Consider the following 288,358-nt stretch of genomic DNA (forward strand, 5'->3'; position numbering starts at 1 on the left):
CAAGACAATGAAGGATCCTTCCCAGGAGCTTTTGGAGAGAGCATGGCTCTGCTAACACCCTAATTCCAGACATCTAGCCTCCAGAACTGTGAGATAATCCATTTTCCTTGTTTTAAGCCAAGCAGTTTACAGCACTTGGTTACAGCAACCCTAGGAAATTAATACAGTGATGGAGCCACTCAAAGAACTGTCCCTAGGGATCTGAACTGAGCAGCTCGAGAGGAGTGTCACAGAGGAACACTCTGGGTCAAGAGTGTGGTCACCCAGCTCAGACTACTGTGGGTGGAATGGAATAGAGAGGACAAGAGTGGAAGTCAAGGGACAATTAGGAGGCCTGGGTAGCAGTCATGAACTCATGAGACACTAAGGAAGTAATATGTTAGTTGCTCAGTTGTGTCCAACTCTTTCTGACCCCATGGACTGTAGCCCACCAGGCGCCTCTCCACGGAATTCTCCAGGCAAGAATACTGGCATGTGTAGCCATTTCCTTCTCCAGGGGATCTTCCCAACCCAGGGATTGAACCCAGGTTTCCTGCATTGCAGGCAGATTCTTTATTGTCTGAGCCACCAGAGAAGCCCATGGACAGAATTTAATTATTTACATGGCAGAAAAAGAAGCTGAAGGTTTCAAGGGCGACCCCCAGTTTTAGACTTGAGAACCTGGTGATAGCAAAAGGTGAAGAGGGCCATGTGGGGTTGGTTCTGCTTAATCTCACCGAAGAAGTTAATTGTATTCTCAAAACTCTTTGGGCTTTTCTCTCATTTGATAGCTAATTTAAAAATGAAAAATGTTTTCTCATTAGAGAAGGCATTCCTCACAGAGAATGACAAGTAGAGAAAACAACTAAGGTCAGATCAGCTTCCTCCTCACTCTGCCATCCCCTCTCTCAGTTTGTATTTCTCAAAGGAGGCCAGTCAGCGTGGGTGTGAGGCAGAATTTTAAGATTCTCAATGACTTATGCCCTGTGTAACCCCCTCCCTCAGAGTGTGGGTGGACCAGACTTAATTAGATGAGCCCTTGAAACAGGGTCTAGAAGTCTGAGATGGAAGAAGTCAGAGAGATTCTGCTGCTGGCCTTGGAAAAGCAAGCCATCACTGGTCCTATAACTGCAAGGAACTCAATTCACCCAATGACTACATGACCTGGGGAGAAACTGGGAGCCTCATTTAAGAATCCAAGCCCCAGTCAACACCTTGACTGTGGCCTTGTGAGACCCTGAGCAGAGGAACCAGTCAAAGCCATATCAGACTCCTGACACGTGGCAAATGTGAGATAACAAGTGGGTGTTGTCTGGAGCCTCTAAAGGTGTGGGAATTGGTACCATAGTGTTGTTGTTTAGTCACTAAGTCGTGTCTGACTCTTTTGCAACCCCGTGGACTGTATCCCACCAAGCTCCTCCATCCATGGGATTTCCCAGGCAAGAATACTGGAGTGGGGTGCCATTTCCTTCTCCAGGGGATCTTCCCAACCAAGGGATCAAAGCCGGGTCTCCTGTATTGCAGGAAGATTCGTTACCACTGAGCCACCAGGTAAGCCCTGGTTACATAGTAGCAGATTCCTAACACAGTGGGGATCCTGACTTTCCCCCAGTCAGATTTCAAAACCGATTGGGCCCTTCCTTATCTTCTTCCTGTCACATTATTTCCATCCATGAAATGTGCTAGATCTGTTTAAGGAGTTCCAGTGATCACAACAGCAGATGCTGGAATGCTCACTGAAGGCATGACCAGCAGACACTGAAAGCCTAATAAGGCCCCAGTAGAATTCCTTACCTCAAGGAGGAAGGTGAACTTTTCTATTGCTCAGGCTTCTGCTGGTGAGCATGGGTTTGGGTGTTGGGAGCTGTGTTGGGAGACAAAGATCACAAGTGAGAGAAGGAGCTGGCCAGGCTGTGTCCTAGAAGGTAAAGAGAGAAAAATGGGTCCCGCTTCCAATGGGAATAGCCTTCAGCTGTGGACTTTGTGGTCTCCAAGGTCAAACAGAGAAGCTTACTTAAAGCACTAGTGGGCCTGAAGGTCCGGCACGACTGCATGGGTCATGCGATGCTCCACACATCAAACCTGGTGTCTTCAGCTGTTCTTCCAGAAAGCAGAGTCTGAAACAGAGGGCAGATAGTTTATTTTAGAGGTCATCCCAGGAATCAGGCATGAAGGAGCAGAAAGAGTGAGACATGGAAGGAAAGTGAGCCAATACATAAGAGTGTGTTATCAGGGTGGTGCCATCATCAGGAAGAAGAGCAGGCAGAGACCGGCTAGATCCAAAAGGACTCTGGATGCAAGCTAAGAATTTCTAATGGCTTTGGTATCCATAAAAAGAAGCAATATACACTTCTAAGCAGGAGTGTTGCATGATTTGGTGTTCATTTTATCAGGCTGAGGCAGAGAGACCAGGTTCAAGGCTGTTGTAGAAGTCTTGGTTGGTTGGTTTCAAACATGTTCTTAGAACCCAAGCTTGACAACAGGTTTAGCATATGAGGCTGTGTGGGACACTATCACTGTTATCCAGAACAACAGTTTCCAGCTGTTTATTGTGGTAAAATTTCCTTGGATGGGAGTGTTTTGCTCTAAGACTGATTAGATCACACTGTTATAGGAGAGATGGGATGTGGGTCTTGGCGAAAGTGACTAGTGAGGTTAACAAGCAAGCAGAGGCCAGATCTGAGTCCCTCTTCTGAGGTCAGCTGGTGGCAGGCAGATGGGACATGGGACAGAAAGCAAGAAGGTGAGCCTGACTGGAATCTCTGGCTCTGTTTAGTTTGGTCTGGCTTGGGGGCCAGGGGTTTGTTTAATCTGGTACCAGGACCAGCCTGTGCATTTGGCTCCTTGAAGGCCACCTCTGGGAAATGCCTGGGTGTTATGGAAATTAGATCATTTGTTCCTTCATTCATTCGATAAGCATACTTTGAGAACTGCTAGGGACTGACTCAAAAATAGGTCAGACAGAGTTCCTGCTCTAAAGGGATTCACAGCCTGGGGTATTATGGTCTGCAGCAAGGAGGCAGGCGGGGAGGGGGGAGCTGTGAGTGCCCCTGAGAGGAACTGTAGCCACAGAGAGCCTGGTTGCTAGGGGCGAGGCTACCCACTCCCCATTGCCTGGTGAGGACCCCACCCTCCCTGCTCCTCCCAGGGCAACGGTGGCAGTGGCGGGGCTCGGCCTCCAGTCACAATGAGTAGGGCTGGGAAGAAGCCAGGCTCTGTCTTCGCCCCAGGCCGGAATGTGCTCGCTCAGCTGGGACTCAAACCCAAGACAATCGTGGGCTTGTGGGGAGCTTGGCCAGGAGGCTCAAGAAGGGTTTCTTTTCTTTCCTTTTAGCCTTTGAGAGCCACTCTAAAAAGTGTTGTTTTCTGCTTAATGGGAGTTCACCAACTAGTCTGTATTTGAGAAAATAGAAAAGAGGGAGAATCAAACATGTAGATTTTTGTTATGGTCCCAGAGGACGCATGAGCAGGGCCTCAAATTTTAAAGTAACGCAATCTAAATTGCTGATGTTCAATCAGATGGAAGATCCCAGGCGGAGTGAGAAGGGCTATTTAGCAAACCAAGCAAAGGTTTTGTAAGTTGCAGGCCAACAGTCTTACAAAGAACCCACAAAAATGGCACAATTAAGCCCTCCCTCCCCTTTTGCACCGCATTTCTCTTCACACCATGAATGATTTGAAGGCTGCATGCTTTTGGATTGCCCTGGTGAAGATTTAGTTTCCGGCTCAAGAAAATCCATGTCAGAAAATTGTCTTTCAGCTTTCACAGAAGATCCAGTTAAAAGACTGCTACCAAAAGAGTCCAGTTCTAGTTTTTCAAAATAAATGCACAAATGGACATAAACAATGGAATGATAATATCAAAACACTATAAATTGTTATCTATGGATTGAGAGATTATAAGCATTTCCATTTCCTTCTTTGAGTTTTTTAATTTTCTTGCCAATTAACTTTTTTTTGTGGTTATAAAACAGTTTTTTTTTTTTTTAAGAATCCCTATGAAGATCAGTTTCCTTATCTGTAAAAAGGGAATACTTTTGCCTCATGTACAGTTCATGAGAATTTGATGATATAATGTATTTACTGATCTGGTCATAGACCCTACAACATATCCCATAGATTGGCATCTATGCTGTGGGCATCAATAGGCATCAATCTATGTTATGTATTTTTAAATTGCCTAGTTTTATTAAAATATTCATCTGCAATTTGATCTTGCTGCTTTAGGTATTTTTCCTTCTCCAGGGTCCCCCAAGGAAATGTGAGTTTGGGGCTCCTTTGCTTCAAGGGCTCCATGTAGAATGGCTAAAAAGTAGAGTATGCTTGTCCCAGGACATGGGATGGGAAATGTCATTCCAGTCTGTTGCTTTACAGAAACATCAAGCCACTGAAAAGAATGGCCCTGACAAAATGTGCCTCTGCAGTTACCTGACCAGGAATCAAACCTGGACCCTCTTCATTGAGAGCATGGAGCCTCTCAATGTCAGAGATCAAGCCCTGAGCCTTTGAAGTGGAAGCACTGACTCCAAGACCCTAGACTACCAGAGAACAAACCCTAGGGAGTATCAAGTAGTGAGAACTCACACAAAGGAAGCCACTTGAATACAAGATCTGGCATCACCCAACCACCAGTAGCCCCCTGTACAGGACACCTCATCTAAACAATAAACAAAACAAAAATACAAACCCAACCATCAGCAGACAGGATTACCACCTCACTCAGCCTTGCCCATTAGAGGAAAAACAAACAAACAAACAAACAAAATCTCAGCACAAATCTCACCCTATACAAAGCTTACACAAACCATTGGAACAACCTTGAAAGTGAAAGTGAAGTCTCTCTGTCATGTCTGACCCTTGTGACCCCATGGACTGTAGCCTACCAGGCTTCTCCGTCCATGGGATTTTCCAGGCAAGAATACTGGAGTGGGTTGCCATTTTCTTCTCCAGGAGACCCTCCCAACCCAGGGGTTGAACCTGGGTCTTCCACATTGTAGGCAGATGCTTTACCATCTGAGCCACCAGGGAAGTCCTGGAACAACCTTAGAAGAGCAGAAACCAGAAGGAAGAAAGAATTCAACCTTGAAGCCTGGGAAAAGGAGACCTCAAACACAATAAATTAAAAAAAAGAAAAGAAAAGGCGGAGAAATGCTACACAAATGAAGGAACAAACTAAAAACATAGACATCCAAATAAATGAAGAGGAAATAGGCAAACTACCTGAAAAAGAATTCAGAATAATGGTAGTAAAGATGATCAAAACCCTTGAAAACAAAATGGAAAAAAACAAGAATCAATTAACAAAGACCTAGAGTAATTAAAGAATAAACATACAGAGACAAACAACACAATTACTGAAATTAAAAATACTGTAGAAGGGATCAATACCAGAATAGCTGAAACAGAAGAATGATTCAATGACCTGGAAGATAAAATGGTGGAAATAACTTATGAAGAGCAGAATAAAGTAAAAAGAATGAAAAGTGCTGAGGATAGTCTCAGAGACCTCTGAGACAATATCAAATGCACCAACATTCGAATTATAGGGGTTCTAGAAAAAGAAGAGAAAAACAAAGGTTATGAGAAAATTTTTGAAGAGATTATAGTTGAAAATTTCCCCAACATGGAAAAGGAAATAGTCAATCAAGTCCAAGAGGCACAAAGAGTCCCATACAGGATAAACCCAAGGAGAAACACATCAAGACACATACTAATCAAACTAACAAAGACTAAACACAAAGGAAGAACACTAAAAGCAGCAAGGGAAAAGCAACAAGTAACATATAAGGGAAACCCCATACATTTAACAGCTGATCTTTCAGCAGAAACTTGCAGGCCAGAAGGGAATGGCAGGATATATTTAAAGTACTGAAAGGGAAAAAATCTACAACCAAGATTACTGTACCCAGCAAGGATCTCATTCAAAATTGATGGAGAAATCAAAAGCTTTTCAGACAACCAAAAGTTAAGGGAATTCAGTACCACCAAATCAGCTTTACAACAAACGTTAAAGGGACTTATATAGTCAAGAAATACAAGAGAAGGAAAAAGAGCTACAGAATCAACCCCAAACAATTAAGAAAATGGAAATAGGAACACATATATCAATAATTACTTTAAATGTAAACGGATTAAGTGCTCCAACCAAAAGACACATACTGGCTGAATGGATACAAAAACAAGACCCATATATATGCTCTCTACAAGAAACCCACTTCAGACCTAAAGACACATAAAGACTGAAAGTGAGAGGATAGAAAAATATATTCCATGCAAATGGGAAGCAAAAGAAAGCTGGAGGAGCAATCCTCGTATCAGACAAAATATACCTTAAAATAAAGAATATTATAAGAGATAAGGAAGGACACTACATAATGATTAAGGGATCAATCAAAGAGGAAGACATAACAACACTAACAGACATAAAAGGAGCAATTGACAGTAACACAATAATAGTAGGAGACTTTAACACCCCATTCACACCAATAGACAGATCATCAAAACAGAAAATTAATGAGGAAACACAAGTCTTAAATGATACATTAGATGAGATGGATCTCATTGATATCTTCAGGACATTCCATCCAAATGCAGAAGAATACATCTTCTTTTCAAGTGCACATGGAACATTCTCTAAGATAGACCACATCTTGGGTCACAAATCAAACCTCAGTCAATTTAAGAAAACTGGAATCATATCAAACATCTTCTCCAACCACAACACTAGAGACTAGATATCAATTACAAGAAAAAACTGTAAGAAACAAACACATGGAGATTAAACAGTGCATTTCTAAATTACCAACAGGTTAGTGAAGAAATCAAAAGGGAAATAAAAAAATTTCTAGAAACAAATGATAATCAAAACATGACAGCTCAAAACCTGTGGGATGCAGCAAAGACAGGTCTAAGAGGGAAGTTTATAGCAATAAAATCCTACCCCAAGAAACAAGAAAAACAATCTAACTTTACACCTAAAACAACTAGGAAAAGAAGAAAAAAAAAACTCAAAATTAGTAGAAGGAAAGAAATCATTAAGATCTGAGCAGAAATAAATGAAAAACAAACAATAGTAAAGATTAATAAAAGTTAAAGCTGGTTCTTTGAGAAGATAAACAAAATTGACAAATCCATAGCCAGATTCGTCAAGAAAAAGAGAGAGAAGAATCAAATCAACAAAATTAGAAATGAAAAAGGAGAGATTACAACAGACAATGCAGAAATACAAAGGATCATGGGACTATTATGAACAACTATATGGCAATGAAATGGATAACCTGAAAGAAATCGACAGATTCTTAGAAAAGTTCAATCTTCCAAGACTGAACTAGGAAGAAATAGAAATTATGAACAATGCAATTTCAAGCACTGAAACTGAAGCTGTGATAAAAAATATCCCAAAATACAAAAGCCCAGGACCAGATGGCTTCACAGGAGAATTCTATCAAACATTTAGAGAACAGCTAATGCCTATCCTTCTAAAACTCTCAAAAAATTGCAGAGGAAGGAACACTTCCAAATTCATTCTAGGAGGCCACCATCACCCTGCTACCAAAACCAGACAAAGACAACACAAAAAAAGAAAACTACAGGCCAATATCATTGATGAACATAGATGCAAAAATCCTTAACAAAATTTTAGCAAACAGAATTCAGCAACACATCAAAAAGCTCATACACCATGATCAAGTTGGGTTTATTTGAGGGATGCAAGGATTCTTCAATATATGCAAATCAAACAATGTGATACACCATATTAAAAGATAAAAACCATATGATCATCTCAATAGATGCATAAAAAACCTTTGACAAAATTCAGCGCCCATTTATGATTAAAACTCTTCAAAAAATGGGCATGGAAGGAACCTACCTCAGCATAGTATATGCCATATATGATAAGCCTACAGCAAACATTATTCTCAATGGTGAAAAACTGAAAACATTCCCCCTAAGATCAGGAACAAGACAAGGGTGTCCACTTTCACCACTACTATTAAGCATAGTTCTGGAAGTCCTAGCTACAGCAATCAGAGAAGAAAAAGAAATAAAAGGAATCCAGATCAGAAAAGAAGAAGTAAAGCTCTCACTGTTTGCAGATGACATGATACTGTACACAGAAAACCCTAAAGATAGTATCAGAAAATTACTAGAGCTAATCAGTTAATTTAGCAAAGTTGCAGGATACAAAATCAATACACAGAAATCACTTGCATTTCTATATACTAACAATGAAAAATAAGAAAGTGAAATTAAGGAATCAATCCCATTCACCATTGCAACAAAAAGAATTAAATATCTAGGAATAAACTTAACTAAGGAGACAAAAGATCTGTACACAGAAAATTATAAGACACTAGTGAAAGAAATAAAAGATGACATAAACAGATGGAGAGATATTCCACATTCCTGGGTAGGAAGAATCAATATTGTGAAAATGACTATACTATCAAATGCGATCTACAGATTCAATGCAATCCCTATCAAATTACCAATGGCATTTTTCACAGAACTAGAACAAAAAATTTCACAATTCATATGGAAACACAAAAGACCCCGAATGGCCAAAACAGTCTTGAGAAAGAATGGAGCTGGAGGAATCAACCTTCCTGACTTCAGATTATACTACAAAGCTACAGTCATCAAGACAGTATGGTACTGGCACAAAAACAGAAATGTAGACCAATGGAACAAGATAGAAAGCTCAGAAATAAACCCATGCATCTATGGGTACCTTATTTTTGACAAAAGAGGCAAGAATATACAATGGGGCAAAGACAGCCTCTTCAATAAATGGTGCTGGGAAAACTAGTCAGCTACACGTAAAAGAATGAAATTAGAACACTTCTTAACACCTTACACAAAGATCAACTTAAAATGGATTAAAGACCTAAATGTAAGACTAGAAACTATAAAACTCTTAGAGGAACACATAGGCAGAACACTCGATGACATAAATCAAAGCAAGATCCTCTATGACCCACCTCCTAGAGTAACAGAAATAAAAACAGAAGTAAACAAGTGGGATCTGACCAAACTTAAAAGCTTTTGCACAGCAAAGGAAACTATAAGCAAGGTGAAAAGACAACCCTCAGAATGGGAGAAAATAATAGCAAATTAAACAACTGACAAAGGATTAATTTCCAAAATATACAAGCAGCTCATACAACTCAATGCCAGAAAAACAAACAACCCAATCAAAAAGTGGGAAAAAAACCTAAACAGACATGTCTCCAAAGAAGACATACAGATGGCTAACAAACACATGAAAAGATGCTCAACATCGCTCATTATTAGAGAAATGCAAATCAAAACTACAGTGAGATATCACCTCACACCAGTCAGAATGGCCATCATCAAAATTCTGCAAACAATAAATTCTGGAGAGGGTGTGGAGAAAAGAGAATTCTCTTGCACTATTGGTGGGATGTAAATTGATACAGCCACTATGGAAGATGGTATGGAGATTCCTTAAATAACTAGGAATAAAACCACCATACGACCCAGCAATCCCAGTCCTAGGCATATACCCCGAGGAAACCAAAACTGAAAAAGACACATGTATCCCATTGTTCATTGCAGCACTATATACAATAGCTAGAACATGGAAGCAACCTAGATGTCCATTGACAGAAGAATGGATAAATAAGTTGTGGTACGTATACATAATGGAATATTCAGATCAGATCAGTCACTCAGTTGTGTCCGACTCTTTGCGACCCTATGAATCGCAGCATGCCAGGCCTCCCTGTCCATCACAAACTCCCAGAGTTCACTCAGACTCACGTCCATCGAGTCAGTGATGCCATCCAGCCATCTCATCCTCTGTCATCCCCTTCTCCTCTTGCCCCCAATCCCTCCCAGCATCAGAGTCTTTTCCAATGAGTCAACTCTTCGCATGAGGTGGCCAAAGTACTGGAGTTTCAGCTTTAGCATCATTCCTTCCAAAGAAATCCCAGGGCTGATCTCCTTCAGAATGGACTGGTTGGATCTCCTTGCAGTCCAAGGGACTCTCAAGAGTCTTCTCCAACACCACAGTTCAAAAGCATCAATTCTTTGGCGCTCAGCCTTCTTCACAGTCCAACTCTCACATCCATACATGACCACAGGAAAAACCATAGCCTTGACTAGACGGACCTTTGTTGGCAAAGTAATGTCTCTGCTTTTGAATATGCTATCTAGGTTGGTCATAACTTTCCCTCCAAGGAGTAAGCGTCTTTTCATTTCATGGCTGCAGTCACCATCTGCAGTGATTTTGGAGCCCAGAAAAATAAAGTCTGACACTGTTTCCACTGTTTCCCCATCTATTTCCCATGGAGTGATGGGACCGGATGCCATGATCTTTGTTTTCTGAATGTTGAGCGTTAAGCCAACTTTTCAACTCTCCACTTTCACCTTCATTAAGAGGCTTTTTAGTTCCTCTTCACTTTCTGCCATAAGGGTGGTGTCATCTGCATAGCTGAGGTTATTGATATTTCTCCCGGCAATCTTGATTCCAGCTTGTGCTTCTTCCAGTCCAGCATTTCTCATGATGTACTCTGCATATAAGTTAAATAAACAGGGTGACAATACACAGCCTTGACGTACTCCTTTTCCTATTTGGAACCAGTCTGTTGTTCCATGTCCAGTTCTAACTGTTGCTTCCTGACCTGCATACAAATTTCTCAAGAGGCAGATCAGGTGGTCTGGTATTCCCATCTCTTTCAGAATTTTCCACAGTTTATTGTGATCCACACAGTCAAAGGCTTTGGCATAGTCAATAAAGCAGAAATAGATGTTTTTGTGGAACTCTCTTGCTTTTTCAATGATCCAGCGGATGTTGGCAATTTGATCTCTGGTTCCTCTGCGTTTTCTAAAACCAGCTTGAACATCAGGAAGTTCACGGTTCACATATTGCTAAAGCCTGGCTTGGAGAATTTTGAGCATTACTTTACTAGCGTGTGAGATGACTGCAATTGTGCGGTAGTTTGAGCTCAGTCATAAAAAGGAACACATTTGAGTCAGTTCTAATGAGGTGGATGAACCTAGAACCTATTCTACAGACTGAAGTAAGCCAGAAAGAGAAAGATAAATATCATATTCTAACACGTATACACAGAATCTAGAAAAACGGTATGGAAGAATTTATTTACAGGGCAGCAATGAAGAAACAGACATAAAGAATAGGCTTATGGGCATGGGGAGAGGGGAGGAGAGGGTGAGATGTATGGAAAGAGTAACATGGAAACTTACATTACCATATGTAAAATAGATAGCCAACAGGAATTTGCTGTATGGCTCAGGAAACTCAAACAGGGGGTCTGTTTCAACCTAGAGGGGTGAGATGGGGAGGGGGGAGATGGGAGAGGACATATATACATATGTATACATACATACATATATACCTATGGCTGATTTATGTTGAGGTTTGACAGAAAACAACAAAATTCTGTAAAGCAATTACCCTTCAATAAAAAATAAATTTAGAAAAATGTGCATCTGTGTGTGTGTGTGCTCAGGGAAGGTGGGGAGGTGGGCAGGAGGAAATGGAGGAGAATGTTGGAGTTCAAAGATTTTAAGAAGGTGAAATCTCCCTTAAGATGGAGGAGAATTAGAGACTGTCTGGGACTCTTTGGTGAAAGGGGCTGGTTTCTTGCAGGTCTAGCTAGCATTGGACACCCAAACCCTGTTCCTGAACACGGTGACCGAGTAGGGTTACATTCTCTGACTAAAGGGCTCTGGGATGGCAAGTATAATGATGTCTGTCATTTACTCTAAGTGATTCAGCATAGACCATGTGATTGGATGTATGTGAGAGTTTAAGCTTCAGTGCTAGGGGCCATCAGTTACACCACTCCAGGAGTACTTAGCTGATATTCAGTCAAAAAGGTCACCTTTGAAAGGGGGCTCCTTCAAGCATGCCATCCATACTGTTCCAATAAACATTCAAGGCTTTCCTACTAATTAGTACATAGCGCATATCAGAAATGGGTTTTCATAGGTGGAATGAGTGACTTGTTAGCTAGCAGGAGGAATGCCAGAAACGGGCTCTCTTCTCACCTGTGGTCCCCTCGCCTGTACACTTTGGGCATACAAGCCCACTGCCAAGGGCCAGTAACTGCACTGCCTGGCCTGTGGGCTTTATTTTGTCATTGAAGTCCACTTTGTTGTCTGTGTGTCTAGTCACAGGGGTCAGGAAATTTATTCCTCTTGTGTAGCCCTCAATCAATCATTAACCAGAGTTGGTGCATAAATACCCCAGCTTCCTTTCCCCTCAAATGGGATAACTCAGGTCTGTGGTATACACTGGCTCTAAGTATTTAGCCTATAGATTTAACTTCTAGTCACCTACAGTGGTAATGGACTCGGTAATACACCTTTTATTGAATGGTCTTAGCCATTCTCCTATCAGTTCCTTCACCTCTTAAATGGACTATCTGGCTTATGGGAAAACCCAAATGGAAGCATGAACAGGCCATAAGAAGCTAGCAAGGCCTGTAGCCTATATTCACTTGCAATTCTAAACTGAAATTTGAAATGATGTTGTACCCAACCTTGAACAGGAGAGATTCAATCATACCATTCAAAAATCCTGCCTCTGGAGCTTTGAGATTTACCTTTAGTAAACCTTTTAAGCAAGGTGGTTATTGGAGCACCAGGAAGGACAGAAACCCAGGGCTTCTAAGCCTCCAGGTTGTAAGAATTGTTCCTGTGCTTTCCTTTTTTTTAAAAAAAAGTCAATAAATGTCCGTGCAAGTGGCAGAATTTGTTTACAAACTTGCATTCTTTGGGCAAAGTTATAGGAAGGGTAGTTATTGCTTCCCTGTCTCAAAGTTTCTCTTGGCTACAATGGCCTACCCGAAAGAACCAAAGAGCTATGCATGCTGGCACAGAGTGCTTCAAAATTACAGGGAAATGGGCTACTGAACACCAAGATATATATATAAAAGGTGACTACTGAGCACTAAACACACCCCAGGGTCCTTCCTCAAATGTCATCTGTATAAAGTACTAAAACCTTTCACACAGCCTTGGGAAGCAGGGACATAGAATTAGGAGTAACTGAGATTGACTTCCCCACCAGCTTAGAGCAGATCAAGTTGAATTTAGTAAAATATACACTTCACTTCTTACACCCAGATTTATAAACTAAAACTCATACTTACACACATTAAAATGTTACATGGTCTATGTTTTTCCACGATTAACCAAACCTAGACTGTGTCCTCAGTCACTGAATTTTCCAACAGGTCCATTGATTTCAATTATTCTTGAGTTCTTCCTACCTCCATCAGCTCTCAACCAGGCAGTCCAGCGTCTCTGTCTGGACCCTGCCACACCTTCTAACTGGAATGTTTTGTTTTTGCCCTACAATGTTTCAAAAGAGCCTGGTAGGCTGCGGTCCATGGGGTCGCTAAGAGTCAGACACGACTGAGCGACTTCACTTTCACTTTTCACTTTCATGCATTGGAGAAGGAAATGGCAACCCACTCCAGTGTTCTTGCCTGGAGAATCCCAGGGACGGGGGAGCCTGGTGGGCTGCCGTCTCTGGGGTTGCACAGAGTCGGACACGACTGAAGTGACTTAGCAGCAGCAGCAGCACAATGTTTCTATTCCACAATGTACCACAGGTAAGAAGACTTGAAAGGCTGGGTGAATCCGTGGCTGGGGTCTGGAATGATCTGAAGGCTTCTTCACTTATATGCAAGGTGTCAGAGCTAAGATGATTCAAAGTCTGGGTTTCTCTGGGATGGTTGACCAAAGCATCTAGCATATGGTCTCTCCTTGTAGCTTGGATTCTCTCAGCACAAGAACTGGTTTGTAAAGGGAGCATCCAGAGGGAGAGAGTATTAAAAGAATAAGCATTTCAAGAGCCATAGAGAAAGCTGCAGGGTGTCTTATGACCAAATCTCAGAACTCACATACATAACATACTTTTGCCATACTCTACTGGACAAAGCAGTCACAAGTCTGCCTAGATTCAAAGGGAGGGTACCTAACTCCCATGTCTAAGTAAGAGGAGTGTCAGAGAATTTAAAGCTTTTTTTAAAAACAAAAAAACAAAAAAACCCACCAATGGCCAGGAAGGGATAAGAGGTGTCAAAGGTAAATCATCCATGTATTTGAAATCCTATAGGATCTTCCCTTGAATGAGCTGATCCTTCATCGAATGCAGATGAAGCTCCGGATGTTTGATATCGACTCAGTTCAGGAATGATTCATGTGATTGTTGCTGCCACATCCAGAGGATGAAATGGAAGGGAAGACAGCTGAAATATTAATCTATGGAGGCCTGTCTTTTCATGAGATCTTATAAATTATACAGAGCGAGTCACTGGTTCTAAGTGGATTAGCTGCCCATCATGTAGGCAAGGTCATGGCCCATGCTCTAGTTAAGGAAGATTGTTTCCCTCCAGTTTAAATGATAATATATCTAGAGAAACTTTGAACTCAAATGCAAGTAGGCAAGCTAAGTTGAAATTTCTTATCATGAAACCAAATAAATTACCTCTCTTTAAGGCAGAGCAGTAGTTTCTTAAATTCCAAAGGAAGGAAGTAGGAAGTGAAAAATAAACCAAAGTTTTAATGAGTTGCCATCCAGAGAATTTATACAGCTTTCCAAATCCTTCTAGGAGCCTGGATTCCGTGACTTCACAGTGGTTCATTGAAGTCTTTGAAAGTTATTAGGTGATTAGCATAATGATGATTTCCATAATTATGAGATCATCTACTGTATTTGGAGAATTCCTTCAAATTTTTTGAGGAATCTTAACAGTGATTATCTCATTTTATTTTCATAATCATACCATAAGATGCGATGGACTAGTAAGTCCATCTTACAGATAAAGAGAAATGAGGCACTCAGGAGGGTTCATACATTGTCCAACTTAGCCAACAATGTTTTGGCAGGCCAGCCCCTGGAATTGGCACTCTCAACCCTAATTCCTAGTTAACCAGATAATATTAATCCTGCAATGGTTTCTATGGTGCTCGAGTGAACATCTGTGATGCTCCAGTGGTGCTCACGGTTCCTCCCCGGACACAAAATCACAGAGCAAGGGCTGAGAAGAAGGTGGCTTGAATTTCTTCCTAGTCAGCCTGTCTCTCAGCATCCTCTAGCATACCCTAAATCTTTCAAGGCCTGTGGTGCTTCAGAACTGCTTTGAACTATAATAAAAGGCACCATAGAAATATTCCTTCCAGCTGCTGAGTTTACAAGACTAAGGGTGATCTCAGATGCCTCTGGTCACACTGCCCTGTGCAATGAACAATTAACCTGGAGCCAGTTTCCTCTCCTTAGAGTTACAGGATTTACTGGCTGACACCACACAGTCATGGTGGGTCACGTTAGTCCACCTCTCTCTCTACCCTGTATGTCTAACTCATCACGAAATTCTCTCTAATGCTCCTAAACACGCCCCTTGGCCGTGGGTATACCTGTGAATGTTTAACAACGGGCTCTACCAAAAAAGAAAAAAAAAGCAAAGCAAAACAAAAACAGCCACCTACAATTTGTATGTGGGCCAATTTCTTTGGTGTAAATACCTTAACCATTGCTGATTTCAAACTAACAATCTGACCACGTTTCCCTGCTGCATGAGACCCAAGCCTGGTTCCTTCACCCAGTATAAATCCTGACATCTACAGCAAGATACACAAGTTCCTTCAGGGTCTGGAACAGTGGTTCTCAGTGCTGGCTGCCCATGAGAACCACCCGAGGATTCTACCTTTATTAAAAATGTTTATATTTTGTTCATGGAGCTTTTGCACTCATTTTTATTTTTTTAAACTACTGCATTCACCTATCACTTATTTTGATAACTGGGTTTGTTGCTGTCCTCTTAAATTTCATAGGTAAAACAAGTACTTCATTTGGTTCACTCTAGTCCCTCTTCTGCTACCTGGAGAATTTTTTTAAATCCCTGTGTCAACACCACAACCCACACTTATTACAACAGAATCTCTGGAGGTGGGAACCAGGCATCAATATTTTGGAAGTTTCCTGATTAATTCTAAGTCCACTTTGAGAACCTCAGTCTAGCTTTCCTGACTTTCTGGCTTCATCTCTTGCCTTGGGTGTACTCTACATTTGCAATCTAGCAGCACTAAATGCCTATAGGTCCTAGAACATCCCAGGCAGCTTCATACCTCCAAGCACTTGTATTGGCTGTTCTTTCTACTTGCAATATTCTTGCTCCCTGTGCTATCCACTGAAGCATTATTCTTTATCCCAGACATTCGCTAAGATGCTTTCCTGGGCTTCCCCCACCCCATGATGCTAATCCCTGACTGTATTAGTCATCCACTGCTTCGTAACAAATTGCCACAAAACTAGCAGCTTAAAGCAACGTGCATTTCTTATCTCCCAATGTCTAGAGGTTGACAGTCTGAGCCCACGTGGCTTAACTGGGTCCTCTGTTTCGGAGTCTTTCACGAGGCTGCAATCAAGATGTCAGCTAGGTCTGCTGTTTCCTCTGAAAGCCTATCCCCCTCCCTTCCCACTTTGGTCCTTCCTGAGGTGGAGGTTTATTGCCAGTTGTTTGCCTCTTTTCCTCTCAGCTTCATTTCTGCCCTTCTGTGCTCCACTCTGCATCATTCAGGGTTGGAATCCTACAAAACCAATTTCCCAGACTCATTGGCCAGTGGGCTCTCAGGCAGGTTCTTGTAATGGCAAAAAGTGGCAGGTGACTGGGAAGGTGAGAAGGAGACAGAAGATCTTTTTCTGTTTTTCTCTTCAGAGTGGCATCTTCATGAGCAGGGGGCATCTCTAGTCTCTAGGGACTTTGGTGATTCTAGAGGGCCTTCTGGAATTTCAACAATGGCTCTATTCTGGCAAATTTTCTAGCTGCATTGGTGAAGAGCATGCCTCTGGGCTCCTGCTGTCTGTCATTCAGCCTAAGAGTGTCTGTGATTTTCCACCAGGAGTTGCTAATCTCTAGCTTACCTCATTGGAGAAGGCAATGGCACCCCACTCCAGTACTCTTGCCTGGAAAATCCCATGGACAGAGGAGCATGGTAGGCTGCAGTCCATGGGGTCGCTAACAGTCGGGCAAGACTGAGCAACTTCACTTTCACTTTTCACTTTCATGCATTGGAGAAGGAAATGGCAACCCACTCCAGTGTTCTTGCCTGGAGAATCCCAGGGACAGAGGAGCCTAGTGGGCTGCCTTCTATGGGGTAGCACAGAATCGGACACAACTGAAGTGACTTAGCAGCAGCAGCAGCTTACCTCATATCATCGGTTGGGTTGTCTGGAAGCTGATACTGAAGTGGGATTTGGGGGCAGGATATTTACCAAGGAGAGGGAGAAGGAGGCAGCAAGATGGGGTAGAGGCAGAAGTCAAACTGCGATTCCGATCTGACCGAGCTTTGACCAACCCCACAGATGTTGGATATAGAACCCTTCAGAGGTATCCAATCAGTGCATCAAACTGGTGTCTCCGAGGGTGTGGCCTGACCAAGTGCTCTCTGCGGCTGAGGCCCACCCTGACGAGAGCTGACAGCTGAAGCTTTTCTTCCCCAGCACTCCCAACACTCTCAGCATCTGGGACAAAAGTCCTTCCTTCCGGGAATTGTGGGTAGAACATTATGGTGTCCACCACACAACTCGTCTCCCTGCCCATCCAATACTTTGGTACCCAATTCTGTGTATTCAGTTTTGAAATACCTAGAGCGTATTATGCTGTCTTGACTGAACATTCACTGATAACAAAAGGCACAGTGCCATCTATGAAATGAAAAGTTCATCATTCAAGGGCAGTTACTAACAGACAAGAGGAGCAAGTGAAAGCTCATGGAAGTTGGAGTCTCAGAGAGAAAAGGGCCAGAGGGCAGCTGTCAGCATGCTCACTCCCCACGCACACCTACTGTGGTCAAATCATGAAGGTGGCAATGGAAGGAACTAGAAACACTGAGAGAGATATGGAGGGTTCGAAGCATGGGCGGGTGTGCTGCTCCTTGTCTCCTATGGGAAGTTGCAAGGCCTTCAGAGTAAGCCCCATATTCAACCTGATGCTTATACACATGGTCTCACAGAGGTCGTGATTTTAAATCGGAAGAAGGAACCAGAAATGAAGGGGGGAAAAATGCATGCCGACCAGTCAGCCCCCTTTAAGAGCTTTCACAGACACTCCACCCAGTGACCAATATAGGCTGGAAAATGTGGTTTTGATTTGGCCATATTGCCGCCCCAAATAAAATAGTATTCTGTTTATCAGGCAGGAGAGGGAAATGGATACTCAGTAGGCAATTAGCAGTCCTCACCACAGATGGTGATAGTAAATTGGCAAATTCTGAGTGTATTCTTCCTTGCCAAAATTAAAAGTTGACATCATTATGGCAGTCCCCTTGATTTCTAAAACATTATATTGGTCTGTGAAATACAAAACCCAGGCCCAGTGCTCTTAATCACTTTGCTGTACAAGCTTGGACTAGGATACACGATTCTTTGATAAAAAATAGCAAATGTGAAAAACTCATCTAGGCTGAATGGCAGATGAAAAAAAGACTCTGAGAGACCTGCCCACCACACATGTGGCCTTTCTTTCTGCTTCTCTTGAGTGACCAGGTGCTCACTGCGACCTTTTGAGATACTTGTGCTGTCCCATAAACAGGTCCTTAACACGGGCTGTGGTGGGCCATGTTGGAGAGGAGAGTGGTGCAGCTTCCTGGGCTCCTCCAGCTTTCTACCCCATCTCCTGGCCTCGATAGCTCTGTCCCATACTCTAGTCATCCTGAGTGGCCTGTCCTTCCTGGCATTCACCCAACATCTTGCCTCCATGGCCTTCCTTGAACTGCTGCCAGTTGTATTCTTGCCAATTTCCTACAGCTGTGTGGGAAAATTCCTTCCATCTCTCCAGGCTCAACTCAAATGCTGCCTCCTCTATGGAGTCTCTGAGCTCCCTTCAACTTGAAGCAGCCCTTCTTGTCTGAACTCCCAGAGAACTTCATTGGTGCCTCTATTATAATACTTTATCCATATTATGGTTATACAGGTATGTTTGATTCCTTTAAGTGAGCATGCTTATCTTTTTTATCTTTTTAAAAAATTGACATGTAGTTGAATTTTTGGGCTTCCCTGGTGGCTCAGTGGTAAAGAATTCACCTGCAAATGCAGGAGACTTGGGTTCGATCCCTGGGTCGGGAAGATCTCCTGGAGAAGGAAATGACAACCCACTCAAGTATTCTTGCCTGGAAAATCCCATGGACAGAGGAGCCTGGTAGGCTATAGTCCATGGGGTCACAAAAGACACAGACATGACTTAGCGACTAAACAACAGTGGTTGATTTATAATATTGTGTTAGTTTCATATCAATGTAAGCCCAGAACTTAGAATAGTAACTGGCACACAGAAGGTACTCAGTGCATGTTTGCTGAAAGAATAGATACATTAAAAATGCAGAATGAATGAATATTATAATTAATGAATGCAGAATCAATGGATGCACATATAAAAAATTAGAATGAATGAATGAAGAAAGAAAGAGAAAGAGAAAAGGATGAATGAAGGAATGAATGAATAAATAAATAAATGATCACACAGCTCCTTCTGGGTGAGCACTGGCCGGCCTCAGCCTTGACAGCCTCCAGGGTGGATAACTCACAGACTCAGCAGCATGCACACCTTCTCTTTGTCAGATTTTCCCTGACAGGAATCCTCTCTTGTCATTGCTCGTTATCTTTGCTATCCCTGAGCCACCCTGTGTCCTCTCCCCCACAGATCAAGAAGGGAATCCAACTTAGCAGGCTCAGCATGACCAACGGGGAAGAGCAAGTCTTGGCTGCTGCCAACCAGAGGGCAGCTGGAGTGACAGTCAAGCACACGTCTTTCCGAGATGGACAAAGACAGGCACAGAGTCCAAGGGCGTCCGGGCAGACTGGAGTTGGTGTGAATATAAGGGGAAGCCTGCATTTTTCACAGCTGGCGGGGGTGGGGGTGGTAATCAGGCCACGTTGCAGGCCGAAAGAAAGAGCCCCCTTTGCAAAATGTGAACACATCCCATTTTGTCGGATGTTAAACTGAAACAACAAAATGCAGCCAACCAAGCCACCTACCAACCAAATAAGTAAACAGATAAAGCAAAGCCAAGTAAAACCATCCCCGACACCTTAACTTGGAAAAGCAGCTTTTCTTTTTCAGGGTAAACCTTATCTCTTCCAGGACGACATTTGTTTTCATCAGGTTTCACAGAAATAGAAGGGTAGGCTCTAACTCCCTGATCCTGCTAATAATTGGAATTCTCCGTCCAACTCCCCCACCCCCACTCCTCACTTCACCCCCTTCCTTCCTTTTCTCTGGGTCTTGCCTCTGCGTCTCTTTCTCTCTCTCTGCCCCCTCCCTCCCATCCCTCACCACTGGGCAAAGTCCTAATGCCATTTCCCTTTTCCCATGTGTCTTTCCCAGATTAGCAAGGAAGCAGGCATCACAGAGCCCGCAAAGAAATAGCTTTGCTGATAGCTGTGATGTCAGCCAGCAACGACATTTCCCTGCCCGTGATATCAGAGCTAGGGCTACAATCAGATTGAGTATTGGGGTACAGGAGATATTTCATTTCAAAGCATTTAAGAGGCATTAACTAATCCATCTTTGCTGATGAGGGAGGTGGCACCCCACTCTCACAGAGGGGCTGAGTTTGCAGCTGCTTAGCAGACACTGTGCTTTACTGTGTGGAAGTGGAAAATAGGAAAGGAAAAACGCATCTGCCACAGTAAATTGATATTCCTTGTGCAAGCCCTGTTTCCTAGAAAGGCACCTCCTTATCAGATTCCAGACCCGAGTTACAGTTTCTATTTGAGGCTTGAACTGCACATAGGTAATTATTTCCACCCATTTCTCCTTCCAGCTAATGGCAATGTGAAGGGTAGGAGGGCGTTTCTACCCTGAGAATAATAAAAACAAAACCCAAAATCTCCACCAACAGTGGAATGACATGCAAATAACCCAAGGCAGGGAGTGGGCTGAAGGGGGCTGCTCTCTGGATGTGATAGTGTCAGCGGCACGCTGAGCTCTGAGTGGTTGGGAGAAAGCATGGTGGGGAATGATTGAGATCAAGACTCAGGAGGATGAGCACGTGCACAAACATGCATGTGTGTGTGTGTGAAGAATGGAAAAGTGGGAGAGTGGGTGCACCTTAGCCCATGATTTGAAAAGTCACTCTGGTCATCACAAGAACCTCTTGTAAGAAGACAGTACAACTTCACAGGTAAAATTAGTTTCCTATTTTAAAAATGTTCTGCTTTGTCAATTCTCCAGGAAGCTTTTGACTATACAAGATATTAATACAAGGCCACTGAGTTGCTTGCAAAGCTCAGTGTATCTGTGTGTTTGCCCCCAAACACAGCTTTTGTTCTAAAAGCTGGGACATTGCGGTTTGATTGTTCTTCAGGCCAATCTCTGTGCCTTGCCCTTTCCCTGCACTGATCACATTCAGCTCATGCCAGAGATCTAGACCATGTGGTCATACAATGCTGGGCATCACAATTCCATGAGGATGTCTGGAGATGCCACCTCTGCTTTCTATTTCTCTTAGAGACCCAGAACTTCAAAGCTGCCAGGGCCATTAGAGATCATCTGGGGTCAACTTGCTCATCTTATAGATGACCAAAGCTCAGGGAAGAGCGCTGGCTCTTGAGAAGCCAGCCAGCTAGACCTTGGAAGACAGTACTCTTACTAGACTCCTAGTCTGCTCAAAACCATTGCAAACTTCTTGAGGGCAGTTCAAGTCATTTGCTGGTTACTTTGCCTGCATTTCCCATACCTTCTTTTCAAAGTCCCTAATGGGTGGCCCGTCAGCCCCACAACCCCATCTGCTAGCCTCTGTTGGTGGGGGGTGAGGGGGCAAGAATGGATGGCTGATCTATGTTGTACTGTTTGATAAATCTTTTCCAGGAATTGGGAATTTAAGTATCTGTTATGCCTAAATGGAAAGCACACATCAGGCCCTCAAGGTAGGTCCAAATTTTTTCCCAAGAACAACGAGAAGAAAGAGAAAATGCCGGTTGCTGAGATAGGATTTAAGGGCCTCATAGAGAGCATCAATGGGAAATGGCTCACTACCTGCTTCCCAGTGGATTTTAAGTTCTTGTTACATTCCTCATGAGTCCTGCTGCCATTCCTACCCTAGAGTTCTGGGAGACAACCACAAACCCTTCCAATATGTGCTCCTTTTTGCTTAAGACAGTTTGAATAGATTTCCGTCACTTCCTCCTAAGTCCACATACTACTCATACTTTCATTGCCAACTCCTACTGCAATGCCTTCTGTATCAGTTATCTATTGCTGTACAACAGATTACTCCAAAACATAGTGGCTAAAAACACAGACAGAAAAAAAAGTAAAACCAATTATCTCACGGTTTCTGATGGTCAGGAATCTGGACATGGCTTAGCTGGGTTTTCTGGCTCAGTGTCCCTTGCAAGGCTGCAATGGATGTATCGCTGGGGTTGTAGTCCCATCTCAAGGCTCAACTAGGGGAGGATGTACTCCCAAGCCCACTCGCCTGGCTGCTGGCGGGCTTCAGAAGATCTGCTTCCAAGCTTGTGCACATGGGCCTCTTTACAGGCTTCCTTTAAGATGTAACAGGCTTCCTTTAAGATGTGGCAGCTGGCTACTCCTAGAGCAAGCAATGCAAGAGAGAGTGAGAGAAAGCACCCAGAACAGGAGCCAGTCTTTTCACAGCTGAATCTTGGAAATGACATCTTAACACTTCTGCCATATTCTGTTAGAAGAGAGCCACTGGGTCTGGCCCATCCTTAAGGGGGTGAGGAATTCACAAAGGCATGCGTGTGTACTAAGTCACTTCAGTTGTGTCTGACTCTGCGACCCCATGGACTGCAGCCCACCAGGCTCCTCTGTCCGTGGAATTCTTCAGGCAAGAATACTGGAGTGGGTTGCCATTTCCTCCTCCAGGGGATCTTCTCCAACCAGGGATCAAATGCACGTCTCTTTCACCTCCTTCATTGGCAAGTGGATTCTTTACCACTAGCGCCACCTGGGAAGCCCTGCACAAAGGCATGAATGCTCAAAAGTGAGGATCATGGTGCTGAGGTGGTTTCTTGAAGTTCTACACCTGAGCTTGGAGTAATACTCAAAGTTTGCTGAATGTATTCATAGATTTACCATAGGTACTCTGTGTTTTCTGGGGTCCTTTTGTCTCTTCCTTATGTTTCTGGAGCACTGTCCAATTGAATAGGGTATAAAAGCAAGTCTCCTTTCTAACAAGTATGCATGATGATGAAGTACCAAACTTCTCTCAGCGGCTAGGTTGCAAATTCCTTGAAAGCGGGAATTCTGTCTTATACTTTGTAATCCTGTGAGAACCATCTGCAGTCAATAAATGTATAACCATTGGTTGAATGGATCTGTGATACACCAGAAAGAGCTCTACATGGGTCTCTGGCATCCAAATTCTACTTTTGGATCAGCTTTCAACTATTTTGATCTTGGGTACGTTACAACATCTTAGGTCCTTGGTTTTCCCACCTTTAAAATAAGGAGATTAGCTCTTTAAGGCTACTGTAAACTCACTCCAGTTTTCTTGCCTGAGAAATCCCAGGGACAGAGGAACCTGGCAGGCTACAGTTCATGGGTTGCAAAGAGTTGGACATGACTTAGCCACCAAACAACAATAAGTAGTATGTCCTGAAAACTTCTTCCTCATTTAAATCTACTTTGAGGCAGTGTATCAGACACCTTTATTGACCCTCATCATCCCCTTCGCTGCAGTCTGATTTCATCTGCATCTACCGTGGGTATACTCACCTCAAGCTGAGGGTGTTCATCTTCTTTCTCTCCCTGGGCCTTCTCAACCCATGTGAGAGTTTGCCTAGTCTATGTGCCTATGTGCAGTTCACAAGTCGGATGGAGTTAGCACCCCCAATGACAATCCTCAACCAGGGTCAGATGGCAGCTAGTGGCTAAACACCTCTACCTCCTGTCTTTCCAGTGGAAAATTCTGCAAGGCATTCTCTATATTCTCTGTGAAATCATTCACTGTTGACTTCTGTAATATTCATGTTTCTTCCCTCCCTAAATCACTCTAGCTTTTTCTTCACTCTTAATTGCTGGGATGACCTCTTAAATAAACTAAATAAATAAACTTCATGCAGGACCTTGTGTCATGCTCTCCTTTCCAGAGAACCCAGACTAAGAAGGAGGCCATTTCTTTCTCTGTCCGTCCTTTGCCATTAAGGCTAAACCATGTGAAAGTTTGGGTCAGGAAGACAAAAGTGTGATGCGAGTGGAGTCCCAAGCAGACCAGAAAAGCCTGCTCCTTCTGGCTCTCTCTGGATCAAATTTCAAAATGGAGAGTTATGTGATGGGAGTGAAGGCAAAAGCCAAGAGCAGAATTGAAGTCATCCACTCTGCCTGGGAGGGGCTTCCCTGATGGCTCAGACAGTAAAGAATCTGCCTACAGTGCAGAAGACCTGGGTTCAATCCCTGAGTTGGGAAAATCCTCTGGAGAAGGGAATGGCTACCCACTCCAGTATTCTTGCCTGGAGAATCCCAGGGACAGGAGTCTGGTGGGCTACAGTCCATAGGGTTGCAAAGAGTCAGACATGATTGAAGTGACCTAGCACACACTCACTCTGCCTGAGACTCTGGGAGGAGCTGGTTAGCATGATCCACCTGCGATCACCTAGGGCAGGGAGTGATCAGGCAGAGAGAAAACCCAAGGGAGCAGCCCTGAGATATCCTGGAAGGCAAGGGATCCAAGACATGCAAGATGCTAGCTGCAGAACTCACCAGAGCGGGTTAGTACTGTGGACTGAAAAAGATCCTAAAGTCCAGGAAATTGGCTGGGATACTTGAGCTGGAGACTGAATAGGGATCATGACCATGCCTCAGGGGGTCTTCAATAGCAGCCAGGTCTGAGGAGGACCTGAATCAGCAGGGAGGACCTCAAGGCCCTAAGCACTGATTTCAGCAGTTGCCAGCATTATGGACGTCTATTACAGTGGTGACATGAGGGACCCAGAGAGTGAATGGTACTGAATGGATTCTGACCCCCATAAATATAAGGATGTAGCATACTCCTTCCCCATACCCAGGCGCCATCTTGGAAATGATCAAGATAGGGAGAACAAAATGGAAAGAGTAACTATTTCAAGCAAAGGAGACTGAATTTCCAAAAATGATGGTTTAACTGATTAGAGTAGATGAGGCTTACCAGGTCATAGCCAAGTTTAATACTAACTTCCAGTTCTGTGGCCCACTTCCATGTGTGTGCTTGTGCCCTCCCATGGACATACACACACACACACACATGTATGTGTGTGCATATGCTAAGGCATGTTGGGCTCATAAGAAAGCCCCAGTCTGCTGTAGAAAATTTTTTGGAAGATCTGAGCAGAGCATGTAGAAGAAATCTTCATAGTTGTGAATGGGGCAGGGAATTTGGAGGTACCCACCCACAGATACAGGGCCTCCCAGCTGGGGCAGCTTTCCAAGCTCAGACTGGGCTCATTTGGGCTGGAAAAGCCACATCAGTGTCAAACTCATCTCCACGGGTCTGGCTTTAGCTAGAAGGCAGAAGTCAGGGCTCTTAACACACACAGCAAGAACTGCAAAGGAAGGGTGGGGTGGGGGACCCCAGCATTTGCCTCTTTCATCTCCGTGGGCAGTCTCAATTTCCCTGGCCTCCATCTCGGCTTTATCAAGGCTATCTGGCCCCTGTCTTTTCTGGCCTCCTCTGGGATGCCTCCTCTGCCATGACAGTTGCTGAGGGTTCCCCAGGGCAGGTGGAAGCATGATTTGCTTTTCAAGCTCTGCCCACTTATTGATCTCCTGTCTGAGAAATGTCAGCAGCAGCCAGGAGCTTTCCCCACTAAGGCACTTAGCTTGGAAGCCTGTGGTATCTGCCTGGATAAACCCTCCGCCTCCTGCTTCTCTGGCTTTAGAACTCTCCCCACCCCCACCTCGGGAAAAGTCTTCTAAGATGAGATGGCAAGAATCAAACAGCGACGTGCTTTGAACACTGGGACAGGAACCAGATTTAAATTGGGCGAAAGCCCTGAGCTCAGAGCAAGTGCATTTCCCTTCCTGCCATCCCTCCCCATCTCTGCCTCTTGTCGCTGGGAGCAGGTTAAGCAGTCTCCCTCGAGGAGCCTGGCCAGGGGCAGGAGATTGGCCCGTGAGTCAGAAAGAGGGGCCCTAATCCAGGACCTGGGCAGATAAAGGCTACGTCATTACTTCGACTGCCATCCCCTCTCCCCACACCCCAGCTCTGATATGATTTAAATGCAGGATTGGGAGGAGGGGAGGGGAAGAGAAAAAGACTGTTTAGTGGTTAAACCTTTTAAAGTTTAAGTGCATAAACAGGGCCTTCTCCGTATCTGTCTATAGCAATTCCCATGACAGTTACAGCAAAATTACAAAAACTGGGTCGTTTATATAACCCTTTGTATTGTCAAAGCACATTAAATGTCTGCCTTCCTGCACCCCGCCGAGCTGTCTTCAGCTGTCAGATCCCCATACTGCAGCTCAGCACACTGAGGGTAAAGCACTTTGGCAACGCCGACTTGGAGAAAGCTGGACCCTCAGGTACAGCTAGGTCTGGAAAGTGAGATTTCAATTTCCTCTAAGTCCGAGTCCCAAGGTTTCAAATATATTGAACCCTCTCCTTTCTAGCCAAACGTTTTGCCACCTGGCCAGTGGGTTTATTCCCTGAATGGGCAGACACAGCATTTTATTCTGGACAAGTTTGAGAGATTGCCTTCATCTATGTATTCATTTGATAAAAAAGGACTTATTGAATGTTTTCTAAAATGCTAGTACCAAGAATAATATGCAGCCATCACTATTTAAGGGACTTTGTATCTATGAATTCTTAATCCTCATTGTAATCCAGTGAGAGAGACACTATTAATATCCCCATTTTACAGGTGAGGAAACTGAGGCACAGTATAATGGATGTTGTGGCGTGCTGCCCGGATGGCCTTTCACGACTGATGCACTCACTCCTCCAGCCTCTGGGAGCATGGACAGCAGACAGTTCACATACAAATTTTTTTTAAAATGAAGACTGTATACATCTAAGGTGTACAACATTTAATGCCCCTGTAGAAACTGCCATTAAGGTCACACCTTCTTCCTGGGGGCGACCCATACTGAAAGACAGGCTCATTCAGGGATAGAAAGTCCTGCCATCTTGCCTCAAGTCCTCAGAACAACTCCACAGGGCCGCCTGAGATCCATTGCTCCCTGGGGGTCCATTGAGGTCTCCTTTGTGACTGCGTCGCAGTTCAACTCTTCCCTTAACCCAGTCAGGCCTCCTTTACACTGCCCCCCACCCTGCCCCAGTGTTGTGGACCCCAAGGGCCCTTCTCAATGAACCTCTTGCACCCACATCTTCATCTCCATCTCAGGATGTGTCCCCCAGGGACTGCACCTGAGGTAGGAGGATAAGTAACCTCCAGCTCATCAAGGTCACAAGTTCACTGTGGAGGTAGTTTCAATCTTCTTATTTGGTGACCGCTACTTCCTGTATGAGAGGCTCCTCTCTGCTCAACCCTGAGCCTGGTAATTTATCCATAGTCGAGCCATTTAATCCTTCAACCCTTGGAATGTCACTACCCTATTCTGCACACAGGGGCCTGAGGCTCAAGATGTTTAGCCAGGGGATGGGGGCTTCAGCAGACTTTGAAAGTCTGGGTATTTTGGCTCACTGGACAGCCCCGGCCCCAGCCGCAGCCATCCTTCTACTACAACCTGTTCACACCTCATCCAAGGCTTAGGCTGGAAGCGAGGTGGGATGCTCTTCTACATGACACTGCTCCTGCCCAGGAAGTGGTGCCATCTGCAGTTTCTTCCCACCACTCTGCCTGAATCCCAAAGCTCCAAATTTCTGAGTGTTTGGACAGCTGTATGGGTTCCATCAATGCCATCATAACCCTTGCCCTTGGCAAAGCCCTTGCACATGTGTCCGCTCTGTCAGGGTTAGGGATCCCTGTCATTCTGTGGGTCAGACAGCTTGCGCCTAATGATCCCTATTCCACAGATAGGAACGCTGAGACACAGGGCAGAGGTCAAATCACGACCTGGCCCATGGCAGAACTGGGACTTGAAATTCGGTCTTTCCTTTATAAGTCCCATCCTCTTTCCATGTTTCCCTGCCCTATTCAATCTCTATCCAACCACTTCCTTTCCTTGACTCCCTTCTTGTTGTGCAATATGCATCAGGAAGTTCATTCCCAGAGGAGTCCCAAACAGCAACTGGTATGATGTGTGGGCTTCTGAGAAACTCCCTAAACTCTAAATGCTCCCTTCCATTGCTGAAACCTGAAATTCACCATGGCTACAGTCAGCCCTGAGAACTAATCGTTGCCTTCCCCTTGAAATCTTCTTTGGACATGCAAAAAGCAACTGGAACTCTTCTACAATGCTAATGGGATTGTAAAATGGTTAAAAAGAAAAAAAAAACTTCAGAAAATTTGGAAAAGTTGAAGTTTCTTGAAGAGTTAAACATGTGTTTTTCATTCTCTCCCTGGGTATTTACCCAAGAGAAAAAAAAACATTATACATTCAAAGACTTGTCCATGAACGCTCAGAGCAGCTTCATTTGCAATACCCCAGACCTGGTAATAACCCAAACGTTCATCAACCAATGACTAGATAAACCGTTTGTGGTATATCTATATTTTTCAGCAATAAAAAGGAACAAACTATAGATGCATGCAAGAACGTGGATGAATCTCAAAAACACAGTGAGTGAAAGGAGTCAGGTACAAAAGAACAGAAACTGTGATTCCATTATTCACATAAAGTTCTACAACAGGCAAAACTCATCTACGGTGAGGGAGGTTGGAATAGTGATTACCTTCATTTGGAAGATGTTTTGACTGGAGAAGGGCACAGGGAATTTTCTAGGGAGATGGAAATTTTCTTTATCTTAGCGGGGTAGTGTTTACATAGGTGCAAGCATTTGTCAAAACTCATCAAACTGTGCACTTCAAATGGGTGCATTTCATATGTTCATTATACATCTGTAAAGGCGATTTAAGAACATAAGTCGCTGACACAGTAGACGTGGTATTCTTGACCTGTGCTCTCTGGAGTCTCTGGGATCCATAAAACAATATATACGATTGTGAGCCTAGGTGTGTATTACAGGAAACAGGCTCTCATTTTCTTCAGGTTCTACTCTGACAGGAGTGTCTGCAACTTGATTTTAACATAGACACACAAGAACAAAGCACCTCAAATAAACATTCTGTGTGACAAACCCAGCAGACGATTTCCGTCACAGAACTCGGGAGTTTTGGGGAGCAGGATTTCTGCAGGCGCAGGGCCATGGTGGAAAAGGAGAAGTTCCAAAGACTGGTACAAGGCTAGCCTTGCACTGTGAAAGGGAAGGAAGGGTTGACGGTTAGGTCCAGACCTGAAGAATCACCAAGCTGTTTCACCTTGCCAACCAGTAAGATGGAGAAGCCACAATCGCCCAGGTATCTACAACTCACACAGGTTTGAAATCACAATCTTGTCATGCCTGTTTAAACCACCATGATGCAGTGAAATCCTATTATCTGCCGTATATTACTGTGTCGACAGATGTGGGTGGAAACCGTGGATGCCATCAGACACAACTCATTCCCTGGGGAACTGGGGGAGCTTGGGAAATTCCGTCCTGGCAGAAGCCTCTTTGAACAGTCATCTGAGCACTCCAGACTTCAGCTGGGATTGGGAATGGAATGGGTTATGTCGGAGCAGCACCTGGGGTCGGGCAGCACGTGTGTGCCTGCGTGAGCACGTGCACACACCCGCAAGCACTGTGCTGGCGCTTCGTGAGATATTTCAGAAACTAGCAGCAGCAGCAGCACTTGGGAAGTTGAAAAGCTCAAACCTGTGAATCAATCCAAGCACAAAGCGCTTGGTTTCTAATTCGGTACCTGTTTCCAACACCTTGCAAAGAGTCAATCTGTGCAGAACCTCACACTCTTGGCATTTCTGGGCCTCAGCTTTAAGGAGGATGCAGTAACAGCAGGTGTCTAAAACCATTGATTTCTTTTAGAGGATCCTACACCATCAACAACATTTCATCTGCTCTTGTAAATACTCAGGAACTTTTCGATGCCCATACTCAAAACACTCAATAAGAAGTTAAAACTTCTGTCTTCTACAGGCTATGGTTGAAGCAGATTCTGGGGGTATTTAAACTCATTCTCTCAAGGTATATTTATCAAACATCTATGAGTTAGGCCATGAACGTACAGGAGGAAACAGGACCCAAAAAAACCCTGCTCTCATGGAGCTCACATTCTAAAGGAATAATGAATAAATAAATTACATATTATGTTAGATAATATAGTAGGATAAAAAGCAGAAAATGGCAAATGTGGGGCTATAATTTTGGATAGGCTGGTCATAAGAGATCTCATCAAAAATAGGACAGTTAAGCAAAGACTTTTAGGGGTGATGGAATCAGCTGGATGAATATCTGGATAGACAATAGCAGGGAGCAAGACCAACCAAGGCAAAGGCTAGGAACCAGAAACATGCTGAAGTATTAGAGGGACAGCAAAGAGGCCTATGTGGCCAGAATCAAATGAGGAAGGGAGGCTAGAACTATGAGATGAACCTAGCAAGGTAGTCAGGGCCAGATTGTGTCTCTCTCTCTTTAGTTGCTAATTCGTGTCCAACTCTTGCAACCCCGTGGACTGTAGCCTGCCAGGCTTGTCTGTCCATGGGATTCTCCAGGCAAGAATACTGGAGTGGGTTGATGTTTCCTTCTCCAGGGGATCTTTCTGACCCAGGAATCAAACCCAGGTCTCCTGTATTGCAGGCAGATTCTTTACCAACTGAGCTATGAGGGCAGTTCCTTGTAAGTCATTGTAAGACTTGAACTCTGTAAGGACATTATAAGGGCTTTGACTCTAAGGGAGATGGAAGATTCCATACAGAGGAAGAAACTGCTCTGACTTCAGTTTTAAATGGATCTTTCTGGCTGCTGTGCTTAGAACAGACTATAGTAGAGGCTGGGCCGAAGGAGTCTGTGAATGTAAAGAGAGATCAATGGAAACTACCCAATCTGAATAACAGACAGAAAAAAATACTGGAAAAAGTGAATAAAGCCTCAGGGAACTGTGTGGTCTAGTATTTATGTCATCAGAGACCTAGAGAGGAGAAAGAAGGCAACACTGAAAAAATATTTCAAGAATAATGGCTGAAATCTCCCCAACTTTGGCAAAGGATATAATGTTTTCAAGAAGCTGATTGAACCCCAAATAGGACAACCCCAGAGAAATCCATGACTAGACACTTTATAAAATGGTAAAAAATAAAAATGAAGAATACTCGTGAAAGCTGCTTGAGAAAAACAATGCATTACCTAGAGGGAATCAACAATTTCAATGACTGCAGATGGCTCACAGAAATGATAGAGGCCAAAAGGAAGTGGGACAGCATTTTTAAAGTGCTAAAAAGAAAAAAACCCAAACCTGTCAACACAATTCTAAATTGAGCAAAAGTATACTTCAGAAATAAATGAAGGTGAAATCAAGATAGTCTCAGATAATAGAAAATTAAGAGAATTTGTAACCCACAAAACTCTCAAAGACTGCTAAAGGAGGTTCTTCAAACCAAAAGGAAATGACAACAGAAGAAAACTGGGCTATCAAAAATAAAGGAAGAACAACGGAAATGGTCAACATCTGAGTAAATATAATAGATTATTCTTCTATTTGGAGATATTTAAAATGTGCTTGCCCATTGAAAGCAAAAATTATAACATTATTTTCTGGGAGTTTTAATAATACATAAGATGGGCATAGCACACAAGAGGGAAGATAAAAGACTTTAAACAGTGGTACATTTTGTACACTCCAATAAAAGTGGCAAAATGCTAATTCTAAATTAATGGTGAAAATTTATGTATATATTTTATAATACCTAGAGCAACCACTAAAATAAATATATTAATTACAGTCAAAATCACAATAGATAAATTAAACTTGAATACCAAAAAAGTTCAGATAACACTATGACTTGATGCAACATGATATTTTGGATTGAATCTCAGAATAGAAAAATGGAATGAGCAGAAAATTGGTAAGATCCGAATAGATTCTGGACTTTAATTAACAACAATGTGATAATTTTTGGTTTCTTGATTTTGACAAATATCATAGTAATGTAAGTTGTTGTTAACATTAGGGGAAACTGAGTAAGGGATAGGAGAATTCTCTGTATTATCATTGAAACTTTTCTGTAAATCTGAAAGCTTTCTAAAATAAAGATTTTACTTAGAAAATGTTCAAATTACCCCAAATTAGGCAAGAAAGTGCAAACAGAAGAACAAAAACCAGAGGGAACAAATAAAACCAAATAACAAAGTGGTACAGTTAATCCAAACATATCAATAATTACATTAATATAAATGGTCTAAAATACCAATTAAAAGAGAGATAGTCAGAATTGATAAATAAAAGAAAAACATGACCCAACTATACACTGTCTACAAGAAACTCATTCAAATATAATGATATGGGTAGGTTAAAAATAAAAGGAGAAAAAAGATGTACTATGCAAACACTAATCAAAAGAAAGCTGGAGTGGCTCTATTAATATCAAACAAAAGAGATTTCACAGCAGAGAAAATTACCAGGGATCAAGAGGGATATTATATAACAATGAAAGGATCAATTCATCAAGACACGAGAGTGCTAAATGTACATGCACCTAGCAAAAGAGTTTCTACCACATGAAACAAAAACTGAAAAGAGAAATAGACAAATCCACAATTATATTTAGAAACTTTTCAACACTTGTCTGAGAAGGCGATGGCACCCCACTCCAGTACTCTTGCCTGGAAAATCTCATGGACAAAGGAGCCTGGTAGGCTGTAGTCCATGGGGTCGCAGAGTCGGACACGACTGAGCGACTTCACTTTTACTTTTCACTTTCCTGCATTGGAGAAGGAAATGGCAACCCACTCCAGTGTTCTTGCCTGGAGAATCCCAGGGATGGGGGAGCCTGGTGGGCTGCCGTCTATGGGGTCGCACAGAGTCGGACATGACTGAAGCGACTTAGCAGCAGCAGCAGCAACACTTGTCTCAATAGACAATCAGCAAGCATATAAACAATGATGTCAAACAACTGGATCTAATAGACATTTATAGGACATGCCATCCAACAACAGGAGAATATGCTATATTTTCAAGTGAACATGAATCATTCACCAAGATAGACAGTATGCTACGTGTCTTAACAAATTTAAAAGAACTGAAATTATACAAAGTGTGCTCTCATACTATAATGGAATTTAACTAAAAATCAGTAATAGAAAGGTAAAAGGAAAAGCATCAAACACTGGGAAAGCTAACATACTTCTAAATAATCTTTTGTCAAACAGGAAATATCAGGGGAAATTTAAATACATTTTGAACTGCATGAAAATAAAAAGGCAGCTTATTGAAATTTGCGTGAGATATCTATAGCAGTGCTTTGAGGGAAATTTATAGCATTAAATGCTTATATTAGAAAAGAAGAGTTCTCAAATAATAACCAATAGCTTCCATCTTAAGAAATTAGAAAAATAAGAATAATCTAAATCCAAATCAAGCGGAATGAAGGAAATAATAAAGACCAGAAATCAATGAAACAGAAAACAAGCAATAGATAAAACCAATCAAACCAAAAACCAGTTCTTTGAAAAGATCAAAACAATTGATAAATCTCTAGCAGACTGACAAAAAGGGAAAGAGAGAAAACACAAATTTCCAGTATCAGGGAGGAAAGAGAGAATGTCATTACCGACTCTGAAAATATTAAAAGGATAATAAAGGAATAGCATGGGTATCTATGGATATGAATTTGATAACTTAGATAAAATGGACCAACCAATTCCCTGCAAATCACAAATTAGCAAAGCTCACTCAAGATGAAGCAGATAATTTGAATAGTCCATTAAATATTTAAGAAATTAAAGTTGTCATTAAAATCCTTCCAAAAAAGAAATCTCTAGGATCTGATGGTAAATTCTACCAAACATTTAAAGAAATAACATCAATTATATAAAATATCTTCCAGAGAACAGCAGAGCATGGAACACTTTCCAATTTATTCTGTGTGGCTAACATTACTCTGATACCAAAGACAAAAAGAGCAGAAAAATAAAAAACTACATGCTAATATTTCTCATAAACATAGACACAAAAATCCTCAATGAAATATTAGCAAATTGAATCCATCAATATATAAAACCACAGCACAACCAAGTGGGATTTAGCTCAGAAACACAATATTCAAAAATGGATAAATGTAATTCACAATATTGACAGTCTAAAGAAGAAAAACCATAAGATCCTATCGATTGATGTAGAATAAGTACTTGATAAAATTCAATATATATTCATGATTTTTTAAAAACTCTCAGCAAACAAGAAATAGAAGGGCTCTTCTTCAACTTGATAAAGAGGCATCTTTACAAAAACCCTACAGTTAACATCATACTTGATGAAAAATGGAATGCTTTCTCCCTACGATCAGGAACAAGGCAAGGATGTCCACAGCCATCCATCCAATTCAGAACCAGTGGATTAAGCAGTGCGATAAGGCAAGAAAAAGAAATAAAGCATATGTATCAGAAAGGAAGAAATAAAATTGTCCCTGATTGCCTACATAGAAAATTCTAAGGAAACTGCAAAGTAAAACTTCCTAGAACTAATAAATTTAGCAAGGGTGCAAACATAAGGTCAATACAGAAAAATAAACTGCAATCCTATGTACTGCTGCTGCTGCTGCTGCTAAGTTGCTTCAGTCGTGTCCGACTCTGTGCAACCCCATCGACGGCAGCCCACCAGGCTCCACCGTCTCTGGGATTCTCCAGGCAAGAACACTGGAGTGGGTTGCCATTTCCTTCTCCAATGCAGGAAAGTGAAAAGTAAAAGTGAAGTCGCCTAGTCATGTCCAACTCTCAGCGACCTCATGGACTGCAGCCTACCAGGCTCCTCCGTCCATAGGATTTTCCAGGCAAGAGTACTGGAGTGGGGTGCCATTGCCTTCTCTGAATCCTATGTACTAGTAATGTACAATTGTAAAGTAAAACTTTAAAAAGCAATGTAATTTATAGTCACATCAAAAGAATAAACTTTGTAGGCAAAAATGTAACAAAATATGTACAGGATCTGTATGCTGAAAAATACAAAGCAGTGATGAAATCAAAGAAGATCTAAAAGAACTGAAGAAACAGAATGATAGACCATGCTTATGGATTGTTAAAGTTCAACATAATAAATATGTCAATTCTCACTGAAATGATTTATAGATTTAATGCAACACCAATCAAAACCCCAGCAGACTTTTCGTACAAACAAGCTGATTCTAACACTTATACAGAAAGACCAAGGAACTAGAAGAGCTAAAACAAATTTGAAAAAGAATAAAGATATCAAGTATGATCATTCTCCATTTTCAGACTCACTCGATAGCTATAATAGTCAAGACAGTGTGGTATTGGCAAAGGATAGACACAGAGATCAATGAAACAGAATGGAGTGTCTAGAAATAGACTCATCGCAGCATGGCCAACTGATTTTTAATGAAGTTGCAAGGAGCAGGCACTGGTTCTTTTACACATTCTGTGGACAGGGCAGAGGTGAGCATGGAGAGCTCTGTACTGAAGACTCTTAACTCTCCCCTTGGCTCCTGAGAAGAGGGCTGGAGACCCTTCCCGTTCTCTGCAGCCTTTTCAGAAGCAGCCAGCAAAAAGGAGAAAGGGGTCCTTGGAAGAGGAAATAGGAAGGCCCTGGCATGTGTAAGGGGTGAGGGGGCCAATGTGGCTGGAGCATGGGGAGAAGAGGCAAGAAGAGGAAGTGAGGACAGAGGTGGCAGGGGACCTAGTCAGTCACTGGGAGGACTTGGAATTTCCTCGGAGCTATGCCATGAGAGGGTTTGGAGCCAGGGAGTGATGCAATCTGACTTTAGCTTTTAATAGACTCCTTCTCACTGCTGAGTTGGGAAATGACTGAAGGGGGTGATAGGGACGGAGCTGGGGGTGGGGAAGGATGCAGCAGGGGGACCACACAGGAGGCTGCTCAGATAATCCAGGTGACAGATGATGGTGGCCTGGACCAAAGCAGAAGCAGTGAAGGTGAGGAGAAGTGCTTAGTTTTGGACATAATTTGAAAGTACAGGTTGTAGAGTGTGTGTGTGTGTTGAGGGGTGGTTCTGATGAGAATGTCTTACTGTTGCAATAAAAAAAAAAAGTGTGAGAAGACTGCTTTTGCAATGATTCTATTTCCCCTCCACTCTGCTCACTGGAAGGCTGACTCAGGTCTCACAAGTGCTTCAAGCCCTTGGATGCCCCAGACTTGGGAATGTGTGCTTGGAATGTGAGCAGAGGGTCACTGTTTTGGCTTCATGGGAACGTCTGACCTCTTCCCCCGAGGTCTGTGGAAGAAGAGCCACTCTCCTCAGGTGACACACTAGATGGCTGGGCTTCAGGAGCCCAGCCCGACTTGGGTAGGTTGGACCCACTCAATGGGGTTTCAAGTCACAAATGGACAGGTCACAAAGGCTTTACTTCATTTTATTGATTTAAAAAAAAACAGGTGTGGAGAACTCTGGTGACATACCTAGTCTCCCAGACAGAGTCTGTGGCAGACTATCAGTTTCTGTCCACTGCTCTGATCATGCATGGGAGATGCATTAGGGTGCTACTAACCTTCTGGTTCTTGTTGTCCTTAACTGACCTGATCTTTCTAGACAGCCAAAAGGCTTTCGCTCATGAGCCAGGCCCACAGTGCAATAGCCAGGGTGGTGGAGCAGAAAGCTGATGCCCTCAAGTCTCCTGCATTGCAAGTAGCCCCTTGGCTGTCTGCCTGCAAGCTCCGAGCCTCCACTGATCCAGGCAGGGAAGGCCGACAGACAGCGGAGGCAAAAGACCAAAGCAGGGTGATGAATAGTGGGAGGTATCCACCGAGCAGCATGCTGGGCTAGACTACGGCTCTGAAACACAGCTGAGGGCCAGTGCCTATTGTAACATTTTTCTTTTTAGGCTTCAGAGTTGTTATGGGCTCTGTTATATCCCTTAAATTCATATGTTGAAGTCCCAACCCCCAGGACATCAGAAAGTGACTGTGTTTGGAGATGGGATCTTCATGGAAATGATTAAGATGAAATGAGGTCATGAGGGTGGGCCCTCATCCAACACAACTGTCCTTATACGAAGAAGTGGGGATACAGATGGTGCAGAGGGAAGGCCATGAGAAGACATGGGGAGACGACAGCCATCTACAGCAGCCATGAGGTGGGGACCAGAGAGGTGCCATACAGAACACTCCCCCAGGCCTCCGCTCTCAGCACCCCTCCCGTCTATTCCCATAGGCGCAGGGGACCAGTCATGGGCAGTCCAGGAGTGGCTGTAGCAGAACTTTCCGGGGCCCTCTGCACTGCCTGCAGCATAGCCAGAAGTTGCTCCCCTGGTTGCCTGATACACAGCTGCAAGTGGGTCGATGGGGAGGAACTGGCCCTGAAGGCCCAGCCTTCTTCCTGGGCCTCTGAAGCCAGTTCCATGGGGCTGGCCCAGGGACCACCCACGATCCTCATCATGAAGCCGGAAGCGTTAGCCTGTGGGCACACCTGCTCGGAGCCTCCAGGAGAGAAGCTAGGGGCTGTTTTTAGCACATACATCCTCTCCTCTCTTTCTGTCTTTCCCGTCCCCCCCCACCCCCCCAAATAAGAGAAGGCAGTTCCTTCGGTACTGGGAGCGAAAAGAGGGAGGGGGCCAAGAATGAAAGACTCGGGGAGTGTTACACATCACAGTGGGCGTATTTTATGGAAAGCAGCCGACAATCAGTGTTTGCAGACGCCTTTTATTTTATATTATTTCCTCATCTGTTCAGCTTTCTTGGGCAGGAGCCAGAAAGTTAATATTCTCAGTCAAAGTCGGCCTTTTATCTGTCAGGTTCAAAATGAAACTGAGTCGCTGGGGTTTTAAAGCATCTCTGGCAAAAGGCAAACACACCTTTTTGGCAGCTCTGGCCCAGGGGCTGTTGCAGGGGTTGCCGCACCTGCCAGCAGCTCCCGCTGAGGTCCTCTTACTGGAGACTTTGCTGATGGGCCGCTGGGGTTCCTTAACCATGATACGGGTCGCTCAAAAGGCAATAGGGTGTCCCCAGGGAGTCTGGTTTGGCTGTACCTTTTGGGGTCATCAATACACAAGCAGAAGGTGACAGGGTGGCCTCATGAGATAATGCTGGAGACGAGGGTAGTTTGGCCAGTTGGGAGGCAGGTGGGAGGCAAGGTTGGGAGGGGGCAGTTAACCCCTGCCTGCATGGTGCTCGCAGTCCTGAAAGCAGCTGGAAGGTAATAGTAGTCTGAACAGACCTGTCAAGGGAGGGTTTTAAAACAGCTGGTTTTAAAAGTGACCTCCAAATTCTTCCACACTCCCTGCCATGACAGGGTGAAGCCTCAGGCCCTCCCCTTTGATGTGGGCTGGCTTTCATGACTCACGTCTAACAAAGAGTTACAGAAATAACCAGAAGTGATGCTGGGTGATTTCCAAGGAGAGGTGATTAAAAGGGCCATGCACCTTCCACCTGGCTCTCTCTCTCACAGGACAGCCACCTTGGGCCCCCTAAGCAGCCATGTGAAAGATCCACTTGTTCTAAAGCCGGCACGCTGGCGGGACCACGTGGAGAGACCACCCAGAGAGAACAGGAGCCCAGCTGTGCCAGCCCCCAGCTGTCGGAGTTGTCCCAGCCCAAGCAGCAGACATCTGAGAGAAGAAGCCTTCAAGATATCCCTACCTCCAGCCTTCTGACTGCAGCAACTGGAGACACTACCTCCCTGAGCCTAGTCACCCCAGAACCTCGAGGGGTAATGATAAAATGGCTGCTTCTGTGTTACCCTATCAAGTTTGGGGTGGTTTGATACACAGCAATAGATAACCAGTACATTGGCCCCCTGCCTTCTGATTTTGTCTCTTCCAAAGCAACATTGTGGAAAGTGGGTCCCCTTTGGCTGTACAAACCCTCCCTTGACAGGACAGCCTGAAGGAATGGGTTGCTGACCTCAGGACAAAAGGGCTGAATGAACCTCAGTTCTGACTCTTCTGACGTATCTCCTTGGTCCACTCACTCAACCCTTCTGGGCCTCGGTTTCCACATCTATAAAATGGGGATGGTGGCTAAGGCTGGCTTCACAGAGATGTTACAAAGGTCAAATGAGATGGTGGATGTAATGCTGAGATTTCCCAACACCCTGAGACACAAGATCAGATAAATAACACGCTTCTCCCCATCACAAGTCTATGGCCAGAAAATCTATGCAACCTGTAGCAAGTGTAACCTATGTGCAACTCTAAGAGGAAAAGGGGCCTTTTGTAAAATATAAGAACTATTCAGAAGCTCCTTCTCATTTTTAGGCTCTATCATAGGTTACGTGGGAGCAACCAATGGAACCATCCAACTGTGGAGATTCATTTCATTTGGGGAAGTCCATGGCTTTGTGGCCCTCTCCCTTATACCCCAATCAAACTGAGGGTTTCTGCTATCAATTTGGGGCCTCCCTTCAGTTTGGAGACCACTTAAAATGTACTAGGGTGTCCTTAGTGCTAGAATTACAGAAGCCCCTGTATCAATTACACACCACCTAACACCCGACTCAGCTGGACTCAATAGCATATTTGAGGATCAACTGAAGTTGAAAATTGGCTCTGTGGGTAGAGATGAGGAGGGACAATTTTACCTCCGGCTACACAGCCCTGCACTTAGCTTGGACCCAGAATTCTGCTTGCCTTTCTGAGTGTTCTGCCTTCCCCACCAACCCTCTGGTGAACTTTTGGGAGCCTCTCCCTTCCTTACAATATGGCCGCTGCTAATAAAGGCATAAATGCGGCAAAGCACTTATTACAGTAATATTATCTTTATATTACCCCAGCATTACCAGGCCGTGCACAGGGGCCGGGGAGGCGGGAGAACCTCTTCGGTGCTGTCAGTAATCGGAGGAAGGCAGTTTAGTTTAATGATAATGACTTACACTTACATAGCTGCCCTCATCCCAGAGGACCCTGGAGCACTTCACAAACACACTCTTATTCTGAGCCTTTCTAACAAACCTGAGATGCAGCAATGCTTATAAATAATATATACTCTGAGTGCCTCTATATCCTGCAAATGTATGATATAAATATGTATAAGTGTAACAAATATGATTTTTGCATGTTACATTTATAATCTTTAAAAAAAAAAAAAGGTGACCCAGCATGGGTGTGCAGCCACAAAACAGACTCACAGAGTGCAAAATCCAATAAATATCGATATTGCACAACCATTTACAACAGGTACCAGCCTGGGGCTTTTAAAAGCTAAAGAAATCCTTCAGGGTCTACATTCACTAGGTTCTTCTTTCACTGGAAAGGTTATTCTCAGGTCAAGTGTATTCAACCAGCCCAGCTCTGGGTGTGGCAAACACACACATATGAATAGTCCTAGATGCCCTCTGAAGCCCTGATGCTGATGCTGATGCTGTGTGATTATGGACAAAGCACAAACCTTCTCTGGGTCTCAGCTGAATCCTTAACATAACTGGATTGTGGCTGTCTGATAGATCGTGGTATGGCTCCCCATCCTTCAGGCTGTTGCTATTAGAAAATTATACATGTGCGTCCTTTGCCATGTGAATTTGTAGCATTTCCCATTGGAGCAGGCAGAGCTTCCTTTCCTACCCCATGGATCTGAGAGAGCTAATCCTTAGGTAGGTTGATAAGGAGTCCAGGGCCCTCAAAGAGGAAGGGGTCTGGGGCTCTCAAGGAGGAGAAAAGGATAAATGGTTGTTGTTGTTTTCTTTTCTACATTGCTTTCTCTTAGTCACATAAGACTTTTTTTTCTTAACCTCTGAGTTGTTATGACAACAATCTTTAAGACTAACTTTCTTAAAGCCCAGAGCTAATGATTAAAGAATGCTCAAACTACCACACAATTGCACTCATCTCACACGCTAGTAAAGTACTGCTCAAAATTCTCCAAGCCAGGCTTCAGCAATACGTGAACTGTGAACCTCCAGATGTTCAAGCTGGTTTTAGAAAAGGCAGAGGAACCAGAGATCAAATTGCCAACATCCGCTGGATCATTGAAAAAGCAAGAGAGTTCCAGAAAAACATTTATTTCTGTTTTATTGACTATGTCAAAGCTTTGGACTGTGTGGATCACAATAAACTGTGGAAAATTCTGAAAGAGATGGGAATCCCAGACCACCTGACCTGCCTCTTGAGAAACCTGTATGCAGGTCAGGAAGCAACAGTTAGAACTGGACATGGAACAACAGACTAGTTCCCAATAGAAAAAGGGGTACGTCAAGGCTGTATATTGTCACCCTGCATATTTAACTTATATGCAGAGTACATCATGAGAAACACTGGGCTGGAAGAAGCACAAGCTGGAATCAAGATTGCCGGGAGAAATATCAATAACCTTAGCTATGCAGATGACACCACCCTTATGGCAGAAAGTGAAGAACTAAAGAGACTCTTGATGAAAGTGAAAGAGGAGAGTGAAAAAGTTGGCTTAACACTCAACATTCAGAAAACGAAGATCATGGCATCCGGTCCCATCACTTCATGGGAAATAGATGGGGAAACAGTGGCTGACTTTATTTTTCTGGGCTCCAAAATCACTGCAGATGGTGATTGCAGCCCTGAAATGAAAAGACGCTTACTCCTTGGAAGGAAAGTTATGACCAACCTAGACAGCATATTGACAAGCAGAGACATTACTTTGCCAACAAAGGTCCGTCTAGTCAAGGCTGTGACCAGTGGTCATGTATGGATGTGAGAGTCGGACTATAAAGAAAGCTGAGCACCGAAGAATTGATGCTTTTGAACTGTGGTGTTGGAGAAGACTCTTGAGAGTCCCTTGGACTGCAAGGAGATCCAACCAGTCCATTCTAAAGGAGATCAGTCCTGGGTGTTCATTGGAAGGACTGATGTTGAAGCTGAAACTCCAATACTTTGGTCACCTGATGCGAAGAGCTGACTCATTTGAAAAGACCCCTGATGCTGGGAAAGATTGAGGGCAGGAGGAGAAGGGGATGACAGAAGATGAGATGGTTGGATGGCATCACTAACTCAATGGACATGGGTTTGGGTGGACTCCAGGAGTTGGTGATGGACAGGGAGGCCTGGTGAGCTGCGGTTCATGGAGTCCCAAAGAGTGAGCCACTGAACTGAACTGAACTAAATGATCACACAACAAAATAACTCATCTTGCTCAAGGGTATGTTTTTCCTTAAGCTCTGTACTAATGATTATATCAGAGAAGGCAATGGCACCCCACTCCAGTACTCTTATACAACAACAATGTGTCTTGCTCAGGGACATGTTTCTCCTTCTTAACAAGAACCTTCTGACTAATCTTGTTACCTTAAGACATATGTTGTGGGAGTGGGTCTGGTAAAATTATATAAGGCCTTGATAAGACTAGCAAGGGGGGCATTCTCTGTCCCCTTCTGATGTCTATGTCAAAAGCTTTCTCTGCCCTTTTTCACTGTAATAAAACTTCTGCCACACAAAAGCTCTGAGTGATCAAGCCTGGTCCCTAGTCCCGAAGCTAAATCTTCTTCGGAGATCTCGAATCTGACATCATTCACCATAAGCTATCAGATCCTGGGTTTGACCTGTTTTCTGATCAGTGTTTGTTGTTGTTATTGTTTAATCACTAAGTCATGTCTGATTCTTTGCAACCCCATGGACTGCAGCACTCCAGGCTTCCCTGTCCTTCATTGTCTCCCAGAGTTTGTTCAAACTCATGTCCATCGAGTCAGTGATGCCATCCAACCATCTCATCCTCTGTCATCCCCTTCTCCTCCTGCCTTCAATCTTTCCCAGCATCAGGGTCTTTTCTAATGAGTCAGCTCTTTGCATCAGGTGGCCAACGTATTGGAGCATCAGCCTCAGCATCAGTCCTTCCAATGAATAGTCAGGGTTGATTTCCTTTAGGATTGCCTGGTTTGATCTTGCTGTCCAAGGGACTCTCAAGAGTCTTCTCCAGCACCACAATTCTAAAGCGTCAATTCTTTGGCTTTGGCGCTTAGCCTTCTTTATTGTCTAACTCTCACATCTGTACATGACTACTGGAAAAACCACAGCTGACCACTATTACTGTGTAACAGACTTCTCCCAAAGTTAATCAAGTAAAACAACCACCATTTTATTACCTTCATGGATTCAGTGGGTCAGGAATTTGGTTAGGGCACAGTGGGGATGGCTTGTCTCTGATCCATGATATCTAGAATTTCAGTTGGAAAGAATAGAGGGCTGGTAGTGATTCAGTGGCTGGAGGCTGGGGCCACTGGAAGCTTTGTTCTCTCACACATAGAGCCTGGGCTGTCTGTCAACATGGCAGCCTCAGGATAGTCAGACTTCTTACATGGTAGCTCAGGGCTCCAAGTGCAAGGGATCCAGCGACAAGGTGGATGCTGCATCACCTTTTATGACCCAGTCTTGAAAAATCAGTGTGGTGTTCACAGTCCTTTATCGTCAAAGGAGTCCTAAGCCCATTTGGACTCAAGGTGAGGGGAGTTGGACTCTGCATCTTGGTGGGAGGAATGTCAAAGTCACACTTGTAGGGGAGGATGTGCGATGGGATACATTGTTTGGCCATTCAGAAGGATTTTCCACACACTTAGTGGCTCACCACCGTATACAATTTTACCGTTCCTGTGGGCCAGGAACTAGAGCACGGCTTGGCAGAGTTCAGTCTCCTTATCTGTGAAGGGCTTGTGCTAAACGTTATAAGAATCAATGGTACAAACAGGAGAAGGTGCTTGGGATACCAAAAAGAGCTACATGAATGGTTCTTCCTATTCTCCAACTAGATGGTAAAATTCCCGAGGTCAGGGACACTGGGTTCTCTTCATTTTGGATGCACCACAGGACCTAGAACAGAACTAAGCACACGGTTGTGTATCAAGGTAAGCTGGCTAGATGCACTGAGGGATGGATAGATGGACAAAGGGTGAAGACTTTAGTTCCAAGAAGATTCCCAGAGCCTATCAAGGAATAGGAAGGGGGGAGACAGCCAGCGTGTCTCTGTACTATCACAGGCAGGAAAGCTGGCCATTAGAATGAAATATAACAAACTTATTTTGTCTCCTTCCTCTTGCGGATCGCCTGAATGTCTCTGGGTAAAAGGTGCAGTATCATGGTTTCAAATGGGCCTTTGAAGTCAGACTGACTTTAGTTTGAACCCTGGTTCAGCCCTTTTCAAGCCGAGTGACCTCAAGCAAAGTTATCAAACCTCCGCGCCTTCCGGTTCCCCAGTAGTGAAACGGGGGTTGTGGAAGTATTGCCAAGGTAGGTGAGACAGCTCAGGGGGTCCACGTGGATGCATGTTTACCAGCAGCTGCTACTGTGAGGGCCACAAAGGTACAAGGTGTTGAAGTTCAGGCTCCAGAAACCGAGTTGCCTGGTTCAAAAGCTGACAGCACCACTTGCTGGCTATGTGACGTCAGGCAAGTTACGTAACCTCTCTGGTCCTCCTTTCCTCATATGTAAAATGAGGATAATAAAATTTATAGGCTTCATTGAACAGCTGTCAAGGATAGTAAGATAGGATAGTGCTTAGAATAGCACATGGCCCATGGCAAGTACTCAGTGACTATTAGTTGTTGATGGCTTGCTTCATCATCTGCTTTTCTTCTCCTCTTCCTCCTCCTTGTCCTTTTCCTTCTCACTGTGTATAGCGGGCTCCTTTCGGTTAGCCGTCTGAATCTCTGCTGCTTGTAATGCAACAGCCCCTGAGTTGTCTCAGACCCTCCTCCTCGATTCAATTCAACAAACATTTAGCCTCCGCTCAGCTGCTCCAGTCAGAAACCAAGGACCCGGAGCTGGCTTCTTCCTCTCCTTCACCCATCACTTTACAACCACCACCAAGTCCCATCAGCGCTCCCTCCAGGGTGTTTGGAACCTGCCCACAGCTCTCCACCTCCATGACATCACACAGTTCCAGCCACCATCATCTTGGCAGGACAGAGCCATCATCCCTAAGCGTTCTTACATTGTCTTCTACGATCTGCTCTCCGCTTAGCAGCCAGAGCAGTCACTGTCGTTAGCACTCCCCTACTTAAACCATCTTGATGAATTCCCACTCCACCAGGCAGAAAACCCAAACTCCTAAGCACAGCCCTCAGGGCTCTGTATCCAGTTCCTTCTATCCTCACCCTGGCTCCTTAATAAGCCAAGCCCCTGCCCGCCTCAGGCCCTTTGCACTTGCTGCTCTTTTTGTGCCAAATGTCTTTACATCCCCCACCACCCCCAGAAAACTTCTCATCCTCCATTCTTCCACTTTATGTAGCAACTGGAGAGACCCCGCGCCTTCCCCAATCAACTCTCCATTTAAAATAGATCCCTTTGTATTTTCTTTGACAGCCTGTTCTGTTCCCAAGTGTGGTAACACCACAGTTTGTAGTCAAATATTTGTGTTTGTGGACTTCTGATCACCCCCATGAGATTGTCAATTCTATAAGGCTAGGGAGGAGGGCATTCCTAGTCTGACATATAGTTGGCCCTCAATATTCATTGAGTGAATGAAAGTATTTAAAATTTCCTAGGTCCTTTCTGAACAGTTTCATCTAATACTTAGCAGTTCCTACTAAGAAACACGCTCAGAGAGGCAGAGAGAAATTTGGTCAAGGTCACACAGCTAGTGACTGGTGGAACCCATAGGGCCAAGAGCATGCCTCTCCCAGAGCAACCCACATCCACTGATCACTTGACATGGGGTGTAAAGGTCTAGTCATCTTGCTTCAACTCACTGTATCACTGTGGGCCATTCAAGCTCCAGAGCTCCCTGCGGGACCGCCAAGGGTGTCTCCAGGACTACATCACAACTCAAACTCTTCTCTGCCCTCTCCCGCTTCCTCCCCCTGACCCCCGCCAAAGGTACATATCTCAAGAGTGTTCCCTAGTAGACATTCCACTTGCTAAACTCCATCTCAGAGTCAGCTTTCTGGGACATCCAACTTGTGACATTCAGTCTCCAGACCTTCCCATTACCTATTTAGCTTTTGCACATAGTTAATGCATTTTTACCAAGGGCAGTCCACCCCCCAACTTTTTTTTTTTTCTTGAAGCAGAACAATCTGCAACTTCTGGAGCTTACTCATTCCTGAGTCTGGGTTCTCCAACTTGAGTATGTGAAAGGACTTGTTAAAACACAGACTGTTGGGCCTCACACCCAGAATTTCTGATGCACTGGGTCTGGGGTGGGGCCCCTGGGATGTGCTTTTCTGATTCATTCCAGGTGATGCCGAGGCTGCTGTCTAGGGACTGTGTTGTGAGAACCACTGGTATAGGGAAGTGAGAAATAGAAATTGTGAAGGTCTCATCTTTGTCCTTCAGTTTCCCTGGTGGCCCAGATGGTAAAGAATCTGCCTGCAATGCTGGAGACCCAGGTTTAATCCCTGGGTCGGGAAGATGCCCTGGAGTAGGAAATGGCATCCCATTCCAATATTCTTGCCTGGAGAATTCCATGGACAGAGGAGCCTGGCTGGCTACTGTCCATGGGGTTGCAAAGAGTCAGACATGACTGAGTGACTAAAACTTTCACTTTTTTCACTTTCATTTTCATTCTAGTTTCTGTGGTCCCTTAGTAAGGTAGCCCCACAAAATTCCCTTCCAACTGAGAACTGACATTTAATGATGTCTGAATCTTTAAAAAGAGGTCTGGCCTGAGTAGACCCTTGGGCAGGGCAGTCAGGAGACTGAACACAAGGAAGTTGCTCTTTCCCCAAGTTTTCATCCATCTAGAACCCTGACTTCTATTTCTGTTTTGCATTCAATTCCCCTCCATCCTACTTCCAGCCCTCCTGAGCCCCACCTTCTCAGGAAACCATCTCTCCAGGCACGTGCGCGCCAGACGCTCCAGGCAAAGCCACTGATTGTTCTAATCTACACTTTGCGTCCCTTAAGCTGGAAGTCTCCAGAAGAGTGACAGGAAAACAGTCAAGAGGTGGGCTGAGGCTCAGGCAACTAATTGAAGAACGACTCCTCTGCGGGGTGTTAATACCTTGCAAAGAAGTGAATCTACTGGCATTTTTTTTTTTAGAGTTTAATAAAAATATATATGCACCGTGAGAAAATCATAGCAATAATTCCTTGCACCTTTGTTCCAAGAAGCCCAAAGCACTCCCCATATATTATCATATTCATTATCCTATTTTCTTCACGTTTCTCATTAATTTTTTTCTGAGGTGATATATTAATATGAAATTCTAAATCACATTAAGGAGACCACGAGCCCAACTCGTTCTCCTCACCCTAACTCCACCTTTCTCTTCTCCCCTTTCCATCCATCATCCTCACTGCCCCTTCCTCCTCCTACCCAGGGGAGGGTAAGTCTGAAGTGTGTAAGCAGCTGATGGGGTTGGTTAGAAGACTGGAGGAGGGTGGGGATCAAAGTGCTGCTTTGCCAGTGGGCTGCACTGCCAGGCCTCCTCCCCAGGACCACTTGATTAGACCAGGACGCTGGTGCCCCTCGGGAAAGAAGCTGCCTGGCAGCCCAACTCCCCTTAATGGTGTAAAACCTACTCCCCCCACCCCCACCGCCTGCCTCGCATGCAAGAGGGAAAGAATCAGGCTCATTACAGATATTATCATGCAACACTTCATATTTCAAAGAGCTTTATAATCGCTAATTAGTTATTGCCAGAGAATATGGAAATGGCACCTTGCTGGAATCCCGCGGGCTGGAGACCAGACTTCCACAGCGCTGCCTGGCCAAGCTGGGCCTGCCCCACGGTCTCAGGAAGTAGGGCCGACTCCAGGGCAGAAAGCACTAGGCTTTTAGTCCTGGCTAGTGTGGTTCTCAGCTTCCCTGGTGACTCAGATGGTAAAGAATCTGCCTGCAATGAAGGAGACCCGGGTTCGATCCCTAGGTCGGGAAGATCCCCTGGAGAAGGGAATGGAAACCTGCTCTAGTATTCTTGCCTGGAGAATCCCATGGACAGAGGAGCCTGGTGGGCTACAGTGCATGGGGTCACAAAGAGTCGGACACAACTGAGCGACTAACACTTTCACTTCCTTTCAGTGTGGTTCTCAGTGGATGCTCCTGGGGTCAGCAGACTGCATCCTGTCTGTGTAGGAAGAACACAGAGATGGGCTACTGCTTCAGGTGGTAAAAGAAAACACGCAGCTGAAAATTAAAACAGCAGACTCAGCCAGCAGAGGCAATGAAGCCTATGCCCTTCCCACTGTGCTGAGTTCAGTTCTCAAGCCGATGACTGGAATGGGCCTGGGGTTCACATGCAGTGATGCCTGCATGCACAGCGATGGCAAGCTGACTCCAGAAGCCTCCTGAAGATCTCAAGGGCACACAGGTGTTCTGATGAGGGGTGGAAGTGCCCTGTTCCTTTTCTTTCTGGCTCTGGAATTGCAACCACGGGGCTAGGATGGACCACAAGGGCCTCTCCTACTCCTACTCTGACCTGTATCCTCTCCATCCAGTCTAACTCCACTTTCAAAAACAGTTCTTGAAGGAGGTTAACATCTACAGTCTGCAGCCCCCTCCAGAGAAAGGAGGGATGAGGAGCAGCCTCATTCACCCGGGATAACCTCAATCTCATTTGAATTTCATTACAAATCCACTCAGAAGCCGGAGTCAGCAGGGGCCTGCAGGAGGCGGGCCCTGGCCAGGCTGACTCAGCCTTCTAGGAGGGACGCTGTCTTGGGTCAGAGGGGAGGATGGAGGCAGGGAGCATTTTTCTTTAAGACTCCATCCCTCGTCTTTCCTGTGAATGAGGATGGGGAGGCACTGGCTGAAAGAAAACTCTGAGTGAGGGCTGCAAAAGCTTTCCTTCCAGCAAAGCTGGTCCACCCAGGTCAGATCGGGACACAGACTGGGGAACCACTCTAGTTTCCAGAAATTCTGCTGATCCCTGTGTGTGGGAAGCTCGAGGGTCGCTCCAACTCCCAGGGAGTGATCAGTAATCTGAAACATGGATGTCCCCAGATTTCCTCTCTTCCTGGCCATGAGATGTGCAGAGGCCACTCAGTGGCCTTATCATTGTATTTCCCCTAATAACTCTGGTGTGTGTGCCAAAGCTGAGTGACCATGAAGGGATGGAGACACGCATCTGCTGGGATTAGGCCTCAGTCTGTCTTCTGGAAGCTGTATCTATGATACCCAAGGCTTTGCATCTGTTGGGTTCCCTACCAGAAGCTGTCTGTTCTTAGCATGAAACTGTGCTGTGAAAGAGATTGATGTGCCCCTGGACCTAATGTCTCAGCACACCAGCAGGAGAGGAGGCACTTGCCCTTGCCTGCATTGCAGATGACAGCCCTGGTAATGAGAATGCACCGAGGTCCAGACCGTTTGGCAGGGACAGGAACGTGGGGGTGGGGCACTGGACCACACAGAGAGGTTTCCCCAGGCATTTGGCACAAGCACTTATGCAATCTGGGTCCTCTTAGGACAGGACAACTGGCCCCTCCTGCTTCTCCTTTCTGCCTTAGTTTCATGCTGAGGCAACTGGCTGGGAGTTCAATTCAGTTCAGTTCAGTCGCTCAGTTGTGTCTAACTCTTTGCGACCCCAAGAACTGCAGCACACCAGGCTCCCCTGTCCTTTACTATCTCCCGGAGCTTGCTCAAACTCATGTCCATCGAATCGGTGATACCATCCAACCATCTCATCCTCTGTCACCCCCTTCTCCTCCTGTCTTCAATCTTTCCCAGCATCAGGGTCTTTTGCGGTGAGTTGGCTCTTCACATCAGATGGCCAAAGTATTGGAGGGTCAGCTTCAGCATCAGCTGGGAGGTTCCAGCCAAGGTCTTCCTGCAGAGCTTAAACTACCACTGCGGTCCTCTTAGCACATCTCCCCACCCTGAAGTCCCAGAAGTCAAAGGTGTCTCCCCTGGTGAGGGGTGGGGAAGTCTGATCTTCTTCAGGATTCCTTCTTCTCCCTCCCACTACCCAGAACTGCCAGGAGTTTTCCAGAACCCAGACTTCCTTTCCAGCTTTGTCCCCTTTGGACACTCCAAGCAAACAAAATACGCTTCCATTGCAAAGGCGACCCAGAGTCTTGCGTCTCAGCTCTGTGGGCAGCTGGAAGATGGGTCTCGTGAAGCTGAGGTGCATACAGCCCTAAGCCTCCCAGCTCTCGGGCTCCAGCTTTCAGCCACCTGCATCCCCGTGAGAACAAAGTGTCGAATGAGCCGGCAGGAAAAATTCCTTCCTGATCTGTTCAAATCTACTCTTCTCCCTGTCACAGATACTGCTGGGTGTGCAGGTGCACATCCGCTCTAGGCACGCCCTCCAGTGCACACACACGCACACATGTTCTGGAGGTGCCCTCGGCCTGACATACCTCCAGCTTTAGATCTGCATCCTATCACACCTGGGTAACTGTCAGGAGCGGAGTGCTCATGGAGGGAAGGGAAAGGGGCCATGCCCTCCTCCATCCCAACTGCTCCTTCTTTGGGCAGAAGGAAGGGTCCCCTGTCCTGTCCTGCCTCCCAACCAAGGGCAGGTAGAAATTTAACTTTTAGAAAATTAGAAGAAGAAAGGAAGGACAAGGAGCAAGAAAGGCAGGAGGAGCCTGGAAGCTAACCTCAGAGCTCTTCTCTGACATCATTAGGGAGACACGATGTGGGGAAAAGAGAGGTTTGGGAGTCAGGAGGAGGCTTCCCAGGTGGCACAGCGGTAAAGAACCCACCTGCCAATGCAGGAGACGCAGGAGTCTTGGGTTCAATCCCTGGGTCAGGAAGATCTCCTGGAGGAGGAAATGGCAACCCACTCCAGTATTCTTGCCTAAAAAATCCCATGGACAGAGGAGCCTGGCAAGCTACAGTCCGTGGGGTCGCAGAGAGTCAGACACGACTGAATGACTAAGCACACATGGGAGTCAGGAGACTTCCTGCAGGGACCTTTGGCCAGGAGGTCACTTAACCTTTCCAAGTCTCAGTTTTCCTCCCTCTAAAGTGGTAGAGAAAAGAGGATAATGACACTTGTCTTTTGGAGGTGCTGGGAGGAAGAGCAATAATGTTTCTAAGGAGCCTGGAACAGACGGGGGCCTTGACAAATGGCTGCTATTATCACACCGCCTGAATGAGAAGGGATCTTGGAAGGTGTCAGTTCTGGGCTCCATTCACAAGGGACAACGCAGGACACATGGTGATATGCTGCCTTCCTTCCTTTCAGCAGAGCTGGGCCCCTGATGACTCATTCTAGATATTCAGTCACCTGGGTGATGGTGGGAAGAGTGGCAGGGGTTGTAGGTTACACTGTCGCCCACAGGGATGAGCGCTGGGGGAGGGCAGGGTACAAGGTTAAGGCAGTGGTGTGGGCGGATCCCAGGAAGCGCTCCAAGGAGAGAAGAAATGCACAGTATTTACCGCCCTGATGGCTTGAGGTTTGGCTAGAGCCACCAGCAGGACCAGGGACACAGGAAGTCATGGGCATGCAGCCCATCCATGCAGCGAAAGGGTAGAGAGAAACCCCAGGTTTGTGGCCACCTGCCCAAGAGAAATGGGATTGCCTCTCTGGCTGCTGTCTTGACAAAGTGTTTCCAGATCATTCTCTCATCCTTTCTCTGAACCTCTGGGGTGTCCTGATTGAGCACACGGAGGCTGTCAGTGTGGTGGTTAAGGATCCGGATTCTGGAGGTAGACCTCCTGTGTTTGAATTCTGCCTCTACGACTTACCAGCTGTGTGATTTAATTTCAGTGTGCTTCCGGTTTCCTTCTCTGTAAAATGGGAGGACTTAGCGCCATGCCAGATCCGTGGTAAGCGCTCTTGCAATACTGGCTACTGGCTTTAATGATTACATTCCTTGGCTAGTTGCCCAGCATTAGGAACACTTTTCAGGAAGAGGGCGGGTCAACTCGGGCTTTCCTGCTGATGCAAAGGGCAGGGAGTGTGGGGCCCAGGCGCGGAGCCCCTCATCACTTAGCTTCTTGCAGCCACGTGGATCTGCAGCTCGCTCCTCCCTAGGCCATTCTCCCTGGGGGAGGGGGGCGCGGGTGCTGCCTGGCAGCAGGCTGCTCCCGAGTCACGATCCACTGATCCCCTCCAGCCGCGCTTTCACTCAGCTCCGGGCCTGCGCCCTCTCTCGAACTAGACTGCCACGCCGAGGCGGATCCAGGTACCGCCTCCAAGTCTGTCCTGGCAGCTCTAAAGCCCCGCGTGCTCAGCGAGCCAAGCAAGCCGAGCAAGCAAGCGCCGTCCTGGGATTCAGGGCAGCCCAGGGTGGCCCTACCTGTTCCCATCCCCCAGCAGGAGTTGGGGGCATGGGTAGGAAGCTGAGATGCTGCCTTCTCCTCCGGTACAGTGCTGAACACGCCCGGAGCCCTGGGCTCAGGGAGACAGACTTCGGCTCATCTAGGGGAAAGGGCTGGGGAGTGAGTGGCAGCCCTCTGGGAGTCAGGGAGCGGTTGAGGGGGTGAAGGCGTCTTAAGGAAGAAATGTAATTGGAAGATGATGGAGAGAAAGGGAAGGATGGGGGTGGAAATAGGCAGAGGGGAGAGGAAGGAGGAGGGAATGAAGGTGGGGGAAGTGGTCCAAGAAGAAAAGGGGAGTGAGCAGGAGGGGAAGGGGAAGTGGGACCATGGGATCTAGGAGGAGAGGAAGGGGCAGGATGGAAGGGGGAAAGGATGGGAAATCTTGGTCTCTGTTTCCTGTCTGCTATCACCCCAGCACCCCAACACTCCCCTATACACATTTCCATGAGGGGTTTTGTAAAAAGGAGCCACAGGGAAAGAGGAGGACTCTTGAGAAAAGCCAGGTGTGCATGAGCTCTGATGTGGCACACCCTTGACCTTGGACATCTGAGGGGCTGGATGCAAAAGTCCTATGCCACCTGCCCCCCTCCCCCTGGGAAAGTCAGTGAGTCCAAATTCAAATCCCTCTTCTGTCTAGGAGGTTTGCTGGGCATATGACCTTGGAAGCAGGTGGCAACTTGCCCTGAACACTAGCTATCACATTTATAAAAGGGGGATGATTTAAATGCGTGCTTTGAAGGGATGTTAAAATTAAATTAAGTTAACCAAAGAAAAAGAAATGGAAAGGCCTTGATCTCAGTGGTCATGACCTAGCATTTCATGGAGTGCTTGGAGGAGATGCACATTGGTGCCCAGCCTGAACTGGAATACCCATCCCCCAAGTGCTGAGTGTTAACTGACCCCTTCTCACATGGAAGCGCCCTTGCCCCCCAAATGTCTGGGAGATAATCACCTCTGCCCCCTGGGCCTGGGGCTACTGACAGCCAATGCCTCTCTAAGCAGGGCCTGGAAGTGGGTACAAACCCAAGTAGTTGCCTCAGGGTGAGCAATTCCAGAGCTTCCCAAGGAATCAGGCTGGATAAAGACTTACCTGAACTCACGTCCTTTCAGCTTTCCCCTGCCCCATGCTCCTTCCCTTGCTTCCTCACAGACTTCTCCACTCACACCTCAATTCCTTGAGCTGGCTCTGCTTGCTTCTAGGAAACCCCACTTAAGACAATACCTTCCTGAGGATTAGTTGTCAATCTGCTGGGACCAAAAATGGGCCTAAGATTGGCAACAGGGACCCCTGGAGCTAGAAGGGAGGGGTATCCCCCAAGGCTATGGTTTCCTGGGACACCAGGCAGCCACCAGCCCTTGCAAACAGGGCTGATGCCATACCTTGAATATTCCAAAATGGCCGCCAAGGAGCCTCAGGTAGGGAGGCTGGTGGAAGGGGAGGCGGTTGATCTTGGGGGCTTGAAGAGATGGGGGAGTTTGGGAGTAATTTAAAGGATGAGAAGGAGTCAGGGCACACTTGAATGGGGGAGGTGCCCACAAAGCTTCCATTTTGTGTGCAATTAGTCTAGGGATGCCCTCATTTGCATAAGGTTCATTAATTTGCATAAAATTGCTTGAGGCCCTAACCACCAGTACAGAAAATAAAATAACATGAATCAATTAGCGAGACTGACTGCGATTGGAAGAAGCCTGGCGTTAGGGAATCCTTCTCCTAACTCAGGAGCACTGGGTAAGCAGGAAGGCTACTGGAAGGTGACCCCTCCAGACCACCTCAGCTGCCTCTGGGAGGGGAGCTCTGCCCTTCCCCTGCCCTGCAGAGGGATGAGGGAGTTCCTGGAAGTAGGGGCACAGGAGGGGCCTGAGCGGACCACAGGGATGATGAAAGGATGCGAAGAGATGGGTCCAGTGCAGGGAAAGGAGGGGTGCTTATCTTCCCAGCCCCCGTGTTTATTGAGGGCCTTTTCTGCTTCTGGCCTGAGCCACACATAAAGTCTCATTTGGTTCTCATAACAATCACAGGAAATCAGTACAATTACCCCACTGGAGAGATCCGAAAGCCTGAGTTTGGAGGGGTTACAGATTTGCAGCGGCAAATGGCAAACCTGGGCTTGCCCAGCTCCAGAGGCCCATGACGAACCCCCAGCGAGAACAATGCCTGGCATCCGGCAGGACCGCAATAAATATTTGTTGAATAAGTGACTGATGTATGTGGGGATGAGCTTTGAGGGGAGGTGAAAGTCAAACCGAGGATGCTGTGTGGCAGTTCTTAAAGGAAAACAGGTTAAAAGTGAACCACAGCATGCGATTTCCTTAAGAAAAAAAAAAAAAGTAAACCCTATCAATCACCCTGGGAGTCTGTGAAGATGCGGCTAAATCTCATTTCTCCCCATCATCATTGCCGTAAGCTGGCCTTTTGGTTCCTCTTTGGCATCACCCCATCTTTCGCTCTCTGCCCATTTTCTGAGCCACGCCTGGCGCTGCCTGACATGCCATGTCTTCAGTTCCATTCTGGAACCTGGGTCCTTGCTGAGAGAGCAGAAGCTCCAGCCAACTACAGCTGAGAAGCTGAGGTCGTGGTCCCCAGGCCCAGTTCCCACCGCTGAAACTATGTGGGCTCTTATCTTCCATTTCCATCCACTAGTAAGCCTTCACTGATGAATCACCAATTTTTCTCTCCATCTTTCCCCTTCTCTCTTCCACTGACCTTACTGCTTTATAAGAACTCTCAGGGTGGTTTTTTTTTTTTGCCTCTGCTCTCTCCCTGAACCTCTTCGTCTCCCAGAGCCACTGTTAATGAATCAAATTGCCCTTCGACTCAAATTACGAGGAAAGCAGCCTCACCCACTACTTGTAGTAGATGGGGTGGCTGCCCCCAGATCCACAATGGCCTCACGGCAATGGCTCAGAGTGGATGTTTATTTTTGAATCTCGCATCCTTTATCTGAGAAAATGGACTACCGATGGGAAACAATTACCTACCACTTACCCCACAGGGCTTATGGGAGCAGATGGCACGTGCGATGGAGAAGCAGCACAGTGCATTAATGTCATCAGCAAGCATCACAGCCATAATGAGCCCCCATCACGGGGACTGAAAAGCAGAGGGAGGAAAGAGCAACAGCTGGGCACTTCAGCCAGATGTGGTTGCAGTCACCCAAATGGCTTGTTCCAGTTTCACTTAATGGCAGAGAGCGACATTCAGCTATGAGAAGACCCACGGAAAAGAGCCCCTGCTTTCAACCCTGTCCATTGTCAGGAAGCCACTCTGCAGGGAGCACGTGGCAATGCATTGTTTACCTGGGCCCACTGAACTGCTTTCTTCTGCTCTCACTGAACAAAGCCTGTGTGCGTGTGCGCACGCGTGTGTGTCTGTGACCACACAGTGCCTCTGTTAATTCTGCCCAGAAGGAAATGCAGGAGACAGTTCGAGTAAGGTCTATAAAGCTAGAAGTGATGTTCAAAGATAATACATAATGGATGTGAGAAAGACCTGCAGGACACTTCATGATTTGCTGAATTTGGACGCTGTGATATCAGGGACTGTAAAGACAGGACGACAGGTTGATTTCTGAGCTACAGAAAGGACAAGGATGAGGACCAGTGATCTAGCCAGCATCCCTGACACTTCAGAGGGGTCTGGGCAGAAAAGGAAAAAGCGCCCCACTGCTGAGTCTCCTCGACTCCTGCTCAGCTGGCATCAGAATCATGACTTCACTCCCCACGCCCTCTCCCCCACAACCTTCGCTTTGGGCTTTCTCAAAGCTCAGAGCAGGTCAGGATGCCTTCGGATTCTTTCTTCTCCTTCCCAGCTGGACCCAGAAGTGGTTTCCACGCCAACACCGAGAATGTAGAGGATCTTAGCACAGATTCTGGTTGCTCACACTGGAGGACAGGTTCATCTTGTATGATCCCCTCATTTGGCAGAGAAGGCAACTGAAGACCAGAGTGGAGTGAATGACTTATCCAAGGTCACACAGCTTATGACTGCCTGGCTCCATTGATAGTCTAGGTTCCCAGACTCAAACTAACACATTTTCTACTACACAATAGACTTTATCCAGTTACTATATGTCCTTATTCCTTGTCACAACATAGAATTTTTGGGGGGTTAACTGGTCTGTGTAAACAAGGCTGATGTTGGGATTTCCCTGGTGGTCCAGTGGTTAAGAATCTGCCTTGCAATGCAGGATACTTGGGTTCAATCCTGACTAGGGAGTTAAGATCCCACATTCGAGGAGCAGCTGATTCCAAGTGCCAAAACTAAGATCTGACGCAGCCAAATAAATAGATACCTTTTTAAAAGGCTGATCTTTATCAATATAAAACCTAAGCATTTCCAGTTTAGTTCATCTTCACGTCCACATTTTTTAGTTGCTGTGAATGCTGCTGGAGTCTTCTGCCTTCTGCCTCAACCACTGCAGGGAAAGTGCTCTTTGCAACTATGTATTTCTTGCTACTGGCTTCCCAGGTGGCACTAGTGGTAAAGAACCGACCTGCCAATGCAGGGGATGGAAGAGCCTTGGGTTCGATCCCTGGGTTGGGAAGCTTCCCTGGAGGAGGGCATGGCAACCCACTCTGGTATTCTTGCCTGGAGAATCCCATGGACAGAGGAGCCTGGTGGGCTAGAGTCCATGGGGTCTCACAGAGTCGGACACGACTCAAGGAAGTAAGCATAACACAGTATGTTTGTTGGTACATTCGAAGGACATTGTACCAAACCTCCTTTTACTTACCACCTTGGCATCATTTGACACTGCTGATCCCATCACCTTCCCAGAAAGCTCTAGTTCAGCGCTGCTCAAAAATCACGTTTTTCGGACCCATATCGTAGGCAAACTGCTGCCAATATGCAATGAGATAAGGACAGCAACTAAGAATAATCGAAACTTTTATAGCAATTTGACAGAATGATTTTTGTCTGCTGAATCTAATAATAAAGTTTGTATTTTGAATGTCTGCTAATGTTGTGTTAATCCATTTTTATTGCATCTTATTACAAAAATATCATCTGTGACACACTGGAGGGGAAAAAGCCTAGTCCTTCTCCACAGATAACAGGAAAAGCACTGCTATCAGCCTTTATCTTTGCTGAATCTGGCTCTCCTGGCGTCCCTCCCATTCCACTCCTCCCGAAAGATTGTATGGTGCCTGCATTTCTTCCTGCCCGCAAAGCTTTCCCCTTTCCTGACCAACTCCGGTGCATCTATCAGATCTCAGCAGAGAGGCCGCTCCCCTGGAAGCCTCTCCTCCATGCTGCCTTGTCCTGTCCACACAATCCACACACCAGGACACGTCAGACTCCACTGCAGCTGCAAATCAGTGTGGTTTACTCAGCCCCTAGTCCAGTTCCCAGCACGCAGTTTGACTTTTGCGGTAGGAATGAGTTTCCTGGGGTGGGTGGGGGGGGGGCGCTTGGGAGCCCACCCTTCACCAAATTAGCTGGCATTTTCTGTTCACTCATTTCCTCCTTTTTTCTTCATCCTCCCTGACTCTTACCATAGGTATCCTGATACTCAAATTTTAGCAGTGAATTAACAAGTAGTACAATCCCATCTGAGGGCCAAGTTAAAGTCAGAAAACTCCAGGTTGCAAACCATCTTAGAGATCATATTGGGTTGGCCAAAAAGTGTGTTCGGGCTTTTCTGTAAGATGGAAAACCGAATGAACTTTTTGGCCAGGCCAATATGCTTTCCCTTGGGCAGGGAGCAGGAAGAGACAGCCTATGGAATTTCATCCAGAGAACTCATCCCCACTATCTGAGGGCATCCTGGGACTCTGCCAGCCTCTGTGGAGGAAATTGCCTCACTTTAATTTAAGCGCAGATGGGGAGCTTGTATTTAAGCCCTGGCCAGGTAGATATTCTTGAGCTGGGAAATCCTGTGGACAGGGGAGCCTGGAGGGCAGCAGTCCATGGGGTCACAGAGAGCCGGACATGATTGAGCACACATGGACACGCGTGCAGGTAGAATGTAACCCACCAGGTGGAATGTCACAGCTTTCTTTGCAGTGTGAATGAACGGCAGCCAGGGCGATCCTTGGGTCTAAGTTGAAAAGGGGACTAATTAGTCATCCTATAGCAATTGAAAATAGAAATGTCAAGTATTACTATTAATAGTCATGTTTTCTCTGCTCTGGTTGGCAAAGTCCCTCATGCCTTCATTCCAGAACCTTTGGAAAGTAATGAGAAACATGATTTGGAGGGAAAAGAGAGCTATAACTATAGTGTATCTTAGTATGACTGGAAAAATAAAATGCAGGTGAATATGCTGGCTTTCCAGAGTGACCCTGAAGACTAAAATTCTAAGAAAAATATTAACTGCTTTAATACATAAAAATGTTGAAACTTTGGCATTGCAAAAAATACAAAACTCCATAAACAGTTAGAGGACAAATGAAAACCTGGGCAAAATGTTTTACACAGATAGCAATTGAAAGAAGAAGATCCTTAATATGTAAAGTACTCTTAGAATCAATAAGAAAGTGACGAATACCCAAACAGAAAAATGGGCCAAAGGCCTAAGTAGGTAATGCAAAAAAAGAAGAAATACAAGTCAACCATGTATGTAAAGATATGCTGGTTTATATGGCATCACTTTGATTACCAGTGAAGCTAAACAATAGAATATAATTATTCATTTATCAGATTGGCAAAGATAAAACATACAGATCATCTTCAGGCCAAGTGAGGGGGAATGGGTATTTACTTTTGCCACTAATGAGATTGTAAATAGGCACAGCCTTTCTGGAGAGTCATTTGGCAATGAATAACAAAAACATTGTCTTTCTACTCATGGGTTCCACTTCTATGAATGAATCCTAAGGAATAAATCAAACAAGTACACCAAGATGTGTACGATAAGACTGGTTACCTCAGTGAGTTTTATAGTAGCCAAACTGGAAGCTATCTAAATGTGTATCAGTGGCTGATTGGTTAAGCATACAGTTGAATACTACGCAGTCCTTTAAAAACATCAGTAGCTTAATATCTACAAATATGGAAAGGCATCCATGACATCTAGATATCACTAAAGGAAACAAAGAAAGCTGGAGACTGGGGGTGTAGAATTGTTTTTTTCAGGCATTTTTAAAAAGTGTGTGCATGTAGAAAAACATCTCAGTGAAAGTGCTGTAAAATCATACTTCTTGAAGGGTGAGATTACTGATGATTTTTACTTTCTTCTTTTATACTTTTCCATAATTTATTGACTTTTCACAATGAAAATGTATAGTTATCTCCACTAAAAAAAAATGTTTTAGGAGCACTTGCTCTGGTTATTCTGGCTGTTCTACAGAGGTGGGGAAAAGCAACAAATAAAGACATAGGTATATAAATAAAAATAAGGAAGTAAAATTTGATTGTTCCTTTCTGGAATTATATCATTACTCACTTTGGAATATTCTCACTTTATTCATGGAAATTTCCCTACCCCCAGCAGCCCCATTTTTTTCTTTTGAAAATATCCTAGAACATTCTATTACATTAACTGCTCCTGAAATTATTCCTGGGTATAATATGTGTATTTTTAATTTTTAAAATCTCTAATAAAAAATAATTGCCAATAAACTGTGCTAAAAAGCATCTCTCCCTGGGGACATATATTATGATCTCCATCCTCTGAGTGAAGCTGTGCAAAGAAGTCCCGCTGGGTCCAACTCCACTGGGATAACTGCCGCCAGGTATACAGGTGTACAGGGCACGCTTTGCCTTTGCTAGAACCAGCCCTGCTAGTGCCTCTAAGTGATCTTCCACATATTGACTTCTCATTCCATTCTTACAGGACCAAATCAGGGCCTGCCCCCATGTTTAGAAATGTAACCTGGGATGCTGAAGTGTCTTCTGTTAGTAAGTCTTATGTCATCTTAATATGAGGATAAGAATATGAAGGATGTACCAATCTTCCACTGAGAAAATATTCCCTAGAGAAAGAAGAATCACAGTTCTCTCAACTGTATCTTATTATATATAAAAAGGCATATATATATATATATATATACACACACACACATACATATATACATACATACACACACCACATACAATATACATTTTTAGTTTGAACCATATGAAATTTCTTACATTCAACTCTTTTTGATCTATAGAAATGGCAATTTCATATGGTTCAACCTTACATATTCAACTGGTCATATCTGGACAGTTTTATACTATGAGAAAAATTAAATAGAAACTAATACCTCAGTGCTGCTGTTGTTGTCTTTGTAGAGCAATTAAAATCTCCAGGGAAGCAAAAAAGTGACTATTTTCAGTGAATTTCCCTATGATGAAGGTATACCTACATGTGTACATGTGTGTGCATGTCCTTAGAAACTAAACAGAAAATATCCATTAGCCTTAAAAAAATTTGTCTTAATCTAACTTTCTCCTGTGTGCCATCTAACAACTGCTTTGTTGAAGTTGCTTTTGCTTTTTCAAAACTTTTGTCTTAAAAATAAGGAAAAGTATCTTCCCAGGTGATATTACCACACTGCTGTTCATTTTTCACATTTCAGCTCCATTCATCTCCTTGCAAGACCATTCTGTCCTTTAACGGCTGGCCAGAGATGTTTGGGGCTTCCCTTGTGGCTCAGCTGGTAAAGATCCGCCTGAAATACAGGAGACCTGGTTTTGATCTCTGGGTTGGGAAGATCCCCTGGAGAAGGGAAATGCTACCCACTCCAGTATTCTGGCCTAGAGAATTTCATGGACTGCATAGTCCATGGAGTCCCAAAGAGTCAGACACAACTGAGCAACTTTCACTTTCAGAGATGCTAAGCAACTTGCTCAAGGTCACACAGCTAATTAGGGTGGAACTGGAACTAAACCCCGGGCTTTGGGGCTCTTCCACCCTGCAGAGGGAGTAAGGGTTGTTATTATCAGCTCCTCTCAAGAGGAAGAATCAGCTAAGTTAAAAAGCCAAGCTGGGAACCAAGAGCCTGGAAGGTTTGAGGGAAAAGATCATCAGTTGACAAATTATCATGATCATTATTAATGTTATTATTCATATGCTATGTCTGCCGCAGAAAACAAAGGTTTATTTAAAATGCACATAATAATTTGAGTTTGCTCCAACATTTATTTTCTGTCTAAATTATTTTTTAACTGATATGAATGCAAAGACTCCTGAAGACAAAAAGCAAGGCTTTTTAAAAAATCCATAACCTTAAATTAAGACCACATTTATTCACACTGCTGCTCACAGCCCAGAACTTTCTCCCTTTTAACCCTTCAGTGACATCAGCAAGCCACATTTCCACCTTATCTTGGTCCAATTTTTCTTTTTGCTGGTAGCAACTGAATTGGAAGACCAAAGTATAACACATTTCGCAGTAAGAATCCTAATGGGATTTTTAGTAAACGGGCCCTACCAGCCCACTTCCCCAGTGAAAACATGCTTCTAATTGATCTCTATGTAGAAACAGCAGCTGGTGATCAGAACCACTGTGCTCTGGTGGGTAATTATTTTATCAGGACAAGCACTTCCATCAATGATAAGAGAGAAACAGCAGGACGCGGGGAGCGACATACAGAGAGGGCCAAACAGACAGACAGACATAGATAAGACGCAGCAAAAACCTGCCTGCAGAACCCACAGCCTCGCAACCTGAAATTGGAAGTTTCTGATAATCCACGATGCCCTGGAGCCAGGTGGAGGCAGGGAGGGGCTGTAGGGGCCAAAGGCGCCGGCTCCCCGAGGCGCCTGCGCTGGCCCGGAGCTCTGTTAGGGGGCGCTGTGGGGCCGCAAGTGCCGATTCCCCACCCTCCAAAACCCGCAGCTTCCGCCGGCCTGCCTGCCTTGGTTGAAACCCCTGTAGCTCTTTTGGCAAAGAGTAGGTGTGTCCTGGCCAGATTCCAGTTTGGGTAATTACAGCCTGTCAACCTAAATTCCCCCCAGGATTGCAGTTAAATATGGTACCCGTCTTCACAATTAAATTTTCGCTCTAATAGGACACTGGGTTGTCATGTTACGTGACAGTTAAATAGCGGCTGCATCGTACCCTAGAGGTAGCTGCACTTTTGTAGTGACTACAAAGATTTCTCCGGGTGTAATAAATGACCTGTATGGACAGAACCGGGGGCTCTTTCTACTAAATGAGAGATGGTAACTCTAGGACTTTGCTCATTATTCAAATTTTTTTCTCGAACTCATTCAGGAAAAAAAAAAATATGAGGAATGCTTACTACTCCAGTATCATCTCCACTTCTTTCTCCTGGAAATAAAAATCAGGATGCCAGGTTGTTGCAGGACCGGGGTGGGAGGGAGCCTCTAACTACCCTTCCAGCCCCAGGTCCCCTCCATTCCTTCCTTTCAACATCACAGGATTCTTGCCTTTCTCTAAATGTGCTATGGACTTCTCCTACCTTGCCTGTGTTCCTGGCACTCCCACAGTCCGGAACATCTTTCTTTTGTTTTCTGCTTTCAGAGATCTTTTATCTTGCCGAGGTCCAGCTTAAATGCCACCTCCTTCATCCTCCCACCTTCTCCTCCCATTCAGTGTTTCTCCTCTTACGGCCCCCATTCAATATTGCTATTACCCTCACTCAGCACTTATTACAATTTTTGTTTTATATTACAGTAAGTTGTTTACATATCAGGCACATGCACTGAACTATGAGCTCCTTGAGGACAGGGGTCTTGATTACTTTTCCTTATACCCAAGCACAGTGCTTAACAGATATGTTTGATGGAGAGGAAAAAAAGGCATCCTTTCTTTCTTTTCCAAAAGCATAAGTAAGAATAGCTGATATCCGTTTCCTATACGCTGATCATTGTTTCAGCCCTCACCATCTCATAAAGTATCATTATCATTGTGTCATTCTTATACATTCGAACACTGAGGCCCAGAGAGGTTAGATAATTTGTCCAAGGCCACACAGCCAGTAATAAGTGGTACTAAGAACGAATCCCTTGGGGTTTACCCTTCCTCACCCTGGAACCTCGTACCTTTATGCTGCTGGATAGTATAGGTTTTTAATTAAACATATCAGCATCCCCACTGACTTCAAAATTTTACATTAATCCAGGTCTTCGAAAGCACAATTCATTTTCTGAAGGGGTGAGTGTGAGGTTGGGAGAAGTTGATGAGACAGAATGCACCTGTCTCCATCTGCTTAGGCTAGCCTAAATAACAAGTGGGCTGCTTTCCGAAATCTACCTTCTTGTTTGTCAGTTTCCATCCTTGGGCAATTATTTCACACTGAAAATGAGAAGTTGATAATCTAAAGTATTCGCAGCCAGTCTTGCCTACAGAGGTGTGAGCAAAGAGGAAGATCGCATGTTGTGATTACAGAGAGAAGAAACAAACCCCAGTGATTGCGGTGCGTGAGGAAGGGGTCAGATTCATTATTCTAAAGCATAGTTTTCTGAACCCATAGAAATATTTTATTCCAACAAGTTAATTCCTTTAAGTGGTGAGCGCTGAGTGTGGCAGACACGATTATCTTTCTTAGGTTCCTGGCTGCTTTCTCCCCGCCCGGCTGGGGGAAGGATTTCTGCAGCTCACCTCGTGCAATTAGAAACAGCCCCACAGGGCAGAGGTGCAGCCTGCGTTGTGAGATACTCTTCTGCCGCTGAAATAAAAACAGCCTTTGAGAATATTCTCCTGCCAAAATCATTTTAGCATTTCACTGTCACACAGCGGGAGGCAGTGAGAGAGAGAGAGGGAGAGGGAGAGGGAGAGAGCATCCTTTCCACGAAAACCAAGCAAGACCTCATGAGTCTTTCCCGTGTACAAGGAAATTAATTAATTTCCTTTTTTATTTTTCAAAAAGGGGGCCATAAAAACATAGTTCAAGATGTTACATTTTCATAAGGAAGAAGTCTCCATTGTAAATGAGGACCTCTTTTAAGACAAGGCTGTAATGAGATTGCCCGTGGTGATGATGAATGGGAAGGGTGAAGGGTCCTTGGCTTCCTTCTGGGGGAAGAAACATCCTCGAAGGCGGAGGCGAGGGCTGCCTCGGGCGGCAGCGCTGATACCAGTGCCAAATGCTGTTCTCTCCCAAGAAGCTCCTGGAAGAAAGGCTGTTTCAAAACCAAGGAAGAAGAACAGCAGGAAAGGCAATTTAGAGGGTGAGCCAAGGTGGTTGCCTAAACAGAGGCCATCAGTGCCATCAGGGGGCGCTGTACAAGGCCCAGCAGCCTCCCCTTCACTGGCGGCTCCCTAGTGCTTCCTGCACCATCTCTTTCAACCTGGGAGGATTTTCTCTCTAGCAGTTTCTGGAAAGAATGGAAAACTTGACTTCTGCTGACCCTTCATAAATGCCTTTTTATTTTTGTTATTTCTGCATGCCTTTTATGGGCTGGATTGCATCCCCCCTCCCCCCCTCCACGCAATTAATCTGTAGAAGCTCAAGGACTTTAGAAACGTGACTACATTCAGAGCCCAGAGCCGCTACATAGATGACTAAGTTTATATAAGGCCCTTAAGGTGGGCCTTCATCCCATCTGACTAGTATCCATGTAAGAGGAATTGGAACACATGAAGAGACCCCAGGAGTGTGCACAGACAGAGCGAACGCCATCTGAGGACACAGTGAGAAGGCAGCCATCTGCAAGCTAGAGAGAGAGAGGTCTCAGGAGAAACCAATGACAGCTTGGTCTTGGACTTCTAACCTCCAAGAACTGCGCGGAAAGAGATTTCTGTTGTTTAAGCCGCCCAGTCTATGGTACTTTGGTATGACGGCCCGAGGAAACTCATACCCAAGTATTTTTCACAATATGGTCCGTGGACCATTTGCATCAGAAAGTGATTAGCCAGTTAAAATGTAGATGTCTGGGCCCCCTGAAGACCTACTTAATCACATCTCTGAGGCCCAGGAATCTGTAGTCTGTCAGTCTCAAGCCCCTCAGGCCATCTCAGTGCACTCTGGAAGGGGGGAAGTCCCTGTGGCTGGAATTTGCAGAGAGAAAGGATTACCTTGGTGGTGATCTGAAGGGGGCTGCCCAAAGGCCACACTGCCTGACTTTCCCCATCCCCCTTAGAAAGGCGTGCTTCGCAGGTAAACATCGCCCTCTCCCTGGTGGATCACTTTTCAGTGCAAATAGCTCCTGGATGGGGGTGACAAATTAAGTCAATAACCTTTGAGTATGAATTCATTTATCAGCTGAATTCCTGTGGGATTGGAAGGATGCCAAACCTAAGAAAAACTGGAGAGCGGGAGGGAGTGGGAGGTGTTGAGAAATGTCGGCATGGTCCACACGGTGAAGGTGGGGGAAGGCGCCACCTTGACAACTTGGCTCCAGGCTGGCCCCCACGTGGGATAGGGGGGCAAGGTGGCCCCCGAGATGGGCATTGGTGAGCTCCCAGGGCACTGCTTTCCCATAGGAAGGGGGATAGAGCAGTGCAATGGTGGTGGGGCTTTGGGGAAGACACCTGACTCCTGGTTGCCTCTTCTTTTCTTTTTTGCTGCTTAGATGTTGAGGCCAAACCAGGCCCACTTCCCCCTCTCTCTAGGAGTGAGGTGGGCAGGGGCCTTGCCGAACTGGGACCAGGAGGGCACGTAACCAAAATACTGAACAACCGATCTGGCTTAGATGTGAACCCTGGAGGACAGAAAGCAGTCAGAGGAGGCTGGAGTGGGATCCAGCCCTTTGTTTCAGGAGTTAACATCTCAGGGCCCCTGGCCCTGTGCTTTGTCTGAACTGACAGGCGCAGGCCTGAATAAGTGGGAGGGTCTGAGAAGGTGGCTTTGTATTCGTGGGGCTCTCATTGTTATTTCTTTGCCTAGGAAGGGGGCGGCACCCCTCCCCTCCCCCACCCCCCCAGGGGCCTGGCTTCACTCACTTCGGATCAGAGCTCAGTGTAGTCCAGGCCAACACGATTCCTGTGTGGTTGGGTTGTACCTGAGTCCTCTGTTTCCTGAGTCTTCCAGCAAGTTCTAATGGGCTAGAAGCATCAGCCGGTGGGTGGGGGGCCAGGCTCTGACTGCTGACAAGCGGTTGCCTAGAGAGGGCTGCCCAGGGCCCCAGGCACTCATGGCCAGCTCCGAAACCATGGCACCGCACTTGATAACAAGTTGAAACTGAGAGCCCTCGGCAGGAGTAGATGGATGCCTCCCCCTGAACCAGAGCATCGGTCTCCCTGCAGCCCATTAGGTGCTCGGCATCAAGAAATGTTCTTTCTGGCTCCCCAATTTCTATGGAAAAGGGTGAATCTCAGATGAAATAGCAAAATGGACAGTGGCCCAGGATTCCAGACTCGGTTCCTCGAAGCAGCAGATGGCTGGAGGAGGGCGAGGATCAGCTGCTATTGTTTCTCTAGACAGTGCTCCTTGTGACAGCAGACGGCGTGGCGCCCCACCCACATCTCCTTGGATCCCATTAGACCCTTTGTATGGGCTCCCTGTCTGCTCACTGCCGCTCACAGTGCTTTTCCTTCTAACACCCAGCACCTACACTGTGCTTCAGGAGGACCACCCTCAGCCTACGAGAAGGGAGCCCCTCTGCACAACTGGACATGCCTGGGGGTTGGCCTACTCCCTTGGTGGCTCTTGGTCATGGGCTGATGAGGGCAGAAGTGTGGGAACCTGGCTCCCTTAGACTGGGAGGCCTATGGCACAGGCCAGGTGGGGACTTGCCTGACTGCACCCCCTGCTTGCTTCCTTCCCTTCTCTTTTCTTTTTCCTGCTTCTCCTTCTCCCTTGCAGGTCACCCCTGGAAGTGCTTCCTTACTAAATCACTTGCATGGTTTCCTCCTGGGAGACACAACCTAGATTATGCCTAAACACTTCTGAATTTTCCTCCATTAATATGGGGCCACAAAAGAGTAGGACACAACCTAGCGACTAAACAACGACAATGTCTCACAAACAAAAGAAATGCTCTCTCCCTCTCTCCCCTGACATCCATCCATGGCTCAGAGGTAGCTTAGGACATGAGGTGTGCTCACCCTGGCCTTTTCTTTTCCCAGCCGCCCCCTGCTCCTCCAGGTTTCTGACCTTGGGCCTCACTTCCCTCAGTAGGCCTTCAGTGTGCCCCTCCAGTGGGGCACAGGACACAGGACAAAGGTCTCCTTGACCTCTGGGTCTGTACAAGAACCCGAGTTCTCCCCGTAGCCAGGCTGTCATTGGCTCAGCCAGGCTCCGGGAACCTCTCCCTGGCCCACCTGTCATCTCCTCATGCCCTCTGCTGTTTATAAACTCCTTAAGCATGGTCAATATCCCATCATACTGCTCAGATTCCCCTCCAAGGGTGGACATGTTTTCCAGCCTGCGCAAAGTCTCCAGTGGGTCAGCCCTACTGGGTATGCCTGAGCTGTCTCTCCCAGGGTCACGGTCTTTCCGGGGTGGCCTGCCTCTGGCCAGTGGATAAAGCAGGGATAGGAAGGTGTCCAGCATGGGACACCCTTTAAAACAACCTCGTACCAGTGTTCCCTGCCAGGCTGCCCAAAGTGTTGTCAGGCCTGTAGCCCATGCCCAGTTCTTCCTGTGTACCGTCTTGTTTTCAGCTCCTCCCTTTCAAAGGTGAGGATCCCCAGCAGACACCTCATACCCCAAATTCCACCTTAACCTCCATTTCTGGCGAGCATAACTGGCCACTCTGGGATAACAGACTGTGGCTGTGTCTCTGCGTCCCCCCAGCACCAACCTATGGGGCTAGCTCCAGGGAGGCAAATGTTTGCTGACTTAAGTCTAACTGTTCCTAGGTAGAGTTAACTTTGAAGCAGTAGATCCATGTGCCTGGCACCAGGAGAAGAAGAAGGCTGAGCATTTCACATGAATGTTTCCTTTAGTCTTCAGACAAACCCACAAGGAAAGCATCAGAATGATTCCCATTTTGCAGAGGGGGACACTGAGGCACAGAGAGTAAATGAGGGTGTCAAAACGTGAACCTGAGCCCCTCACCACCCTGCTAGAGCAAAGCAGTGGACCCAGCAGATAGCTGATGGCTGTCAGCAAAGAGGAACCCTAGGGTGACACAAGGCAGCCAAGAACTGACAAAGCATTAGAGGGCAAGCACCCAGGTGGGCCCGGCAGGCTCAGACACTCTCCTAGCCTGTGTCATCTAGGACAGCTGTCTCTCTTTGCCTCTCTCTCTCTCTTTTCCTTTTTTTTTTCTTCTTGACCAATTTGTGCAGCTTGTGGGATCTGAGTTCCCAAACCAGGGATGGAACCTGTGCCTCCTGCAGAGGAAGCACAGAGTTCTAATCACTGAACTGCCAGGAAAGTCCCACTGTTCCCCTCTCTTAAAGTCATTGCATCATAGGCTGCCTGAACCAGCAACACACACAGCCTAGCCTCCCCGTGGTACAAAACAGAGGCAAGCCCAGCGAGGTTAAGAAACTTCTCAAAGATCACAGAGCTGATGAGTGTCTAGCTCTCTAGACCAGCAGGGGTTCCCAGCCCATCCCCTCTTCCCCCTCCCTCCATGACATGACCTTAAGGAATCCCCTACTTGGCTGGACCAACTCTGGAATCAGGAGTCAGATGCCTTCCCAAGATACCCTCCCCACTCATTCAGCCTCATCAGTACTTGAGCACTGATAAGGGGGCTGACTCACTGAGAGAGGGTAGCTATAAGAGAGATACAACAGCGCTACCTCATTTTTACTGCCACCCTGCCCCAGGTCTATTATTACATTTCTCACTTCCCCTTAACATTAAAACATAACAGCATGATGGCAAGTGGTTAAGTGCTAGGAAATCAAACAAGCCTTGGTGTGAAACCTGCCTTACCTCTTTCTAGCAGTGCGACCTTGAGAAATTCACTGAAACTCTTTAAGCCCAAGTTCCTTCCTCTAGGCGGTGAGGGAAATCAAGCCTGAGAGCTGCCTCATCAGGTGGCGCATAGGTTACGTGGAATAACGAATGTGAAGGCCTTGGCTCAGGGCTCCCGAACACAGCGAGGCTACTGGAAATTGTAGCCATTGTTCTTTTTATTAAAGATACATAAGAGATAACACCAGAGGCACCCAGTAACCATTCATCTGAAGTACTCAGTAGGAAAGAACAAATCAGTGCATGCATTAATTAGGGCTCCTGTAACAGAAAGGCTTTATCTGATAGATGGGATACCTCTGGGAATAGAAGTAGGACCACACTCGCCATCTCCAGACCACAATCTATCCTTGGCCATCTGAAACCCTGCAACCTCACTTCTCCAAACTCACTCCTGTTACCACATCTGGAAACCCCAAGATTCAGGTTTCTTTAAAGCCCGAATGAAGGCAGTCCAAGTGAACCAAGGACCTGCTGGAAGCTGGGGGTGCAAATGATCTGTGGTGCTTCAATAACTCAGTGGACAGAGCAAAGGAGGATGGTGCTCACCATGCTCCCACTGCAGACACACCGGGCTAACTGATCAAACATAATGAAAAAATAAGTACACAGCTTGGGGAGGAAGGAAAGAAGGAAGGAAAGGAAGGGAGGAAAGAGTCAGGGGGAAGGGAGGGAGGAAGTGGGGAGAAAGGGAGGAATGAACAAAACAAGAAAGAAATCCCCAAGTTCCGCAAGGAACTCTTCATTTCTAATCAGTGATGTTTATTGACCTAAGGCAGAAATAATCGAGCAAATAATTAAAGAAAAGAATTGAAAGTTCTGCAAGCTTGGCCATCAAGGTCACAGAGCCTAGATTTCCAGTGCATTTAAACATGAGACAGCCTGATGCTGTCAGATCCAGCCTCCCAGCATTAAGCTAGGGGGACAACATCAGACAAGAAAAAGGAATCCCTGAGTAAGGGAATTTTTGCTTTTTGCTGTGCTCCTTCTACCCTTTTCCCACCCATCAGGCCAAACACCAGATAAGTTTGGGCAATCCAAGCGCTGAAGGCTTTTTCTTATCTCATTATCCCCTTTGAATTCATATTGAATATGGACTTAGGAACAAAACGTATCAAGTCCTGGATTTGTTGCTTTCTATCTGTGTGATATTGGGAGGATTATTTAATTGCTGTTTATTTATCTACACTTCATCTATAAAAACAAAACAAATAAACACCTAACTACCAATTTCATAGAAATCCAACTCTCAATCATTCTTAATTTCTGCTAGGATCTCTCTCACATGCAAACACACATTTTCTCTTTCTCTGTCTCTTTCAATGTATGAGTTAAGAATCTTCTGGTTGCAAGTGGCAGAGACCCATTTTATTTTATTAATTTATTAATTTTTCCTGTTTATTTTTTATTGTTTTTAATTGGAGGATAATTCCTTTACAATGTTGTATTGGTTTTTGCCATACAACATCATGAATCAATCATAAATATAAATATATAATATATATATATATATACACACACACACACACACATATATCCCCTCCCTCTTGAGCCTCCCTCCCACCCTATCTCCCCTAATTCCACCCCTCTAAGTCATCACAGAGCACCAGGCTGGGCTCCCTGTGTTATATACCAGCCTCCCACCAGTTATCTATTTTACACATGGCAGTATATATATGTCAGTGCTACTTTCTCAATTCATCCCACCCTGTCCTTCCCCTGTTGGGTCTACAAGTCTGTTCTCTAGGTCTGTGCAGAGACCCATTTTAAACCAGAAACCAGGGGAAAAAAAAACATGCCAAGGGTATTTATGAGTTCAAATAACTGAACTTATTGGTCTCTCATCTCTGGCCTTTGCATGGCTTGTCATTGGTTTTTCTTCCTAGACCTCAATCGCTCTTACTAAAACCAGCTGGGAAAGACTGCTTCAAGCAGCTACACTTTTTCTGTCCTTACAACTTATAATCTCAAAAACCGAATACCAAATTTATTGTTGCAGCAGAAATATCTCAGGGCAGACTCACTGGTCTGTTTTGAGACACATGTCCTGCTCTGAGCCAATCACCCCGGCCAAGAGGATGCATCTGGTGGTTGCTCCGTAATGTCAATGGACCTTTCTGATCTATGTCCTCTCTTGTCTCCAGTGGATGCAGTGTCGTGCTCTCCCAGGCTGGTATCAAGCTGTGCAGGATGGAAGATGGACAGTCCTTGCACAAATGAGACTGCTATTCTCTATCTGCCCATGAACACCCTTGCCTGTCCTCCCTACTGGTGGTGATATGTGAAAAGCAGGGGCAAGGTCAACATCAAAGGAGATCACATTCTAGAAACACAATGATGGCAGCCAAAAGAGATCAAGGGAAGATTGGTGTGGAAGATGCATTCTTCTATGTTTAAACTATAAAATTCTAAACAGTAGGTTTAATATGACCAGACAACAAATTATCATTTACATTTCCTTGCAGTAAGAAAATGTCTTTCTCAGTAAGACACATTGGTGATGCTCCTCAATGAAACACAGTAATGACCTCTGAGAGAATCATTGGAAACCATGGTCCATGGATGGGACTATGCATGATGCAGTGTCCTGGGTAATGTGAAAGTGGAAGTGCTAATCGCTCAGTCATGTCCAACTCCTTGCAACCCTGTGGACTGTAGCCTGCCAGGCTCCTCTGTCCATGGGATTTCCCAGGCAAGAATCCTGGAGTGGGTTGCCATTTCCTGCTCCAGGGGATCTTCCTGACCCAGGGATCAAACCCGGGTCTCATGCATTACAGGCAGATTCCTTACCATCCAAGCCACCTGGGAAGCCCACTAGGTTTAAATAAATGAAGTAAGTACTAGGAGGGAACTGAAGAGGTAAGACAATCTATATAGTTTCAATACAAAGAAGTTCCAAAGAGCCATGGCATTATGAGTAATAACAGCATTGCTACCTTTTTCTTACACTGAGAGATTCTTATCCAAGAAGATTCTTATCCAAGTTGTCCAAGAATGACACATTTGGCCATAAAGAGCACAAAGAATGATTCCTGGACCTGAAACATGAAGAGATGGTGCCAGGATACTGTGAAGAATCTTCATAAGCACTGATTGGGCAGTAAACAAGTATGTAAGTTTCTCTTCTACACTCACTATATCTTCATCAGTAAATCACTACACCTCACATAAACCCATGAATTGTGTAGCACATTAAACATTTTAAATGTTTATGTGGATAGCCCCCTTTCCACCTCCAAAACAATACTTGAGTGGGTGCCCCTGCACAGCATAGGGGTGGCTCTAAACAAGGCTGAAGGCCTTGTTGAATTATAGTGCTTGAACCTGTACCCCAGCCTTGTGGTTTCTTTATTTTTTTTCTATAATTGATCTCAGTGTGCAGCAGGTAACCCCTCATTCTTAGTCTAAAAGCTTCCATTTTGGCCTTGGCATTTGGGTAATAAAAACAACAGGCTGGTTGCAAAGCCCAGTTAATCTGCCCCTTGCTTCCAAGTTCAAAGCGCCCATTCAATCTGAGTGAATGAGCCGTTACAATAAGGATAATTATTACCTTCGCCAGGCAAAGAGTACTCATCTGGAGATATTTGGAAGTAGCCAAAGATTTCCAATTTTCCAAAAATCTCTTCCTGGGACCAATTTTATCCCCCATTGTGCTTCCATCCTCCCTGCCTTGGTGAGCTCCAACTTTAAATCAGGTCAGAAAATAGGGCCTTTTCAGTTCTCCCAAGGGTCTGGATCATGTTTCTCAGCCATTTGGGGTTGTTGGCCACATTAGGTAGCATATCTTAGCAGAGGCATATGCTACTCCTTATAAGCTTTAAGATGGAATAGGCTTTCTTGTAGGACCTTGGGGGAAAGCTATAAGAAGTAGACCCCACATGACATCATCCTGATATTTCCCTTCTAAGCCTAGTAGTTTGTGTGGATAGGCATATTGCTTGCTTCTGAAGATACAGGGGGTGACAATTTAACCAGCTGTTTTGCCACTTCTAAATGAGGACTTACTTGGTTGGCAAGTAATAGACATTGACACTAAAGAAGGAAAATGGTATGTCTCAGTCTGCTCAGGCTACCATAATAAAATACCATAGACTGGGTAGCTTAAACAACAGAAATTTTCTCATAGTTCTGAAGGCTAGAAGTCTGAGATCAGGGTGCCAGCATGGTCAGTTCTGGTGGGGACCCTCTTCTTGGCTTACAGATGGCACCTTCTCACTGTGTGCTCAAATAGTCTTTCCTCAGTGATTGTGTGTGGAGAGAGAGAGAGATAGCTCCCTCTTTCCTATATATTAGGCCACTAGTCCTATTTGATTGGGGCCCCACCCTTACAACCTCACTTAATGTTAATTACCTCCTAAAAGCCCTATCTCCAGTTATAGTTACATTGGAGGTTAAAGCTTCAACATATGAGTTTTGGGGAGATACAATTCAATCCATAGCAGTTTTATTAGAGAAATTCTGGAATGCTCACAGAGCTAAATAATCAAGACAATCAGAACTTGGGACCAATGGAAATCATGTCAGCTCTGGATATAAATAAAAAGAATGCAGTTGTGTCCGACTCTTCGTGACCCCATGGACTGTAGCCTACCAGGCTCCTCAGTCCATGAAATTTTCCAGGCAAGAGTACTGGAGTGGGTTGCCATTTCATTCTCCAGGGGATCTTCCTGACCCAGGGATTGAACCTGGGTCTCCCACATTGTAGGCAGACGCTTTACCATCTGAGCTACCAGGGAAGACAGTATATTTTACAGGCACTGGAAAATAAAGATTTATAAAGATTTAGCTGTGGCTCCTTTGACACTTGTTTATTCAACTCAAGGTTCAAATTTTTCAGGAAAGAGAGTAGATGACGGGCTGAGCCTGAGTCATGTACCCAGCCTGGAATTAATCATCCTTTTCAAAGGAAGGGATAATGTTTTTGGATTGGTCATCCTGGCTTTTGTGTGTGTGTGTGTGTGTGTGTGTGTGTGTGTGTTTGTGTGTGTGTGTGTGTGTAGATCAGGTCAGTGTCATCCAAATCGCACAGAATAGGTTTCTCATGGGAAAGTTCTGTTAGGTGGAAAAGAGGCAAAGGTAGGCAGGTAGACAGAAAAAATAGACGTCCACCACAAAGTGCCAAGATTTTGTACAAAAATTGTTGATGTATATCTTTAAGAAAAGTATTGGTTGGCCCAAGGAGGAAAAAGTTGCTGTGCATTGTCAACTTTACCCTTTCAAGGTGATGATGATGTGAAGAATTGAGCTTAGACCTTCCGAGTCTTAACAGGCCCTTGGAGTTTATTTTCCAGGTAGATTAATTTCCAAAAAAAGAAGAGGCAAGATGAGCTTTCAATGCAAATCATTTGTCACCTCAGAGTTCCCAAATTTATCTTTTTAGGGAATGGCTAGAGGCCAGATATTAGATGCTTTATCATGAAACACAACTGACTGTTAAAAAAAAACAAAAAACAAAAAACAACAACTGGTTGCAAAAGTGGAATAGCAGAGCTGGCAACTGTTGAGTATCTACTCTCTGCCAGCTGTGGTCAGCACTATGGAATGTCTTCACCAAATCTATCTCCCCCACCCTCTTTTCCAATAAGATCTTGATCTCATTCACATAATCATCTCTTCTCCATCCAAACCATGTAACTTAGGCAAAGGTGACCCCTACCTCTATCAACAAGGATGAATCCTGATTCATGGGAATCAATCACAGTCATCCATTCCCCTTCTCCTCCAATGGGTTCACAGACCCTAAAGTCCATTGCCATGGGGTGCTCCTCTGACAATGGATATTGATCCAGGAAGATGGCAGTAACCTAGGTCAGCCCAATGAAATTGAAGGGAAGGTATTTCTTTCCATATCTGGGAGTGGTTTGCTCTTTCTCTTCCACTGGCGATGGACAAGCAATTCCACTGCCCTGCTTGCTGCCAACAGCTCTCTTGCTTCAAGGGGGGTGATGAGAGGAAAGCCAAGTCAAGAAAATAGCTGATAGATCAGGACCAGAGCCCCAGCTGCGTTATACCTCGAGGGTTCTCCCCTCACTGGACTGCATGAGATAATACATTTCCTAATTTTTAAAGCCATTTCCATTCAGGATCTTTGTTGCTTACAGCCCAAAGCATCCCTAAACCAGATATTGTGTTAAGTAATGAACTCCGGGAGTTGGTGATGGACAGGGAGGCCTGGCATGCTGCAATTCATGGGGTCGCAAAGAGTCGGACATGACTGAGCAACTGAACTGAACTGAATGACTTTGTATGCATAATCTCATTTTATCCACATACCACCCTAGAGGGGGTAGTATTATTATGTCCATTTTATAGGTGAAAAAACTGAGGCACAAAAAAGTTAACTTGTTCAGGGTCACTTACTGAATTCAGTCATCTGCTTCCAAAATCCACATTCTAAGCCAGTAAAAGTAAAGTGGGTTTATATATACCAACATTCCTAGAAAGTTATAGTGAAATGGATATGTTATTTTTTAAATCTTGTTTTTCCAATGATTTGGATGAAAGTTTCAGAGGTTCTTTGTCATCACTCCAGATTGACCTCCAATTGCCAGGGGGCATACACTTCTCACCCCCTACATCTCTTGGCAAGTAAATGGCTAATGTTCTGTGAGAAAACACATCACCAGGGAATTTCCCCAAACTTTGAAAAGTCAATGATATTGTAAGCTCTAGTTTTCTTAAGAATAAGACCCATCTTCTGGGTAGAATAGGGAAGAGAAGTTCAAAATCTCAAGGTCTCAAGTTGTCCAGTGATGCAAAGGCAGGAAGTCAGTTGGCTGACATTCAAGCTATGCAGGAAATGCAGCAGGCAGCTGGCCCCTCCTTACCCTACACCCTGTGGGTTTACACTCTATGAACAAAACATAGTTGCTAAGAGCCCAAGCCTTGGAACCCCACACACCTGTCTGAATTACCACTGTGACCTTTCTTAGCAATGTAGACCTCAGCAAATTAATGAACTTCTCTAAGAATGAATTTCTACATCTTTAAAATGAAAATAATAGTAGTACCCACAAAAGGCATTACTGAGTTAAATGAAAAAATAGTTAGAATTCTTTGATGTGCAGCTATGACAACACATCCTAAAACTCGATGGCAAACAAAATCACCATTTCATCTCACATTTATGAATCTGCAGGTGTGTGTGTATGAGTGGACTTGGGTGAGGCTTGGCTGTGCAAGTCCACTTCAACCTGTGGTGCAGCTGAGCTTGAATTGAAGCTAGAGGTGGGGGGTCATCAGGTCTGCTCCACTTGTTTTCATTCTGAGGCCCTACCAAACACATTGGGACATTCAATAAATGGCAAATATCAGGAGCCTGGCTCCCTAGAGGCCAGTTTTAGAAATGACACTTGTTTAAAACCGAGAGCTGGTAGGTCATTGCCCTTCCTTCTCTATCAGTTTTGAGAGGAGACACTTGGAGGAAGAGCTGGACCAAGATGCCAGCACTCTTTGACCACAGAGCACACTCATGGCCCCATCATGGTGGCTCCTCTTTAAATCTCCAACCCCAGTTTGGATAGTATGCAGACATACTGGCTTCCTCAAAGAGACTTTAGAGAACACTTGAGGGGGCAAAATGTGAGCAAGCCCAGAACTCACCAAGACCACAGTCCATTACGGCTCGTGCAGGTGGGCTTCTGGTCTTGGGCCCTGAACCATTTCACTCTCACTGAGCCACCTACTTCCTCAAGGATGCCCATCTGCCCAGTTCCCTGCCCCCCTCTCACATCACTGGGGGGGTGGCAGGACAAGGGTTGAAGTGAAGGTCACTGACCCTCCCCCACAAGCCCATATCTTTTCCAGGATGCCATTTTGTCTCTCTTTGTTATAACAGACTCAAATTTGTCCCAAATATGTTACATTCCAGATGGATAATGGGGGCAAAAGGAAAGAAAGGGGCCAGTTCCAGTATCTGGTCTGAGAGACCCACTTCTTCCTCTAAGTGATAGGACTGGCTCTGGCAATTTGAACAGGGAATGGCTGGCTTCTCATACCCTCCCATGATGCTCAGGAATTGCTTCATTTCCATTAGAGATGTGACACCCTAACATAACTTCACCATGAAATGCATTTAACAGTCATACAATGAGAAAGACACCCATAGAGCCAAGTTGGGGGGATGACTTTGTTACAAGTAGATTTGTATGCACTACAAACCTTATCGTTCGTTATGGCAGGCATCTTGCTCTCCAACTTCGTGTTTGTTCCAGTTGGGATTTTAAAGCATAAATAAACAAAATAATCACACAACCAACAAACAGGCATGGATTCTTCTGCAGCATGTGTTCAGAGGCAGTTCAAAGTGGCTGCATGAGAGATTCTTCCATAAGAGGATGATAAATGGGGAAACACATTGTTTTTCCTATAGATCAAGACATCTGACTGTAAGGAAGGGATTTTGAGATGCTACTCATGGTAATGGATGATGAAAAGATCAGGAAATGCCCAAGATGATCAAAGAGGGATGGGAAGCTGGAATGAAAAACAAAGGGAAGCCAATTGAAAACATGATGTGATGTCAACACACACTGATCAGAACAGCTAGAATGAAAGACAATGCCAAGTCTTGGAGGTGGAGCAACCAGAACTCTCAGTTGCTGCTGGTGGAAGGGTAAATTGGTCAAATCTCTTTGGAATACCGTTTGCATTCTCTACAAGAGCTGATCAAATGCCTACTTTGTGAACCCCACACATAGACCAAAAGAGATGCATACATAAGTTAACCAGAATACATACATAGCAACCCTATTCATACTAGCATTGAACAGGAAACCACCACATGTCCATCAACAGTAGAATGGATAACTAAACGCGGGTATATTCGCAAAATGGAATATTACTCAGCAGTGAGACTGAACTGACTACAACGACATATGACAATATGAAGGAGTCTCACAAACACCGCACTGAGGGAAAGGAGCCAACCACAAAAGGGTTTGTACTATATGGTTTCATTTTCCATTTGGGTGGTGTTATGAGTTGAACTGTGTCCCTCAAAAGATATGTTGACGTTCTAACCCTGACCTTATTTGCCACTAGAGAGGCAAGGCCACCAGTCAACATACCAGTCAGTTTATGTAAAAAATAAACAAATAAGAACAAGGGTTCTTGTCATCTCTGTTTTATCCATGAACAGAATAGCCCAGTGGTGGATAATGCCTGGGGCTTGTCAGTCCTCCTGGTGGAAGAGGGGAGGGCCATCAGGAGTCAGGTCCCCACCTGCAGGGTCAGGCCAGTAAAGATTTGAGGAAGGCACTGCCCAGGAGTGTGTATGTACAAGTCTGAGAATGTGAGCAATTCAAAACTGCAGAGACAAATATCAATCCATATCAATCAATATTTATTGCTGAGTAAATACCTACAGTATGCAAGGTGTTCCCCAGGGATCCAGGAGGGGAGTAGACTGAGCCTCTGAAAGATTTACTCTTCTTGATTTTGCATTATCTGTGCCTTCAGCCCCTTCCATTAGCATGAATAATTAACAGCTGACAGAGCTATCAGCCACAATAAGAGCATGCTTAGGACTCAGGGTTTGTCATGTGCCAAGGAAGAGAAAAGGCTCAGGGATTTGAAAGTGATGATCAGGGTGATGAAGGGTGGTGAAGAGGAAGAAGATGAAGCCTATTAAACACAAATGCCACGGAGTCCCTTCTTTTCTGCTTTTCCTATAAAATTACCTTTAAAGGCACATGTAATACATGAATGCTAAAATAGAAATAGATTGAGAAAAACCTTTCAAACCATCCTTTCCTCTTCCTAGTCCCCTCTCTGGGGAGTAGTTGGAATGAGCAGTTGAAGTGTGTCCTTTCAGGCCTTCTAAAAAAGTATTTACACACAGAAATGAACATACATAGATTTTTTATATAACTTTGATTTTATCCTATATATTATCCAGAGTTTGCCTTTGTTTCATGAGAGTATATCTTGAACATCTTCCCCATCAGTATATACCAAGGACTTCATGGTACAGGCATGCTATGCTTTATTTACGTAATCTCTGCTCTATGGATGAGAATTCAGATCAATCATATTTTTCACTGTATATATGGGTATGTGTGAATATCTGGGTACACATGCCATTATATCTACGGGATAAAGCTTCCAGTGCATGGCTTGGAAGAGGGCTTGCTGGGCCAAAGACTATGACCATTTTAAATGTTGCTAAAGCTGCCAAATTGCCCTCCAAAATGTCTTTGCCAATTAAAACTCCCACCAAGAGCACACAACAGTGCCCATTCCCCCTCTACTCTCCCCAGGACTAGGTATTATCAATCCTTTTAATGTTTGCCAACCCGGTGGATGAAAAATGGCCCCTCATTTCTGTTTATAATTGCATAGGTCTGATTTCTAGTGAGGCTGAATATCTCCTCATGTTTTTTCAAGCCCTCATCAAATCTGTAGGTAGGAAAACTGATTATATTGTAGTATTTTTTTTTTTTAACAGAAAGAAGCAGGTAAGTAAGAAATGCCCCTTCTGGCCCAGTCATCTGATTCTTGGTGTGTGGTGCTGAAATCCAGCCAGAATGAAGTTACTAAAACCTCTGGCAATGACTTGGGAAGGTAGATTTGTTCAGCTGTGTCCAGACCCAAGTAATTAGTTGATTGTTTGGGCATTTAGCTGGAACATCCTGCCAAGATGTTGTTCTCTCTAAGCTCCCAACAAGCAAAGGATGCACTTTGGTCCAGCTTCTTTTCTGAGTACCTCTTGGTCCTGCTGCTGCTGCTAAGGCACTTCAGTCGTGTCCAAGTCCGTGTGACCCCATAGACGGCAGCCCACCAGGCTCTCCCGTCCCTGGGATTCTCCAGGCAAGAACACTGGAGTGGGTTGCCATTTGCTTCTACAATGCATGAAAGTGAAAAGTGAAAGTGAAGTCGCTCAGTCGTGTCCGACTCTTCGCGACCCCATGGACTGCAGCCCACCAGGCTTCTCCGTCCATGGGATTTTCCAGGCAAGAGTACTGGAGGGGGGTGCCATCGCTTTCTCTGCTTGGTCCTTAGAGAAGCTTCCTATTCTGTAGGGACCATGAAGATGGGTGATGACTATCAGCTCAATTGCTGGCTCCAAAACCAGACCCCAAGGGTTGTTTAGAAAATGCTTGTGAAAACCAAAAAATTAAAAGCTAGGACTATCTAAATAACTCTAAACTGAAACCCCACTGCCACTACCTCAAGCCAGGCACGCACCCCTGGCACTAGGCTCTAATCCCTTCATCTTTCTTCTGCCTCCAGTCTTTCCACTGCTGCTGCTAAGTCACTTCAGTCGTGTCCAACTCTGTGCGACCCCATAGACTGCAGCCCACCAGGCTCCCCCGTCCCTGGGATTCTCCAGGCAAGAACACTGGAGTGGGTTGCCATTTCCTTCTCCAATGCATGAAAGTGAAAAGTGAAAGTGAAGTCGCTCAGTCGTGTCCGACTCTTAGCGACCCCATGGACTGCAGCCCACCAGGCTCCTCCGTCCATGAGTTTCCAGGCAAAAGTACTGGAGTGGGGTGCCATTTCCTTCTCCAATCTACTCATGACACTCCAAAACTAGTGATTTTTTTTGTCAAAATTGGGGGCTTTCCCTGGTGGCTCAGTGGTAAAGAATACGCCTGCATGCAGGAGACCCAGGTTCAATCCCTGGGTCAGGAAGATCCCCTGGAAGAGGAAATGGCAACCCACTCCAGTATTCTTGCCTGGGAAATCCCATGGACAGAGGAGCCTGGCAGGCTACAGACCATGGGGTCGCAAAGAGTGGGACACAACTGAGTGACTACGCACGTCAAAATTGAGCACTTATACTGCACCTGGCACTGTGTAAAGCGTTTTACTAGCATTATCGACTACTTTAAAATCCATTGCTTAAAAGCTCCAAACACTGCTCTCCGGCCATGCACACTCAACATGCTCCCACCTGGGAGCCTTGCTGTTCTGACATGTTCTCCCCCAGGCCCAGTACCTGGCTCCCTCACTTTATTCAGGCCTCCCATCAAATACCACCCCTCACAGAGGTGACTCTCTGTGACTCTCTGTTCCCTGCCCTGCCTTGTTTTCTTCATGGCCCTTTCCACTATGTGCTATTTCATGTACACTTCTCAGTACACTGCCACTTCCTGCATTCAACTACAAGCTCAATGAAGGCAGGGACTTTGTTCATGTCTCAGTTGCCCATGGCTAGAACACTGCCTGCATGGGATTGGTGCTCAATAAAGCTTTGCAGAGGGTGTGCATTCTGAAAGCAGTTTGGCAATGCCTTGTAAAATTACGTAGATGGCCCATAACTGAACAATCTCACTGAGAAAAATTCATGGACAGATCTATCTGTGAGACGACATTTAGGAGGAGGTTCTCTATGGGATGAGAAACTTATAAGTGACCTGCTGCTGCTGCTAAGTCGCTTCAGTCGTGTCCGACTCTGTTGGACCCCACAGACGGCAGCCCACCAGGCTCCCCCGTCCCTGGGATTCTCCAGGCAAGAACACTGGAGTGGGTTGCCATTTCCTTCTCCAATGCATGAAAGTGAAAAGTGAAAGTGAAGTTTCTTAGTCGTGTCCGACTCTTAGCGACCCCATGGACTACAGCCCACCAGGCCCTCCGTCCATGGGATTTTCCAGGCAAGAGTACTGGAGTGGGGTGCCACTGCCTTCTCTGATAAGTGACCTAGGTGTCCATTATTGAGGGAGATGATGAAAAAAATAAGGTGTATGCACACCATAGAACATGATGCTGCTGCTGGAGAAAACAAAAACTGTTTATACAGCGACGTGCATAGATCTTTTAAAAGAGTGTTGAGTGAACAATGTAGTAAAGAGGATGACACTTCTAGCACAATACTCTTTATGAAAATTAAACACATATGCACAAAATAACACCATGCATTATACAAATACAAAAGAACATTTAAGAGTACTATTATACACCTTCAAGAGGGTGCCTCTGAGGGAAGGAAATGGAGGTGGAGGATTGACGATTTAAAAAAGAGAGAGAAAGCAGAAGGCAGAAGTTCAATGTTCCAATGTTGATAGGGTTTGCAAACAGATATCCCTCTCAAAAGGAGAAAAATAACTAAAATGCCCTTTCCTCTTTCTCCATCTGCCTTGCTCCCACTCATCCTTCCAGCTTAGTTCAGACATAATCTCCATTGTGAAGCTTTCTTTGACCTTTCCCCATAGGATTAATTCTTCCTTTATTGACATTCCCATTGCATTTTAATGATAGTTTTATTTTAGTGTTTATAACCTCATATAATAGCTATTTGCTTACACATCTGCCTTCTCCATCAGGTGATAACGGATGTGACTTATTAATTTTGGTAACTCTGGCACCCAGAATTGGTGATGAAAAAAAATTATGGCGAGTTTAAACAGGCATATGTTGTAGGGCCTCAAGAATGACTCTAGTTTGAATTTAATCGATAAATACAGTGCTTTCAGCCAGTGGCTGATGGGGTGGAATAGAGATTCGGACTCTGGAATTGGACTCCAAACTCTGAGGCATTTTGTTTCTTATCTGGGGACAAGAAATGACTAGGGTGCAGCCTGCGTGGCCCCAGGCACCTGTTAGACCAGCAGCTTCATCACCAAATCGAGCAGAGAGGTGAGGAGGAATTGGGAATGGGCTGTAGACCTAGCCACCAGACTGGGGCAGTTATGGGGGTGCTGCCCCAGTGGCAGGTGCTGCTAGAAGGGATTTATCCTGGAAGCTGGGTCTGGCATCCGAAATCACAGCCACTTCTGGCCTCCATCCAGGCAAACATCCAACCATCAGGACAAGGGAGCTAAGACAGAGCATGGGGCCCAGGAACCCATGGTGGGTTGGGCGTAAAAGTCCAAGAAAATAGGGTATGACACCAGGTTCCCAGCAGTGGAGAGGGGTCCCCTGTGACTGGCAGGATTTTAGTTCCAGGTACTGATCCTTGTACTCAGAGCTTAGGCAGAGACAGGTACAACCAACGTCCCCTGCCCAAGGACCTACTTGGTGCCAGGCACGGTGCTGAATGCACAAGGGAAAGGAAATAGGGCCCACGGGGCATGGGAACTCGGGCACAGGGGTGTGGAGCTGGGACTGGAGAACAGGGGGAGAATCGGGTTTGGGACATTGGATTAGAATTTCAGCTGCAGGGAAGTTGAGGCTGGATCTGGGCTCCGTGGCTGGAGCTATTATAGAGACTGGGGTGAGCTATGGCAATTGGGATGACAGATGACTCCAGATGTGTGCAGAAGCAGAGCTGCTGGGCTAGGGGTTGGGTAGAGCCTGCCGGGCACAGCTCTCTTCTGCTATAAATCCAACTTGCCTGGCGATCTTGGGTGCCTCTTACTACTCCCAGGGTTTTCATTTTCTCATGTTGTTTAGTTGCTAAGTTGTGCCCAACTCTTTTGCAACCCCACAGACTGTAGGCCACCAGGCTCCCCTGTCCATGGGATTTCCCAGGCAAGAATACTGGAGTGGGTTGTCATTTTCTCCTCCACAGGATCTTCCTGACTCAGAGATCGAACTCACATCTCCTTCATTGGCAGGTGGGTTCTTTACCACTGAGCCACCTGAGAAGGCCTTCATTTTCTCATAGGCAGAATAAAAAAATATTCAATGTTTGCCAAGCACTGGCTAGGTGCTCTTAGAATGTTCTAGATGCTTTCTATAACTTTATCCTCATGCCAGTCGTCTGAAGTGGTATTAGGAGAATGAAGCTGGGGCACAGAGAAATTTTAGTGATGTGTTCATAGCAAACCTAGCATTTGAAGTCTGAGAGTTTAAACCCAGGGTACACACACACACACACACTCTTAATCACTGTGCTGCACTGTCTTACTAAAGAGTGTGTTGTTGGGGGTGGGCAGGGACGAGAGTACAGAAAGGACCCAAATCCCCACTATCATTCCACAAGGATGTCATGACAGTTGAGAAACATCTGCCAAGAGCCAAGTGGCCCACTTTCTTTGGCCACTGAGATTCCCCTAGATGAGAGACAGAGCTGGCTAGAAATCAGATCTGACGGCTGTGGCTGGAGGCTCTGGCTTGTCGCTGGAGACGCAGGTGACCTCTGCCAGTGCGTGGATGCAGATGACTACGTCCTCAACAGGGTCACGCAGGCTCCTCCCACGCGAGCCTCTCTCTGGGTGGATCACCCACAATGCTATGAGAACCGCCAACAGCACACGTGGCACCCAGGTTGGCTGCAAGTTCCACAAGGCTCTGGGCCAGGAGTCAGTGGATCCTGGGCCCATGCTCTGAGGATCAGTGGTTGGTAGAAACGTAGTTCTGTGATTTTTCTGAGAGGAGGCAGAGGATGTTCAGAACATCCTCTCAGAAAAATCACAGAGGATGTTCAGCTCAGGAAGACCTGAGCTGGGTGTACCAGAGGCCCTAGTGCCCACCCATAAACTCCTCAATTACTGCATCACATTCGCCAGCACACATACCCCTTTCCCCAGGGCTTTTTCTGCCCTCAGGCCCTACTTCACCCACCTCTATAATAGGCCCAGAAGGCTGGGGGATGAACAGCCCCTAGGAGTAGTCCTCAACTGATGGGGAGCTAGTGGGGCACTTCCTCACCCCTCAGCGGGGACAGTTGTGAGACGTGTACTCTGCTGCCCTGGCTCCCCGACATTACCAGCCACAGCTGCTGTTGCCCCAAGTGATCACTTGCTTGATAACACACCCTTTCTTCACTTCCTCCCTTCTCTTCCCTGCCTCACTTCCTCACACCCCTTCCTGGGCTCCCACACCCCTCGAATAAACTACTTGCTGTCAATGTCTCACAGCCTCCTGGGAGACACAAACTAAGACACTGGAAAGGACTCTTGGTAGCGAATTCCATCCTGACATTCTTCACAGTCTCTAGATTCTGGGAGGGAAACCTGTTCTCATGTTCTCCACAGATAGGTAGGTCAGAGAAAGAAGCTCAGCTTAGAGAATCCTGTGCTGTGCATTCAGTCACTTCAGTCGTGTCTGAAGCTTTGTGACCCCACGGACCATAGCCCGCCGGGCTGCTTTGTCTGTGGGATTCTCCAGGCAAGAACACTGGAATGGGTTGCCATTCCCTTCTCCAGGGCATCTTCCCAACCCAGGGATGGAACCTGGGTCTCCTGCATTGCAGGCGGATTCTTTACCATCTGAGGCACCAGTGAAGCCCTAGAGAAGCCAAGTGAGGGGCTATTGCAATCTGACTGAAGGCAGACCTAAGACTCTGCATTTGTACACACCTCCATGACCTCCTAGGTGGCTCCCTCAGGCTTGAGTTACTACAGACTAGGTTTCTGCCTTAGAAAATGGAGGCGCCAGTGAACCTGTCTCTTTTGTATGTGGATTCCTATTCTTGATACTCTGGTCTTCTTTTGCCACGTCCAAATGGAAATTACTTTTCTGCTCCAGTTAGCAACAGTTTCTGCTTTCCAGGTGAATAAACATTATTCTCCACAGGGAGAAAGGAGGCATCCAAGTCGATTCCCACAGTTGTGCTGGCAGCCCCCACGCTCTCCTAGCTGGCCAGCCCCCTGCCCTTTGGTTTCATAAAGGCCCGAATCTGTCAACAGCAGGAGTCCCACCACCATTCTCACCTCTGCGAGACCCAGGTTCTCATGAACAAACGCAGAAAAGGTCAAAAACATAGCATTTCTTTAGGGCAAGGCTTTCTAGCCTTACATCATGGCACTCTAGGACGATTTTTACTATTTGTTTGACACGCTGGGGCAAATGTATGTGGATGCTCTTGGCCAGGGGCAACTGACAAGAGGATTTTCTGTGCCTCGAGCCCCAGACAGCCTTCCTGGGAGAGCTGTGAGGATCAGTAATGTCCCAGCATACCTGTAAGCCACTTGTGACATGACAATTGTATTAATAGGGTATTAACAACCATTAGGGCTTCCCTGCTGGCTCCGAGGTAAAGAATCTGCCTGCAGCGCAGGAGCTGCAGGAGACGCGAGTTTGATCCTTGGGTTGGGAAGATCCCCTGGACGAAGAAATGGCAACCCACTCTGCTGTTGTTGCCTGGAGCATCCCATGGACAGAAGAGCTTGGGAAGATCAGTCCATAGGGCCACAAAGAGTTGGACATGACTGAAGCGACTTAGCACACACACACAACTATTAACCATAGAAAGTCATGGTGTGGGGCTCAAGCGCAAGTGGTTCTTCTCAGAAGCTCTGGATTCCTGCTACATCTCAGTTCTGCTATTTCCTAAGGTCTTTTTAAGAATAACTCCGTTTTCTTAAAAATAGCTTGATTGAGGGATAATTTACATAGCATAAATTCACTCATTTTCTGTAAACAATTCAACCAATTTTAGTGTGTTTACAGAGTTGGTGCAACCAACACCACAAGCTAATTACAGAATATTTCTATCACCACCCCCCCAAGAACCCCATTTGAACCCACTCCTGCTGAGGTATCTCAGTCACTAGCAAATTAGCATCCTTAGCTGCCTCCCTGCCCCAGGGCTTTCTGGAAGTACACAGGTGATATCTCCCAGGTGTGTATGAACATGTCTGCCCCTTTCAGCGTCTGAAACCTCTGTCGTGTGTTGCCACCAATAGGCGAGGTCCCTGAAGCACCAAGGTTAGGCTGTGGTCTGTAGCAAAGCTGAGGCGGGTCTTTATCATTTTAAGAGGTTCCAAAGCTACGTCACTCATTAGCTATTTATTTAGCACCCTGGTTCCTACTGTGAATCCAGTTTTGAGACTCCCCCGACCTCTTTCCCTGGAGAAGGAAATGGCAACCCACTCCAGTATTCTTGCCTAGAAAATCCATGGACAGAGGAGCCTGGCGGGCTACAGTTCATAGTGTCACAGAGTCAGACATGACTTAGCGACTAAACAGCAGCAACAGCTCACCTCGTCACCAGCCGCACTTGGGTGTATTTGACGTCCAGTGTAAGCACAAAGAAGGACCCTGGTTTCTCCTATCTTTCTACCATCCAGAACTGGCTATTATGCATATTTGTTATGTTGTCTTGATCTTTAAAATTTTTTAAAATAAATAAAACATTATAGATAGATACAGTCCCTTTCTCTTTCTTACCTCTCAATGAAAGTGGTGGATCTATCACATATGGTTTCAGTGTATTTTTCAACCTAGAATGCAGGCTCTCAGTCCTCCATTCAGATCTTCCAGGATCTTTTCCACCAGCGCTATTGCCTTTTCCAAGTTTCTGTTGGGCTTTTGCATCTAACAGCCCACAGTGAAGACTCTTTGGAGATTCCCCATGAGTTTCTGGAGCCACTTTGCCTGCAGTCACGGAAAGTCAGAAGTTCCTGGGCATTTATTTGCTCCCAGGGGCCCTTCACCACTGACTGACTCATGTGAGGGAATGAAAGCCTAGAGCTCCCCTTCTGGGCCAGCTGAGGCTGCAGGAACCTGACCTGAAAACACCCATGCTTCTCTCCTTTATCCTGTGCCCCTTTTCCCTCCCTGGCTTCTGGTGGGGGGGAGGTGGTTGTTGTTCAGCCGCTAAATCATGTCTGACTCTTGGTGACCCCATGGACTGCAGCATGCCAGGCTTCCCTGTCCTTCACCACCTCCCGGAGATTGCTCAGATTCATGTCCGTTGAGTCAGTGATGCTACATACTTCCTCCATAAATCACTACCACACTGTGAGAGCACAGCAACTTAAGCCCGGTTCACACGTGTGCACCTCTTTCTGCAAGGAAGAGACATTCTTTCAAAGGTATATACTTAATGTAATTTGGGGCTCCTGGAACCATGGACAGTTTCCATCTTACCAGTTGCTCTCCAAAGCGCTTGTGCTCACAGTTCTACCAGCCTTGACTGACATTCCCTGTTTCCCTACATTCTTGAAAATCTGTGACATTGTAAGACCTGTAGTTTTGCCCATCTAGTGGCTGAGAAATGGCACCCCATTACATGACTTTGACACCTTGACATACGCTTGTTGTCCTCTCGGTTTTCCTATTCTGTTTGTACTCTTTGCCCTTTATTCTGTTGGGCTGTTTTCCTTTTTTCTACTTGGTTTGCAGCAATTCTAGTATATTCTAGGTGGCTTTATAAAAATTAAAAACCACACATTGTTTCAAAATAGAAATACCATTTATAAGTAACACGTTTATCTAAATTTTAAATAATGCCAAAGGAAAAATAGAAAGTAAAAGTTGTTTTTAATAATCTCCACTATTGCTTCAAGCTTCAACACCACCCAATAATGATAAAAATAATTATGGTTAACAGGCATATATCCTTCCAGAATGTATAATGCATATATAAATATATGAAAATAGATTTACATGAATTAATTCACTAAATATTATTAAGTATCTGTCATGAGTCAAGTATAAATGATAACAAAATATACATATCATTAAAAATATACAGAATATATAAAAAAAAACTTACCCTAACTAGCTTTTATTAACACCCAGTTTATGGCAGGTATCTTTTTGTTAAAACACATAAATCCCCCTGATCCAGCATAATATTCCACTGGAAAGGTCCATCATATTTTATTAAACCAATCTTCCACCAACAGACCTTTTGGTTATTTCCACTTTTTATATTTTATAAAGACTCCTTCAGTGAACATCCTTGGACAGCTTTTATGCAGTTGCCTGATTCTTTCCTTAGGATAAATTTTTACAAGTTGAATCTACGGATTAAGAAGTGCCCATTTAAAATTTCGGTAAGTATTGACAGATTACCTTCCAGAAATCTCATGCCAATTTACACTCACCAACAGTATAAAAGGATGTCCATTTACTCACATTATCAGGGTATTTTTTAAAATAAAACCCTTGATAAAGATTTTCAGAATCCAACTATAGTCCATATAATTTTCCCTTCTCTACAGATTGAAAAAAAATATAGACAAGAGCAAATTTGATGTGTTTTAAAACTCTAGCTTAGCAAGATAATTTAGTCCTTTTATTAATTCACTGAGTCATCTCTATAGAGCTATTTATTACAAAGTGAAATATGTTTGAAGGAAGAGGTCTGATCAAAGAACCACTCAAAGGCATTTAGGTTTCAAATATCCAAAGGACTTCTTCCTAAACTATCTCACCACTTGTGTATTCCCAACATGAAGACCCCTGTCACTCATACCAAGGCTTCTTGGCCCACCTACATCTCCTGTTGTTCTTTTAGCTACATCCATTTCTGTGGCATATAGAAACACAACACTTTCCTTGATGGGATCTCTTAAATGTACATTCTGAGTTTCACTTGTTACTGAAATCTGGAGCTAGATAGGGAAAAAATACCCATGGGTGAAGGGAGAATGAACTTCTGGCTTTTCACGCCACAATTCATGAGTCAGTTAGCATCTCCAAACTTAAGCACTGGCCCATAGTCACCCAACCTCTTAAGTTGAGTTCTAGAGAGACTCTGCTTAACCAGCAGTCAGAAAATGTTCGGAAAAGAAATGAACAATGTAAGAAGGTGAGGGTGCTTATTTCATAATGTGGCAACAAATTCTAACCCATAAAACCTTCCATGGTTGTGATCTTTATTTTAGAGCCCTCTTTTCTAGAGACTCAGAAGGTGCTTGCCACATGGAAGATTGTTTGCCTCTCTGTGTGGTCCTCCCGTTAGACCTCCAGGTCTACTTGACTGAAGATGCAACAGGAATTGCAGAGTAAAGATGGATAAAAATATAGCTCTGATATCAGAAAATAGAGTAGGGAAATGCCCAGGTAGTACTCATATCCAAAGAGACCCTTGTTTATTTTGGTATAAGTATGTATGCTTAATTCCTAGGTGTTTGAGAAGAAACAGTCCAATTCATTGCAGGAAACAGAAAAACCCATGTAGGTTTTATTCAAAAGAAGGAATTGAATATCATTGGAAGGCCTGAAGGAGTAATTTCTAAGCTTTGTTGTTGTTCTTTAGTCGCAAAGTCATGTCTGACTCTTTGAGACCCTGTGGACTGTAACCCACAGACTCCATTGTCCATGGGATTTCCCAGGCAAGAATAGGTAGAGTGGGTAGCCATTCCCTTCTCCAGGGATCTTCCCAACCCAGTGATCAAACCTGAGTCTCCTGCATTGTAGGTGGATTCTTTACCAGCTGAGCCACCAGGGAAGCCCTTAATTTCCAAGCCTCACCCCCGTAAATGTTTGCTGGAACAATACAGTACTGACCTACCAGAGTAGCAGTGTCTCTGAGTTCACCACTGGAATACTGAGTTCAAGAACAGAGCATTACAGCTGTGACCCAGGGATTGGAAAACCAGAATCAAGAAAGAACCACTGCCCCCTGAACCCAATGGACATGCTAATGGGTGAAAGGTTTGATTCCTGGGTTGGGAAGATTCCCTGCAGAAGGGATAAGCTACCCACTCCAGTATTCTTGGGCTTCCCTGGTGGCTCAGCTGGTAAAGAATCTGCCTGCAATGTGGGAGACCTGGGCTGAGAAAATCCCCTGGAGAAGGGAACAGCTACCCACTCAAGCATTCTGGCCTGGAGAATTTCATGGACGGTATCGTCCATGGAGTTGCAAAGAGTCAGACACGACTGAGAAACTTTCACTTTCATGCAGCTGCTATAGAAAACAGTATGGTTCAGTGGTGTCGAGCATCAAAAGATGCCTGTTGGCCATTTGCACATCTTTCTGGAGAAATGTGAAATACAAGGTTCCCATGTACATTCTCCAGGCTGCTGGGTATTGAGAGGCACTGGTGGCAATGGGTTCAAGGGGCAGTGGTTCCTTCTTGATTCTGGTTTTTCGATCCCTGTTGAGGATGTAGAGAATCTTTGTGTACTGTTGGTGGGAATTTAAAACCATGCAGCTGCTATAGAAAACAGTATGGAAATTTCTTAGAAATTTAAAGATAGATTCAGCAATTCCACTACTGGGTATATACCCAAAATAACTGAATGCAGGATCTAAAGAGATATTTGCACACCCATGTTGACTGCAACATTATTCATGAAAGCCAAGATATGTAAACAACCTAAGTGTCCACTGACATATGAATAGATAATGAAATTGCAAAATATAGATCACAATTGCTATATCAATCAATTGATATACATCAATCAGAATTTGTATATAAATACAGATACATACACAATGGAATATTATTTAGCCTTAAAAATACAAAAAAACCTTTTGCTATATGCTACAACATGGATGAACCTGGAGGACATTTTGCTAAGTGAGTCAAGCCAGTTAAAAAAGACTTCTCAAGCAATATCTAAAGTAGTCAGATTCTTAGGAATGGAAATAGAATGGTGATTGCCAGAGGCTGAGAGGAGAGGGAAATGGGGAGTTTTGTTCAATAGACACAGAGTTTCAGTTTTATAAGATGAAAAAGCTTTAGAGATCTATTGCTCCACAGTGTTCATTTGTTAACACTACTGGACACTTAAATATGGTTAAGAGGGTAACTTTTATGTTATGTGCTTTTACCACAATAAATAATAATAGAAAAATTATTTTGGGTGGATCTAACCTAATCATATGAGCCCTGTAAAAAATAGTTTTCTTTGGCTGGAACTAGAAGAGAAGTCAGAGATCAAATAAGAATGACTCAATGAGATCTTTATTCTTTTTTAGTATATGCATTTAATGCTATACTTTTCCCTCTGTGCACTGGTTGAGCTGCATTCCATGAGTTGTGGTATGTTGTATTCTCATTTTCATTAAATTCTATATAGGTTTTGGCTTTCCTTGAAACTTCCCCTTTGACCCAGGAATCGTTTGACCTATGCACGTTATTCAAATTTCAAATATTTGGAGATTTACCAGTTGTCTTTCTGTTGATTTTTAGTTTGGTTCAGTTATGCTCAGAAATGATGCTCTATATGATTTTAATTCTTTTCTATTTATTCATTATTATTATTTTTTACTCAGGATATGGTCTATCTTTGTGACTAAAGTGAAAGAAGAGAGTGAAAAGTTGGCTTAAAACTCAACATTCAGAAAACTAAGATCATGGCATCTGGTCCCATCACTTCATGGCAAATAGATGGGGAAGCAATGGAATCAGTGACAGACTTTATTTTTTGGGGCTCCAAAATCACTGCAGATGGTGACTGTAGCCATGAAATTAAAAGACGCTTACTCCTTGGAAGAAAAGTTATGACCAACCTAGACAGGATATTAAAAAGCAGAGCCATTACTTTGCCAGCAAAGGTCTGTCTAGTCAAAGCCATGGTCTAGTCAAAGCCATGGTTTTTCCAGTAGTCAAATATGGATGTGAGAGTTGGACTATAAAGAAAGCTGAGCGCTGAAGAATTGATGCTTTTGAACTGTGATGTTGGAGAAGACTCTTGAGACTCCCTTGGACAGCAGGGAGATCCAACCAGTCCATCCTAAAGGAAATCAGTCCTGAATGTTCATTGGAAGGACTGATGCTGAAGCTGAAACTCCAATACTTTGGCCACCTGATGCAAAGAGCTGACTCATCTGAAAAGATCCTGATGCTGGGAAAGGTTGAAGGCGAGAGGAGAAGGGGACGACCGAGGATGAGATGGTTGGATGGCATCACCGACTCAATGGACATGACTTTGAGTAAACTCTGGGAGTTGGTGATGGACAGGGAGGCCTGGTGTGCTGCAGTCCATGGGGTCGCAAAGAGTCAGATATGACTGAGTGACTGAACTGAATGTATGCTTGGGAAAAAATGTAAATTCTATTGTTGTTGGGTAAAGTGTTCTATAAACGTCAATTAGATTCTGTGGCTAATAGTGCTTTTCAGTTCTTCTACATCTTTTCTGATTTTCTGTGTAGTGGTTTTATCAATTACTGAGAGAAGGGTATTAAGATCCTAACATATAATTGTAGATTTGTCTATTTCTCCTTTAAATTCTATTAATTTTTGTTTTATGCATTTTGTAGCATCAATATTTGGCAATATACATTTAGAATTGTTATGTCTTCTTGGGGTTGATCTTTTTATCATTATGGATATCTATATGGATATCTATATTTGTCCCTGGTAATTTTCTTTGCTCTTAAGTCTACTTTATCTGATATTAGTATAGTATACTACCGTTATTAGTACTACTACTAATATTAATATTAATATAACCAAGTTTGTTTTGATTAGCATCTGCATGGTATATCTTTTCCCATTCATTTATTAACCTACCTATATCATATTTGAAATGAATTTCCTATAGACAGCATCTAGTTGAGTCATTTTTATCCATTCTGTCATTCACTATCTTTTACTTGGTGTATTTATACTATTTATATTTAACACAATTACTGATACATTAGGACTTATTTCTGACATTTTATAATTTGTTTCTGTTTATTTGGCTTTTGCTCCTTTATATCTCTTTTCCTGCCTTCTTGTGATGTGAAGTGAAAGTCGCTCAGTCATGTCCAACTCTTTGCAACCCCAATGGACTCTACAGTCCATGGAATTCTCCAGGCCAGAATACTGGAGCGGGTAGCCTTTCCCTTCTCCAGGGGATCTTCCCAACCCAGGGATCGAGCCTAGGTCTCCCACATTGCAAGCTGATTCTTTACCAGCTGAGCCACCAGGGAAGCCTTTCCTGTGGGTTATTTCAATATTTTCCAGCATTGTATTTTGCTTTATTTGTGTCTATCTCTTTGTATAGCTTTTTTTAGTGATTGCTAAAGGAATTACAATATAAATATGTAACATATCAGAGTCTATTAGTATTAATATTTTACCACATCAAGTTAAATGTAGGAAGCCTACCCATTTTCTTCCTTTATCTCCTTTATAGCTCAGTTGGCTTAAATATTTCTTCTATAGATATAGAGTCAGACAATGCTGTCATTTTGCTTTTAACCTTCTAACATGATTTCAAAGACTCAAGCAGAATAGTAAATTATATTTACCCAGCCTGTTGTTCTTTCTTTATTTTGATGTCCCAAGTTTCCTTCTGTTATCATTTCCTTTCTGTTGAAAAATTTCTTTTAGCAATTCTTTTAAGGCAGTTCTTTTGAGAACAAATTATCTTCGTTTTTCTTTATCTGAGAATATCTTTATTTCACCTTTATTCCTGAAGCCTATTTCCTCTGGATATAGAATTTGGGGTTGACAGCTCTTGTCTTTCAGTACTGGAAAAATCTTACACCACTTTCTTGTGATCGCTATGATTTTGGATGAGAAATCTGCCACTATTCAAATTGCTTTTCCCCTGTAGGCAATGTGTCATTTCTCTCTGGCTGCTTTGAAGATTCTTTCTTTGTCTTTAGTTTCCAAAAGGTTTATGTCTTCTGCCAAATTTGGGATGTTTTCAACCATTATTTCTTTCAGTATATTTTTAAAATCCCACATTTTTTCTTCTCTCCTTCTGGGTCTCTAATGACATGAACATTAGATATTTTCGTGACCGTGCCACAGGCCCTTGAGGCTCTATTTTTTTCATTCTAGTTCCTCTATTGTTTAGACTGGGTAATTTTTATTGAACAAGCTGTAAATTCACTGATTCTTCCCTTTTTCATCTCCATCGTGCTATTGAGGTCCTCCAGGGAAATGTTTAAAAAATAATTTGCAATTATTTTTTTCTGTTCTAGAATTTTTTCTAGAACTAAAACATTCAGTTTTTCTTTGTGTCATATTTTTTCTTTTGTTTCAGAATGTTCATAATTAGTTATTGTAGCATTTTTGTGATGGTTGTGTTCAAATCCCTGTCAGATAATTCCAGCATCTGTGTCATTTTGGTGTTGGCTTCTGTTTATCCTCTCTTCTCATTCTAGTTGAGGTTTTTTCCCTGCTTCTTGGTTGGTAAGTGATTTTCAATTGTATCCTAGAAACGTCACAGATTATGTTATGAGACTGAGTTCCTATTTACTTTTGGTTATTCATTACTGCCTGGCCATGAGGGTAGTTGGGGTCTGTTTACAAATACAGCCTCTGTGCATTTCCACTAGTCAGGAGGAGAAGGGACCCTCCCTCAAAACTGCTGAGCCAAGATGGTTTTGAGGGCTCTGCTCACATATAGGCTCTGTTGATGCCTTCCTATCAATAGAGAGTTGCTGTCGTATTACCACCAGACTGGGATGGCAGTCAGGGCTCTGCTCACCCAATCCTGGTGTTGGCTGTCACACATAGTTGGGTTGGAGAGGACACATGCTTTTTGTGGTGTTCAGGTAGTGTAAGGCTTATGTGTCAAAAGGCTTTTGTTTTGCAAGGGTTTCCACTCTCCTAGCCCTTTGTGTAGACAAAGAAGGTTTATCTTGTTTCATGGTTTTGTTTTGATTTGAGTTTTCTGTGGTTGGTGTTTCTGGCTTATGAGCTTCTATGGTACCCAGGCCAGGAGAGAGTGGAAGCAAATTGGTTGTTCTTCAGATTTTAAGGTTCCTAAACAGATCACAATTTTTTCTCTAATTTTCAGTGACTTTTGACATGTGCTCTACAAAAATTTTTCCCAGAGATTTTAGGGAAAAAAGGGTAAATTATGTTTATTCTATTTTGTCTGGAGTTGTATGCCAGAAGTTCCATTTATTTTAATGAGGAAAATTACAATGTATTCCATCTCAACCTAAAATGAAGGAGAAATATCCACAGAGAGACAATATATATCAATTAAACAATAAAACAAGTTTCTATAAATAACAACTGGAAAGTAAATAAATCCAATTTGTACATAAAATATCATGTCATGAAGGTTTAGTGTTCTTATCAAAGGAAGAAGAGAAGGTTTAATGGTAGTTGTGGGTGATGGAGAAAGGGTACATGGGAGTTATTCTCTGTAAGCTGTTTCCTTTTGTTCTCTACCATTTTCTTCATCAGTTTTTCAACTTTTATTATATTCAATTTATCTTACATTCAGAGTTCCTTAAAAATAATGTTATAGTGTAGAAAAAAACACCTCTCAGACAAAGTAAAGATGGAGCAAAAGAATGCTTTGGAAGCATGGAATTAGCATACATGAACCATAGAGAACAGTTGCAAAAGATGCTACATCTTCATCCTTCCTGCTAGGCCTTTATATGAGAGGAAAAACATTTTGGCTTTATCCAAACATGGTGTGCAACACAGATTTGTTCCAGATGATATACTCAGACTAAAAACTGATGCGTCAGTTAATTTGGTGAATGCGTCTTTCCTTGGAATTGCAATATCAAAATATAACTTTTTAGAGTATATTTATTTAGTATGTTTGGGGTGAAAAAATTATTATACCAAAATAAAATAAGTTAAATAGAGGAACAATAAAAAAACCATTGCTCTAAAAGTGATATTACATATCTAATTGCTGTTATGACAAAAAGTCATTAATTGAACAGTCATTATGAGAAGTCAATTTATATATTTTAAGCCTGAATCATGCTGAAATAGCTAAAGCTCTTTTAATGAAGCAAGGATATTAGGTACAACCTCGCTGGTATTCCCTGAGGTCATCTAGGGAAGGAAAGAAGATAGGCTACAGTTTGATGACATTTTTGGAGGAAATTAGTAAATCTGAATATACCTAATGGCTCTCACTTAATTTCATCCCTATCCCAACTCTAAGGGAGATATTGTTCCTATGGAGAAGAGGGCTAAGTAAAGACCATTTCATTAAAGTTTCTGAAAGACTCAGTTACAAACATCCGCTTTTCAAACTGTAACAGAGGAAGGAGCACTATGTTATCCTTTCCTCCCTGACACCTTGGGCCCTGGCATGAGTCTGGTGCTTCCATGGTGCAGAGCAGTGGTGGGAGATTCTGGTGAAAGGGCAACTGTGGTGCCTGGCATTAATTACCAATATACTTCATCATTACTTGTACCTTAACCTTTTGCCATCAAGAGGCAGAACATACTTCTTGCTTTGGAGTTCAGCCATGTTACTACTTTGTCCAAAAAAGTGAGGCAGAAGTGATGATGTGCCAACTTCAAGTCTCCTTTCTCATCCTTTTGACATTCAGTCAGTTCAGTTGCTCAGTTGTGTCCGACTCTTTGTAACCACATGGACTGCAGCATGCCAGGCTTCCCTGTCCACTGCCGTGAGAAAAAACATGCCTGGGAGAGCCACGGGCCTCACATGGAGTATAGTTGAGTCATCCCCACTGGACTCAGCTTAGATTAGCCAATATCTAGCCAAGAAGTGTGAGAATCCCAGCCTAGATTGGCCAATACTCATCATACCCAAAGCCACATAAACAATAAATAGTATAGTTGACTGCCATGGAGGTGTTTGAGTTAATATATTATGCATAAATATTGTGGAAGTAGGTAGCTGAATCAAATCCCTTATGATTATACGTGTAAGTGAGAAATAAATTCAAGGGATTCGATCTGATAGACAGAGTGCCTGAAGAACTATGGATGGAGTTTAGTGACACTGTACAGGAGACAGGGATCAAGACCATCCCCAAGAAAAAGAAATGCAAAAAAGCAAAATGGCTTTCTGAGGAGGCCTTACAAATAGCTGAGAAAAGAAGAGAAGTGAAAAGCAAAGGAGAAAAGGAAAAATACACCCATTTGAATGCAGAGTTCCAAAGAAAAGCAAGGAGAGATAAGAAAACCTTCATCAGTGATCAGCGCAAACAAATAGAGGAAAACAATAAAATGGGAAAGACTAGAGATCTCTTCAAGAAAATTAGGGATATCAAGGGAACATTTCATGCAAAGATGAGCACAATGAAGGACAGAAATGGTATGGACCTAACAGAAGCAGAAGATATTAAGAAGAGGTGGCAAGAATACACAGAAGAACTATATAAAATACATCTTCATGACCCAGATAATCACAATGGTATGATCACTCACCTAGAGCCAGACATCCTGGAATGTGAAGTCAAGTGGGCCTTAGGAAGCATCACCACGAACAAAGCTAGTGGAAGTGATGGAATTCCAGTTGAGCTATTTCAAATCCTAAAATATGATGCTGTGAAAGTGTTGCACTCAATATGCCAGCAAATTTGGAAAAGTCAGCAGTGGCCACTGGAAAAGGTCAGTTTTCATTCCAATCCCAAAGAAAGGCAATGCCAAAGAATGCTCAAACTACCACACAGTTGCACTCATCTCACACGCTAGCAAAGTAATGCTCAAAATTCTCCAAGCCAGGCTTCAACACTATGTGAACTGTGAACTTCCAGATGTTCAAGCTGGATTTAGAAAAGGCAGAGGAACCAGAGATCAAATGGCCAACACCCACTGGATCATTGAAAAAGCAAGAGAGTTTCAGAAAAACATCTACTTCTGCTTTATTGACTATGCCAAAGCCTTTGACTGTGTGGCTCACAACAAACTGTGAAAAATTCTTCAAGAGATGGGAATACCAGACAACCTGATCTGCCTCTTGAGAAACCTGTATGCAACAGTATGCATACAGTATGCAGGAAGCAACAGTTAGAACTGGACATGGAACAACAGACTGGTTCCAAATAGGACAAGGAGTATGTCAAGCCTGTGTATTGTCACCCTGCTTATTTAACTTCTATGCAGAGTACATCATGAGAAACGCTGGGCTGGAGGAAGCACAAGCTGAAATCAAGACTGCCAGGACAAGATATGCAGATGACGCCACCCTTATGGCAGAAAGTAAAGAGGAACTAAGGAGCCTCTTGATGAAAGTGAAAGAGGAGAGTGAAAAGTTGGCTTAAAACTCAACATTCAGAAAACTAAGATCATGGCATCTGGTCCCATCACTTCATGGCAAATGGGGGGGAAACAGTGGAAACAATGACAGACTTTTTTGGGGGGGGCTCCAAAATCACTGCAGATGGTGACTGCAGCCATGAAATTAAAAGACGCTTACTCCTTGGAAGAAAAGTTATGACCAACCTAGACAGGATATTAAAAAGCAGAGCTATTACTTTGCCAGCAAAGGTCCATCTAGTCAAAGCTATGGTTTTTCCAGTAGTCAAGTACAGATGTGAGAGTTGGACTATAAAGAAGGCTGAGCACTGAAGAATTGATGCTTTTGAACTGTGGTGTTGGAGAAGACTCTTGAGAGTCCCTTGGACTGCAAGAAGATCCAACCAGTCCATTCAAAAGGAGATCAATCCTGGGTGTTCATTGGAAGGACTGATGCTGAAGCTGAAACTCCAATACTTTGGCTACCTGATGTGAAGAAGTGACTCATTGGAAAAGACTCTGATGCTGGGAAAGATTGAAGGTGGGAGGAGAAGGGGACAACAGAGGATGAGATGGTTGGATGGCATCACCGACTCAATGGACATGAGTTTGAGTGAACTCCAGGAGTTGGTGATGGACAGGGAGGCCTGGCCTGCTGTGGTCCATGGGGTCACAAAGAGTCAGACAGGACTGAGTGACTGAACTGAATTGAGATAGCTGATGCGTAAGAAAGACTCCTTTATGAGCACATAAAGAAGACATCCTGAAGGAGCACTTGTAGAGGAGCCCTCTATGATTGACAGGATAAGAGCTAGTGGATTTTGGTTCATTACCATGAAGGTGATTCCCATTAGTATGCCTACTATGCTATGAGTATTGAAGATACTCTGTCTATAGGGGTTGATACAGTTTCAAAAGCCTCTGGCAGGTTATAAATATATAAGTCAGACAGAGAAGGAGAAAGAGAAATACTGTATGATATCACTTATATGCAAAATCTAAAAGGAAATGATACAAACAAACTTCCTTATAAAACAGAAACAGGCTCACAGACTTAGAAAGGGAACTTATGGTTATCGGGGGAAGGGTGGAGGGAAGGGATAGTCAGGGAGTTTGGGATTGACGTGTACACACTTCTAAATTTTAAATAAATAACTGGGACTTCCTTGGTGGTCCAGTGGTAAAGAATCCACCTGCCAATACAGGGTACACGGGTTCAATCTCTGGTCTGAGAAGATCCCACATGCCGTGGGACAACTAAGCCCATGCTCTACAACAAGAAAAGCCACTGCAATGAGAAACCCACACACAACTAGAGAAAGCCCATGCACAGCAATGAAGACGCAGCACAGCCAAAAGTAAATTAAAAAGGAAAGTTAAGAAATAACTAAATCATAGAAATGAAATAAATAAGCAACAAGGACCTACTGTATAGCATAGGGAACTCTGCTCAATATTATGTAGCAACCTAAATGGGAAAAGAATCTGATACACAGATACATATATATGTATAACTGAATCACTTCTCTGTACACCTGAAACTGTCCCAACATTGCTAATCAACTATACTCCAATATAAAATAAAAAGTCAAAGAAAAAAGAGTGAATTCCCCTCCCTAAAAAAAGTAAATAAAATAGGAAAGGAAAAAAAGCCTATGCCAGTATAACCTAGGATCTTCTTTTAAACCAAAATCCGGCAAGGAAAGAGGAAGGGGCTCTGTGTGTGTATCTCAAACGTGCCAGGCCCTGCTGAGATGAGCCTCTCATCAGTCCTTGGTACCTTATTCCAGGAGCAGGAGTGTCACACATAGTTCTACAGCATGCTCATTTATGTGTGTATGGTATGCCACAAAGGAAGAGAAGGGGGCTAACTCAGAAATCCATGACCATCAGAGATGGGACCATGTCTGGACAGCCAGTGAGCATGCGGGCTGAGACAGCTGGACCTGCAAAATGAGGCCTCCATGATGAAAATAAATAATCTTCATGCTCCTTCAGCAGAGGCACTGCTCAGCAGGCCACCTGAACAGCTGTGAGTTGCTTGTAACCAGGAAGCATTAACAGCATCCTGTGATTCCCTTATTAGAGTAAGTTTTCTCTAACAGACCATGGAAGGAAGATAGAAAATTTCCCCCCCCAACCTCCATCCTCTTCTATCGTCCACAAATTCTCTTTCTTAAGCCTGTTCACTTCTTCCTTCTCTCCTTTCTCCTCCAAAGGCCCACACCAATGTCTACAACTGGCTTATCAGTATCAACACATTAATTTCTAAAAGTTCAATCTTGAAGCACAATGTACCTGTGGTTAAATCGACCAAGGGTTAGACCCTCCTAGCTAGGGCAACTAGTGGCGTAGAGCACTGACTGTGAAAAAGGGTGCTTTCTGTTCTCTGTAGCACAGCACTGTACTCTGGAACTAGCAGCCCATAATTAACTGTCGTGTTGCCTTCCACCAAATCCAGTAGGAGGAAAAAAATCTCTGGAGATAGCAGTAGTGGAACAGAAAGAACACCAGGCTCTGTCTCTGATGATCAGAATGTGAATCCTGGTCTTACGAGGGGTGGAACATTAGCTTCTGGTTCCTCAAATTGTGGTCCATGGACCAGCAGCATGGGCATCTCATGAAGAATTTCAGGACTTATCTGTATTCCAATCTGCATTTTAACAAGATCCCCAGGTGAAACAGAAACACAGACTTAGGCAAATCATTGGGTCTTATTTTCCACATGTGAGTTAATACATGGTGAGACCTTAAAACACTGTCTAGGATAGAGCAAGTACTATCTAGGCATTGTTACTCTCTCAGTGGTGTCTGACTCTTTGCAATCCTATAGACTGTAACCTGCCAGGCTCCTCTGTCCATGGAGATTCTCCAGGCAAAAATACTGGAGGGGGTTGCCATTTCCTTCTCCGGGGGAATTTTCCTGACCCAGGGATCAAACCTGGGTCTCCTGCACTGCAGGTAGATTCTTTACCATCTGAGCCACCAGGGAAGCCTAAGTGCTGTCTAAATGGTGCTAATACAACATTAATAATTAGTATGTTGCACTCTTAAAACTTAATGTTTTAGATTAACACAAATGAAAACTGATTTGGGGGAAGGACATACATTTCTATGAATTTTAACACATATATTGATTCATGTAACCACCACCAATATCAGGATATAGAACAGTTCCATCACCCCAAGAAACTCTTTCACAAAAATCTCTTTGTAGCTGCTCCCTGCCCCTGCTTCTAACCCCCTAGCAACCACTGATCTGTTCTCTGTCACTACAGTTTCCTCTTTTAGAGTGCATGCATGTATGCTAAGTCACTTCAGTACTGTTCAACTCTCTGTGACCCTATGGACTGTAGCCCGCCAGGCTCCTCTGTCCATGGGATTCTCCAGGTAAGAATACTGGAGTGGGCTGCCATACCCTCCTCCAGGGGATCTTCCCAACCCAGAGATCAAACCCACATCTCTTACATCTCCTGCATTGGCAGGTGAGTTCTTTACCAGTAGTGCTACCTGGGAAGGCCCCTCTTTTAGAGAATGTCCTATAAATGAGATTGTGTAGTAGGTTATTTTTTGAGACTGGATTCTTTCACTCACCCTCTGAGAGTCACACAAGTTGTGTTTATGGACCGTTTACTCCTTTTTGTTGCTGAATAATATTCCCTCATATGGATGTAGCGTAGTTTGTCCATTCACCTGGGTTTTTCAGCTCACTTGACCTCTTTGTTTGAAAGCGTCTGGGCTTCTCTCTTCTTGTGGCCTGTGGGCTCCGCAGTGCATGGGCTCTGTAGTTGTGGCATGTAGGCTTAGTTGCTGCATGGTATGTCGGACCTTAGTTCCCTGACCAGGAATCCAACCTGTGTCCCCTGTATTTGAAGGCGGATTCCTAACCACTGGACCACCATGGAAGTCCCTAAATGCTGTCACTTCTGACATTGGTAATCTGGATTCCTTTTTCCTTCTTTGTCAATACTGGTAGACATTTACTAATTTTATACATCTTTTCAAAGAAGAACTTTTGGTTTCATTGATTTTCTCTATTTTTCTGTTCTCAATCTCATTATTTTATCTTATCCTTATATTTTTCTGTCCAAATTGCAATTATTTTAGACCAGTTTTTCTTGCAATGCATTCTCTGATTTTTCTTCATCTTTAGTTCACCTCCACTTCTGAAGAACACTTTCACTGGATATAGAATTCTAGGTTAACTGTTCTTTTTCCCCCTGCACTTCAAAAATATTGTGTCACTTTCTCTGGCCTCCATGATTTCTGAGGAGAAATTCATAGTCATTAAAACAATTGTTATCTTGTAAATAAAGCATTGTCTTGATGATGTGTCTGGTTATGTATTTTTTAGTTTATCTTATTTGGAATGTGCTTATCGTCTTGAATCTAAAGATTTACCTATTTTACCCAACTGAAGAAATTTTCAACCATTATTTTTCCTTTTTTTTCAACATAGAGCTCTTTCTCCTCTTCTCTGACACTCTGATGACACAAATATTAGACCTTTTGGTATCACCAACTCAATGGACATGAGTTTGAGCAAACTCTGGGAGATAGTGAAGGATAAGGAAGCCTGGCGTGCTATAGTCCATGGGGTCACAAAGAGTCAGACATGACTTAGTGACTGAACAACAATTGTCCCTGAGGCTCCTGTGGCTCTCTTTATTTTTTTCAATCTTTTTTCCCTGTTATTCAAATTGGTTGATTTCAGTTGTTCATTTCCTCCATCATTTCCATTCTATTATTGAGCCTATCCAGTGAGGGGTTTTTGTTTTGTTTTTAATTTGAGTTACTATATTTTCTGTTCTACAATGTCTACTAGTTTTTCTATATATCTTCTATTTGGTTTTGTTGTTTAGTCTTTCTATCTTTTCATTTATTTCAACAGTGTTCATCCTTATTTATCAGAATATTTTTATACTAGTTGTTTTAAAATCTTAGTTTGACAATTCTAGCATCTGTGTCATCTTACCATTAAATCCTGGTTCTTTGTATATTGAGTAATTTTGCATCATATTCTAGATGTTTTGAATACTACTTTATTAGATTCTGGGTCTTTAAATCTTGTGAGGAATGTTGCTAGTTTTTGTTTTAGCAAGTAATCAACCTGGTTGCATTCAGGCTGCAAATTCTCACCAGCCTTCTGTGATTTGTACTTTGAACGTCAGTTCTATTTTCAAAGCCTTTGCAATACAATTTGGATCTGTCTCATGTGAGCACAACCCAGTGGCCAGGGTTTGACCTTTACATTGTTCTATCTCTTTGTTCAGTTTTCAAAATCTTTGGTATGACGTTTAGGATCACATCAGTGCACACAAAGACTTGGAACGATTCAAGGAATTCATAAACAACTTTACAGGGTCACTTTCGCAAGCTCTTCCTTTTCTGTGATCTGCCCAGTTTTTTTTCCCACTTCCCTAGGGCTCCCTTTTTAGTCATATAACCATAATGCATCTGAAGCACACTAGTGGGGATGCTCTGACATAGAATACCTCATTACAGGGCAGTTCTTCCAGCATAACATTTACCAAGTACCTACCATGTGCTATGTTCTAGTCTAAACACTTTACATGTATTATCTCATTTAACTCTCACAAAAACCCCACAAAGATGGTATTATTATTGCCATTCCCATTTTATAGATTGGGAAACTGAGGCCCAGAAAGGTGAAGCAATTTACCCAAGGATGCACAGCTACACATGGTGGGGTAAGTCGTGGGGCAGCATTTGAACCCAAGAAGTTCTCTTAACTATTATACAGTTTTGTAACTATAATGTGACTCCATTGTATGATCCATTCTTCTCTGCATCCACCCTACTTTTCACACACTTCCATTAAATCAATGATGCATAATAATTATTTAAAATAAATAATAATTTTATGCCACTATCTCCAGAGCAATAATTCTCTCTTTTCAAATTTGAATTCTTGTCAAGCACCCAGTGTATTAGTCCCCTAGGGCTGCCATAACAGATTACCACAAACTAGGTGGCTTAAAAGAAAAGAAATTTATTCTCTTAGAGTTTTTGAACTCAGAAGCCTGAAATCAAGGTGTCAGCAGGTTTGTGCTCCCTCTGGAGGCTCTAGGGGACAGCCCTTACTTGTGTCTTCTAGCGTGTGTTGGCTGTCAGCATTCTTTGTGGATATATCACTTCCAGTCTCTGCCTCTGTCTTCATATGGTTTTCTCTGTGTGTTTATGTCTTCTCTTATGTGTCTGTGTGTCTCTGATCTATGTGTTTCTTACAAGGACACTGATCATTAGATTTGGTGTTTGTCTCAATAATCCAGGAGATCTCATTTTGAGATTCTTAATGTAATTATGTCTGCAGAGACCCTTGTTCCAAATAAGTCACATTCACAGCCTCTGGGACATGGACATATCTTTAACTCACTATACCTAGTGTAGACCATATTATATGCTCTGTAAATACTGTATGAGTCAGACTTTTCTCCATTGCAAATGATATAAATTCAAATCAGACTAGCTTTAGCAAAAAGGGAAGTTACTTGTTCACATAACTGGCAAGTTGGAGGGTACTTCTGACATCAGACATGCTTGCATCCAAGTACTCAATAGTATCTTTCAATCTCTCCCTCTTTCAACTTTTCTTCCTTCTGGGTGCCACTTTATTTTCAAGATCTACCATCAAAAAGATGAGAGACCTTCATTCTGCCAGCATCCATTTATCAAATCTCAATGAAGACTGTGATTATTCCTGCTTAACTCTCACACCCATCCTTGAATGAACCACTGTAACCAGAGGAATGGAGATATTTGATTGGCCATTCCTTCCATGACCCCTCTGTGGCTACAGTAAGTAGTAGTGGAGGTGGGTAGGCAATAAGGCATTGTGATTAACATCCTACCAGAACCACATAGAATGGAGATGAGTCACTTCTCCAGAAGAGCAGACCTGGAGGAGGCCAATAATATATGGCTGCTATAATTTCTGAGACTGTGGTATTTGGAGGCACAAGCGCATTGCAGATGAATGACTTAATAGGTGTTTCCTGTGTGCATAGTTTATGATCCTTTCATATACTTAATTACCTCAACCCAGCAGACCTGTGGGCTTCTCAGGTGGTAAAGTATCCACCTGCCAATGTAGGAGTTGCAGGAGATGCAGGAAACCGGGTTCAGTCTCTGGGTTAGGAAGATCCCCTGGAGAAGGAAATGGCAACCCACTCCAGTATTCTTGCCTGGAGAATTCCATGAACAGAGGAGCCTGGCGGGCTACAGTCCATGGGGTTGCAAAGAGTTGGACATGACTGAGTGACTAAGCATGGATGCAACAGGTTTTTTCCTACTCATCTCGGAGGCTTGCATTTTCAGACTTTCTCTTTAAGTTTTTAGAATATAGATGCACAGGAGAGGTTTCCTTTCTATTTATAAGTTGGGTTTGCAGTGCCTAAGAGACCTTCAACTGCTCCCAAGGTGCTTTGCTGCAGGAAAGAGGGACACTGTCTAGACTCCGGCTTTGTAGGGCAAACAGCTCCAAAAATCTCACCAAGACTCCAGCTCAGGTTTTCTCTGTTTTCCAATACCCCATCCCCTGAACTCCAAGTTTTCAAAATACTCTCACAAGGCATGACCCTGCTGTAGCCTGAAATCAACATGACATAGACTATCTTGTTCCCTACCCACAGGGGTTGATTACAGTTGGAACCAGAAAATCTCACTGTAGTATGGCCTCACGTCCTCTATGACATCACGTGGTGGACTCTGTGGGTTCAGGGTTCAAGTGCATTCTAATGCACAGGATGCTGGGTATCCAGAAAGACTTCCAGCCTTTTCTCTGACAGTATCCCTCACTCAGCTCCCAGTCACCCTCTCCAACTCTTCTTTTAAAGCCTCCTTACTTCTGTCTGTTTGAATCATCCCAGATCAGCTTATTTTCTGAGAGGATTTTTGTCCAAGATCCCTTCATTGTGTGTGTTGGTGGCGGGGGGTCGGGGGGGGGAGGTTCCCTGTAGTAGTATATTAATTATCTCCTTGTTGTCTCACCCTCGGCAGACTTACATCCTGTAGTGAATGCGTCTGGCACCCAGTCACATGTTCTAGTGGTCATAGCGCTGATTTCAGCAGTGGCTGGGGTGGACAGTGCTCTGTGAGCTTGGGTTCACTGGCCTTACCGTGAGTGAGCACCACGCCTTTGCTCTCTGCCCCAAGGCACTTAGGAGGCTCAGAACACTGCATGTCCAGTGGAGGATGGGAGGCAGTGAAAGCTCCTGCCTCCCATGTTCTAGTTGAACCTTTTTTTGGAGGCATTCCGGATGCTTTCTAGGAGGTCCTGGCAGAACTGGCCCCAGATACTGCACCTTTATATTGGCTTTCTCTCCATCCCTGGCTCACACTGCCCGCTCCCACATTCCCACTCTTTGGAATCACTTCCCAAACAAACCACCTGTTCTCACAGACCTGTTGTAGGCTCTGCTTCACATAACCCAAGTAAGACACAGCCTCGTTTGCCAAGCAAAGAGGGGATGACCCTAATGATTGTCCAGCCCTCACGGTTTCTCTCTTCACAGGCCTTAGAGGCAGCACCACAACAAGTAGCTATAGTTGTGGATGGTGGAGTAGTGAAGGAGGAAGTGGGCAGGGGCAGGAGTCTAAGTGAAGAAGCAGTGGGATGATGGGAAGGGTCTGGGCTATGTTCTGTCACTGCTGTTACTAACAGTATCACATAACTGCATCCCACGGTGCTCGATTTCAAATCCTAGCTGGTGGTGTCCAACGAAGGCAATGGCCCCCCACTCCAGTCCTCTTGCCTGGAAAATCCCATGGATGGAGGAGCCTGGCAGGCTGCAGTCCATGGGGTCACTAAGAGTCAGACACGACTGAACGACTTCACTTTCACTTTTCACTTTCATGCATTGGAGAAGGGAATGGCAACCCACTCCAGTGTTCTTGTCTGGAGAACCCCAGAGACAGAGGAGCCTGGTGGGCTGCCGTCTATGGGGTCGCACAGAGTCGGACACGACTAAAGCGATTTAGCAGCAGCTGGTGGTGTCAGCTAGGCTACCCAGAATTTGTCCTCTCACCTAGAGCTCTGGGGGCCATATTCTGACCTGGTAGAATACTTTATCCTGTCAGTGATTGACTGGATTCTGTTAATATGCCACAAAGCCAAGCGTCTTGGTCTTCTTGGTGGATGAGGCTACCAGTAGTGACAGAGCTTTTTTTGTGACTTGCTTTTTCTTACAGTCACCTCCCTTTAAGAACCCAGCACACCTGTGAAAATCATTGGTTTCCTTGGTCCCCCAACCCAGCTCAGATCCTCAGACTTCTTTCCTCTTCTTGCAGGTATTCTACTGCACAGCAAGTAAGTGGAAGTCCAGGTACCCTGATTGCTGCGTCTTGAGCCTGATGCTCTTTCTTGTTGCCCGTGACTGAACTGATAACAGGAGTCTGACCCAAGCTCTTGTTGCAGGGCCCTCACGGCCTTCTTGCTGTGTTTACACAAGCTGCCCAGTCTGACAATCCTGCATCATCTCTGAAACAAGCCCTAGGAACTTTGGCCCAGCCCAACATTCACAGACGATTTCTGCTATCTTTCATCTCCCAGGCCCAGAGGACAAACTCTTTTCCTTTGTGTTCTATTTTGACATTATTCTGCCTCTTTGTTCCCATTTTAGGGCAGTGTGAGGGGAGCTCTGTGCATTAGCCTTTGTGGGCTTTAATGAAGCAGGATTTGACAGCATTTCATATCAGGTATCATCTTTTGTCTGCATGGGGAGAAGGGCTGAGAAACGTTCCTTTAACTGGTGCCAGAAGAGAAGGCAGAGAAAGACAAGAAAAAAAAAAAAAATCTGATAGCTACTTTTTTCCATTAAAGTTCCAGCCCCTTTCTAAAACCTGCTATTCGTCTATATTTCAGATCAGTTGGGAATCCTATCTTTCCACAGCAGCATTTCCTTACTTCCTGGAAACATATATCACAGGATGGATAATAAATGTTTATGCTAGCTGTAAAGACGAAAGTAACATTTCATAAAATTTACCATAGACCCCAAGGTGAGTTTAATATAGGAGCCTGAGCCACGAATCCCAAAGCAAGTGAATTTGGGCTGAAAGCCCATCCTGCACTGACTTCATCATGCGTTGTTGATGTTCAGGAAAAAACTCGACAGCAAAACTTCCTGAGATCCCTGTATGAACGAATTGAAGTCAGGCTCTCACGTTAACCATGCACTTGCCTACGTGTCTTTCCAAGGCCCCACATGAAGGAGGATGACCGCTCTCTGTGTCTCTGAAGGTCAGAACAAGTAGAAACAGCTGGAAACGGCCACATAAAGTGAGGTCTCTGTGTGCATGCTAAGTTGCTTCAGTCGTGTCCAACTCTTTGCGACCCCATGGACTGTAGCCCACCAGGCTCCTCTGTCCATGGGATTCTCCAGGCAAGAATACTGGAGTGGGTTGCCATTTCCTCCTCCAGGGGATCTAGGGATCAAACCCACATCTCTTAAGTCTACCTGCATTGGTAGGCAGGTTCTTCAGCACCAGCACAACCAATGGACAATGTCAATTATACGGAAAGGACTGTTTCTTCCAGGGATGAAGATGTTATCATGAGTCAGCCTTGGGGTATTAACCACTGAAACTAGGGCTGTTGTTGACTATAGCATCCCTTCATAATAGATCATTAAAAATAGAATACTTTTTTCTGGTCAGGACAGTCAAGGCACACTCCAACCCAGAGTTGGGAGCATGCATGATTTGCTTGCCTGTGGAAGCTCCCAGAAGTCCCCATTTCTTTACAAATTAGTTTACTTGGGATTGGATTCAGGGACTTTTTTAGAAATTGCAGGAGGAAACCAGAATCAGGAAATACTTTTCCTACACTTACTCTGTTGGTGCTATTTTATGAATGACCAGGACAAAAGAATCCCATGAATACTGACGTGAGTATTCATAATTTCCAGGTGACGTGAAACTTCAAATAAATAGCTCCTGAAAAAAATGTCTCTGGCCCAAAGAAACATGAAAGAACTCTGAGCACAGCCCTACAGTGGGACAGATGTCCTGTGCTGGAAGAGTAAAATCTGAGGAACTAGGGAAATCCATGCCCTGAGAGTCATTCCTCCCCACTCTCCATTCCTGGACCCAGGAAAAACACCTTATCCATTTTCACCACAAGAAATGGTGGAAACAAGAGCAACGAGAAATAGCATATATCTGGAGGGAATGAAACCATCGTTCATCCAGTGTGAATGTTTTCTAGGGAGACCAATACACTGAAAATGTCCTCCCTACAGCTTCGAAAGCAGTGGACTAGGCTGAGGCCAGCACAACATTTAAGGAGGTACTTACTCTGAAGGATCAACTCTGCACTTGCACAACCTTGAGAGTCGGTGCCGCCTTAAACTTTGCCCACTGCCCCCAACCCAGGTGAGCTGCTGGTGGCCAACCCAGCCCAGAAGGGGCTCCAAGTGACCCCAGGGAACAGATTGGGGTCATTCCAGGACTATGGCAGCCACAACCCCTACAACTTATCAAAGGAAAATTTTTCACTGACAGTCACACTTGCCCGTGAGGTATGAGAACTGAATGCTGTGTGACAGCAGCCCATCACTGGACCCATGGGAAGACCCTTCCCCAATCAAGGAACAAGGGGACTTGTTTTAATCAACTATATCTGGTGCTCTTTTGTTTATTCTTTGATGCTGTCAAATTCTAGAAATATGCTTTCTCCTCCCAGAGCATTGGAATTGGAAGAGAAAGATGAACAGTGTCAACGGTCCACGTGGGTCCAGTGAAGCAAAAAGCTTACCTAGCTCTCTTGACTGGGGCGGCTGCTTGCTCTTAAGTGAGAAACCAGCAGGCCCGGCCCTGGCAATCCAATAACCATCCAATTAAGAAGTGACGATTGCTGGAGCTCCCTGTGATCCCTCTGCCAGTCCTCCCCCTGCCTCTGAGACTCAGTGAGCCCTGCAGGGCTGCTCAGCCCAGGGCTGCTCGATCAAAATGTAGATTTCACAGTCATATTTTATCCAGTAAAATGAGGGCAAGTGAAACCCAGCCAGTGGGTCTAAAAAAGAAATCTGGGGGCTTGAAGGCTCAGGTACTGGTACTATTAGTAATGTCCATGGTGTGTGTTTGTTGTTCACATCCAAGTTTGAGAACCACTGAGCTGAAGGACACCCCTCTCTCCAGGATCTCCCAGAGAACAGATCCTAGAAGGTATGCTAGAGTGCATATGTGCTCAGTCAAGTCCAACTCTTTGTGACCCCATGGACTATAGCTCACCAGGCTCCTCTGTCTGGGGAATTTCCCAGGCAAGAATACTGGAGTGGGTTGCCATTTCCTCCTCTAGGGGATCTTCCCAACCCAGGAATTGAACTCGTGTCTCTTACATTGCCTGCATCGGTAGGCAGATTCTTTACCAACTTTGCCACTGCTTCCCTGGTGGCTCAACGGAAAGCATGCCGAGTACCAGTTGAAAATTCAGACTCCCAGATCCCGCTATGGATGACTTGAATCCATAGGGCAGAAATGGAAATGTCCCTGGCAGGTGGATATGGAGATTATGATACTAAAAACAGTTCCTCCTGCTCCCCCAAGAGCTGGGAACCATGACCCCAGGAAGAGGGTGTATATGCAGAGGTTGGGTGCACAAGCTCTGTATTTGAATCCCACTTCTCCCTCTTATTAGCTGTGCTACTTTGGGTAAGTTACTAAGCCTCTCTGTGCCTCCCTAACCCCATCTGTAAAAATGGAGATGATGAGGGCACCTAGCTTGTAGGGTTGTTGTGAAGATTCAATGAGATGATCCATGTCCAGGGCCTAGAACAGTGCCTGGTGTTTAGTAAGAAGTGTCATCCTGGGGAGGCCACTAAGATCCTGCCAGGATTGTTGCTGGGCCATTTACGCCAGGGAAAAGCTGCTGACCCCACAGCAGGTGAGAAGCCAGGCAGTAGGAGGCAGCCCTGACCTCTGGGAAGAGCTCATCCACACTGTATCCACAGCTCAGCCAGCCTCTGGGGATCAAGGTGCAGCGTGTGCTTTCTCAGCAGGCACCAGACTACTGCCTGGCAGTGGGACGCCCCCTGTAGGGAGGAGAGCTGGGCACTGTCCTCCCCTCACCCCAGCTCTGATCTCCCTCTCCAGACCTGACATCTCAATCCTTCCTGCTCCCTGAGCTGCTGCCACCACCACCACCATCAGGCTGCTGCCACCACCTCCCCCATTTGGCTGGGAGGACTGCCAGGAAGGATCCGCACAGCGGTGAGCTCCAATAATGCTAAACAATGGATTAATTACACTCCTTGCCTGTTTAGCTGGCGCTCCTGGGGTCGCCTGCACGTGTGGTCACAGCAGCCGACAACAGGTGCGCATCCTCTGCCCCCAGCCCCGCCCTGGGCTCCCTGCCCCGTGCCCCACCCTGACTCTGTCTCCCCGGTTCCATTCAAATCCCCTGAGCCCTGCCTCCACCCCAGAGTCAGGAAAGGCTTTTGTATTCTCTCTTCCTTTGCTCCCTTTTAAGGGTTTCCTGCTGGGAGTGCTGCCTGTTTGCACAACCCCTTGGAGCTCTAGACTGAGCGCTCTGGAGGGGGCGAGGTGAGACTTCTTTCCAGGAGGGCAACTGGCGTGGGGTGACGGCTGGGCTGGCATTGCTCTGAGCCCACCTGGCCAGGCAGGAAAGAGGCGACAGCTGCTTTATGCTCCTCCGAGTGCCAGCTTTCCCGAAAGGAGGTCAGCCTCAGAGACCAAACTGCTAATTAGGTCGCATTCTGCTTCCTGCTGCCACTTTAATTTCCACCCCAGAAAACCTTCAGCTGTGAGTCCAAGACCATCAGCCCCTTTCACCCAAATGCAAATGTCTCCAAGGCCTTTCTGGCTGGCTGGCTGGCCTTCCGCTGGCAGGAGCAGCAGCCACAGAACTCTGCAAAGAACAGGAGCTTCCAAGAGAGAGGGCCGCCTTCGACAAAAACTGGCTTAGAAAATTCAGATTCTACCGGACTTTGGGGTTGCTTTTAAGAAGACAGGCAGCCCAGTAAAGATCATAGAAGCTGGATGTTATGAATGAGTGCTTAGCCATCAGGGAGGGGCCTTAGGCTTAGTTTGGACTTGTTGTTGCCTCATCTGTGAGATGACTGGGTTGAGTGACCTCTTCTACCTCTGAGGCTCTATGATTCAGATGAAGTTTCTATCTTGTTTCAAATGAACAAAGCTGATTTTATCTCTGTGTCTTTGCAGCAAACTAGATGCATGTTGTTGTTGTGTAGTTGCTCAGTCGTGTCTGACTCTTCTGCAACCCCAGGGACTACAGTCCACCAGGCTCCTCTGTCCATGGGATTTCCCAGGCAAGAATACTGGAGTGCGTTGACATTTCCTTCTCCAGGGGACCTTCCCAACCCAGGGATCGAACCTGGTCTCCACATCTCCTGCACTGCAGGTGGATTCTTTACAACTGGGAGAAATATCAACAACCTCAGATATGCAGATGATACCACTCTAATGGCAGAAAGCGAACAGGAACTAAAGAGCCCCTTGATGAAGGTGAAAGAGGAGGCTGAAAAAGTTGGCTGAAATTTCAACATTCGAAAAACTAAGATCATGGCATCCAGTTCCATCACTTCATGGCAAATAGATGGGGAAAAAGTAGAAGCAGTGACAGATTTTATTTTCTTGTGCTCCAGAATCACTGCAGACGGAAACTGCAGCCATGAAATTAAAATATGCCTGCTCCTTGGAAGAAAAGCTATGACATACCTAGACAGCATATCAAAAAGCAGAGACATCACTTTACCAACAAAGGTGTATATAGTCAAAGCTATGGTTTTTCCAGTAGTCATGTACAGATGTGAGAGTTGGACCAATAAGAAGATTGAGCACCAAAGAATTGATGGTTTCAAATAGCGGTACTGGAGAAGACTCTTGAGAGTCACTTTGACAGCAAGGAGATCAAACCAATCAATCCTAAAGGAAATCAACTCTGAATATTCATTGGAAGGACTGATGCTGAAGCTGAATCTCCATTATTTTGGCCACCTGATGTGAAAAGTCGACTCATTGGAAAATACCATGATGTTGGGAAAGACTGAAGGCAAAAGGAGAAGGGGGCCACAGCAGTTGGATGGCATCAAACTCATGTGACTCAATGGACATGAGTTTGAGCAAACTACAGGAGATAGTGAAGGACAGGGAAGCCTGGCGTGCTGCAGTCCATGGGGTCACAAGAATTGGACACAGCTTAGCGACTAAACAACAATAACAATAATTATCACTAAGCTACTGGGGAAGCCCAGCTACATGCATATTTTGCTTCTTTTCTCCTAAACACTGAGTAGGTTGCCATGAGCAGTCATTTTTTCTCAAGTGGGTGGCCTGAAGCAGAGAGACTTGTTTCTACCCAAGGTCTCTCTTAGGGGAAGGTGCAACTCCGGGTCCTCAGCAATTTTTAGCAAGGCAATTGGAGCAGAAGTCCACAGCAAGGAAGTCCTAGGAATCCAGGTTTCCCTTCGTGCCCCTCCCCACATCCTCTGATCGACCTTGGTCCTATTCATCTCAATCTCAAATCCACTTCAACAACCCTTTTCCAAACTTTATCCCCCCCCCCAAAAAAAAAGCTCCAGTATTCAAGTTTATTTCCCGAGAGGACACACAGGTTTGTGAAACTCACAGAGGCAACACCACCCAGATCAGCTCTGAAGCATAGGCTCTGAAAGGTCTGGCCACAGTCCAGGGGCATCCACCCTATCTCCTCTCAAACGGCTTCCTTCTCACTGAGTGTTTCTGAGTGGCCCTTGCATCACACTTTGACCCCACAATATTGCATCATGACCTGTCATTACCTAACTAGTGGCGCCAACACCCCTGAAAGGACCTCCCCCTGAATGACGCCCAGAGAGGGCAGGACACACCTCCTGCAATGGGAACAGGGCTTCAGCAGCTGCCGGCTCCTCTCTCTCAACAAAACCATATATACCTGGGCTATTCTCTAGCCTCCAAGCTACCAGCTGAGACCTGAGAGAGGAGTAAAATCTGGTCCCTGCCAAGCTCCCAAGGTCAGAGATGTGGGGCTGGTGCACTGGGACGACCCAGAGGGATGGTATGGGGAGGGAGGAGGGAGGAGGGTTCAGGATGGGGAACACATGTATACCTGTGGCAGATTCATTTTGATATTTGGCAAAACTAATACAATTATGTAAAGTTTAAAAATAAAATAAAATTAAAACCAAAAAAAAAAAAAAAAAAAAGACATAATTACAAACCAATGTGATCAATGTCCTAGTAGAAGAAGCGGGTTCCAGGTACCGCAGACAAGCATTTGGAGACAGGTGTCATGTTCTCACTTTACTCATGGACTGAAGATTACTGAGCCAGATAAGACCATTTCTCATCACTCCATATTCAGTTACAATATTCTAGGTAATCAGAGCTGACGTATAGTTCACCAGCCTGTAAGGGTCACCTGCTCAGATGAAGGGGGCGTGCAGGTGTACCTGCAGTTCTGCTGGGTCTTCTTTTCTCCCTGTAATGATGCAGATAGAGCATACAGACACACAGAGAAAGTCGAACCTAGGAAAAAACCCAGCCACCAGCCCCACACTCAGAGGGTCTCCATGTGAACCCACGGGGCTCTAAGACCAGTCCCTGACCTGGTTTAAAAGTCCGCTGGGAAACAGCATGTCTGTCTGGTTTATTCTGTGCCCCTATAGGCCAGCCACCCTGCTGAGCGCAGGGACAACTGTGAATAAGACAGACTCAACACACAGAGCTGGAGTGAGACAGAGACAGGAGCAGAGTGCCCACTCCCATCTCGCTGCCCAGAGGAGATGCCACCTGAGCTGAGGGGTTAGCCAACAGTGGGGAAGATCCAAGCATGACCACGAAACAAAGTTGTACATGGAGTGATTTCGGACCTGGAGACCAGAGAGGGCTTATGCAGGGCTGGGCTGAGTGGGTGAGAAGGGGAGTGGATAGAGGTCATGGAACTGGAAACATTTTGGAGGCGGATTTGACAGACTTGGGGAGTCACTGGCTATGGGGAAGAAGGTGGAGGACCCAGGTGAGCACAGGGTGCAGGTGTCAGGTTTGAGGACTGTGGGACGGTGGAGCAATTAACTGCTATCAGGGACAAAGGCCAGGAGCAGGTCTCCAGGGCAGGAGATGAACACATTTTCAACACACTGCATTAGAGACGGCTGTGGCACTCCAGGTGGACAGAGGGTCTGAAACTCAGGAGAGAGGTGTGAACTGGAGGTGAAGTTTCACAACATGAGGATATAGGCAGACAGTGTTTGAAATCCCAGAAATGGACAAGACCACCACAGACAAGAACAGAGGGTCTAGGACAGAATTCTGAGCATTTAGTGGGAGAGGAGGCAGCTAGCAGCCAGCGAGTGGACAAGAGGTCACAGACGCCACAGGAAAGATCGTTTTCAAAATGAAGGGTGCTTGCCAGTGCCAAATGATGCTGACAAGCCAGGTAGGCTCAGAAATGGAGAGGCACCATGATACAAGTGGTGCCCATGGCAGGTGGTAGGGGATCTTTCAAGGCCACCAAGCCTGTGGCAGAGACCCTGGCCAGAGCACAGAGGGCAAGCCAGCCTGCAGCCTATGTGCACCTGCAGCTTTAGATGGGGAGGCAGTTTTCCTTGACACTGACTCAACTCTGGTTCAAGAGACAATGCAGACCTCGGGCTGTCCCAGGTGCTGCCCTGCACCTTGGAGCCCACGTGCACGCAAGCCTCCTATGATGACTCTAAGGAGCTGGAACTAATGGGTCAGCCAATCAGAAGTCCCGCAGCTGCCTGCCAGGGAAGCTAAGGGATCAGAGGGTCTACCTCACCCCCAGGCTGGGGAGGCTGCTCCACCAACTGCCAGTTGGAGCAAGGGGAAGCGGGCTTTTTGCACCAGAAACATCGCCTGGCAGGCCTAAATACTCCCACCTTTAGGACTTTCTTTTATTTTTTAATTAATTAATTATGGGGGCATTGAGTCTTCAGTGCTGCTCTCGGGCTTTCTCTAGTTGTGGTGAGCTTGGGTACTCTTCACTGCAGTGCACAGGCTTTCTCACCGCAGTGGCTTCTCTTGTAGCAGAGCACGGGCTCTAGAGCACCCGGGCTTCAGTAGCTGCAGCACTCGGGCTCAGCAGTTGTGGCGCATGGGCTTAGTTGCGGCATGTGGAATCTTCCCAGACCAGGGATCAAATCTGTGTCTCCTGCACTGGCAGGTGGATTCTTATCCACTGTACCACCAGGGAAGTCCTAGGACCTTCTTTTAAAGAGGCACCTTTGTGGTTTGTTTTTTGTTTAGGGAGAGGAAAAGAGATCTTTATAAAAATAAAGCCTCAACCCTGCTAAGGTTTGATGTCAGCCAACTGCCTAGAAGGAACATCTTTAATGTAGGTTGTGGGGTTAGGAGGGTTTCCCAGGTGGCTCTAGTGATAAACAACCTGTCTGCCAGGGCAGGAGACATAAGACACAGGGTTGGGAAGATCCCCTGGAGAAGGAAATGGCAACCCACTCCAGTATTCTTGCCTGGAGCAGCCCATGGACAGAGAAGCCTGGTGGGCTACAGCCCATAGGGTCGCAAAAGAGTCAGACACAACTTAGCAACTGAACAACAACATATATACATGTATACATATATATAGAGAGAGACATGCACAAACATGCACACACACATATATATACACACATCTGTATACACACCTATACACACCTATATATATATATATCTCTATATATATACACACACATACACCTATTTACACCTATATGTATATACACACATCTATGTATACATATATATGTATGTATAAATATATAAATGTAAAGGCATCCAGGAGTCCACAAAAATACTTTTTAAAAATGGTCAAGGGGTGGAGGGAGAAGTGAAGGAAAGCTTTCTTTATAGATGAAGAGTTAATATATGTATAAAGTATGCTAGATTTAGGAAATCAATATTTTGTAACCAACAACAGAGTAAATGATTTAAGTAAGGACCATTAATAAATGATAATGGGTGAAACATTGTTCAGAACAAGATATTTACATGTAATATCACACCCCAAATTACTGATTAATTACAAGGAGGAAAGGTGGATTTTTGGAGACAGATGAAACTTAGCATTATTACTAATGGGACAAACAGCAATGTCCCAGATGTGACACAGCAGGAAAGATATAAGATCACCTATGTATAATTCTCGCCCATAATGTATAACCTGAATCTGATGATGAGGAAACAATGAGCCACACTCAGATTGCAACTCATTCAACAAGGCAACTAGCCTGGACTCTTAGAAAAGGTTATGTCATGAAAAATGCAAAGGAAACTGTTATAAATTAAAGGAGACTAAAGAGATGTAATTACCACATGCAATTCATGATCCTTGGGTTCTAGATGTTTTTAAAATCTATTAAGCACATATTTGGGGACAGCTAGGGAAATGTAAAAGTGGACTATATGTTAGATAATATTATGGGATGAATGTTAAATTTCTTCGGAGGAGAATGTCCTTGATCTTAGGAGATTACACACCAAAACATCTAGATGTGAGATATTGTGATGTTGGCAACTTACAAATGGTCCGGTTAAAAAATGTTTTGGTGTGTGAATGTGCATACACTGAAAAAGACAGACAGAGTAAGAGATAAAGCAGATGCAGCAAAATGTTACCTAGTGGTGCATCTAAGAGGAAGCATATAGAGGTATTCATGTTCTATTATTTCAGCTTTTCTGCAGGTTTATACCTTTTTTAAGCACAACATGGTGAATCAAACAGACCCCCCTCCTGCTAACATAAAGGTTATCAGGGACCAGATTAGAAAAAGCTTTATTTGATTAACCTACAAATTTGAACTTTTTCCTGAAAGCTAAGGGAAGTCACAGAGATTTACCAGAGAAAAAAGACATGATCTGAAGAGCTATAGGAGGCAAGAGAGAAGAAAGAGCCCAGCGTGACTCCATCTTCTGGCTTTTTCTTTGTTCTCCTTGTTTATCTAGATGAGTATATTCTAAACAGTCCACTTTCCAAATGGCTCACTCGTTGGCCTGAACCTTAGCACTCTAATTCCCATGACAAGTGGCTTGGTTCAGACTCCATCCTTGCCCCTGGTATGACTGGTCTCCCTTCTTCCACCAAAACCTCTCCCCAGTCAGTCTGCAGTTGAGGCTGGAGGGACCTTCCTCACACACAAGCATGACCAAGGCATTCTCTGGTTCAATTTTTTTTTCTGTAACTCCTCCGGGGCACCATTCAGTCTCTTTGGCTAATCACCAGGAGTCATCCTGGGCCAGTGCCTGCTTGCTAACTTCTCTTGCCACCTCTCTCGCCACATTTCCTTTGCTTTCCAGTCCAAAGGGGATACATATTTCTCCCTTCTCTGTGCTTAGGCCTCCTCTGCTCACCCATCAGAACTTAAGCATTCTCTCCTCTGGAAGCCTTCCCTGACTCCATCAAGTCTCAGCTTCTTGCACTTCCTGTGCTTCCCTGACACATACTTATGGCCTCTTTTCTTTTTTGTCTCTCTTTCCCATTAGACTCTAAGGTCCTCAAAGACAGGTGCCACGCTTTACCTGTAATAATACCTGTGCCTGGTAAATGGTGGTGCTAAATAAATGATTACTGGATGAATGAATGAATGAATGGGAATATCAGTTAGCTTTCTTCACTTAGCAGCAACAGAAGTCAATTCTGGCAGAATTAGAAGCAAGAGAAATCAATTCTGACAGATAAAAAGGAATTCAGTAGAAGGAGGCTCCATATTCCATACGTGGGAGCTGAGCAATAGACCCTGGAAGGGAGACATGTACACAGATCTGTGAACCTGAGCAGCAGAATATTGTCAACAGTTTCTCAAAGTCCCACCATTGGATGAATTCAACGCATAAGGGTGTTACACACTGAAATCACAGCTAGTACGTTTGTTACACATCACAATGATGGTGGCTCTTCAGTTTGCTATGTTTATCCTCAAAAGCACCCTGCCAAGTAGAGCAGACACAAAGAAGCAGTGGGAAGATGGCCTGGATTCCAGAAGCTGAGAACTGGGGTCTCTGCTCCCCACTCTCCAAGGTGGTCAGATACAGACGTTAAGCTTAGCAATTGAGGTCAGCAGTGTTCGGGTCTGTGGTGGCAGGAAAAGTCTCAGGGTCAAGACCTCAAATTATCCCTTGTTGCTTTGGGTCCTCTGCTCCTCGTTTTAGATGAGGCCTTCTATTGAGAGCTCCAAATATCACCAGGTTATGGGAAAAGATTGTCCTCACACTTGCCAGGACCTTCCCCTGCCTCTGTTCTCACTGGCAAGTGCCACCTGGACTGTTTTCCCTTTTTTGGAAGTGAGCAGGAACCCCTCTCTTGGTGAACCGGCCACCCCACAGCCCTACTTGCATCTCCATTTTATCTACAGGAACCAGAACTGGTCTTAAATCACCAGATGCCCAATTTCTGCTCTCCTGACGTTCCCTTCACAGTCTCTGCAGGGGCCCTGCTCTGCTCTTAGCAGTGACGGATCAGTGTGGAAAGGTGACAGATAGTGTATCTGGAGGACAGACACCTTATCCGAGTCGTGGGCAGATTAAACTCACACCTGAGAAACCCCAGGTGGTTCATCCTGGCCCCCCAAAGACAAAAGTTCCTGTTCTTTAGCCCTTAACCTTCACCAGACTGTGCTCTTTTATATTTTTTTACAGTCGCTTCTTTGTAAAAATCTCTCTGCCAAAGGGCTTGAGACCAAGGTCCAGGGCCAAAGGCCGCCTTTTGTTTAATGAGCACTGATGAAGCACTGGATTGAGTTCTAGCACCTTCAGAAACAAGGGTAACCTATTTCTGTCACCCAGAGGAGTTCAGCTTTTTAACAGGGGAGAAAGAGCCGACAGACGGCTACACGCATGCCTTCTCAGGAGAACGTTAATGTGGCTACATGAAAGAAAGCCCTGGAGTCAGGGTCTCCCCATGGTATTTCTGCCAAAAGCAGCATGAGGAGTCACTCCAGAGCCTGCCTGCCCTGAAGCCAGCTTGGCCTGAGGCTCTGGGCTCCTCATACCCCTATGCAGCCACCCAGCCTCAGCTGGGACTGACTGCCTTAGCCAGAGCCTCCTGTGGTGTTTTACACGCGGATACTCAGCCTTTATGCATCTGGAATGTGCTTTTGCCTCCTGGAGCTCCAGAGGGCATGCATCTGAAATCCATAAATATTGTAAGACTCCACCTCTATGTACTCTTGCAGCTGGGGGCTTGTCCCAGAGCAGGCCCAGATGGTTTTGGCATAAGGTTGCTCGCTTGCTGTTCAAAAATATGACCTGAAACTGACAGCTAACAAAGACAGTCAGATCTCACCGCTGCTCAGGGCCCGCAGCCCATCCGGCTGCTCCCCTGCCCCCTCCTTTGCTGCCTTGCTGGCCTCTGACCCAGCTGACCCCCAGCTCTTGCCCTATTTCTTGCTTCTTGGTCTGGGTTCACTGGCAGAGTACTTGAACACGGTTGTATTTCCTCCTACCCGACACTGCCTTTCATTCCCTGGCATCTGGCTTCATCTTTCTACTTGATTAGCAGCAGCCTTCCAAAAACTACATCCCATGGCTTTCTCCAAAAACAGCCACCCACTTTTGTGGGTCCCCACGTACAGTGGTCTCCTTTGGGGTGTCTCAAGTGATCCAGTGATTACCATCCTTAATAGAGCAGTGCCTGATAGTCGAAGAGGGTTTAACTGGCTTTCAAGTGCTTTCACATGCATTTATTCCTCATGACAATCTTATCATATACATTAATCAGCATTATCATTTCCATTTTACAGATGGAATTGGGTGTACGACAGAGTAAATGACCTGGTCAAGGCCACTGGAGTGCTGGAACTAACGTTGAATACAGATCTTCTCACTCCTGGTCAACAGGTGGCATGACATCAGAATGGTTGGGGTTTGAATCCCAACTGGGATTGGAATTGGTCAGTTTAACCTCTTTGATGATGGGTTCCCATTTGAAAAAAACAAGGCTCAGTGTGCGCCTGTGAGGATGAAAGACCCAGTGTTGGCAGCAGGAAGCCATGAGACTCACTAAACATCCTTGGGAACCCTTGGTCACATTCCCCCTTGATCAATTGTCCCTTACACCTCACCACTGGACTCAACGCATACGTGTCATATTAATATAACTAGCCCATCAGTATTCTGCCGTGATGTGGGGATGTTTGCTAGCCGAGAGGAGAAACCCTAAACTCCGAGCCCTTCCTCAGATGCTACTGGGCTTCACTGAAGACTGAATAGCTCCTAGCAGGGAGCACAAATTCCTCCTACTCTTGAAGCAACAAGCACATCCCAAGTGCTTACAGGATGTAAAAACGTGGTCTTACACATTTGATAACGAGTAAGGCTTTCTTTCTTTCCTTCGACACGAGTTTAACCTGATTCCAACCTATTAAAATTCATTTGGAAAAATGCCTCCCCAGACAGAGCTTAGCCGCTTCACCTTTAGCGGAAGTGGCTGACCTTCCATTAGGCGCGGCAAAGTAGAAGAGGCAGCAGGCTGCCAAGGGGAGGAAGACCAGTCTTTACATCCTGTGCCCCTGAAGCCCGCTTTACAGAGCCTCAAAGCCTTGGACATGTTGGGGAGCCTCTGAAGACAGGAATAAATGGCTCAGGCAGGGGTCACATGTGTCCCGACGCCCAGAAGAAAACTCCGCTACCTTGCTTGAGACACGGCAAAGCAGCAGCCTCGGTTTGAAACTCCTGCTTTTCATTCAGACAACCCCACAGACCTGAAAACCCTTTGCTCTGACGGATGAAAATCAGCTTTGGAATGGGAAAGTACTTGGAGTCACTGGGGAATGAATATAATCTCCAAAACACATTTACTGCTCACATTCAAATGAAGATTAAATGATTCCTTTAATACTCATCAACTCTATTAAACTTCACAGAAGCAAAACCTTTTGAAATAAATTAGCCAGATCCTTGCTGGAAACAATGGGCTTTTGAGGGTGCATTCTCCTCCACCATTACCTGTCCTCCTGACAGCCCAGGGAAGGGGCCTGATGGAGAGGAGGTGGGAAAAGGGCAGCCGACTGTCATGTACCTGGCGTGGTGGAAAGCACTATGAATGTATTATGTCATTTAATTTCTCCCAAACTCTGGAAGGTATTTACTATTACTATTGTCAATGTATGAGGAGGAGGATGGAGGGTCAGACAAGTAAAAATGGTAGACTGGGGTTTCAGACCTGTACTGTTTTTCCCTTTGAATCTAAGGCCAAGTTAAGCCTGAGTCTTTTGGTCACACACAATGCAATTAGCGTGCAGCGATCAATCGTTTGGGTTCTGGAGTCTGACCATGTTGTTCACATCCTGTCTTTGCTGCTTTCTAGTTGTGAGAGTTCAGGGAGGTTATTTGATTTTTCTGAGCCTTGGTTTCTTCATCTGCAAAACTGAAATGATAATATGATGTCACTCTAATGGCAGACAGTGAAGAGGAACTAAAGAACCTCTTGATGAAGGTGAAAGAGGACAGTGAAAAAGCTGGCTGAAAACTCAACATTCAAAAAACTAAGCTTATGGTATCCAGTCCCATCACTTCATGGAAAATAGATGGGGAAAAAATAAAAACAGTAACAGATTTTATTTTCTTGGGATCCGAAATCACCGTGGATAGTGACTGTAGCCATGAAATTAAAGGATGCTCAGGCCTTGGTAGAAAAGCTATGACAAAACTAGAGTGTGTATTAAAAAGCAGAGACATCACTTTGCCAACAAAGATCCATCTAGTCAAAGCTATGGTTTTTCCAGTAGTCATGTATGAATGTGAGAGTTGGACCATAAAGAAGACTGAGCACTGAAGAACTGATGCTTTTGAATTGTGGTGTTGGAGGACTCTTGAGAGTCCGTTGGAGAGCAAAGAGATCAAATCAGTCAATCCTAAGGAAATCAACCCTGAATATTCATTGGAAGGACTGATGATGAAGCTGAAGCTCTAATACTTTGGCCACCTGATGTGAAGAGCCAACTCATTGGAAAAGACCCTGATTCTGGGAAAGATTGAGGGCAAGAGGAGAAGAGGGAGACAGCAAAAGAGATGGTTAGATGGCATCACCGACTCAACGGACATGAGTTTGAACACACTCCGGGAGATCATGAAGGACATGCTATAGTCCATGGGGTTTCAAAGAGTCGGATATGACTTAGTGATTAAACAGCAATAGTTAAATGCAGAGACCAGTGCCTGACATGCCGGAAGCAATCAAGATCAGTGGAACAAGAAAGAGACAAATGTCTCATGTTGTGGACCCCACAAGCAGACCCCAAGAGAAGGATTTGGGTGCAAGGAGTTCATTAGGGAAATATCCAAAGAAAATGTCCCAGGAAATATTGGTGGAGGGGTGGAGAAGTGTGACACGGAAGGGAAGGAAACTGACGAAGCATGTGTTAATGATCAAACCACGATTGTAGACAACTGAAATTCGGCCCTGCTGAACACTTCTGAGAGAGGATATAGAGTTCATGCCTCAGAATGAGCACACTGCAGGAATGAGGAAGCTAGGTACTCACCCTCCAACTCCACCATCATTGGCTGAGCGCTGCTCCTGGAGGCATCAACCCGTTAACACCTCCAGCCTGCCCATGCTCCAGCAAAGCAAAAAAAAAAAAAAAAAAAAAAAGGGTGGAGAGTTTTGGGTGCTTGCAAAATGACTACTGGTGAGGACACCAGTAAGTGTTGAAAGAATACAGGTAGGGTGGTGACAGCATCTGTTAAAACAATTTTAAAGGCTCAGTTAATGTCTGTCCTGGTCACTATAGGCATGCCCCTCAGCAGGGCCCTTAAAGACCTAAGGGACTCAGAACCTGAGAGCACCCAGATCTATGGGGCTTCCTGACAGCAGCTTCCACATTTAATGATGTCCCCATCTGAGGACAGGTTCCTTTTCAGTACAGAGATCATTTCTAAGACCCAGACATGTGAGTGTGTGTGTGTGTGTGGCATTTCTCTCCCTCCCTCTTTCTCTGTCTCTCTGTCTGTAGCCTCTGAGCCAAGTATATGCTCTGGCTGTGTGAGCTACGTAGCCACTTTCTTGTGTGTGGTGAATGGGGGTATCCCTGGAGCAGCAGTCATAATAACAGGGTCACCACATCTTACCTGGGACCCAGCATCCTCAGTATGGACACTTTCTCTCCTAGCCTCAGATGAGAGATTCCCTGCCCTGGGCCCTGTGCTTTAGAATATTACCACCCTGGCCTTCCACTGGCTATACCCTTCCTCGTGGGTGAGGAGTTCAGAAGAACAAGAAAATGTATATGAGACCTGGAGGCTTCTTCTGCACAGCTTCCCCCTGAGGGTGGACCACATAGCTGATGTGTACCCCTAACCCCAAGAAGTGGCCATGGAGTGGCTGTTTCCAAAGAGGGGGTGGGGGGAGGGGTGATGGAGCTCAGACATGGAGGCTCATAAGACCTCTTGAAATGTGGGCTGGAGCCAGGGATGGGAAGAGAACAGTGGGACAAAGGCCGGAGGCCCACCCTCCCATGCCACCATGTTCCAGGGCACAGCTCGGAGGAGTCCAAGGATTCTAAACTCAAAGCTGAACTTCCAGAGCATTATGAAGGTGTATTGGTCAAGGTGGGAAGACAGACATATTTTAATGAACAATTTATAAGCTTAATCAGATCAGATCAGTCGCTCAGTCGTGTCTGACTCTTTGTGACTCCATGAATCGCAGCACGCCAGGCCTCTCTGTCCATCACCAACTCCCGGAGTTCACTGAGACTCACGTCCATCGAGTCAGTGATGTCATCCAGCCATCTCATCGTCTGTTATCCCCTTCTCCTCCTGCCCCCAATCCCTCCCAGCATCAGAGTCTTTTCCAATGAGTCAACTCTTCGCATGAGGTGGCCAAAGTACGGGAGTTTCAGCTTTAGCATCATTCCTTCCAAAGAAATCCCAGGGCTGATCTCCTTCAGAATGGACTGGTTGGATCTCCTTGCAGTCCAAGGGACTCTCAAGAGTCTTCTCCAACACCACAGTTCAAAAGCATCAATAATTTGGCGCTCAGCCTTCTTCACAGTCCAACTCTCACATCCATACATGCCCACAGGAAAAACCATAGCCTTGACCAGACGAACCTTTGTTGGCAAAGTAATGTCTCTGCTTTTGAAAATGCTATCTAGGTTGGTCATAACTTTCCTTCCAAGGAGTAAGCGTCTTTTAATTTCATGGCTGCAGTCACCATCTGTAGTGATTTTGGAGCCCAGAAAATAAAGTCTGACACTGTTTCCACTGTTTCCCCATCTATTTCCCATGAAGTGATGGGACCGGATGCCATGATCTTCGTTTTCTGAATGTTGAGCTTTCAGCCAACTTTTTCACTCTCCACTTTCACTTTCATCAAGAGGCTTTTGAGTTCCTCTTCACTTTCTGCCATAAGGGTGGTGTCATCTGCATATCTGAGGTTATTGATATTTCTCCCAGCAATCTTGATTCCAGCTTGTGCTTCTTCCAGCCCAGTGTTTCTCATGATGTTCTCTGCATAGAAGTTAAATGAACAGCTTAATAACACCTTGTAACTAGTATGCAAATGGTAGACAGGCCTCCATTTGAACTTGTGCTCTGATTTTTGCATGTTAGAGACAGGCCTCTGCCTGGGGATGGAACCCCCAAATCCAGTCCACCTCCTCTGTCTGGAAGGATACTGTCCCAACGTAATAGTTAAGGAAAATGGAATCTCCTGTAAAGTTCCCCCCTCAAAAAAAAAATGTATCCAAAGTACATTTTGATGAATGCTCATTGTAGAGAAAGTGCAAATACATAAATAAGGAAACAAAACACTCATAATTTTGCTACCACAAAAGTGGTAGTTTTTTAAAAAATTTGCTTATTTTTATGAATGTATAGAAGGCTACATTCTATACATTGGGCTTTCTGGTGGCTCAGAAGTTAAAGCGTCTGCCTGGAATGCAGGAGACCCGGGTTTGATCCCTGGGTCGGGAAGATCCCCTGGAGAAGGAAATGGCAACCCACTCCAGTACTCTTGCCTGGAGAATCCCAGGGAGGGAGGAGCCTGGTAGGCTACAGTCCATGGGGTCCCAAAGAGTCAGACAGGACTGAGCGACTTCACTTTCACTTTCATAGAAGGCTACAGAGCAACACAATGAACCATATCTATATCATGGTGACCCAAAACTTTTCAGAATGAAAATTTCCATTCAGTGAGCAATATGATTGCTGGGAAAAATCACATAATATTATTAATATCACCATTATATGGTATCTTATTAGATTAGCAATAATCTAGTCATATTGTGGAAAATCCTTTAACAATATTAGCAAGAAATAATTTCTTTCTGTGGCTTCTGAACAAAAAGAAATTGAATCATGACCCATCAAAATTATATTGGCTAGAATTGTAGGAGGGGGAAAGAATATAGGAAGATGTCAACTGTGGAAACCCCGGTCTCCAAAAGGTTGATGGCTTCCACTGGCCATGGATGGGCAATGGATGAGACTGGAGTGGAGAAAAGGAGGTAAAGCCAGGCCATGTTCATTCTCTTCCTCACTCATGAATCCAGTCAGCATTTATTACATGTGCCTACTGTATGCCAAACAGCACTATGCCCTGAGGAGCTCACAACATGGGAATGGACACTTTATTTTTGCAACTCGGTCTCAGTAGATCCTTTATATATAGTAAAAACTATCCCTCTGCTTTTGCTCTCAGCCTACAAGGTCCAAGAAATTCACCTCCACTTCTGGACTCTATGAGTGGAACATGTGACCTTTTTTAAACCAATTAGAGACTTCAATCCTCCAGACGACTATGATTGGTTAGAAATGGATACAGGACTTAAGGCAGGCCAATCAGGATCAAGGAGACTCATGTCTCAAAATTTCCCTCTAGCTTCAGGGAAAAGGAGTCTCTTTCTGTTCTTCACAGGAGTTCTGAGGTTATTTAAGCTCGACAGCTCTGGAGGAACAACATATAAAAGCCAGAGAGCACGGGAAACCTATGAATGGAGTTCACCCTGAGAGGTCTTGGAGTAACTGTAGGGCAGCTGAATTACAAGTTGCACCTGAAGGTGAAAGTTCAGTGGCACAAACCAATCAATTCTCATTTGGTTTAAGCCAGTTTTTGATTTGGTTTTGGTTTTGAACACTCGCAATCAAAACATCCTAACTACTACAGAAATAAGATCAAATGATTACAATATAAAGTGCCCTGCCCTGTATACAGAGGGACGGGCTACTGTGAGATTTCAGTGCTCTGAGAGAAGAGACTATCTCTTGAAATTCCTCTTCCTCTTCCTATCTGGAATTGGGGAATTCCAGGGAGATGTGCGGAGAAGGCAATGGCACCCCACTCCAGTACTCTTGCCTGGCAAATCCCATGGACGGAGGAGCCTGGTAGGCTGCAGTCCATGGGGTCGCTAAGAGTTGGACACGACTGAGTGACTTCACTTTCACTTTTCACTTTCATGCATTGGAGAAGGAAATGGCAACCCACTCCAGTGTTCTTGCCTGGAGAATCCCAGGGATGGGGGAGCCTGGTGGGCTGCTGTCTCTGGGGTCGCACAGAGTCGGACACGACTGAAGCGACTTAGCAGCAGCAGCAGGGAGATGTAACATTGAGCTGAGTGTTGGTGGATGAAAGAGAAGTGATCAAGAGGAAGATGGAGAAAAGGCTTTTTAATATAATCTTTTTTTTTTTTAATGTAGGACCTGGAAGGCCCAGATTATTTTGGTGCTAGTGAGGGAATTGGGATCTTTTCATAAGCAAGATTGAGAAACTCTTTCCTGATGTAACACCTGGGACTTCCTGAAGAAAGAGCTGATCCCTGGCTTGTCATCAGCAAGTGTTCCTGAAGTCCTATAAACCCAGAGTTGGATCACTGAACACTGAAGGAAGCCCCTTCCCCTCCACTTGCTGACCATTACCTGTGCCAGGAGTCTCTGGGGACTGGGGACCCAGGTGCAAAGCAAATGGCCACTTGCCTCATCCAGGTCTTTTTCTTAGCAACTCACCGCATTACTCTTTTGCCCTGCTGACAGTTTCAATAAAATCTGTGCCACAGAGGCATTTGACTCAGCCTATTAATTCTGCAAAGGGTTCAAAACAACCTGTATTTCACTCACATTTTCAGGAAATTTTGTTGCTGGATTACCTGCATCATCTTGGCTTCAGACTTTTTTAAGGTAGCAGAAGACCAGTAATTTCTTTGTTTTTTATCTATTAAGACTGATGAAGGGGCTTGCAACCAATGGGTCCAAGTTCTAGGATGCTGCAGGGCCCTCCCGACTAGAGACTCGAGCCCTGTGCACTTTCTACATGAGTCTGTTTGGCAGTTTGCAGACTCCACTCCTCTAGGGTTCACAGGAGACTTTGTTGGGAGTAACAGTGCTGACACCTCATAACCACGATCACTTGGCAGAATTCACAAGTTCATGGAAGCAGAGCATGTTAGTGCCAGAAGGTCTCTGGGAAACTGTCTAGTTGAACTCCCCAGGAAACATGAGGGACCAAGGCTCAGGAAGGCGAAAGGAATAGCCAGATCAGTTAAGGAGAATGAGGATTGAAATCCAGGTCTTCTGGCTTCCAGGATTTTTCTAACATCTCTTTGCTGGCACAAAAAAGATTATTAAAAACAGAAAAAGAAATCAAACAAGGATAACAATGACACCCAGGTGGCATGTATTCTGATTTCTTTCTTCAATATTTTTTGGTGGATTTAAGTGCATGCAATGAGCTAGTTTAGCAAGTCTGTCCTAGCACCAGTCTCTCTCTCTGACACCAAAGATCTTCCTAAAGCCAGAGTGACAAGTTCTTCTAGAGGATACAAAGGTGGGACTTGGAGGCTTATGGTGAATGAAATATAGTGACATCCTCCTTCTCCACCACCATGTAGACAGCCATTGTTTTAATGAAGTTAAGAAGTTTCCCAGGTTAAAAAAAATCTTGGGGTTTGGACACATGGATATACAAGACATTTATCTAGAAGGTCTCTGGTAGAAGCATGATCTCATGGAAGGCCATAGAGCCCCTGAGAGGGAATTCTCCATAAGGAGTGAAGTGAAGCCCATTCAAAGACAGGACCCTCCCCTGCACTGATTAGGACACTCTTACTTCGCAAGACCCATGACAGAGCATTTCTGCTTCACTGTATCAAGGCTCAGTGGAGTTTCAGCATCACCAGCACCTGCAGAACCCCTTAGGCATGAGGTGCAGGGCCAGCATGGAGCTGCTCTGCTGTGGAACTGGGTATGGACAGAGAGCGTGGAGTCTGGTTTGGCTTAAAAACAGAGACTCTTTAGTGCCATATGTTTCTTCTCTAATCTTCTCAGGAATAAATAAGTAATTGAATGTGTAAATAATACAGCATAAGTTACTAAATTTACTTTCTTTGCCAAATGTTCTTTTAGGCCTCCCTTGGGTCCCCAGGTTTCTTTAGGAATGTGGATTTCTGTTAGTTTTTATGACTCTGAAGTATAGCAGAGAGAACACAAGATAAGGAGTTCAAAGATATGGTCTGAATACCTGCACTGTTATTAATTAACCACATGACCTTAGGTTAGTCACTAATCCCAGAAATTCTTAGCAGAGGTGCGTAGAACATTCTAGGGTGTCATAATAACTATGAGGTGTGCCTCAAGTAATTAGTTAACAACAATAGCCAAGTGATGAACTTTGAAAGCAATTTAAAATACATAAATTAGAGTGAATTTAAAGTAATGCCAATAATTGGTGGTGGTGGTTTAGTTGATAAGTCATGTCCAACTCTTTGCTACCCCATGGGACTGTAGCCCCTCAGGTTCCTCTGTCCATGAGATTTACCAAGCAAGAATACTGGAGTGGGTTGCCATTTCCTTCTCCAGGGGATCTTCCCGACCAAGGGATCAAACTAGTGTCTACTGCATTGCCGGGCAGATTCTTTCCACTGGGGAAGCCCTATGCCAATAATTACATCATTCTAATTTTCTAGCATTCTTATGTGTTTTCTCAAACAGAGAAAGCGTTAGCTGGCATCATGGGAACCAAGCATGACCCATTCATTGCCTCCCAAACTATCATGAGGGGATGAACAGAGGTACTTGAAGTCATAAACATGGCCATTTAACACTAATTTATGGTATCTAAAACATCCTATTAAAATATATATTAAATCAAAAGCACTGATGTCTTCTTGAATAGAATGTAAAATGTACATGAATTTTCAAGAAAGATCACCCATAGTCTTGAAGCTACTTGGATACTCGGGGCTATGTATCCAAGGACTCGAGGATGTACATCCTTTCTCCTTGGTTGATATGGGTTCTGAAGTGGAAAAGTTTGTGAAACTGTTAAACCACGCCTCAGTCAAACCAGACAGTTACTATTCTATCAGTATTTGCTATAATGATTACAGAGTTTTACAGTGCCCATGAGTTGTGATTTTACAATTGCTTCCATTCCCTTTCTATGTCATACCATAATACATTTTTAATAACAAACTGCAAGGGAAAACAAGAGGAAAAAAGTGGTGCATGGGCTTCTGTATTGCACATGAATGAAAAGGATCAGGGGAACATTTCTGTCCATGATACAACAGTTAACTTCCCAATAAAAGGCAAAACAAAGCGATAACACAGTGAAATTGTAAACTGCTCTTCATGTTTATAATAGGATGTTCATTCTTTATAAATTCTCTTTTGTGATGTTAATAATAAAATAATATTTATTTTTATTTTTCCTTCAATTTGCATGTTTACTTCTTTATTACATTTATGTATGGAATGAAAGTCTGGAAAAATTCAAGCCTTATTTTTTTCAGAAATAAGCTACATTAAAGAAGATTTGCTTAACCATGTTCTTTCTTTGTATGGGTCTCAGGGGGCACAAAATTAAATTAATCATAATCCTTAGTTTAAGATATACTTTGGCAAGGGGACTTCCCTGGGACTTTCCTGGTGGTCCAGTGGTTAAGAATCCACCTTGCAATGGAGGGGATATGGGTTCGATCCCTGGTCAGGGAAGTAAGATCCCGCATGCCTCAGAGCAACTAAGTCTGCACACTGCAGCTACTTAGGCCCAAGTACTCCAGAGTCTGAGCACCAGAACTAGAAAATCCATGCACCGCAACAAAAGATCCTGTGTGCCACAACTAAGACCCAATACATGCAAATAATAAATAAATGAAGATACATTCTGGCAGGTTTTATTTTCCAAAGATGGTGACAATTATAACTCACTTTCACCTACTCATCAATGATGTGACCTGGACACTCCTCTCATGGAAAGGTGGGGATCTCTGACCCGCCCTTTGAAATTAAGCGGGTCCTGTGATTTACTTGTGACCAATAAAGTGTATAGGTCAGTGAAGGTGATGCAACTTCTGTCTTGCTCGCTGGAACACTCAGGCGGGAGCAGCCATGCTGTAAGGAAGTCCAAACTAACCCACAGGGCAAGTCCACATGGAGAAATCCTGAGATAATATTAAGAGAAAGAAACATCAGCTCTTCTAGCCTTAATCATCAGCTGATTATAATCATGTGAATCACCCCTAAAAACAGTGATAGCTAGTTGCTGTTGTATCAGGCTACTAAGTTTTGGGGTAATTGGTTAAATAACAATTTTAATGGAACATGTACTGCCATCACTGGTTCATGAATGAGTCTGAGGATTGCCTGACTGATTCAAAATAATATAGTAATCTTATGAGCTCTAATTGGTCATCCTTCTGGATTTTTTTCTTAAAATTTTTTGATATTTGTAAATGGTTGATTTCATTATTCACATATTTATAAAACTGTTATGAATGTCTATCCCTGACTCACTTTCCCCCTCCACAAAAGTTTATAGCACTATTTATTTATCCTAGAAATGTGAATTTCTTATACATTTGGCTATGACCATGGGAGTGTATTACGCATGTAAACTCTACTCGTCCTTGCATCCCAGTGGCTAAAAGATTAGGAACTCCTGACTCAATCCCGCTAAGCTTCAGTTTCCCACATGTAAGATGGCAGAATAATATTGAGTCCACCAAAAAGTTCATTCAGGTTTTTCTGTGAGATGGTACAGAAAAACCCCAATGAACTTTTTGGCCAACCCAATACTAACCCTGCCTATCTCATGGGGTTGCTGTGAGTACCTATTTAGAAAATGTTGAAGAAAATATTCATAAGTAATAAGGATCTGTTACCACAAAGTTGTGTTATTTTTATAGTTTCATTATATGTATTTCATTGTCCTTTCTCGTGTGGGAAGCACAGGTACCCCTGGCTTTCTCACTATATGAACTTGAAAAAGTACTCTGTAAATGATCCATTGTCTATGTGAGAGAGGTTTATATGTTTCTTAGGGTAGGAACCAAACCTTCTGCTTCTTTTCTTTTCTTCACATTAGCAATGTAGTCACACTTTGTATTTAATAACTTTTTTTTCCATTTGGATGTATCTAAATTTAGCCTGGCATTCCGACACAAACTGTGAAACAAATAAGATCATGGGTAGGGCATGCCCAGCTTGGATCCCATTGTAGGAAGGGTCATTACTGAAAGACCAAGAGGGTCTCATTAGAAGGTGGTTTTGCCCTCAAGGCAGCCCCATGGCATGGCCCCTGAGGACAGCTTTAGAAAGACCCTGCAGTGCCAGTCCCTGAGGTTTCTAAAACTAACATCCAGATGTCCATCTGCTGCACAGACACTGAGAGGGTTGTTTTTGATGATGCGATGTTCCTAATTTCTATTCAGAGCTTGAGTATGTCCCTGTTGCCTTTGGGAATTAAGGCTAGGGTCTTGGGTATAGAAATCTCCAAAGAGTGGGCAACATAATACGTGGTCCTCAAATCTCACATTCAGCTCATCCCCTAATTGCCCAGAGAACTTCTGTTTACCATGCATGGAAAAGAGACCACATGAGCCTTTTTTACCTATAGGCTGAGACCTCCTTGCAGAAGGCTGGCAATCTCGCCTTGGGGTATATTTCGCAGCTCATTATTTTTTCTCTTTAGATACGGTAGCCTCACTTCTGCTCATTAGGCTCCTTTCACTACATCATTGCCTGTCTTTAATGTGGCTGGTCTATTAAATAGCCCTCACCTGGCAAAGCCCCCCAGTGTCCCGAACGCGGCCCTGTGCTCCCGCTTTCATGCCTTAGTTTGGACGATCCTTTAATAAGAGTGGCACTGACACCAGCATCCTGTATCTCCTTGTGCCACAGAGCCCCTCAGTAGTGGGGGGTGGGGGGGCGCTACCACAGAACTCAGAGGACAAGCCACTTAGTGCTCAGAGGCCCCCGAAGGCTTTCACAGAAACGGAATGAGGTACACCAGAGGAAAGGCTCTGAGCAGAAATATTGGCATCCCATTTATTCAGCGCTACCAAATATCAAAAGGCAATTGATTAAATATTGATCTGACAACTGCTTGAAAAGGAGCAGGTGCTTCTCGCAATCTGGCAAGAAAACAGGGTCAGGAACACTAAATGTGGGTACTGCAAAAGCATGTTTGCAAAATCTCCGTGTCTTCTTGCCATGATTAAAAGGCTTGTTAGTCATGGGTGAAATCCTATAGAGGGTATATGCTTGAATGTCAGCTCATATTAAGCTGCATGAAATTCATGTTTCTTCTTTACTCAGAATCCCTCAAACTGACCCAACTGATGCAGTTCCTTTTGTGGTCAGATCAGCTTCTGTGGACTTTTTCTGGAAGGTCAGCCCTTGAACCAAAACAGATCTTAAAAGCCTACTGCTCTAGTCTTTGTTTTTGCAACTACGGAAACCCACTTGAGCTAGGTCAAGTCAGAACTGGTTGATTAAAACACAAACATGTATGTATGTGTGTGTGTGTGTGTGTGTGCATATAACAGCTACATACACACCACTGGCCTCAAGCTGAGGAGTCTTCAGAAAACAACCCTCCTTCCTTTCTTCCCTCGTTCTTTCCCTCCCGCCTCCCTTTCAAGGCTATCGTGGGCTCTCTTTTTTGCCTCTCTCAGTTCACATTTGGGTTTTTCTTCTATTTCCCCACAGACTAGAATCTTCTTAGCGCATCTGTAACTGGCTTGGCTTTGCCTTTGGCTTGTCCCTCAAACAAACACTATTGATAGGAGGCACAATATTGATTGGGGGACACTGACTCTTGCCCCTCCAATCAATATCACGTTATCACTGATGTAGGCTCGATGCCAGTCATGAAATGGTTGTCACACTGGGCCTCATATATGCAGCATCGGTCACAGCTATTCATACTGTCATCACTTCAATTGAGACCTGTGCATTGCTGATGCTACATATGTGAAATTGAACTGTTATTTAAAACATCTTCAGAAAGATTATACTGTGATTTAGCATTGAAATGAAAAGGTATCATGTACATAGAAAGGCGTGTAAACAGAGCAATGGGGCATAAATTTGATATTAGCGAAGCAAATATTCATCATTGGAGGAATGGCAGTGATTTCACATTTTCTTGCAAAGTAACAACCAAGTGTTTACAAGACCTCAGAAAGGAAGACATCTACAAATAGATGAAGCTAAGTTACATGTTGCTTCTGAGATACAAGCAAAAGGATTGCTGATCTCATGTTGAACAATGCAATTGAAAGCAGAAGAGATTGCCAAACACTTCAGTACAGACAAAAGAAATTTCAAAGCTATGAGAGGCTGATGTGACCAATTCATGTGTCAAGCAGGATCATTGTTAAGACTGAATATCCATTTGTCAAAACTGCTCAACTTCTAGCAACATTTGTTTCAATTGAGGGGAAAATAATACTATTAATTTGATCAAACAGCAAAACATCAGAATCAAAACTTGCCAAATGGGTTTCTGCATCTTAGAAGAAAATCCTGGCTATAATAATAGAGTATTATTTTAAGAAATGTCACATCACTGATGTTTTAGGGGGCACAGAGAAAGATCTTCTGTGGAAAACCACCAACATCAGCAATTCTAAGTTGAAAAGCATTTCAGGAGTCAGAATCAAGCTTTAGAAATTTATTTTACTTATATTTTCCTTTTCATGTATACTTAGTATATCTAAAAGGCTCTTTCAACATGTAAAAACTAAAAGTCCATGTGATTTTTAAAAAAAGTATTCTAGGAGTTTAATTGGAAGCATTTTTTTTCTTTCTTAGTGGCATATAAAATCATGATCTCTTACATAACTGATGCCAACTTAGATGCAAGGAAACAGAGTTGGTCCAAGGAAATGTGAGCTGAAGCCACAGGCGCTACGTTGGCCTTACTTGCATAAGAGAAGATCTCAGGCCTCAGAATTCTACTTTTTCTCCCACCCCACTGGCTGGAGTGACAACAAGGCTACACTGTCCAACACGGTAGCCACTAGCTAGCCACGTGGAGCTTTTTAAATGTTAAAATTCAGTTCCTTGGTTGTGCTAGCCACAATCCAAGAGCTTGACAGCCACTGTGGCTAATGGTTACTATGTCGGACCATACAGATTCAGATTGAACACTTTCATTGTTACATAACATTCCGTTGGACAGCACTGGACTGCAGTGACTTTAGAAGCCATGCACTGAAGAACGGCAGACACACCCTTGGTCTGGGTTTTTGCACAACTGCTTGACGTTGAGCTGCCCATTGACCTGAAACACTCACCCCAGACTGTTGAAGGAGAAATAAACATGTGTTCTTCATGCTGAGGCTTTCCTGGTGGCTCAGACAGTAAAGAATCTGCCTGCAATGGGGGAGACTCGGGTTCAAACCCTGGGTCAAGAAGATCCCCTGGAGAAGGGAATAGCTACCCACTCCAGTATTCTTGCCTGGAGAATTCCATGGACAGAGGAGCCTGGGAGGGTTATAGTCCATTCATGCTACATTACTGGTTGATATTTTAGTACAGCAGCTTGCCTTGTGCACCAAATGATACCATTGTTTGACTTTTTTCTGTCTGTCTTCTCCAGAAGACTATTGGGATTTTTTTTTCCCCAAAATTTAGCACAGTGCCTGATGCAAAAGTAGGCCCTTAAAAAAACATAAACTGAATGATTTAATTAATAAATATGAGTGCATGGGAGAGACAACTATAATTTAGAAGATCAGTGAAAATTTCCTGAAGGAAGTAGTATCCTTCAAGAGACTTGAAGGATAAAGTCAACAGAGGTATAAGGCAGGCAGAAGAGGTTTCCAGATCGAGAGAAGATCCAAGGGGTTAGAACATGGACCTTTGAAGACAGTGCTTCCCAGGTGGAGCAGTGGTAAAGAATCTGCCTGCCCATGCAGGAGACATAAGAGATGTGGGTTCAATCTCTGGGTTGGGAAGATACCCTGGAGGAGGAAATGATAACCCCCTCCCGTATTCTTGTCTGGAGAGTCCCATGGACAGAGGAGCCTGGTGGGCTACAGTCCATGAGGTTGCAAACAGTCGGGCACAATGGAGCACACAGAGCACAAACATGTAATAGTTTTGGATCTGGGGAGAAGGAGAAGTTAGAGTAGCAGGGAAGAGATCGTGATGAGCTGTGTAAGCCATCCTAAGATTTTGTATTTCATCCCAAGGGCAGTAGAGGGCCACTAAACAATGCTGGTGCTTTGACTAAGCTATCTTAACTTTTTTCTAATAAACCAAATGTTTGTTCTGTTCTTAGAAGCATTTGAGGGAGGAATTCCCTGACACTTTGGTAAATGCTTTCTATACTTCGCTAAAATCCTCATGGAAAGTTCCTCTGTCTCTAACCTAAAGCTCTTTCTTTTACCAAAGTAGATTTTTGTTTTGTTGTTTCTGTGATCTAAAGTACACAGGTTACCATTCTCTGTCTTTTCCCCACGCAGTAGAAAGGTCTTAGGGAATGGTCAGATCCCTGTGTTATAAGCTAACTGGGTTGATATCAGACATTTTGCTACAGGTGGTAGTTTCAGTGATGAGGGGCCTAATCCAACCAGTAAATAAAGACTGGGTAATAATGGAATCCACTGCATTCCAAGAGATAGGAAGACTGTCCCAAGTCTTCTCTTCCTGGGGGCAGTCATAGGTCCTATCCCCTTCTTTCATCAGTGATGGTGGGAATCTTCAACCTTTCTTTGTGAGAAGGATGAAACATAGAAAACAGACAAATTGTCTACATTTGCCCTTATCATTGAGGTGATTGTAACAGCTTGTATACATTCAAAGAGCCCGTTTTATCAGCAGCCTTCTCCACCTGCCTCTCACAGCTCACTTGTGAGTTCAAGATTTTCATGTCCAACTGTGACTGCACATTTTTACCTGTAAGACCCACAAAGTTCCTAGAATTTAACATATCCCAACCCCTTTTATTATCATTCCCATAACCTCCCCACAAATCTGCCCTCGTTTCCTACTTCTGGTGACAACATCTTATCCACCCAATTACAAAATTTGCAGATTTGTGAATTGTCCTTGACCCCTGCCTATCCTCACAGTCCTCACCCTCTCCATCACTAAATTCAGTCATGTCTGACTCCTGAGAGCTCTCCCACATATCTCCAACTCCTCTAAAGACTGCCAGAATGCACATTCTCATCATTTCCCGTATCTAGCTCCAAGTCTCTGCAATCTGGAGTGATAGTCCTAAAATCTAAAACTAATCATGCTAAGTCCTCTGCTTAAAATGTCTAAATTACTCCTTATCACTTTCGGGAGAGAAGTCATGCTCAAGAACAGAGTGTACCAGGCCCTTCGTGATGTGATGCCTGCCCACCTCTCTCATTTCCTCTGTCACCCCTCCCCTTAGATTTCCTTGTGCCTCCTCTCCAGGTACTAACAGATACAGCAGTTCTTGCTCCTCTTTGTATAGGTTTTCTCTTTGACAGGCATGTACTTCCACCTCCTTATTCACCTGGAAAAATTCTACCTGGCTTGTAAGGTTCATCGTGGGGAGTTTTTACCTAGGGTTGCCTTTTCTGATTTCTAAGTACCCACCCTTAATACTTACAAAGCATCATCGTTATATTGTAACACAAGATACCATGTGAAACTGGTTTTTTGTTTGTTTGTTTTTTGGCCACATTAAGTGGCCCGTGGGGTTTTAGTTCCCTGACTAGGGATTGAACCTGGGTCTGTGGTAGTGAAAGACTGAGTCCTGAGTCTTAACCACTGGACTGCCAGAGAATTCCAGAAATTGTTAAGTTGCCTCTCTCCCTGACTATATGTGGGATTCATCAGGGGTAGGGATCTATTTCACTCATCTATATAAATACAGTGTCTGTCATAGTATGTGACACATAATTAACCACCCAACAAATATTTGTTGAATTAATATCTTTTTCAAGCTTCATACCATCAAAACAATAAGTTCAAAAGCCACAATGGATGTGTTCTTATCTTGGGGATGTAAGGATAATTAGGGGTTCCACAACCAGAACGAAACCCCAGGACTAAACCAAGGAGGTAAGGCAACACAGAACCCCTTCTAGTACAACCAGCATCACACTTAATGGTGAACAACTTACTGTACGCTCTCCTCTTAGGGAATGAAGTAAGGATGTTAATTCTCACTACTTATATTCACCAGAGTATAGGAAGTTCTAACTAATGCAATTGACAAGAAAAAAAAAGACAAAGATCAGAAAGGAAGAAATAAAATTGTCCCCACTTTCATATTGTCTATACAGAATATCCCAAGATATCTACTAAGAAAAATTCCTAGAACCAATAAGTGAGTTCAGCAAGGTTTCAGGATATAAGATCAACACACAAAAATCAATTACATTTTATATACTAATAATGAACATGTGGACACTAAAATTAAAAACACAATACCATTTATATTTACTCCAAAGAAAATGAAATACTTAGGCATATACTTAACAAAACATGCACAATTTGTATGCTGAAAATGATAAAAGACTGGTCAAAGAAATCAAGGAAGACCCAATAAATGGAAAGATATGCCATCACATGGATTAGAAGACTCCATAGAGTAAATATGTCAATTCTCTCCAAATTGATATGTAAGTTTAATGCAATTCCGATCAAAACGTGAGCAAGATTTTTTTTACAGACATAGACAAACTTATTCTAAAATTTATATGGAAAACTACAAGCCATGGAATAGCCAAGACAGTCTTGAAAAAGAAGGATAAAGGGAGGAGTTAATCCATCCAGTATTAAGGCCTAGTATTTAACTAGAGTAAACAAGGAAGTAGAGCATGCATGTGTGAGTGCTCAAGTATTAGTGGGTAAACAGATATTTGGGTTAATAGAACAGAATAGAGAAACCAGAAGTAGGCCCACACAAATATGCCCAGCTAATTTTTGATAAAGGTGCAAAAGTAATTCAATGGACAAAAATAGTATTTTTAGCAAACAGTGTTGCAGTAATTAGACATCCGAAATGGCAACCCACTCCAGTGTTCTTGCCTGGAGAATCCCAGGAATGGCAGAGCCTGGTGGGCTGCCATCTATGGGGTCGCACAGAGTCAGACACGACTGAAGTGACTTAGCAGTAGCAGCAGGGAGGAAAAAAATGTATACAAAAAAAAAAAAAAGCAACCCTTTACCTAGATCTCATACTTTATACAAAAATTAACACAAGAGGTAAAATACAAAACTATGAAAGATTTAGAAAAAGAAAACAGCAGTTTTTAGACTTGACACCAAAAGTGCAATCAGTTAAAGGAAAAATTGATAACTTCGATCTCATCAAAATTTAAAATGTTTGTTCTGCAAAACACCCCATTCAGAGGATAAAAAGACAAGCTACATACTAAGGAGAAATAATTGCCAATCACATATTAGATACAAAGGACTAACATGTAGAATATATAAAGAACTCTTAAAACTCAACAGTAAATAAGCAAATAGACCAACTTCCCTGGTGGTACAGTGGATAAGAATCTGCCAACCAATGCAGAGGACATGGGTTTGATCCCTGGTCCGGGAAGATTCCACAGGCCTCAGAGCAATAAGCCCGTCACCACGGCTATCGGGCCTGTGTGCTGTAACTACTGAAGCCCGTGCACCTAGAGCCTGTGCTCTGCAACAAGAGAAGCCACCGCTCACCACAACTAGAGAACGCTCACGTGCAGCAACAAAGACCCAGTGCAGCCAAAATAAATAAATACATAATTTTAAAAAGAGAGATAATCCATAAAAAATAAGCAAATAGACTGATTAGCAAAATGGACAAAAGACAAGAAGAGGTATTTCACCAAAGAGGATGCTGCTGCTGCTAAGTCACTTCAGTCGTGTCTGACTCTGTGTGACCCCATAGAGGCAGCCCACCAGGCTCCCCTGTCCCTGGGATTCTCCAGGCAAGAACACTGGAGTGGGTTGCCATTTCCTTCTCCAATGCATGAAAGTGAAAAGTGAAAGGGAAGTCGCTCAGTCATGTCCAACTCCTGGTGACCCCATGGACTGCAGCCTACCAGGCTCCTCCATCCATGGGATTTTCCAGGCAAGAGTACCGGAGTGGGATGCCATTGCCTGCTCCGATCAAAGAGGATAGACAGATGGCAAATAAGTACATGAATAGATGTTCAGCTTCATTAGCAATTAGGAAAATGTACACAAAAAAACTCACAATGAGGTATCACTATATATCTATCTGGGCTTCCTAGGTGGTTCAATGGTAAAGAATCTGCCTGACAATGCAAGGAGATGCAGGAGATGTGAGTTAGATCCCTGAGTCAGGAAAATCCCCTGGAGGAGGAAATGGCAACCTACTCCAATATTCTTGCCTGGGAAATCCCACAGACAGAGGAGCCTGGTGTGCTACAGTCCATGGGGTCACAAAGAGTCAGATGCGACTGAGCACTCACGCATGCATACATCTGTCTAAAGAATAGCTAAAATAAAGAATAATGGCAATGTCAAATACTGGCCAGGATGTGTGGTGAAAATGGATCACTCATATATTGCTGGTGAGAATGGAATTATTATGCTACTCTGGAAAACACAATTATGCTACTCTGGAAAACAACTTGACCATTTCTTATAAAACTAAACATGCAACTAGCATACAATTCAACAATGACACTCTGGGGTGGAGTGCAAAGTTTCCAAAGAAGTGGAAACTTATAAATAAATAAAAATAAAAATCTGTATATGAATATTCATAGTAGTTTTATACATGATAGCCAAAATCTGTAAACAACCGAGACATTCTTCAACAAGAATACTGTTCAAGAATAAAAAGGAATGAACTATTGATACCTATAAAAACTTGACTCAAATTTGATAGAATTATGCTGAGTTTTTCACTCAATCAATCCAAAAAGATTACATAGTGTATGATTCCACTTATATAACAAATGACAAAATTTTGAAATTTGAGGTTGTCAGGGGTTAAATATGGGGCAAGGTTCTGGGGGGAAGAAAGGGGGGAGGAGCAATAGTTAGGGAGTTTGGGATGGACATATACACATTGCTATATTTTGAATGGATAATCAAAAATGACCTACAGTATAGCACAGGGAACTCTGCTCCATGTTATGTGGCAGCCTGGATGGGAGGGGAGTTTGGGGAGAATGGATACATGTATATGTATGGCTTAGTCCCTTTGCTCTTCACCTGAAACTATCACAACATTGTTAACTGGCTCTGCCCCAGTACAAAATAAAAAGGGTTTTAAAAAAAGATGGAGCAAGGTAGAGCAGGATGGAAGTGGATATGGCAACAGAGGGGTCCTTGTGGTAATGAAACTGTTCTGTATCTTGACTGTGTGGTGAATACACATGATAAAATTGCACAGATCTAAGTACATGCAAACACACAAATGAGTGGAAACAAAACTGGGAAAACATAAAGACTGGTGAGCTATATCATGTCAGTATCCTGACTGTGATACTGTATGATAGTTTTGCAAGATGTTACCATTGGGGGAAAATTAGATAAAGGGTACAGGGGATCTTTCTATATTATTTGTTTTAATTGTACATGCACAGAATCAGACCTGACTGAAGCAACTTAGCGCACACGCTACAATTATTTCAAAATAAAAATCAACAACCCTACAAATCAGAGCTTCCTCCCCACTTCCCTTCCTCCCTCCCCACTCCACCACCCCAGCTAGTTGCTAAACACGTATCAGCATACAGATCCACTTCTCTTTGGAGAAGCAACTTTGTCTTAGTAAACCTTGGTGTAGTTTTTTTCTGAGTGCCTCACAGAAGACATAGTAGACGCTAGAGGCAGTGGAAGAGCCTGTGGCCTTGGGAGAGTAGTTTGACTTCCCTGGGCTTTCGTTTTCCTCATCTGTAAACTGGAGACTTAGTACTAGAGGAAAAGAAAATGAATACTTACAGAGAACCTACTTTTACCTATGCCTCCTTCCTTCATCCTCTACAAGCCCAATGAGCCACACAGAATGAGTGTCCGAGTTTTGGATAAAGAAAGAGGCTGCGAGACATGCCTACCAGAGAAGAGCGATGTGGGTAGAATCCACATCCGGGCTCTTTTCATTACTGCCCACTGCCCTGGAAGCCTATCCAATTCTCTGACACTAAAGCCTACAAGGCAGCCTCTCCCCATGGAAAATGAGTTGGGCAGGGAACGCCTAACCCTCTAAGTAGAAGAAACGGCTGCAAAGGACACAGCTCAATGCCCCTGAACAGATATGGTTGCACCAGAAGCCACAGACTTCAACCAGGCCCACCTCCCTCCAGGTTCACTGTGGAGCTCCCAGGGATAGCTGCTCATTTCCCCTGGTAGGTTGTTGCCTACGGTTGCCTGCAGAACAAACCCAAAACAGCCCCAAAGCCTGAGCAGTCTCCCCTTAGGGAGCAGGCAGGGTATCATGGGGGCTTCCCTGGTGGCTCAGTGGTAAAGAATCCACCTGCCAATGCAAGAGACACAGGTTCAATCCTTGGGTCAGGAAGATCCCCTGGAGAAGGAAATGGCTACCCACTCCAGTATTCTTGGCTTCCTCAGTGACTCAGATGGTAAAGAATCTACCCTCAATGCAGGAAACCTGGGTTCAATCCCTGGGTCGGGAAGATCCCTTGGAGAAGGATATGGCAACATGCTCCAGTATTCTTGCCTGGAGAATTCCATGTACAGAGGAGCCTGGTGGGCTACAGTCCATGGGGTTGTAGAGAGTCAGACACAACTTAGCGACTAAACAACAACAACAACTACAGGGGATCATGGTCAGCAGCTGTGAGCCAAGGGAAGATGGGTGCAAACCGTGGATGAAAATGTCCAGGGGTAAAACATTGGTACTGCCTCATGCAAGAGGAAATAAATGTCTCCTTAGGTTGGAAAGCACATTGCTCACCAAAGACTACCTTCCAACCAATCTCCTCTGTGTTCTCCTCACAAACTCTACAGGTTGGCTACCCATGATGATCACAGACAAGGCAGTTCAATGGTTGGAGCCCTGAGCTGGGGGCCGAGACATGGACTAGCTAGCCCTCTGAGTTCCTCTAAAACCTTGGACGAGCCATGCTCCCCATCTGGGATTCAGTGCCCTTGTCTATAAAATGAAAGGTTTGGATTAGTTGTCCCCTAGGCCTCTCTAAGCCCTGCCAGCCTTCATGTTCAAGGTTAGCTCTAAGACCTGCATGAAGGGCCTGCCTGAATCTGCCACAGCTCACAAATATTATTGGAACAGAAGTCCTAGTCGAATTTCATTTTTCTTCTGAGGCTGTTTATTGCCTAACAAAATGTACTTAGTGGTAAATTCGTGACTGTGATGTTAAGTGCAGGCTACAAACCCACAGACAAAAAAAAAAAAACCCAGTTAGGGGAGGGGGGAGGGAGGAGGAGCCCAGAGCCTGAAGAGGGAGGGCCAGGCAGAGGGTTGGGAAACCTCGAATTCACAGGAGTGTCTTATAAACACCGGCACCATTCCTTACTTATTCACATCGTCTGCCCTGTCTGGGTTCCGCGTGGTCTCCACTTCTTGTTAGCGTTTCAGCTGCATACCAGGCCCCAGCTGGCAGTGGCTAATTGCAATCAGCAGGTGAGAAATGTAGGTTCTCCGAAAAGGAATTATCTCCAGCGCTGGGAACCATTCTGGGAAATATAACAGACCTGGGAAGAGAGGGGGAGATGTTTAAAACCTGAACTTCTGTGAAAAGCATTAATTGAAAAAGACAGCCCCGCGCACCAGGAACCCATGACTTGCTCGCCTGAAAATATAATGAAGCAACTTAGTGTGGAAGGAAAGACGGGGGAGCATTTCCATTTCTGCAAAAGCAGCTCCTGCCTCTTGCACACAAGCCTGGCCTGCCCTCTTTCCCAGAGACCACAAAGGCTGCCTCTTATCGGCTCGGCTTGTAGACTTGACGCTTTTCTGCCTGAGCAAAATCACTGCACCAAGCTGAGGGCTTTTCATTTGTTTTTATTTACTTTATTTTCGAGAAAGATGTAAAGCTGTCTACTCTGGGGCGGGATGAGTTGAGGAAGCAAGTTCAAAATCGGTTCAGTCTCTCAAGGTCGCGGGATATCCAGGGGCTTACTCCACCCGGTACCAAGTGAGGTGGGGGTGGGACACGGGTGCAGCCACACACCCTACAAGGCCGTTCAGCTACTTGGGGAAACAAGCCCAGGGTCAAAGATCAAGATCTGGAGGCGCCTGTGCCCTCAGCCCCGAGAGCAGCCCCCATAAACACCCGCCTGGTCACCTACGGAATCGGCTTCTCTCTGGGCCTTATCAGGAAAGGGAGTGAAAAGTGTACCAGAGGGGTGATTTGAATTTCATTTTCTCACTCTGTCCCCCTGTGGGGAACGCCGCGTGGTACTGCATGCTGATTCAAAGAAAATTGTCTCTGCTCGCTGAGGTTTAAGGCCAGGCATGGGCAGCTCACATTGCGCTGGGCTATGGGGTGCCCAGCAGTCTGTCTTTGGGAAGTTGGGGGGGGGGGGCCCTGGCCTGGCAACGTTTCCAGAGCAGGCAGGTGGGATTCAGCACATGGCGACCGTTCACTTGACTTCAGTGCTCCCATTCCATAAAAGGCAAGTGATAAGATGTGGCTTAAAACAAAAGATTCCTTTCCCCAAAGGAATGTGAACTGGAGTTTGGAAAGGGTGGGTGGCTCAGGTATCCCTTCCTTTGGGTTGTTTGTAGGCCAAGAAAGAGGGAGCGGCTAGGCGCTGCAGCCAATCTCTGAATGAAACCCCAGTCCCTGGTGGGAGGTCAGTCTAAGGACGCACCAGCTGTGGAATCTCTGTCCACCTGCAAGGGCCCTCCCCTGCTCCCCAGCCACCCTGTGGGCCGAAGGAATGTCAGAGGAGAGATTAGAGTCTCAAGGGGAGGAGATAAACAGGCCTGGAGACCTTTCAGCCTTGGAGCCAAACCCCAGGCTTTGCGATCAAAAGACAAACAAACAGCCATTCCCACTGGGTTTCTCAAACCCGCTGAGCGGCACAAACGTTTCCTCCCTATAAACAAGCTCACCTGAAGAAGGCGAAGAAAACCAGACCCTGAGATCGCACGCAGTTTTTGGCAGACCCCTTAGGAGAAACTGCCGCAGACAGCCTATCAAGTGCTTTTCTCACATCTCTCAGAAATAAGATGTCAGAGTTTGAACATAAACCACGAACAAACACAATCGGCCTGGTGTTTCATGCCAGCTTCCCTGTCCTGACATGGGGCAGCTTTCGAAAATGAACTGCAGCCTTAGAAGCTGTTGATAGGATTTTTAGAGCAGCCAGGGAGTTGAGAAGGTAAGCAAAGAGAAGAAGCTACCAGTGGCCTCCTTTTGACAAACAATGGGCTCTATATCGCAGTGTTACGCCACACTAGGAGGTGCTTTTCTTACCGAAGTCTACGGAACTGTGGTTTAGGAGGTGTCAAGGGCGAATACAGTGCTAAGACAGACACCCAGTGAGTGTCCACAACCACGGTGAAGAGAGAGCAAGTCTCTGGCCCAGCGAAGCTTATATTTTAATCAGTCATTATACAGTGTGGTAGCAATGGTGGAGGGCTGAGATTTACAGTAGGGTAGTTAGGGAAGGATCATCGAGATGAAATGACTTTTGAGCAAAGATGAAAAGGAGTGAGTCCTGAGAGGAGGTTCTCTGGGGGAAGATGGACCCAGGTGGAGGGGATGATGAGGGCAAACGTCCTGAGATAGAAGAGTGCATGGTCCAGGCAAAGGGCACCATGGGAGCCAGTGGAGCTGGAGTGGAAAGAAAAGGGGCGTGGCCACAGATCCTGAATGCAGTAGAGACTCACAGAACATCATAGCAGGTGCCCCACGCCACCCCATCAGCCACCTCTGGGGCCCTGCGGGGCTCTCTGGTTCTCTATTAACTAACAACTAATCCCTGATACAGTTCTGCTTAATTATTAACTAGGGGTAGAATTCAGCTCCACCCCTCTGACTTCCTAGATTTCAGTCCTTCTAATATTTCATCTTGGGGATGGGGACATATGAAAAGAGGGAAGGTGGCCCTCTTTTAACTCCCCAAGTCCCATGGCAAAAGGTGTCACCATGCACAGCACGATTAAATACAAGCTGGTTGACCTTTCCTTAGCACCTTTTCCACACAAAGAATGGCAAAAGCACTGGAGAGAATTAACTGAACCCTGGACCCATCCAAAGGTGCTCGGAATCTCTTGCCCAAAGACCCAGGATTGATTTAGTGTCTATCATATCAGGCATTTTGATGACAAATTCTTGGCTGGATGCCCTGAAAGTTTCCTTGGCCAGAACCTCCCCATTTGCTTTTCAGCATTTATTAATACTAGCATTGTACCCAGAGAAGGCAATGGCACCCCACTCCAGTACTCTTGCCTGGAAAATCCCATGGACGGAGGAGCCTGGTAGGCTGCAGTCCATGGGGTTGCTAAGAGTCGGACATGACTGAAGCGACTTAGCAGCAGCAGCATTGCACCAGGCTGCCAGAACCTGTAAATAGAGGTGACACTGGAGGCAGGAAGTTGTCCTGGAAGTCTACGGCCCTGGGATCTGTGGCAAACAAAGTCGTGGGACTGCATGAGTTAGGGTTGTGTCTGATGCAGAAACTGCTTCGAGCCTACAGAGTAAGGGATTTATGAGAGGCCAGAACCCTCCAGGGGGGCTTCCGTGGTGGCTCAGCAGTAAAGAATCTGCCTGCCAATGCAGGAGATCCGGGTTCAATACTAGGTCAGGAAGATCCCCTGGAGAAGGGCATGGCAACCCACTCCAGTATTCTGACAGAGGAGCCTGGCGGGCTACAGTCCACAGAGTCACAAAGAGTCAAACACAATTGAAATGACTTTGCACGCAGGTGCGCAGAACCCTCCATGGCTGCAGATGTTAAGCAGTGCTATGGCTGCTGGCCCGCAGCCCTTGGGAGGGCGAGATGGGTGGCCTCTAGCACTAAGCCACACACACACCCGCCCACTAGCACTAAGCCACACACACGCCCGCCCACCCAGGTGCTCAGGGGAGCTGCAGGGGCCACGGCCCACACCAAGCATACACATGCCTGCTGCTTCCCTCCCACCTTCCAAATCACACCGCATTTCTCTGTTGGCCCACCCGAACCATAGAGGGAAATGAGAAGAGTTCCATGAAACGTAGTTCCAGTTTGGCCACCACAGAACAAAGCCACTGCAGTGACTTTGACCTCAGGCCTGTTTCCTTGCCTACAACACCCAGGGTTTGGCCCAAAGGAAACTGTTGGGAGCATCTTTATCACAGTAACAGCATCTGTTTTTTTCCTCACTGGGCAGCCAGGTCAACCCACATTGTGTGCAGAGGTACCAAGAGCGCCCAGGTACTTTCTGCAATGTCGGAGCCTCCACAAGCTGGAAAGAGTCCAGTGTCTTGGCCGCAATCCTTGGACGAATTCCTTGTTCTGTGGGTGTGCACAGTTGTTCTGTGGGTGTGCACAGATCGCCTCATTCCCACCCCGACCCCCCCAACCCAAGGCCGGGAGGATGGAGGTGGTGACAGCAGGTGACAAAGTCTGACCTCCATCTCCAGCAATCAGGCTGAGCGGTCCCAGGAGGTTGCAGAAAGATTCTGAGGCTGCACACAGTTCAATTAACAATCTGGATCCAAAACATATTCACTAGGGGCTCACCTTCCAGGTGATTCCAGAATGTTCTCATACAACCTAATGAAAACCTTTCTGGTTAAATAAACGTGAGCATTGTCATTTGTGAAGCACTGTCTGCAAAATATGCTCTCTGCAGACTCCAGTCTTAGGGACCCTGGAGGGGAGAGACAGGAAAAGACCAGATACAGTAAAGACAGAGAGTTGTAAATGCAGAAAAGGAATTGAAAGAAATTAAATTGTATGGGAAGAAAGACTTTCATTTATGACCAAGGAAATGAAGAGGAGAAAGAACGCAGCCGTTAAAGAGAAGGAGGGCTGGATCTGATCTTCTCTAAAACTCTGTGTTCTTAGGAGAATATCATTAAAATCTAATGCTAGACGATCCCATGTCAGCATTATGTGAGATGCAAAGAAAGGAACGAAAGGAAAGCGCCAGAAGAATATCTTCCTTCAGAACACTGCTAGGAGGAAGGGATTTTTATTTATTGTTGGACAGGGATGGTGGTACAACGCTGAACGAGACCGCCATGGTCCTGAAATTACACCCTCTGGACTTCTGCCTTGTGAGACGTATGGCTGTCTGAGGGAGGAAAATCCATTTTCCTTCTACCCTTCTACGTTCTTGGCTGAGACCACCCACCACCCATGCCAGTAATAAAAAAGACAGATTACCAGGAGAAAAACCAAACAGAAGTCTAATCACGTGTTTACCTTCTGTATATGGGAGAGAGTCGAGAAAACTGAGTACCTCCCCCAAATGCCTCAACTCATCACCTTAAATGACATCTCTAGCTAAAAAAAGATGTTGGGGATGGGAGAACCAGTTGTGGGAGGTTAAAAGGGAAAGCACGGTAAACAAGGATAAGGTTGTTCTGTAGACTTAAGTCCTTGCCTTCTCTATTGATAAGAATTTCTAGAGTTTAGAGTCATCTTTCTCCTCTTGGTACACAGAGGGAGATACCCTAACAAATGGAGATTTTTCTTATAAATGTCCCTTACAAAAGGGTAACTCCTACTCTGTTTTCAAAGTTTTTCCAATGTCTGCTGTTTCTTAAAAATAATCAGCCTAAAATAATCCTTATGCCACCAAAGCATATTTAGGGGTGAGATATTTTGCTCCCCTTCAGCTCGGGCACGTGTTATGCCTTGACCAGAGCAAGGTAGTTCACATCCCAGCCAGAGAATCTCCAAGGTGCGAAGGCAGGCCAGCAGGAGGGCCAACATGCCGTAATCTAGCCTAGGGAGGAAGAGGCATGGAAGGCTTAAAACTGGGGAAGAGCTTATGTCCACACAAGAACCATGCACACGGATGTTTACAGAAGCTTTATTCATAGTTGGCAAAACTTGGAAGCAACCAAGATATTTAATAGGTGAATGGATAAATAAACTATAGTGCATCCAGACAATGGAATATGATTCAATGCTTTTAAAAATGAGCTACAAAGCTGTGAAAAGACATGGAGGAATCGTAAATCATATTACTAACTGAAAGTTGCCAATCTGAAAAGGACATATACTATAGGATCCCAACTATATGACGTTTTGGAAAAGGCAAAACTATGGAGACAGTAAATAGAGGTTTGGGGTGCAGGGAGGGAAGAACAGGCAGAGCACAGACAATTTTTAGAAGATATTCTATATAATTCTGTAATGGTGTATACAGGTATTTTATACATTTGTCCAGGACTTCCCTGGTAGCTCAGCTGGTAAAGAATCTACCTGCAATGCAGTAGACCACAGTTTGATTCCTGGGTCGGGAAAATCCCCTGGAGAATGGATAGGCTACCTACTCCAGTATTCATGGGCTTTCCTGGTGGCTCAGATGGTAAAGAATTTGCCTGCAATGCAGGAGACATGGGTTTGATCCCTGGGTTGGGAAGATCGCCTGCAGGAGGGTACAGCAACCCACTCCAGTACTCTTGCCTGGAGAATCCCCACGGACAGTGGAGCCTGGCGGGCTATAGTCCATGGGTCGCAAAGAGTTGGACACGACTGAGCAAGTAAGCACAGCACATACATTTGTCCAAATCCACAGAATGTACAACACCAAGAGTGAGCCGTAAGGTAAAGTATGGACTTTCGGTAATTAATTGGTTAATGTATTATAGGTTTGTCAGTTGTAACAAATGTACCTCTCTGTGGTGGGTGTCAATGGCAGAGGTTACGCCTGGTGGGTATACAGTATATATAGGAAATCTCTGCACCTTCCTCCCAACTTTGCTGTGAACATGAAACTGCTTATTAAATAAAAAAGTAGGAGAGGAAACTGAATCTGAGGTTTCTTAAGGTTCAGAATATCAACAATTAACGTTTGGAAACTCAATCCTAATGTAGTTAGTGAATGGAGCATTTTTTCTCAATTCTCACCCTCTCCATGGTTCACTGTAAACGTGGCTTGGGTCGCCCATTACTCTGCAGGAATAAAAGTGAGGCCCATGGCTTTCTGGGGGCGAGAATGACCTAAATTAGAATGTAGCTTGTAATATCTTTGTCTAGTGCAGGAGTTTGCATTTTTTCCCATAAAAGGCCAGATAGTAAATACTTTAGACTTTGCAGGCCATACAGTCTCTGCACCAACAATTTAAGCCTGCTGTCGAGGCCCAAGAGCAACCAGAGACAGTCCATACACTGATGGTCGTGGCTGTGTTCCAATCAAACTTTACAAAAACAGGCCCAGGCTAGATTTGGCCCATGGGTTGTAATTTGCTCACCACTGGTCTTACACTTTCCTAGAAAGTTGGGCTGGTCTATGCTTAAAATATGTGCAAACTAAGGGCTTAAAGTATTCATTACAAAAATATTACACCTGTTCAAACAGAGAAGGAGGAAGGAAATTAAGGAAAAGAGTGGTCAAAAGAAAAGACAGCCAATTTTTTTGTCATCAGCAGTGGGAGGCTGGGGCAGGGGTAGGGGGAAGAATGCAGGGATGAGCTGGGGGGAGGAGGAGAAGGTAAAACAGGTCTTGGAAAGGCGGCGCACACTTGGAGAGTGTGAAACAAATGGAGAACATGTGCCCAGGAATCAAGGGACACAGACAGCATCAATCCCAGCCTCACCAAGTCCTCCAAAGCCGAAGTCAGGCAGGAGACAAAGACAGAGCAAGCTGCAGAGCAAGGCAGGGGTGGGCATCGTGGCTGCCCTGTGGGGGTCTCTCGGTGAGGACAGAGACTTCTCATCTTCCTACAGCACATTATGCAGGAGACACGGCTAAGCTTGTGCTTAAATAAACAATTTAATCAGCAGCCCAAAGTTTCCTTTTATCACCCAATCTCCTGGCTAGATGGAATAATTATTTTTCACCTTCTAACCGCTGGACTGTTAAGTATCAGCTGAAGCAAACAGAATACCAGGCACAGCAGAATGGCACCACAGCCCCAGTCTCTTACTAATGTAATTCCCAGAGAGGCTGGTTTTCTAAAGATCTTGCAACCAAACATGGCTATCTCAGAAGGATATGTCTCAAATACTTTGTAAAAAAGTACTTGAAGGTGGGAGAAAAGGAAGGGGTTTTTCATCTAAAATGACTGTGGCCAGTGTTCTGATCACTAACAAAGTAAATGAATCTATCGGTCAGATTACAAGCAGTACCATCACCAGTTGGAATAGGGAGGAATTTTCTAGACGCCATCTGATGACCAATGCATTAAGACCCTCTCAGTCTTACTTCCCCACTTGTAAACAGCAGCTAGTAATGTTTGCCACGTGGAAGTGTTCTGTGGAATCAATTAGATAGTGTAGTACATTATCTAACCCAGCTTCCAGCATAGAGCTCTCTAATAGGAGGTACCTTGGGGTATCTATGGGGCTTCCCTGGTGGCTCAGATGGTAAAGAATCTTATGCAGTGCAGGAGACGTAGGTTCGATCCTTGGGTCAGGAAGATCCCTTGGAGAAGGGAATGGCAGCCAACTCCAGCATTCTTGCCTGAGAAATCCCGGAGGAGCCTGGCAGGCTACAGTCCACCGGGTCACAAAGAGTCAGACACAACTGAGTGACTAACCCTTTTTATTATCTATGACTGATATAACTCAATTCTTTCCACTAGGACAGTCACTCCTTTGGGTCACTCAATCGAGTGTGAGAATTGCAGTCCTTAAAAAAAGATGTTTTTCTTGCTCTTTATCAGTCTTCCCTTGGTATGCGCCTCCTACATAGGAGCTTCCCTACAACAGGCTCATGCCTGGTGTAGGAATTATTTACATTCAAGGAAAGGCACTGCGCTGGAACCCACTCCTTGGCGGCTATCCCATTTCTGAGTCCGTGTGGAATTGCGGAAGTAGACAGGAGTCAGGATAACCTAAGACTATAAAATCTTTCGGGTAATCAGACATGTCATCTGCTGAGTCACAGGTTTCTTTTGGCAGGTGGACGGGGAAACACCCTTCCTGGCTCTGCAGCCCTTCCCAAATCCACTCCCTCCCCGGCCCGCGCTCCCTCCTCCTCGAAGCCCATGTGCCTCACCCACAGTCCACCCATGTGGCCTGCAGGGAGGGGAAGGACTTATCTCACAACCAAGGCCTTTTGTGGTCCCAGCAGTGACCCTCCCCACAGCCACTCTGTCATCAAAACTCACAGGAATTCCTTCAGCTGCAGCCCCCCTCCCACCGCCGGCTGTCCTCTGAGACATCCATCAGGGCTCCCTCTGTTCCATTCCCAACACATGGCCAGGAGGCTTATTGCAAAGACCCAGGCATGCTCCCGGCACCACCCTGCCTAAAAACCATGGCATGTAGAACAAAGTTGACACTCCTCACTAAGACCTGGAAAGCCTGTCCCAACCTGGCTCCTGCCTACCCTGGGCAGCCTCACCTTCACGGCTTTGCTCTAGCTGTTCTCTCTGTGCACCCCCTTCCATCTGTTCATCCAACTTCCGCTCAACATTTAACCTCCAGTTCAAACGCTATCCTATTTCTGACATCCCCTCATTTCTGACATCCCCCTATTTTGGCAGTACCAACCACCCCCTGTTCTATATTCCTGTAGGAACTTGTACGTAACTCTGTTCTAGTACTTTCCAAACATTAGTATAACTATTTGCTGATGGTTTGTGTTCCTGCTTGGCTATAACTCCAGTAAAGACATATATACACTGCTATATTTTAAAGAGATAACCAACAGGGACCTACTGTATACTCTGCTCATTGTTAGGGAACCCTGCTCAATGTTATGTGGCAACCTTGGTGAGAGGGGGAGTTAGGGGGCAATGGATACATGTATATATATACATATGGCTGAGTCCCTTTGCTGTTACCTGAAACTATCACAACATTGTTAATCTGCTATACCCCAATACAAAATTAAAAGTTTAATAAATAAAAAAGAAATAGATAACCAACAAGGATCTACTGTATAAAACAGGGAATTCTACTCAATACTCTGTAATAACCTAAATATGAAAGAATCTAAAAAAGAATATATATATATATATATATATATATATATATATAAAACTGAATCACTTTACACCTGGAACTTGCATAACATTGTTAAACTATACTCCAATATAAAATAAAATTTTAAAAAATAAAGTACCTTTTAGAACAGAAACTAAAAAGACATGAACTAGGGAACTATATTCAATATCCTGTAATAAACCATAATGAAAAAGAATATATATAACACACATATAACTGAGTCACCTTGCTGTATACCAGAAACTAACATAAGATTATAAATCAACTATACTTCAATAAAATAAATTAAAAAATAAAGACACAAGCTATAATTTTTTCATTTTGGTATTCCCAACACCCAACATAGTGCCCAAGATGTGGTAGTGGATGTGCTTTGCTAATGGCATGGAATAAATTGAAAGAATAAAGTCCATGGGTAGCAGGTGAGCAAGCATGGGAGTGAGTGTTGCAGGTAAGACATGAGAAATCCAGAGGCAGCATCAAGGGAGTCCACTAACATTTCTTTGTTAATGATTTTAAATTATTCTTAGAATCAAGATAATTTATCATCATTTTGAATCACACATTCATCATTCCAATTCTTTTCTTTTTATATAGTTTTACTATAGCTACATTCCTATTGAAATATAAATATTTTATTTTAGTTGGTAACTTCAACCAAAAAGAACAATATGCCATATGTAATCTTTTAGAGCTTATTTTTTTCAGATTTTTTATTGCTAAGATTCATCCATATTTTTATGTAACTGTTGTTCATTCATTTAGACTTCTGTGTAATTGTTCACTATGTGTGTATCCCATGCTCTATTTTTCCACTCACCTTCAATGAACATTTGGATTGAGACAGAGTTGCCAGGTTTAGCAAGTAAAAACATAGGACACCCAGTTCAATTTGAATTTCAAATAAACATTGGATTTTTAAATATCAGTTTGTCCCAGAAAATATTCAAAAATGATTATACCAAAAAATCATTCATTGTATGAAATTCTAATTGAACTAGACATCCTGTATTTTATCTGGCAACGCTACCTTGAGAATGAAGCTGCTGTGAACATTCCTATATGTGTCTCCTATTGGATATGCCAGGGTTTCTCTTGGGTTTATACCTCTGTGTGTGACTATTTGACTTGAGAAGGAAAAACAAGCTGTTTTCTTAAATGGCTGCTCTTGATGTGGGCTCAATCCCTGGGTCAGGAAGATCTGCTGGAGAAGGAAATGGCAACCCACTCCAGTATCCTTGCCTGGGAAATCCCATGGACAGAGGAGCCTGGTGGACCACAGTCCATGGGTCATAGCGTCGGACACAACTGAGCCACTGGGCATGCATACATAAGGCTTCTTGAGCCCCATCCCCATTTTGAGAGTCAGAGTAGGGGGAAAGAGGACTGCATACCAGGAGAATGGTGAAGACCAGTAGCTCTGGAGTGAACACCCTCTTCTCCCCCGTTTAAGGCAGGGGTTAGGGTGTTCCTCTTCAACCACAAGCCCAGTGAGAGGCCTTCAAGGTGCTTTTGCAGGGTGTTCCCTGAAGCTGGGAGTCCCAGGGAACCTCACCGATGCCCACGAGAGCTAGAGTACCTGCAGCCCTAGGGCCATCTAGGGGAGAGCAAAGGGCTGTGGAGTGCTTTGGCGGCCAAGTCAGTAGTGACTGCTGCCTTGGGTTGACCCTGGACTCTCAGTGTATGTTGGAAGAAGAGATGGAAAAGTGTGACCCATGAATTCAAAGTGGCCATGGCACAGAGAGCTGATATGGGGGTCCACTTGAATCCTGACCAGTAGTGCAAGGCAACCTCAGCAGCAAGAGTTTGGAGGTGTCCTGCCAGATTTCTAACTGGGGAGCAGCCCATGGCCACCACTTTTTATAGGATGACACCCTTTATATGATGATATATCAGACCATGGGAAACTTGGAAAAGCCCCAGAGAACACTACAAGAAAGAAGGAGTTGGCTTTATTCATCTTCTATACATTCCCTCTCCCAGCTTCAGTAGTGGAGGAAGCAAAATGGCAACCAACAAATGGAGCTAGTGAACAGCAAGGGGGGAGAAGTTCTGTTCCCTACCTACCTCTCCACTGCAGCCCTTGAGGCTAAAAGAGGCCTAAGGCAGGCAGGGAAAACATTTAATGCTAAGCCAAGCTTGGAGTTTTGACTTTTAACATCTTGCATGGGACATTCTAATTGCTCAATTACAACTTGAAAAGACAGTTATAATCTATCATCTCTGGACCACTATCATATACTGCTGCTGCTGCTAAGTCACTTCAGTCGTGTCCGACTCTGTGCGACCCCATAGACGGCAGCCCACTAGGCCTCCCCATCCCTGGGATTCTCCAGGCAAGAACACTGGAGTGGGTTGCCATTTCCGTCTCCAATGCATGAAATTGAAAAGTGAAAGTGAAGTCGCTCAGTCGTGTCCGACCCTCAGCGACCCCATGGACTGCAGCCTTCCAGGCTCCCTCATCCATGGGATTTTCCAGGCAAGAGTACTATACACACCAAAAAAAAAAAAACCCTCAAAATGGATTAAAGACTTGAATGTAAGCCCTGAAACCATAAAACTCCTAGAAGAAAACATAGGTGGTAAGCTTGCTGACATAGGCTGGTGATAATATTTTTAATCTGACACGAAAAGTAAAAGCAATAAAAGAAAAAATAAACAAGTGGAACTACATCACACTAAAAAGATTCTGTACAACAAAGGAAGCCATCAACAAAATGAAAAGGCAAGCTACTGAATGGGAGAAGATATTTGCAAGTCATATATCTGACAAAAGGTGAATACCCAAAATATTTAAGGCACTCGTACAAGTCAACAGCAAAAAACAATCTGATCAGAAGACTGGGCAGATGTTCTAAATTTTTCCAAAGAAGACAGATAGGTGGCTAACAGATACATGAGAAGATGTTTATCATCACATTGTTTATCATCACAAGAGAAAAGCAAATACAAACCACAATGAGATATTACCTCACAGCTGTCATAATGGCTATTATCAAAAAGACAAGAATAACAAGTACTGGTAAGGATGTGGAGGAAAGGAAACCTTAATGCGCTGTTGGTGAGAATGTAAGGTGGTGCAGCTGCTATGGAGAACAGCATGGAGATCCCTCAAAAATTAAGAATATAAGTACTATATGATCCAGCAATTCCACTTCTGGGTATTTATCTGAAGAAAACAAAAACACGAACTTGAAAAGATATCTGCATTCTCATGTCCCTTGCAGCATTATTTACAATAACCAAGATATGGAAACAACCTAAGTGGCCACTGATGGATGAATGGGTAAAGAAACTGTGGTATATGGATACAATGGAATATTACTCAGCCATAAAAAATAAGGAAATCTTGCCATGTGCAACAATGCGGTGGATTATCAGAGGGTGAGGTCAGGCAGGGGGAATGGGTGAAGGGGTCAAAAGGTTAAAAAAAGAAAAGAGCATAACAGCAAAAGTGGAACAAATATATAATGCTCAGATCCAAAAGCCACTTTAAAACAACATGTGTCAAGCCCATAAAAATGAATCTTTGTGGCAGTCAAATGGAATGAAATATTGTTACTACCAATCTCTGGCTATGCAGGGAAGATACAATGGAGACAAGCTGAGTGACTTAAAAAGGCACACACACACACAAATTATGATATTAATGCTAAGCAATAATTGTTTATCAGTGAGGGTGAAGGTGAGAAGAAACTAAAAAAGATCATGAAAAACAGAAGGGTATAAGGTAGCAAAACAGAAGACGTACTTTATGGCTAGAATGTTACTTAAATGAACAAAGGGAAAAAATACCAAACATCTATTCTATTGAACTCACCTTTTCGAACGAATTAGTGAATTCTTGAATATCAAGAGTCGGTAAACTAGCTCTTAGTAACTGTGTATTGATACATTTTTTCCTCTTTGGTCTCTGAAAAAAATACCAAGTTTTTTCTTAGTGACATAAGCAAGTGCTCATAACTTAAGTGAAAAAAAGCAGGAGGAAAAAATTTTATCTATTGGTTCTCACTATTGTTTAAAAATAGCATATACTGTTGGTAATTGAAACTAGATAGGTAAATAGTGATGATAACTAAATACATTTATACAACAAAGACTAGAAAGACACTCAAAATATTGTTATTAAAAAAAAAAAACATGGCATGTAACACAGCAAGACTGAACCCTAAGGTGAACTATGGATTATAGGTGAAAATGATGTTTCTATATACAGGTTCATCAATTTTAACAACTGAACCACTCTGGTAGGGGAGGTTGATGCTGGGGGTACAGGAGTGTATGGATATCTCTGTACTTTCCACTCAGTTTTGCTGCAAATCTAAACCTGCCCTAAAAAATAAAGTCTAGATGTAAAAACAAAGCCAATCTATAGAAATGAGACATGCTCAGTTTTCAACAACAGGGTGTGAGTATACTAATGACAATGAGGCCATCATGGATGCAGTTTGCAAGCAGAACTCAAGATCTCAATTGGGTGGAAGGATTGGTTGAAAGAAACAAGATGAAATGCAATAAAGATAAATAGAAGCATTTGACCTAGATTCAGATAGTCAATGTCTCTAGTCCAGGGGATGATTCTTGACTCAATGTGAGCCAACAGCAAAACATGGCTGCCAAGGTAAATGCTCAGAATCAGGTTTGGTGAGTCCATATCAGAGAATGCTAGGGAAGAGCGGACACTGACAAACTAGAACATAGAGAACCCAATGCCTAGGAAGGTAAGAGGTCTGGAAACTTCGATATACAAGAAATAAGTGAAAAAAAAAAGGAAAATTTGGGCCTGGAAATAAGAAACAGGGAGTCACAAGAGTAGCTTTAAGTTGGTCAAAGAGCCATATTGCAGAAGTGAGGTTAGTTCTAGCAGGCAACATCACAGCGAAAATTATAGAGAGGTAACATGTAGCTGAAGCTCTGAAGAACTCTCTCTCAATCCGAGCAGCACAACCATGGAATAGGCTGCTATATGGGGCAGAGAACTCCCAGTCAGCTTAAGAATCTCAAAGAAAGTTCAAGAATGATCTACCAGGGTTTGTGCAGGGCCCTGGCCCTAGAAGTCCCTTTCAATCTCAACATGCTATGATTCCATATTGGGTTAACTGGGGAATTATCTGAATTCAGGAAGCAGGTGAATTATAAAGTTTTAACATATACAGATATGAGCTATATCTGAAGCTAAGCAAATAGTGTAGCTTGATGAAAGGCCTTGGGGGCCAGACAGAATGGAGATGAGCCAGGACCAAAATTAGTTAGGTGCCACTAGGTTTGCAAGGCTGATTTAGAGCCTAACATTCAAAGGACACTCATAATCAGTTTCAATAAGAACAAACAACATTCATCAAGCACTAATAACAGGCAGATCCCAAAGGTTCCTGTCTCCTGGAATTAAAAGCCAAATAACTCAAGTTATCTTGGGTCAGATGTAGGTGAACTAAGAGCTAAGGAGAAGGGGCTATGAAACTAAATCAGAAGCCACACGCCTCTACATGGCTTTGTTCTGCCAATTTAAAAATGCCTATTTAGAGTCTTTGGTTTTAAACGTGAACTTACCTTAAGGGAGACTGGATCTACATGTCCCCCCTGGGCACTTTATTAGAAATGCAGAGTCGCAGTCCCCTTCCCAGATCTACTGAACAAGAACCTGCATTTCAAAAAGAGTCCCGTATGGCAAAACAAATACAATATTGTAAAGTAAAAAAAATAAAATAAAATAAAAATGAAAAGAGCCCCAGGTGGCTCACAGGTGCATTCAAATTTGAGAATCACTGCTCTACATTAGAGTGGACCAAAACATTGCTTTGTTACTGTCTTATGCTATTGATAGCCAGATACCACAATCCAAATATGGGGCACGTATGACCACATTTATGGAGACAATCTCTGCCATGAAGACTGTCCCCCCTGCAAAATAGGTTCCAGTGGTTACAGAAAGACCGACAATTGCTATCCAAGAGATCCTAGGCTGAATCAGGAAGCTGCGTTTAGCCTAAAGTGGTGGCTCAGTCAGTAAAGAGTCTGCTGGCAATGCAGGAGACCTAGGTTCAATCCTTGGGTCAGGAAGATCCCCTGGAGAAGGAAATGACAACCCACTCCAGTACTCTTACCTAGGAAATCCCATGGACAACCCACTCCAGTACTCTTACCTAGGAAATCCCATGGACAGAGGAGCCTGGTGTGCTACAATCCACTGGGTCGCAAAGAGTCGGACATGACTTAGTGACTTAAACTACCATAGGGAACTTGCACTTCAGGACCTGATGGTGTGTGTAAGGATAGGAGAGTGTATTTGATTCTTGGGATCAAACATCACAGACGTAAACCAATGTTCTGGAACTCACTAATCTAATGTTAAGAGGAGGGAGGAATTAGGGTGGTTAAGATGAGAGCATTGCCATTCCTAACCTTTAGTGGTTCAGATGGTAAAGAATCTGCCTGCAATGCAGGAGACCTGGGTTCGATCTCTGAGTCGAGAAGATCCCCTGGAGAAGGGCATGGCAACCCACTCCAGTATTCTTGCTGGAGAATTCCCTGAACAGAGGAGCCTGGCAGGCTACAGTCCATGGGATCACAAAGAGTCAGACATGACCTAGTGACTAACACTTTTACTTCCTCATTATTATTTGAAATATATGACCTTGTGCTCAAACTTGGTGCCAGGTAGTGCTATTTCAGAAGTGACAGAAAAATCCTGTTCTGGTGTGTTGTAAAGGGTACCTGGCATGTGGCCTGGACTGGAGTTAGAATGAACAAAAGAGATACGAAGTTTTTATAATGAAATACCTTGATACATTTTTTTGCACTACCCAGGTATTGCATTGTCCTTTTTAGTGTAAAAAACAACCCAAGAAACCAAGATAAATGCAAAAACATCAAGGCTTGAAATGAAGAATAGTCTGGCCTTGAATGAATCAGAAAATCCATGATTTTAATTCACATCTAACCACAAGGAGCAATGAAATGGGCTTTTGATTTGTTCCAGTTTTAAGACCAAATCCAAACATCTTCTCTAATAAGAATGCTCAAAACCATTATTCATCTAGTAACATTCCTCCTCTGAAAATTCCAAAAAGGGCTTTCTTTAGATCACCATTTAAACAGAGTTCAGCCTCCCAACTCTCCATGATTCAGCCCTGTATCCAAGTGCAACTGATTCAGCAGGCGAAGCCCAGGTTCACGAAGAACGAATCTTGAAATCTCTCTGATGGAGCACCCAAGAAGGATAGTAGTTACCTCTGCAGTTCTTATTCACACAACCTTTTTTTTTTTTTTTTCCCCTGCCCCATAAATCAGACGGGAAAAAAAAAGAAATCTTGTTTCACCTTTGCAACAGGACAAATTACTTGCAAGCAGAAGGAATGTTGGGTGACCACGCCCTCTGCTTTGTGGGGCCAACTTGTGTGACTGGGAGGCTTTGCCCACAGGAATGAATAAATCTGGAAACAAGCACGCAAGCTGCGGAGGAGGCGGTGGCCAGAGGGTTGCAGGAGATGTGGGAGCCATGGAGAGTGCTAGTTTCCACGCCACATCCTTCCCCTCTAGATGCCTTCCTGTAGCAGTATGTTCCAGACAATCAGGGCACACCAGGGCAGCTGTTAATCACCATCCACACACTTTTCACTAAGTCATATTTATTGACAACTTTACCCCTGCCCTGGCTCCACCCAGAGAGGGAGTCTGCTCTCAATGCCTTGGTATTCTGTGGGTCAGAAAAGAACCAACCTGCCCAAGGTTGAGCATACCCAGGCTTGCTTTACCCATCAGCTCAGCCAATAAATCAGCAGTATTTATTTAGCAGCCACTGTGGGGCTGGTGTTGGGGAATGCAGAAACGAATTGTGCAAGATTCCATACCTGCTGTCAAGAAGGTCACTGTTTTGTTGGAAGGGAAGGAATAAGATATACCAACATGAAAAACTAGCAGAAATAAAGCGGTAACTAATAAAGGCCAGGGGAATGATAGAAACAAAGAAGGTTATTGTAACCGCATTGAAGCGAAGGAAAGTATATTATAACAGGAATGGGGTTAGAGGGGAGAGGGCAGTCAATAGATGACCAGTGTGAGTTTGATACATGAAGCAGGCCACCCAAAGCCAGTGCTCTGGGATAACCTAGAGGGATAGGGTGGGGAGGGAGTGGGGAGGGGTTTCAGGATGAGGGGCACACATGTATGTATACGTATGGCTGATTCATGTTGATGTTTGGCAAAAACCATCACAATATTATAATTATCCTCCAGTTAAATTAATTAATTTAAAAAAGTTTGAACCTGGAAAAAAAGAGATCTGTAAGCCTGAGATCCTGGGGGAGGTGGGATGGGAACTATGCACCTCTGGCACGGGAACTCATGCATTCAGGGCTGGGCAGAGAAGATGGGGGTGGTTCAAGTAGGCTATAAAACTGGGAGCAAGAGGGACCATGACTGAGCCGTCATGGGGGTTGGTGGCTGCAGTAGAGGCCTCTACTCTGTGCAAAGCTCCTGCCTGGCTTGTGCCACAGTTCAGAATAAGCCCTTGTGGAGGAAGGGCAGAGCCCTCAGGAAGAATGGCAGGACAGATGTGGCGCCTGGCCTCGACTGCAGAAAGACAGGAGACTCCTTCGATTCCACCTTCTGCCCTACTGGTTAGCCTCTGGTTATTTCCAGGTCTTCAGGGTGCTCTCCTTCCACAGGGAGGACACACAGGACCAATGATTATAAAGTTAAATCTATCCCCCAAAATGCAGAGATACGTGTCACAGGGAGATGCTGACAGAGAGGGAGACATGCCAGTGTGACCCCCACACCAAGGTGACTAAAACCCCACCAACTAAGAAGACAAGCCACGGAGACTGCCTCCCACCACCGCCTCTTCCCACCTATGACCTAACTCCATGGCACCTACTGCTCCTAAGTCACTCATCTCAGAGGATGGGGTCAGCCTTCCTGTTCAGGGCCAGCATCTCCCCTTCTGCCTCAGCAGCCATCTTCCTTCTTTCCTCTCTTTGTCATTGTGCCCTTTCTAGTCACTCTCTTCTCAGTGTGTAAGACAAGAGAAGAAATATCCCTCCAATCCAAAAAACCCAAACTCAACACACACACACACACACACACTTCCCTTTTACCTTCTGCAACCGCTGTCCATTGCTCTCCTTTCCTTTTCAGTCATGAGCCTTCTGAGGGTGGCATACCCTGCTGCTGCTGCTGCTAAGTTGCTTCAGTTGTGTCCGACTCTGTGCGACCCCATAGACGGCAGCCCATCAGGCTCTACTGTCCCTGGGATTTTCCAGGCAAGAGTACTGGAGTGGGGTGCCGTTGCCTTCTCCGCTGTCTGCATCCATTTCATCAGTTCCACTCAGCCCCCAGCCCTGGCTCTCCCCTCCCACTTCTGCTCCATGAGACATGTTGTCTTTAAGATCACCAATGACCCCCTTGTTTTCAAGTCCAATGAAAACTTTTCCCTCATCATCTGCTGCATTGGACTTTGTTGCCTTTTCACTGCTTCATTCCCTGGTTTCTGTGTCAGCTGGTTCTCCGCCTGTCTGACTATCCCATGCCTGACCCCGTTGGAAAATCAAGGGTCTTCTCCTTTCAAAGCTTTCCCTAACACCCTCTTCTGACTTATATGACTCTCCTTTAGGCTCTTTTAACATTCTGGCCCTTACTAAATTATACCAGAATGATCTGTGTGTGTGTGTGTGTGTGTTTCCCTCATTAAGCAGAAAGGCCCGAGAGGGAAGTGGCTGTGTCCATTCATCTTCATGCCCCCAGTACCTATTACAGAGTATGGTGTCCACAGGTATGCAATAAATTTGTTCAACTGGCTTGGATCAAATACTGAAGGCAAATTAGGCCAATATTTAGCTTCATAATTTATTCAGGATTTTATTTCCAAGCACGTGTGTTTTTTCCCTTTTACTCGAAGGCTCCTCTTCTAGAGGAACAGCCAAGTTTCAAAATGGCCTGTAGTGAGGAGAGCTGGGTGACAGCTGCACTCTGAGTGGGGCACCCAGAAACTCATGTCTCAAGGTCTTTGATAGTCCACTATTTTACTTTGGGGTTTGGCATGCTCCTGAGGTCCTCTACTAATTCAGCCTTATGCTTGTTTATGGGTGCTCAGTTCCTGCCAAACAGCACGTGACACTCAATACTGCAACCATCTTGACCTTTGGCAAGTTCTGTGAGTACTCTGTCACTGGGACTGTGTTTTTAATTGATTGTCCTTCTATGCATCTGTAGCATAGTGGTCACCATGTAGACCAAACTTGCACATATTTCTTCTAGATTTTTACAGTCACCTACAAAACAACATTGACATTCTGGAACCCTGTGAACCCATGCTAATCTTTATGATAGGAGAGGAGGTATGCTATCGGCCGATGGAATCTCTAATCCAACATGCCTTGTATTGTTGCCTGTGTGCCTCATCCCAGTATTTAGAATGGAGCTCCTTCCTTTCCCTAGGTTGTCCTTTTTCTCAGTGATTCTGACACTGGATTTTGATTCTAATCTGATTGATTGCTTATCCAGGGTGTAGACCCTGGCACTGTTCTTGGGATGTCTTGCCTTTCTTCCCAATGTCCTGCCCCTCTGGCTCTGGCCCAGGTTTAGTCATCCAGACTGTTAGTTACATCAGCCATTTCAGACAGCTCCTTCTTCCCTCTCCCACAGGCCCACAAAGGCTTACTTACAAGCCTTCCCATCCCCCTAACTGCTGTAAGAGACTCAGCTTCAGGGATTACCCCGGGTTTGTGGCTTCCATAAAACAGTCATCTCTACCTAGCAGGTCCAGACCACAAGGGATAGGTCAGACCGAGCTTATAAACACATGCAGGACACTGGCTCTCTGAGACAATCGCATGCTATGGGCTGACATTAGGTTGCAGCACATAGAAGGGTGAGAAACACTCTGAATGGGACTAGACCCCTTCGCCACTTAACTCATGGTGGGCCCCTGAACAAACCTCTCCCTTCTTTTGGCCTCTAGATGATCTCTGAGGGTCCCTTGAGGTCTACTAGTTTGGGTTCCCGGTTCAAAAGGCTTCTCAAGGGCTGTGAGAACCTGACTCATGGCTGTCACTGCTTTCTCGTGCCTGGAAGAATGCCTGTCAAGTCAGTTCACTAAGACAGGCCTCCAGTGTCCTGGGGACATCACTCACAATAGCCTTCTCACAAGGGCTCACTCCGTTCCAGCTTAATTCAAACACCACAGAAGTGGGTAGAGAGGGCAGCTGACAGAGGGGTCAGCGGGTCTCTGGGGCTCTTCTGATCCTAAGTGAAATTGATGAACTATACACATGTAGTTTAGGGTTCCCTGAGGTTTAGGTCCACAGGACCATTGCCCCCTTTCACCTGGAGCCAGGGCCCTAGGAGTACTCCTTTGGGCACAGTTGGCCAGGGATTCCTACTGCCCTTTTCTTCTGTGTTTCATCAGATGGAGACCTGACCAGGGCTTTGGCTACACTCACAAGTCTGAACTCACCTGCACATTTACTGTCTGGAATAGAGATTGGCAATTTTTTTCTGTAAATGGCTTGAGAGTAAATATTTTCAACTTTGCAGGCCCCACAGTCTGTCAATCTATCAACTACTCAACTCTGCCATTATATCACAGAGCCAACAATACTACTGAACAAATAAGTGTGGCCGCATTCTAATAAAACTTTATCTACAAAAACAGGCCAGGGGGCAGATTTGGCCTGAGGACTGTAGTCTATCTATCCCTGGTTCAGCTGGAACTGATTATTTGGCTCGTCAGTAGGGGCGCCAGATTTATGGAACTAAGTTGGATCCCTTTGTGAGTATACTTTTTGTTGGGATAATCTTGCATGGCTAGATCATTAACAGTGACCTCTGTGGTTAGATTAGGACACAAGCTGCCTGAAGACATTTAAGGTCAACTAAATTAGTACCAAGGTCCCATACATTGGCTGACGTTTTATTTTGTGTCAACAGATGACTGCTACTCTTGCTCATCATTTGCCAAGGGCATTTTCCCCAAAGGCAAAATTTTAGGGGACTGGGGCATTAGAGGGTTTCCCTGGTAGCTCAGCTGATAAAGAATCCACCTACAACGCAGGAGACACTTGTTAGATTCCTGAGTTGGGAAGATCCCCCAAAGAAACGATAGGCTACCCGCTTCAGTATTCTTGCCTGGAGAATTCCACGAACAGAGGAGCCTGGTGGGCTACAGTCCATGGGGTTGCCAGGAATTAGACACAACTGAGTGGCTAAGCACAGCACAGCACAGCACAAGGCATTACAAAGGCTTCCCAGGTGGCTCAGGGTAAAGAATCTGCCTGCAATGCAGGAGACACAGGAGATGCGGGTTTGATCCCCAGCTTGAGCAGATTCCTTGGAGGAGGGCATGGCAACCCACCCCAGTATTCTTTCCTGGAGAATCCCCTGGACAGAGGAGTCTGGTGGGCTATAGTCCATAGATTCACAAAGAGTTGGACACAGCTGAAGTGACTGAGCACGCATGTAGGGCCTTACAATGCTATCTAACCTGAGTGTGTTGTTCAGCTGAGTTTCAGCAATGACCTAAGTGATTGCAGTTCCAGATGGTCACCATATGTCCTAGTTACTACATGTGTGCTAATAGCCTGTGTTAGAAGTAGGAAAAGTTTCCGCTGCCTCCCTCCCTATTCCCATCTCTGATCCCCAGAGCAGCACAGGCCCCAGCTTTATGTGGTTTCTGTGACATGTTGCTGAGATCAATCAGTTCAGAGCAGAGAGGAGAGTGGGCAGGACAGTAGTGTGGAAGGAGCGAAAAGTTTGGAGCTGGGTCCAAATTTCAGCTTCACTCATAATTTCAGGTTGTACATCTGTAATGTGGGAATTCAGCTGTGTCTGACTCTGCAACCCCATGGACTATACAGTCCGTGGAATTTTCCAGGCCAGAATACTGGAGTGGGTTGCCATTTCCTCCTCCAGGGGATCTTCCCAACCCAGGGATCCAACCCAGGTCTCCTGCATTGCAGGCGAATTCTTTACCAGCTGAATCACCAGGGAAGCCCAAGAATACTGGAATGGGTGGCCTATCCCTTTTCCAGCAGATCTTCCTGACCCAGGAATTGAACCAGGGTCTCCTGATTGCAGGCAGATTCTTTACCAACTGAGCTCTCAGGGAAGCCCAGTGTGGGAATAATAATGTTAATACCTACTTCATGGGACTGTTAGAGGATGATGGGACATAAAGAGTGTGAAAGTACTTTGGGAAGGACAAGTTAGTTATTACTGTTGTTACCCAATCAGGTGGTGACAAGCCTAGCCCCTCCCTGCTCCCAACTGTTTGTGTTCAGGGCTGGTTTCTAACTGTCACATGTCACATGTCTAAGACAGGATGAGTGTCTGTCAAATGGCCTCTCTGCACATGTTCTCACTGGCCTTTAAATGATGACAAAAATAGAACCTCCTCTCTATCTTTAGTGCTTGATAGACATGCATTTAAGTGCTTTCCCAAGCAGTTCACAGCAGTCCTTTAAGGAAATAAGTACTATTTCCTTAGTACTTAGTACTATTTCCTTAGTATTTCCTATTTCCTTTAAGAATAAGTACTATTGCATCCATTTTTCAGATCAGAAAACTGAGGGAAAGAGCCACTAAAAGAGGATGCAGAAAACATCCATTTGCTAAAGAGTCCAGACCTAGAATTCAGGTCTCTTGAACCTCAGCTAGGCATTCCGCAAGGTTATGAGCCTGTCTTCTCACAAAAGAAAAATCCCTTCTGGGATTTCTCTCTCTCTATCTTTCATTAGAAAGGTGAGTTTGGAACACAAGATGCTACACATCTGACCTTCCCTGTGGCATTTGTCACCCTGCTTCTCATCAATGTCTTACCTAGAAATGGCAATTAACCAAAAAGAGGCTGATAAAAGTTTGTGGAAGTGCGGAGGAAGGGAAAAGAAGCAATTGCTCTCATCAGTGAAATAAATGCCAAAAAGAAAAACCTATCTAATTCGAAGCCTATCTAGTCTTTGGAAGAGAGAGAAAAAAATAAAATAAAAGCAAGTTCCTGGTTTAGTTGTGTGTTCTCCCAAGCATTGATTTTTGTCTGAGAGCTCTGAAAATGTCTACGAGGTCATCACAGAAGCCTTAACAGCATGCCTCCACCTCTCATAAAGCTTTATGATGAGCCAATGTCTTCCTGGTTCCCAAACTAAAGGTGCATTAGTCACATCTAGAAAAATTATAGTGTCCTGCCTACTGGCAAAATCTGGGGCAATGCTCAGGAGCCAACAGCTATTCAGGTGGACCCAGGTCAGCACAGCACACAGTGGTTGTCTTCTTAGCGATTAACATGTTCCAAGTGTAGGTCAGTTTGTATCCCATTTTAATACCTTAGAACTGAATTTCTTACTTAGAACATCCCTATAAAAGGACATAGACCCCAGGAACTAATCTATTGTTATATGTATGTATATGAGCGTGTGTGTATATATACATGAAATTTTTTATTAATATTATTTATTCAACTTTTGAGTAGGCAATAGATTCATATGCTCAAACAAAAACCATTTAAAAACATGTAAATGAAAAGACTCCCCCTCATCCTTTTCCCCAGGTTCCCCTCCTCATAGGTACTCATTGTTATTACTGTATTCCATGCAATCTAAGACATGATCAATTTTAAGATGCATCATTATGTCATGTACCATTAAGAAAGAAAAATTCAGCTAATTATATTCTAAAATGTCATATAATGGAAGGTATGTTTCTGTTTCATAGATGTCAAAAGGAGAAAAAATGTATATGTTAGAATCAGTGAAATATGGCTGACTCCTTGTGTGTGTGGTAATTGCTTAGTCGTGTCTGACTCTTTGTGACCCCATGACACAAGAGTACTGGAGGGGGGTGCCATTTCCTTCTCCAGAATCCTTGTGTATATGTTTCCTAATTTCTTTATGTAAATACAAGTAAAGAGGAGTACAGATGTCATTTCTACATCCTCAACATAGCAAAGGTCCCATTTAGTCAGAGCTATGGTTTTTCCAGTAGTCATGTATGGGTATGAGAGTTGGACCATAAAGAAGACTGAGTGCCAAAGAACTGATGCTTTCAAATCGTGGTGCTGGGGAAGACTCTTGAGAGCTGACTCATTAAAAAAGACCCTGATGCAGGGAAAGATTGAAGGCAGGAGGAGAAGGGGACGACAGAGGATGAGATGGTTGGATGGCATCACTAACTCAATGGACATGTGTTTGAGCAGGCTCCGGGAGATGGTGAAGAACAGGGAAGCCTGGCATGCTGCAGTCCATGGCATGGCAAAGAGTTGAACATGACTGAGTGACTGAACAACAACAAACATAGCAAAGAGTACATAATGGTCTCCTCATGGTTTTTTTTTTTACTTTGAAGTATACCTTGGTGATCTGATTCTATCAGTATAGAGAAATGGTCCTCATTCATTTTTATGGTTACACAGTATTCTGTTGGGAGCATGTGTGCTCAGGTGCTCAGTCGCTCAGTCGTGCCTGACTCTTTGCAACCCTGTGAACTGTAGCCTACCAGGCTTCTTTGTCCGTGGGATTTTCCAGGCAAGAATACTGGAGTGGGTTGCCATTTCCTTCTCCAGGGGATTTTCCTGACACAGGGATCAAACCCGCATCTCTTGCGTCTTGTGCATTGACAGGCAGATTCTTTACCACTGTGCCACCTGGGAAGCTCATTCTATTGGGTAAACATGATATAATCTATTTTACTAGTTTGCAATTGTTGGACATTTGGGTTGTGCTTAATCTTTTGCGATTTCAAATAATGCTGCAATAAATAGCCTTGCATGTACATCATTTCATAAGAGGGCAAGTATTTCTACCGGATAAAGTACTACAGTTGAACAGCTGGACAGAATAAAATGGACATTTATAATTTTGATGGATATTGCCAAACTGTGCACCACAGGGGGTCATACCAAACTTACCCACCCACAATTAGGGTATAGGTGTGCCTGTTCCCCACAGCTTGGCCAACAGACATTTAGTAGGCTGTGGTTGTTTTTCATCAATCTGATAAGTAAAAAGAAATGGTACCTTGATATGGTTTTATTTTATATTTCTCAAATTATGAGAGCGGTTGAGCACCTTTGCATAACTTTTGGGGACATTTATATTTCCTTTTCTGTGAACCGTCCATGTCCTTTGTTCACTTCCCTATTAGGTTGTTGTTCTTATTAATTTTTTTTCAGGGAGATTTGTATCTTCTGATTTGGGTGGCAACTTTTCTTCTAGTTTGTCTGTCTCTCCCTCCATATCTCCTTTCCCTCCTCCTTCCCTTCCTTCCCTCCTTTCTTTCACTTTGTTTATTGTACTTTTTGCCATATGGAGAGTTTTATCTGATTTTCATGTAACTAAATTTATCACCCTTTTCTCTTATGGATTCCAGATTCCCAGTTATACTTATAAAGGCCTTGCTTACTCCAAGATTATACAAGAATTTCCCCATGTTTTCCTCTAGCAATACTAAAAATTTTCATCTTTTTGCATTGAATCTTAGATCAAATTTGGAATTTGTCCTGTTACATGATATGAGGACTGGATTCCTTTCAATTTTATCCAGCTGGTTAACTATTTGTCCCAATACCATTTATTAACCATTTCCTCTTCTCCCACACTAGTTGGAGACGCCACCTTTATAACTAAATTCCTATGTTTGTCTCCATCTCTAGGGTTTCTAATCTGCTGCATTGGTCTTGGGTCTGCCTATTTATAAACTACCTATATTTTAAATTAAATTTCGTAATTATTTCAGATATGCATTGGAAGTCACTCTCAAGGACTGGTTATTCTTAAAGCCCCCACCTGAAAACCCATCTTTGATACCTCTTGTCCTGTTTTATAAGCTGTAAAATAAAAAACAACCAGAAGAACTGCTCTATTCAATGAAGGCCTCCAGGGAGCACTTGGTGACATGACATGGCTGCTGTTTGATAGAATAGTAATATTGATCATTACAGATGTATTGCTTACAGCTCCACAGGTACTTGCTCACCAGAACCCTTTATAGGAACGGCCAATGCCACTTCCAGCAAAGTTCATTGCTCAAACACTCCAGGCACTAAACAGACTTCCTTCTACAGACTAAGTCCTACCTTGCTCCACCCACCGTGGCTTTCACACACCACCTTCTTCCTCTTATTTCTTAGAGCCTCCATTCTGAATCCTCAACCTCTCTCATACTCTCACCTGGCTTGGAGATTTGATGCCTGTTTTTGCCTTCCAGGCCACAATGACTTGTCAGTCCTACATCCTAAATACATTTCAGTTCTACATTCTTCCCACTGTCTCCATTGCCAACATCTCTCTTCTCGACATAGCCTCCCTCCAAACTGCTCTTCCTGCGTCCAGTCTCATCCTCTCTAATCCAGGCTCCATATGGCAGGCAGTGATAGTTTCAAAGCCCAAATGCAGTCATGTCACTGTATTGCTTTAAAACCTTTCAGTGGCTGCCCAGGTTCTAGGATTACAACCAACATCCTTAACATGGCTATATAAGATCCCACATGACCTGGTCCCTAATGACCTCTCCCCCCTCGTCTTACATCATACCCCCTTCACTCCCTCTGCTTCAGCCACATTGGGGTCTTTTCAGTTTCACAAACACATTTTGCATGTGCTGTTTCCACTACTTGGAATGACCTTCCTCCCATTTTTTAAAACCCATTTATCTTTCGGCTCTCAGTTCAAGTACCTCCTCAGTGCTTCCAACTTTTAATCTCCTGATGTCATATCCTTTCCTTTATAGTGCTTATCTCAGTTCATGCTGAGACATATTGTTATTTGGTAAATACATGTCTTGCACAAGCACCACGAGGGCAGTATCACCTTCCTTCCTTTATCCCAATATCGAGTAGGCTATCTAGCCCAGCACATAGTAGAGTATCACAAAGTACTGAGTCTATTGAATCCATGCCTGTTTCCAATACAGTACCTTAACTCACCATTGAATAGCTACTTATTCATCAACGGCTTTGATACTTCCAGATAACACATACCCCAGAGCAGAATAAAGAAAGTAAGGTTCAAGTTCTTCCACAGAAAACATTGCTTGTGACTTCCTTCTGCATGTCATCAACAAGCATACATCCAATCTGGAAGCAAAAGGATGTGATTAAATAGATCCTGTCCCTATAGGATTCACAGACCAGAACAGGGGTCTGGCCAGTAGTCTTAATAACAGTAGATTTAAAGAAGGTTTGGCACTTTGGCTTAGTTACCAAAACATGTACAGATATCTCCAGTTCCAGCACCTCTTCCCAGTTTCCCTATCAGCCCTGTATTTGCTTCTTTCTTCCTCATCAAAGCCACCATTTTGTCCAGGACAATCAGGCTTCTAAGACATCAGACTGTCTCCTCATAAATACTCAGCCCCTCAATCCTAAGACTATAGGTTGGAATAGCAAACCTAAGACAAGTAGGGGCTGGAAAGACTGTATTTTAATAGATTTTTACAGTCAGTACATGAGAACTTTAAACTCTGGTTGGTGGACTACAATAGTTCCCAATCAGCTTGCCTCCTGATATTAGGGTCCTTCTATGGTCCCCTCCCATGTTGAATCAGAGCTGGTGTATACAGATGTGACACTGTGTGACTTACATATGAGTCATAAAGGCATTACAGCTTCTACCTTGGTCTATTGGATCCCATGCTCTGGGAAAGTCAGCCACCACATCGTGAGGACACTCAAGCAGCCCTGTGGAGTGACCCACAGTGAGAAGAATTTCAATACTCAAGCATTTCAACTGCATCAACTTCCCAGCCATGTGAATGAGCTGTATGCAGTGGTCCCCAACCTTTTTGACCCCAGCAACTGGCCTTGTGGAAGACAAATTGTCCATGGACCAGGGGATGGGGGCATGGTTTTGGGATGATCCAAGTGCGTTGCATTCATTGTGCAGTTTATTTCTATCATTATTACATCAGCTCCACTTCAGATCATTGGGCATTAGACCCTGGAGGTTGGGAACCCCTGCTGTATTGGATGGCCGCATTCCCAGCTGACATATAAGTGCAACCTCATGAGAGATCTTGAGTCAAAAGCCATGCAAATGAGCCACTCTTGAATTTCTGACCCACAGAAACCAGGAGCAAAACAATTTTTGTTATTGTAAGTCACTAAGCTTTGGCTTCCCTGGTGGCTCAGATGATAAAGAATCTGCCTGCCCTGGGTCAGGAAGATTCGCTGGAGAAGGGCATGGCAACCCACTCCAGTATTCTTGCCTGGAGAATTCCATGGACAGAGGAGCCTGGTGGGCTACCATCCATGGGGTCACAGAGTCAGACATGACTGAGTCACTAACACTTCCACTTTCTAAGCTTTGGAGTGATTTGTTCTACTACCTTAGATATAGGCCATAACGTCAAAAACAGAAGCCCAATGTCTGGTCGTGTCTTTAATGTTCTGGACACATGGCCTTTCCCTCTCTTATTTATACGTTTTCTCTTTTTCTTTCAGGAAGCCACTGTATTTAGGAAGGAATTTATGTCCTTCATCAGGGTTTTCTTTATAATATATACATGCTTATGCCTTGGTTTATATATGTGCAATAGAGCATAGTGGCTAATAGAATCAGCTTTGGAGAGAGAGTGCCTTAGTTTAATTCCTGCTCTGCCATTTACTACAGGTATGATCTTGGACATATGATCTAACCTCCATATGCTTTCATTTTCTAACATTTATAGAGGAAATAATAATAGCTCCTATGTCATAGCCTTGTTTTCAGTATTTAGCACCAGGCCTGCCACATAGGAAGAATGCCAAAAGCAGTGGTTTTGTTGTTAATGTTATTCTTTTCATTATTACTAGTAGTAGTAGTAGTATTCTGATGGTGCTGTGTTGATTGTGTAGTTTCACATCCCATTCTCTCTCTAGACTGTGAGCTTCCTCAAGGCAATGTCTTGATGCCATTTTTCTTTGCCTCTTTGGCTTCTCTGCAGCACTCCTGGTAAAGACCAGACAACACGTGTGGATCTGAGCAGGGCTGCCTATGACAGACTGTAGGCAAATTGAAGGCCAGATACTTGAGCCACGGGGGAGTAGAACAAAGATATTATGTGTAGTCCAAGAATAGATTCAAAGAAAATAGGGTAGAACCAGGAATTAGGGCAGTAGTTAAGGCAAGAGGTTGCCCGGACGTGTGGAGGGTGGGATAGTCCCAGTCAAGTCGTCCAGGTTCCTGCCCGGGAGCATCTACTTTCCTCTTAATGGAGAAATCCCAAGTTCTCCTTCTCAGTAAAAGGTTCTCACACTTGCTGGCAGGGGTGGGGCCTTGGACAAGTCTCCTAAACTCACTAAGCCTTGGTTTCTCCGTCTGTTGGCTGAGGATAATAATCACTCTTAAGGCTCAAGAATGCTGAGGGTTAAATGTGATCAAGGTGGTAAAGCGCTTAGTGAGGAAAGCCCAGTAAAGGTTGACCACTCTTCGCTTGATGAAAGTCTTAGTGAATATAGTTTTTCATTTGCTGGTGTCTTGATGCCAAAGAATGTGGATGATTCTCAAGCTTTTCTGCCTCATTTGCAGAAAGAACCAAGACGCACATACACGTGCATGCGCGCGCATACACACACACAACCTTCCTTCTGGAAGAGGTTAACTATTGTGACCAGTACAATTAGCCCCTTTCCATCTGATAACAATGCCATCTAAGGAATTCACAACCATTAATTAGAGGCACCCGGCAATCTTAGGCGAGAGGAAAATTAGCGCTCAGATTCCACCCGCATCTGCACTGAGTTGCTCCGGGTAACCTCGGTCACAGAGCCCGGGACCGAGCAGGACGAGAACAGGACGGAGCCTGCCAGCCACCAGCGCCTCCACACCACCTCTCCCCTCTTCTCAGGCTCCAGGGGGCTGACTGGAGGCCCTGCAGTTGTAAGTTCATTATTAAATCATTTCTCACAGAAAGAAAAAAAGGACTCGAAGCTCCACACACCGTGGTTTTTAAAATGCTGGTCTCTCTTCAATAGAAATTGAATTCACTGATGTAGCCCTGGGAAAAGCCAGCTCCTTCCTCCCCTCCAAATGACTCTTTCAGGGTAATATAGCAGTTAAACCTTCAGGTACATAATAGCACGCCGGTCTATTAGCCGAGGCGATTTTATTCTCCAGCTTGCAGCTTCTTGCCTGACAGTTGTCACCTAGACAACCATGTCTCCATGAACTCCAGAGGAGACTGGGGGGTGTCCTCTGTGGAGACAGTCAGCCTGATACATCAAATCTTCTGGTGCGAAGGAACCATTCTTGGCTTTGCGATGTGGAACATACTAAATAATGCATTCAACTGTTGTCTATTCATCTTTTCCATCGCCACCACTGCAGGCCCCTCCTTGCCTGTGACCTTGAAATGCTCCCTCAGCTTCAGGCCTTCCCATTCTCCTGTTATCAGCAAATCTGGTTTGGTGTGAGTGTGTGTGTGTGTGTGTGTGTGTGTGTGTGTGGTTAACAACTTTCCAACCTTGCAGCATCCTAGCTAAGCTTTTTATTTTCAAACAAAAGAACTGCAAAGGCAGAGAGTTCTCTGTACCAACGGGTAAGGAGACTCTAATCAGACAAGCCCTGGCAGCTCCCCGTGACTTAATGAGAAGGAGCCATGGTGGTCATGGTCAGTCCCTGCCAGGGAAGGGCTGAGACCCAAGTCAGAGAAGAGAGAGCTTCCCCTCCTGGTGTCAAACAACAGGCAGCACAAAGCCGATGAAATCCAGGAGCAAGGAGAACCAGATGGCAAGTATAGGACAAAGGGCCCAAGTCACACTTTTGTCACACCAGGAATCACTGTGGCAAAGGGATTATGGGCATAAGTCACCAACTGTGGGCCCTTCCAGGATTAGGAAGAGAAAGTCTGGCAGGCCTGAGGAGGCGCCTTGAGGTGTACAGTGAGCTCAGCACACCTTGAACATCACAAGCAAGAGCCTGGTGACTCATGAGGTCTGTACAGGTGTGCTTTTGGTGGAATCCATCCTAACTGACAAATCCTGAATGCCTATGTGTTTTCCTGGGCACACCTCTGGACCCTGGGGATAAACTAACCAGCCAAAGATCCCTGCCTCCTGGAGCATCCACAGGAGTAGAGGACATGCTGCTAAACATTATTTTTAGATCATCCAATTGTCAGTTAAGTGTTTCCTGGAAGTGCTTGCAAGACGAAGAGTTGGGGTGGGGGGGAGAATGCTGATTTTAATATATTAGTCTATTCTGGCAACCCACTCCAGTATCCTTGCCTGGAGAATCCCATGAACAGAGGAGCCTGGTGGGCTACAGTCCATGGGGTCACAAAGAGTTGGACACAACTGAGCGACTAACACACACACACACACACACATACACACACAAACATCACACATGCCAAACAAAGTAAGCTGTCCTGTGAGTTCTTAACCTGGGTCATCATGGCTACCAAGGTTTTACAGGTTAGATCCAGGTCTTGGCTTTTCCAGTCATAGTGGGCACATTGCTGGCCCAGGGTCTCTGTGTATGGGAATCACTCAGGGGTGCCCTGGAGCCAGCTCACACCATCTCATGAGGACTGACTGCATGCATCTCTTCCCAACCCTGTGTTTAGTGACATCACGTTGCTAGCTTGAAATCAGTCATTGTGAGAATATCTACACAATGGACATCCCCTACCCCACGCCCAAGGTCAGGGGCGGCGGCCAAGAGGGGCTACCCCATGTCCAAGGTAAGGAGCAGCGGCTGCACTTTGCTGGAGCAGCCATGAAGAGATACCCCACATCCAAGGTAAGAGAAACTCAAGTAAGATGATAGGTGTTGTGAGAGGGCATCAGAGGGCAGACACACTGAAACCACAATCACAGACAACTAGCCAATCTGATCATGCAGACCACAGCACTGTCTAACTCAATGAAACTAAGCCATGCCGTGTGGGGCCACCCAAGATGGATGGGTCATGGTGGAGAGGTCTGACAGAATGTGGTCCACTGGAGAAGGGAATGGCAAACCACTTCAGTATTCTTGCCTTGAGAACCCCATGAACAGTATGAAAAGGCAAAAAGATAGGACACTGAAAGAGGAACTCCCCAGGTCGGTAGGTGCCCAATATGCTACTGGAGATCAGTGGAGAAATAACTCTGGAAAGAATGAAGGGATGGAGCCAAAGCAAAAACAACACGTAGTTGTGGATGGGACTGGTGACAAAGGATGGTTCAATGCTGTAAAGAGCAATATTGCATAGGAACCTGGAATGTTAGGTCCATGAATCAAGGCAAATTAGAAGTGGTGAAACAGGAGATAACAATAGTGAACATTGACATTCTAGGAATCAGCAAACTAAGACGGACTGGACTGGGTGAATTTAACTCAGATGACCATTATATCTACTACTGTGGGCAGGAATCCCTTAGGAGAAATGGGGCACCATCATGGTCAACAAAAGAGTCTGAAATGCAGTACTTGGATGCAATCTCAAAAACAACAGAATGATCTCTTTTCATTTCCAAGTCAAACCATTCAATATCATGGTAATCCAAGTCTATGCCCTGACCAGTAATGCTAAAAAAGCTGAAGTTGAACAGTTCTATGAAGACCTACAAGACCTTCTAGAAATAACACCCAAAAAAGATGTCCTTTTCATTATAGGGGACTGGAATACAAAGTAGGAAGTCAAGAAACACCTGGAGTAACAGGCAAATTTGGCCTTGGAGTACAGAATGAAGGAGGGCAAAGGCTAATAGAGTTCTGCCAAGAGAACGCACTGGTCATAACAAACACCCTTTTTCAACAACACAAGAGAAGACTTTACGTATGGACATCACCAGATGGTCGACACCAAAATCAGATTGATTATATTCTTTGCAGTCAAAGATAGAGAAGCTCTATACAGTCAGCAAAAACAAGACTGGGAGCTGACTGGCTCAGATCATGAACTCCTTATTGCCAAATTCAGACTGAAATTGAAGAAAGTGGAGAAAACCACTAGACCATCAGGTATGACCTAAATCAAATCCCTTATGACTATACAGTGGAAGTGAGAAATAGATTTAAGGGACTAGATCTGATAGACAGAGTGCCTGATGAACTATGGATGGAGGTTCACGACATTGTACAGGAGACAGGAATCAAGACCATCCCCAAGAACGAGAAATGCAAAAAAGCAAAATGGCTGTCTGAGGAGGACTTACAAATAGCTGTGAAAAGAAGGGAAGCGAAAAGCAAAGGAGAAAAGGAAAGATATACCCATTTGAATGCAGAGTTCCAAAGAATAGCAAGGAGAGATAAGAAAGCCTTCCTCAGTGATCAATGCAAAGAAATAGAGGAAAACAACAGAATGGGAAAGACTAGAGATATCCTCAAGAAAATTAGAGATACCAAGGGAACATTTCATGCAAAGATGGGCTTGATAAAGGACAGAAATGGTAGGGACCTAACAGAAGCAGAAGATATTAAGAAGAGGTGGCAAGAATACACAGAAAAACTGTACAAAAAAGATCTTCATGACCCAGATAATCACAATGGTGTGATTATTCACCTAGAGCCAGACATCCTGGAATGTGAAGTCAAGTGGGCCTTAGGATGCATCACTAAGAACAAAGCTAGTGGAGGTGATGGAATTCCAGTGGAGCTATTTCAAATCCTGAGAGATGATGCTGTGAAAGTGCTGCACTCAATATGCCAGCAAATTTGGAAAACTCAGCAGTGGCCACAGGACTGGAAAAGGTCAGTTTGCATTCCAATCCCAAAGAAAGGCAATGCCAAAGAATGCTCAAACTACCGTACAATTGCACTCATCTCACATGCTAGTAAAGTAATGCTCAAAATTCTCCAAGCCAGACTTCAGCAAAATGTGAACTGTGAACTTCCAGATGTTCAAGCTGGTTTTAGAAAAGGCAGAGGAACCAGAGATCAAATTGCCAGCATCTGCTGAATCATGGAAAAAGCAATAGAGTTCCAGAAAAACATCTATTTCTGCTTTATTGACTATGCCAAAGCCTTTGACTGTGTGGATCACAATAAACTGTGGAAAATTCTGAAAGAGATGGGAATACCAGACCACCTGACCTGCTCTTGAGAAACCTGTATGCAGGTCAGGAATCAACAGTTAGAACTGGACATGGAACAACAGACTGGTTCCAAATAGGAAAAGGAGTACATCAAGGCTGTATATTGTTACCCTGCATATTTAACTTATATGCAGAGTACATCATGAGAAACGCTGGGCTGGAAGAAGCACAAGCTGGAATCAAGATTGCTGGGAGAAATATCAATAACCTCAGATATGCAGATGACACCACCCTTATGGCAGAAAGTGAAGAAGAATTAAAGAGCCTCTTGATGAAAGTGAAAGGGGAGAGTGAAAAAGTTGGCTTAACTCTCAACATTCAGAAAACTAAGATCACGGCATCTGGTCTGATCACTTCATGGGAAATAGATGGGGAAACATTGGAAATCGTGGCTGACTTTATTTGTCTGGGCTCCAAAATCACTGCAGATGGTGACTGCAGCCATGAAATTAAAAGATACTTACTCCTTGGAAGGAAAGTTATGACCTAGAGAGCATATTGAAAACCAGAGACATTACTTTGTCAACAAAGGTCCATCTAGTCAAGGCTATGGTTTTTCCAGTGGTCATGTATGGATGTGAGAGTTGGACTATAAAGAAAGCTGAGTGCCAAAGAATTGATACTTTTGAACTGTGGTGTTGGAGAAGACTCTTGAGAGTCCCTTGGACTGCAAGGAGATCCAACCAGTCCATTCTAAAGGAGATCAGTCCTGGGTGTTCATTGGAGGAACTGATGTTGAAGCTGAAACTCCAATAATTTGGCCACCTGATGCGGAGAGCTGACTCATTTGAAAAGACCCTGATCTGGGAAAGATTGAGGGCAGGAGGAGAAGGGGACGATATACGATGAGATGGTTAGACGGCATCACCGACACAATGGACATGGGTTTGGGTGGACTCTGGGAGTTGGTGATGGACAGGGAGGCCTGGCATACTGCGGTTCATGGGATCACAAAGAGCTGGACATGACTGAGCGACTGAACTGACCTGAGCTGGACATCCACTATATATTGAGGCCTACGGTTTTTGTTCGTCAGTTTGTTTGGTAAAAAGCTGGTTTATCAGCCTACTTCCAGAACCACCCCTCCCTAGGTCCTGCACATTCTGCTTGGTCCCTGATGTTTGGGTAGGATGACACCATCCTCCCCAACACATGATCTGAGTCTTCTCAGTCAGACTGCTCCATCCTCTTGGCCACATTGGATATGCATGTGACCCACAACAGTCCAATCAAAACCTTCCTCAGGATTTTAACCAGAGCTGTCAGGAAAAATGCTCTTCTCCCCTGAGACCACGAGGAATAAGGATCAAGTAAGCCTCGAGCTGCCACCTTTTCCAATCTCTTCTCAGCCAGCCAGACAATAGGGCCAACACCAAAGAGAGCAGAAGCAAGAGACAGACAGAAGGCAGAGCCCAGATAGCATTGCTTGTGTGCCTGGAGCTAATACTACTTTCTGCTGTTATTGTTCTTAAGCCAAGTTGAGCAGGGATTTTGTCACTTGGAATCAAAAGAATCCTAATTCCAATATATTGTCTTCCCTCAGACCCTCCTCCTGCATAAACTGGCTCAGCAATTAAGCCAAGAGTAGCAGATGATGTCAGTGTCCTGTTCCTGTCCCCTTGGCACTCACTGACCCAGTGTAGCTTAATGCCTTCTTCTGTAAGTAAATGAGATCCTCCCAGCCCATAGGTGGGAGAGACTAGAGTCTCTCTCTTACCTCTGGGAGGTAACTCATAGAGGGGCAGATCTAAGCCAGTAACCAACAGGAGGTGGTGGAGAGATATCCCAGCTTCTCTGGCCCCCAGGTGGGACCTGGAGTTTATTCCACACCATCTCCTTGAGATCCCGTGGGACTGTCACCTACAGCGGTAGCCTGTTTTGACACTGTGAGTTGGTTTCCTCCTGTTCCTTGTCTCACTTCTCCACCCCTTAGTGATACATTCTGGAATCACTTCCCAAAGAAACTACAGGCACCCAAACCTTTGTCATAGAGTCAGCTTCTGGGGGAATCCAATCTAGAGGAATAGACCATTGCCCCCAAATTAAATAAATATAGCCAATGATGACTACAACCCAAACCATTTTGTCCTTCTCTTTCTAATAGTCAATGTTTGTGGTTTCTCAGCCAAGGTTGTGCTGTGTTTCATGCTTACCCAATGCCTGGATACAGAGTGAGTTTGCAAATGAGGAAAGAAAATCGCTGTTCACAACTGAAAGTGGGAGTCATATTCCCGCTTTTGGGCCCTTATCCCAAACTCTAATTTGGGTTTGGTCTACATTTGGTTTTGGCTACGAAATAATAAAGTCTGGACACGCCCTGAGGTTCTCTCTGGGGCACCAGTGAATGCAGAGCAAAGCTTTTACTGGTTTTTCTCTTGTGAGAAAGTTGTCCTGGGAAGCTGAAGATTACTATCACTTGAAAACAGCTCCTTCCCTTCCACCCGGTTGGTTTGCACTTACCACAGGCTGGGAGACACCTTAATTAAGAAACCCATACTTGTCAGGGCAGTGGGGCCTGGAGTGATCTTTTCTCAAAGGGAGAGGCTGACTCTCTGGGTGTGTGAAAGTTCAGAGTGCACTTGCTCACAAAGTCAGCCAGTCCTACAAGAACCACACCCAGCCTTCCATGGAAGAAGGCGAGAAAATGCCCGTTCCAAGCACTAGGCTGTCAAGCTTTACAACTCTTAACGCCTAGATACCGGTGTTTTTCCAAAGTCTTGGTTTGGGAGTAATTTCCTAACACATTACATACAGCTCCTTTGAACTGGGCATGCCTCTGACGATGGTAAATAGGTAGGGTGGGACTAATCGAATAAATTTAAGTCAAAGACTTCATGATACCAGATGAAAGAGTCCAAATGTAAATGGCTGAGCCTAATGCTTCCAGAAATTAAAGACCTTTTTTTTAAGATTTTTTTTTTCTGACTTAAAGTCTTTATTGAATTTGTTACAATATTGCTTCTGTTTTATGTTTTTCTTTTTTGGCCCAGAGGCATGTGGGATCTTAGTTCCTGGACCAGGGATCAAACCCACACCCCCTGCACTGGAAGGCGAAGACCACCAGGGAAGTCCTGGAATTAAGGATCATTAAGGACCAAATTTCAGAGGAGGAGTATGGCACAGGGGAAAACCTGAACTTGGAGTGTGAGTACCTGCATGTGAATTCTAGCTGCCCTTACTGAGCTGGCTGGCGGCATGTATAATGGTTATAAATACAGACTCTGGAGTCACACTACCTCAGCTGAAATTCCAGCTCCACTGCTTACTAGCTGTGTGACTATGGGAAAGTTAAGTTACCTCTCTGGGCTCAATTCCTTCTTCAATGAAGCAGGGATCATAATAGTACTTGGCTTGTAGGACTGAGCCAAGCATAAAGTAAATTAATATCTCTTAAGGGTCTAGAAGGCTGCCTGACACCACCTAGTAAGCACCAACCTTTGGTCACAGGCTCTCTGTGCCTCAGTGTTCTCATCTGTAAATGGAGGATTCCTACCTGGCTTATATTGTGGGGTTTTATTAGGACAAAATGACACAATGTTATTGAAAGGGAAAATGTGGTAAAACATCATATACATTTAGGTTGTGATTAAATCAGTTCAAGCTTTCATGTCCAACCATCCTCCCTTAAAGACGGGGGCTGGGCATTGAGAGGCTGAGTTAGTCTTGACTTCCAGGGAAGGAAACAAGAGCTCAGGGAAATACACCCTCCCCTCTACAAGGGTTGGACATATGGCTAGCAGCTGGGATTTATGCAAAGCATTCTTCAAATTAGTCCAAAAGCCCCACTGTTTGGTTATTGCCCCCAGTGCAACTGTAAAACCACAGCTCACAACTGCCAGCAGGTCGTTACATCCCCAGCCTGTGCTCACCCCAGCCCCCTCTCCGCTGCCTCACCATGGCCACTCCAAGTTCCCTCGCCCCAGAGCCACCTGCGTGTCCTCTGGTTAACTCAATCTGCTGTCAGAAAGGAGGAAGTAATTAAATGGGGGACATGTCAGTCCCACCACAGGCCCTGGAAAAGTCAATAAAATTTAGTCACCCGAATGGGAGCTGATTTTTAACCACTCTACTATAAACCATGACACGCACAAAAGATGTCAGCTTCAGGCCACATAGTAACCAAGCCCAGAAACTCGGGTGCTCAGCACGGTTTTCCTTCTGTGGAAAGAAAATGAAGTACTATTTACTCCAGTGAAATGTGATGTGAAAAAATGAGGGGAAAACATCTTGTTTCCCCCATAATTCTATACCCTGGAGCAATGAATGGGAGGGACACTGCAGTGGTGGAGGGCAGACAAATGGAAAACAAGACAGGATAAAATATTATTACCAGACAGGTAACCGCGTTGGGCTCTGGGAGACTGTGCATGAGAAAGCCGGCTAGCAGACAGCAGATGAATTCACAAGTTTGTTGCTTGCTTCCCATTTCAGAACCCTCTGCCCTCTGTTTCTCTGCTCCACTGTCTGATGGATTTTCTCTGTAGCCACAGGGCTCCATCCGAGAGGGGCTGTGGAGGACAGGTGTGGAGGGGAGAACCAGAGCAAGTGAAAACCAAGATGCTGTTTGACCTACCCCATCTGCCTGCCTGGCCTTCTTCCCATTGGTTCTTTTTTGCTTTGTAAATAATGAAATTTCCACAAAATCAGCCTCACTGGCCACTTAGTAAGAAATCTGACCTACAACCTAATAGGACCAGCATCTGGAGTGGTATGGGGACAGGGAGGAAATGGTCCACACAAAGGTTTTCTTTTCAAAGAGCAGAGACATCACAACAGACCCAGAGTCACAGAGATACGCTGAATCACTTTTCCCACAGTCTTGGCTCTCCCTGCAAATAGGCCTAGGAACCCTTTTGTTACATTTCTTTTTTTCCCCAAAAAAGTCAAAGGTGGCTTTTTTAAAAAACAATTTCAATGAAATACTAAATGCAAAATGCAGAGTATCATACAAGGTACAATTGCCTCAAAGTTAATACTTAAACATTTATTAAACACTTACTACTATTTTTAATCTTCACATCTTTCCTGGGCAGTAGGTTCTAATATCATCAGACTTATTTTGTAGAAGAGAAGACTGAGCCCCAGAACAATTAAGAAACATGCCCAAGGCCATGTAGCTGGACAGTGGTAGAGATAAGATTGGAACAATCATTAAATATTTCCTGTCAGCTCTCTATGCTAACAATTGCTGACATTTTTCTAGTTCTGAGCAGATTCTCAAACCCTTTCATTTACACAGTCTCACTGGATACTCACACACATATCTTGAGGCAGGAGTTCTCGCCTTGAAGTTTGAGATGAGGAAATGGAAATTTAGAAAGATTAAGTGATTCTCACAGTATTAAAGAGGTAGAATGTGAACAGCAGAACTCAAATACACTTACTGGTCTTCTTCTCACCATACCCCTGCTACCTCAGAATAATAAGTCTTTACATATGGCTAGCTCTCATCAGCCCTGGGAAAATCTTCAGGCTTGCTCCACAGGAAGTACCCACCTCCCCTGCTCTAGGAAGCAGGTGTGATAGCTTCTTCACTGACTACCTCCATCCTACTGGTAATACATGGTATTTGGCAAATGACCTCACTGCGTCTATGGGGGCACCATTCACATGGTAGGTGTGGTAGATTTATCATTTTATTAAGATAATTTTCCAGTAGATGGCAGTAATGTGTCTTGAGGAAGGGGTGGGCGCCTTTTCCTAATTCATGCAGAGGCAATGTAAAGGCTAGTGGGACCCCTGATGGTGTCCATTTTAAATTCTTCTCACCCATAATGTTAAGGCGGTATTGATCCGTCCATCCTCTTCTAGTGCTTTTTAAGACCTAAAGTAGAAGATGCTCTCTGCAAGAATTCATTTATTAATATTTAACAGAATGGTTATCAGGTACGTACAGTGGGACAGATATTATACAAGGTGGACCTACGACAATGGCTAACTAAGGAAACATGGTCCCACCTCTCTTATTGAAGTTCAATAAGGGAGTATGAAAGGCACAAGAGGTTGGTCCACTATAATAGGGCTATCCTTCCTCTCTGGCTTGCCTCTATTCTATAAATTGTAAAAGCTAACCAGAAACAACAACAACTTAACATTTTAAGACTCCTTTGCAGCTAGAAATTGCCATGCGACCCAGTCCTGGCCATGAGATATAAATGGTAGTCAGTTCATGCTCATTTTTCCTCTTTTCCTTTCTCTCTGGTTGGAATACAGATACTTATGCCTGAGAAGCTGCAGTCATCTTATAAACATGAGAACTGAATATACTTGCTTTAGACAGCAGAGGAAGAAGAGAAAAGGAGTCTGAGTCCTGGGTGGCATGATTGAGCCACTTGACCTTTGCTAGATGTCTTGTCTTATTTATGGGAGATGCATAAACCCACATGTCGGAGAAGGCAACGGCACCCCACTCCAGTACTCTTGCCTGGAAAATCCCATGGACGGAGGAGCCTGGTGGGCTGCAGTCCACGGGGTCACTAGGAGTTGGACATGACTGAGCGACTTCACTTTCACTTTTCACTTTCATGCATTGGAGAAGCAAATGGCAACCCACTCCAGTGTTCTTGCCTGGAGAATCCCAGAGACGGGGAAGCCTGGTGGGCTGCCGTCTATGGGGTCACACAGAGTTGGACACGACTGAAGCAACTTAGCAGCAGCAGCAGCAGCAGCATAAACCCACATGTATTTAAACTACAATCAGACAAGTTTTCTATTACTTGCAGCTGAACACTACCTTAACTAATACAGGGAGATAGACATTAAGCAATATAAAATATAAATATATGATTATAAATGCCACACTAGAGAAATACAGGGCACCATGAAATGTGAACTCAGGCACCTGACCAGGTTTGGGGGGCAAGTAAGGCTTTGCTGAGGAAATGACATCGGATTTTAGTAACTAGGGGCTAGAGCCAGATGGTCCTTGGTAGAGTGAAAAACTGTACAAAGGCCTGCAGGTGGGAGGAAGCATAGACATTGGAGGTAGTGGAGGAAGGATGGTGTACACAAGTAGAGAGGTAAATCAGTCCATGAGGATTGCAACTATGACCCTAACCTCTTTGCTCAGTTAATTAACCAATCGAATTGACTAACCACAGTGAGCTAACTACTCGGGCATCACCAAAGGGGAAGGAATGCAAATGGAAGTTTCCCCAGGCCTGGCTGAAGTGGAAAGGAAAACAGGGTTACTCCTGATTATTCACATCAATAGAAGGCAAGAAGAATCCCCAAAGGGAGTCAATTTAATAGGACTATTGGTGGGACTTCCCTGGCGATCCAATGGCTAGGACTCCACACTCCCAATGCAGGGAGCTCGGGTTCAATCAGGGAGCTAGATCCCACATGCCGCAACCAAAAAAAGAAAAAGATCCCACATGCTGCAACTAAGACCTGGAGCAGCCAAATAAATAACCTTTTTTTTTTTTTTTTTTTTTTAAAGGACTAACTATTGGTGAAAGATTGAGGACAGAAGGAGAAGAGAGTGTTAGAGAATGAGATGGCTGGATGGCATCACCAATGCAATGGACATGAACTTGGGCAAGCTTCAGGAGATGGTAAAGGACAGGGAAGCCTGGCATGCTGCAGTCCATGGGGTCACAAAGTGTCAGACACAACTGGGGAATTAGACAACAACTATTGGTGAACACCCAGGATGATGAGGGTCTGACACCAACCTGGATACTCAATAAGTGTTGGTTGAATGACTGAGCAAATGATGTCTATGAAAGTAATTTCAAAATATAAGATGAGGTACAAAGCATTCTCCTCAGTTTACGATGCACTGCAGTACATTGCCCTTCAAGGTATAGTCTACTACAGATGACAAGACAGACCCTTCCATATTCTTGCTGAGTACAAGGCTCAGGGCTCTGTCTTCCTAATAGTGACTCTTAGCTTTGCTCTCTCTCTCCATCAAATATCATGGCTTTCAGCACCAGCCTTCTTCTTCCCCAGCACTTCTGGTGCCCCCATGCTACTTTGAGCCCAACTCATAGCACAGCTGAACAGGGCCACACTCAGCTTGGCAGAAGTTTAAAGCAGGAAACCGTTCCTGCCATCAATGCTCCCTCAGCCATAGAATTTCAGTTCTTTCAGCTGGCCCTCCCAGCCTGGCAGGGACACCTTCTCTTTGGATTCTGGGGAAGGACACACTCAGAAACACAGGTTTCCTGAGTGCCAACTCTGCGCCAGGAACTTCTCCTCATGTAAGTCTCCTAATGACCCTGTGAATTGCAGTTTATTATTTCTTCTCATAGCTGAGGATTCTGAGAAACAGAAAATGTAAGCAACTTGTCCAAGGTCACACAGTAAGTCGGTGTCCAAGATGGAGCTCAGGCTCTCCGACTTTTCATTTAGACTGCAGCATCATGGGATGCCTTGAAGTCTGCACTTACTTCATCTTTTCTACTCCCCTCTAGATTCTGTTCATCTTAAGCTCGCCCTCATTGCCTCATCACCCTACCCACCTTATACACTGCAGTGCACACACACCCCATGATAATGCACTTGGCCCTGATGCAGGAATGAGGTCCCCAGGCCAGACATGTCCTGCCGGGGTGCTAGACAATGTTCAATCCTGGGCCAATGCTCCCCCATCATGTGTCATGCTTCTAGGTGTCCAGATAACATGTGGAACAAAGCTGTCTTCCACCTTCCAAATGGAGAATGGAATGGATGTGGGGTCTGGCTCTGTAATGTCAAAGGCCACCCTCAGGGAGGAAACCAGGTGCTTCCAGTGAAGGCAGGGATTATCAGTGTCCATCCGGGAAGTGGCAGTCTCTCCCTACTCTACCTTCACTTCTCACCATCTCTCCTCCAGCCCACCCTACCTCACAGGATCCCAGGCACAGCCTCTTTGGGGCCGCCCAGCACATCTCGCCAGTCATGAACTGTACCAGGCTCCTGCACATCTCTCTGCCTGAATCATCCACCCCATCCCATACCTGTTTAATTCCTATTTATCACCCATGTTTCATCTTAGCATCACCTCCCCCTGGAAAACTCCCCCTACACTCTGTCCTACATGTTGGACTTTGAGGTCCTTGCTCTCTGCTTCCAGAGCTTTCTGACCTTTTCTCTCCATGCTCTTACCACACTGGACTGTAACTTCCTGTTCACTGGCCAGTCTCCACCCCATGGCCTGAGGATTCTGCCATCTTGCTCACTGTTGAATTACCAGCCTTTGGGGACAACCACAGCACAAAGTAGGCACAACGGAAATACTTACTGTGGTCACCTTATTGTGAATTCTTTTTCTCTTTCTTTTCCACTTAACTGTAAGCTCCCTGAGGATGGGGTCTAAATATTTTCCATCTTTGGACATTCAGAACTAGGGTCAGAGTCTGACATAGAATAAGGAAAAGTGAGGAGCCTAACATGTTTAACCTGGAGAAGAGATGACTGAGGAAAGAAGTGCAGGCCCCAGTCACTGTCCTGAAATATCTGGAAAGCTCTCAAACAAACTAATGTAAAGCTACTTGTAGTATGATCCACAGAGTGGCAGCATCCACAAAACCTGTGACCTTGTTGGACATGCAAATTCTCGGGCCCCAGCCCCGACCCACTGGATCAGACCCTCTGGGGCGGGACCCAGCACTCTGTGCTTTAAGAAGCCCTCCAGGGGATTCTGATGGGCCCTACAGGTTGAGACACCTTGGACTGATGGTAGGCTTATTCTGAGTCAAGAGGGAGACAGTCTTCCATTCAGTACACAGAAAATTCCCCCATGAGTCTGCCATAATTCCAGAAGCTGTCTCATGTGTTCTTTGCAGCTCTAGATGTTCTGGATGAAGCAGGGCACCCTTCCACCAGAACTCTGTTGGGATTTCATGCCTCGATTATATCGTTGGTGATCCAGACAGGAGAAAGAATGACTGGAGGAGAGAGAATCCTTCAGAACTGCCCCCCCCCCCGTCCCCCGCCCACCGCACCACTGATCTCTGTTTTGCTGGATTGAGGATTGGGGGCAGTTGGGGGGGCATTCCTGACAGTCCAGTTCTATCACATGCCTGGAGGTTGGGGTTGAGGGATGGCAATGGGGAGAGAGTGACACTGGAAGGAGGAGGGCACCCACCTTTGTCATTTTAATTTGAGGAAGGCTTTATTATGGTGGTAGAAGGAAGGTAACCTTGCTGTTGTAATAGCAGCAATACCAAAAGTTAACATTTATTAAACACTCACTATGGGTCAGGCACAGTTCTAACTTGCTTTGCAAGGATTTTCTCATTTGATTCTTCCAAGATCCCTATAAAAATTGCTAATATCATCTCTTACTGGAGATGAGGAAAAAGTGAGAGAGAGCCTAAATGACTTTCTAAAGATCTCACCTTCGTGGAGATGACATTATAAGGAATATACTCAATAAAGATATTTTGAGGATGAGCCTGACATAGTATGGGCCTGGCACCATGGGCTTAGGACATGTTTACTGTAAAAATGGCTAAATGAAAGATCTCATTTCATCCATTGAGGTAGATGTGGTGATTTGCCCCATATTCAGATAAGAAAGTAGATTCAGCAGAGGTACCAGATTGTTGAAGGTCATTTAGCTATTAAGCAGATGAACTGTGATTTGATTGTCTTCCATCTCTAAAACCTGTGCTTATCCACATCTCATCATCCACAGTGTGGTAGAGATTATAAACAAATGGCCACAAATTCTTTGCTGCTTCTCCCATCAAGAACCTGAATCTTAATCCATCCATTAGAGTCCAAGCTTGGTCATTTGACTTGCTTTGGCTAATGGGATATTGGCAAATATGATGTAAACAGAAGTCTGAGGTTTGCTTTTTCTCATTGCTGGGAATATTTTCATTGTCATGTGAAGAAGTTTAGTATGGCCTACTGGAGAATGAGATACTCTGTGGACAGAAAGGCCCCAGCAATCCCAGCTGTCCCAGCCAACCCCACTGAGGCTCCAGACATTTGAGTGAGGTCATCCTGCACCATCCAGTCTCAGTGGAGACAGCTCAAAGCAGAAGTTACAAAATCTTAAGTAAATCAATGCTTGCTGCTTTAAGCCACTAAATTTGTGGTTGATTTGTTACACACCAAATCTAACTGATACAAATGGTTACTATTATTTTATGCTGAACAATCTCTTTTTCACACATACAACCTTGAAAAGTCATTCCTCATGCAAACATATATGCTCACCCTAGAACACACACAAATGTATACAAATGTGGATATATCCTTAGACTCAAAAAATTCAGGGAAGAGAAACAGCACCAGCTTTTATAAAACTTGTTTTAAAGCAAATGAAGTTGACTTCAAAAGGAGCTAGTTCCTCAGGGAAGAATTTCAAGAATTATTCTGGTTGTAATTTACAGTCAATTCATGGTTGCCCTTTGTATCATTGTCGATTGGCTTTTGAAGGGCAATCTGGAGTAGATAAGCAAGGAGGTGGCAAAGTAATAAGGATGAGTAAAGGGTACTCATCTGGCCATTAGCAGACCCTAGACTTGAACACAGGGCCACGGTCTCACAGCCTCTTCCCACAAACTCCTATCAACAAGTCAACTTGAGACATTTCACCCAGGCCAGCAGGCATAAAGGACACAGCCCACCACCTGAGTTAGCCAGCAATATACACACACGGGGATGCCAACTGACTAGCCAACTGTAGGTAGTGATTCAAAATCCAAGGCTACAGCAAAGAAAGTTCATCTCTTTCCAGAACCTGGCACCTCTTGGATTGGCACCATCAGGGCCTGCCTGACTTTTCAAGGGGGAATTAGCAGCTGCCAACTGGCAGAAGCCTGAGCCCCCAGCTGCTGTTCCTGCCACCTTCCCATGGTTTGTCATTTGAGCAATTTTTAAGCTTTTGTCGTAGTCACAGAAATCGGCATTTAACCAACCATGAGGGTGAGATTCACCCAGCAAAATAACAGAGGTGAAAAACTGCTAGAATGAATAGAACAAAACACAACCGGAAGTGTCAAAGTCTGGCAGAAGAGCTAAACTATACAGAATTAAAAGCATCGTATAACAGACCACACACAAGGACCTGAGAGCCCAAGAACAATGTCTGGCACAAATCCAGTGCTCAAGAAATATTTGTCAAATGAATGGTACAAATCAGCCCAGTCATAGAAGCAGGGCTTCATGTCTATTCTCTGGTTTTACTGCAAATGCATTTGGCCCTCTGCTAAAACCTGGCTTTCCTTCCAAGGCCAACTCTGACTCTCAGAGCGGCACTCCAGGGCACATCTTAAGTGTCAGCATTGATGCTTTCTGATTACCTTAGAAACTGAGACGTGGGCCAATGGCTTTCTCTTCTAGTGACTTTAGATCAAATAAATGAGCATCCTCCATCTTAACTGTATCATTTGATAGAAACAACTTCACATGCTAAGACAGAGGTTAACTTATAATTCCCTGCCTCAAAATAAACACTTACTTATGTATTCATTTATTTCTGCCTCATTTTCCTGCACAAAAGGTTTGAGACAACATTGGAAAAAATATCAAATGCAGCATTCTGTTTGCAAGCTGACAAGCGCAGAAAAGAAGGAAGCTTTTTAAAAAATGTTTTCCCGGCAGCCTCTTTTGACCTACACTTGGCATTCTGTGTAATATCCATGTGCAAGAGATTGCAGTGGTGGGAAGGTCATGGGTTACACGATGTCAGCTCAGCCCCATGCAGGGGGATGTGAACCTTGAGGCAAATTGTAGCTGAACCTCTGGCCAAATGAGGTCATGAGATGGGAATGTCAATTCCAGAGAATGTATGCTTTCTGGTTTTACAATACAATTTGGGGAGGTGAAAGATCACGTCATTACAAATTCAATAGAGTTCAGAGGAGGGGGCAAGGAAGGAGGGAAGTGGGAGTAATGTTTGCCAATTTATCAAGCTCTAAGTCCCGGCATCTCTCTTCCCATGTAATCAAGAGTAATCATGGGCAGCTTCTAAGGAAACACTGTGCTTCCCATTACTTTCCACCCAACAACTGTGTATTTGTAAGTTACCCACCAGTCCAATGGAAGAAAAGTAGGCAGGACAGATGACCTCCAGGCAAGTCCAAGAATAAAAACTGGTTTAAAGAGGCTGCCTAGGTGGTTGGAAAGAATATATGCTCATTCAGTCGTATCCAACTCTTTGCAACCCCATGGACTGCAGGCCACCTTCTTTGTCCATGGGATTTTCCAAGCAAGAATACTGGAGTGGGCTGCCACGCCCTCCTCCAGGGGATCTTCCCAACCCAGGAATTGAACCCATGTCTCCTGCATTGGCAGGTGGATTCTTTACCAACTTAGGTCTCAGAGATGCATTCTCTTTACATTTCTGGGTAAGGAGCTCAGCACTCTCCCCAGACACCACTTAGTCTCAGAATAGCATCATCCATATCTTCCATAGCAGTATGGACCTGGAGTGTCCTCCTCTGGTCCTTGCCCAGCCGAGGAGGCACTGTCCTAGCTGGCTGCCAATGTCTTGGCAGGTATCATCTTTGCTCCCTTGAGGTCAATCATCGCCTGGTCTCTAGAATTCCTCCCTTTCCTCTTGACCCCTTCTGTCTCATTCCTGAAGAGTTCACTTGCAAATTGCCAAGGCTGCTCTGGCCCCAGGCGAGGCTGGGCTTCTTGCTGATTATTTTAAGCCACCAGCCCAGGCTTCCTGGCAGCCTGAGACTTTAAGGCAGCTTTGCCATGTTCCCTGAAATCCATGAGGCTGCCTTTGATGTTTCCTTGTAGGACAGATGTGATTAACACAACCCAAGTCCATTGAATGATCATCAATGGATCAACTCCTATCCACTTTCTCCCTGGTAACTAATTCAAGTTTCTCTACCACTGCAACACATGGTCCCCATCCTCACACCTTTAACTGTGCATACAGCCTTCACAGTCCTTAGGTGGCTGATATACAATATCAATATGCTTTAAACATATGATGACAACAGCAGGTAGAGTTTCCATTAGGGGAATATTCCCCCTCAGGGACATCATTGTGAACATCAGCTATTGTACTATTAATATGATGTAATGAGATGATGATATCATGGATATAGACATTCATCTTGGTTTGTTCACACTATCTGGTTCCAGGACGTCATAGCTTTTGTGTGTTTGCTTATAATAGCTTTTCCTCATATCTCTTTGCTAAGCTTTCAGCTCTATTTGCTAGTGTAACTGTACCTATCCCCAGCAGCACTGGCCACTCCATCTTCTAATTTATTGTTTCTAATGAAACATGTTGAAGAAAGTATATTGGCTCCAAGTGATGACAATATATAAATGAGCATAGTGCCTAGAACATCATAGGTACCCAAAATACATTTTCAAATATTCTGAACTAAAAAAAAATTTCCACTACAACACATAGAAAATCTAGATAAAATACAGCACTGCCGTTGTTATTCAGTCACTAAGTCATGTCCAACTCTTTGCAACCCCATGGACTGCAGCACACCAGGCTTCCCTGTCCTTCACCATCTCCCGGAGCTTACTCAACCTCATGCCCATTGAGTTGGTGATCCTATCTAACCATCTCATCCTCTGTCATCCTCTTCTCCTTTTGCCTTCAATCTTTCCCAGCATCAGGTTATTTTCCAATGAGCCAGCCCTTCACATCAGGTGGCCAAAATATAGTACTATTCCTCTTCAAATTTTATAAAAGCACAAAGCTTGGCTTGAAAGAAAGAGAAACCCCCAAATTTCAGATGAGAAGAGGGAAATGAAAGCCAGAGCAGCCAATGCATGCTGGTGCCATGGAGTCCCATGGGAGCTTTAGCCCAGTGTCTGCAATAGAGGCTTCAATACCCTCCTCATACACAGAAACTGTGGCCTCAGGCCCACGCAAAGTGAGAGCTCAAACTGAGGCACATGCATGGAGCTTAGAGCCTCAGAAATATTTCTTGTTCATGAAAAGGGCACACAATGATACTGTTCATTGACTCATTAGAGCAATAAAGATACTTGCTGTCTGTTTGTGCCTTAAGCAGGTAAATCAAAAAAGACATCAATGGAGGAAGGGATACTTAGGCAGTTTGGGATGGACATGTACACAGTGCTATATTTAAAATGGATAACCAAAAAGGACCTACTGTATAACACATGGAACTCTGCTCGATGTCATGTGGCAGCCTGGACAGGAGGGGAGTTTGGGGAAGAATGGATACATGTATATGTATGGCTGAGTCCCTTTGCTGTTCACCTGAAACTGTGACAACATTGTTAGTCAGCTATACTCCAATACAAACTAAAAACTTAAACAAAATACATCTATGACAAAATCAAGAACCTAAGCCTCTATTCCCTGTAGATGTGAAGTGTGAGGTAATGCTACCTGCGCAGGTAGAAAAGTCAAGCTGAGAAATTAACATAAAAACTGGTCCAGGGCCTAGGAGACCCTAGAGCCTTGGCAAAAGTGAGTGTGAAATCACTCTGAAGACTACAGAGGACCCCCCCCCCCACAGAGGGGAAAAAATCCAAAGATATATTCACAAGAAAAAAAGGACTAGCTACACAAGGAAATAAACTACCATAAGGAACAGTTGGCAGTTGCAACAAAAGAGAAAGAATATAGCTTGACCACAGCAAATAACTGAAAGATCTGAAGGAGAATATAAAATAAAGATCCTGAACATGATTAAAGAAATAAAAGAGTAGATATCTTCATGAAATTCAAAAATAATATGAATAAAAATCTTTTTGATTTGAAATAATAACTTGTAAGAATAATAATAAAAACTTACAAGAACAGGCATGGAAATTTAGAGTGAATTTAATAATTTAACAGCAAAATCTAAGTGAGGTAACCTCTGTTAAAATGGTCAGCAGGAAGAGATTAGGAGAAAAAAGGGAAAGGAACAAGGAACACTTAAAAGCAGGACATGGAAGCTTCATCACTGTGCTGTAAGCTCCCACAGCATGTGTCTCAGGACCGTTTTCTATTTGAACTTACATGTCCAATATCTATTCATTCAGCACAGAAGAAGACCTCAAAAAATGCCTGTTGAATGAATGAGGTAACAAAAGAACAAGCTATAGGTTAAAGGATTAATGAATAATGGGGGAAAGTCTTCCAGGCATCATTCTGGGCTGAATTTTTTTCTCTTCTCTCTTAAAGCCCGAGATAGCTACCCAGACTCATCCCATCTTAGCTGTGGCAGAGACTCATGGGCCAAGGACATTTATAGACATCCAGAGGCAGCAGGCATTTTTGTAGAAAATATTTTGCAATGGGCCCCAGCTGAGTTCGTTACTTTGTAGACTGGGGCTTCGCTGAGAGCTACACTCCAGCCCTGCATGGATTTAAGAAAGAGTGCGTGGGGACAGAAAGAGCTAGGGCAATAGAAACACAGCTGGGGAAGTCCACGCAGAACAAAGGAGCAGGTCTCTGGTCTGAACACTGCACGGTTGCCAACAGAGGGCCGGAAAGCCCCCTGGCAGCAATGGCTCGACTTGTCGGTAGGGATGTGACCGGTCCGACTACTATCTGGATGAAACTGGTGGCATGTGAGCGTTGAATCAAGTCAAAACACAATGAAGAAACGTGTGACAAAAGATAAAGGGGATTGGTTCCAGAATCAGCCTAATGATGCATCCAGAGCTTTCTCATAGCTCTAATGGGAGGGAAGTCACAATTCACACAAAAAAACACCCTCAAGTCACGATGGCTTGAAATTGTGTTTGTGTCTATGATTAATTTAACTGTTTCCTAAATTATATATGTTCCACTCCTCACTTAGGATCCAGTTGTCCTCAAGTTTATCTCTTTGCTAAGTTGCTAAGTCACTTCAGTCGTGTCCAACTCTGTGCGACCCCATAGATGGCAGCCCACCAGGCTCCCCCATCCCTGGGATTCTCCAGGCAAGAACATTGGAGTGGGTTGCCATTTCCTTCTCCAATGCATGAAAGTGAAAAGTGAAAGTGAAGTCGCTCAGTCGTGTCCGACTATTAGTGACCCCATGGACTGCAGCCTACCAGGCTCCTCTGTCCATGGGATTTTCCAGGCAAGAGTACTGGAGTGGGGTGCCATTGCCTTCTCCGCAAATTTATCTCTTAGTTTGCTAGAAAATCCACTGGATTTTTCTAGTCCCCTCCACCTAATACTTTTCCCACTGCTCTTACTCAGGATGCTAAGCCTGTGGATGTAGTTCCCACAGGTGGAAGCAGCAATAGACTGTTGCTATAGGCAACATAAAACAGACTTCATAAGAGGTTAACACTCCAGAATATCGAAATCAGATGGTCATGTTTCTGTGCCTGTTACATCCATTTTGGGAAATGAAACTTGCCAGATGACTTTCTGACCTTTAGTTATTTATTCTATAAAATTAAGATGAATGGAAGGGATTCGGGGTATGGGTTTGGATATCGGCTAACTAGAATTTGAAGTCGAGATTTCCCAGTTACTAGTTAAGTGACATTGGTGAGTTACTTAACTTCTCTAAACTCATCTGAAAAATGAGACTGGAAGTATCAGCAGATGTTAATAGTAGGTACAATACAATTCCACAGTACTGACCTCGTGGGGCAGCTGGGAAGACAAAATGAGATGATATATGTGATTCTACCATTCTGAGTTACTCAAAGCACCACAAGGACCACTAAGAACATTTATCGTGGATTTTTTTGGTGCTCACCCACAGATAAAACTCTTGAGAGTTTTGAACCATTGAAGCAGGGCTTTAGGATTTGGAAAAACAAAAGCCCATGGCATAATTGCAGAACTTACAGTTCACAGCCCCTTCCCACTCGTTACCACATCCCTACATAATAAAAACCAAATCTAACTCAGATCCCAATACACAGATGTCACATGCACAATAGTGGTATTTACACTTTCAAAGAATACACATGCTTAAAATGCACACCAAAGTGTTAACAGAAGTTGCCTCTAGGGTGTGTGATTCAGCATTTGTAAAGATGACCATGTGGGACATTGAAGATGGTGAAAAATTCTTTGCTACTCTTTCCATCAAGAGGTGGCATCAATGCCTCACTTGCTGCACTGGGCTCACTTTTGTGACTTACTTGACAGATAGCATTCAGGGGAAGTGGGGTTTGGGACTTCCAAGGCTACGGATGAGAAACCTTGCAGCTTCTGCTAGGGCTCTTAGGATGCTCGCTATAGGAGAGCCAGTTGCCATGGAAGGAGGCTGATCACCTTGAGGCTATGATGCTGAAAGGGCACAGGAAATGACCACATAGAGAGGCCTTGAGACTCCAGGAGGAAAAAGAGAGAATGCCCAACCAGCCCCCAGGCCTCCCAGACATTCCCAGCTGAAGTCCCAGGCATCGTGGGGTGGAGAATCTCTGATTATCTTTGCCCAAATTGCAGATTCAAAAGCACAATAAATGCTGTTTTTAAGGCACTAAGCTTTGGGGGGTTTGTTCTATAGCAATATGTAACTGGTTTAAAAAAGAGTGCACTTCTGTATTGTCTGAATTTTTTAAAACCATTTTTTTAGTTTGAAAATAAAAGGGAAAAATGAAAGTTAAAGGAAAAGAAAGTCTTTTTTAAAAAGAGAGAGGAAATCTTCTGTACACTTTTCATATCACTAGCTTCTCCAACCACCTTCCCTTATGGTACACTCAACTTAGACTGTCACAGGCTATTCAGCTCCCTCATCTGAAGAAAACCACCATTTGATGCCTCCTGTCATCTCACGGAAAATAGATCCTGTTCCAAATAGCTGCAAGCACAGGGCAAAGCACTCCAGATATGCAGAGATAAGAAGCACAAACTCCTTGGGGATTGATAAATCATTCTGTACGTATCCCCACGCTCCTCAGTTTGCCATACCATAAACTGACTTGGCTCAAGCCAGGCTAAAAACAAAGAGGAGCAACTGCTTTGGAGTCCATAACCTGGAATTACTGTGATGTGACTTTGAAGAGTGTTAAGAGCATGGTCTTTAGGATCTCAGCTCAGCAGAGATCTCAGTCTTCTGTTCTGTAACTGGGAGATTTTCATGTCCCCTTCTAGCTTCTTCCTTCATGAAACAAAGAGGTTAGACTTGGTCTTAAGACCATTTGTAGTTATGAAGCTTAGTGCTCGAAGCAAATGCAGAGACCCAGGTCTTGCTCTGTAACATGTCAGACAAGTCAGTGGTTGAAAGGAATTTTCCATGGTGCGATCACCATGGAATGATGGTATTGAAGCCTCAGCGTGACCTAATAGGACAGCTCTCCTTCCTCCATCCCCTTTAGTGAAGGACCAACGTTTCTGTGCATGAGGAATGTTCAGGAGTAAAGGAATGTCAACTTGGCATAGGCTTTCTGTTCTCTAAGGGGAATAAAATGTAGTCACCATTTTTCAAAAGGAAGATATGGTGTGTGTGACATGACAAAATAAGCAGATCTTTGGAAACAATTTTCACTGTTTCTTGGTGGAAGAGTGGTCTGGTGTTTCCCGGTATCGCCTGTACAGGTCATTTGAGACTGTCTCTCAGCCATTCCCTGCCCCCTCTACAGCAAAGCAGGAAGAAAACAGCTTTCTGAGAGAATCAGCCTCTCCTCCACCCCCTTGGTGCAAGAATTCCCTCATCAGTTAAGTAGAGAATCAGCTCACCCAGTGAATTCTAATGAGGCAGGCTGTTCAGCTGTAAGCAGCCCTCCCTGCTGAAGAAGACAGCAAGCAAAGAAAAAGATGGCGCGATGCTCCAAACACTTTGTCTTTCCATACCAGGTACATGAGCATCAAAACAGTTTCCATCATAGCTGAACTCCCAGACAAACCCAGCAGCAAGGAATGCTAGATGAAGTTACCTTGGATCTAAGGAGTCCCACAAAACAAGGTAGGTATAGAATGGTGATTCCAGGAAATTAATTAAGATTAATTATTAGTCTAATGAAAAAAATCTAGACTTAAACACACACATGTGTACAAGCACGCTTTTAGTGCCAGCTCTGAGCTGAAATAGGTGAACACTCCAACGTTAGTCCCAAGGGCAGCCTTGTTTTGAGGTTAGTTGAGAAAGCAGGGGAATCATTTATAAAGATGGGGGTGAGAAATCCATGAACTAGGCTGGAGGTAAAGTGGCAGGGGTCTGAGACTGACCTTGGCCACTGGTTTTGTCACTTCGAAAAAGGCAGGTAAGCACCAGGTCTGTGCTTCTGAAACAAGGGAAGGCAGTGGAGTGCCAGCAGTGCCTGGACCATGGGGACAGCAAAGCGTTTCCTTCAAAGGCATTGAAATCGATGATGAGAGCTTTCAATATTGTTTATTTTTAATTTAGAAACTGTTGTCCAATTTTGCAAACAACCTTGGCAAATATAAGCAACAGAAAACAAAATTTTAAGTGTACAGTTCATTAGTTTTAGCAAATACATACACCACCACAATCAAAATACAGCGTATTTTCATCAACTTCTAAATTTTCCTTATGTTCTTTCAGTTAATACTTCCCTAGCCCCAGGAAACCACCGATGGCTTTCTGTCACTACAGGTAAGATCTGTCCTTTTAAGAAGTTCATAGAAATGGAATCACAGTATGTGTTTCTGTGTGTGTGTCTGGCTTCTTTCACTCAGCAAAATGGCTTTGCAATTCATTCACATTGTTTTTGTGCTGCAAGTCATTCCTCTTTATTGCTAGATAGTATTTCACTGTATGAACACAGTAGAATTTTTTAACCATTCTTTTGTTGGGGAATATTTAGGCAGTTACAAATAAAGTTGCTACGAACATTTGTGTAAAAGTCTTTGTGGGGGCATGTTTCCATTTCTTTTGAGTAAGTATCTCGGAGCAGGATTGTCAGATCTTATGATAAGTCGTGGGCTTCCTGGATGGTGCTAGTGGTAGAGAATCCACCTGCAATGCAGGAGATCTGGGTTCGATCCCTGGGTCCTGAGGAGTACATGGCAATTCACTCTAGATTTCTTGCCAAGAGAATCCCATGCGAGAGCATCCTGGCAGGCTATAGTCCGTGGGGTCACGAAAGAGGCAGACACGACTGAGTGACTAAAAAACAACAACAAAACCAGAGATAAATCTACGCACATATGGACACCTTATCTTTGACAAAGGAGGCAAGAATATACAATGGATTAAAAACAATCTCTTTAACAAGTGGTGCTGGGAAATCTGGTCAACCACTTGTAAAAGAATGAAACTAGACCACTTTCTAACACCATACACAAAAATAAACTCAAAATGGATTAAAGATCTAAATGTAAGACCAGAAACTATAAAACTCCTAGAGAACATAGGCAAAACACTCTTTGACATACATCACAGCAGGATCCTCTATGACCCACCTCCCAGAATATTGGAAATAAAAGCAAAAATAAACAAATGGGACCTAATTAACCTTAAAAGCTTCTGCACATCAAAGGAAACTATTAGCAAGGTGAAAAGACAGCCTTCAGAATGGGATAAAATAATAGCAAATGAAGCAACTGACAAACAACTAATCTCAAAAATATACAAGCAACTCCTACAGCTCAACTCCAGAAAAATAAATGACCCAATCAAAAAATGGGCCAAAGAACTAAATAGACATTTCTCCAAAGAAGACATACAGAGGGCTAACAAACACATGAAAAGATGCTCAACATCACTCATTATCAGAGAAATGCAAATCAAAACCACTACGAGGTACCATTTCACACCAGTCAGAATGGCTGCAATCCAAAAGTCTACAAATAATAAATGCTGGAGAGGGTGTGGAGAAAAGGGAACCCTCTTACACTGTTGGTGGGAATGCAAACTAGTACAGCCACTATGGAGAACAGTGTGGAGATTCCTTAAAAAACTGGAAATAGAACTGCCTTATGATCCAGCAACCCCACTGCTGGGCATACACACTGAGGAAACCAGAAGGGAAAGAGACACGTGTACCCCAATGTTCATCGCAGCACTGTTTATAATAGCTAGGACATGGAAGCAACCTAGATGTCCATCAGCAGATGAATGGATAAGAAAGCTGTGGTACATATACACAATGGAGTATTATGCAGCCATTAAAAAGAATACATTTGAATCAGTTCTAATGAGGTGGATGAAACTGGAGCCTATTATACAGAGTGAAGTAAGCCAGAAGGAAAAACATCAATACAGTATACTAACGCATATATATGGAATTTAGAAAGATGGTAACAATAACCTGGTGTACGAGACAGCAAAAGAGACACTGATGTATAGAACAGTCTTATGGACTCTGTGGGAGAGGGAGAGGGTGGGAAGATTTGGGAGAATGGCAATGAAACATGTAAAATATCATGTAGGAAACGAGTTGCCAGTCCAGGTTCGATGCACGGTACTGGATGCTTGGGGCTGGTGCACTGGGACGACCCAGAGGGATGGTATGGGGAGGGAGGAGGGAGGAGGGTTCAGGATGGGGAACACATGTATACCCGTGGCAGATTCATTTTGATATTTGGCAAAACTAATACAATTATGTAAAGTTTAAAAATTAAATAAAAATTTAAAAAAAAAGTGAAAAAAAAAACAATAGGCAATATCTTAACCCCCCTAAAGAATGGCATATTATTTTTAATAAATAATCATAATTCTGTTACTAAAGTTGTGAAATTTGATATCTATTTGATGAAATTGTATAAAAATGATTTTGTAGCACACAAAAAAATGCAAAAAGAGTTGAGACATCAAATATGGAAGTTCTAAATCCAGTAGGTAATCTATAGCCAATTTCCTATGAAAAATTTCTTAAGGCATTTCCCCAAAGTACCATGCACATATTTTGGGATATGTGACTCTGTACTGTAACACATGGGCACGCATGTACATTGTAGATACAGTAATATTTGTATGCACATGTTTTATTTGTAGCATAGATAACTATACCATATATAATGTAATTCTATATAGCAAAAGGCAGTGATGGCAGAGGTGATGGAGGGATATTCTTCACTGGTATCTGCTACTGGTGATGGTTCAGAGAAAAATCTGAAGCTTTTGTGTGTTTCAAATTTGAATAATATTCAGACCTTTTTGAAGAAAAATTTTTCTTAGATGTTGGCTCAAATACAAATATTTGATTAAAATATTGCTCATTACAGGCAAACATAATATAGATTCCTTCATTTTAGCTTGTCTACATATTTAAAGCCCTTCAACATTTACAAATCAATGTAAGTGGAACTATAACAGCAGTGCAATTCTAATTAACAATGTTGATTTAAAATAATGGATAATATTGTTTTGCTGAAACTAAACTGCAACTGTCACTAAGAGTATGAGAGGGGACATTATGCCTACACAACCACAGGTCAAACAATGGCTCGATTTTCCCAGTGCTTTGCAAATTATTTTCAAATTACTAGGAAACCTTGGCTCAAGTGATGTGCATTCGGCACAAATGCTTCATTAACATATAAGATCTGCCTTTGTGGTTTTCTTATTAGGCCAACACAAGTTAAGTGGAAATACTTAGCACCAGGTCAATCATAAACACACACACACACACATATGCTGAGACTGTGAAATATAGGAAGCAAGGATTCTGTTGCTTTTGGTCCCCATTACATACCCAGGAATTGAGAGATGGAGTGAGAGATGAAAATCCCAAAGAGAAACTATAAGGTTGAATAATTAGGTCAACGTTTTTTTTTTTTAATGAGACTGTTATCTTTTGAAAATAATCAAATATTTGGAGCCAATTAGATGAAATACTAACTTGAAAAAACTGAAGCTCTCAAATTCCCATTTGGCCTTTGGCAAGTGCAGACACAATCAGACACAATCTGCAGCTCCTCTGAGGGAAGAGCCTGGGAAAACAGTGAAGCCACAAGGACAAGGGGGAAATTAATCAAGAAATATCGAGAAAGTCTGGGAATATGACATTGCTAGTGATGTGTGGTTTGTTCAACAAACAAATAGGAAGGCTCAAGGGAAATGAAATTTCTCAGGACAGATGACCAAATGCGCCTTGTCAGCAAATGTGGAGAGGAAACCAAGGAACAAGATCACTTCTGATGGAAGTATGGTCAGTGTAGGAATCTAGTGGACAGTAGAAGAGAATACAGTCAAGATTCCTTAGAGCTTGAGCTGGATGCTACATCTTTTAAAGTATTTCCACATAGAACTCCCTTGCATGGTAAGGTAATTGTGAGCTCCTACTTTTACAAAATAAGACACCAAGGCTCACAGAGGTCTAATGCTTTTCCAATGTTCACAAAGGTAGTCAGAAAAGGAGGTGGGCTTGAGCTGAGGTCTCCTGCCCATGGTCCATGCTCTTGCTAACACTCCAGAGATTAAAGATCTCAAGGCAATATAGCCTAGTGGTTAAGCATGTGGATTTAGAACCAGATAGCCTGGCTGGGGGAGGTTCTGGGTATACCCCAACCTTAGTCTCACTGTCACACAATAAGATAACACATATGATGGAGCTCAGTACCTGGCATATAGTCAGCTCTTTTAAAATGTAGCCATTATAGTTTTAACATATATGAATTATGCAAACCAATGTAGATGGAAATGGGTTGATTATATTTTATAAAATTGGTGTATGTTCTGTGAGAGATAAGGATGCGTGGTTTAGAAACAGATTTGATGTAATAAAATAATTTAGCAGCAACAAAAAGATAAACCATAGAATTTTGACTAATAAGGAGTGAGGAATGACAGTTCTTATAAAAGGGGGAATAAAAAGAGAATTGGGGGCCAAATTGAACGATGAGATTAGACTGGGAAAGTCAACATTCACAGTGACTCTCATATGTTGCCATTCAAACATCTCATGTTTAAAAGAAAGATTAGTTGATAGATGACTTAAAATTGCATCTTACTGTGAATGTAAGAAGATTCAAATGAAACTCGTGGGTGCTTTATACATACTATATTAAGGGGGAAATGTCTAAGGGGTGGGCAAAAAGCACATTTTGCAAGGCTTTCCTCAAGTCCTTTCAGTTCAATTCTATTCTACTCTGAAGACCCCATTTACTGAGTATCCATGTGTTCACACTGGACTGTTTTGTTGCTGTGTACTAAGTACTTTCCTAGGTCCTGGGGACTCGAAGATAAATAAGCCCAGCTCTGGTTTCTCAGTCTGGTAGCACATTCAGAAATATGGACACATAAGGCTAAGGCGCTGCAGAGGTGCCATGAGATGGCCTGTCTAAAGTGCTGGGTGCCCAGATGAGAATATCTAGTAGGCCAAATGACTGACCCCAATTTTTCACTACTCTGATATTATCCACCTACACATACAACCTTGCCGTGGCCTGACTGTGGGTGGAATACTCATCTGCCCCTTGACTTTGAGTTTCACTCTGTGACTCACTTGGACCAATGAGATTAACAGATGTGACATGAGCAGAGGCTTAAAGTGAGCCTTCCCGCTTGTATTTCTCCTTGTCATGAAAAGAACATGCCATATATATTCTGCAGATCCAAGGAGGGTGAGAGATCAGAGGAGCAGACTCGGATCCAATCTACACCCTGGAAGCAAACCCAGTGGGAACCAGCCTGGATCAGTTAACCTCAAGTCAATGCACAGACATTCAAGCAAGAAATAAATGATTGTTTTAAGCCATGGAGTTTTAGGGTCATCTGTCACGCACCCCACAGTGACAGCTGTCTGAGATAGGCCAAGGTAGCTATGACAGGGATGAACAGGAACAGAACTTTATTGTGGCCCTTCTCTGCTCACTAACTACCTATTTCTCTCCCCTTATTCCCTCCACTGGACAAATAAGCATGGATTCCCAAAGAAGAGCTGTTGGGATTCTTGCCAATAATAACTTAGAGCCTTATAAACAAGACTTTTGTTTGGATTGTGTTGTGGCAACACAGGACCCACATATGAACCGTAGAACAAAGAATAGAGTCATCTAATCCACATCTCCCTTTCTTGTTGCTCTTCCTCAATATCAGTGGGTCCTTCGGAAAACCACATGCATAGCACTAATTCGAATGTAGCCAGAGTAGCCCCATTAACCATATAAACCTACAGATGGATGCTCCAGGAAAGGTTTGGGTAGCTGTGGCTGAATCTTGAAAAGCATCCTGCATACTTAAGTCCTAGATGAAAAACGTTCACTTATTTATCTCTCCTGACATGTAGCTAGATGCTAAGGAAAGGCTGGGGACAGCTCATAAAGGGCAGGCAGGGGAGTGAGAAAAGTGGTAAGGAAACATCTATCACATGCTATGAGAAATACACGGCTATTTCTTTCACATGTTCCTTCCAGAGCATAGAACAATATCAGATGATACACATTTCAGAAGCAGAGGTTTTTGTTAGAAGTTTTTGTTAGTTAATTTAAAAAAGAATTTAAGGAGAGGGTTTCCAACTAAGGCAGATGAGTCCCACAGTATTAATACAGTTAAGCAAATATTGGAGGATCATAGGAAATGAGGTTGAATAAATTACATGTTTTATCAGACATCTTTGGGCTTTGAAACTGCTGACAGCTCACTGTGGAATATTAAATCTCACATTTCTCAATTTGCCTTTTTATTGATGTTGGGGAGAAGACTGTATATGAAAAATTTTCTTCTCCCAACATTTATAAAATATGATGTATGCATTAACATATGTGTAAATATTTATTCTTAAGTGTGTCTTTGGCTGAGTTTCCCCCGGAAGCTGACCTGAGACAAGGGTTTGGGGCTGGTGGTTTATTTGGGAGGTGACCCCAGGAAGCACTGGTTGGGAGGTGGGGAAGTGACACACGGAGGAGGACAGAGGCAAGGCAGGGCTCAATAAAAATCATGGTGGGGGAGTCAGGGCTCAGCCCTGTTAGGGACCTCTGGGCGACGGTATTAATAATTATCCTACCCAAGCGGGGGAAGATAGAGTAATTGCGGCTAACTCCCATCTGACATTGACTCAGGGATGCTCCCAAGGGGGTTAACCCCTGAGCACTTGGAGTCAACCCCACCATAGGTCATCACTGACTTGGATGGGATGTAGACCAGCCACCAACAGTGTACTATAAAATGCATATTTTAACTTCATGTGTCAATGAGAAGAGTTATACATGAAGTTAAATCTTACAAAGACAGCCAATCGTTTAGCACCCCCAGTCTTTTTTTCGAACTACACTTAGGAACAAACTTCAATTACAAAAACATCTTAAGACAGTGGTGAGGGGAGGATTGGAGCACACGTCTGCTAACTTTGAACATCCTTCTTCTCCAGGCTGCTTCTAGGAGGGCTGGGGTTGATGCAGGCCCAAGTCGACCTTCCCCCAGGGGAAAAAAGTCACAAATTCTGCAAGAGGAATAGCCCTAAGAGATAGCGATCAGGGAAGGCTTCTTGAAACTAGCCAGGGGTTTTAGCCTTTCTTGGTTGATGGAGCCTTTTAAGAGTCTGATGAAACCATGGATTCTCTCCCCGCCCCAAACAAACTCATATATTTACAAAACAACGCACACTATTTTCAGAGCCTCATAGTCACCTGAAGCATCTGTTTGGGTCTTGGATCAAGGTCAAGGTGACAAAGCGAAAGTCATGTCTGAGTCTTTGTGACCCCATGGACTATACAGTCCGTGGAATTCTCCAGGACAGAATACTGGAGTGAGTAGCCTTTTCCCTTCTCCAGGGGGTCTTCCCAACCTAGGATCAAACCCAGGTCTCCTGCATTGCAGACGGATTCTTTACCAGCTGAGCTACCAGGGAAGCCCTGGTGACAAGATGACAGGAACGACTCAAATTGTGTGTGTTGTAATTTGGGGCACTTTTAGAAAGAATTTTCAAATTTTAGAAAATTCCCCAGGAAAGGGTCTCTTCTTACTAAGATTATCTGTCTCCCATGGGCAGTTCTCATTAGGTCTACAATTGCAGCCAGCCCAACAGCCTCAAATGGCAGTAAGGGTTACGGGTCTGGTAGATTTCTTTCAACATCCATTTACACCACAAACTCTGCCTAGCCAAACTAGGTCAATCAATGCCACAGAGCAGTTATTGTAAAGTAGAAATTAGCTGGGACCAAGTAACACCTGATCAATAAAGTATCTTATAGAAAGGAGTGAAGTATTAGAAGTAATGACAGTGTCAGGGATCAAGACTCCAAAACAGGAGTTTTAGGTTTGCTTGTTTTTTTTTCATATCCCTGACTCCTTATTAAGAAAGTTACTGTTCTGAGAAGCCATTGCGGTAGAGAAAAACATAACTCAGAGGGTAGGGCAGGCCTGGTGCCATATCCTGTGGCACCCGTAATTCACTGTTGCCCTGGGATAGTTAGGTGATGTCTCCAAACCTCACTCTTCACATCTGTACAGTGGGTGAATATTCTTTTCCTTATAAGATTCCTGTGGGAGTTAAACTGAGAAATGAAGGTGCCTGGTGTATCTCTAGCATTGATTTCAGTATATCTTGGTTCTAATTTCTTTATTATCATAGCAGTCATGTCCCAAATTAGCATAATGATACTCAGAATGAACAAAAAATACTTCTTCAATTATTCCTGGGTTTATACACTGTTGAAGAACTGTTCACACTGGTCAGTTTCAATTACCACAAGTATCTCTGGAAGAAAATCTCTACACAGAAAACAGCTCTAAGCCTTAGCTGATAGTCTTTTTATTTCAACCTAGAGTTATCAAATTATAGAGCCATGGGCTGGGGAAGGAGACAGTGGAGGAGGAATTTCACCCAACCTCTAGTTTTACAGGGAAAATATAAAACTCCCCGAGGGCAGGGGGGTCCAGAGCTGTTAAAGGGTTTGCTCCAGTCACGGGGCTAGTTAGCGACCATGTGAGAACCAGGGTCTAGATCTCTGTACTCTCCCAGTGCAGTCTCTCTACTATATCATGAATTGCATAGCAATACAGTTAAGTACAACTTAAAAAAAGTGCCAAAAAGGAAAAATTTTAAATCTTTTGGAATTCAATGTGATGAGATGTTACCTTTATCTGAAACATTCTTGGAAGAGAATGAACAGAAAACGCCTGATATGTAGTGAGCCATTCATTATGCAAAGATGAGCACAATAAAGGACAGAAATGGTATGGGCCTAACAGAAGCAGAAGATATTAAGAAGAGGTGGCAAGAATACACAGAAGAGCTATACAAAAAAGATCTTCATGACCCAGATAACCACGATGGTGTGATCACTCACCTAGAGCCAGACATCCTGGAATGTGAAGTCAACTGGGCCTTAAAAAGCATCACTACGAACAAAGCTAGTAGAGGTGATGGAATTCCAGTGGAGCTATTCCAAATCCTAAAAGATGATGCTGTGAAAGTACTGCACTCAATATGCCAGCAAATCTGGAAAACTCAGCAGTGGCCACAGGACTGGAAAAGGTCAGTTTTCATTCCAATCCCAAAGAAAGGCAATGCCAAAGAAAGTTCAAACTACTGCACGATTGCACTCATCTCACACACTAGCAAAGTAATGCTCAAAATTCTCCAAGCCAGGAGTCAACAGTATGTGAACCATGAACTTCCAGAAGTTCAAGCTAGATTTAGAAAAGGCAGAGGAACCAGAGATCAAATTGCCAACATCTGTTGGATCATCAATAAAGCAAGAGAGTTCCAGACAAACATCTACTTTTGCTTTATTGACTATGCCAAAGCCTTTGATTGTGTGGATCACAACAAACTGTGGAAAATTCTTCAAGAGATGGGAATATCAGACCACCTGACCTGCCTCCTGAGAAATCTGTATGCAGATCAAGAAGCAACAGTTAGAATTGGACATGGAACAACAGACTGGTTCCAAATCGGGAAAGGAGCACATCAAGGCTATATATTGTCCCTCTGCTTATTTAACTTATATGCAGAGTACATCATGTGAAATGCCAGGCTGGATGAAGCACAAGTTGGAATCAAGATCACCGGGAGAAATATCAACAACCTCAGAAACACAGATGACACCACCCTTATGGCAGAAAGCGAAGAAAAACTAAAGAGCTTCTTGATGAAAGTGAAAGAGGAGAGTGAAAATGTTGGCTTAAAGCTCAACATTCAGAAAATGAAGATAATGGCATTTGGTCCCATCACTTCATGGGAAATAGATGGAGAAACAATGGAAACAGTGCCAGACTTTAATTTTTGGGGCTCCAAAATCACTGCTGATGGTGACTGCAGCCACGAAAATTGAAAGATGCTTGCTCCTTGGAAGAAAAGCTATGACCAACCTAGACTGCATATTAAAAAGCAGAGACATCACCAACAAATGTCCATCTAGTCAGAGCTATGGTTTTTCTAGTAGTCATGTATGGCTGTGAGAGTGCTGAGTGCCAGAGAATCGATGCTTTTGAACTGTGGTGTTGGAGAAGACTCTTGAGAGTCCCTTGGACAGCAAGGAGATCCAACCAGTCAATCCTAAAGGAAATCAGTCCTGAATATTCATTGGAAGGACTGATGCTGAAGCTGAAACTCCAATCCTTTGGTCACCTAATGCAAAGAATCGACTCATTGGAAAAGACCCTGATGCTGGGAAAGATTGAAGGCATGAGGAGAAGGGGATGACAGAGGATGAGACAGTTGGATGGCATCAGCAATGCGATGGACATGAGTTTGAGTAGCCTCCGGGAGTTGGTGATGGACAGGGAAGCCTGGCATGCTGCAGTCCATGTGGTTGCAAAGAGTCAGACACGACTGAGCAACTGAACTGACTGGTTAATTATATAGTTTGGTTCTACCTGCTTTGGATTCCAGAGCATTCTGGCCTGGAAGTAGGTATGTAGGAGGTGAAGAAGGCAGACCTTGTGCTAAGGTCTAAGCAGGTGAACAGAAGACATGTATGAGGTTAGGCAGCAAACACCCTTGACCCATCTGTGTCTCCATTTCTTTATTTGTAAAGCCATATTCGTGCAAAAGAATGTGTCCTGGGTCCCTCTGGGTTCTCAAATTTCAGTTTCCCCAAGAAGGTCCCATATCCTTCATGGTATTGCAGAAACTGCCAGAAGGGGCTGGTTGACTGTGAAGGAGGAAAAGAAAATCTAAGCAGGAGAGAAGAGGGGAAACTGAATGGGAGTGAGGGTCCAGGGGGAACAAGCAGCCAGGGGTAGCAAGCAAGGAAGTGGGTGCTTGAGAAGGGGTATGTGGAATCAGGAAGGCTGGATGGCAAGGAGCCTCAATAACCACCCTAGCTCAGGGATTTTGTAACCACCCTGGCTCACTTGAGATTTTGTTCTTGGATGTGTTTATTTTTAAACACTAACTCAAAATGCCCACCATTCACCCATTCATTCACCATTCTATGGATACTTTTTTCTTTTTTTTGGTAACAGCATCATTGAGATATAATACATATGCCATACAATCCATCCATTTCAAGTATAAAATTAGACAGTTTTTCAAGTATTCAGAGTTGTACAGTCATCACTATAGTTAATTTTAGAACATTTTCATCACTCCTAAAAGAAATTCATGGCCTTTACCTAACCCCCCTAGTCCTACCATTCCCCCTAAGCAATCACTAAACTCCCTTGTCTCTAGATTTGCCTATTCCTGTCAATTCATATAATATGTGAATGGAATCATATAGTATGTGGTCTCTGGTGTCTGGCTTCTTTTATTTAGCATAATGTCTTCGAAGTTCACCCATGTGGTAGCATGTGTCAGTCCTTCCATTCCTTTTTATGGGTGAGTAATATTCTATTATACAGACAGATCACGTTTGTTTACTCATTCATCATTTGGTGGGTATTTGAGTTGTTTCCACTTCTGGGCTCTTATGAATAATGGTGCTATGGTCATTTTATACAAGGTTTTTTTTTTTTTTTTTTTTTGGTGGATTCATTAATAATTTTTGAGGCCTGTTTCACGCCAAAACTTCTGGGGCTTAGAGATACAAAAATGAAGACAACCACTGCCCTCAAGGAAGCCACAATCCTATAGGGAAAGAAAAACTTGTTTTTCAAAAGCTGCGATAATCTGCTGTGGTAAATGTTAAACAGTGGGCTGTACAAAGAGAGGCAAAGAAGTTATGACACTTGAGAGAAGTGTTGAAAGCCAGTTAGCTCTTAGGCACAAAAGGGGAGAGGGCGTGACAGGCTTTGGAAACCACATGTGCAAAAGCACAGAGGTAACAGAGAGAAGGACATACTCAGATCACTGCAAATAATAATAACGCTACCTAATCTTTCTTGGTATTTGCTGTGTGTCAGGTACTACTCTAAGCACATTATCTGTATTATCACATGTACTTTCCACGGTGGCCTTATGATACTATTGTTCCCCTCATTTTATAGATGGTGAAACTGAAGCGCAGAGAAGTAAGTAACTTGTCTGAGGCTACCCAATAGAGACATCCTGGATTCAAATCAAGAGTCTGTACCTCAAACCTATGCTCTAAGCCACCATGGGGACTGCTTCATTTAATTCCAGATCATCCTGGCTGGTTGGATTATGGAGTGTAGAAGGGGCCATGCCTAGCGATGACACTGGAAGAGTAGGCTATGCTGCACCACATGAAGAAATTCTGGATCCAAAAGCAACAGGGAGCCAACCGAAAGTTCACACACAGTGCAATGACACAGATGAGATTTTCATTTTAGGAAGTCTAGTGGCGACAGTCTCTTCCTGAAAATACCACTCAAAACCAACACCGCCCCATTACACATGTGAAATTGTAAAGGCAGCATGGGCTGTGCTCTCCCAGTTACAATCTTTACAGGAGGATACCATGGTTGAGATTTGATGAAGATAGTTCTCCTTTTTCACTCCCCATCTCTGCTATCATAGAATTTAACCTGATACCCAGTGAAACAGGGCTGGGAGCTGATATAGATCTCACAGTGCAGAAGCAAGAATTCTAAGTATACATGGCCCTCAAATATCTTTTCACAAACACACAGAGAGGCAGGCTGCTGATAAACAAAGGGCTTATGTGCCAGAGGACTATCTGATTGGGTTTTTTCTATGTATTAGTTGATAAAGTGGCTGGTCCTCAATTCATCTCTAGTTTGCAGAAGTCTCAGCCCTGCTTTCCTGTCCGCACCCTTGAATTCTAATGGTTGCCTCCAATCCCCTAACAGACCCTGCCTCAACTACAGAACAAGCCACAGGAGTTCCATGGGCATCCCTGGATGAGTGCTAATAGAATACAAGACGTGACTGTAACACCGACACGAGGCACACAGAAAATGTGCCATCTGTCATTATCCCTCTGCTTTAAAAACAAAGTTGTTTTATGAAATGTAGAGGATGATCCTTGAGCCAGTAAGAGTTCAGATTTAACTCACAAATCCTCACAATCCCTTTATGAAGCTGCTGTGATCATTTCCATTGCACAGGTGGAGAAGCAGAGAGAATAAGGGACTAGCAGATTGACCTGCTATATTCCAAAGTATGCTGGTAAAACATATGGCTCTGGACAAATCATTTCACTTCATCTTCTCCCCAGATCATTCTTCGTTTTTCTGTTAACATCATCAAGTGTTCTCTGGAGTCTCAGATGGTGCTGGCCTCAGCAACTGCAACCTTTGGTATGCACATTTTTAGAGTCTTGGCTTTTTAGCTGGGATCATAGAGGGGTGTTACAAATCTGTTGAATGAATGGATACATAAGTGTTGGAAAGTCTCTTGAGGTTAATTACTAAAGCATCATTCATCTCTCTCTCTCTCATATACACACATACACACACACACACACGTATTTATGTATACCTATGGGCTTCCCTGGTGGCTCAGATGGTAAAGAATCTGCCTGCAATGCAGGAGACATGGATTAAATCCCTGAGTCAGAACGATTCCCTGAAGAAAGGAATGGTGACCCACTGCAGTATTCTTGCCTGGAGAATTCCATGGACCAAGGATCCTGGCGGGTAGGTTACTGCCCATGGGGTCGCAAAGAATCGGACATGACTGAGCGACTAACACACACACACACATGTATACCTATATGTATTAACAAATATATAAAATATAATTGTATAAATATATGTATGTGTGTATTAATTTCCAATGTTTTTTGTATGCTTTAATTTATCTATTTTGGAAGATAACTAAAAGTACTATAATAGCTAACTTTGTTGGTGTGCTTACTAAGTACCAAGATCTGTTCTAAGCTCTTTAAATGTTTTAGCTCATTTAATTTCCACAACAGCTTTTTTGTGGGATAAACTATCATTTTTTCCATTTAACAGATAAAGAAATTGAGACAGAGAATGTGACTACTTTGCCCAAGTTTTCACAGCTACTAAGGGGAAGAGTGAAGATCTATCTGAATGCAAGTAGGCTGGCTCTAATCCTGAATTCTTAAAAGATAAAGACAACTTCTAAAATTGCTGAATGAGAAAATTATATGCATTATATTCACCTCCATCATAATTTGTCTCCCTTGGAAAGAAACTGGTCATTTACCCTGTAGCCCTGAGTAACCTGATTGTTTCAAGTGTAACCCAAATAAAACTGGGTTGCCTTGAGGCCAGCCTCTGTCTCAGCATATCCAAAAGAAACAAAAATCTAATTACCAAAAGCCTTTAAAAGCACTGAAGATCTCCTGAGATGATGCTGGGGAGGGGGAATTTTATCATGAAGCATATAGGAAGACTAATTAGAATCTGATTCACACCCTGTTCTTTCCAAAGCCTATCTTTTTATCTTTTCTCTCTCCCTTGGCCTTCCAGCCCCTGTCCCACTGCTGGTTTGTCTGACTCTCTTTCTCCTCCTTCTTCTCCCTATCTCATCTGTGCTCACAAATAGTGCTACCATTCTTCTTTCCAACCCTTCTCCTTACCCTGAGTAGCTGGCAAAGACCTCAAAAGCCAAGCAAGCAATAGAGGACACCCCCTCTGCCCTCATGCTTCTTTTGGTGTCTCCTGGCCATGGCATGAAGAAGCATGTCGACCCTGAGTCCGAACCATAGGTCACTAAGTGCATGGACCAGTTTGTTTCCTGTATGAAACGGTCCTTATGAGCAAAATAACGGACCCAGTTCTTATCCTCCAGAAACCTGTACTGCAGCTGGTGATCTGATACTGATTTGAGGCTTGCTCCACATCGCCACTCAGGATCACTCAAGGACCCTGCCACTTCTCTGAAAGCAGACACTCCAGCTTCAGAGTTCAGGAAACGTTTCTTCCTTGATACCATTTCACTCTGTTCCATTTTCACTACTGCTTCTGTCTTTGGCATCCGAGTTTCAGAAGACACAGTTCACCTGAAGACATCATACTAAGTGACACAAGGAGGACACAAAAGGACAAATATTGCATGATTGTACTTATATGAGGGACCTGGAATAGTCAAATTCATTGAGGCAGGAAGTAGAATAATGGTTTTCAGTGGCTGAGGAAGGGGGCAAATGGGGAGTTAGTATTTAACGTTATGTTGAGGATTTCCTGGTGGCTCAGATGGTAAAGAATCTACCTGAAATGCAGGAGACCTAGGTTCAATCCCTGGGTTGGGAAGATCCCCTGGAGGACGGCATGGCAACCCACTCCAGTATTCTTGCCTGGAGAATCCCATGGACAGAGGAGCCTGGCAGGCTACAGTTCATGGGGTCACAAAGAGTCAGACATGACTGAGTGGCTGACACTTTCACAACAATGATGAACAAATTCTGGAGATGATGATGGTGACAGTTGCACAGTGATGCAAATGTACTTAGGGCCACTGAACTGTACACTTAAAAATGGTTAAAATGCTAAATTTTATACTATGTATATTTTACTACAATAAAAAGTCTCAGTTCTCAATGATAAAAAAAAAACCTCCCCCCCCCCCTCCGCCAAAAAAAAAGCACATTGAAAACATTTATAATTCTTTTAGTCCACAACATGGGCACTATAATTATTCCCATTTTCCCGGATATGTAAACTGAGGCTTAGAGAGAGAGGTTAATTTCCTTAAAATCACATAGCTGGGAAAGGCAGAGGCAGGACTTGATTTTTGACCTGTCTGAACCGGTAGCCCATGCTCTTAATCTCTTTGCTATACTGCAGGTGGTTCATGCACACACAAACAATGATCAAGAACCTGCTGATTTAGGGAAACTTTTTCTGGTTTCATAAGCAATTACTGGAGAAGGAAGCTATGACTGATTTCTGAAGAGTTTTGCTTGCATTGTTGAAGACTTTGGATTGTGTTTTGGGTTTTAGGAAATCACTAAAGATTTTAATCAGGGGAGATTTTAACCAGGGAAGTCTGAAACATGAGCTGTTTTATTTTTTAGAGCAATGACTCTGCCAACATTGTGGAGAGTGGACTGGTATCCCAAAGCCTACTAAACCTTTGTTTTCCTTGCTTGGTCAATAAGTTTATTGTCTTCAGCTGAAAAAAAATCTTTGTAGAAAACTGTGGTTTGTGTTTATTAGCTCCCAGCAGTCCACTCCTGAGCATATAGTGTGTTCTTCCCATGGTTCAGGCCTGTTTTCATACAAGGCTGGGGGATGGGGTGGAACTGTCTGAGGGGCTGAAATGCATCCTGGGAAATAACTCTTTTTAAGGGAAAAAAGAATAGATGTGCCATGTTTATTCAAGGGCAATAGGATAAAGCTGTAAGGGAAGGGTAACGATTCTAAAAGAGATCAGTTTATCAATAAGATCACCTTCTGTCTCAGGCTCATGGAGTCATATTCAAGTCCTAAGGTTAGAGGGCTACAATAAACAAATAAAATATTTTCAAAAAGGATGCAGTTCACTAGCATAAATACCCATGAGGCAGCAAGAACTTGTCCTTTGGCAGCATCAGTATCCATACTCTCCATGGGATGAGAAACAGTGCCCTGGGTCCTGGCATCAGCAGTAATGACCACACTTCAGTGGGCAAGGCCAGGGGCATTGGTAGACACCAGCAGCACTGAACTTTTTGCTGTTTTTGACAATGATGATAAAGCATATCACTAAAGCTAGCTGAAGTAGAAAAATAGGAAAATGGCAGCTCTTGGGGCATAGCCAAGAAGACTGGTTCCCAGACTGCCTCTGAAACGCTCCCTGGAGAATACCACAACCATTTAGAACTCATTTGAGCGAATCTGGAATTCCATCAGACGGTTAGGGGTGGAGCGAAAGAAAGGCAGTGTTGTGATAGATATTCCGGCAGTGATTTTTACTCTCATCCTGGGACTTTGTGGCCGAAGGAAGTCCAAAGGTCCACTGCAGTGGTATGGGTTTAGAGATTATAAGGGTTAATGCAAAGGAGGAAGAGTGGGACCTAACAGGAGGTGACATATACAAGAAATGGTTAAAAAGAAAATTGCCAGAGTATGGTAACTGGTTGTAGTGAGTAAGGGGAAAGATGAGCCTTAGGTGCCATCCTGGTCAATGATGGAGCCACTCACCAAAATGGAGAAGTGAGGAAGAGGAGCTTACATGGGAAAATGATGAATTCTGCTCTGGGACATGTAGGGTTTGAAGGGTGTGGAGCTGACTGAAGTGTAGGTACAGTTTATGACAGAAGAGGTCCATTTAGAAGATATCTACATCTAGGTTGTAAATGAAACCTTGAGATAAAACAAGTCATAGAAAGTATGCTGAGTGAAGACAGAAGAGAAACAAGAATAAGTCCTGGAGTAGTGTTAATAGTTTGGTATCTGTTAACCAACTGCATACAGACCCTGAAAGACTTATATGTTGAAATATCAGGTGAGTATGGGTTGTTTGGAGAGGTCCAAAAATTGAGGGGAGGAAGTAAAATAGTATGATCATGATTCAGTTTTTTAAAGGAGAATCAGGTAATGTAATATAAAGAGGTTCCGCTGACATGTTAACACAATGAGGATTGCTCATGTTGGGATGTTCTCATAGATTATATTGAATGAAGGAAATACTTGGATATTTCAAAGCCTGGTGGACTGGATATTTTCAGCACCATCAGTCTCTTCCAAGTGACTCAGCACTTGAGAAATGCAGAGTCACTGGGGAAGAGACTGATTCCAGTTAATCTTTTCTTAGGACGAGGCTCAGCTGCCAGAATAGAAAAAGTTCCCTTTGGTTTAGCCAAACAAAAATGATATCAGGGTTGTACTAAAAGCACAGTTGGGGATGAATCCTTATCACCTAGTATAATTTCAACTTGCCCTGTAGCATCATCAGTCAAGTTAATTATAAAGTTGTTCTCCAGTCAGCCTTATTTCTCCTTTTAAAGAAACCTTATAATGGGTTTTCCTCCTGGCCTGAAATTTCTACCATAAGAGTCATTGAGTCATAAAACTTTAGGGCAGTCATAGACCGTAAGGTCCAACTAGTCTAGTCTCTTTATTTAGATGAGGTTAGTTAAGTGTAGAGAGCTTGAATCAAATTCCCAGTCAAATGCCTTCCGGGGTGAGGTAGATAACATCATCGATGACAGCGGGTATTGAATCTGCTTTTTAAACACTGAATTTCCACCAGTATGAAATGTGCCCCCTTCTGTTTGTCTTGAAATCCCATGACCTTCATGGTCTAGCTCCCCTCCCCTTCAACACTTTGACAGCAATACAGAAACAAAATAATATTTCTAACTACAGGGAAGAGCAGCACCCAATATAAACAGGATAAGAGGATGTGACCTCAGGGTGGGGGTCAGTAGGGAACTAATTCAACAACTAGCTGGAGAAGTTCCATGCAGAAGGGTCAGCTTCTCCATAGCTTCAGTCAACAGTTGTCTTGAAGGACTGTGAAGCTATTGCTGCCAGACCTTCTAAATGTGTTTACTTTTTTTTTTCTTTCTCCTACAGGCTGCTCCATGCTCTTTCCACAGACCTTAACTCATCTCCTGAAAATAGGCTGTTGACCAGGATGAAGGCATAAATAACTTTCCTAGAGTCTCTCTGTTATTCTTGAAGCACCTGTTGGTTTTCCTGTCTTTCAGATGGATGTAGAATGTTCCAGATTTCTTCAGCCTAGGTCATTGGGTACACAGCACTCATGTTTCAGTTCTGTCTGCCTCTCCCTGCTTCTCTTCTTACAGACTTTTTTTTTTTTCCTGCTACAATTTCAGACACTAAACCAAACAGACTTTCTTCATAGTACATAATGGATTAGGTAACCAGAGCAGTGTGCTAGGGCAATTTTTCCAGAAGTTCATGGTTTAAAAATGCAAACAGGAGCCAGAAACACTTCAACATACATTTATCTCTAAGACTGCCTACTTGAAATTAGAAGGTTACCAATTTTAATAGATTGTGGGTAAACCCGATTAAACCCCAAATATGTGAGTGTATTAGTTGTCTATTGCTACACAAGAAATTACCCCAAATGTTAGAAACTTATAACAATATATACACATTCATTATTTCCCAGTTTCTCTGGGTTAGAAGTCTGGGTAAAGCTTAGTTGAGTCTTCTATCTCAAAGTCTCTCACAAGATTGCAACCAAGATATTGACTGAGGCTCTAGTCTCATCTCAAGGTTCAACTGGAGAAGGATCCATTACCAAACTCATTGATGGAGTTCTTCAGTGGCTCCAGTTCCTTGAGGCTGTTGGACTGAGGGCCTCAGTTCTTCACTAGCTGTTGGGTGGAACCCATCCTCAATCCCTTGCCACATGGGCCTCTCCAATATGGCAGTTTGCTTCATCAAAGCCAGGGAAAGAATCTGCTAGCACAAGGGAAGGCACAAACTTTTGTAATCTAATCATGAAAGTGACCTTTATCTTTGACCTATTAATTAGAAACTTCCCGGTAGCTCAAATGGTAAAGAATCTGCCTGTGATGCAGGAAACCAGGGTTAGATCCTTGGGTTGGGAAGTTCCTCTGGAGAAAGGAATGCCAACCCACTCCGGTACTCTTGCCTGGAAAATCCCATGGATGGAGGAGCGTGGTAGGCTACAGTCCATGGGGTTGCTAAGAGTCAGACACGACTGAGTGACTTCACTTTCACTTTCATTAATTAGAAACAGGTCATTAGATCTGTCCACATCCATCCAGGTTGTTGTTGTTTAGTCACTCATTTGTGTCTGACTCTTTGTGACCCCAAGGACTGTAGCCCACCAGGCTTCTCTGTTCATGGGATTTCCCAGGCAAGAATACTGGAGGGCCATTTCCTTCTCCAGGGGATCTTCTTGACCCCGGGATCAAACCCACATCTCCTGCATTGCAGGCAGATTCTTAACGACTGAGCCATGAAGGAAGCCCCCACAACCAGAGGAAGAGGATTATATGAATTTCAAGAGGTGGGAATCATTGGGGGCCATTTAGAAGTCTGCCTTCCCCAGTGTGATTCCAAATATACTTGTCACTATACCAACTAGAGCTTAACAATATCAGTTATAATGAATTTGAACTTCATTGTAAGCCTTGAAATGACAGGATGCTTGGGAGACAGAGATGTGTTACTTCAGGTAATACTGACTTCTATAACAAATAAACTCTAAAATGTCACTGGCTTAACATAAACTAGGTTAATAACCATGTAAAGTGGGCATTCTTCATCAGGTGGGTTTCCTGAAAGTGATAATTAGGTTTAGGCTCCTTCCATCTTGTTGCTTAACTGTCTTCAAAAGGTCACCCTGGAGATTGTGTCCATTATAGGAATCTAGAAGAGGGAAAGGTCATGAAGGAAGCAATCTGAGAAGTCTCTGTGGATCTAACTTGGAAATGGTGCTTCCACTGAATTTGCATCAGATAGAACTCATAGGCCATTCCTAACCACAGGGAGGCTGGAAAGTGAGGTCTGTCTATGTGCCCAGGAAGAATGTAACTCAGTCTGATGAGTAACTAGCCAGGCTCTGCCACACAAACTTTATGAAATTCATTTATGTAACAAACATTAACCAGGAGCCTCTTTGTGCCACACTCTATGCTAAATGTTGGTAACATACACATGAATGAATATTTATAGAGTATCCCTATTATATTCTTGCATTTTCATTCTTTAATTTCTGTGGGTTTTATTTCCTTCACCATTCCCTTATATTTCCCCCTCCTTGGTGGTTAACTATCACCAAAGATGGCCACCCAAAATTTCTCCCATCCTTCATGTACATGCTGATCCTTTTTATATAGAAATGGAATTTGTTTCTCTCCCCTTCAATCTAATGCTGACTTGGTGACTCACTGTGACCAATAATGTGCTGTGTACTTGGTATAGTTTAATTTCTCAGTACTGGGCTGAGACCTTAGGAGGCTGGCACCTTCTACTTTCCTGCTTTTAGAACCCTGAGACCACTTTTGTATAAGAAAGCCCAAGCTAATAACATGAAGAGGCCATGTGGAGAAGAACCAAGGCGTCCCACAGACAGCTCCAGCCCTGCCATTAGCAGAATGCAGCCACATGAGTGACTTCAGCCAGCTTCATGTAGAGGAGAAGAACTGCCCAGCTAAGTTGAGCCAACCCACAGAATCACACAATATAATAAATCATTGCTATTTAAGCCACTAAATGTCATAGTGGTTTACTACATAGCAACAGATAACTGAAACACATTTTATTCATTTTCCTTTCTTCCATGTTCTTCACATTTCTAGCATGTCTTCCAGATAAGGTTCAGAAGAAATTACTTCATATAATAGGAAACAGGTGAAAACATCACAGAGTACAAAAATATATGATACAACAGGAAACCTGAGCAGTCACAATACTTCAAATCATTGATGCCATGTGGGCAGAGTATGTATTTGCCTTCTATAAAAGTGTAACCTGTGAAAAAATGGCAAATGAACTTTGTATGTGAATTGCTCCCCTCCCAGGACATGACCGGTTACAGTCACATTCTGCAGGCATGTAAATATTGATAAGTGATAAGCTCTGTAGTGCCAATAAGAGAAAGTTCCAAGTGATATGATCATGGATTCAAAATCTCAGTAGTGAAAGTGAAGAGGGATTGATATACCCAACAGTATGGAAACACAGACTCCAAAAATTGCTGATATTTTGTCTCTACTTGCATATTTCTCCTACAATTAACCAGCACTTTTTATACAATTTTGAAAAAAAAAATAGTTACATGAGAAGAAGTCTCAATTCCAGGAGAAAAACTGACAGTGAAACCTAGAGATGTTGCTACCTCACATCAAAGCCTAAAGGAAAATAACACACCCTAAGTTTGCAGAAAGGAAAAATGGCTCTTCTCCAAGGGATGAGTACAAATCATTCTACCATTGGTTCCCATCCAAGCTTGGCTACATCTACTTAGTTTCCTCTGTCCTTGAGGAAATGCCCTCTGGGGGCATTTGTCTGGCAGCCCATCCACTATCTGCCTTGGAAGAGTGGATGGGAAATAGGGTGAGGCCTGAGTGGGGCCAACAGGTACTCTGTTATTTGCCCTTCTCTGATGCCACGACATTTAACTGCACAAGAGCTGCCCTTGAGTCTCTGTGTAGAAGCTCAGCATCACCGAGCTTTATACCACAATCTGTCATTGAATGACTTTTGTCTGCTTCTGAGCAGATGATATGTTCGGTGTCCATGATACCCTCAAGGCATCCTCATTATGGTTAATTCCCATCCGTCAATAAGACTTGCCTGTTTGCTTCATCAGAGAAGCACAGAATGGCCTCCATGCCAAAGCTCTGCAGATGAAATGAGAGTCAAGGCTTATTCAAGGAGGCAGAAGGCATCTGGGGGAAATGAGAAAGGAGTTAGTGAGTAATTCTACTCTAGGGAGTCACGTTTTCTGCCCTTCGATGTGGTTAAAGGAGCTGGGGACCAAATATTTTGCTTAAAGATCCAAGGGTGAGAGTCTCATTGGTAGTCAGATGGCGGCTGAGGCAGGAGTCATCTGAAGGTTTCAGTGGGCTGAACATTCAAGATCAGCTTCTTCACTGACAGATCTGGCACCCCAGTGCTCCTCTACATGGCCTGTCTCTTTAGCAGAGTAGCCAAGACCTCTTTTATGGATGTTCAAGGTCAAGGCTGCGTTAGAAACCCCCAGTCCTCTAAAAGTTTAGGCCCACAACTGGCAATGCATCATACCTGCAATTTTCTATTGCTCTAAGGAGTCACAGGCAAGCCTAGATTCAAGGGAGTGTAAGAGTGGTTAACTCCTCTTAATGGAAACATAGCACCTCTTTATGGGAAGAGAAGGAATTGATGGCAGCCATTTTGGGGGACAAGATACCACATGGCCCCTTCCACTCTCAAAATTTTATTGGTTTGCAAAATAAATCTTCAGTCCTAGAAGTCAGGATAATGGTTACCCCAGAGGGAAGGGTAGTGACTGGCGAGGACATGAAGGAGCTAGCAGGTGTCCTGTTTTTGTTATTGTTTAATCTATGTGTTAGTTACATAGATAGGTTCATTTTGTGAAAATTCATCAAGCTGTGCACTTGTGATCCATCCATTTTGCTGGATGAATGTTACACCTCAAATTAAAAAAAAAAGTTTATAGAAAGTGAACAAAACAACTACAAATTTTTTTAAAAAGGTGAGCCTTTCTGGATGATAAAGCAAAGCATAAAGTCATCCTGCCCATTACCCAACTACAGGCCATATGGGAAAAGCCAAGTGAAGGTAGGGAGAGATTGGTTGGAGTGCTGGTGCCCCCATTGCCATGAGTGAGGGGAACCGGGTTCTTTCTCTTCATCTTAAACCAGGTGAAAAGGGCTTTATGAGAACCACAAAGAGCCTGACCTATGCTCCCTGAAGCTTGAGGGACACAAATGCAGCCACCTGACTCCCTCCTGGGGAAGACTGAAGGTGTGAGCCTGTGGTTGGCCTACCCTGGAAGCAGCGTAAGGAGAGCTAATTGCCCTTGGAACCACAAGCACTTGCCTTGACAGAAAGGTCCAAGACACATTCACATTTTCCCTGAACCAAATGTGGTCCTTGGAAGGGATCTGGACTGAGTGGTCCTGAGAGGGCTCCTGCCCAGGAGGACCATTTAGAAGGCAGCTGATCCCACCAAGGGATGGACTGTACCAAAGCCAGCCAGAGAATGCTCACCCTCACCAGAGGCCTTGCTGGGGAGAGATTCCCAGCAACTTGAAGTCTTCTGAGGGACTGTTTGTTCTTTCAGTCACTCAGTCCTGTCCGACTCTTTTGCAACCCCATAGACTGCAGCCTCAGAGAAGTCAATGGCACCCCACTCCAGTACTCTTGCCTGAAAATCCCATGGACGGAGGAGCCTGGTAGGCTGCAGTCCATGGGGTCGCTAAGAGTTGGACATGACTGAGCGACTTCACTTTCACTTTTCAGTTTTGTGCATTGGAGAAGGAAATGGCAACCCACTCCAGTGTTCTTGCTTGAAGAATCCCAGGGACGGGGGAGCCTGGTGGGCTGCCGTCTGTGGGGTCGCACAGAGTCAGACACGACTGAAGTGACTTAGCAGCAGCAGCAGCAGCAGCAGCAGACTGCAGCCTGCCAGGCTTCTCTGTCCATGGGATTTCCCAAGCAAGAATATCAGAAGGGGCTGCTATTTCCTCCTCCAGGGGATCATCCCAACCCAGGAATCAAACCCACATCTCCTGCATTGGCAGGTGGGTTCTCTACCACTGAGCCACCTGGGAAGTCCATAACAACTGCCAAGAGTCAACACTGAACACACTCTATACTCAGGAAGTTCCCTTGCCAGTAACAGCTGCACCCATCTCCTGAAGGGTGCCCTGCCCTGTCCTCAGCCCCTTCCTATGCACCAACTATGGAAGGACTGGAAAGGGCAGCCAGAGACTGGGGGAGAGAGTGAAAGGCAGAAAAACAGAGACAGAGGACATCACTGCTCCTCTCTGTCCCCTCCCTTTGCACAGGTCCCAGTCAGAGGCAGGCTGGAGTAGGGGAGAGGGGGAAGGTGCTAGAAATTGAATAAAAGATTGAAGTTTTCAGGTTAGACTGGATGGGACGTTTTATTTACTGAAACAAGATTGCACTTGAGACTGAAGGGGATTGAAAACCTCTGGGACCTGCCTGAGATTTCATCCAGGAGAGAGAAAGAGCTATCTGAGAAATCGTGTTTGATAAGGTGATGGAAGGAAGAATGAATAATTTTCTGTTTACCTCCCCACACAAGTCGAGCCAGAAGTAAAACACAACTTAAAATGTGTGCCACAGGCCTTTGTTAGCTGGTGGCTTCAAATAAGATTGCCACCCTGCCTGGTCTTCAATACTGAGGCACAGGCTGGCATCAATCCAATCACTACAATGAGAACCCTGGAAAGGGCTCCATCTTCCCTCAGCTGTTTTGGCCAGTTCCCCATGGTACTGGCTCGGGGGTGCTCCAGAGGCAACATCTCTGTTCCTGCCATCCACACTTCCTCATTTGTATCTTTATTCATTCTACAAGAGTCACTGAGTTTAGCATGTATCAGGGCAAGAGGTACAATGACGGAAACAACAGAGTCCCAGCCCTCTTGAAGCTTACAGCCTTCTAGGGGTGACAGATGGTCACATCGTCATGCAAGGGAACACAAGGGAGTGATGAGGCCATGGGGGATAGTGTGGTACGCTAGGAAGGCCAAAGGGGGGCCACCTGGAGTGAGGGAAGTCAGAGCACTGTCCTCTGAGGGACTTTTGATTGAGATGGGATCTGAGAAAAAGAGTAAGACTTAACTAGGGGCAGCGGGAGACTGTTCCAGGCAGAGGGACCAGTATGTGAATTAAGCAATAAAAACTGGGGCTGAAAGACAGAACCTGAAGGAGAACATTGTACCAGGTGCAGAGGTGGGTAGGTATTGTATTCAATTGCTCAGTCTTGTCTGACTCTTTGCAACCCCATGGACTTCAGCCTATCAGGCTCTTCTGTACTCGGAGTTCTCCAGGCAAGAATACTGGAGTGGGCTGGCATTCCCTTCTCCAGAGGATCATCCCCTCCCAAGTATCGAACCCTGGTCTCCTGCATTGCAGGTGGATTCTTTACCATCTGAGCCACCAGGGAAGCCCAGGTAGGTACTGGGCCTGTGTTCATAATTTTGGACTTGATCCCAAGAGCAAGGGCACTAGGAAGCCATCAAAGTGTTTTCAGTCTGAAGGAGACATTATCAGAATTAACCCTACCCTCGAAGTACAACTCAAATCTGACCACTTGCCCACTCCCAGTGCTGCCAGCTTGTTCTAACCTGTCACCACTTCTCACTTGATCTCTGAAATCACTTCCCAAGCAGCCTCCCTCTTGCCTCCCTTGGCCCTGCGCTATAGTCTGTTCTCTAAACAGCAGCCACAGTGATCCTCCTAAAGTGCAGACTGCTCATGCCCTCCCTCGGCTCCAATCCCTCCGGTGTCTTCCCGTCATCCTCAGAACACAATGTGGAGTCTGTACCATGGTCTACAAGTTTCCTCAGGAAGGTGGCCCTGTCTGGCTCCCCAGCCCTCTCTGCAGCAGCCTCTCTCTGACTCACTCTGCTCTGGTCCCCTCTGCCCCTGTCTCCTGGCTGTTCCAGGCCCAAGACAAGCGTTGTTTCCACTGTAGAGAGAGTACTTGCACTAACTGTTCTGTCTTCCCAGATGGCTATGTGGCTCTCAATCTCAATTCCTTTGGGACTCAAATGTCACCTCATCAGCAAAGCCTTTTCTAAAATAGCACCCTGCCTCTCCCATCCCTAGTGACTGTCTATCCCCTTTCCCTGCGGTATTTTTTTTTTTCAGAGCACTCACTCGTACCTGAGGCATTTTCTTGCTTTCTCTCTGTTTCCCAACCACCTCCACTGGGATAGGCTCCAAGTGGGCAGGAGCTTTCTCAGTTTCATACGTTCTACTGGCGAGCACAGTGCCTGGCACACAGCAGTCTCTGAATAACCCTGTGTGGGGACGAATGCACGGCCCCTGGGAGGAAGGGAGATGAGGAAGGTGAGGGTAAGCGTGAAAGTGCATGGCCTGCCAGCTGCTAAGTTCCCCCATTCCGCCAAATGTGTGACCCACATACTATTCCCCAGCCAGGTTCTTCCTGTAAACCAGTCACCCCGACCCATACCTGCCCGTACCCTCCCAAAGTGCCGTGACACTGTAATCTCAGAGCAGAGGCACCTACAGCAAGCTGGGCGGGGCACTTGCTCCTGGCCCCACCCCTTCCTGCACCTGTACCCAGGGCCCCTATGAAGGCAGAAGGTGGCAGGAGTCACAGGGTGTGGGCAGGGCAGCCATCAGCCAGGAACCCAACCTGGGGAGCAGGAGGCAGGACCACTGTGAGCTGATGCCCTAAGCCCCAGTACCATTGTGTTCCATTTACAAAATACAAACTTGATGATAAAATCATGAAGAATTTCAAGGTAACAATCTCAGAACATTAATCCCCAAGCATGAGGCCCTTCTGAACATGGGGCTCTGCTACTCCTATACAGGCTGCAGGCCCTTGAAGCCAGGGTGGCTGGCTCTTTGTGTTTGGTTGAGAGATCTATGGCTTCTGAACCAGGGTAGGGTGGCAGCCTTCACCTTCACCATCCTAGAGTAGGAAGACCCTGGCAGAGGCTCAGAACACAGACTTCAGCCTTTTTTTCTCTCCTCTTCCCTGTGAGCCAGTTTTCCCACATGTGGTGTGGAGTAAGAACTCTGCACACACACGCACCCCACAGCCCTCTCTAGTGGAGCTTATCCACCTCTACTTTTCTCGGACACTTTGGAGCTGAACAGGCACCCCCCCCCCGCCCCCCACCATTCCACCCTCATCACACACTTCAACTTTTCCCACCTCTCCAACTACTTTGATGGGATGATGCCTTGCACAACATTTGAGAGACTGAAGAGAAGGGCTAGGCTCCTCTGACCAGATGGAAGGAACAATGCGAGGGAAGGAGCGCCTCTCAGTAGGAAGACATACAGTGCTAAGAATGCTGAAGAGGTACTTTTCAACAGGCTGTGACAGGAATTCATGTTTCTACGCTATACTCAACCCAAACTTCCGGCAGCTCTCCAGAAATTGCTTGGGGTGGGGGAGGGGAGCCACACAATGTCACTGAAGCAAGGAGAATTTCAGTAAGTTAAATAAAGGTTAAGAGGAATCTCGGCTATTGTTAATTGCTAATTGCCTACCACTTGAGGACTTCCAAAACAGACACTCAGTTGATCAAAGGAAGAATGTAAGTGCAGATAAGACTCTCCCAAACACTCACCTGATACTCAATGTGTGTGCACGCATACTCACAGAGGGATAAAAGGCAACTTCAAGTAGAATAAAAAAATCATACTAATAGATAGCACTTAGATTGTTTATTACCACGTTCCCGGCACTCTTCCAAACATTTCATTTGTAGTAACCAATTTAATCCTCAGACAAATCCGTAGGGCATTACTGTCTGCCCCATTTTACAGATGAGAAAACCGAGGCACGGAGGATGACATGACTTTTTGTATGCTGCCATTGTGTACACAGGATGAACTAAACCAGGCACTCAGTCAGAACTGCCAGAATTAAAGCATCACTCTCCAGAGCAGTGTGAGGAAGAGTATTCAGCTGCACAGGTAAAAGTTTAAGAGGAAAGTAAGTCCAAGGCATAAAACTACAAGCCTGAAAATAGATCCATAAGCACTTTTGTCCTGTTGCCTCTATTCAACTACACTTGGGGGCACAGTCTCTGACTTTGTGGAAGGCTGGGGAGGAGACAACGTGACTACATCATCTGTCAGAGTGAAGACTAAGGCTTTCCCATAATTCCCATCTGTTTCTGCTCCTGAGAATAAACAGAAAGTTCCCACGTGGACTCATTTTTTAAATATTGCTAGGAGCGTGCCAAAGGCATCCTGACTCATCGCTCACTGGTAGCCACCTCTGAGCCATGCTCAGCTGCTTCATCAGCATGGCCCTAAAAGTCCCTTCATACCAGAGCAGCAACCTGCCAAATATAGCAAGCGCCCTATTTTTAAAAAGGTTCAAATGAGCTAGCAGAGAGCTATCAACACATGCCATCAGCTCAGTTTTATAAAAACCCAGGCCAAGCCATCTGCATGGCATTCAAGTAACACTGAGGCAACACAGCCACAACAGCAGTGAGGGCCTCCATGGGTCAGACCCTGCTAAGTGCTTCCTCACATCCACTCTCTACTTCATGCTGGTGGCTCTCCTGCATGACAGGTTTTCTTATCCCCATTTTACAGATGAAAGTACAGTCTTGGAAAGGTCAAACGATCACCTTGCATTCACCTGGCGAGCACTCCACACTGTTTCAGAGACACCTTATTAGAGACCACGTGACACTTGTGCTGCTGGAGACTGATCGCAGGTGTACTGAAGACCTAAGAGGAGACAAGCCTTAGTGGCACGCTGTTGCCCCTGAACCCACTGGTCAGACCCTCAGCTCTCAGTGTGGAAATGCCTTCCAAGTTTTGAGAGGTTAGAGGGCTTCAAGAATGGATCACAGAGCTAAATGTAAAAGCTAAAATGATCAAATGTCTAGAGATAAATAAAAACATCTTTGTGATATTGGGGTAGGCAAAACATTCCTAGATAACAACAACAAAGCATGGATGGTAGAGAAAAAGTAGATAATGAACTTTATTGAAATGCGAAACTTCGGCTCTTAAAAGGACACCTTTTCGAAAATGAAAGAGCAAGCCACAGATTGGGAGAAAACAGTTGATATATATTTATCAGAGAACTCATATCCAGAACGTAGAACTCTTAAAATTTAATAATAAAATAAAGAAGTCAATTAAAACATGGACAAAACATTTTAACAGACACTTCCCCAAAGACAATTACAAATGGCCAAGATGTGTATGAAAAAGTACTCAACATCATTATTCAAAATGCCATTTAAAACATGAGATATTAGTACATACCCTCTAGAATGGCTAAAAATGAAAAGTCTGACAATACCAAGTGTTGACAAGGATGCAGAGGAAGTAGAACTGGCCTACATTGCTACAGACACTGTGAAATGGTCTAGCCACTTTAGAAACCGGCTTGGCAGTTTCTTATAAAGTTAAACACACATTCACCATATGACTCAGCCATTCCACTTCTAAGTATCTACTCAAGAGAAATGAAAACATATATCCACAGAAAGACTTGTACAAGAACACACATAGCAGCTTTCTTCATAACAGCCAAAGACTAGTAACAACCCAAAAGTCCAAGGACAGGGGAGTGGATGAACACATTTTGGTACTCCCATACAAAGAAATGCAAAAATAACAAACTACGAAGGCATAAACACCACAGATGAATCTCAAAATAATTATGCTAAATGGAGGAAACTAGACCACAAAATCATACAAAAATCTCAGTATGAGTCTATTTATATGACTTTTGAGTACTCACAAAACTGTACTGACAGAAAGCAGATCAGTGGTGGCCTGGTGCTGAGAGTTAGAGTGGGTTTGGCTGCAAATAGGCAGCCAAATTTGGGGGGTGCATTAGAAATGTTCTATATCTTGATTGCAGTGGCACTACATACCACATGTGAGTATATAAATTTGACAAAACCTTTCAAACTGGGTGTTTAAAATTGGCACATTTTGCTTCATATTTATTATACCTCGATAAAGTTGATCCTGAAAAAATTTACTGAAAAAAGTGTTTTGAGAAAGGGCAGGAATTCATAGGACAACTGTTATTTCCAAGTCCCTTCCAAGGCTAACAGACCCTGGTTCCTGGCTTCCCTCCAACCTGAAGAACCCCAGAGCTATCTGTTGCTTTCTCACTGTGAGATCTGAAGCTCCTGCTGCTTGCTGGTACCAGACCTCTCTAGCTGGGAGAGTGAGACTTCTGTGAAACATGTGGTTGCCATGGAACATAAACCCCATTCTGCCCAGGTCCCTGCAAAAAAAAAAAAAAAAGAACCACTTCTCTTTCTAAGTACATATGCACATTCCTCTCACAAGAAGGGTAAATTATTTCCACATGCAGGAAAACTATACCCATATGCTGATGTTCTCACTGCAGAATCTCCCTCAGAGGTAGATGTTATTCAGCCACCCGTGTAGTCATTCATCCACTCAACAACCATAGAGTGAGCACCTACTTACGTGCTGGTGCTGACCATGGTGAACACATACGCTCACAAGGGACTCACTGCCTGGCTGGGTAGGGCAGGGGGCTACAGGCAGTTAACAGGCCATTACAGTCCAATGTGGTTAGAACCCCATAGCAGATGCTGCCAGTCTCTGCCCCCTTGGACAGCTTTACCTCATCTCCTTGGACCTCTTTGCCAGTTCTGTGTAGGCCTGCTCTAAAGACACTTTTTGCCTTTAGAGATCACTCACACCCCTTTGTAAGAGGACTGTCCTTAGGCTGCTGGAGCTGGATTAGCCTGCATTAAAGAAAGCTAGAAGTACCTAGGAAATTTCCTCTCCCCTCCCCTTAACCAGTGACTAGTTCAGTCCAGTTCATTTGCTCAGTCGTGTCCGACTCTTTGCAACCCCATGAATCGCAGCACGCCAGGCCTCCCTGTCCATCACCAACTCCCAGAGTTCACTCAAACTCATGTCGATCGAGTCAGTGATGCCATCCAGCCATCTCATCCTCTGTCTCCCCTTTTCCTCCTGCCCCCAATCCCTTCCAGCATCAGAGTCTTTTCCAATGAGTCAACTCTTCTCATGAGGTGGCCAAAGTATTGGAGTTTCAGCTTTAGCATCAGTCCTTCCAATGAACACCCAGGACTGATCTCTTTTAGAATGGACTGGTTGGATCTCCTTGCAGTCCAAGGGACTCTCAAGAGTCTTCTCCAACACCACAGTTCAAAAGCATCAATTCTTCGGCACTCAGCCTTCTTCACAGTCCAACTCTCACATCCATACATGACCACTGGAAAAACCATAGCCTTGACTAGACGGACCTTTGTTGGCAAAGTAATGTCTCTGCTTTTCAATATGCTGTCTAGATTGGTCATAACTTTCCTTCCAAGGAGTAAGCATCTTTTAATTTCATGGCTGCAATCACCATCTGCAGTGATTTTGGAGCCCTAAAAATAAAGTCTGACACTGTTTCCACTGTTTCCCCATCTATTTCCCATGAAGTGGAGGGACTGGATGCCGTGATCTTTGTTTTCTGAATGTTGAGCTTTCAGCCAACTTTTTAACTCTCCACTTTCACTTTCATCAAGAGGCTTTTGAGTTCCTCTTCACTTTCTGCCATAAGGGTGGTGTCATCTGCATATCTGAGGTTATTGATATTTCTCCTAGCAATCTTGATTCCAGCTTGTGCTTCTTCCAGCCCAGCATTTCTCATGATGTACTCTGCATGTAAGTAAAATAAGCAGGGTGACAATATACAGCCTTGATGTACTCCTTCTCCTATTTGGAAACAGTCTGTTGTTCCATGTCCAGTTCTAACTGTTGCTTCCTGACCTGCATACAAATTTCTCAAGAGGCAGATCAGGTGTTCTGGTATTCCCATCTCTTGAAGAATTTTCCACAGTTGATTGTGATCCACACAGTCCAAGGCTTTGGCATAGTCAATAAAGCAGAAATAGATGTTTTTCTGGAACTCTCTTGCTTTTTCCATGATCCAGCGGATGTTGGCAATTTGATCTCTGGTTCCTCTGCCTTTTCTAAAACCAGCTTGAACATCAGGAAGTTCATGGTTCACATATTGCTGAAGCCTGGCTTGGAGAATTTTGAGCATTACTTTACTAGCCTGTGAGATGAGTGCAGTTGTGTGGTAGTTTGAGCATTCTTTGGCGTTGCCTTTCTTTGGGATTGGAATGCAAACTGACCTTTTCCAGTCCTGTGGCCACTTCTGAGTTTTCCAAATTTGCTGGCATATTGAGTATAGCACTTTCACAGCATCATCTTTCAGGATTTGAAATAGCTCAACTGGAATTCCATCACCTCCACAGCTTTGTTCGTAGTGATGCTTTCTAAGGCCCACTTGACTTCACATTCCAGGATGTCTGGCTCTAGGTCAGTGATCACACCATCGTGATTATCTCGGTCATGAAGATCTTTTTTGTACAGTTCTTCTATGTATTCTTGCCACCTCTTCTTAATATCTTCTGCTTCTGTTAGGTCCATACCATTTCTGTCCTTTATCGAGCCCATCTTTGCATGAAATGTTCCCTTGGTATCTCTAATTTTCTTGAAGAGATCTCTAGTCTTTCCCATTCTGTTGTTTTCCTCTATTTCTTTGCATTGATCGCTGAGGAAGGCTTTCTTATCTCTCCTTGCTATTCTTTGGAACTCTGCTTTCAGATGCTTGTATCTTTCCTTTTCTCCTTTGCTTTTCTCTTCTCTTCTTTTCACAGCTATTTTTAAGGCCTCCCCAGACAGCCATTTTGCTTTTTTGCATTTCTTTTCCTTGGGGATGGTCTTGATCCCTGTCTCCTGTACAATGTCACGAACCTCATTCCATAGTTCATCAGGCACTCTGTCTATCAGATCTAGGCCCTTAAATCTATTTCTCAGTTCCACTGTATAGTCATAAGGGATTTGATTTAGGTCATACCTGAATGGTCTAGTGGTTTTCCCTACTTTCTTCAATTTAAGTCTGAATTTGGCAATAAGGAGTTCATGATCTGAGCCACAGTCAGCTCCTGGTCTTGTTTTTGCTGACTGTATAGAGCTTCTCCATCTTTGGCTGCAAAGAATATAATCAATCTGATTTCAGTGTTGACCATCTGGTGATGTCCACGTGTAGAGTCTTCTCTTGTGTTGTTGGAAGAGGGTGTTTGCTATGACCAGTGCATTTTCTTGGCAAAACTCTATTAGCCTTTGCCCTGCTTTATTCTGTATTCCAAGGCCAAATTTGCCTGCTACCACAGGTGTTTCTTGACTTCCTACTTTTGCATTCCAGTCCCCTATAATGAAAAGGACATCTTTTTTTGGGTGTTAGTTCTAAAAGGTCTTGTAGGTCTTCACAGAACCGTTCAACTTCAGCTTCTTCAGTGTTACTGGTTGGGGCATAGGCTTGGATTACCATGATATTGAATGGTTTGCCTTGGAAATGAACAGAGATCATTCTGTCATTTTGAGATTGCATCCAAGTACTGCATTTTGGACTCTTTTGTTGACCACAATGGCCACTCCATTTCTTCTGAGGGATTCCTGCCCGCAGTAGTAGATATAATGGTCATCTGAGTTAAATTCACCCATTCCAGTCCATTTTAGTTCTCTGATTCCTAGAATGTCGACATTCACTCTTGCCATCTCTTGTTTGACCACTTCCAATTTGCCTTGATTCATGGACCTGACATTCCAGGTTCCTATGCGATATTGCTCTTTACAGCATCAGACCTTGCTTCTATCACCAGTCACATCCACAGCTGGGTACTCTTTTTGCTTTGGTTCCATCCCTTCATTCTTTCTGGAGTTATTTCTCCACTGATCTCCAGTAGCATATTGGGCACCTACTGACCTGGGGAGTTCCTCTTTCAGTATCCTATCATTTTGCCTTTTCATACTGTTCATGGGGTTCTCAAGGCAAGAATACTGAAGTGGTTTGCCATTCCCTTCTCCAGTGGACCGCATTCTGTCAGATCTCTCCACCATGACCCGCCCGTCTTGGGTTGCCCGATGGGCATGGCTTAGTTTCATTAAGTTAGACAAGGCTGTGGTCCTAGTGTGATTAGATTGACTAGTTTTCTGTGAGTATGGTTTCAGTGTGTTTGCCTTCTGATGCCCTCTTGCCACACCTACCGTCTTACTTGGGTTTCTCTTACCTTTGGCATGGGGTATCTCTTCACGGCTGCTCCAGCAAAGCGCAGCCTTTGCTCCTTACCCGCCACCCCTGACCTTGAGCAAGGGTAGCTCCTCTCGGCCGCCGCCCCTGACCTTGGGCAAGGGTAGCTCCCCTCGGCCACGCTTCTGTGCAGTCCGTCGCAGCCGGCGTGCTTCTGGTGACTAAGGGGTATATAAATACTCCATACGTATCAAGTACTGATCAATGTAATTTCTCCGGCTTCCTCTTCCCGTTTGGGACAGTAGCGAGGTGTGTGGTCTTCACTGTGTCCAGAGCTCCCCTCCAGGACCAAGCAAAAGTCACCTACTGTGACACTGTGATTCACAGTAAGAAATATATATTTGGTCTTTGTTCTCATTTTTGGCACACTGCTCCTAAAACCCTTAGAATTTGTCTTTTGTTATGTTGATGAGGTGAATTTAGAAAGCACTTAAGAATGGGGGCTAGTTGCCAGGGGAAAGAACCCTGTGATTGAAGGGTTAGAACTCTCAGTCCGCCCACCCAACTCCACTGGACCTCTGGGAAGGGAGAAAGAGCTGGAGATTTAATCACTCATGCCTATGTAAGGAAGCCCCCATAAACACCTAAAAGGACAGGGTTCGGAGAGCTTCCAGGTTGGTGTACACGTGGAGATGCCGGGAGAGTGGTGAGCCCAGGGAGGGCATTGAAGCTCCGCCCCCTTTCTCCCCACCTTGCTCTATGCATCTCTTCCCTCTGGCTTTTCCTGACTTAAACCCTTTTAAAATAAACTGGTAATCTAGTAAGTAAAATGTTTCTCTGAGTCCTGTGAGCTGCTCTAGAAAATTAATTGAACCCAAGGAGGGGGTCATAAGAATCTCTGATTTGTATCAGAAGTACAGGTGACAACTTGGATCTGCAATTGGCTTCTGAGGTCGGGACAGCCTTTTAGGGCTAATCTCTTAACCTGTGCAATCGGACGCTACAGGTAGATAGTGTCAGAATCGAGTTCTACTAGAGAACACCTTGGTGGTGTGGAGGAAAACACACACATTGGAATTGATACTAGAATCATCTTATCTACCCTCTAGGGGACTTGACCTAATAAATTCACCCCAGCTCAGCTTCTTTCCCTCTATCTCCTACTTCCCCAATTCCCTACTGGTTATTCCTAGAAACACTTCCTAGCAAATTGCTTTCTGAGGAATCCTTGCTTCAGAGTTTACTTCTGGGAAAGCCAACCTAACACATGCACCAGTTGTAGAATACCGAAGTGAGGCTGTGGAGGCCCCCGGTGGGGGTGGGGGGTGCACTGAGGTCAGAGAAATCCTCTAAGAAGCAGCAACACTGGTGTATGCTTGTGTGTGTGCATGTATGTTGGGGGAGGGAAAGCAGAACTGTCAGTGGGAGAGGAGTGTGAATTAAGGCCCCAGGTTGTGGTGAATTTGGAAAACAGCAAGCAGTCTAGTTTGGCTGGAGTGCAGTGCACATATGGCAGGTCATGGGGAAATGCAAAGCTGGAGGGGCCCATAAAGGATGGAAGTCATAAAAGTATAAATCCCGTTAAGAACTTGATCTTCAGGGTAACGGCGAACCACTGAAAGGTGATAGTGACGAGACCAGATTTACTCCTTAGAAAGACTGCTTTGTTTGCAGTGGGAAGAACATGTTTGAGAGGAGCAAAATGGGAGTCTGGGGGCAGTTAGGAGGCTGTGTCAGATATCCAGGCCATAGCTGGAGAGAGATCATCAGAATGGAGAGGGAGAACATGGGCGTATCCAAAATCACAGTCAATAAGACTCGAGTTTTGATTGGGTGAGCAATGAATCATACAGGGGTGGATATGAAAAGAGAGAATGCAGAGATAATCCTCAGGTTATCACAGGCCTGGGTCCCCAGGAATCAGACTCTTATTTGGAAATTGGAATGCAGGAAGTTTATTGGAAAGTGCTCTCAGGATTGACTCCTATTGGCAGAAAGGGAAGGAAATTAGACTGTGATGAAGTCTTTACAAAGGCCACAGCCAAACTCATGGGAGGGGGGTGCCTCTGGAGCTGGGAGGGCCCCACAAGAGCTGTCCTGAGTTGGGACAAGGGATTCAGACTCCTGTCGGTCTACATCACCCAGCCACTGGAGGCAGATGACCCTGGGGGGCAGCATGGAACCTTGGATGAAGGGAACCATGACTTCCTTTAGCTGAAGGCAGATCTTGGGGAGGGCTGACAGCTGAGCCATTAGCTGAGGAGGTGGTCCTTCTGTCCTAGTGGGGGTGCTGGGGGCAAGCACAGCATCCACAAGTGACATCTGAAATGCTGGGGAGACTTGCTGTGGGATACATACAGAAAGCACCTGGCTCTTTGTGTCTGGATTTCGGGAGTAGATGAGCTGATCTCAAGAAGAGGGGTTAGGGGTTGATTCTTGACTTCTTTGGGGTCCTAGAGCCTTTTGAAAAGTTAATGAAGGCTCCTCATATTCATCATATCAAACAAAAATGTGCATAAAATTTCAGGGACTTTACCTTAGTTTGGGTTCCTCTCCAAGCAGACCCTGGGACAAAGATTTGGATTCAAGAAGTTCATTTGTGAGGTGATCTCAGGAAACTTGGAGAGGGAGTAGAGAAACAAGTAGGGAAGGGAGAAAAGGCATAAAGGTACGTTAATGGTAGGTGGCCAACTGGAGCTCCATCTTGCTGAAGTGCCTCTGAGAAACCCTTAGGAACATACCCTAGAATAGGCCCACTCAAGTTGGGGAATTTGCCTATCATCTCCCATCTCTCACTGGTTGAGGATCACCCTGGGGGGCATTAACTCTCTGGTCTATCTAGTCACCTAGTACCTGTTCACCCTGTCCCACCGCCTGCGGGCCTAAGAACAACATGGTCCAGAACACCCTCAGGCAGAGAGGGTGCAGGTATTTACAGTAAGAAACTATCAGATGACCGCAATGGTTTGAGAACCAGAAGACATAGCTAGGGCATCAACAACATCTGCCAGCAAAGGAGGGGGAAAAAAATCAAACAGCACAGTGCCATGTCCACAGTGGGAAGTGATGGAGACATTGAGGGTGCAGAGCTTCCTCCAATAGGGTCCCCGCTGGAGCCCCTGAGGAACTGAGCTGTCAGTGAGGAACTGCAGTCAGGGTGCCTTGTTTTGCTGTGGTAACTCTGAGCTCCCCAGTTCTGACACTGCCCGCCCTGACAACTCAAAGACCAAATGGAAGGCTGGGATTGCCAACGGTTGGAGAGCAGTTTGAGAAAGTAGGGCGCGGCTCTCAGGGAGCTAGGATTGAAGGAGATATTTAATCATTCACGAGTTCAGTGAGGGGGCTGGAAAGTCTATAGAGGAGGCCAAGCCAGTCGCCTTGCCTTTGTGCCACAAGAATGCCTCAATTAAGATGCCATTCAGCCACAAGAGGCAAAAAGAATAACAATCCTTTCAGCTGTAATTTAGCAATGGGTTTTCTTCGTGTAAATCCAAGGGGTTCGAAAGGCATTTTCCGTCAGTTGTTTTAAGTGTCAAAAGCCCAGAGGTCTGCAGCTGTTATTCTGCATTCTTACTGGTGACCATTTAAACAGCCGAGCAAGTTCCTTCTGAAAAACAACATTCTGAGTCCAAGTTCCTAGTTCAACCACTTGAAATGTTTGACTTGAGTGGAGCCATGAAGTCTCAAAAGTGGCCTTACAAAGGGGGAGTTTCCTTAAGGTTGGGCTGTGTTGGGTTTTGTGGATATTATTGTGGTTGTTGGGGTTTCAATTTGCTTGCTCCTCAGAACACCTCCTGTTACAAACAAATTGCCCTTGGACAAGGTGCTGTTGGCCCAGGGGACAAAGTGTACACAAAGCTAAGGAAAAGTTAAGAGGAACTTGGTAACCTTGAGATAGTCTAGAAGTGAGCAATGCTAACAAGAGCCCCCATGCATGGTGGATGCCCAGTCAACAGCTGTGTGGTGGCAATGGCCACTGCTACTGTTCTACACATAAAACCCAAGGTGATCATTTCCCACACTTGGGAGAGACAATACAGCTATGTTTAATCATATCTTCACTAAAGTATAAAATCCTTGAATGCAGAAACTATAATCCTTATGCTCACCCCCATCAAATACCCTTGTGTTGATTGAATCACATACATGTATACTGCAAACAATTACACAGTGCCCACACCGCTGTGTGCTCCCTAGACGATTCTGTTGATCATTTTGCAAAGTTTTGAGTAAAACAAGGAGGGACTTGCAGATTAAAAGGGCAAAGCTCCTGCATTATTCTCCTGCCTTTCTACTGCTGAGTGATCTTGAATGAATTACTGAATTCCTCTGAGTTATGGCTTTCCCAACCAGAAAATGGATAAATCATCCCCTGTTTACAAAGTGCCCTGCTAAGACAACTGGAAATACAATCAAAAGTTTATCAAGTGAGATTTCTCAACTAGAATAAGAATTAAACCATGACATTTGGGATGAAACTCAGTATTTTGTTAGTCAAATTCCATCAAAATTATACTTAGGTACATTAACTTAATTTAAGAACTAGTGGCAAATTATATTACTATTTGACACATTACTGCTCTGCATAATTATTCAATCAGAGCTCCCCTGAAACAAATTAATGCTGATGCAACCCAATTTTTTTATTTTGAAATAGTTCAAGAATACAGAAAAGTACCAAGAAAAATGTAATGAGCACCCATACACCTACCATGCAGCTTTTTGGAAAATATTTTTGCTATATTTTCTTAAGAAATAACACATTAAAGATCCAGTTGGAGTTCCTTGTGTAACCCTTTCTTATCCCATTCCTTTCCATCTTTCCCCAGGGGTAGGAACTTAAAAGAGATGTGATTGGTGCAATATGTCGCATGCCCTCAGCACACCTTTGGCTTTCAGCCTTCAGTCATCCTGGCAGTCTCCCACCTCCAGAACCCATGACTCTATTTCTTTATTCCAAAGCTTTCCTCCAAACCCTCAAGAATGCACTCAACCCTTGTGAGCACATCACAAATGTATGGGAGAATTAGCACCCCCAGGAGAACCATCAACCCATGGGTCAGAGCCTTGTATAAATGCCCTTAGGACAGACAATTCTAAGAAGTGGGGCTGAGCCCTTTTCCCTAAAGCCGTGACCTCAATAACACACCCTTTCCTGGTTTTCTCCCGTTTCTTGTCTCACTCTCCCTGCTCCTTCACTCCTACTCCCTGGGATCACCCCTTAATAAATGCCTTACACCCAAGTCCTGGTCTCAGGCTCTGCTGGAGAGGAATGCAATTTAAGACATGGCTCTCCTGTAATTGTCTACTGCTTATAGGCAGGCATGGTTCTATCACTGATGTGTGTGCATGTATTCAGAAACAATGGATAGCATTTTTGGCATGTTTTTGAACTCTATATAAATGGTATCATATTATACTTGCTGTTTGCATTTGTGACTTACTTATGCATTTTGTAGGTCTCCAGTACATGGAAAGGCAACTAGACAGAAAACACACTTGGTTTCCAAATGTTGAACAACTGTATTATATCCAACACAGTAAATTCTATGTTAAATCTTTCTCAATTCATATCACATTAACATCTAAAGATGCTGTTGAACTTGAAAAATCTCAGTAAGAGTAAAATTTCCAGTTAGATGCCAATGTTTGTATATATAGAAGACTGAGAATAATATTTTGGCAAAAGAGTTAATTTCCCAGGGTAAAGAATTACTTTATTGCATTGAATCGGGCATTTGCCATAATTGTCATGCCTTAATAAATTCCTGTGTTGCTGTAACTCTTCCTCTTTATAATGTGATTTTACATGTAGTGTTCCAGTTGAGTCTCTCAAGTCTGAGAGCTGATTTATCTGTTTCTCCCACACATTTAGCCTTGCACATGGTAGGCATTCAATATTTATTGAATGAATGAATCACTCACATTTTATTCATGAGAATATTGAGTCCCCAAAGATAAAACATTGTGTACATACAAGTAAGAGGTGTACCTGGAAGTAACACTCAAGTCTAGAAGCCAAAATTTGATTCAAAAAATTTGAAATGCATGTGATAATACTATATTATCTTCCATAATTAGTGGTTACAGTAGTACCAGTCCAATACTTTGTTTTGTTGAAGACCAGTTTACCAAAGCCATGAGATCATTTATTTTCCTTTAACACGGAATGCCAAAAAAAATCCAGAATATAACCCAGTCTCCATGGGAAAAAACTGCTCTTTTTTTTCTTTTCCAGATATATCTATTATCTAGAAAGAAAGAAAGAGCGGGAGAAGGCACTTATATAGAGCAAAATGGAAAGATCACAGTTACATGAATTTTTATATCTATCTGCCATCAGAATAAGACATAGAACATTTCCAGCTATCTATCCTCAAACTGTCTTCATGCCCCATATCAGTTAATTACCACCTCAACCCTCCCAAAGACAACTACTGTTCAGACTTCTCTCACTATAATTTTTTGCCTAAGTTAGGACTTTATATAAATGAAATTATACAGCCTGTATTTTTACTTCTTTCACTCAACATCTATGGGACACATCAGCATTGCATGTATCAGGAGCTACCATGTCTTTGTTGCTCCATGGTATCCCATTGTATGAATACACCACAATTTTCTCACCCACTTCATTGCTGATGTACATTGTAAGTTGTTTCTATTCTGGGGGTATTATGAATAAAGCTGCTATGAACATTCTTAACGATGTCTTTTGGAGAATGTAAAAGCCCTCAGATATACATTCTATAGGGTATATACCCAGAAGTGGATTGGTAAATTACAGGACTGGCATACAGTTTGCTTTGTTAGATACATTGCTTTGGACAAAAGGGTGAGGGTTTCCCTAACCTGAAAAGGCTGGCAGGGAGCACTGTTCCTAAATGGCTCCTCATTAAAAAAAAAAAAAAAGATTCTTTGATTGGAAGAGACCTTAAAGGCAATGACTTGGCCTCCCACACTGTATCAAGTCCAGTCATATCAAGTTTAGCTCCAGCCATAGCTGCTCTCGCCTGGGCCACCTTTAGTAAGCAGAAGTCACTACCTCCAAAGGATTTGGACAGACCTGACTCCAAGAGTGGATGGCATCCATCCACTCTTCTCTTTAAATCTCCAACTCCTCAAGTAGAACCAGACATACTCCTTTGGTTTGGGTCTTAGTCCCCAACCCCTTTTTTTTGCACTGAATAGTAGGCCAGAGTTGGCTCAGATAAGAATGAAATTTATTTCCAATTGAAAATTGGTGCCATATGTCATGGATTCTCAGATCCTTAAAGGCTTTAAGAGACCACAGAGTCCATTTAGCCAATGCCAAGTCCCCAAGGTATTTCCAAGCCTCTGTTTAAGCATGTCCAAGGGAGAGAACTTGGCTCATTCTGAAGTATCCCATCCCTTAGTCACACAGATCCATTTGCTAGAAAGTTCTTCCTGTTATCTTTGAAGCCGCCTTCTTTTAATTCCCACCTCTTGGTCCTCCTTTTGAACTCTGAGACTCTTGGAAACAAGTTTTTTTTTTTTTTTTCATTCAGCCACTCTGCAAAGATTATAGGAGCTCCTTCAACATTGGAGCCAACTGTCATCATTTAGTAGGCAAATTTAAAAAGGATGGAAGCAGCAGCTAGGGCCTTAGGATGAGTCAAACACTGTTTTGTGTCTTAGGCTTTATAATTTGCTATTCTTTACTAGTAACTTTTCTATTTTTAATTTTGCTATGGCTTTACTGCTCACCAAAGAAGGAATGCGAGGCTTCTATTATGTATCAAGGGCAAGGTGATATCTCCCATCTCATAACTCAGTGCTCTGTCCTCTGGCAGTTGACCAGAGCAGTTCTAGCCTATCAACTGAGCCCTCTGGGTTAATCTGGTTGGCAGTCTGGTGTGTGGTTATGTAGACTAGAGTTTTTGTAGTCAAATTCATCTGCCAAAAAATTAGTGTCTAGCCACTTCTTTGAATCTTTGTTTCCTTTTTTGCAAAATATTACTTTTAATACTTACCTCAAGGGAACATTAAGAATTAGATATGCTCATGTATGGGCTTTCCTGCTGGCTCAGTGGTAAAGAACCCGACTGCCAATGCAGGAGATGCGGGTTCAATCCCTGGGTTGGGAAAATCTCCTAGAGGAGGACATGGTAACCCATTCCAGTATTCTTGCCTGGAGAATCCCATGGACAGAGAAGCCTGGTGAGCTACAGTCCGTGGGGTCACAAACAATCGGACACAACTGAAGTGACTTAGCACACACACACATGCTCATGTATATGAAAAACTTGGCCCCATGCAAAGCACAGAAAAACATGCTCAGTCACCTTTTCTTCCCTCACCCTCCTCCCACTGCTGCTTGTGAAACCATGAACATCCAATCATGAAAAGGAACAGTCATGTGGTAGCATAGAAAGATGTATGAAATTGTCTTCCATTCTAAGCCCAGGTTGCTAATTTTAACCCTTAAGTCCTAAACTATCAACTCCATAAGAGACAATTATTTTGCCCAGATTATCTGTTTACCTGAGTGGCTCCTAGTACACTCCTAGTGGGTTTTGATGCATTTATGGCTTCCCAGGTGGCTCAGTGGTAAAGAACCCACCTGCCAATACAGGAGACGAGGGATTGATACCTGGGTGGGGAAGATCCCTTGGAGAAGGAAGTGGCAACCCACTCCAGTATTCTTGCCTGGAGAATCTCCATGGACAGAGGAGTCTGGCAGGCTACAGTTCATGGGGTTGCAAAGAGTCAGACACAACTGAGTGACCATAAAAAACAACAACATATAATATCCATGCTATGAAGTTTTCTGAAATTCTCAGAGATTGCCATGAAAATTCAACAACCTTAAATACTTATTAACCGAATTCATGGGAAGAGGGGTTTTCAAATACACATTGGCCTGGTAACAATGATCAAGAGCTGAGAGGGAGGGGGCTGGACTGTGAGGGCAGCTTAAGGTCATGCCCAGCCCATGTTGCTGGCACAGAGGCCCTGCCAACTGTCTCCCTGCGTGGAGCTGGCCCTGACCCCTGGCATGCAGTTGGTAATTTGAGAGCTGGGAATGTGTGACCCAGGCACTCTTGGGGTGATAAGCAGTCAGTCTTCATAGTACCCTAAGACAGTACATCACATCCCTCTCTGAAAACACTTTAGCCAAATGCAACAACCTTGATGGTTAAGTCCCAGAGTTTGGCACAAATGCCAGCCCAGTTCATCACTCATTTATTTGAAATTCAGATCAGATCAGTCGCTCAGTAGTGTCTGACTCTTTGTGACCCCATGAATTGCAGCACGCCAGGCCTCCCTGTCCATCACCAACTCCTGGAGTTCACTGAGACTCACGTCCATCGAGTCAGTGATGCCATCCAGCCATCTCATCCTCTGTCATCCCCTTCTCCTCCTGCCCCCAATCCCTCCCAGCATCAGAGTCTTTTCCAATGAGTCAACTCTTCGCATGAGGTGGCCAAAGTACTGGAGTTTCAGCTTCAGCATCATTCCTTCCAAAGAAATCCCAGGGCTGATCTCCTTCAGAATGGACTGGTTGGATCTCCTTGCAGTCCAAGGGACTCTCAAGAGTCTTCTCCAACACCACAGTTCAAAAGCATCAATTCTTCGGCGCTCAGCCTTCTTCACAGTCCAACTCTCACATCCATACATGACCACTGGAAAAACCATAGCCTTGACTAGACGAACCTTTGTTGGCAAAGTAATGTCTCTGCTTTTGAATATGCTATCTAGGTTGGTCATAACTTTCCTTCCAAGGAGTAAGCGTCTTTTAATTTCATGGCTGCAGTCACCATCTGCAGTGATTTTGGAGCCCCCAAAAATAAAGTCTGACACTGTTTCCACTGTTTCCCCATCTATTTCCCATGAAGTGGAGGGACTGGATGCCGTGATCTTCGTTTTCTGAATGTTGAGCTTTCAACCAACTTTTTAACTCTCCACTTTCACTTTCACCAAGAGGCTTTTGAGTTCCTCTTCACTTTCTGCCATAAGGGTGGTGTCATCTGCATATCTGAGGTTATTGATATTTCTCCCAGCAATCTTGATTCCAGTTTGTGTTTCTTCCAGTCCAGCGTTTCTCATGATGTACTCTGCATATAAGTTAAATAAGCAGGGTGACAATATACAGCCTTGACGTACTCCTTTTCCTATTTGGAACCAGTCTGTTGTTCCATGTCCAGTTCTAACTGTTGCTTCCTGACCTGCATACAAATTTCTCAAGAGGCAGATCAGGTATTCTGGTATTCCCATCTCTTGAAGAATTTTCCACAGTTGATTGTGATCCACACAGTCCAAGGCTTTGGTATAGTCAATAAAGCAGAAATAGATGTTTTTCTGGAACTCGCTTACTTTTTCCATGATCCAGTGGATGTTGGCAATTTGATCTCTGGTTCCTCCGCCTTTTCTAAAACCAGCTTGAACATCAGGAAGTTCACGGTTCACATATTGCTGAAGCCTGGCTTGGAGAATTTTGAGCATTACTTTACTAGGATGTGAGATGAGTGCAATTGTGCAGTAGTTTGAGCATTCTTTGGCATTGCCTTTCTTTGGGATTGGAATGCAAACTGACCTTTTCCAGTCCCGTGGCCACTGCTGAGTTTTCCAAATGTGCTGCCATATTGAGTGCAGCCCTTTCACAGCATCATCTTTCAGGATTTGGGATAGCTCAACTGGAATTCCATCACCTCCACTAACTTTGTTCGTAGTGATGCTTTCTAAGGCCCACTTGACTTCACATTCCAGGATGTCTGGCTCTAGGTCAGTGATCACACCATCGTGATTATCTGGGTCGTGAAGATCTTTTTTGTACAGTTCTTCTGTGTATTCTTGCCATCTCTTCTTAATATCTTCTGCTTCTGTTAGGTCCATAATTAGCCAACATTTATTGGGGGGCCTCTCTGCTTCATTTCTTCTATGGGAACTGAAAAATAAGTCAGATTGTCTCCAGAGCCTGCAGTCTACGTTGCCTCTCTGGGCCTCCTCAGAGAGGTGTTTTTTAAGAGCATGTACCCCCTTTTTCAACCTCTCCCAATTTACCCCTATACCCCACCATGGGCTAAATTACTGAACTCTTTATAGAGCAGAAATCCAGTTTCCTCCTCTGCATAATTCTGGGCATTTTTGAGGTGCCATTTTCTCCTAGAAGTGGACAGAGGTACAAGATAAACCTGGACTCTGCTAGCACGTGATTACTCTGGCCCCTCAATATCTCGCTCGTGCCAGGCCAGGTCTGTCTACATAAGAGGTCCTTGATCAGGGTAACTCATTCATGGGGAGGACGTTTGTTTACCTCGCTCATCTAGGCATTTCCCAAGAAAGACAAGAGGAATGAAACCAAACCAAATCATGTATCTGCTGGAGCTTCAGAATGAATTAAGAGGCTGTAGGGAGGGGAGAGGGAGTAGAAATCAGTGCAAGAGCTCTAAGGTGGCATCGTAGCACCCTCACAAGAAGAGGAGCAGAATCAGTCCTGTTGCTGACTTTCAATTGCACTGATTTGAGACCAAGGTTAAGCAAGCCTGACAAAGTGGTTCATCACATCGGAGGCAAACCCCGCATCTATTGGATCTCATTAATTCCCAGACCAGTTTACTGTCAATCCCAATCAGTTCAGCCCACCACGTGGCACTTTCATCTCTCCGCCCTTGCTTCCGCCATCCATCTACGGGTGGCCTGACTCCGTTCCCCAAAATAACTTCACTGTTCCTGTCACGTTGGCTACTGGCTGGCTGCTGGGAATCCTAAAAGCCTTGTAGGTGGGGAGTGGCACAGCGACTGGTGACTCTCATTTACTAAAGCCTTTCTATTTTTAATTTTTTTTAAATATTCCATGCTAAAGTTTCCTTTCTCTCCCTCCCACCCTTTGTGGTATTTTTAGGCTGTGCAGGCTCTTCAGAACAAGCGTCGAGCTTGCTGGGCGCTGCAAATAGCTTTTCCCCTTACCTGCCAGTCACGGTGTACTACAGGCATGCGTCATGTGGCGAGCTGGTCCTTTACTCCAGCCTTTTACACGGGCTTCGCTTCTGTGTGCTGCTAATCTGTCGAGAAATCAAAGACACACCAGCCTCAAAGGGGAGGCCCTGGCCCCACAGCTGCCTGCCAGGGTTATTATGAAGGCCCATCCATCCTGTACCAAGAGCTCACTGGGAGCAACTGGCAGCAGACGGGGGGAAGCCAGAGATCAGGGATCTGAGCAGGGCCAGGCGATGTGGGTGAGAGGAGGGTGGGAAGGGGCACTAGGAATCAGGACTTGAAAGATGAAAGCATCCTGGGATGCTGTAGTCACGACTGCTCTCAGGCAAGGACAGACAGGAGAATTATCGGAGATGTTTGCGGGGGCGACCAAAGGTCCACCCAGTCCAGGGTCTCCTCTGTCAGGGGTGGCTCCAAAGCTTCTATGGGGAAGAGAGAGGGGCGGAGCAAGCTGGTGAGCTGTCCTCCTTTCTCTCATCCTCCCATCACTCCTGCAGGTCCAGAGAGAGGCCCTGCAGCTGCCTAGTCCGCCTCAAAACGACTGGAAGAGACTATAAACAGAAGCTCCTGGGCAGTGGCTCTCTAAGTGTGTCCACAGACTGGTAACAGCAGCAGCCCCAGAGAACTGGTCAGAAATACAGTATCTTGGGACCCCCACCCAAGACCTACAGAATCGGAAACTCTGGAGGTGGGGCCCAGCACTAGGTTTTAACGAACCCTCCCTGGGGTATTGCTATGCATTCAAATCTGACAACCACTGTATCAGGAAAAACAAGGCAGGGATATCTACTGAAGAGTCAATTAAAGGAGCAGTTTTTATGTGTGTCAGAGAATGAGATAGAAACATTAGGATTCATAGTGGGTTCTCATATGATTTCTGAAATGAGACGAAAGTGAATGAAGTGAATGTTATCAATAGCTACCAAAAAAAAAAAAAAAAAAAAAAGAGGCAAAACGGCCAAAAATTAGAGGAAAAAAAAAAAAAAAAACAAAAATAACTGTTTCAAATTCATGTTATAATGTTAACAAGACCCTATCTGATGTTTCCTTGGGGGAGGTGGAGACCAGTGCTTTTGGTTTTGATTATGAAGAAAACTTCCTCAAAGACCATGCATGCTTGAAATTGCTGAGTCCCCCCAAAAATTGTGCTTGAAAACTCATATAAATATGTTATAGTGATTACTGATGTATCTAAAAGATAAACCTATAAGGATAACTTTTAAATTAAAATTCTTGGCTCTTCCACACAGTAGAAGTAGATAGAGGACTCCTTCCTTGCTCTTGGCTCAAGGCCTTCTTTCTTATTTGCTGAGAAAATTGAAGTCATCAGAACTGAAATCACACATGAACTGACCACCAACTATTCCCACCTCCCTGCATCTCAACGCTCTGCTCCACATGGCCTTATACGGGGTTTTCTCACAACACCCTTAGATTAACTCCTCTCATTGTGCCCTGGAATCCTATTGGTTCTCAGGTCTTCAGAGATGCTCCGCTTGCCATCACCAATTTCCGGCTCTGAATGGGTAAGCACCATCTGCCTATAAACATTCTGAAGTGCGGCCCACCTTTAACAAGCAGTCTTGACCCCATTTTCACTGCCAGCTACTGCTCAGTTTCCCTGCTCCAGGTTATAGTGAAACTAAAATGAAATCAGTCAAGTTTGCTGCCTCCACTTTCCCTTCTAGGTTTTCTGGATCCCTTTCCAGTCTGGATTCCGGCCTCACCACTCCACTGAAATTCTCCTCCCCCAGGCCACCAATGACTTCCATGTTGTCAATCACAGTGACCTGTGCTCCATCTCATCTGGCTGAGCCTTGGAAGCCTCTGATACAGTTCTCACCTCCCTGGCTCATTCTTACCTCCGTGAATCCCCCTCACTTCTCCTTATCCTAAACTTTGGGATGTCCCGGAACACTCCAGCTGTTCTGGCCTTCCTGATGGCCCTTAAACCTGCCTGAGCTGCTCCCACCACAGGGCCTTACCAGAGAGGTCTACCCAAACTTCTTTATCTAAAGTCACCCACATGTTCCCCACTCCACCATCTATCTTTTCACCTGAATTATTGCTTTTCATAGCACTTATCACTACATGGAAGGTTATACATTCATTTGCTCAGTGTCTGCCTCCCTCATATAGAATATAACCTCCATGTTCCCCAGGATCTAGAACAGCACCTTGCACATAGTAGGCTTCCTGTCACATTTTGTTGAATGAGTGAATGAACAAAGGTATAGTCTCTGTTCTCCAGAAGGAGAAGGTAAGGGTTGGCTGCCTTCTGTCCTAGAAACTTGACCACTTACAGGGCATTTACCAACTCCTGGAAAATTCTACATATTCTCCCCTGGCCAAGTATAGAATTAGTTCTCATTATTTATAACAACCCTCATCTTTTGGTTCACATCAGAGTCTCCTGTGAAGTGTTAAAAATAAACATCTTGCTCTTTCTCTACTCCAAGGAGCTCTTGAGTTGGGAGGTTAGTACTAGGATTCTGAAAAGCAGACTCTTGAGAGTGGGGTGGAGTGGTAGGGAGCATGAACTCTGAAGGCATACTCTCAATTTTGAATCTTGACACCATCATAGCTGTGATGTACATCAGGGGACCACACCCCTCTGAGCCTCAGTTTTCTTAACTGCAAAGTAGTGACACTAAGAGGAATCTTATTTCACAGGGTTGTTGTGAGAATGAATGAGTTAACATACATAGGCTCCTCAGAACAATGCCCAGCATGTAATAAGCAGGAACTATTATCCCCAATATTGTGTAAGTTTCTTGGGTAATTCAGGCATATAACTGGTTATGAAAACTGCTGATATAAACTATAGATACCACTACACGAAAGAGAAAGGAGATCTCGATGAGGAGTAGGGCAAGCCAGGGCTTGAGAAGAAACCAGAAGGCACAGACTGGTTGGTTGCTGAAAGATGACTAGGATTGAGCAAGCACCATGCTCTCCCAAGGGCACTCAGGACTCTGATGCTAGAAGAGTAAAATCGGCCCCTTCTGAATTCTATTCCAGTGGGCTATCCTTACCCAGCTAAGAAGTCCAAAGGCAGATAAACTGTCTTCTCCAACCAAAGTTGGTGATAGAAAGACCAATGTACTGTACTCAGGGCTGCTAGGGCCTAGAGACTCTCGCAAGGGTACTGGCCCAGCTGCAATGGGGGTTCAATGGGCAGCAACAACCCATCCTCCAAGACTCCGGGAGCCCTCATGCTTACTCACAAAATCTTCCCAACCTGCTCCCTAATGTCAGAAATCCCTTTAGCCGGGGACATGCTTTTCTTTTCACTGTAAAAGAAGCTTAAAATGCAAACACCTCCAGAAGAAGCATAGATGTAAATTGACAACACGTTAGATTGGAAAAGCTTAGTCACTGAGCAAAGGAGGTTTTGACAGAAGGGCACTACAGTTCTCTCGGCCCCGCCCTGCCCATACTTTCCTATTTCCCACTGCTATCTAGATCAGGAGAGCAGGGAGATGTAACCTACCTCAAGAGGTGCAATATAAATGGCACAGTAATGATTTCTATTTTTCTAAGTCACTTCTTTCTCAGGGCGTGGTTTCATTTAGCTCAAGTCAAACTGGCAGGGCTGGTCCAGCCTTTCATTCTACCTGTGGACCAAACAGAGGTTTTACCTCCAGTGGCCAGTGTGAGGTGTATATAATTCATGGGTTTCACCAGCGATTATTTACTGGGCCCCTGCCATGAACCAGGGTGTAATAAGGATGACATCTTGACAGAAGTTCAGGGACTGACTCCCTTCTGTGTGTATTTCCTTGGAAGGTCCCCCTTTGTTTTCTTTCAACTAATTTCCAAGCTTATCTTTTGAAGACTATCTCCTTAGCCAGCTTTAGGGTCATGCAGGAAAATCTGTTACATTTTATCTAAAACTGATGGAAACATTAAGGTTTCTGATACCTCTTCACACCCTCCTCCCTTCCCCACAGAGTTCTCTTCCTTCCAGCTCCTTCTCTGAATGACTGCAGTCCCTAGAAAGTCCTCAAGAGTCCCACCTCTCTCTCCAGGGCTGGGGCAGCTTCCTGCCCACTTCCATGGCTGTCAGCATCCAAGTTCCTTCTTTATCTCCCCTTTGGTCTCCCTGAACTCTCTGCCCTCATGGATTCATTGCCTGAGGAGAATTGTAGCCATTACTTGGAAAGGGCTGGTCAAAACACCATGGAGCATCCAGCCCTTGCTGTTAATCTTCTTAAAAGGTAGTCAATTTTTTTTTCCAGAAAAAATTCTCTTTTGTGAAGCAAGTCTCTCTATGACATCCAGCTGGATAATTTTCCCAAGCCCTACTTTTGTATCCATAGCTCCCTATTTTGCCCTAATTAGCTTTTCTACAAGGTTCAAGAAGGGGCTAGGAAGATGGCCAAGCTCCAGGCCACAGCTTGTCATACCTGAGCAGCTGAAGTCCCCCTAACATGATCCGGGACCTGAAAGGAGAGCAACCATCTTGGGCGGCCTTCCACCAGGTACTGCTTGTATTGGCCACGGAGTGTGGTGTGCTCACAACAGGAAGATCTGAGAGCCAGGGACTTTATGCAAATGACCCCATTTAATCTTCTTAGCCTCCCTACAAAATAGGTATTATCATCCTCATTTTACAGGTAATAAGCAGAGGCAAAGGGAAGGGAGAGAATGTGTCCAGATTCACATAGAAACCCAGTGCTTTTGGCTGCTACCTTATCCTACACTTTGAGAGATGCTGAAAGGCCCATGGTTCAAAATCATCTTTGAATTCTCTTATCCAAAATGCATGTGCACACACACACACACACATGCAACACTCCTATTTTACAACAATTAATAAGCACAATTGTCAGCACATTAACCCCAAAGATCCTTTAGATTCTATCACTTGGGTTATGTAACCTGAAAGAAATAAACTGAATAGATTCCCAAGGGGCTGTTAAGAAACCCTGCCCTTATCCTTAAAAAAAGTTCTGGTATAAAAGAAACTCTGACTCAGTAGCCTAAGCCCTGGGTTATGGTTCTTGCATGGCCACTCACAAACCCTGTGACTTTGGCAATGTTCCTTTCTCTTTCCAAGCCTCAGTTTCCACATCTGTAAAACAGAACTTTGATACCTGCTTTGCCTGTTTCATGAGGAAAATCAAATCAGATAATGGAGGGGTGCTTTATCAATACACCTGTCAAGAGAGAAGACAATAGATATTTCTCTGCATTCAAGCTATTATGGTTTGGACAGTATGAATTTTATAGTCACTGACTCAAGTTATACAAAATCGTACCTTTTAAAAATTTCCTATAAACTGGACTTAAATTCTATCTGGTACTCCCATCTGTCTGAAGCAGAAAACATAGTCTGATTACTAATGGGCTGTCAGACACTTCAGTGATTTTCTCAGTCATCCAGATTAAAACTCAAACAAACTCAGAATTCCCTGTGCTGCCCCCTCTCCTTCTCCTGGGCAGGATCTCAGCTCATGGCTCAGCATCAGCAGGAGGTAAGGCCCCTCTTAGTCTCCATTTGTCTCAGTCTTTTGAAATGTGCCTGTGTCCTCATTCTTCTGCCTGGGTAGTCCACTCTTTGCTGAGATATCCCCCTGTTTGGCATTCTCTCTCTCTCTCTTAATTTCTTGTAGTTTGGACCCTAAAATTGGCTTTATTTCAAAATTCAGTACCTGGTCCTATATGAATTTTTCCACATTGTTTTTCTAAGGCAATGTATTCACCTTCCTGGCTCCTCCCATCTCACATGGTGAGGTGAAGATTTCCAAATCAAAGTTCTGGCCCCATTTCCCTCCCAGTCATCATAGAATCACAATGTTGTCAGTGCTGAAAGGAACCATTTTCCTGCAGAACCTTGCATTTCTTTCTTTCTTTTTTTAAATTGGAGGCTAATTACTTTACAATATTGTGGTGGTTTCTGCCATACATTCACATGAATCAACCATGGGTGTACAGGATGTTCCCCATCCTGACCCTCCCTCCCACTTCCCTCCCCATCCCATCCCTCAGGGTCATCCCAGTGCACCAGCCCTGAGCACCCTGTCTCAGGCATCAAACCTGGACTGGCAGTCTATTTCACATATGCTAATATACATGTTTCAATGCTATTCTATCAAATCACCCCACTGTCGCCTTCTCCCACAGAGTTCAAAAGTCTGTTCTTTATATCTGTGTCTCTTTTGATATCTCACGTATAGGGTCATCATTACCATCTTCATAAATTCCATATATATGTGTTAATATACTGTATCGGTGTTTTTCTTTCTGGCTTACTTCACTCTGTATAATTGGCTCCAGTTTCATCCACCTCATTAGAACTGGTTCAAATGCATTCTTTTTAATAGCTGAGTAATATTCCATTGTGTATATGTACCACAGTTTTCTTATCCATTCATCTGCTGATAGACATCTAGGTTGCTTCCATGTCTCGGCTATGGTAAACAGTGCTGCGATGAACATTGGGGTACACATGTCTCTTTCAATTCTGGTTTCCTCGGTGTGTATGCCCAGCAGTGGGATTGCTGGGTCATATGGCAGTTCTATTTCCAGTTTTTTAAGGAATCTGTACATTGTTCTCCATAGTGGCTGTACTAGTTTGTATTACCACTAACAGTGTAAGAGGGTTCCTTTTTCTCCATACCCTCTCCAACATTTATTGTTTGTAGCCTTTTTGATTGCAGTCATTCTGACTGGTGTGAGATGGTACCTCATTATAGTTTTGATTTGCATTTCTCTGATAATGAGTGATGTTGATCATCTTTTCATGTGTTTGTTAGCCATCTGTATGTCTTCTTTGGAGAAATGTCTGTTTAGGTCTTTGGCCCATTTTTTGATTGGATCGCTTATTTTTCTGGAATTGAGCTGCAGGAGTTGCTTGTATATTTTTGAGATTAATTCTTTGTCAGTTGCTTCATTTGCTATTATTTTATCCCATTCTGAAGGTTGTCTTTTCACCTTGCTTATAGTTTCCTTTGTTGTGCAAAAGCTTTTAAGTTTAATTAGGTCCCATTTGTTTATTTTTGCTTTTATTTCCATTACTCTGGGAGGTGGGTCATAGAGGATCCTGCTATGATTTACGTCAGAGAGTGTTTTGCTTATGTTTACCTCTAGGAGTTTTATAGTTTCTGGTCTTACGTTTAGATCTTTAATCCATTTTGAGTTTATTTTTGTGTATGGTGTTAGAAAGTGTTCTAGTTTCCTTCTTTTACAAGTGGTTGACCAGCTTTCCCAGCACTACTAGTGAAAGAGATTGTCTCTTCTCCATTGTATAGTCTTGCCTCCTTTGTCAAAGATAAGCTGTCCATAAGTGCGTGGATTTATCTCTGGGCTTTCTATTTTGTTCCATTGATCTATGTTTCTGTTTTTGTGCCAGTACCATACTGTCTTGATGACTGTTGCTTTGTAGTATAGCCTGAACTCGGGTAGGTTGATTCCTCCAGTTCCATTCTTCTTTCTCAAGATTGCTTTGGCTATTCGAGGTTTTTTGTATTTCCATACAAATTGTGAAATTATTTGTTCTAGTTCTCTGAAAAATACTGTTGGTAGCTTGATAGGGATTGCATTGAATCTATAGATTGCTTTGAGTAGTATACTCATTTTCACTATATTGATTCTTCTGATCCATGAACATGGTATATTTCTCCATCTATTTGTGTCATCTTTGATTTCTTTCATCAGTGTTTTATAGTTTTCTATATATAGGTCTTTTGTTTCTTTAGGTAGATTTATTCCTAAGTATTTTATTCTTTTCGTTTCAATGGTGAATGGAATTGTTTCCTTAATTTCTCTTTCTGTTTTCTCATTGTTAGTGTATAGGAATGCAAGGGATTTCTGTGTGTTAATTTTATATCCTGAAACTTTACTATATTAATTGATTAGCTCTAGTAATTTTCTGGTGGAGTCTTTAGGGTTTTCTATGTAGAGGATCATGTCATCTGCTAACAGGGAGAGTTTTACTTCTTCTTTTCCAATCTGGATTCCTTTTATTTCTTTTTCTTCTCTGATTGCTTTGGCTAAAACTTCCAAAACTATGTTGAATAGTAGTGGTGAGAGTGGGCACCCTTGTCTTGTTCCTGACTTTAGGGGAAATGCTTTCAATTTTTCACCATTGAGGATAATGTTTGCTGTGGGTTTATCATATATGGCTTTTATTATGTTAAGGTATGTTCCTTCTATGCCTGCTTTCTGGAGTGTTTTTATCATAAATGGATGTTGAATTTTGTCAAAGGCTTTCTCTGCATCTATTGAGATAATCATATGGTTTATATCTTTCAATTTGTTAATGTGGTGTATCACATCGATTGATTTGCAAATATTGAAGAATTCTTGCATCCCTGGATAAAGCCCACTTGGTCATGATGTATGATCTTTTTAACATGCTGATGGATTCCATTTGTAGAATTTTGTTAAGGATTTTTGCTATGTTCATCAGTGATATTGGCCTGTAGTTTTCTGTTTTTTGTGGCATCTTTGTCTGGTTTTGGTATTAGGGTGATGGTGGCCTCATAGAATGAGTTTGTAAGTTTACTTTCCTCTGCAATTTTCTGGAAGAGTTTGAGTAGGATAGGTGTTAGCTCTTCTATAAATTTTTGGCAGAATTCAGCTGTGAAGCCATCTGAGGACCTTACATTTCTAACTGCTTGCTCCTTGGAAAGAAAGCTATGACAAACCTAGATAGCATATTAAAAAGCAGAGACATCACTTTGCCAACAAAGATCAGTTTAGTGAAAGCTATGGTTTTTCCAGTAGTCATATACCAATGTGAGAGTTGGACTATAAAGAAGGCTGAGCACCGAAGAATTGATACTTTTGAACTGTGGTGTTGGAGAAGACTCTTGAGCGTCCCTTGGACAGCAAGGAGATTGAACAAGTCAATCCTAATGGAAATCAACCCTGAATATTCATTGGAAGGACTGATGCTAAAGTTAAAGCTCCAATGCTTTGGCCACCTGATGTGAAAAGCTGATTCATTGGAAAAGACCCTGATTCTGGGAAAGATTGAGGGCAGGAAGAAAAGGGGGCAACAGAGGATGAGATGGTTGGATGGCATCATGACTCAATGGACATGAGTCTGAGCAAACTCCAGGAGAAATGGTGAAGGACAGGGAAGCCTCGCATGCCATAGTGCATGTGGTCACAAAGAATCAGACATGACTGAGTGACTGAACAATGACAACAACTGCTTGGTAGACATCCCCCCTACCCTGGCTGCTTCCCAACCACTGCAAATTCTTCATGGTTACAACTGGAGTAGGAAATGGCAATCCACTCCAGTATTCTCATGTAGAAAATTCCACAAACAGAGGAGCCTGGCAAGCTATAGTCCATGGGGTTGCAGAATCAGACACAACTGAGCGACTGAGTATGCACACACACATGCACAACCATATTTATCACCTATTCCCCCAGAGAGCCAGCTCCCCTCTGTGCTATCTTATAGGTCCCAGGGGAAATGTCATTACCTCGGCTACTCAGGTTTGAAGCTGAAAGCCTCTCTGAATTGTTCTTTTTGCCTCTCTCCTCACATCTGGTTAGACCTCACGATGCTCAACTCTCACCATTTAAGCTCTCTGGAATCTGTTTTTCCTTTCCACACAGACGGGCACCACCAGAGTACAGGCAGTTATTGCTTCCTGCCTCAATTACTAAAATTGTATCTTGATTTGCTTGCAATTAAAATGCATCCTACCAGACAAGTCTCTCATCCACTTCTCTGTGACCTCCCAATCAATACTTGTTGAGACATAAAGGGTCCTTAATGGGTGGCAGAGGGTTCACAGATGGGCTCCCGGGGAAACCGTGAACCCTCTAAAATTTTCCAAAACATTACTTAAACAAGACAATTAGAAATTTGATTGAAAATGCAAATGTTTCTCAGAGAGGCATGTCCACTTAAACTCACACCTAAAATTCAGTGGCTCATGTTAGTACCCCTCCTGAGACCAGGTTTGAAGGGGAGAGACTGAAGGCCCTGGGGCCCAAAGACTGAGTCTCAGTTCTTCCTCTTTTTCCATGTAAACATACAGAGTAGACCTTGGATTGATTTCTTGGACTCTAATCAGTCATTCATTATTTTTTCATTCATTCATTCATTTTCTATATATGGAACACATAGCATGAGCCACAATTTTCCATTTATTATTTCATTTCATCTTCACCATGGGCCTCTATTGAAGACTGAATTATACCTATTTTACAAATTAAGACATTGAGGCTTAGAGAGGTTTAACCCCTGGCCCAAGGTCACACAGCTATACAGAAGGGCTGGGATTCAAACCCAGTCTAACTCCAGTGCTCACATTCCTTCCAAAATATCTTCATTTTAAAATTCAACTTCCTGGGTGCCAGGCACTGGCTCCACCCTAAGAATATAAAAATGAGCTGAACTAAATAAAATAAAGTATGTTAAAGCAGCTGGCATTGGCTCTGACCTAAAGTAGGAGCTGAAACTTATTGGTTAAAAGAATGGTCCTTGAAAAAAAATAGCACTTCAGGAACTGACAATATGATAAGAGAGGGCCATCCAAAATGGCAAGAGGCACCAAGCAGGAGGGTCTAACTGCTTGTGGCAATCAAGTTACTCATCATCCAGTGGGGGAAGTCAGGCAAGTGACCAACTGTGTGATGCACTGAACTGTGAGCAACCTGAAGCCAAAGGAGTGACCTCCATCAGTTTCTCTTCCCATCAACAGATAGTTTTAAATAAATCTAATCTAATCTATAATGTTATAGACAAAATTGAAACCAAGGAAAGAGAAGAAATAAAGAAGATAAGCTGTTAACCATGAGCAGTTCTGGGTGGTAAAACTAGAGGCTACATTTTCCCTTTCTCTCTTCTTCCTTTTATGTACTTAATGATCTACAGTGAAGAAGTATGGCTTTAAGAAGAGGAAAGATCTCAGCATCGGGGTTACAGAATATTCCCCTTCATTCTATCTCAGAAGGCCCCAACTTCGGTTGTATAACATGTCCTTGACTGAGGATAGCTATAACTATTGTCAGAGAAAGTTTATCTTACAGATAAACACACTGACATTCCCAAAGGCCTGAAATTTGACTATGTTGCATGGTAAAAATCAGGCATGAGACTTTAGCCAAACTAGAAAAGTCAGAAAACTGGCCTGATAGGGACCTTTGTGGTGGTTCTAAGCATTTAGCATAATTTCTTTTCTACCAAGGAGGCTGATGGGAGTCATTAGTACTCATTTGATTATTTCAGGGTCAGCCTGCATTTTTAATTAATCATCCTCTCTTCCTTCTGTCCTCTTTTACCCAGGGGCCTGGAACTGCTACTAATGCTTGGTGCCTTAGGCGGGGAAATCCTTTCCTCAGACAGAGGTGGAAGCTGTCTAGCACACCATCTTTTTCCTCTCCTGCCTGCCAAGAGCCCTCTCTGCTCTCTCAGTGGACAGTTTGCACTGTTAATGTAATACATCGAGAAGCTACCTCAGGGAATCCTTGCCCAGGCCTCTCACTGGTGATTTCTAGCTCACCTCTAGAGCCAGCACAAAACTACACTTTTCTCCTTTCTCTGTTTTCAACTCCAAGTGACCCAGTTTCCTCCACTTCCTTCCCAAAAGAGGCATGAGGGAGTTTGTGAAAAGCTCAGCTACTAGATACAGAGATGGACATAATAACAACAGTAACAGGAGGTGATGGAATCCCAGTTGAGCTATTTCCAATCCTGAAAGACAATGCTGTGAAAGTGCTGTACTCAATATGCCAGCAAATTTGGAAAACTCAGCAGTGGCCACAGGACAGGAAGAGGTCAGTTTTCATTCCAATCCCAAAGAAAGGCAATGCTAAAGAATGCTCAAACTACCACACAATTGTACCCATCTCACACACTAGTAAAGTAATGCTCAAAATTCTCTAAGCCAGGCTTCAGCAATACGTGAACCATGAACTTCCAGATGTTCAAGCTGGTTTTAGAAAAGGCAGAGGAACTAGAGATCAAATTGCCAACATCTGCCGGATCATTGAAAAAGCAAGAGAGTTCCAGAAAAACATCTATTTCTGCTTTATTGACTATGCCAAAGCCTTGGACTGTGTGGATCACAATAAACTGTGGAAAATTCTTCAAGAGATGGGAATACCAGACCACCTGACCTGCCTCTTGAGAAACCGATATGCAGATCAGGAAGCAACAGTTAGAACTGGACATGGAACAACAGACTGGTTCCAAATAGGAAAAGGAGTATGTCAAGGCTGTGTATTGTCACCCTGCTTATTGAACTTCTATGCAGAGTACATCATGAGAAACGCTGGGCTGGAAGAAGCACAAGCTGGAATCAAGATTGCTGGGAGAAATATCAATAACCTCAGATATGCACATGACACCACCCTTATGGCAGAAAGTGAAGAGGAACTAAAAAGCCTCTTGATGAAAATGAAAGAGGAGAGTTAAAAAGTTGGCTGAAAGCTCAACATTCAGAAAATGAAGATCATGGCATCTGGTCCCATCACTTCATGGAAAATAGATGGGGAAACAGGGGAAACAGTGTCAGACTTTATTTTTTTGGGCTCCAAAATCACTGCAGATGGTGACTGCAGCCATGAAATTAAAAGACGCTTACTCCTTGGAAGGAAAGTTATGACCAACCTAGATAGCCTATTGAAAAGCAGAGACATTACTTTGCCAGCAAAGGTCCATCGAGTCAAGGCTATGGTTTTCCCAGTGGTCAAGTATGGATGTGAGAGTTGGACTGTGAAGAAAGCTGAGTGCTGAAGAATTGATGCTTTTGAACTGTGGTGTTGGAGAAGACTCTTGAGAATCCCTTGGACTGCAAGGAGATCCAACCAGTCCATTCGAAAGGAGATCAGTCCTGGGTGTTCATTGGAAGGACTGATGCTAAAGCTGAAACTCCAATACTTTGGCTACCTCATGCGAAGAGTTGACTCACTGGAAAAGACCCTGATGCTGGAAGGGATTGGGGACAGGAGGAGAAGGGGACAACAGAGGATGAGATGGCTGGATGGCATCACTGACTCGATGGACATGAGTTTGAGTAAACTCCAGGAGTTGGTGATGGACAGGGAGGCCTGGCATGCTGCGATTCATGGGGTCGCAAAGAGTCAGACACGACTGAGCGACTGAACTGAACTGAACTGAACTGCAAAGTTGCAAAGTCCATGTTGTTTCTTCATCATTTCTTCCGAGCTGACGTGAGATTCTGAGCTGATGTGAGAGGCCAATTTCCAAGCAGAAAAAGCCACATGTATTCTTTATCCTTATCAATGATAAAAGCAAGGAGATATTTTCTTCCAACTTTTGTAGCTTTTTTTTTTTTTCCTGATGTAGAAACTGGGGCTTTTATTTTCTTCCTGGATTCTTCATTGCTCCACCTTCTTTGTTTCTACAGCCTGAGCAGAGGCAAAAATCACATTTCAGTTTTACTTCCCCTGAACCTCCAGAGGAGGTGAGGATGGAAAGAGTGCTTCCCTGGCATTTCCATCTGCCTGTTCGGTGGGGCCTGTGGTGAGCCTTTCTTTTCCCAGCCTCATTCACAGGCTACCTGCTTCTCTCACCTGGCCTACCCACAGGCTGAAACTGTCCTTCTGGTCTAGGAAGACCGGAGCCGGGGAAATGAATGTGAAGAAACAGATGCCTTAACCATGGGTGTGTTTATAAATAAAGTTCAGAGGACAAATAGTTTGCTGGAGGCAAGGGAGATCATTTTTTAACACAAGTGGCTATGGCTACATTAGAATTTCCTCAGAAGCAAGCCTAGCCAGCTTGGCCAGGGATGGGAATTAGAAAGCATAAAGAACGCTGGGCATACACGCGGCCTCAATGAGCAAGCAGAGGCACCTTGTTTTGGACATTTCAAAGGTTTAAGCATACCCAGGCTCCACTGGGTCAGGCCCTGGGACATCAAATATACAACAGAGGGGGATGCAGGTGGCCTCAGGACTTGGCTCCAGAATCCCCAGGTGAAGACAAACCCATGATGGCAGTTGGAGGGCAGAAAGTTCTTCAGCCATCAGAGAGGCTCTATGTACTAATTTTCAGAAAAGGTGAGAGGTGTAAAAAGATTTTTGTAAGTCAGTGTTATCTTATTGTTTAGTTAAGTCATATCCGACTCTCTTGCAACCCCATGGACTCTAGCCTGCCAGACTCCTCTGCCCGTGGGATTCTCCAGGTAAGGATACTGGAGTGGGTTGCCATTTCCTCCTCCAGGGGATCTTCCCGACCCAGAGATCGAACCCACGTGTCCTGCACTGGCAGAAGGATTCTCTACCACTGAGCCACCAGGGAAGCCCAATGTTAGTTTGAATCAGGGTTTTAAACCTGAACTCCATGGAGAAATTTGACACTAGAATTCAGAGGTCTGTGAACTTAAATGGGAAAACTCTGACATTTTTATAGAAGCTAACCTCTAACTAAAATGTAGCATTTTGTTTGTTTATAAGTATAGGAAACAGACCCCAGTTTTAATAGTAGTTGTTATGTCTTTGCTACCAATAAATATCATAGATTTGTTTGTATCATTACAGTTGTTCAGAATATCTCAGTATATCATTTATGCCCATCTCTGCCTCAAAATTTTGGCAGTTATGGGATCTGTCACTAGATCTTGCCATTGAATATATCAATAGAACATATAAATTACTATATCACAAGTGTGTTTACTAATATTTTGATAACTATATTTCAATGTAACTGGTTCCATTTTTAATACTGTATACTTTTGAAACATCTTAAAAACATTCTTTTAAGAAAGAATCCATAGGGTTCACAAGACTGTCAAGGGGGTCCATGGCACAAAAAATATGAAGCACCCCTGTCTTTGAGCATCTTATGTCAAGAGTCTATAATGAATGAATATGGACAGCTTATTTTAGGTAATTAACACAATTCTGCAAGCAAATCTATTATCAATCCTATTATATTAATGAAGAAACTGAGGCTAAAGCTAAATCTGTCTGATTTCAAAGGCTGTGGTCTTTTTGTTACACCATACACACACAAAAATATATCTTTTTATGATTCCCAAACATCCAGTCAAAAATTCAATTAGCACATACACTACTGGCCATCAAACTAAATTAACTAATGGTCTGTCTCTACAAGGCTACAAGAACTGGTTGAAACAACGAAAAAAAAATCAGCCTAACAGATGTTTTGTCTAATTGCACTCAAAATTTGATGGCCCTCTCCCTGCTTCCTAAAGTGGCTGAGTAGGCCAAGAGTTTCCTATTACGGGATGTAAGTTATAGGAGCCCGTCCTCTGGTTGTGTGAGGGCATGGATGCCATCCTCCCCCTGCAAGGACTCTGACAGCCACTCCCCTTGCCATCAGGGACACCTATCCTGTTCTGCCCCCACCTAATGGCTTTAGGGCTAAATTATTCATGAAGGCAAGGGGAGAGAAGGAAAGGGGAGGGGAGGGCAGGGCAGGGCTAAAATTGTATTTTGCCCTGTGTGTTAGGAAGCAGGACAGAGAGATCTTTATCCATATGGAATTAACATTAAATATTTGGGGGCCAATAAGAAATAATTGAAATGGCAACCCACTCCAGTATTCTTTTTTTTTTTAATTGGAGGCTAATTACTTTACAATATTTGTATTGGTTTTGCCATACATCAACATGAATCCACCATGGGTATACACGTGTTCCCCATCCTGAACCCCGCTCCCACCTCCCTCCCCGTACCCTCCCTCTGGGTCATCCCAGTGCACCAGCCCCAAGAATCCTGTATCCTGCATCGAACCTGGACTGGTGATTCATTTCTTATATGATATTATACTTGTTTCAATGCCATTCTCCCAAATCATCCCACCCTCTTCCTCTCCCACAGAGTCCAAAAGACTGTTCTATACATCTGTGTCTCTTTTGCTGTCTCGTATACAGGGTTATCATTACCATCTTTCTAAATTCCGTATATATGCGTTAATATACTGTATTGGTGTTTTTCTTTCTGGCTTACTACACTCTGTATAATAGGCTCCAGTTTCATCCACCTCATCACTCCAGTATTCTTGCCTAGAGAGTCGCATGGACAGAGGAGCCTGGTGGGCTGCTGTCCACAGGGTCGCAGAGAGTCAAACACGACTGAAGTGACTTAGCACAAGAAATAATTAAATAATGCATTCATTTATTACAATACCTGTGAATGCCACAAAGGAAGAAATCAGGGCATTATATAACAGAGGGTCCTCACCCAGTCTGAGGCATAAGAAAAGACTTCTCTGAGGAAACAGTGTTTGCCAACTCATCTTTTACAGTATTTATAGTTTTAATATCCTGCTGGCATGTAACCATCTTTTCATTACAATGTGAAATACAAGTCAGGCCTCACCCCTGCAGTCCCCTTTGGAGGAAAAGGGTGGTTTTCCCACTGTTTCTAGTTAAGAATCTACCACTGGGAAGCATGAGCCAGTGGCAAAGGTATCTGTCATTCGTGGTTAGCACACAGCCCCAGACAGCTTGCACTGCACCTGGCCTGTGTCACCACAGCTAAGCTGAGTGAGGTTGAGAAGTACAGGCCGCCTGAAGTGGCCCAGCTCAGTCCCACCATGGCAGCTTGCTGCAGGGACTAAGGAACACCAGCCACACACCTTGGTGGCATTCAGACGGCCTCCTATAGATCCGATCAATCAAACTTTACAGGCCGGTGTCCCATTTGCCCATGCTGTACAGCATAAATCCAGGGTCTTTTCAACTAGCAGCATAATAGCCGCAGTTACGATGAGGGATGGTCTGATGTGAGGCAGACGGGAGCGCTGACCCACCCAAGAAGGGAAACCTCCTTTTCCCAGGAGACAAAGAATCACTCAGTAAAGGTTTAAAATTCTTACTTGAGAGCAAAATTACAGTGCATTCAGGAAGTACTCCTTCTGATAAATTATTCTGTGGTATTTTTTAATCCTTTCTTTTTCCCTTCCTCCTGACATCACCAATAATGGGTGCTAAGCAACATGAGGAACGGAAGAAGAAAGAGGAACAAAGACATATTGTTAATCAAAATAAAAAATAATAAATTGAGTTTTAGATGGCATTTCTAACAAATGAGTACACAAACTCTTTATGCTCAGGATGAAATTTTTTACTCGCTTTAAAATTTCTTCCTGAGACATCTGTTTTGTTGATAGGCACAATCTTATGACTTTGGGAAAAAAGAATTTTCTGCCTGCATAAGAAATATCCTTATCCTGGTAACTTCTGACTCTTACATCTTTACTGGTTGTCTTGCTAACTACATTCCAGGGGTCATCTTTGTTCTCTAGAGGAGGCCCTATTTAATGCTTATTTGCAAAACAGAATTTCTTTGGATATATCATACCTAACTCATGTTAATAACAAGAACATCATACCAACAATCCCCTTTATGACACTAAGACATTTACCTGCTGGTTTCTTAGCACAAGGAAAATATGATTCCTTCTTTATGTGAATAGATTTTGATTTACTAGCTATTAAAATGGAAAAATAAAATTGCTATCAATCATGTATCTTTTCTATAGCCCTCTAAATGACACAACTTAAAAATGTTCTAAGAGCAAAACAGAATTCTCTATCTTTTAAAGAAATCAAATTTACTTAACATATCATTGGGTTTTGCATTTTCCACTTATAAAAAATCATTTGATTGCACTTAATCTAACAATAATTATTCTTATTTGAATCCTTTCACTAAGGATACTGATCAAAGTCCACATTTTTCTGTAATTTTCTAGTTTATTCTTTCTTCTAGGCTTGTTCTACTTGGACTTTTAGCTGAAATCTTAAAATAACATGTTCTGATTATGTAACATGTTTTTTCTTAAATTGATTCTGCAGGACACTGGTCTCCCATGAATTGTTGACATATGCATAAAAGGGTTCAAAAGTCAAATAAGATCACACACCACAAACTGCATGTCCCAGTAAAATCACACAGCCCCTTGGCATGACAAACGCTCTGTGGATCCTATTATGAAGAAACCTGCAAAATAATTTGTTTCAGCACTCCCAAAATTTCTTTAACCACAGAATTTCCCTCTCCACTGCATTCAAACTTATAGATCCCAGAATACTTGTGGTCCTCAGAACATGGTTTGGGAGATGTTTACAGCACAGGATGGTTGTACCTACATGCACATATGGTTTTGCAGAATACAGCTTGATTCATCCAAACTCATATGTAGTCAGAAGTTGCTAATGGATTGTTCTCAGAGGCACATTTGACTCAGCTCAAAAACTGCTGTATTGCTCCTTTAAAAACGCAGTTTTCAGAGATAAATACATTGACTATCTTTAAAAGTTGGAACTCCAATCAAAATAACTTCTCTAGATCTGTTCCATTATTTCAAAAACTTTCCTTACCCCCGCCTCAATTCTGATGTCTCATGGTTAGCAATCTCAAGACAAAACCGTGGGGTAGGAAATGAGAAACCCGGAATAATCAAGCTTGAATTACTTTAGAGAATTCTGCTGCTGCTGCTGCTAAATCGCTTCAGTTGTGTCCGACTCTGTGCGACCCTATAGACGGCAGCCCACCAGGCTCCCCCATCCCTGGGATTCTCCAGGCAAGAACACAGGAGTGGGTTGCCATTTCCTTCTCCAATGCATGAAAGTGAAAAGTGAAAGTGAAGTCGCTTAGTCATGTCCGACTCTTAGCGACTCCATGGACTGCAGCCTACCAGGCTCCTCCGTCCATGGGATTTTCCAGGCAAGAATACTGGAGTGGGGTGCCATTGCCTTCTCCGTTAGAGAACTCTAGTCCAGCCATTTACAGATGAAAGAACCAAGGCTCCAAATGCCATAGCCATTAGAGTAGTTGACTGACCCAAGAAGTCACAGCCCCTAAGTAGGCTCCTCTGATCGAATGTCATATTTCTCCTTTTTCTAAGCCAATAAGTCAATTATACCTGTGCTGATCTCAATAATGTTAGAAGAGTCATGCTCACAAGGAAGACAGATATTTACGTACACATATTCTATAGGCTGCCACAGGTATTCTCTTAGGACAAATTCTCCTAGGGAAATTTCACATCACAGTGTGAGGTCTTAGAATCTCACATATGGACTTATTTCTTTACTCGGGTCTTGTAATTAATTCTAATTAAAGAAAACATTAAGTAATGTTTTCCAATTAGCCCACAAACAGTTTTCGACCCATGGTAGAATGCACGTTTGTTCTCCACTGGGGACATTAATATTATTAAATGCTGATAAAAAAAAACACCACTCTGCCTGTATCTGGTGGCAGGTGCAGAATTGCTTGCTATAGAAAGGACAGAGATACACTGCTTTTTCTTGGCTTATGCATTTATTTGAGGTGGAAGAGGAGCGCCTAATGGAAATTATGAGGAAGCTCTAAAGCCTTGGGTATCTGGCTCTCACTTTCTCTCTTCTCCCCCTTCCTCTTCCTGCTGTTGACCTAACCAACCACCCCTGGGCGGGTGATGCTTGCCCAAGTCAAATGCTACACCTGTGGCTAATTCTCAGGCAACACAAGGAAGGCTCTGCCACGTTAGAAGCAACTGGCTGTTTGCAGGAAGCGCGATGATCTGTAGTCACATCTCATTAGGGGCGCCTGGGCCCCGTGGTGAACGAGTGAAGCAAACGCTGCCAATGTAATTTGTTTTATATGCCTAATTCTCTTCCTTATAATTAACATCTGAAATGCGAAAACAAAACAAGAGCGCTTTGCAGGCATGTGGGATCTGTGGAGCACTTTCAGGGAGCCTGAGATTTCAGAGCAGGACTCAGCCCTGCCTCGTCCTCTCCCACAACAAACAACAGCATGAGCTGGACCGGGGCATCCATAGGGTGTCCTGGAGGGCCAATTCTTGGGGGACACTATGTGGAGGGAGGGAGGAGAGGACAGAATAGGGAGAATTAGCATTGTCTGCCACCCCACACGTGGGTTTAACTGCTGTCATCTCTGCAACGAAGTGACCCTACAAAGATAACTTATCAGTAAAACAGAGCCACCAGTTAAGACCTTGCTGCACATGGCACTAGGCAGCCTTTGCAGTCATTCCTCCACTGCCCCCCTTCCCTGTCCCACCGCCATGACAGCCAGAGACAGACACAGAAGGAAAGAGAGAAGATACAGTATGATGGGGTCTCTGCCACCAACCACGCTGGTAGACAGGCTGTAGAACCAGGACAGAATGTCATTCACAACGTTTCTGCCATGTAAATGGGGCCGGGCAGAAAAGCTCTGGTTTGGCCATTGGATCTGGAGCCAGAACATCTAAGAGGGGCCAGAGGAGATGGAGTCTACATCCTGGGTGTACCAAGCAGCTCTCTTGTTTGCAAACCTCAGAAATTGACCCTAGAGAACTGAGGCTGAAGAAGAATCTGTGGGCAAGATATTAATTAGCTCACAGACTTGACAAAAAAGCAAGATGAGGTGATAAAAGTAGCTCATGACCACCAGCACATATAGGTTAGTGCAGCAAGAATCCCAAGCACTGCCACCTCTGATCGCTGCCACTGTCACTGGAAGTCACCACTAAACACTGGGTGCTGCCCCCCTCCTTTGTTTCCCACCAAACTCCATCCAGGAATATAGGAACATGGCTCAGATGTGGGGTAGCAAAAACACAAGTGTCTCCTAGCATTGGTCAGCATGTCTGTCAGAATGTTGCTTGTTCTTTTCAGTTTATGAACTTCTGCTAAACCTCAGAAGAGTAAAAGATATGGCAGAAGATGTATAATGGCAGAGAAAGCTGTTTTCAATCTCCCTTGGTATCCCCATCTCCTACCTAGCTCATGGCTAATGCTTTTCCATCAGTCTCCTCTCTCTTCCTCCCCTACCTCCTTTCTATTTCTTCCTAACAATATCGATAATTATTTATCGAGCCACAATGCAACTTGTCAGATGATTTACATTTATGACTTCATTTCATCTCCATGGAAACCCATGAAGCAGGTATGATTTCCATTTTCAGGTAAGGGAATTAAGGTTTTCAAAGTTAAGCAACTTGCCCAAAGTAACCGAGCTAATATGTGACAGAAGTGAAATCTGACCCCAAGTTTGGATGACTCCAAAGCCTGAGGTTAAGGCAGAATAAAGGACCCCGTCCCCTTTCAATATCAAAGAATTCATAGACACTACTCTTGAGAGTTCCTTGGATGGCAAGGAGATCCAACCAGTCCATCCTAAAGGAAATCAGTCCTGAATAGTCATTGGAAGGACTGATGCTGAAGCTGAAACTCCAATACTTTGGCCACCTGATGCGAGGAACTGACTCATTTGAAAAGACCCTGATGCTGGGAAAGATTGAAGATGGAAGGAGACGGGGACGACAGAGGATGAGATGGTTGGATACCATCACTGACTCAATGGACATGAATTTGAGTAAGCTCCAGGAGTTGGTGATGAACAGGAAAGCCTGGCATGCTGCAGTCCATGGAGTTGCAAAGAGTTGGACACAACTGAGCAACTGAACTGAACTGAACAAGATAATAGCACTTATAGTATGCTTTGATTAAAAAATACATAATGACAAAAGCAATGTTAATTCATATAAGTTAAGATATATTTATGAATCCCAGTAGTATCTACACACAACAGGATCTACATGCACTTGCAAACCATATGTGAAGGATATGGTTCTTGTCTAGTTTTTCACACAGCCCCTCACACATGCCCTTACAATAACTATGTCCCTCAACCCACCAAGCTATGGCACAGTCATTTGACCTGAGTTTAGCTAGTTGGTTTGGAACCAGAAATCATGTGAGACAGTACTAAAATTTAATTCAGTGGCTCCCATAGAACTTGCATAATAAATGTCAAAGGAGGGAAGGGTAGAAGGGAAGGAGGGAGAGAGAAAAGGAGGAAGGAAGAGCAGGGAGAAACAGGGCAGGTTTAGTTAGGAAAAACCAGCAGGAGAAGCCTAGCCAACTAAAAAGTTAAGGCTAACAGATTCTTCATGTTCAAAGGCCAAGTCCAGAGGAACTAGACTTGGCCATCAGATCTGGAGCTGGAACATCTACGAGGGCCCAGAGGAGATGGAGTCTACATCCTGGGTGTACCAGGCAGCTCTCTTGGTTGCAAACCTCAGAAATTGACCATCTGCTAGAGAAACAAGCTGGCTTCACAGGTCCTCAAGGTGAACTAGAACAGTCCACAACCTTGAGGAGGAGACCAGGGACCAAAGGAGCAGGGAGAGGGCTCAAGTAATTAGACACGAGCCAGATCACTGACAAAATAAAAGGCACTGAACACTAAACCCAGCACCGGCCACCCAGTGTAGGGCTTCTCTTACCATCCCGTCAAGGGACAGAGCAGGCCTTGGGCTTCCAGCCCGCCTGAGCCCCTCCATGCCTATTGGAAGACATCATTTCACAGACTGTGTTCTCTGGGACCCACTTATTCTATGAGGTCTTCATAGGACTTTCTATGAAGGAAGAATTTGTGCTCGGATTCTATTTCCCTCTTGGTGTTCCACAGGGTACATGAGTCTGTTAAGGGCCTTTCAAATCTGAAGAAACCTATTTTCCTCTGTTGAACCAAACGTTTCCCAAACTTATTTGATCCTGGAACCCTCTTTGTCCAAGTGTGCACCATTGTCTCAGAGAACACTAAGGTTTCAAGACCACAGTTGTGGAAACACTGGCCTACAGCACGGCCATCCTCAGGCACTGTGGATCCTTCTTCCCTGGAGCCGAGTCCTGGAAACTAGCTCCTTGCCCTCAGCCTTCTGCCCTACACAGTAATTAGGTTTCCATACATATTCATCCTGACATGGCCAATGGAGATATTTTTGAGGTTGTTATGTTATCTCTTCTGGAGAGCTTGCCTTGACTATTTCCCATTCCAAGCCCCCACCTCAATCCCACCCAACCCCTAGTATTGGGGAAGAGTATGTACTTTGAACTTGTCTGACTGCCTTTGTATTCTGGCTCTGCCACTTACTAGCTTCGTGATTTTCAGCAAATAACAACCTTTCTGTGCCTCTCCCCATGTGAAAACTGGAGTTAATAAGGTTACCTACCTCACAGGGGAGGTAACATCGTATCAAAGCAGTCAATCCTAAAGGAAATAAACCCTGAACATTCATTAGAAGGACTGATGCTGAAGATGAAGCTCAAATACTTTGGCCACCTGATGCGAAGAATCGACTCATTGGAAAAGACCCTGATGCTGGGAAAGATTGACGGCAGTAGGAGAAGGGATGACAGAGGATGAGATGCTTGGATGGCATCACCAATTCAATGGACATGCATTTGGGCAAACTCTGGAGATGGTGAGGGATTGGGAGGCCTGGCGTTCATGGGGTCACAAAGAGTTGGACACAACTTGGCAACTGAGCAACAACCTCACAGGGTTGTCATAAGGATGAAGCGATGATACATGGAAGCACTCAGACTAGTAGCTGGGGGACAGTGAGGCAGCTCTGTCAAAGAGTCGGTTCTCATAACTCACTGGCTCAATAATTCTCATTTTGCCCACTCCTCCCTTAGACCGTGTGCAACCTGAAAACAAAGGCTGTGCCTTTAGCTCTGTTTCCAGCGTCTAGCACAGTACTTGACACTGGCTGGCTGTACCACAGGAATCAGTGAGTAAACGATTGTTGGTGATTTTGAGAAAAACCAAATGGAGGCCAAAATTTGTTTTCTAGAAAATTTCAGTAAATCGAGAGAAATCAGATAATGATTAAAAAAAAAAAAGCTCAGGCATGAAGCTACAGCTGAAACATATCTGGTTCGTATCCTATTGCCAGTTTCATCTAAGTTCATAATTACAAAGCAAATGATATGCCTTGTTTACACTGAGCATCTTCTTTTAATGGAGAATTGATTTCCTCTCCCTGAGCAAAAAATTTCAGTGGCCTTATAAAAGGTTAAAACAAACTATTACATTTGCATGTTCAATGTTTTATTTTTCAATTATGAAATCTCTCTGTCTGTCTAAGACATTCTAGAAATGGCAGCAGAATGGAAGCCTGGTTGTGGGCTCTAAAATAGCTCTTAGCAGCTCAACTTTCCAATGTTCCCTTATGGAGCAAGCATTTCTTGATTGGGTAGGAGTTCCAGAGTGCCCAGACATGTATCTTTCTTGTTCGTTTGGGAGGGAAGAGAGCTGTTTTGATCCGTGAGCCTGGGTTTTCTTAACAAAATGATTCTCAGAAATGCCCCTGCCCTTTCTCTCTCCTGCTCCAGCCACAAGAAGAGCACTTAATGATTCTTACTTGTTAAGGGAATAAAAATAAAAAGCAGAGAAAGTCGTAGAAGTGGGGCGATCTCCAAAAGTCATAGTCCCCATTACCGTGTTTCTAATTCTAGCCACCGATACACCTGCAGACCCCAAAGAGTTTATTCTTAACAATTTGAGCAAGATTCTTTTAAGTTAATCATACACCACAAACCCTTAAAACAGCCATTTCCAGTCGGCAAGCCATTTTTATAGCTCTCTGCTTGTCTGCTTTGCCTTGCAGTGACAGACTTATTTCGCTTTGTCCTTGTCCTAAACTCAGATATGGCAGTGGGAATGGACAAAGATGCAAAGAGAATTATCAAATATCAAAGAAAAAAAATACTAAAGTCTGTGTTTTCCCCAGCTGGAGTTTTCAATTCACCTGGTAAGTATTTTGAAGTTTGTGGTGTGTTTCAAGTGTAAAACCACCACAGCCACAACACTCTCTGGAAAAAAAAACAGAAACCTCATATGCGTGTTTGAGTGCTGCTTTTTGAATTTGGGTTTGGTTTTGGTTTTTGTAACGTGTAAGGGAGGATGTTGAATGGCCTAGTTCACACCTCATAAAGACTGGCTCTGTTCTTACCCTTGAAATGGACTTGACTGTTAATCTCCAAGCAAGTCATCCTACTGTTTTCCCAGCCCTAGAAACAGAACGCACTCGCATTCAGTCCCACAGATAAGGCACAAGGACTATTTAAAAAGTTAGCCAATCTGTCGCCTCCCAGGGGCTTTTTCCAAGGTAGAGAATGTTAATATTCTAAATAGTTCTAGCCCTCAAGCCCATGCGTGTTTTGAGCTGCTTCATCATCCATACAGAGCCTTTCCTTTAATCTTCCCCATGAGCGTGTGCACAGGTTCAAATGGTGATAATTACCATAAAACAATGGTGTTGTCCTTCTCCCAATAAAAATCGCTCTGTTAATCAGCCAACTCGCAGCCCCCTTGTCTGAGGACCCTTATGCCAAACTGGCAGGGTAGAACGTGACTGCAGATAAATTAGCCCACGTGTGATTGCATGCGAAAACACATTGATTTAGGATTTTTTTTTTCTTCTCCCGTTCAACCTGACAACTTGTCTAAATAGGCTTCTGCCACGACCTGACAGCTCGTGGACAAGCTGTGTACAACAGGCCATTAAAACGAAATGCTCTGAATATGGAGAGTACAAAACACAGACAAAGGGATAAGATGGAAAGATAAAAGGATGAACAAAGGGAGTGGGGGAGGGCGTTATGGGGGAGTGGAACCTGAAGAGGTACCCTTTCATTGCACTTTCAGTCTTTGTCATAGGCTGGATTCTTTGAAGCAGACCCTGAGATGAGGTTTGGGGTGAAGCCTATTTATGAGGGCTCCACAGCTCTGGAGAGGGGGATGTGGAAGCAGGATGGGTCAGATCGAGAAGCTGAAATGTGTTGCAGGCTGGGGACAAAATCTCTCTCAATCCCCGCTCTCCTGGGGAGCCCAGGAGCACTCCTGTGTTGGACTGAAACGGTTGGGACTTTATTCCCCTCTTTTCCCTCGGTCATTGTAAAGGCCATGTGTTCCTGGGCTGAGGTGGCCTTCCCACAGCTGAAGCAAACGCAGACCAAGCTGATAGCTGGAGTACAAAGTCCTTCCCTGGAGTGGGATCTGGGCCTGATACATCTCTGTATTTACCGCAGAGATGTTTACAATTGCCTACATGATCAGAGCCCAGCTCTCTGTATCTGTAAAGTCATTTCGGGGCCTTGATTGTGTTATAAATCTCCATTGATCATGGCATAATAACAACTCTTTTTATTAAGCACTAACTAGCCCCATGCTATGAGCAATACCTACTTTATCTCATTTAATTCTCATAACAACCCTAGGAGGTTAAGAATTCTTATAATCCTCATTCTGTAGATGAAGAAACTGAGGGTAAGAAAGATTGAATTGCCAAAAGTTGCATAACTGGTGAATGGCAAGCTTGGTATCTGAACTCAGGGCTGTCTGATTCCAAAGTCCACCTGCTCACCTACTACACTGTACTGACTGGAAGAGACATCGGTGGGTAGGCCAATACAGCAACTCCTTCCCTGATCTTCATCCACGAGGATTTAACAGAAAACACTTTTATTAGGACTGTCAGAACTCATGAAAGAGACTGTTTCTTGGGCTTGGAGAAACAGCCATGTATTCTAGTGGATCCTTGCCCCTCTTTGACTGCCAGACCCAGTAAGTGTTCTATTTAGCATACACTATGCTCCGAACATGACTTAGTGACTGAACAACAATAACAATGTTCCGTTTCTGGTTGGATTCTATGAAAGCAGACACTGAGGCTGAGACACAGATCAGAATGCAGGAAATTTACTAGGGCTTGCTCTTGGGATCAACACCTAGGGAAGGGAGGGGTGAGAAACAGAAGTAGGCAAAGAAGTTGGACTGTAATGCAGTTCCATTGAAGGCCTCAGCTGATGCAGGGGGCACTCTAGAGCTAAAATGGCTCAACAGAGTTATCCTGAGTTGGAGGAAGGGAGCTAAGCCTTCAAATACTGTGGTGGATAGGCACTGGGGGTGGGATGCCCCAGGAACAGAGCATGACCTTGGGCTAGGTGGCTCTCTGCAACTGAGACAAGTCACAAAGTGGGAGTCAGTTGAGAGCTGTCAGCTGTTAAACTCCCAACAGTGGAGGGAATGAGCGCTTCATGCTTTAAAGAGAATCCAGGCTGCAAATCATAGCATCCACTACCTCTATTTTTTTTTCAAATACTCCAAGGATTAAGTATTATTAATCCTGTATTATAGGAGAGAAAAATGAGAGTGAGACACATTAATGATTTATCCGGAGACATGTAGGTAGCATTTAATTATTAATTCATTCATTAAACAAATATTTATTGAATACCTTCCTGTGCCAGGCATTGTGCTAGGTCTTGAGAATTCAGTAGTGAACAAAAAGGAACCCTGACTTCATCCAAATAACATTTTAGTGTTAACAACTGTCCCAGATACAGAAAAAATTTAGGAGTCTGTCAATTTCTTTAGATAGCTCTCTAGTGAAAATGAAAGTCACTCAGTCATGTCCAACTCTGTGACCCCATAGACTGTAGCCCACCAGGCTCCTCTGTCCATGGAATTCTCCAAAGCCAGAATACTGGAGTGAGTAGACACTCCTTTCTCCAGGGGATCTTCCCAACCCAGGGATCAAACCCAGGTCTCCCGCATTTTGGGCAGACTCTTTACCATTTGAGCCACCAGGGAAACCCTCTGTTTAATTGATCCCATTTATACATATTGCCAAACTTCTTTTCAAGAGAGTTAATATGCTGTCAATGAGTATTCCGAAAAGTTTGAGAATGGGGAAAGGGGAAATCAACTTGGTCATGAGATTTGTGGTTAGCATAATGAGGAAGTATTCAGTATAAATCAACCTTCAACCAGGCAGCCAGTGTTTATCTGGACTCTCCAAAGGCACTGCAGATAATAACACCTAATTTTTCATCATTTCAGTGATAGCATGAATAGCATCAACAACAGGAACGAACAGTCAAGCACTAAACTTTTATCAAGCACCTATTCTCATTAGCACATTTCCTATTTAAGAAATTGTTAAGAGAGTAAGTCAATTACTTTCAGACACAGGGAATAAACAGTATAGCTGAATCAGGTCTCTTGTACCCAGGAATTTTCTTGTCCAGTAATTTCTCTCTTGACTTCTTTTGAACCTTGGCATAATCAAAATGGTGCCACACTTACCACCCACAGATACCAGTGCCCTCAACCCACTCTGCTCTTTGGCACCATGGCTTTTTCTGGATAGTAAAACAAGGGGAAGGGAAGAGGTGCCTCTGCTCTGGGTTATGATTCATTAGGCCTAAAGTATAGCCTGGTATTGGCATTTGGAAAGTGTTTTCCCCACCTCCACATCCTCCAAATGAGAACCCTGACTTTAGCATCCAGAATTTCCCCTCTCACTGACCCCTGTACTGTCTGGTGGTCTATTTCATCAGGGCAATCAAGGAGCTTTTTAGCCAATTCAAAGGGCTGGTTGGAGTTCAAGTTTTAATGGGTGACCCTGAATCAAGTTGATACCCCTCTGAACTAACATTTGTAGGTCAAGTGTATTTGAGGCCTGATTGGTGACTGCATTGTGCAGACCTTAATGGCAGCTTCACGTCACAGTGGGTTTCATATGGACAAAAAGACATCAGGATTCTGGGACTTCTAAAAGAATGGACATGATAATAAGCATAAAAAGGCAATTTTTTTCAAATGTCAGACAGAACAGATTTTTCAAATGCCAGGTAGAATGGCCTAGAAGCAGGTCTTAACACCCACCCACCACTCGGCAGGGAAGAAGTAAAGTGGTCTTCTCCAAAAGATCAGTCAAGGGATGGACAAATGCATCTTTGTGCTTCAAGAATGGTGTTGACCTTGCACAGGGAAAAAAAGCCAGAGAGTTTTGCAACTTGTAGGTAAGTGTGGAACTGTCAGGACCGTAAGGGAAAGAATTGAAACTGATGCAAATGTTTACTCTGAATAGACCAACAAGTTGTGCAACTCTTCTATTTAACCTGAACTGAGCAAGACTCGTTCACTGGGAAAAGTCACGGATAAACCTGTAACTAACAGATTGTTACTAACAGAGTAGAAATTATCACAGTGGCCCAGATCTCAGAACGAAGTACATATACCTGTCTTTTCCATTCTTTCAAATAATTTTTGATAAATTCCTGCTTACTAAAAGGCTATTTACTTGGGAAAGAGTAGTCCAAGGACCTTGTAGATGGCCTTGGATTTTTTCAAGTCAGTCCTTGGAGAAAGTGTTTGGAATAGTGTTCTGGGACCTCTAAACACCACGAGGAGGCGACTGGTTATTTGAAAAAATGATGAACTCACCAGCTACAACAACCAAAGCTCCCATCTGAAGTCATTTCTTTTTTTTTTTTTTCCCGAAGTCACTTCTATTCACACCCCTAGGTAGACCTGTCCATGTCAACAACTGCCTAATATGGACACCCACCACCATTTTTGCATCAGGAACCTCAATCATGTAAAGACTTGTGTTCAAATAGCTTTTAGGCTTATAACATACATTTAACATATATCTAAGCCACAAAACAATCCCTTGAGTTATGTCTTGTATGCCTCTATTTTACTAATGTGGAAACTAAGGCTTACCTAGGTCAAAGGACCATCCAAAAATCTTCACCCAGGCACCCACTTCCAATAAGCTGGAGTAGTTTTTTGCAGACTAGCCCTTTCATGAGAGTGACTAGAAGAAGGGGTCAAAAATACAAAGAACATGGCTGAAGGCCTCAGAGAGTTTCCAAAGCAGCAAGGACTTGAAAGGCCAGTGTCCTAGTCCTCACAGGCTGCTGTAATAAAAATAGTAGCAGGTGGTTTGAATCTGTGTGTGCTTAGTCACTCAGTTGTGTCCGACTCTTTGCGACCCCATGGACTGTAGCCCACCAAGCTCCTCTGTCTACAAACATTTGTCTCTCATAATTCTGAAGGCTGTCAAGTCCAAGATCAAGGCGTTGGCAGATTCAGTGTCCACTGAGGGCTTACTTCTTAGTTCATAGATGGCCATCTTCTTGCTGCATCCCCACATGGTGGAAGGGACAAGTGAGCTCTGTGGGGTCTCTTTTATGTAAGCACTAAGCCCATACATAAAGGCTCCACCCTCAGGACACAGTCATCTCTCAAAGACCCCCCCTCCTTATACCTTCACATTAAGGATCAGGATTTGCATACATGAGTTGGGGGCGGGGCACAAACATTCAGCAACCAGGATCCCAGAGAGAAGGGAAGTGCCTTGAGGGGAATATGAATCTGGCCTCTGTCCCCAGTTTCCCCATTGATGTATCTGCTGATTCATAAGAAACTTGGGGTCAAGAGTTGAAGAAGCCAAGTATGACATGGCAACTAACAGACTGGGAACCTAAATGGAGCTTTTGAAAGTCTCATAACATGGGAAGAAAAAAAAAACTTGTTGGAATTCAAGGCTACCCAGGAGGCCAGAATTTGTGGGGCCAAGATTTCAGAGAAAAGGGAAACATCTTGAAGTGAGCCCAAGAATCCTGGCTTAAAGGTAAGAAACATTACAGGAGATAAAGAAGAACATTTGATAAAAAGGGTCAGTCTACTAGGAAGATAAAAGAAGCTTATATGTGTATAATAATATTTATAAAAATATATACATATACATATACATATATATATATATATATATATATATATATATAATATGTACATTTGGCCTCAAAATATAAAGTAAAATCATGAACTGAAATAAATAAGAAACAGACAAATGCACCATCATGAGGAATTTTAATGTAACTCCCTTATTTTTGAAAAACCAAGACTATCAGCAAGACTTTGGACCAACCTTTTCCAAATATACATCTTTCTTACAAGCAAGAGTTTTATCTAAAATAATTCTAACGGATGAAAAATACAGGTGTGAGTGCTTCATTCTGAGATTTGGATCATTTTTATAATTTCTATCTTGGTAGTTGTTATTTCCCTTCACATTCTAGAGAAAAAAACAAGCCCCCCAAATCAGGAAAAATATGGAAGATTTCAACCACACAAATAAAGTCTCCCCCACTTCTCTCTCTCTCTCTCTCACACACACACATGTATACACACAGATATCTCAATTGAGAATGAAATATTTATCAAAATTAAACATATGCTGGGTCACAGAACACATCACAACAAATTTTGAACAACTGAAATTATTTAGAATATGTTCCCTAACCTGAATTAAGCTAGAAAATAATCTTAAAATAGGCATAACTAAAAAATTACCAAATATTTTGAAATTAAGTATTAGACTTCTAAATAACCTTTAGGTAAAAGAAGAAATCATAGTAAAACTTAGAAAATACTTTGAACTGAGTGATAATGAAAATATAGCAGAGCAAAACTTGTGGGATGCAGCTAAAGCCATGCTTACAGGGAAATTGATAGCCTCAAATTCATGAATTAGAAATTAAGACTGAAAGTCAGTGATCTCAGTATTCATCTCAGGAACTAAGGGAAAACATAGCAAATTAAAGTAGAAGAAAGGAAATAATAAAGACAAGAACATTTACATAAATAGAGAAATTCTACAAAGCTAAAGCTGATCTCCGAAAAGACTAAATACAATTGGTGAGACTGACAGGAGTTTCACCTAGCCTGAGGCAGAGTCATGACGTAAACCCAGGCCTTGAGCAAGCACCCCTCAAGTGGCCTCTGTTGCAGGAAGCTATCAGCAGCTTTCTTGGAATATGACTAGGCCTTGGTTTGGAAACCAGGCAGGAAGGCCATTTAGGGAGTGCCACTGGGGACTAGAGGTGAGAACGTGACTCAGTGCCCAATCATAACAAAGTGGATGAGAGGTCACTGGGCTCGCTTTCTGGAATCTTTAACAACCAATCAGAGAAGGAGTCTCTCAAACCAGAAGGAGCGCTATTATCAAATGTGAACATTTTCACTGGCTTATAGTTCGTTTTTTAGCTGTCTTCTCTCATAGTAACTATAGTATCACATGATTACAGACTTAATCCTCAAACAGCTACATATGAGCTTATCTTCATACCAGTTACTCAATTTAATGGAAGTAGTCACCCACCACCATTTCCTGTGAAGCATCAGGGGTCAGGGCTTACTCAGGAGCAGGCATTCCGCTGAGGGTTGTAATATTCTTGAGCCTCCTTACCAAGCTGGGAAAACACAGGCAAGGCTAGCTTTAGACCTCTGGAAAGGATTAATTTGAGCTAACACTTCCTTGGTTTCCTTCTTACAATGGAATCCAAGTGGCTTTCACAGAAAGAAATGGAACTGCCCTTTATTGAGTGCCTACTGTGTGCCAGATTTTCAATTAATTAATCCTCTTAATCCTCACCACCCCACTGGGCTGTGTGCATTTTCCAAGGAAGAAAATCAAAAGACAAAGTATTTCAATAGCCTCACCACAGTCTTAATAACTGCGTAAACTGGCAGATTTATTTTTCTTTTATACCAAAGCTCACTTTCTTGAGAGGTAATCAAATGAAACAATTAAGAGAATGGGTTTTGCAGTTAGCCAGACCTTGCGTCCAGTTCTGAGTCTGCCACTTAAATGCTTGTAACCGTGGGCAACTTGACTGATCTTTATTGGAGAAGAAAGCCAGAACCCACATCCTGGAACTGTCAAGAGAATTAAATGAGATGATCCAGTTGTTGTTGTTTAGTCACTCAGTCGTGTCTGACTCTTTGTGACCCCATGGACCGTGGCCGCCAGGCTCCTCTGTCCATGGGATTTCCCAAGCAAGAACACTGGAGTGGGATCCATTTCTTTCTCCAGGGGATCTTCCCAGCCAGAGATGGAACCAGTGTCTCCTGCATTGGCAGGCAGATTCTTTACCACTGAGCCACCAGGGAAGACCTATCCAAACAAGTGCTAAATACAGTGTCCAACATGTACAATAAGTGGTTACTGCTCCTATTCTTAACTATTACTACTGCTACTGCTCTTGCTGCTCTTCCTGTTGCTAATATTGCACTGCCTAGCTCACCTATTTGCCTCCATTTAATTCTAAATGCTAAACCCATGGCTGCCCTAGCTGCACTGGATGCCATTCTAAAGAGCCAGATTCACCAGCCATAAAAAGAAATGAGGAAGTTACAGCTGATGGTGAAGCACAGGCCTTAGCAGTTAGGTCCCACGGGTTTTGTTTTGACCACTGAGTCACGTAGTGACCAACAATCACACCGAACATTGGCCACCTCTCCTGCTGTTCCTCAGGGGTAAAGCCATAAACAGAACCTCCTGCTTGGCACATGAAAATTCACTACCTGCTTTAAAACATCCTTGGGGGAAAGGTTTAGAAACCACAATTAGCAATTTTTCTTGATGGAATCATTTCAGTTTTCCATCAGGCTTTCCTTTTAACTTCTCACCTACCCAGCTGGTCTTCTGGCGTATCTGAATAGAGCGGCCCCAGGAGGATACGAGGAATGATGCCACTATATAGATTATGAAAATAATCTTGTGGAATCTGAAATGCGTCTAGTTGGTATATCCTGGAGGTGTTCAGATATTTGTCAAACAGATGCGTGAATGAACTGGCAGGCATCCATGTGGTCATTCCTTGCAACCAAAGCACTGGAATGCAAAATCTAATTTTTTTTCCAGCTTTCGCCTTCTATTCTGCCCATGGGCTTCCTGTGTATCAGAAACAGCTGTTCCTATGCTAGAAAAACTTCCCAGCTCTGCTCCCGCTGGTACTGAACAATGTCCTTTGTTGTTGTTGTTTAGTCACTAAGTTGTGTCTGACTCATTTGCGACCCCATGGACTGTAGCCCGCCAGGCTCCTCTGTCCATGAGATTTCCCATGCAAGAATACTGGAGTGGGTTGCGATTTTCTTCTCCAGGGGATCTTCCTAACCACAGGGATCAAACCCGAGTCTCCTGCTTTGACAGGTGGATTCTTTACCACTAAGCCACCAGCGAAGCCTGAACAATGTACTAGAGCTTCCAATTTCAGGTGGGTTCAGCTTTTTAACACTCATCACAATTATAGTTATTTATTTTGTGACTGATTTCCTTGATAGGTACACTTGTGGAGCACAGAAACTGGCACACAGAGGATACTTGCTAAACACCAGTTGAACAAATTAATGAACGAACGAACAGATGAGCTACTTACTATCCAAGGAACCAATTCTTAGATATGGTATATGTTGCAGACTTCAGTTTAGTGCTGCTGTCCCTTCAATCTCCCTTTCCGAGATTTTACTTCCAAGGCAGGCTAGATGCAACTCTCTCAGTTCATCTGACTGAAATGAGGAGACACAGATTTCAGTGTGAGACTGGCTCTCTCATGTTCTTTCAGTCCCCAACCCCCATCGTCACCCAGGTGTGCACAGGCTCCCCCTGCATTCCCTGGGTGCAGAGTCAGGGAAGGAAGAAGCTTCCCGTTTGTCCAAGCAGTGACTCATTTTGCTTTGATGTTGCTTTGTCCTGTGTAAGTGGAAATCTGACTCCTGAGAGAAGCATGGCCAGCAGAGCCACCTCCTAGAAATCAAGTGCACATCTGGCAGAGGTCACCTGCTTCCGTCTCCCACAGAGAAGGGCAGATTATGTAAATTCTGATTAAGTCACAAGATCTTGGTATGGCGACGTTTCACTAGGAAGTACCATAGATCCAGACCTTCAGATAGATGATGCCCTCTGTGTATTTCCTTTCATTTCTCCCACAGGGACAGGGATGGCCAGAAGGCAGAGAAAAACTTAAAGTGGTGGCCTGTAAAGGAAACTGTCCTGAGAAGCAGGGCTAAAGGAGGTCCCAATGAATGGAAGGACCAGAATTATATTGGGAGCCTTAATGCTGTGAGCCTGTACCAAGGCAGCTGCTTGTGTGTAGGGCATACACTCACATGCTTATTATTCATGTGGGCAAAGACTACGAGAACTTCTGGGTGCCCATGGACATCTTGTCCCTGGCAAAGAATGTCTAGGAAGATAACCTCCCTTACTCCTCAAAGACTTTGTTTAGAATCACTGAACTTGTGACTTTTCTGACTTGACTACAAATAAAAGTCTGGTTAGAAATGATAGACTGTCTTGTGCCCCACTCATATCCTCTTTTTGGCAGGTGCACCCAGCCCCAGGTAAGAGCTTATAGATGTCCCCTTCTCTGGAGGATTGGCCTCAGCCAATAGGAGCAGAGTCCCCAGTCTAAGAGTGCTCCACCCCCTGCAGCCCACAGTCAATGACAGATCACAACAAGGGGGTGTGAAAAGCCATCTCCCTTGCTTCAGGGTGGGGCAACTGGTGCCGTTTACATTCCAAGAGCCACCATGCTACTGCTGCTGCTTAGTCGGCTTCAGTCGTGTCCGACTCTTTGCAACCCTATGGACCGTAGCCCACCAGTCTCCTCTGTCCATGGGATTCTCCAGGCAAGAACACTGGAGTGGGTTGCCATGCCCTCCTCCAGGGGATCTTCCCAACCCAAGGACTGAACCCGTGTCTCCTGCATTGCAGGCAGATTCTTTACCGTCTGAGCCACCAGCGAAGCACCAAGTGCCACCATAGGATACACTAAAGCTGGACTTTGGATGGACCACATCCTTGCTTAGATCCTTCCCCTGCCCTGTCCTGCTTCTTGGCCTTCCTTTCTCTAGAGAATACTTCCTCATTAAACAAGAATCTTCTTCTTAGGCACCACTTCTAGTGTTCAAGACTTAAGACGGGCAGTTACCTAGCTAATGCTCACAATGCACATACCACATGCCATGAGTTCTTCTAAGTGTTTCACATGTAGTGCCAGATTTAGTCCTCACAAGTCTATCCCTTTGAGGTAGATGTTACTAGTATTGTCTCTTGGCAGCTAAGGCAATCAAGACACAGACATATTAAGTAATTTGGTTAATGTCACACAGTAAGTGATGGAGCCAGGATTTGAATCCACACAGGCCTACCCCAATTACAATTCATATTGATTTTCATAACTCTATTAACACCTGCCTATATTCCTTTTCAGAAGGCAAGTTAAGCTTTTACTCATTCCTTCTGTTAGCTTTAATATCTGGGGAATCAGGGACATTTTGAAACTACAATCCTGAAAAACAAATCTCAATAACCAGAATGATTTCCTCTAGTTTCACCTTCTCCAATCCCAGCCAGCATTATATAAAGGTTAATTTCATACTTGAGCAGATGCTGAGCAGTCTGCACTGCAGTAGGGAGAGAGAGAGTAAGGAAAACTGCTTAAGAGCACCGCCTTTTGCAGGTGACATCCTTCAAACCACACTTTCAGAAGCACAGTGGCAGCAACTGAAGTTACTCAAGGCAAGGTGTAGGGAGCGACAACAGCAAAAAGACAGAGGCCAGAGCTCTCCCACATGGCTAATAGGAGTGGAAACTGGTGCAACCACTTTGGAGAACTGTTTGGTAGCATCTACTAAAGTGGGATATACACAAACCAGCAATTCAGCTCCTAGGAATATACCCAACAGAAATGGGTACACAGGTCCCCCAAGAGACATGTTTAAAGTAGCACTGGCTGTAACGGTAAAAAATAAATAAATAAATAAACTGCAAATTATCCAAATGCTCGTCAAAATTAGAAAGGAAAAGAAAGGAAAAGTCACACAATAGATGACTATATGTCCATGGGAATGACTGAACTATAACTATATATACAACTATGGATGAATTTCACAAACATGATACTGAACAAAAGAAGCCAGACACAAAAGAGTACATACTATAAGATTCTATTTACATTATATGTTAAAACAGACAAAATGGATTTATTGTGCTTAAAGACAAAACAGTGATTACCTTTTGTGGTGGAGATCACTAGGGCAGGAGGAAGATTCTTCTAGGGGGCTGGTCATGTTCTGTTTCATGATCTGGTTGCTGGTTTAAGCGCCCAGTGTGTTGACTTTATGCAAATCAATCTAATTGTACACTTATGACCTGTGCATTTTCTGTATGAATACTATGCTTCAATAAAGACCTCAAAAGCCAAGACATGGAAGAAAGCTAACTGTCCTTCAACAGATGAATACAGAAGATATTCTGTGTGTGTGTGTGTACACACCAAGTGGAATATTACTCAGCCTTAAAAAAGAATGAACCAGATGAACCCAGTGCCATTTGTAGCAACATGGATGGACCTAGAGATTATCGTACTAAGTGAAGTAAACCAGAAAGAGAAAAGTGAATATCATATGATATCATTTATATGTAGAATGTGGAAAAAAAGGTGTAAATGTTTTTATTTATATAACAGAAACAGACCCACAGACATAGAAAACAAACATGGTTACTAAAGGGGAAGGTAGGGGAGGGCTGAATTAGGAGGGTGGGATTAACATATACACACTACTATATATAAGACAGATAATCAACAAGGACCTACTGTAGAGCACAGAGAACTATACTCAATATTTTCTAATAGCCTATCAGGGAAAAGAATCTGTATCACTTTGTACCACTTTGCTGTACACATAAAACTAACACAACATTGTAAATCAGTTATACTTCAACTATTCAAAAAAAAAAAAAAAAGCTCAAATAATGACAGACAACAATTTTGCTAAAAAGATAGAAAGCCCCCACCACATAGACAGGCTGTCTCTATCTTCCAGGAGAAGATAAAACAGTTTTCTAACCCTGTGACCACGCTTAAGGTGGTGAGCTGCTTCAAATTCCTTAGGGAAGGAAGTATTATGTTGCTCTCTCAGAGATCTCTTCCCTACTTGTCATATTCTTCCCAGCATTGCTTTCTGGAATGTTTTCTATATTCCAAAAAACTAGGCTATTTACTCTGAAATTGGAAGACAATTAAGAGAAGCTTTCATTAACCACCAGAATAAAATATCTCTGTTTGCCTCCTCCATGTTTACCCAGAGCACAGGTTGATGATGGCAACAAGGAAGCAGGGCAGGGGAAGGCTGTTTCAGAGAGCCACTCAGAGCCAAAGCGGCTCCTCCAGGGCTCGTCTGTTTTTCTTGCAATTCCCACCATCCCTTTTTCAACAAAATGAGTGAACAACCTCACAGAAACCAACAATCTAGTTTCCAATAACCCTGTCAATTTTTTTCAATGCACAACAGGGTCCCTGATGTGGAAAAATCAAATTTCCAGCCCTCTTCAACATCTGTTTCTGGCAATCACAATGTGTTATCTCTTTTCACTGCAAAAAACAGCTGGTGAGTCGTCATGCCATTTCAATAATTTTCTTTTTTTTAAAAAGACCAATTAAAATAAATAATACCTTCTGAGAGAGAATTTGTGACTTCACCAGGAAGGAGCTAAAGAAATACTCTCCCTTCACCACATGGAGGCCCTTTCTCCTCCGTTAGCATGAGGATTAGCAGGTCACACTATGAGAACATGTAAATTTGTCACAAATTGCCTCTATCCTTTGCTTATGTGCCTGGGAGTGAGAGATGTCATTTATTTACTTGTTTGCCTCACAAACATTCATTGAACACCTACTGTGGGTCAAGCATTGTGCTAGGTGTTGAGGACATGGAAGCACATTAGTCAAAGATCCTCTTTTCTGGGAGATTAAATCTCCCCAGAAAGGTGTACTGGGGACAGAATAAGGTGTTGTGCCAGGGCCACACTCCTCCAACAAAACTTGGATCTTCTTTCATACAGAAGCCTTCATTCAGAAAAGTATGTCACTTTCTTATTCTCCCTACCACCCAATGTTCTTTGTTCACAGCTGTAGCTAGTCAAGATGCTTCTCAAGCTTTTCCGTCCAGCCATACCTGTGGATGTAAACAAAGACGGAGCGTGTCTGCAACAGAAAGTCCTGGATGATATGACCCCTGCCAACCTTTTTAACCCCAACCTTTATGACCCTCCCTCCTCCACCTTGCTCACTTTTATGGGGTTTCACTGGCCATCCTCCTGATTCTGAAACATTCCAGGCTCCTGACCACCTTTAGGTCTTTCTGCTACCTGTCCTCTCAGCCTAAATTTTCCTACACCAAATCTTTTCAAGATGCAGTTCAACAATGTCTTCTAGGACTCCCCTGGTGGCACAATGGATAAGAATCTGCTTGCCAATGCAAGAGACACAGGTTCAATCCCTAGTCAAGGACGATACCACGTGTCAAGGAACAACTAAGCCCACATGCCACAACTGTGGAGCCTGTGCCCTAGAGCTTGGGAGCTGAAACTACTGAAGCCTGTTGCCCTAGAGCCCGTGCTTCACAACAAGAAAAGCCACTGCAATGAGAAGCCCATGTACTGCGATGAAGAGTAGTCCCCTGCTCACCACAACTAGAGAAAGCCCACACAGCAACAAAGACCCAGCACGACTAAAAATAACTAAATAAAATAGATACATGAAAAAAATTTTTTTAAACCAATATCTTCTAGATACTGAAATACCAGCTTAAATGCAACCTCTTCGAGAAACCTTTCCTGACCATCACCTACAATAGCTTTCTCCATCATTCCCCATCGTATTATCTTGGTGTTTCCTGGTCTGTAGATATGTATATTGCCTATTTTCCTGCTTCCCATAGATTGTAAGTGCAATAACATGGGGACCTTATCCCTTCTAGATTGCCACTGTGTCCCCAGCACCTAGAACAGTGCCTGGTACATAGTAGGCAGTTCATACATATTTACTGAACGATTTAATGAACAAAAGAATGAATGGCAAGATATTTTAAAATATATAGAAGCTCAATAGGAGATCTGTTAAATAATTATGGTATATCTCCACAAATCCTATACCATATCCTATGGTGTATCTCCACAAATTTTTCAAACTACAAATTGTGACCTAAATGTAGGTCATAGAAGCTATAAGTAAATCATGAAATAGTGTATTCTATCTATTCTATACTATTTCATTTCAATATGAAATAGAAAATAACAGACTACACCATACGCATTAATGGCAAGTATCAGGCAATTATATGTACGAGTGTGTGCATCTGTGTGTGTGTGTGTGTGTGTGTTTACTGAGTAGCGATGTAAATGTATTTTTTTTTTTTTACTATGGATCATGGTCAAAACATTTAGAAGTCACTGTTATACAAGATTTATGACAAGGAAATATATTCTTAATAAATACAATAGGGAAAAGTGGGTTACAAAAGAGTAAAGACAGTGTATATATGTGAGATAAAATATTAGACTGAAACATTATTAGGTTTAAAAAAGCATAGATAGGCATAGAAATTGAACTGAAACAAATATTAACCAAAACGTTGAGTAGATTTTTTCCTGGCAATTTTATTGTTTTCTTCATTTTATATTCATTTTTGTTTTTGAAATTATCTACACTGAATATGTAATTTTTAAAATGTAAGTTATTTCTAGAAGATAATATATAATACTCTTTAGAAAAGAGAGCTTTTCTTTAATAAAAGTACCCCAATGACAATGCCATAAATTACTGCAAATAAGCTTTTAAGTGCCCATAGAAAGCATAATTATGACTGCAAGTTCTCTGTACAAAGTGTTTCATCTCACATTATCTTGTCTAATCTCCATAATGATACAACAAGGGAGACAAGGCACAGTCATCCTTATTTCACAGAAGAGGAAACCGAGGGACTGAGAGGTTAAGTGACTTGCCCACAGTCACACTTACCACTTACAGTCAGTGGCTAGCCTCCAGAAGACTGAGAGTTAACCACACCCTGCACTTCCTGACATTCCTCCTATTAAACAGCAACCTTGATACTTTATTGTATTGTATGGGGGCATAATTATCTTTTTTACTTCTGTGAAGAATAAATAAAGTCTCCTGCTCTTGTTCTTATGTCCTTCTTCTGAGTCCGCTACACTGTCAGCTCTAGAGAGTGACTCAAGCCACTCCTTCAGCCATATTCCTGTCCCTGGAGCCACCAGAACATTGCCATTCACTGGGGACACTATAATGTAGGGGTTAAGAGCTGTGCTGTGTTTAGTTGCTTAGTCGTGTCTAACTCTTTGGGACCCCACGGACTGCAGCCTGCCAGGCTCCTCTGTCCATGGGGATTCTCCAGGCAAGAATACTGGAGTGGGGTGCCATGCCCTCTTCCAGGGGATCTTTCCAACCCAGGATTGAACCCAGGTCTCCTGTACTGCAGGCAGATTTTTTACCATCTGAGCCACCAGGGAAGCCCATGAGTACTGGAGTGGGTAGCCTATCCCTTCTCCAGGGGAATCTTCCCGACCCAGGAATCAATCTGAGGTCTTCCACATTGCAGGTGGATACTTTACCAGCTAAGCTACCAGGGAAGCCCGGGTTAAGAGCTATTGGAGTTGAAATCCTAGTTGTGCCACTTTCTAGCTGTAGGACAAGTTGCTTCTCTGGGCCTTGATTTTTCCATCTATAAAATGGGGATGATGATGATAATAACTTTTGATTTATAGGGCTGTTGTGTGGATTAAATGAGTTAACACATGTAAAGTACTTGTATTGAATGGGTTAATACATGTAAAGTTCTGTCCAGCATTATGCTCAATATGCATTATTGCTAAGTATTCCTGTTATTCTTATCACTATTACAGTTTTGGAGGATACTGTGGCCAAACCACTTTCACACCGTATCCTCTGATTCTTCTCAGCTTCCTCCTCTCCCACCACCCAGAGTAGAATTTCCTCTATCTCCCTCCTTGTATTGGCACTGATTTCAAAACTATTCTTGGTATCTTATTCCTCTTGTGTTTGAAGCCACCGCTTCCAATGCTGTCTGTTTCCCATGTCAATGTATAGGTGAGTTGCACTGAGGGGGCCGAATCACCCAAGAAGAAAATTGAAAGCTGCCCCTGCTATACACATGTTCAATCTCCCTCCCAGAATCTGTCAGCTCCTCTTTGAACAACAATCCAGATAGGCTTGGGCAGAGATCCCTCTGTCGAGGTGAAGTACAAACGGTCTTGGTGGGCTCCACCTCTCTCACCAGGGTGTAGAAAACACAAAGAGAGAGGGGGTCACGTGCTGGGAGCTCCTGTCAAAGTATCAAGTGTCCCTCGGATTGGACTAACAAGATGTGCAATTGAGAAAATAGAAGCCACTGCCAGTGCCCTGCCACCTTGTGAAATCTGAGAAGTGAACTGATGGATGGAGGAGAGCGAGGCTGAGTCTCCAGAGAGCCGTGCCTCTTGGTGACAGCCCTGGAGCCTCTGAATCAAGCTCTACCTAAAGCCAGCCCCCACCCTGAACTTCCCCATTAGGTAAACCAGTACCTTCTCGAATTTTCCCTCAAGACAGTGGAAGCTGGGTGTTTTGACACGTGGAAAGAGTTCTAGCTGATCAAACTTTGCAGCAGAAACATCCGCAGTACCATGCGTGAACAACAGCTGAGACAGCCTAGAGGCGAATGGAGCAAAACAAACGCCTGAGGAAAATTAAACATAAAACATGGCAAATGTGTATTACAGGCTTGAAGTCTCTCTGGGAAAATCCAACTCGAATGTCCTTTGTATGACTCCAGCTTCCATCTGCCTTCATTTCATTTGAAAATGTACCTCTTCTTCAATTTCTTCAAAACTTTCCACCTGGGCCACTTGGACCCAGTGCAAGGAGAACATGACTTTTAGCACAAACAAGAAGCAACTGTGGTTGTAGCATTTAAAGCACAGAAGAGTTGTTTACATTAAACACACAAAGGCTATAGCATTAGGCTCCCTGAAGAGTTAATGGCTATCTGAGGCCAGAGAGTGGTACGGCCTGAACCCAGGGACATCTGCATTCACCATTTAATCTTAAAAGTCAGAGCCTTTTTAGTCCAAGCCAATGCTCCTCAGAGGGGGCTGGGTTGGTTGAGCTCATGCCATTAAACCCATCGCCTACAAGTGGGGATCTGGGATATTAGTATACAGGATTATAAGGTGCAATTTCACAAGAAAATGATATCCCCATGACTAGAAGCATTTAAGCAGGGTCTGAATGGCCACCAACAAGGGGTACTTGTTGGAAAGAATTCCTGCCCAGGGGCAGTGTGTGTGTACAGATTAGGAAAACAAGAGAGTGAAGAATTGAGGGAGGAACAATTGGATTTTGTTGACTTTATATTGGACTCTCTCCCATCCCCAACTCACATCCCTCCCTGACATAAACCACACTGCCCTCTCACTTGATACAGGGCTGTGTGACTTCTTAGAGAGGTGGCACTTAATCCAGAATCCTTTTCGTTTCCCCTCATCTCTGACATGCAGAGAAGTTCCCCTGGTCTGAAGCTGTACAATTCTATTCTTGAGTGGCTGGAAGACCAAAATGGCAGCTGTCTGGGAAGAAACACAAGTCATCAGGGGTTGGAGAAAGAGGAGAGCTGGGTTAGCTTGTTCAGCCTGCTGCCTTTTCACCTTTTGCTACTTTCCAAATCACCCTCTTGGAGAAGGCAATGGCACCCCACTCCAGTACTCTTGCCTGGAAAATCCCATGGATGGAGGAGCCTGGTAGGCTGCAGTCCATGGGGTCGCTAAGAGTCGGACATGACTGAGCGACTTCACTTTCACTTTTTACTCTCATGCATTGGAGAAGGAAATGGCAACCCACTCCAGTGTTCTTGCCTGGAGAATCCTGGGGATGGGGGAGCCTGGTGGGCTGCCGTCTATGGGGTCGCACAGAGTCGGACATGACTGAAGCGACTTAGCAGCAGCAGCAGCAGCAGCAAGCCACCCTCTAGGCTGCCTTGTTGGCAGGTGTGACCTGGAAAAGGCTGCTTGTGGTGCAAAGTGAAGAGCCACCCCATTGCCTCCCTGAGTCAGTCATAGGCTGTGGTGTAGGAAGCTCACATGTCCAGCCAGGTGGCCCAAGAATGGGCTTTCCTGACTCAGAAACTTTGATGCAACAGTGATCTATCAATGAAAGAGCAGAAAAGACGCCAGGCTTGGGACTCCTTTCAGGGCCCCACACTTGAAACTGCAGAGAACTTGACTGGTGTCATAAGACAGTGGACGGCCCAGAGCATTAAAAAGAGAGGCCCTTTGTAGGGGTAAGGGTCAAATGTGGCTGGAATTCACAGCTCCCAAAGCAAGATGGTGCCCGTGTCTGAAATCTGCTCTGGGGCCAGAATTTCAGCTGAAGGCCACTTGGGTCTCTTCTGAGTGTTGAATAGAGGTAAGAAAAGTAGCAGGAGGGGAGGCCAAGAGTGGAGAACTGAGGGGTTGGGCAGTTCTC

Source organism: Bos taurus, chromosome X (genome assembly GCF_002263795.3).
Source record: "Bos taurus isolate L1 Dominette 01449 registration number 42190680 breed Hereford chromosome X, ARS-UCD2.0, whole genome shotgun sequence".
Taxonomy (NCBI): Eukaryota; Metazoa; Chordata; class Mammalia; order Artiodactyla; family Bovidae; genus Bos; species Bos taurus.